At 36.9% G+C, this 261,444-nt stretch overlaps 5 protein-coding genes and 1 long non-coding RNA gene across 10 annotated transcripts; 2 read left to right on the plus strand and 4 right to left on the minus strand.

Moving 5' to 3' along the window:
• Nucleotides 1-30,106: 30,106 nt before the first annotated feature.
• On the plus strand, nt 30,107-59,549 carry LOC100379060 (peptidyl-prolyl cis-trans isomerase FKBP4-like). The gene is made up of 9 exons (XM_085502627.1): nt 30,107-30,220; nt 39,441-39,820; nt 42,302-42,400; nt 44,814-44,975; nt 45,153-45,221; nt 54,207-54,385; nt 55,074-55,349; nt 56,704-56,943; nt 57,031-59,549. The coding sequence occupies exons 2-9, from the start codon at nt 39,484-39,486 to the stop codon at nt 57,154-57,156; spliced, it is 1,488 nt and encodes a 495-aa protein (XP_085358753.1). The 5' UTR covers nt 30,107-30,220; nt 39,441-39,483; the 3' UTR covers nt 57,157-59,549.
• LOC102805386 (TBC1 domain family member 2B-like) lies at nt 58,180-161,976 on the minus strand. Of its 4 annotated transcripts, none has more exons than XM_085502605.1 (14): nt 161,771-161,976; nt 142,324-142,519; nt 112,008-112,191; nt 111,731-111,856; nt 100,817-100,940; nt 99,930-99,999; nt 98,105-98,219; nt 84,320-84,437; nt 84,018-84,127; nt 67,261-67,338; nt 65,111-65,378; nt 64,687-64,851; nt 59,677-59,740; nt 58,180-59,031 (listed from the first exon to the last, which is right to left on the minus strand). In XM_085502605.1, the coding sequence occupies exons 1-14, from the start codon at nt 161,902-161,904 to the stop codon at nt 58,936-58,938; spliced, it is 1,848 nt and encodes a 615-aa protein (XP_085358731.1). In that variant the 5' UTR covers nt 161,905-161,976; the 3' UTR covers nt 58,180-58,935. The 4 variants fall into 4 exon arrangements, with proteins under 4 accessions (XP_085358731.1, XP_085358739.1, XP_085358741.1 ...); XM_085502613.1 differs by having other exon boundaries at nt 161,695-161,976; XM_085502615.1 differs by lacking the exon at nt 64,687-64,851.
• Nucleotides 124,650-125,647, minus strand: LOC146750924 (uncharacterized). The gene is made up of 2 exons (XR_014928847.1): nt 125,318-125,647; nt 124,650-124,823 (listed from the first exon to the last, which is right to left on the minus strand). It is a non-coding gene; the product is annotated as an uncharacterized LOC146750924 (long non-coding RNA).
• Nucleotides 161,977-176,351: 14,375 nt separating the features above from the next.
• LOC100378185 (uncharacterized) lies at nt 176,352-234,735 on the minus strand. Its single transcript, XM_085496450.1, has 7 exons — nt 234,462-234,735; nt 197,179-197,302; nt 185,234-185,365; nt 181,524-181,638; nt 180,099-180,224; nt 178,926-179,048; nt 176,352-176,608 (listed from the first exon to the last, which is right to left on the minus strand). The coding sequence occupies exons 1-7, from the start codon at nt 234,471-234,473 to the stop codon at nt 176,494-176,496; spliced, it is 747 nt and encodes a 248-aa protein (XP_085352576.1). The 5' UTR covers nt 234,474-234,735; the 3' UTR covers nt 176,352-176,493.
• A 5,391-nt stretch (nt 234,736-240,126) lies between these two features.
• Nucleotides 240,127-246,226, plus strand: LOC146750925 (uncharacterized). Of its 2 annotated transcripts, none has more exons than XM_085502642.1 (11): nt 240,127-240,931; nt 241,580-241,673; nt 241,821-241,908; nt 242,060-242,145; nt 242,300-242,402; nt 242,586-242,778; nt 242,947-243,074; nt 243,722-243,787; nt 244,437-244,483; nt 244,787-244,938; nt 245,419-246,226. In XM_085502642.1, the coding sequence occupies exons 1-11, from the start codon at nt 240,907-240,909 to the stop codon at nt 245,619-245,621; spliced, it is 1,185 nt and encodes a 394-aa protein (XP_085358768.1). In that variant the 5' UTR covers nt 240,127-240,906; the 3' UTR covers nt 245,622-246,226. The 2 variants fall into 2 exon arrangements, with proteins under 2 accessions (XP_085358768.1, XP_085358772.1); XM_085502646.1 differs by lacking the exon at nt 245,419-246,226 and adding an exon at nt 244,616-244,657 and having other exon boundaries at nt 240,222-240,931; nt 244,787-244,826.
• A 365-nt stretch (nt 246,227-246,591) lies between these two features.
• On the minus strand, nt 246,592-259,669 carry LOC146750926 (transient receptor potential cation channel subfamily M member 7-like). Its single transcript, XM_085498140.1, has 16 exons — nt 259,508-259,669; nt 258,622-258,690; nt 257,547-257,717; nt 257,280-257,332; nt 257,067-257,107; nt 256,903-256,947; nt 256,627-256,677; nt 256,128-256,172; nt 254,507-254,569; nt 253,559-253,839; nt 253,263-253,345; nt 252,742-252,953; nt 252,510-252,579; nt 251,616-251,710; nt 249,418-249,491; nt 246,592-248,560 (listed from the first exon to the last, which is right to left on the minus strand). The coding sequence occupies exons 1-16, from the start codon at nt 259,667-259,669 to the stop codon at nt 248,528-248,530; spliced, it is 1,548 nt and encodes a 515-aa protein (XP_085354266.1). The 3' UTR covers nt 246,592-248,527.
• Between the last annotated feature and the right edge of the window lie 1,775 nt (nt 259,670-261,444).

Raw genomic sequence — 261,444 nt, forward strand, 5'->3', positions numbered from 1 at the left:
CATGGACATATTTCATTCAAACTTGATACATGCATTCAATATTATACAATATTGATGCACTTTATTTTGTTATTCAGTTTGAATTCAGAGTTGTCAATGGGAATGCTGTTCTGTAGCTCTGACATGCCCTGACACATAGTGCTAGTGGCCATTAGGAGCCATATCGCTGACATGCCCTGACATAGTGCTAGTGGCCATTAGGAGCCATATCGCTGACATGCCCTGACATAGTGCTAGTGGCCATTAGGAGCCATATCGCTGACATGCCCTGACTTAGTGCTAGTGGCCATTAGGAGCCATATCGCTGACATGCCCTGACATATAGTGCTAGTGGCCATTAGGAGCCATATCGCTGACATGCCCTGACATAGTGCTAGTGGCCATTAGGAGCCATATCGCTGACATGCCCTGACATATAGTGCTAGTGGCCATTAGGAGCCATATTGCTGACATGCCCTGACACACAGTGCTAGTGGCCATTAGGAGCCATATCGCTGACATGCCCTGACACATAGTGCTAGTGGCCATGAGGAGCCATATCGCTGACATGCCCTGACATAGTGTTAGTGGCCATTAGGAGCCATATCGCTGACATGCCCTGACATAGTGTTAGTGGCCATTAGGAGCCATATCGCTGACATGCCCTGACACATAGTGCTAGTGGCCATTAGGAGCCATATCGCTGACATGCCCTGACATAGTGTTAGTGGCCAATAGGAGCCATATCGCTGACATGCCCTGACACATAGTGCTAGTGGCCATTAGGAGCCATATCGCTGACATGCCCTGACATAGTGTTAGTGGCCAATAGAAGCCATATCGCTGACATGCCCTGACATAGTGTTAGTGGCCATTAGGAGCCATATCGCTGACATGCCCTGACATAGTGCTAGTGGCCATTAGGAGCCATATCGCTGACATGCCCTGACACATAGTGCTAGTGGCCATTAGGAGCCATATCGCTGACATGCCCTGACACATAGTGTTAGTGGCCATGAGGAGCCATATTGCTGACATGCCCTGACATAGTGCTAGTGGCCATTAGGAGCCATATTGCTGACATGCCCTGACACATAGTGCTAGTGGCCATTAGGAGCCATATTGCTGACATGCCCTGACATAGTGCTAGTGGCCATTAGGAGCCATATTGCTGACATGCCCTGACATAGTGTTAGTGGCCATTAGGAGCCATATTGCTGACATGCCCTGACATAGTGCTAGTGGCCATTAGGAGCCATATCGCTGACATGCCCTGACACATAGTGCTAGTGGCCATTAGGAGCCATATCGCTGACATGCCCTGACACATAGTGCTAGTGGCCATTAGGAGCCATATCGCTGACATGCCCTGACACATAGTGTTAGTGGCCATGAGGAGCCATATTGCTGACATGCCCTGACATAGTGCTAGTGGCCATTAGGAGCCATATTGCTGACATGCCCTGACACATAGTGCTAGTGGCCATTAGGAGCCATATTGCTGACATGCCCTGACATAGTGCTAGTGGCCATTAGGAGCCATATTGCTGACATGCCCTGACACATAGTGCTAGTGGCCATTAGGAGTCATATCACTGACATGCCCTGACACATAGTGCTAGTGGCCATTAGGAGCCATATCGCTGACATGCCCTGACTTAGTGCTAGTGGCCATGAGGAGCCATATCGCTGACATGCCCTGACTTAGTGCTAGTGGCCATTAGGAGCCATATCGCTGACATGCCCTGACTTAGTGCTAGTGGCCATGAGGAGCCATATCGCTGACATGCCCTGACTTAGTGCTAGTGGCCATTAGGAGCCATATCGCTGACATGCCCTGACACATAGTGCTAGTGGCCATTAGGAGCCATATCGCTGACATGCCCTGACACATAGTGTTAGTGGCCATTAGGAGCCATATCGCTGACATGCCCTGACACATAGTGCTAGTGGCCATTAGGAGCCATATCGCTGACATGCCCTGACACATAGTGCTAGTGGCCATTAGGAGCCATATCGCTGAAATGCCCTGACATAGTGCTAGTGGCCATTGGGAGCCATATCACTGACATGCCCTGACATAGTGCTAGTGGCCATTAGGAGCCATATCACTGACATGCCCTGACATAGTGCTAGTGGCCATTAGGAGCCATATCGCTGACATGCCCTGACGTAGTGCTAGTGGCCATTAGGAGCCATATCGCTGACATGCCCTGACACATAGTGCTAGTGGCCATTAGGAGCCATATCTCTGACATGCCCTGACATAGTGCTAGCGGCCAATAGGAGCCATATCGCTGACATGCCCTGACATAGTGCTAGTTGCCATTAGGAGCCATATTGCTAACATGCCCTGACATATAGTGCTAGTGGCCATTAGGAGCCATATCGATGACATGCCCTGACATAGTGTTAGTGGCCATTAGGAGCCATATCGCTGACATGCCCTGACATAGTGCTAGTGGCCATTAGGAGCCATATCGCTGACATGCCCTGACATAGTGCTAGTGGCCATTAGGAGCCATATCGCTGACATGCCCTGACTTAGTGCTTGTGGCCATTAGGAGCCATATCGCTGACATGCCCTGACATATAGTGCTAGTGGCCATTAGGAGCCATATCGCTGACATGCCCTGACATAGTGCTAGTGGCCATTAGGAGCCATATCGCTGACATGCCCTGACATATAGTGCTAGTGGCCATTAGGAGCCATATTGCTGACATGCCCTGACACATAGTGCTAGTGGCCATTAGGAGCCATATCGCTGACATGCCCTGACACATAGTGCTAGTGGCCATTAGGAGCCATATCGCTGACATGCCCTGACATAGTGTTAGTGGCCAATAGGAGCCATATCGCTGACATGCCCTGACATAGTGTTAGTGGCCATTAGGAGCCATATCGCTGACATGCCCTGACACATAGTGCTAGTGGCCATTAGGAGCCATATCGCTGACATGCCCTGACATAGTGTTAGTGGCCAATAGGAGCCATATCGCTGACATGCCCTGACATAGTGTTAGTGGCCAATAGGAGCCATATCGCTGACATGCCCTGACATAGTGTTAGTGGCCATTAGGAGCCATATCGCTGACATGCCCTGACATAGTGCTAGTGGCCATTAGGAGCCATATCGCTGACATGCCCTGACACATAGTGCTAGTGGCCATTAGGAGCCATATCGCTGACATGCCCTGACACATAGTGTTAGTGGCCATGAGGAGCCATATTGCTGACATGCCCTGACATAGTGCTAGTGGCCATTAGGAGCCATATTGCTGACATGCCCTGACACATAGTGCTAGTGGCCATTAGGAGCCATATTGCTGACATGCCCTGACATAGTGCTAGTGGCCATTAGGAGCCATATTGCTGACATGCCCTGACATAGTGTTAGTGGCCATTAGGAGCCATATTGCTGACATGCCCTGACATAGTGCTAGTGGCCATTAGGAGCCATATCGCTGACATGCCCTGACACATAGTGCTAGTGGCCATTAGGAGCCATATCGCTGACATGCCCTGACACATAGTGCTAGTGGCCATTAGGAGCCATATCGCTGACATGCCCTGACACATAGTGTTAGTGGCCATGAGGAGCCATATTGCTGACATGCCCTGACATAGTGCTAGTGGCCATTAGGAGCCATATTGCTGACATGCCCTGACACATTGTGCTAGTGGCCATTAGGAGCCATATTGCTGACATGCCCTGACATAGTGCTAGTGGCCATTAGGAGCCATATTGCTGACATGCCCTGACACATAGTGCTAGTGGCCATTAGGAGTCATATCACTGACATGCCCTAACACATAATGCTAGTGGCCATTAGGAGCCATATCGCTGACATGCCCTGACTTAGTGCTAGTGGCCATGAGGAGCCATATCGCTGACATGCCCTGACTTAGTGCTAGTGGCCATTAGGAGCCATATCGCTGACATGCCCTGACTTAGTGCTAGTGGCCATGAGGAGCCATATCGCTGACATGCCCTGACTTAGTGCTAGTGGCCATTAGGAGCCATATCGCTGACATGCCCTGACACATAGTGCTAGTAGCCATTAGGAGCCATATCGCTGACATGCCCTGACACATAGTGTTAGTGGCCATTAGGAGCCATATCGCTGACATGCCCCGACACATAGTGCTAGTGGCCATTAGGAGCCATATCGCTGACATGCCCTGACACATAGTGTTAGTGGCCATGAGGAGCCATATCGCTGACATGCCCTGACATAGTGTTAGTGGCCATTAGGAGCCATATCGCTGACATGCCCTGACACATAGTGCTAGTGGCCATGAGGAGCCATATCGCTGACATGCCCTGACACATAGTGCTAGTGGCCATTAGGAGCCATATCGCTGAAATGCCCTGACATAGTGCTAGTGGCCATTAGGAGCCATATCACTGACATGCCCTGACATAGTGCTAGTGGCCATTAGGAGCCATATCACTGACATGCCCTGACATAGTGCTAGTGGCCATTAGGAGCCATATCGCTGACATGCCCTGACGTAGTGCTAGTGGCCATTAGGAGCCATATCGCTGACATGCCCTGACATAGTGCTAGTGGCCATTAGGAGCCATATCGATGACATGCCCTGACATAGTGCTAGTGGCCATGAGGAGCCATATCGCTGACATGCCCTGACACATAGTGCTAGTGGTCATGAGGAGCCATATCGCTGACATGCCCTGACACATATTGCTAGTGGCCATTAGGAGCCATATCGCTGACATGCCCTGACATAGTGCTAGTGGCCATTAGGAGCCATATCGATGACATGCCCTGACATAGTGCTAGTGGCCATTAGGAGCCATATCACTGACATGCCCTGACACATAGTGCTAGTTGCCATTAGGAGCCATATCGCTGACATGCCCTGACACATAATGCTAGTGGCCATTAGAAGCCATATCGCTGACATGCCCTGACACATAGTGCTAGTGGCCAATAGGAGCCATATCGCTGACATGCCCTGACATAGTGCTAGTGGCCATTAGGAGCCATATTGCTGACATGCCCTGACACATAGTGCTAGTGGCCAATAGGAGCCATATCGCTGACATGCCCTGACATAGTGCTAGTGGCCATTAGGAGCCATATTGCTGACATGCCCTGACATAGTGCTAGTGGCCATTAGGAGCCATATCGCTGACATGCCCTGACGTAGTGCTAGTGGCCATTAGGAGCCATATCGATGACATGCCCTGACATAGTGCTAGTTGCCATTAGGAGCCATATCACTGACATGCCCTGACACAGAGTGCTAGTGGCCATTAGGAGCCATATCTCTGACATGCCCTGACATAGTGCTAGTGGCCAATAGGAGCCATATCGCTGACATGCCCTGACATAGTGCTAGTGGCCATTAGGAGCCATATTGCTAACATGCCCTGACATATAGTGCTAGTGGCCATTAGGAGCCATATCGCTGACATGCCCTGACACATAGTGCTAGTGACCATTAGGAGCCATATCGCTGACATGCCCTGACATAGTGCTAGTGGCCATTAGGAGCCATATCGATGACATGCCCTGACATAGTGCTAGTGGCCATGAGGAGCCATATCGCTGACATGCCCTGACATAGTGTTAGTGGCCATTAGGAGCCATATCGCTGACATGCCCTGACACATAGTGCTAGTGGCCATGAGGAGCCATATCGCTGACATGCCCTGACACATAATGCTAGTGGCCATTAGAAGCCATATTGCTGACATGCCCTGACACATAGTGCTAGTGGCCAATAGGAGCCATATCGCTGACATGCCCTGACATAGTGCTAGTGGCCATTAGGAGCCATATTGCTGACATGCCCTGACACATAGTGCTAGTGGCCAATAGGAGCCATATCGCTGACATGCCCTGACATAGTGCTAGTGGCCATTAGGAGCCATATTGCTGACATGCCCTGACATAGTGCTAGTGGCCATTAGGAGCCATATTGCTGACATGCCCTGACACATAGTGCTAGTGGCCATTAGGAGCCATATCGCTGACATGCCCTGACATAGTGCTAGTGGCCATTAGGAGCCATATCGCTGACATGCCCTGACACATAGTGCTCGTGGTCATTAGGAGCCATATCGCTGACATGCCCTGACATAGTGTTAGTGGCCATTAGGAGCCATATCGCTGACATGCCCTGACACATAGTGCTAGTGGCCATGAGGAGCCATATCGCTGACATGCCCTGACACATAGTGCTAGTGGCCATTAGGAGCCATATCGCTGACATGTCCTGACACATAGTGTTAGTGGCCATGAGGAGCCATATCGCTGACATGCCCTGACATAGTGTTAGTGGCCATTAGGAGCCATATCGCTGACATGCCCTGACACATAGTGCTAGTGGCCATGAGGAGCCATATCGCTGACATGCCCTGACACATAGTGCTAGTGGCCATTAGGAGCCATATCGATGACATGCCCTGACATAGTGTTAGTGGCCATTAGGAGCCATATCGCTGACATGCCCTGACATAGTGTTAGTGGCCATTAGGAGCCATATCGCTGACATGCCCTGACATAGTGCTAGTGGCCATTAGGAGCCATATCGATGACATGCCCTGACATAGTGCTAGTGGCCATTAGGAGCCATATCGATGACATGCCCCGACATAGTGCTAGTGGCCATTAGGAGCCATATCGATGACATGTCCTGACATAGTGCTAGTGGCCATTAGGAGCCATATCGCTGACATGTCCTGACATAGTGCTAGTGGCCATTAGGAGCCATATCGCTGACATGCCCTGACATAGTGCTAGTGGCCATTAGGAGCCATATCGATGACATGCCCTGACATAGTGCTAGTGGCCATTAGGAGCCATATCGATGACATGCCCTGACATAGTGCTAGTGGCCATTAGGAGCCATATCGATGACATGCCCTGACATAGTGCTAGTGGCCATTAGGAGCCATATCGCTGACATGTCCTGACATAGTGCTAGTGGCCATTAGGAGCCATATCGCTGACATGCCCTGACATAGTGCTAGTGGCCATTAGGAGTCATATCGCTGACATGCCCTGACATAGTGCTAGTGGCCATTAAGAGCCATATCGCTGACATGCCCTGACACATTGTGCTAGTGGCCATTAGGAGCCATATCGCTGACTTGTCCTGACATAGTGCTAGTGGCCATTAGGAGCCATATCGCTGACATGCCCTGACATAGTGCTAGTGGCCATTAAGAGCCATATTGCTGACATGCCCTGACACATTGTGCTAGTGGCCATTAGGAGCCATATCGCTGACATGCCCTGACATAGTGCTAGTGGCCATTAGGAGCCATATCGCTGACATGGCCTGACATAGTGCTAGTGGCCATTAGGAGCCATATCGCTGACATGCCCTGACATAGTGCTAGTGGCCATTAAGAGCCATATCGCTGACATGCCCTGACACATTGTGCTAGTGGCCATTAGGAGCCATATCGCTGACATGCCCTGACATAGTGCTAGTGGCCATTAGAAGCCATATCGCTGACATGGCCTGACACATTGTGCTAGTGGCCATTAGGAGCCATATCGCTGACATGCCCTGACATAGTGTTAGTGGCCATTAGGAGCCATATTGCTGACATGCCCTGACACATAGTGCTAGTGGCCATGAGGAGCCATATCGCTGACATGCCCTGACACATAGTGCTAGTGGCCATTAGGAGCCATATCGCTGACATGCCCTGACATAGTGCTAGTGGCCATTAGGAGCCATATCGATGACATGCCCTGACATAGTGCTAGTGGCCATTAGGAGCCATATCGCTGACATGCCCTGACATAGTGTTAGTGGCCATTAGGAGCCATATCACTGACATGCCCTGACACATAGTGCTAGTTGCCATTAGGAGCCATATCGCTGACATGCCCTGACACATAATGCTAGTGGCCATTAGAAGCCATATCGCTGACATGCCCTGACACATAGTGCTAGTGGCCAATAGGAGCCATATCGCCTACATGCCCTGACATAGTGCTAGTGGCCATTAGGAGCCATATTGCTGACATGCCCTGACACATAGTGCTAGTGGCCAATAGGAGCCATATCGCTGACATGCCCTGACATAGTGCTAGTGGCCATTAGGAGCCATATTGCTGACATGCCCTGACATAGTGCTAGTGGCCATTAGGAGCCATATCGCTGACATGCCCTGACGTAGTGCTAGTGGCCATTAGGAGCCATATCGATGACATGCCCTGACATAGTGCTAGTTGCCATTAGGAGCCATATCACTGACATGCCCTGACACAGAGTGCTAGTGGCCATTAGGAGCCATATCTCTGACATGCCCTGACATAGTGCTAGTGGCCAATAGGAGCCATATCGCTGACATGCCCTGACATAGTGCTAGTGGCCATTAGGAGCCATATTGCTAACATGCCCTGACATATAGTGCTAGTGGCCATTAGGAGCCATATCGCTGACATGCCCTGACACATAGTGCTAGTGGCCATTAGGAGCCATATCGCTGACATGCCCTGACATAGTGCTAGTGGCCATTAGGAGCCATATCGATGACATGCCCTGACATAGTGCTAGTGGCCATGAGGAGCCATATCGCTGACATGCCCTGACATAGTGTTAGTGGCCATTAGGAGCCATATCGCTGACATGCCCTGACACATAGTGCTAGTGGCCATGAGGAGCCATATCGCTGACATGCCCTGACACATAGTGCTAGTGGCCATTAGGAGCCATATCGCTGACATGCCCTGACATAGTGCTAGTGGCCATTAGGAGCCATATCGATGACATGCCCTGACATAGTGCTAGTGGCCATTAGGAGCCATATCGCTGACATGCCCTGACATAGTGTTAGTGGCCATTAGGAGCCATATCACTGACATGCCCTGACACATAGTGCTAGTTGCCATTAGGAGCCATATCGCTGACATGCCCTGACACATAATGCTAGTGGCCATTAGAAGCCATATTGCTGACATGCCCTGACACATAGTGCTAGTGGCCAATAGGAGCCATATCGCTGACATGCCCTGACATAGTGCTAGTGGCCATTAGGAGCCATATTGCTGACATGCCCTGACACATAGTGCTAGTGGCCAATAGCAGCCATATCGCTGACATGCCCTGACATAGTGCTAGTGGCCATTAGGAGCCATATTGCTGACATGCCCTGACATAGTGCTAGTGGCCATTAGGAGCCATATTGCTGACATGCCCTGACACATAGTGCTAGTGGCCATTAGGAGCCATATCGCTGACATGCCCTGACATAGTGCTAGTGGCCATTAGGAGCCATATCGCTGACATGCCCTAACACATAGTGCTCGTGGTCATTAGGAGCCATATCGCTGACATGCCCTGACATAGTGTTAGTGGCCATTAGGAGCCATATCGCTGACATGCCCTGACACATAGTGCTAGTGGCCATGAGGAGCCATATCGCTGACATGCCCTGACACATAGTGCTAGTGGCCATTAGGAGCCATATCGCTGACATGCCCTGACACATAGTGTTAGTGGCCATGAGGAGCCATATCGCTGACATGCCCTGACATAGTGTTAGTGGCCATTAGGAGCCATATCGCTGACATGCCCTGACACATAGTGCTAGTGGCCATGAGGAGCCATATCGCTGACATGCCCTGACACATAGTGCTAGTGGCCATTAGGAGCCATATCGATGACATGCCCTGACATAGTGTTAGTGGCCATTAGGAGCCATATCGCTGACATGCCCTGACATAGTGTTAGTGGCCATTAGGAGCCATATCGCTGACATGCCCTGACATAGTGCTAGTGGCCATTAGGAGCCATATCGATGACATGCCCTGACATAGTGCTAGTGGCCATTAGGAGCCATATCGATGACATGTCCTGACATAGTGCTAGTGGCCATTAGGAGCCATATCGCTGACATGCCCTGACATAGTGCTAGTGGCCATTAGGAGTCATATCGCTGACATGCCCTGACATAGTGCTAGTGGCCATTAAGAGCCATATCGCTGACATGCCCTGACACATTGTGCTAGTGGCCATTAGGAGCCATATCGCTGACTTGTCCTGACATAGTGCTAGTGGCCATTAGGAGCCATATCACTGACATGCCCTGACATAGTGCTAGTGGCCATTAAGAGCCATATTGCTGACATGCCCTGACACATTGTGCTAGTGGCCATTAGGAGCCATATCGCTGACATGCCCTGACATAGTGCTAGTGGCCATTAAGAGCCATATCGCTGACATGCCCTGACATAGTGCTAGTGGCCATTAAGAGCCATATCGCTGACATGCCCTGACACATTGTGCTAGTGGCCATTAGGAGCCATATCGCTGACATGCCCTGACATAGTGCTAGTGGCCATTAGAAGCCATATCGCTGACATGGCCTGACACATTGTGCTAGTGGCCATTAGGAGCCATATCGCTGACATGCCCTGACATAGTGCTAGTGGCCATTAGGAGCCATATCGCTGACATGGCCTGACACATTGTGCTAGTGGCCATTAGGAGCCATATCGCTGACATGCCCTGACATAGTGCTAGTGGCCATTAGGAGCCATATCGCTGACATGCCCTGACATAGTGCTAGTGGCCATTAGGAGCCATATCGATGACATGCCCTGACATAGTGCTAGTGGCCATTAGGAGCCATATCGCTGACATGCCCTGACATAGTGCTAGTGGCCATTAAGAGCCATATCGCTGACATGCCCTGACACATTGTGCTAGTGGCCATTAGGAGCCATATCGCTGACATGCCCTGACATAGTGCTAGTGGCCATTAGAAGCCATATCGCTGACATGGCCTGACACATTGTGCTAGTGGCCATTAGGAGCCATATCGCTGACATGCCCTGACATAGTGCTAGTGGCCATTATGAGCCATATCGCTGACATGGCCTGACACATTGTGCTAGTGGCCATTAGGAGCCATATCGATGACATGCCCTGACATAGTGCTAGTGGCCATTAGGAGCCATATCACTGACATGCCCTGACACATAGTGCTAGTTGCCATTAGGAGCCATATCGCTGACATGCCCTGACACATAATGCTAGTGGCCATTAGAAGCCATATCGCTGACATGCCCTGACACATAGTGCTAGTGGCCAATAGGAGCCATATCGCTGACATGCCCTGACATAGTGCTAGTGGCCATTAGGAGCCATATTGCTGACATGCCCTGACACATAGTGCTAGTGGCCAATAGGAGCCATATCGCTGACATGCCCTGACATAGTGCTAGTGGCCATTAGGAGCCATATTGCTGACATGCCCTGACATAGTGCTAGTGGCCATTAGGAGCCATATCGCTGACATGCCCTGACGTAGTGCTAGTGGCCATTAGGAGCCATATCGATGACATGCCCTGACATAGTGCTAGTTGCCATTAGGAGCCATATCACTGACATGCCCTGACACAGAGTGCTAGTGGCCATTAGGAGCCATATCTCTGACATGCCCTGACATAGTGCTAGTGGCCAATAGGAGCCATATCGCTGACATGCCCTGACATAGTGCTAGTGGCCATTAGGAGCCATATTGCTAACATGCCCTGACATATAGTGCTAGTGGCCATTAGGAGCCATATCGCTGACATGCCCTGACACATAGTGCTAGTGACCATTAGGAGCCATATCGCTGACATGCCCTGACATAGTGCTAGTGGCCATTAGGAGCCATATCGATGACATGCCCTGACATAGTGCTAGTGGCCATGAGGAGCCATATCGCTGACATGCCCTGACATAGTGTTAGTGGCCATTAGGAGCCATATCGCTGACATGCCCTGACACATAGTGCTAGTGGCCATGAGGAGCCATATCGCTGACATGCCCTGACACATAATGCTAGTGGCCATTAGAAGCCATATTGCTGACATGCCCTGACACATAGTGCTAGTGGCCAATAGGAGCCATATCGCTGACATGCCCTGACATAGTGCTAGTGGCCATTAGGAGCCATATTGCTGACATGCCCTGACACATAGTGCTAGTGGCCAATAGGAGCCATATCGCTGACATGCCCTGACATAGTGCTAGTGGCCATTAGGAGCCATATTGCTGACATGCCCTGACATAGTGCTAGTGGCCATTAGGAGCCATATTGCTGACATGCCCTGACACATAGTGCTAGTGGCCATTAGGAGCCATATCGCTGACATGCCCTGACATAGTGCTAGTGGCCATTAGGAGCCATATCGCTGACATGCCCTGACACATAGTGCTCGTGGTCATTAGGAGCCATATCGCTGACATGCCCTGACATAGTGTTAGTGGCCATTAGGAGCCATATCGCTGACATGCCCTGACACATAGTGCTAGTGGCCATGAGGAGCCATATCGCTGACATGCCCTGACACATAGTGCTAGTGGCCATTAGGAGCCATATCGCTGACATGCCCTGACACATAGTGTTAGTGGCCATGAGGAGCCATATCGCTGACATGCCCTGACATAGTGTTAGTGGCCATTAGGAGCCATATCGCTGACATGCCCTGACACATAGTGCTAGTGGCCATGAGGAGCCATATCGCTGACATGCCCTGACACATAGTGCTAGTGGCCATTAGGAGCCATATCGATGACATGCCCTGACATAGTGTTAGTGGCCATTAGGAGCCATATCGCTGACATGCCCTGACATAGTGTTAGTGGCCATTAGGAGCCATATCGCTGACATGCCCTGACATAGTGCTAGTGGCCATTAGGAGCCATATCGATGACATGCCCTGACATAGTGCTAGTGGCCATTAGGAGCCATATCGATGACATGCCCCGACATAGTGCTAGTGGCCATTAGGAGCCATATCGATGACATGTCCCGACATAGTGCTAGTGGCCATTAGGAGCCATATCGCTGACATGTCCTGACATAGTGCTAGTGGCCATTAGGAGCCATATCGCTGACATGCCCTGACATAGTGCTAGTGGCCATTAGGAGCCATATCGATGACATGCCCTGACATAGTGCTAGTGGCCATTAGGAGCCATATCGATGACATGCCCTGACATAGTGCTAGTGGCCATTAGGAGCCATATCGATGACATGCCCTGACATAGTGCTAGTGGCCATTAGGAGCCATATCGCTGACATGTCCTGACATAGTGCTAGTGGCCATTAGGAGCCATATCGCTGACATGCCCTGACATAGTGCTAGTGGCCATTAGGAGTCATATCGCTGACATGCCCTGACATAGTGCTAGTGGCCATTAAGAGCCATATCGCTGACATGCCCTGACACATTGTGCTAGTGGCCATTAGGAGCCATATCGCTGACTTGTCCTGACATAGTGCTAGTGGCCATTAGGAGCCATATCGCTGACATGCCCTGACATAGTGCTAGTGGCCATTAAGAGCCATATTGCTGACATGCCCTGACACATTGTGCTAGTGGCCATTAGGAGCCATATCGCTGACATGCCCTGACATAGTGCTAGTGGCCATTAGGAGCCATATCGCTGACATGGCCTGACATAGTGCTAGTGGCCATTAGGAGCCATATCGCTGACATGCCCTGACATAGTGCTAGTGGCCATTAAGAGCCATATCGCTGACATGCCCTGACACATTGTGCTAGTGGCCATTAGGAGCCATATCGCTGACATGCCCTGACATAGTGCTAGTGGCCATTAGAAGCCATATCGCTGACATGGCCTGACACATTGTGCTAGTGGCCATTAGGAGCCATATCGCTGACATGCCCTGACATAGTGTTAGTGGCCATTAGGAGCCATATCGCTGACATGCCCTGACACATAGTGCTAGTGGCCATGAGGAGCCATATCGCTGACATGCCCTGACACATAGTGCTAGTGGCCATTAGGAGCCATATCGCTGACATGCCCTGACATAGTGCTAGTGGCCATTAGGAGCCATATCGATGACATGCCCTGACATAGTGCTAGTGGCCATTAGGAGCCATATCGCTGACATGCCCTGACATAGTGTTAGTGGCCATTAGGAGCCATATCACTGACATGCCCTGACACATAGTGCTAGTTGCCATTAGGAGCCATATCGCTGACATGCCCTGACACATAATGCTAGTGGCCATTAGAAGCCATATCGCTGACATGCCCTGACACATAGTGCTAGTGGCCAATAGGAGCCATATCGCTGACATGCCCTGACATAGTGCTAGTGGCCATTAGGAGCCATATTGCTGACATGCCCTGACACATAGTGCTAGTGGCCAATAGGAGCCATATCGCTGACATGCCCTGACATAGTGCTAGTGGCCATTAGGAGCCATATTGCTGACATGCCCTGACATAGTGCTAGTGGCCATTAGGAGCCATATCGCTGACATGCCCTGACGTAGTGCTAGTGGCCATTAGGAGCCATATCGATGACATGCCCTGACATAGTGCTAGTTGCCATTAGGAGCCATATCACTGACATGCCCTGACACAGAGTGCTAGTGGCCATTAGGAGCCATATCTCTGACATGCCCTGACATAGTGCTAGTGGCCAATAGGAGCCATATCGCTGACATGCCCTGACATAGTGCTAGTGGCCATTAGGAGCCATATTGCTAACATGCCCTGACATATAGTGCTAGTGGCCATTAGGAGCCATATCGCTGACATGCCCTGACACATAGTGCTAGTGGCCATTAGGAGCCATATCGCTGACATGCCCTGACATAGTGCTAGTGGCCATTAGGAGCCATATCGATGACATGCCCTGACATAGTGCTAGTGGCCATGAGGAGCCATATCGCTGACATGCCCTGACATAGTGTTAGTGGCCATTAGGAGCCATATCGCTGACATGCCCTGACACATAGTGCTAGTGGCCATGAGGAGCCATATCGCTGACATGCCCTGACACATAGTGCTAGTGGCCATTAGGAGCCATATCGCTGACATGCCCTGACATAGTGCTAGTGGCCATTAGGAGCCATATCGATGACATGCCCTGACATAGTGCTAGTGGCCATTAGGAGCCATATCGCTGACATGCCCTGACATAGTGTTAGTGGCCATTAGGAGCCATATCACTGACATGCCCTGACACATAGTGCTAGTTGCCATTAGGAGCCATATCGCTGACATGCCCTGACACATAATGCTAGTGGCCATTAGAAGCCATATTGCTGACATGCCCTGACACATAGTGCTAGTGGCCAATAGGAGCCATATCGCTGACATGCCCTGACATAGTGCTAGTGGCCATTAGGAGCCATATTGCTGACATGCCCTGACACATAGTGCTAGTGGCCAATAGGAGCCATATCGCTGACATGCCCTGACATAGTGCTAGTGGCCATTAGGAGCCATATTGCTGACATGCCCTGACATAGTGCTAGTGGCCATTAGGAGCCATATTGCTGACATGCCCTGACACATAGTGCTAGTGGCCATTAGGAGCCATATCGCTGACATGCCCTGACATAGTGCTAGTGGCCATTAGGAGCCATATCGCTGACATGCCCTAACACATAGTGCTCGTGGTCATTAGGAGCCATATCGCTGACATGCCCTGACATAGTGTTAGTGGCCATTAGGAGCCATATCGCTGACATGCCCTGACACATAGTGCTAGTGGCCATGAGGAGCCATATCGCTGACATGCCCTGACACATAGTGCTAGTGGCCATTAGGAGCCATATCGCTGACATGCCCTGACACATAGTGTTAGTGGCCATGAGGAGCCATATCGCTGACATGCCCTGACATAGTGTTAGTGGCCATTAGGAGCCATATCGCTGACATGCCCTGACACATAGTGCTAGTGGCCATGAGGAGCCATATCGCTGACATGCCCTGACACATAGTGCTAGTGGCCATTAGGAGCCATATCGATGACATGCCCTGACATAGTGTTAGTGGCCATTAGGAGCCATATCGCTGACATGCCCTGACATAGTGTTAGTGGCCATTAGGAGCCATATCGCTGACATGCCCTGACATAGTGCTAGTGGCCATTAGGAGCCATATCGATGACATGCCCTGACATAGTGCTAGTGGCCATTAGGAGCCATATCGATGACATGTCCTGACATAGTGCTAGTGGCCATTAGGAGCCATATCGCTGACATGCCCTGACATAGTGCTAGTGGCCATTAGGAGTCATATCGCTGACATGCCCTGACATAGTGCTAGTGGCCATTAAGAGCCATATCGCTGACATGCCCTGACACATTGTGCTAGTGGCCATTAGGAGCCATATCGCTGACTTGTCCTGACATAGTGCTAGTGGCCATTAGGAGCCATATCACTGACATGCCCTGACATAGTGCTAGTGGCCATTAAGAGCCATATTGCTGACATGCCCTGACACATTGTGCTAGTGGCCATTAGAAGCCATATCGCTGACATGCCCTGACATAGTGCTAGTGGCCATTAGGAGCCATATCGCTGACATGGCCTGACATAGTGCTAGTGGCCATTAGGAGCCATATCGCTGACATGCCCTGACATAGTGCTAGTGGCCATTAAGAGCCATATCGCTGACATGCCCTGACACATTGTGCTAGTGGCCATTAGGAGCCATATCGCTGACATGCCCTGACATAGTGCTAGTGGCCATTAGAAGCCATATCGCTGACATGGCCTGACACATTGTGCTAGTGGCCATTAGGAGCCATATCGCTGACATGCCCTGACATAGTGCTAGTGGCCATTAGGAGCCATATCGCTGACATGGCCTGACACATTGTGCTAGTGGCCATTAGGAGCCATATCGCTGACATGCCCTGACATAGTGCTAGTGGCCATTAGGAGCCATATCGCTGACATGCCCTGACATAGTGCTAGTGGCCATTAGGAGCCATATCGATGACATGCCCTGACATAGTGCTAGTGGCCATTAGGAGCCATATCGCTGACATGCCCTGACATAGTGCTAGTGGCCATTAAGAGCCATATCGCTGACATGCCCTGACACATTGTGCTAGTGGCCATTAGGAGCCATATCGCTGACATGCCCTGACATAGTGCTAGTGGCCATTAGAAGCCATATCGCTGACATGGCCTGACACATTGTGCTAGTGGCCATTAGGAGCCATATCGCTGACATGCCCTGACATAGTGCTAGTGGCCATTAGGAGCCATATCGCTGACATGGCCTGACACATTGTGCTAGTGGCCATTAGGAGCCATATCGCTGACATGCCCTGACATAGTGCTAGTGGCCATTAGGAGCCATATCGCTGACATGCCCTGACATAGTGCTAGTGGCCATTAGAAGCCATATCGCTGACATGGCCTGACACATTGTGCTAGTGGCCATTAGGAGCCATATCGCTGACATGCCCTGACATAGTGCTAGTGGCCATTAGGAGCCATATCGCTGACATGCCCTGACATAGTGTTAGTGGCCATTAGGAGCCATATCGCTGACATGCCCTGACTGTGTTCAAACTTCACACAAGCATTGTACACCCTGTCACACATATTGATTTTCATTGCTGAGTGTGAATAAAACTACTATAATTATTAATTAGTGCTTTTCTTTTCTACAATCTTAGTCAATGAATGTTGTTTCAAGAAGTAGAAAGTTGACAATTCTTGATCTCATCTTTTCAATTTAAGGTCCATTATTCAGCCATCTCGCCACTGCTGTGTTCAAATATAATTATCTGCCTGACATAACACTCGCATGTGAACCCAGTCGACTCCAGAGAAAGTATGAAATTCAATATAATTCAGATTTCATACTGAATTAATTAATTTGGGACTAGCTGAAGTTAAAGAGCTTCTGTAAATAAGATATTATGTGAGTGTATAAATGCCTTTAATTAATTTACAAATTTGCGTAATACAAGTTCAAGCATCACAGCTGTTGTATCGCCAAAGACTCCGGAATGCATTTACATTGTATGTGTGTCAAATATAGAAACATTAGATTACCATAGAAAGTGCTCAAAGCTGGCCAGATTTGTCAGACTGGTAATGCAAGTGTGCAAATTTCAATTTCAGCATGGTTTCTAATAAACGAATATGAAATTTAATTTTTGACCTTCCTGCTGATTGAAATATTATGGAGTCAGTCAATAACTGCATAATGCACTAGACCTTTGACTCGACAATCATCACTGGTGTTGGAAGGAACACAAACAAGTCTCTTGTTTGCTTTTGCGAAAATCCAACATTTATTTCATATTAATGATATCTCGCCCATCACTATTGAGGGATACAGGCTTATCCTAGAGCTGGTACAGATAATGTTTTTGTTCGTAGCAATAATATACCAAGTCAGGCAGTTTTCTTAATCGTTTTAGACTTGGCCATTATAGTCCATTAGAAATTGACGAGAACCCATACATTTTGTATAACAAATAATAATTTGTTGTTTAATCGCTATATATTGATGGTTTATAAGGCCAGACTTTTTTAGTCCCCGCTCGGACTTATAATTCGGTCTCTCGGTGCGTCCATTCGGAGTCGTATCTCAGAATTCTTTGGACCGATGCCGTTCATTCTTTGCTTGCCTAGTACTTTATGTGGGACATATGCACATGTAGTGGTTTAGCGATTCGATTCAAAATGGCCGACTGGCAGCCATCTTGTTTTTTGAAAATGTCGTATTTTTTACATGTTTTGTCAGTTTTCATTGAAATTTGGTACATAGATTATACATGTTAGAATACATGTCCAGGACGATTTGTTTCAAAATCGGATCAAGAATCGTCGATCTGACTTTTTGGCCTTACTACTATATTTCCAAGATTTATGTACCTATTTCACTCGTATTTGGCACATACATCATGCATGTCAGTTTGTTTCATAATCATCAAAGATGGCTGAATAACGGCTGTTTTTATTTTTGGCCATATTACTATATCTCTGTCACCCATGTATCATTTTCATTGATATTTAGCATGTCATAAATGGATACATGTACATGTCAGTTCAATTTGCAGATTGATCAAATATGGCCAATTGGCGGCCATCTTGTTTGTATAAAATGTGATAACTTGAACATGCTTTCACTTTTGATCTATGTTTTTCTTTGCTGTCTTAAACCGGAGGGGTCGTTCAAATCTGATGTGAATAAATAATCTGTTGCATACACCACTTTGTACTCAAGTTTCAAGGACACGCTCGCGACAACCCCTCAACTTTAATATGACAAGCACAAAGAGACCTTTCAAAAATTTAATGGGGACTGTGTTATTTTCAATGACTTGTTTATTCCTTGTTTCTTGAGTTTTTATAAGGCAATTTTTTTTGAGGAGGGCGAAAAAAAAAATTTATTCTTTTTTTCCATTAGATTTGTGTGATTCTCAAAGAATTGTAAGTGAGATCATTGATCAGAGAGAAGAAATGAAATAAAATGTTATTCCATGTATAACCTTGTTTCTCATCTGTGCGAGACTTCGGTACTTTGAGCATGATATTCACGAAAATGCAACTTGGATTTGTTATGCGGCAGGCGGTAAAAAAATGAAAATAAAAATAATATTGTTTTTTAGCAATTTTTTGCGTTTACAAGTCAGTGGGCGTGAGAAATTACGCTGAAATAAATTTAATTTTTATTTCATTTTCGACTCCTGTTCATTCGGCGGGTTTGCCATAAAAAAAATTCAACCTGAATCAACCTTGGGAAAAGTTGTTTTTTAAGCATGTAAAAATCCAATTTTTGGTCACAAGTGTAAAAAATGCAATTTTGAGTCTCAAAACAACAAATCTCATTGGTATCCATTATTGCGATATATCAAATTAAAGGTAATGAACTCATGAACATAGTTACATACATACATACTAAATGTTATCACATTGTTACCATGGAAACAGTGATTTTACTAATTATGTATATATTTATTAAAAAAAACACAATTTTCACATTGTTTCAAGCTCGACAACATTTGTTTTGTTTATTATTGATAATCTAAGAGTAACAACAGTTAGTTTGGTATATATATTGGTGTCACAGAAGTGTACACAACAATAAAGCAAGATAACCCTAGGAAACTGATGTGTTCTCGTGTATAAACAATGCTATAAAATGTAGTATAGTACACGTTTAGGGTTTTATTCATTTAAAAATGTGCATGTGACATGTCATTTGAAAGCTAATGAACACAGCAACATATGTGTTCACTGCAGTACTTTAGTCACATATTTTGTAAAAGTAAATAACCTTATTTAATGACTACATAATTCCGAACATTTTCTGTAATGCAAAACAATGGAAAAATACAAACGTGATAAAGGCTGTGCTACATTCCAGAAATCCGATCTGGTATGTCTACGTTCAAATAATACATGCACTCAGAATAGAAATGTATTACTCATAAATATGAGTTTGATGATTATCTGTTCCTGTTACTGATTGCCAGAGAATCTTCTTACGCTGGATCTTCAATGTCCTCAATGTTTTTAGGATCGTCATTGTCATCATCGCCTGTCAAGTAGCTTGTTGGTGGGCTATTCTCGCATTGTGCCTGACACATGCAGTGAATACTACAAAGGAGACCCTTTTTTGAACATAAGTGCACACTAGTCTTGCATGAACATCTAATAGTTTAAAGATTTTCTGGTTGTGCAGCTGCAATATCTGTAATAATAGGTGAAACAGAGACATCCTGTAACTTAAACCCATAATCTTCTTTATTTAACACAGTTTCAAGATGCTTCCATGTAGTAACCTGGTGGTGCACACGCAGGCTGTGAAAGTAGCAGGCTCTACTTGTAGGAGGCATATGCTCAACAGGAGTATACTTTGAAGATATAACATGAAGATATCGGAGCTCATCTATACCCATTTATTGCTTTCATATTTCCACTGTATAACATTTTGACAACTGTCTCTCCAACATTACACAGCTCTTGGATTGGTGTTGTGTCCCTAAATACCAGTACATCAGATGCGTAGTTGTTGTGATGACTGGATAAGTTTTATTATTTTTACCTTACCATGACCATAGATAGATGATGTTGTGTCACAACCAGACATGGCGTGAGCAAACAAAAACACATACAAAGTTCTAGTCCTTCTTTTGCAATCTTGATAGATATAGTATGTTGTTTCGTCTGCATAAAGATGTCAGCTGGCATACTTGAATGATAAAGCAGCAGGATCAACACATCTGTCATCAGCAATCACAACAACGTGATTGTTTGTTCTCGCAAGTTCAACAGCATTGCGAACAATAACACATCAGCATCCCCTTCATCACCTACATGCTTTACAACAACTCCAGCATCTGTCAGATATGTAGAAAGTAGCTTTATAAGTTTTTGCTTGTTGGATTTATTTAGAGAAAAGCTGTCTTATTCTGTGGAACAGGTGTCTTAACATTGACTGCAACATCTGAATATGATATGTGCTAAAGACGACGACGCTTCTGCTCAGGATCCTTTGTTGTAGTGACTTCGTAACTATCACAAATTATGTAGAGTGGAACCCCAACTGATCTTCTGTGAGTTGCTGCAGCAACAAAAGATTCACATACTGAATTCAGTGCACCAACATTTGGCCAGGGTATACTGTGTAGAAGAGCACATCCAACAAACACCTTCACAGTTGGTTCATCATTTCTTTGAACATGCTACCATCATCTTGGAAAAAAGCTGGAGAAACAGTGGCATGCTCATGTTCAAATACAATTGGCTGTGGAAGTCCATCCAGATATGCAACTGACAACAGACATTGGTAGAGTTCCACTGATGACATGGCAATATCTTCATTTTCAACCTTAATCAGCTTTCTCATTACCGCAAAAGTTTTAGCTTTGTCAACCTTCTTCATGGTGACTTCTGCAACTGTTTTACCTGTTAGCTTGGCATGGATATTCTGCCCTATTTGTAGTGAATCGTCAACATTAACTCGGTAATCAGCAATCAAGACTGTTGCAACATTTCTTAGTTCATCATCATCTTCAACAGTAAAAGGATTGTGCTCAAGAAGGAAGGTCTTGAATTTTGCGAGATCTGCAGCATCACGTTGGATGTTTCCTGGATGAACTTCACGATGCTGCTCCGACCAAGTTCCAGTAAAAGTACCAGTCAGTGATTGAAGTGCTTCATTGTACTGCGCCATTATATGTGCAGAAAGAAGCCATTTTGTTCTGGCTGATTCTTGGTGCGTAATGTTTATGAGTCCTCCTTGTTTCTTCCCATACCTCATTAGGCTTTGTTCAATGGTATTGTCTGACCATGTGCCACTCCAGAAAAGCAACAACTGATACAATATTCAAACATAACCCATAACTTTCCTGTTCAAGACTTTCCCTTGTCCTTCTTCATATCACACACGTATCAGAAGAAGCTATTTCACCAACTGGCAAGCCGTGTGTCACATACATAGCTTTGTATATATCTTGCAGTGTTTACCATATGCTGTTATCAGTTACCATGCCTACATCATTATTTATTGGTGCATTAATTTCGGTAAAAGCATTACCAGTATCATCATTCACCACTTGCTCTTCAGTAAGTGAGACATTTGTTGTGTTGACGCCAATATCATTTTGTTCAATAATATCAAGTGTAGAGCAGCATCTGTTAATAGATCAGCCCGTAACGTCTTAGCATAGGCCTTTCCATCCATCATCTTTGGCAATGAATTTCTTGCATACACAGTTGTCCATAAATCATATAAACCACTACCTTCCATTAATTTGCATCCAGCTCCTAGAAAAGACATCAGTTGGTGAAAGTAACCAAGACGCAAATTGATATGACTGAACTCGGGTTTATTGTCCTGTTTGATCTTGTAAGCCTTCAGGTATAGTGGCTGGTCAAATGTCAATGTTGCACAACACGTGCCTGCTTCCGTAGCTTGGGACTGTACAAATACCATTGTGCTATAAACAGCTTCATTTGATTGTGGATTTAGAGGGATCATTGGGTTGTATAACACAGCTGAGCACTGGCAGTTACCATCTATCACTGTTGACATAAAGCCCTCCCAATTTAGTGGTTGTTGGTGTAGACGTCTAGAAAACAGCCATAATTTGTCCACAAGTTCATATTCGAAGACATTTACCTCTTATAGGCTGGATAGGCCTGAACTTTACATCTGACATGTTAGATTTTGGTGGTGTTTTATATGGTGTATTATTTCGCCAAAATTACCAGCCTTAACAATTTCATCTGCTGAAACATGTCTTCATTGAATTACATCTAAGTGCTTGTCACTACTGCATGGTGTTTGGCATGTAATGATACCCATCACGTGTGTGGAGTCATGGCCAGTAACTGTGTCTTCATCATAATCGAAGTTATCTGCCACCCACTGGCAAAAGCCTCACCTCTTTCTTGTTCAACAAGACCTACAGGAAGCTTGTCAATGGATGGACTGCGACTGCAGATTTTTCAAATGCCATTACTTGATCATATGATGCACTTAATCCAAGAGAAGAAAGCACATCCAGAAGAACTCGAGACCTTGTTGACTGGCGTAGAAAGACTGGTGTATAAAGACCAACTGATAGAAGCAAGGGTGATACATATGACTGTTTTCCAGCTCCTTGCATTATTATGTGACATAGTGATACTTGTGTCAGGGAAGGATTGAGACTGTAAACGGGAGTCTATATCTGTGTCTCTCTAAGTCTCAAGTAACATGTCTTTTTATAAGCTAAATCACGTGATCCAAATTGAACACCTTTTATGATAGGAAAGTGATTCAAAGCACCTGCATAAGTTTCCCGAAATACATTGAATAAAAATTACAAAACTGATTTTAGCACATCCACATCGTGGGTAAATTTGTCGGAGGTGATACTGTTTTACGAATTATATTGTTACAAGTGGTGTCATACACTGTCAGCTGCCCATATAACACATACTTGCTAAAAGCGACACGGATATTGTTTTAGAAACCACGCTTGTAGATAGCAATGTGAAGATATGCTTGATATTGTTTCAATACAAGCGCTACCCGTGGGAATCCTGACCAAGTCCATGACGGGTGTCCGTACGAGCGATATGACACTTGTAAGAGCTTCTTTTTACGTTTAGCTTGTTCTGCACGTGAATCAGTAAACATGCCTGTTATTAGGTGCTGGAGGGAATCGGGGATATGGCCTTCAAGCTTCTCAAGATCTATCTCAGTGGGCATGAGATACACATCTGTTGGCTGATCAATGCTTTGTAAATCTTGCTTCATGTTGGATGCAACCAATTTTGCAAGTCAATGTTTTCTTGCTCTACACATTCAGGGATTTCTGAATCAGTATATGACTCGTTTAGAATTGATACAGCTCGTTCCTTGAGTGTAACATTTATTTTGCCTTCAATTTCAACTATCGTTATATTCTATCCAAACTGTTCATTAAGACGTTGTTTGATGTGAGTAGTGCTTTATGCAGAAACATCTGGTGGCAGATACATTGCCTGTTGTTCCCGAAGATCACCTACTAGTAGTGTAAACTGGTGTACTTGTTGTTTAGAAGAAGGGAGCCAGTCACACAAATCACTAAACGCTTTATGATTCAATGCATTGAGATTGCGAACATTTGATTCCACCACTGTGTGACTGCTGGCAATGTTTTCTTCTGACATGAAAGATTGCCTACATGTCCGATGATACTTGGCATCCACTGCTCGAATATCTCCTGTAAATTGTATTCGTGCTTTTACATTCACAGCTATCATGTCATTTCTTATTATACAGGAGTGACGTGTGGGATGGCGTGAAAGAGCCTGGAAGTCAAGTTCATCAGCACATATGAGGCAGTGTGTTGAATAGTCATAAGGTTTATTTACAGATCGCAAAGTCGGAATCGGGGATTCTCTCCCCCTACACCCAAAGTTTGCTTCCATGCTTGCTTTGATAATATTCTTAGGTGCAGTATACGATTTGTAGCACTTAGAATGTACGAAATATTCACTCAAAGATGATAAATGTTCATGTAAGTTATCATGTCGTCTTTTAGATACTTCAGTCAGTTTGGATAGACCTTTTTCACGCATGATTCTACCATCGATGACATCCTCACACTCTCTACAAACAACACAACTATTATTTGAGGAGGTTGCCATGTTTTGTTATTCAATGTACTGTTTTATCTGCAATAGGAAGGAAAACATTGAGGATATAACATCCTTGGTATATTTCAATGCATTTAATAAAACACTAAATAGTACAAATCGTAAACATCAGCGGATTTAAATTATGTGATAAAAGTATACTATTATACGAACCTGTATTCACACGTATCAGTTATAAATAAGAGTTTCAACATTAGTTGTAACTGTCATGAATTTGTTTTTGCGTATCTGTTGACCGACTTAATTAGTTGATTATTAGCGAATTGATGTGTTATGTCTGTCATCGTTTAGGCCTATTTGAAGTTTTGGACGGAACTTGGCTCAGTGATTTGGAACTAATTACCAGATAACCGCCGCTATTCTGACAGTTGGTTTCCATAGTTATTAATGTAGTGAACGATTAATCAAAAGATATGACGTATTCAGTGCTTAGTGTGATTGGCTTTATGATTGAAGGTTATGCCCTAGAGTCTTTTTACTGCTTTGTAATTGGTTAGAGTTTTGAAAATGAATAAAGAGAGTTTGAGTTGGTCTTGGGGAGCACAGCACGAGAGTCGAGAGTCGAGAGTCCGGCCCTGGAGAGACTTGGGGCGACCCTTGACGCAGTCTTGGGCTAGTCTTGGTTCAGCCTTGAGATAGTCTTGGGGACTATTCCCCAGGGCGCTGTGTCTTATAGAGTGCTTGATTGACCGACTAAGACGAGAGCTGAAACGTATTTCGTTGTGCTTGTCTTATTTGACTGTAAAGCTTAAGTGACTTTCCCGATCCCGTACCTCAAGGGGACGAGATAGAGAGCCGAGATGAGATACCCCCTGGCAAGTGTGGAGAACCCCGAGGAGAAGAGAATTTTCCCCCTGATATAACTAACAATATTTCCCAACGGCACCATCACTTTTACGCTAGAAACAATAAAGAGACTTTCAATATGTAATTATTGGCCTCCATTAAATGATCGACAAATTGTGTATGAACAGACTGTTGGTTATGTGAAATACTGCTTGTCGCAACCAAACAAGACATGGATGGACATGCAACTGCGGGTATCACATGCAAACATAGTTTAATCCTCTACATAATTCACATTGTAAATACTATTATATCCTATCCTGTTACATCAACTAAACCACAAATAACTTACAAAAATGCGGATAATTAAGGAAAGTCTGCATTTGAAAATAAGAACACAAAACTGACAACAAAACAAATCAACTGACAAGTATCGCTGTCAGAGGGTAAACTAACCAGTTCTATGCGGTAATTTGGATTCACTGTACTGATACTGGCGATAATAACCCACCTCACACTCAGGATATTATTAGTTGTATTATAAAAATCAGAAATGACATACCCAGTCGCAGATCATTAAGTAAACATTGCATAAGAAAATTCACAAGTCTTAAGAACACAAAACAAACAACTGACAACAACAAAACAAACACAGGTAATATAAAGGTTTCAAAATAAAACATTTATTAATACTGAATTACTTTTACTTATAATACTTAATTACACAATTCTTAAAACCTGAGTTCAGTGAAATGCTTGAAGTTAACAAAATATGCTTCAAAACAAGTATTTTGAAACTTTTATGGCTAAAATTTTACCAGTTACCATGGTAACATAACTATTTTTATATATTTAAATGTTTGGTAAATCACGACCTATATTTTGAAGGCAAACATAAATATATACCAATGATTTTAACAAAAACATGGTTTTAATGAATTTTAACCGAAACCGTCAATTACGATTTTTTTACAGCTTTGAGAGACCTGTATAAAGAGTTTAAAACAAAAAAATGGTTGTTGTACAAAATGTCTGGGTTCGACTATTTCCATGTCAATTTCTACTGGACTATTAAGTGAAGCAAGATGACAGTCCTTTCATTTTCTAAAATTTATGAGTTATCTGGTCAGGTTTGTAGTACAGTTATGTAGTTATTCAGTAGTCTCCCTAATTGTAGTAACAAAGGGGATATTCGTAGAATATAATGTATAAAAGATGTCAAATGGGGTAGTTTGTATAGCGATATCTGTGCATGTATAACATGAGATGTTAATTTTTGTAGAGAGATATACATTGAATGTGATTGCCGTAGTAACGTGAAAATTAAATAGTATAGTTTGTACAGAGATATCTATTTAGTATAATGGCTATAACGTACAGATTAAATAGAATAGTTTGTACAGAGATATCTATTTAGTATAATGGCTATAACGTACAGATTAAATAGAATAGTTTGTAGAGAGATATCTATTTAGTATAATGGCTATAACGTACAGATTAAATAGGATAGTTTGTAGAGAGATATCTATTTAGTATAATGGCTATAACGTACAGATTAAATAGAATAGTTTGTACAGAGATATCTATTTAGTATAATGGCTATAACGTACAGATTAAATAGGATAGTTTGTAGAGAGATATCTATTTAGTATAATGGCTATAACGTACAGATTAAATAGGATAGTTTGTACAGAGATATCTATTTAGTATAATGGCTATAACGCACAGATTAAATAGAATAGTTTGTACAGATATATCTATTTAGTATAATGGCTATAACGTACAGATTAAATAGAATAGTTTGTACAGAGATATCTATTTAGTATAATGGCTATAACGTACAGATTAAATAGAATAGTTTGTAGAGAGATATCTATTTAGTATAATGGCTATAACGTACAGATTAAATATAATAGTTTATAGAGAGATATCTATTTAGTATAATGGCTATAACGTACAGATTAAATAGAATAGTTTGTACAGAGATATCTATTTAGTATAATGGCTATAACGTACAGATTAAATAGAATAGTTTGTAGAGAGATATCTATTTAGTATAATGGCTATAACGTACAGATTAAATAGAATAGTTTGTAGAGAGATATCTATTTAGTATAATGGCTATAACGTACAGATTAAATAGAATAGTTTGTACAGAGATATCCATTTAGTATAATGGCTATAACGTACAGATTAAATAGAATAGTTTGTACAGAGATATCTATTTAGTATAATGGCTATAACGTACAGATTAAATAGAATAGTTTGTACAGAGATATCTATTTAGTATAATGGCTATAACGTACAGATTAAATAGAATAGTTTGTACAGAGATATCTATTTAGTATAATGGCTATAACGTACAGATTAAATAGAATAGTTTGTACAGAGATATCTATTTAGTATAATGGCTATAACGTACAGATTAAATAGAATAGTTTGTACAGAGATATCTATTTAGTATAATGGCTATAACGTACAGATTAAATAGAATAGTTTGTACAGAGATATCTATTTAGTATAATGGCTATAACGTACAGATTAAATAGAATAGTTTGTACAGAGATATCTATTTAGTATAATGGCTATAACGTACAGATTAAATAGAATAGTTTGTAGAGAGATATCTATTTAGTATAATGGCTATAACGTACAGATTAAATAGAATAGTTTGTAGAGAGATATCTATTTAGTATAATGGCTATAACGTACAGATTAAATAGAATAGTTTGTAGAGAGATATCTATTTAGTATAATGGCTATAACGTACAGATTAAATAGAATAGTTTGTAGAGAGATATCTATTTAGTATAATGGCTATAACGTACAGATTAAATAGAATAGTTTGTAGAGAGATATCTATTTAGTATAATGGCTATAACGTACAGATTAAATAGAATAGTTTGTAGAGAGATATCTATTTAGTATAATGGCTATAACGTACAGATTAAATAGGATAGTTTGTAGAGAGATATCTATTTAGTATAATGGCTATAACGTACAGATTAAATAGAATAGTTTGTACAGAGATATCTATTTAGTATAATGGCTATAACGTACAGATTAAATAGAATAGTTTGTACAGAGATATCTATTTAGTATAATGGCTATAACGTACAGATTAAATAGAATAGTTTGAAGAGAGATATCTATTTAGTATAATGGCTATAACGTACAGATTAAATAGAATAGTTTGTACAGAGATATCTATTTAGTATAATGGCTATAACGTACAGATTAAATAGAATAGTTTGTCCAGAGATATCTATTTAGTATAATGGCTATAACGTACAGATTAAATAGAATAGTTTGTACAGAGATATCTATTTAGTATAATGGCTATAACGTACAGATTAAATAGAATAGTTTGTACAGAGATATCTATTTAGTATAATGGCTATAACGTACAGATTAAATAGAATAGTTTGTACAGAGATATCTATTTAGTATAATGGCTATAACGTACAGATTAAATAGAATAGTTTGTACAGAGATATCTATTTAGTATAATGGCTATAACGTACAGATTATATAGAATAGTTTGTACAGAGATATCTATTTAGTATAATGGCTATAACGTACAGATTAAATAGAATAGTTTGTACAGAGATATCTATTTAGTATAATGGCTATAACGTACAGATTAAATAGAATAGTTTGTACAGAGATATCTATTTAGTATAATGGCTATAACGTACAGATTAAATAGAATAGTTTGTACAGAGATATCTATTTAGTATAATGGCTATAACGTACAGATTAAATAGAATAGTTTGTACAGAGATATCTATTTAGTATAATCGTCTGACCACCAACAATTGCATTTGCATCTTCTTCTTGTAAACCAGTAGCCTGAGTGTTTGGTGTTTAGTATACAAGTATCTTTGGCGGATCTCTCAAATTTTGTGTCAATATTGTATTTTGGTCAAAACAGCTACTTTGGACGACGTCTTGAATACTACCAGCTTAATTGATTTAATACTTGGTAGGTATGTAGGTATCTTGGGTTATTCTTTGTTTTCATTTTGTGACGATATCAACTATCCCCTATTTTTAGAAAATATTTGTTCATGTTTGGTAAAAAAAAAACATTGTCGTTCTCGAGGTGTTCGTGGAAAAGAAGGGAACTAGAAGAGACAATGTTTCGATACTTTATTCCAGTAAAACAAGAATGTGACACGTACAACGTCAAGCAAACTGATGTCAATCCTTTAAAGAAAATGACACGTCCAGTGTTTGCATATTGAAATTATAAATATATAGAATTGCAAGGATTCAATCGTTGATATAAAACATATTACGTATTATTTAGACAAAAATATTGCATTGCGTTTGCCCACAGTCCCTCCATTCCGCAGCACGCGACGATCATACAGCGCCCTCTGGCGTCTATTTTGTGAATACCGGAAATAATTGTGATTCTAGAAAAATCACACGTGCATTGCATACAGTGCAGTGAAAGCGTGATTTTAGGCTGACATCCAACATAAAGCGACACTGCAGAGGACAGCAACCTTGGCGGAGTTCACCGTATGTAATTTCATTCTTGTATATATAGTTATTTTATATAGATAGTTGCATAGATAGATAGATATATAAATAGGTCAGAGCTTTGTGCCGTGGTGGATTTCCGTGATCAGGTGACTGTATCTTAAAGTTGTCACTCCAGCCAGCATCTAGTACTTATAATTCATCACCACCTTTTTAAAATTGTGACTTCTTCAAAATTACGTTCAATTAAATTCAACTTTAGTGCATAAACACACATTTGCAAGTCTACAGTATAGCGAAAAGACAAAAACAAAAATATCTGAAAGTTGCTTCTGCAAGGGTAGGGGTGAATATACGATTTGGAAAGACTTCCCAATGTACCCTACCTCTAATCCTAACACTAAGGGATTGGGTATTGTGGCAGTTCACTATTCCTGAATCAATTTTTCTTTGAGTTTTTAATAATTCTAAAATTAATTTAGAGGTCATTTGTTAATTTTAATAGTATAGTATTTATTTATTTACTTATTGACTCTTACACAATCCCCGGAGGGAAAAAAATGGTCACAAAGTACAAGGAGAAAAATATGTATAAAAATAAAACAAAAACACAATATACTAAATAACAAATACAATCACTAAATTACTAAATAATACAAAATCTCTAAAATACTAACTAATATGAAATTACTAAATTGACAGCAGGCATTAAGATGTCAAGTAAGACCCTGCTTCCTGACTTCGAAGCTTTTACTTATGAACTGTGCTACTGGTATAATAACATTTTCATTCTGTAACAATTCCATGAATTTATAGTATAGTATAGTGATTTTTGATTTACGGGTAAATAAAACGAAATTACATTAACGGATGTGACTGATAACTTTTACTATAAAAACCTTAGCATCCCGTTGGCAGGCCAGTCACACTGGTTCTTACTACAAGAGATTACAATCCCCCCTGCCAAATGCTAAGGAAAACTGAAATGTATATATACATGTACATATATATACATTAGAGCACACAGACTACAAATAGAGACTGGCAGATATAATAACACAGATATATCTGACAGAAAATTTCTATGTTGTGAAAATAACGCCATAGAGGACGAAGAACATTTTCTATTAACACGTGATCTCTACGCGGGAGAAAGAAAAAAACTTTATCAGCTGTTATCACTCCAACACTTAGCAAACAATAAAGAAAAATTAAAATATATTTTAAATAATAAAGATGAGAAAACAATAATACAAATAGCAAAATACATAGAGAACTGTTTCAAAACAACAGGAAAGATTGAAAACATTATAGTCAGCTATCTCAAGATAAGGTCATGTACATGCAATAGTTATCTAAACATTCACCAACACAAATGTGGAAAACAATCCAATTTACTTTACCATTATTTTTTTTTTCTACTTTTATTTGCTAGTTGTTTTTTATTTATTTTCCTGTGTGTATTTTATTCTCACTTTAATTGTTTGTTGTCTTTATTCACATCTGTATTGCATTTTGGTCAAAATCCTAATAGGGATACGAACGCAATAAAGATAATTATTATTATTACATACACCCTGTATTTACATAAAATATTATCCACCTATGCGGATCTGTTTGTGCAGGAATTTTACGACCGTATGCCCTTACTGACGTCAACCAAACATTTTATGTGGGAAGTTGGCACCCAAGGCTGACAGGTACTACACCTTGCCCAAGGGTGACCTGGAGGTAGTTGTGGCAAAGGGTAACCTCATTCTCCCAAGTACAAAAACTCCACAACCGGATGTAGTTTTAACGTCATGCCCATAGTAGTATAATACATCATCTATGGCCAATATACATTACTTTATAAACAAACAAATAAACAAACACTGTAAAAATATAAAATAAATGTTAAATATTAAGTTTAATTTTAGTTTTCTGTCAAAATATCATTGATGAATTTTCCCAGGCTGTTGGTAATGAAACCATCATTTGAACTTAAAATTTGTTTGAACATGTTTTGTTCTGATAATGTTAGTAGACTATCATTATACAATGACAAAGTATTAATAAATTGTGTACGACTAGTTATTAACCTTTGGTTCTTACAAACCAATAATGCATGTATTTCATCACCAATAGCCTTGTCTTCACACAAATTACAAATTCTTTCCTCTGAAGGCATGCCTTTGTATCTTAACCTTTCAATTGACAGTGTATGAGCAGAGATTCTAAATTTGGTTATACTTGTGATATGACTAATATTTTTTACAAGTTCTAGATATGGCTCAAATTCATATTTTGATTTAAATGTCTTGTAAATGCGTAATTTATTATTTTCTATTTTTTGGAGGGCTGGCAACCACTGGTTATCAATATAGGTTTTCTGTAATTTCATTTTTGCTTGTATTCAAAGTGAAGAAGAAGTTTCTATTGCTGATGTATTAACATTGGATTGTTTTCAACACATTTTTGCACACTGCATTCGTTAATTGGCTGGTTGCCCGGGGATTCAACTGCCATCAACATTTACAAATATTTATGAAGATTAAGGGGATGGCTTTGTTGCCCTTTTCCTGTAACTGTCTCATTAAAATAAAATATTACATTTAGAACAAGCACCGAAAACACGTAACAAGAGGTCCCAGTTAAGTTGCTTTGACGATTGTGTGTCATGCAACTATTAGATTTGAAAAACCACCATCTCGACTACTCATGTGTGATCAGTGTTTCGGCGAGCAGTCAATGTTTTCAATGAGCGAGCGAGCGAAAAAAAGAGCGATTAAAATGCTGCCGGTTTCCGGTCGGACAAGACCGCATGATCGGAAATCAAGCAATAAGCTGTGGGTGTAAAAGCGGAAGGCTGGGCGAAATGAGTACCGTAATTACTTTGTAGTATTGATATGCAAATCAATTAGGATTACTTTCATGCAAGTGTTGTGCTTGTGTTGGTGGTGTTTATAAACAATCACACGTGACAATGTTTTGAAATAAAAAAAACGTCGAAATATGCCTTATAAAATGGAGTTTTTGTTTAGAATAAAAGCACAGTCATAGATACTGTCATAACCATCAATAATTTAAAATAAAAAAAAAATATTGAAAAAAAAACACATTAAACTTGTGCTAACCCCTTAAGGTATGAATTTGTTTTAGAAATTTATAAAATATTTATAAAACATTTATCCTGGAAGGTTCCCTCATTTTATTTGATTCCAAAGAAGACACTCCTAGTAGCTATGGAGATCATAGCCGATGTCAAAATTAAAATTTTTGAAGAAAAGATTATTGTATTGTTAAAAATAAATCGGGGAAAGAAATGTTCAACATGCTTTTAACTGGTTTATAGAAATCGCAAAACATGACAAATTCAGTTTGTACGCAACCTTACCGATCTTACCACAACCGATGTACAATTTGAAAAGTCGCTGATTCCAATGTTGAAAATAAAACTTTTTATGAAAGTTCTAATGATTAAAACATCAATGAAATAAAAAACCTTTGCAGGCTTCACGTTCAACTTTCCATCATGACTGGTGGCCTTTTGGCTACTGACTGTATAAATGCCACCTGTGTGACCAGTGGGCGACTGACTGTATAAATGCCACCTGTGTGACCAGTGGCCGACTGACTGTATAAATGCCACCTGTGTGACCAGTGGCCGACTGACTGTATAAATGCCACCTGTGTGACCAGTTGCCGACTGACTGTTTGAATGCCAACTGAATGACGAAGTCCGAAAACGGGGACTTATAATTCGGTCTCCATCCGTGCGTCTGTGCGTCCGTCCAGTCATATCTCAGAATCCCTTGGACCGATTCCGTTCATTCTTTGCATGTGTCTAGTACTTTATGTGGGACATATGCACATGCAGTGGTTTAGCGATTCGATTCAAAATGGCCGACTGGCAGCCATCTTGTTTTTTAAAAATGTTGTTTTTTGGACATGCTTTGTCAGTTGTCATTCAAACTTGGTACATAGATTATACATGTTAGGATACATGTTCATGACGATTTATTTCGCAATTGGATCAAAGATGGTCGACTGGCAGGCATCTTGTTGTTTTTTTTATACGGTATCTTGGACGTGCTCTGTCAGTTTTCATTCAAATTTGGCACATACTTGTACTTTATACATGTTAGGATGCAAGTCCATGACAATTTGTTTCAAAATCTGGTCAAGGATGGCCGATTGACAGCCATCTGACTTTTTGGCCTCACTGCTATATTTCCACAATTTATGTACACATACATCATTACATATCAGTGTGTTGTATACGCCATTTGGAACTCAAGTTTCAAGGACACGCTCACGACAACCCCTCCGCTTTAATATGACGAGCACAAAGAGAACTTTCCAAAATTTAATGGGGACTGTTTCATTTTCAATGACTTGTTTTGTTTATTGTGCTCTTCAAATCTCTGTTGACAAATTACGCTTGTAATTTGATGGGGGAGGGGGGCACGGGGTTTGGAATGGAATAGTAGAATTGTATTGAAGCTTGTGGTAATATATAGTATTACAATGCATAATTAAGTATGTATTTTTTGAAGGGTTATAACTAGACCAGTTCCTGAGAACTATTATCACTATCCTTCACATAATCAACAGTCTGGAATGAATTTTATTCATTCGTTCATTAGTCCCGTCAGACGTAGTTTGAAACAGTGAGTTATGTTTTGGGTTGTGTTCGTCTGTACTTCTGTACATTTGCTTCAAAGCTGGTACAAAGCCAAGTCATAATGGGAGACATGTGCACATTGATTTCATTCAAACTTATCATTGACATCAGTCATAGTGGGTTACTGATGCACATTTTTTTCCGTGATTCAATTCAAAATAGTCGACTGGTGGCCATTTTATTTTCTTCTGTCCATTTTACAAAGATGATTTTACAGATTGAATTTTAATTTGGTACAAAGACAAGATATAATGGGTTAAATGGGTTTTTTTTCAAAGTTGGTACATCACCAGTCATGAATATCGCTTTGTTTTATTTGTTGACCTTCAACTGACACATGAAACAAATTCAGTTTACATCTGAACACATGGAACATGTTTAGTTTACATCTGAACTCATTCAGTTTACATCTGAACACCTCCAGTTCACATCTTAACATAAGGAACACATTCAGTTTACATCTGAACATATGGAACACATTTTGTTTACATCTGAACATATGGAACACATTTTGTTTACATCTGAATACATGGAACACATTCAGTTTACATCTGAACACATAGAACACATTTAGTTTACATATGAACACATGAAACACATTTAGTAGTTATCTGAACACATTCAGTTTACATATGAACACATAGAACACATTTAGTGGTTATCTGAACACATGAAACAAATTCAGTTTACATCTTAACACATGGAACATGTTTAGTTTACATCTGAACACCTCGAGTTTACATTTAATACAAGGAACTCATTCAGATTACATCTGAACATATGGAACACATTCAGTTTACATCCGAACACTTCTACTTTACATCTAAACACATGAAACACATTCAGTTTACATTTGAACACATGGAACACATTTAGTTTACATCTGAACACATGGAACACATTCAGTTTACATCTGAACACATGTAACACATTCAGTTTACATCTGAACACATGTAACACATTCAGTTTACATCTGAACACATTGAACACATTCAGTTTACGTCTAAACACCTCTAGTTCACATCTTAACACAAGGAACACATTCAGTTTACATCTGCACATATGGAACACATTTTTTTACATCTGAACACATGAAACACATTCAGTTTCTGAACACATGGAACAAATTCAGTTTACATTTGAACACATGGAACATGTTCAGTTTACATCTGAACACATGGAACACATTCAGTTTACATCTGAACACATGGAACACATTCAGTTTACATCTGAACAGTTCTACTTTACATCTGAACACCTCTAGTTTACATCTGAACACATGAAACAAATTCAGTTTACATTTGAACGCATGGACCACATCTACTTTACAGCTGAACACATGAAACATGTTTAGTCTACATCTAAATACATTCAGTTTACATCTGAACACATGGAACACCTCTAGTTTACATATTAACACAAGGAACACCTCTAGTTTACATATTAACACAAGGAACACATTCAGTTTACATCTGAACATATGAAACACATTCAGTTTACATTTGAACACTTCTCTTTACAATTGAACACATGGAACATGTTTAGTTTACACCTGTTTACATCTGAACACATTCAATTTACATGTGAACACATGCAACATGTTTAGTTTACATCTGAACACATGGAACACATTCAGTTACATCTAAACACATGAAACAAATTCAGATTACATTTGAACGCATAGACCACATCTACTTTACATTTGAACACAAGAAACATGTTTAGTCTACATTTAAATACATCTAGTTTACATCTTAACACAAGGAACGCATTCAGTTTACATATGAACACATGGAACGCATTCAGTTTACATATAAACACATGAAACAAATTCAGTTTACATTTGAACACATGGAACATGTTTAGTTTACATCTGTTTACATCCGAACACATTCAGTTTACATATCAACACATGAAACAAATTCAGTTTACATTTGAACACATGGACCACATCTACTTTACAGCTGAACACATAAAACATGTTTAGTCTACATCTGAACACATGGAACACATTCAGTTTTCATCGGAAAACATGGAACACATTCAGTTTACATCTGAAAACATGGAACACATTCAGTTTACATCTGAAAACATGGAACACATTCAGTTTACATCTGAACACACCTAGTTTACATCTGAACGCAATGACCACATCTACTTCACAGCTGAACACATGAAACATCTTTAGTCTACATCTAAATACATCTAGTTTACATCTTAACACAAGGAACGCAATCAGTTTACATCTGAAAACATGGAACGCATTCAGTTTACACCTGAACACATGGAACACATTCAGTTTACATCTGAACACTTCTACTTGACATCTGAACACATGTGAAACACATTCAGTTTACATTTGAACACATGGACCACATCTACTTTACAGCTGAACACATGAAACATTTTAGTCTACATCTGAACACATGAAACACATTCAGTTTACATCTGAAAACATGGAACAGATTCAGTTTACATCTGAACACCCCTAGTTTACATCTGAACACATGAAACAAATTCAGTTTACATTTGAACGCATTGGCCACATCCAGTTTACATCTGAAAACATGGAACACATTCAGTTTACGTCTGAACACTTCTGTTTACATCCGAACACATTCAGTTTACAGATGAATACATGGAACATGTTTAGTTTACATCTGTTTACATCCGAACACATTCAGTTTACAGATGAACACACAAAATAAATTCAGTTTACATTTGAACGCCATGGATCACATCTACTTTACAGCTGAAAACATGAAACATGTTTAGTCTACATATAAACACATGGAACATATTCAGTTTACATCTGAATTTATACTTTACATCTGAACACATGAAACACATTCAGTTTACATCTGAAAACATGGAACACATTCAGTCTACATCTGAACACATGAAACACATTCAGTTTACATTTGAACACATGGAACATGTTTAGTTTACATCTGTTTACATCCGAACACATTCAGTTTACATTTGAACACATGGACCACATCTACTTTACAGCTGAACATCTGAACACATGGAACACATTCAGTTTTCATCTGAAAACATGGAACACATTCAGTTTACATCTGAAAACATGGAACACATTCAGTTTACATCTGAACACCCCTAGTTTACATCTGAACGCATTGACCACATCTACTTTACAGCTGAACACAATAAACATTTTAGTCTACATCTAAATACATCTAGTTTACATCTTAACACAAGGAACGCAATCAGTTTACATCTGAAAACATGGAACGCATTCAGTTTACACCTGAACACATGGAACACATTCAGTTTACATCTGAACACTTCTACTTGACATCTGAACACATGAAACACATTCAGTTTACATTTGAACACATAGAACATGTTTAGTTTACATCTGTTTTCATCCGAACACATTCAGTTTACATATGAACACATGAAACAAATTCAGATTACATTTGAACACATGGACCACATCTACTTTACAGCTGAACACATGAAACATTTTAGTCTACATCCGAACACATGAAACAAATTCAGTTTACATTTGAACGCATTGGCCACATCCAGTTTACATCTGAAAACATGGAACACATTCAGTTTACATCTGAACACTTCTACTTGACATCTGAACACATGAAACATTCAGTTCACATTTGAACACATGGAACATGTTTAGTTTACATCTGTTTACATCCGAACACATTCAGTTTACAGATGAACACATGGAACATGTTTAGTTTACATCTGTTTACATTTGAACGCATGGACCACATCTACTTTACAGCTGAAAACATGAAACATGTTTAGTCTACATATAAACACATGGAACACATTCAGTTTACATCTGAACTTATACTTTACATCTGAACACATGAAACACATTCAGTTTACATCTGAAAACATGGAACACATTTAGTTTACATCTGAACACATGAAACAAATTCAGTTTACATTTGAACGCATTGACCACATCTACTTTACAGCTGAACACATGAAACATGTTTAGTCTACATCTAAATACATCTAGTTTACATCTTAACACAAGGAACGCATTCAGTTTACATCTGAACACATGAAACAAATTCAGTTTACATTTGAACACATGGACCACATCTACTTTACAGCTGAACACATGAAACATGTTTAGTCTACATCTAAATACATTCAGTTTACATCTGAACACATTGAACACCTCTAGTTTACATATTAACACAAGGAACACATTCAGTTCACATCTCAACACCTCTACTTCAACATTTGAACACATGGAACATGTTTAGTTTACATCTGTTTACATCTGAACACATTCAATTTACATGTGAACACATGGAACATGTTTAGTTTACATCTGAACACATGAAACAAATTCAGTTTACATTTGAAAGCATTGATCACATCTACTTTACAGCTGAACACATGAAACATGTTTAGTTTACATCTGATCACATAGAACACATTCTGTTTACATTTGAACACATGAAATGCATCTACTTTACAGCTGAACACATGAAACATGTTTAGTTTACATCTGATCACATGGAACATGTTTTCTAGCTGCTATATGTATAATTTGTGTTAATGTTGATTATTATTATTAATTCTCAGAAAAACTCATTAGAAAAACCTGGAGATATCAGTGAATGTCAGCATGTCTGAAGTGGAAGGGCTGCAGACAGATCAGGAGAACCAACATGTAGTAATGGAGCAGAGTGAACCTGCTACACATCCAGAAATACCACCAGTAGCACAAGCCGAGGCTGCCAAGGATGTCGCAATAACTCATCCTATGGCAGGACAAGGAGAAGATCTGACACCCAACAAAGATGGGGGTGTAATGAAGGCAATAATAAAAGCCAGTGAAAATACTGAGATGCCACGGAAAGGAGATCACGTTGAAGTCCATTATGTCGGAACATTATTAGATGGTACTATGTTTGATTCCAGCAGAGACCGAGGAGACAGATTCAGTTTCACATTAGGACAAGGTCAGTAAAATCTGATACTTGAGGTATGGCAGTGAGCAATTGCAGTGGATTACAGGGGATTACATCAAGGTATACATGCTGTACCACAACAAGGGCATTAAGGGATTGCAAGGGATTACATCAAGGTATACATGCTGTACCACAACAAGGGCAGTAAGGGATTGCAAGGGATAACATCAAGGTATACATGCTGTACCCCAATAAGGGCATTAAGGGATTGCAAGGGATTACACATCAAGGTATACATGCTGTACCCCAATAAGGGCATTAAGGGATTGCAAGGGATTACATCAAGGTATACATGATGTACCACAACAAGGGAATTAAGGGATTGGAAGGGATTACATCAAGGTATACATGATGTACCACAACAAGGGCATTAAGGGATTGCAAGGGATTACATCAAGGTATACATGATGTACCACAACAAGGGCATTAAGGGATTGCAAGGGATTACATCAAGGTATAAATGCTGTACCCCAACAAGGGCAGTAAGGGATTGCAAGGGATTACATCAAGGTATACATGCTGTACCCCAACAAGGGCAGTAAGGGATTGCAAGGGATTACATCAAGGTATACATGCTGTACCCCAACAAGGGAATTAAGGGATTGCAAGGGATTACATCAAGGTATACATGATGTACCACAACAAGGGAATTAAGGGATTGGAAGGGATTACATCAAGGTATACATGATGTACCACAACAAGGGCATTAAGGGATTGCAAGGGATTACATCAAGGTATAAATGCTGTACCCCAACAAGGGCATTAAGGGATTGCAGGGGATTACATCAAGGTATACATGCTGTACCCCAACAAGGGCATTAAGGGATTGCAAGGGATTACATCAAGGTATACATGCTGTACCTCAACAAGGGCATTAAGGGATTGCAAGGGATTACATCAAGGTATACATGCTGTACCACCACAAGGGCATTAAGGGATTGCAGGGGATTACATCAAGGTATACATGCTGTACCACAACAAGGGCATTAAGGGATTGCAGGGGATTACATCAAGGTATACATGATGTACCACAACAAGGGAATTAAGGGATTGGAAGGGATTACATCAAGGTATACATGCTGTACCCCAATAAGGGCATTAAGGGATTGCAAGGGATTACACATCAAGGTATACATGCTGTACCCCAATAAGGGCATTAAGGGATTGCAGGGGATTACATCAAGGTATACATGCTGTACCACAACAAGGGCATTAAGGGATTGCAAGGGATTACATCAAGGTATACATGATGTACCACAACAAGGGAATTAAGGGATTGGAAGGGATTACATCAAGGTATACATGCTGTACCCCAACAAGGGCATTAAGGGATTGCAAGGGATTACATCAAGGTATACATGCTGTACCACAATAAGGGCATTAAGGGATTGCAAGGGATTACATCAAGGTATACATGATGTACCACAACAAGGGCATTAAGGGATTGCAAGGGATTACATCAAGGTATACATGATGTACCACAACAAGGGCATTAAGGGATTGCAAGGGATAACATCAAGGTATACATGATGTACCACAACAAGGGAATTAAGGGATTGCAAGGGATTACATCAAGGTATACATGATGTACCCTAACAACGGCATTAAGGGATTGCAAGGGATTACATCAAGGTATACATGATGTACCACAACAAGGGAATTACGGGATTGGAAGGGATTACATCAAGGTATACATGCTGTACCCTAACAAGGGCATTAAGGGATTGCAAGGGATTACATCAAGGTATACATGATGTACCACAACAAGGGAATTAAGGGATTGGAAGGGATTACATCAAGGGCATTAAGGGATTGCAGGGGATTACATCAAGGTATACATGATGTACCACAACAAGGGAATTAAGGGATTGGAAGGGATTACATCAAGGTATACATGCTGTACCACAACAAGGGAATTAAGGGATTGCAAGGGATTACATCAAGGTATACATGCTGTACCACAACAAGGGAATTAAGGGATTGGAAGGGATTACATCAAGGTATACATGCTGTACCACAACAAGGGAATTAAGGGATTGCAAGGGATTACATCAAGGTATACATGCTGTACCACAACAAGGGCATTAAGGGATTGCAAGGGATTACATCAAGGTATACATGATGTACCACAATAAGGGCATTAAGGGATTGCAAGGGATTACATCAAGGTATACATGATGTACCCCAATAAGGGCATTAAGGGATTGCAAGGGATTACATCAAGGTATACATGATGTACCACAACAAGGGAATTAAGGGATTACATTGAGGTATACATGCTGTACCACAACAAGGGCATTAAGGGATTGCAAGGGATTACATCAAGGTATACATGATGTACCACAACAAGGGCATTAATGGATTGCAGGGGATTACATCAAGGTATACATGATGTACCACAACAAGGGAATTAAGGGATTGCAGGGGATTACATCATTGTATTTCATTGTAGATACATTGTATACATTTCAGGTCAAGTGATCAAAGCTTGGGATATTGGCATAGCTACTATGAAGATAGGGGAAGTATGTGTACTGACATGCAAACCAGAGTATGCATATGGCAAGACAGGTAATATAAATGAAATTAGTTTTTATTTGAAAATTATAATGTAACTATTTTCCTTATCTGGATATTAATTTGTTATGTTATTACTGTACCATATCAGACAATAGTACAATCATTTTCATTATTATACAATAAGTGTTATTTTTCATATAAACATTTGTACCAGACAATACAGTAATAAGCCGACTGTAAGCTATTACACTGTACTAGACAATAGAGTAATAAACCGACTGTAAGCTATTGTACTGTACTAGACAATAGTGCATTAAAATGACTGTAAGCTATTACTCTGTACTAGACAATAGAGTATTAAACCGACTGTAAGCTATTACACTGTACTAGACAATAGTATTAAAACTGTTGTAAGCTATTGTACTGTACTAGACAATAGAGTATTAAACCGACTGTAAGCTATTGTACTGTACTAGACAATAGAGTATTAAACCGACTGTAAGCTATTGCACTGTACTAGACAATAGTATTAAACCGACTGTGAGCTATTGTACTGTACTAGACAGTAGTATTAAAACTGTTGTAAGCTATAGCACTGTACTAGACAATAGTATTAAAACTGTTGTAAGCTATTGCACTGCACTAGACAATAGTATTAAAACTGTTGTAAGCTATTGTACTGTACTAGACAATAGTATTAAAACTGTTGTAAGCTATTGTACTGTACTAGACAATAGTATTAACTGTTGTAAGCTATTGTACTGTACCAGACAATAGAGCATTAAACCGAATGTAAGCTATTACTCTGTACTAGACAATAGTATTAAAATGACTGTAAGCTATTGCACTGTACCAGACAATAGTATTAAAACTGTTGTAAGCTATTGCACTGTACTAGACAATAGTATTAAAACTGTTGTAAGCTATTGCACTGTACTAGACAATAGTATTAAAACTGTTGTAAGCTATTGTACTGTACTAGACAATAGTATTAAAACTGTTGTAAGCTATTGTACTGTACTAGACAATAGTATTAAAACTGTTGTAAGCTATTGTACTGTACTAGACAATAGTATTAAAACTGTTGTAAGCTATTGTACTGTACTAGACAATAGTATTAAAACTGTTGTAAGCTATTGCACTGTACTAGACAATAGTATTAAAACTGTTGTAAGCTATTGTACTGTACTAGACAATAGTATTAAAACTGTTGTAAGCTATTGCACTGTACTAGACAATAGTATTAAAACTGTTGTAAGCTATTGTACTGTACTAGACAATAGTATTAAAACTGTTGTAAGCTATTGCACTGTACTAAACAATAGTATTAAAACTGTTGTAAGCTATTGCACTGTACTAGACAATAGTATTAAAATGACTGTAAGCTATTGTACTGTACCAGACAATAGTATTAAAATGACTGTAAGCTATTGCACTGTACTAGACAATAGTATTAAACCGACTGTAAGCTATTGTACTGTACTAGACAATAGAGTATTAAACCGACTGTAAGCTATTGTACTGTACTAGACAATAGAGTATTAAACCGACTGTAAGCTATTGCACTGTACTAGACAATAGTATTAAACCGACTGTGAGCTATTGTACTGTACTAGACAATAGTATTAAAACTGTTGTAAGCTATAGCACTGTACTAGACAATAGTATTAAAACTGTTGTAAGCTATTGCACTGCACTAGACAATAGTATTAAAACTGTTGTAAGCTATTGTACTGTACTAGACAATAGTATTAAAACTGTTGTAAGCTATTGTACTGTACTAGACAATAGTATTAACTGTTGTAAGCTATTGTACTGTACCAGACAATAGAGCATTAAACCGAATGTAAGCTATTACTCTGTACTAGACAATAGTATTAAAATGACTGTAAGCTATTGCACTGTACCAGACAATAGTATTAAAACTGTTGTAAGCTATTGCACTGTACTAGACAATAGTATTAAAACTGTTGTAAGCTATTGCACTGTACTAGACAATAGTATTAAAACTGTTGTAAGCTATTGTACTGTACTAGACAATAGTATTAAAACTGTTGTAAGCTATTGCACTGTACTAGACAATAGTATTAAAACTGTTGTAAGCTATTGTACTGTACTAGACAATAGTATTAAAACTGTTGTAAGCTATTGTACTGTACTAGACAATAGTATTAAAACTGTTGTAAGCTATTGTACTGTACTAGACAATAGTATTAAAACTGTTGTAAGCTATTGTACTGTACCAGACAATAGTATTAAAATGACTGTAAACTATTGCACTGTACTAGACAATAGTATTAAAACTGTTGTAAGCTATTGTACTGTACTAGACAATAGTATTAAAATGACTGTAAGCTATTGTACTGTACCAGTAGTCAGCTTTAGGACATAAGGTATAGCATAATAATAATAAATAACTCCCTACAGTACAATTTAGTAAATTGTTCAATGTTATTCTATTCAGCTCAAAGGAGGATACCAGCTAACTCTACACTGGTGTTTGAAGTGGAATTGTTCTCATTTCAAGGAGATGATTTGACAATTAATAAAGATAAAGGTATTCTGAGAAGAATTGTACAGGCTGGAGAAGGAGTGGATACTCCAAATGAAGATGCAAATGTTGACGGTAAGACTGGATAGGGAAGGTGTGTGTATCACCAGTGTACCAAGTGTAGTCTCAATGTTTGGACTACTTTCATTTAATTTAACACCTAACAAGTCAAGACCCTCACTAGAATTTAAAAATCCTGTTTGTCAATTCCTCAATGATATATGACAACAAATATTATTGTCAAATTTGCAGTGCATCTCACCGGTATTTATGAAGATAGGATATTTGAAGATAGAGATGTACAGTTTGTGATTGGTGAAGGTATGTATGTAGGCATGTATTCTATATGTACAGACCTGTCCTAACTGTCTTTACCCTCCATATGTACAGACCTGTCGTGACTGTCTTTACCCTCCATATGTACAGACCTGTCCTGACTGTCATTACCCTCCATATGTACAGACCTGTCCTGACTGTCATTATCCTCCATATGTACAGACCTGTCCTGACTGTCTTTACCCTCCATATGTACAGACCTGTCCTGACTGTCATTACCCTCCATATGTACAGACCTGTCCTGACTGTCATTACCCTCCATATGTACAGACCTGTCCTGACTGTCATTACCCTCCATATGTACAGACCTGTCCTGACTGTCATTACCCTCCATATGTACAGACCTGTCCTGAATGTCATTACCCTCCATATGTACAGACCTGTCCTGAATGTCATTACCCTCCATATGTACAGACCTGTCCTGACTGTCATTACCCCGCCATATGTACAGACCTGTCCTGACTGTCTTTACCCTCCATATGTACAGACCTGTCCTGACTGTCATTATCCTCCATATGTACAGACCTGTCCTGACTGTCTTTACCCTCCATATGTACAGACCTGTCCTGACTGTCTTTACCCTCCATGTGTACAGACCTGTCCTGACTGTCTTTACCCTCCATATGTATGAACCTGTCCTGTCATTACCCTCCATATGTACAAACCTGTCCTGTCATTACCCTCCATATGTACAAACCTGTCCTGTCATTACCCTCCATATGTACAGACCTGTCCTGACTGTCATTACCCTCCATATGTACAGACCTGTCCTGACTGTCTTTACCCTCCATATGTACAGACCTGTCCTGACTGTCATTACCCTCCATATGTAAGACCTGTCCTGACTGTCTTTACCTGTCCTGACTTCTTTACCCTCCATATGTACAGACCTGTCCTGACTGTCGTTACCCTCCATATGTACAGACCTGTCCTGACTGTCATTACCCTCCATATGTACAGACCTGTCCTGACCCTCCATATGTACAGACCTGTCCTGACTGTCATTACCCTCCATATGTACAGACCTGTCCTGACTGTCATTACCCTCCATATGTACAGACCTGTCCTGACTGTCCTGACCCTCCATATGTACAGACCTGTCCTGACTGTTGTTACCCTCTATATGTACAGACCTGTCCTGACTGTCATTACCCTCCATATGTACAGACCTGTCCTGACTGTCCTGACCCTCCATATGTACAGACCTGTCCTGACTGTCATTACCCTCCATGTGTACAGACCTGTCCTGACTGTCGTTAACCTCCATATGTACAGACGTGTCCTGACTGTCATTACCCTCCATATGTACAGACCTGTCCTGACTGTCCTGACCCTCCATATGTACAGACCTGTCCTGACTGTCGTTAACCTCCATATGTACAGATGTGTCCTAACTGTCATTACCCTCCATATGTACAGACCTGTCCTGACTGTCGTTAACCTCCATATGTACAGACCTGTCCTGTCCTGACCCTCCATATGTACAGACCTGTCCTGACCCTCCATATGTACAGACCTGTCCTGTCCTGTCGTTACCCTCCATATGTACAGACGTGTCCTAACCCTCCATGTGTACAGACCTGTCCTGACTGTCATTACCCTCCATGTGTACAGACCTGTCCTGTCATTACCCTCCATGTGTACAGACCTGTCTTGACTGTCTTTACCCTCCATATGTACAGACCTGTCCTGACTGTCTTTACCCTCCATATGTATGAACCTGTCCTGTCATTACCCTCCATATGTACAAACCTGTCCTGTCATTACCCTCCATATGTACAGACCTGTCCTGACTGTCATTACCCTCCATATGTACAGACCTGTCCTGACTGTCTTTACCCTCCATATGTACAGACCTGTCCTGACTGTCATTACCCTCCATATGTAAGACCTGTCCTGACTGTCTTTACCTGTCCTGACTTCTTTACCCTCCATATGTACAGACCTGTCCTGACTGTCGTTACCCTCCATATGTACAGACCTGTCCTGACTGTCATTACCCTCCATATGTACAGACCTGTCCTGACCCTCCATATGTACAGACCTGTCCTGACTGTCATTACCCTCCATATGTACAGACCTGTCCTGACTGTCATTACCCTCCATATGTACAGACCTGTCCTGACTGTCCTGACCCTCCATATGTACAGATCTGTCCTGACTGTCGTTAACCTCCATATGTACAGATGTGTCCTAACTGTCTTTACCCTCCATATGTACAGACCTGTCCTGACCCTCCATGTGTACAGACCTGTCCTGACTGTCGTTAACCTCCATATGTACAGACCTGTCCTGACTGTCTTTACCCTCCATATGTACAGACCTGTCCTGACTGTCGTTACCCTCCATATGTACAGACCTGTCCTGACTGTCGTTACCCTCCATATGTACAGACCTGTCCTGACTGTCATTACCCTCCATATGTACAGACCTGTCCTGACCCTCCATATGTACAGACCTGTCCTGACTGTCATTACCCTCCATATGTACAGACCTGTCCTGACTGTCATTACCCTCCATATGTACAGACCTGTCCTGACTGTCCTGACCCTCCATATGTACAGACCTGTCCTGACTGTTGTTACCCTCTATATGTACAGACCTGTCCTGACTGTCATTACCCTCCATATGTACAGACCTGTCCTGACTGTCCTGACCCTCCATATGTACAGACCTGTCCTGACTGTCGTTAACCTCCATATGTACAGATGTGTCCTAACTGTCTTTACCCTCCATGTGTACAGACCTGTCCTGACTGTCTTTACCCTCCATGTGTACAGACCTGTCCTGACTGTCGTTAACCTCCATATGTACAGACCTGTCCTGACTGTCCTGACCCTCCATATGTACAGACCTGTCCTGACTGTTGTTACCCTCTATATGTACAGACCTGTCCTGACTGTCGTTACCCTCCATGTGTACAGACCTGTCCTGACTGTCGTTAACCTCCATATGTACAGACGTGTCCTGACTGTCCTGACCCTCCATATGTACAGACCTGTCCTGACTGTCCTGACCCTCCATATGTACAGACCTGTCCTGACTGTCCTGACCCTCCATATGTACAGACCTGTCCTGACTGTCCTGACCCTCCATATGTACAGACCTGTCCTGACTGTCGTTAACCTCCATATGTACAGATGTGTCCTGACTGTCGTTACCCTCCATGTGTACAGACCTGTCCTGACTGTCATTACCCTCCATGTGTACAGACCTGTCCTGACCCTCCATGTGTACAGACCTGTCCTGACTGTCATTACCCTCCATATGTACAGACCTGTCCTGACTGTCGTTAACCTCCATATGTACAGACCTGTCCTGACTGTCGTTACCCTCCATGTGTACAGACCTGTCCTGACTGTCGTTAACCTCCATATGTACAGATCTGTCCTGACTGTCCTGACCCTCCATGTGTACAGACCTGTCCTGACTGTCCTTACCCTCCATATGTACAGACCTGTCCTGACTGTCGTTAACCTCCATATGTACAGACGTGTCCTGACTGTCCTGACCCTCCATATGTACAGACCTGTCCTGACTGTCCTGACCCTCCATATGTACAGACCTGTCCTGACTGTCCTGACCCTCCATATGTACAGACCTGTCCTGACTGTCGTTAACCTCCATATGTACAGATCTGTCCTGACTGTCATTACCCTCCATGTGTACTGACCTGTCCTGACTGTCATTACCCTCCATATGTACAGACCTGTCCTGACTGTCGTTAACCTCCATATGTACAGACCTGTCCTGACTGTCCTGACCCTCCATGTGTACAGATCTGTCCTGACTGTCATTACCCTCCATGTGTACAGACCTGTCCTGACTGTCCTGACCCTCCATATGTACAGATCTGTCCTGACTGTCCTGACCCTCCATATGTACAGACCTGTCCTGACTGTCCTGACCCTCCATATGTACAGACCTGTCCTGACTGTCCTGACCCTCCATGTGTACAGATCTGTCCTGACTGTCGTTAACCTCCATATGTACAGATCTGTCCTAACTGTCATTACCCTCCATGTGTACAGACCTGTCCTGACTGTCCTGACCCTCCATATGTACAGATCTGTCCTGACTGTCCTGACCCTCCATATGTACAGATCTGTCCTAACTGTCATTACCCTCCATGTGTACAGACCTGTCCTGACTGTCCTGACCCTCCATATGTACAGATCTGTCCTGACTGTCCTGACCCTCCATATGTACAGATCTGTCCTAACTGTCATTACCCTCCATGTGTACAGACCTGTCCTGACTGTTGTTACCCTCCATGTGTACAGATCTGTCCTGACTGTCGTTAACCTCCATATGTACAGACCTGTCCTGACTGTCTTTACCCTCCATGTGTACAGACCTGTCCTGACTGTCCTGACCCTCCATATGTACAGATCTGTCCTGACTGTCCTGACCCTCCATATGTACAGATCTGTCCTAACTGTCATTACCCTCCATGTGTACAGACCTGTCCTGACTGTTGTTACCCTCCATGTGTACAGATCTGTCCTGACTGTCGTTAACCTCCATATGTACAGACCTGTCCTGACTGTCCTGACCCTCCATGTGTACAGATCTGTCCTGACTGTCCTGACCCTCCATATGTACAGATCTGTCCTAACTGTCATTACCCTCCATGTGTACAGACCTGTCCTGACTGTCCTGACCCTCCATATGTACAGATCTGTCCTGACTGTCCTGACCCTCCATATGTACAGATCTGTCCTAACTGTCATTACCCTCCATGTGTACAGACCTGTCCTGACTGTTGTTACCCTCCATATGTACAGACCTGTCCTGACTGTCGTTAACCTCCATATGTACAGACGTGTCCTGACTGTCCTGACCCTCCATATGTACAGACCTGTCCTGACTGTCCTGACCCTCCATATGTACAGACCTGTCCTGACTGTCCTGACCCTCCATATGTACAGACCTGTCCTGACTGTCGTTAACCTCCATATGTACAGATCTGTCCTGACTGTCATTACCCTCCATGTGTACTGACCTGTCCTGACTGTCATTACCCTCCATATGTACAGACCTGTCCTGACTGTCGTTAACCTCCATATGTACAGACCTGTCCTGACTGTCCTGACCCTCCATGTGTACGGATCTGTCCTGACTGTCATTACCCTCCATGTGTACAGACCTGTCCTGACTGTCCTGACCCTCCATATGTACAGACCTGTCCTGACTGTCGTTAACCTCCATATGTACAGATCTGTCCTGACTGTCATTACCCTCCATGTGTACTGACCTGTCCTGACTGTCATTACCCTCCATATGTACAGACCTGTCCTGACTGTCGTTAACCTCCATATGTACAGACCTGTCCTGACTGTCCTGACCCTCCATGTGTACAGATCTGTCCTGACTGTCATTACCCTCCATGTGTACAGACCTGTCCTGACTGTCCTGACCCTCCATATGTACAGATCTGTCCTGACTGTCCTGACCCTCCATATGTACAGACCTGTCCTGACTGTCCTGACCCTCCATATGTACAGACCTGTCCTGACTGTCCTGACCCTCCATGTGTACAGATCTGTCCTGACTGTCGTTAACCTCCATATGTACAGATCTGTCCTAACTGTCATTACCCTCCATGTGTACAGACCTGTCCTGACTGTCCTGACCCTCCATATGTACAGATCTGTCCTGACTGTCCTGACCCTCCATATGTACAGATCTGTCCTAACTGTCATTACCCTCCATGTGTACAGACCTGTCCTGACTGTCCTGACCCTCCATATGTACAGATCTGTCCTGACCCTCCATATGTACAGATCTGTCCTAACTGTCATTACCCTCCATGTGTACAGACCTGTCCTGACTGTTGTTACCCTCCATGTGTACAGATCTGTCCTGACTGTCGTTAACCTCCATATGTACAGACCTGTCCTGACTGTCTTTACCCTCCATGTGTACAGACCTGTCCTGACTGTCCTGACCCTCCATATGTACAGATCTGTCCTGACTGTCCTGACCCTCCATATGTACAGATCTGTCCTAACTGTCATTACCCTCCATGTGTACAGACCTGTCCTGACTGTTGTTACCCTCCATGTGTACAGATCTGTCCTGACTGTCGTTAACCTCCATATGTACAGACCTGTCCTGACTGTCCTGACCCTCCATGTGTACAGATCTGTCCTGACTGTCCTGACCCTCCATATGTACAGATCTGTCCTAACTGTCATTACCCTCCATGTGTACAGACCTGTCCTGACTGTCCTGACCCTCCATATGTACAGATCTGTCCTGACTGTCCTGACCCTCCATATGTACAGATCTGTCCTAACTGTCATTACCCTCCATGTGTACAGACCTGTCCTGACTGTTGTTACCCTCCATGTGTACAGATCTGTCCTGACTGTCGTTAACCTCCATATGTACAGATCTGTCCTGACTGTCCTGACCCTCCATATGTACAGATCTGTCCTAACTGTCATTACCCTCCATGTGTACAGACCTGTCCTGACTGTTGTTACCCTCCATGTGTACAGATCTGTCCTGACTGTCATTACCCTCCATGTGTACAGACCTGTCCTGACTGTCCTGACCCTCCATATGTACAGATCTGTCCTGACTGTCCTGACCCTCCATATGTACAGATCTGTCCTAACTGTCATTACCCTCCATGTGTACAGACCTGTCCTGACTGTTGTTACCCTCCATGTGTACAGATCTGTCCTGACTGTCATTAACCTCCATATGTACAGACCTGTCCTGACTGTCGTTAACCTCCATATGTACAGACCTGTCCTGACTGTCATTACCCTCCATATGTACAGACCTGTCCTGACTGTCATTACCCTCCATATGTACAGACGTGTCCTTACCCTCCATATGTACAGATGTGTCCTGACTGTCGTTAACCTCCATATGTACAGATCTGTCCTGACTGTCGTTACCCTCCATATGTACAGACCTGTCCTGACCCTCCATATGTACAGACCTGTCCTGACCCTCCATATGTACAGACCTGTCCTGTCCTGTCGTTACCCTCCATATGTACAGACGTGTCCTTACCCTCCATATGTACAGACCTGTCCTGACTGTCGTTAACCTCCATATGTACAGACCTGTCCTGACTGTCATTACCCTCCATATGTACAGACGTGTCCTTACCCTCCATATGTACAGATGTGTCCTGACTGTCGTTAACCTCCATATGTACAGATCTGTCCTGACTGTCGTTACCCTCCATATGTACAGACCTGTCCTGACCCTCCATATGTACAGACCTGTCCTGACCCTCCATATGTACAGACCTGTCCTGTCCTGTCGTTACCCTCCATATGTACAGACGTGTCCTTACCCTCCATATGTACAGACCTGTCCTGACTGTCGTTAACCTCCATATGTACAGACCTGTCCTGACTGTCATTACCCTCCATATGTACAGACGTGTCCTTACCCTCCATATGTACAGATGTGTCCTGACTGTCGTTAACCTCCATATGTACAGACCTGTCCTGACTGTCATTACCCTCCATATGTACAGACGTGTCCTTACCCTCCATATGTACAGATGTGTCCTGACTGTCGTTACCCTCCATATGTACAGACGTGTCCTTACCCTCCATATGTACAGACCTGTCCTGACTGTCGTTAACCTCCATATGTACAGACCTGTCCTGACTGTCATTACCCTCCATATGTACAGACCTGTCCTGACTGTCATTACCCTCCATGTGTACAGACGTGTCCTTACCCTCCATATGTACAGATGTGTCCTGACTGTCGTTAACCTCCATATGTACAGATCTGTCCTGACTGTCGTTACCCTCCATATGTACAGACGTGTCCTTACCCTCCATATGTACAGACCTGTCCTGACTGTCGTTAACCTCCATATGTACAGACCTGTCCTGACTGTCCTGACCCTCCATATGTACAGACCTGTCCTGACTGTCATTACCCTCCATATGTACAGACCTGTCCTGTCCTGTCGTTACCCTCCATATGTACAGACGTGTCCTTACCCTCCATATGTACAGATGTGTCCTGACTGTCGTTAACCTCCATATGTACAGATCTGTCCTGACTGTCGTTACCCTCCATATGTACAGACGTGTCCTTACCCTCCATATGTACAGATGTGTCCTAACTGTCTTTACCCTCCATGTGTACAGACCTGTCCTGACTGTCGTTACCCTCCATATGTACAGACCTGTCCTGACTGTCGTTACCCTCCATATGCATGTATATAAAGGGTCTAAACTCTAATTCTGCAATGCGATAGTGTGACTCGCCGAATGTCGATTATTGCAATCTGCAAAAGGATCACAGTGTCACTCTGCGAAGAGTACGACTGCTTATTTATGGTGCAACGTTATCGCCATCTTGAAGCACAGGGAGCCCAGGAACTATTATCAACTGTACACACTCCCTATGAGCTGGGTGGGGGTGGGTGGTTGTTATCGGCTGGTATCCAGTGTAAGAAATAGACAAGGAATGAAGGCTCCAGCCAGCTCATATTTTTTAAACTGGAAAAAACAGACGAACAGAATGAAAAATAAAATTTATAAAAAATACTAGGTTGAAGAATATTAGTTGCTCTTTCAAATTTCGCCAAAGACTTAGCTATATTTTACCTATATCTGCAGAATAAATCAAGAAAACTACACAAATTAACTCCATTTACGAATAATTAGCGGTTTGCCCGGCACAGTTGGAGGCGAAAAACCAATCACAAGACTGGTTACGAACCAGTTGAGCAAGGCTAACCAATCGTGACCTCGATGTGGTTCGTAACCAGTCTTATGATTGGTTGTTGACAAATGCTGAACAGGCCACGCCTCAAACTGTGCCGTGGGATTCAAAGAATATGTTACTTCAGAAATGTGCTATGCAATTGCAATAACCTCTACTACATCTTTAACTGTTATCACTTTCCATTTGTACAGATCTGTTCTGACATGATTGTTACACATAATAATACAATATCACATAATCTTAATTCAGCAATTGACCAGGGCATTCCCTCTGGAGTTGAAGAAGCAATACAGAAAATGAAAAAAGGGGAAAAAATTGATCTTGATCTCTCATCAAAATATGCATTTGGGAGTGTTGGCAAAGCAGAGTTCAGTATACCTCCCAATGTGAATGTCAGATATCAAGTAGATCTTAAAGACTTTGAAAAGGTTGGTCTATAATCATATTTCGTCGTCATTCCCATGACTCACATGCAGATAATAGCAAAATGTGCTGAGAATTTGTAATAAGTGACTCTGATGTGATCTGAACCAGACAGAAAGTTGAATTATCACTACTCTGGTCTGATCTGAACCAGACAGAATGTTGAATTATCACTACTCTGGTCTGATCTGAACCAGACAGAAAGTTGAATTATCACCACTCTGGTCTGATCTGAACCAGACAGAAAGTTGAATTATCCCCACTCTCGTCTGAAATGAACCAGACAGAAAGTTGAATTATCACCACTCTGGTCTGATCTGAACCAGATAGAAAGTTGAATTATCCCCACTCTCTGAAATGAACCAGACAGAAAGTTGAATTATCCCCACTTTGGTGTGAATTAACAGAGTTGACTTTTTTTATTACATGGGAATTTGAAATACTATTAAATGTTCAATGACTGCATGTACTTATCCCCTATATGACAAAATTTGATCAAACCAATAAACAATGGGATAATTGCATTCTTATTACTGTATACCCTTGCTCTGTTTGCAGCATAGTTTACATTAAAATATGGTGCATTGTGACCAATGACACTGTCACTAATTGTGCTTGGGACTATACCATCAGTGACCATTGAGGGCACCCTAATACAAGTACATGTTTACATGCCTAAGGTTTTTTCTATAGGCTAAGGAATCTTGGGAAATGGACTTGGATGAAAAAATGAAGAGTTCTGAAGTTATTAAAGCAAAGGGCACTGAATATTTTAAGTCTGGAAATTACTTGAAAGCAATCAAACAATATAAAAAAATTGTAGACTATCTGTCTTCAGAGCGAGAAACAGAAATGCCGCCAGAGACCCAAAAAGAATGTGACAAACTTGTACTTGCTGCGAACCTGAATCTAGCAATGTGTTATTTAAAAATTGGGGAAGAAGTGCAAGCTGTTGATGTTTGTGATAAGGTAAGGCTGTCTTCTATGCTAGTTAGACATACATTTTGTATATACACCTACTGTAGTTGTCCGGGTAAGCGTCCATGTTTGGGTTTTTTCCTACATGTGTAATAAATAACAAATCTATTTTTAACTCCCCTGTGCGTAGCACACAATGGGAGTCTTTGCAGTTAGTGTGTGCGTGTCCATCTTTTCCACTGATATCTCAAGATGCATAGATCTGGTTTTGGTAAAAAGCCATGCATATCAATTAGCTGATTTTTAGATGTTCCATGACTGTTCCACTGATATCTAAAGAACCACTCATTAGATTTTGATGAAACTTTGCACACAGATGCTCTGAACTAATGTTTTGGGTAAAAATCTGTGCATATTAATTACCTAATTTGCATAATTAATTTTTAGCTTTTGATATTTCAAGTAGTAATCATCAAATTTCAATGAAACTTGGTACATAGATGTTCTGTTACATTGCGCAGACCTTATTAATTTTACACTGAAATCTGTTCTTATTAATTACCTGATTTGCTTATAATAATTAGTTTTCAGCTTATCTATCTATCGCAAGTACAAGTAATTTTGACATGACTTTTAATGTGTCTCCAATACTCTCAGCACACAAGAGTTCTTTCTAAGCTTTCTTGTTGTGTTAACGGTTGAGTTCCTTGTGATTCTTGAAAAATAAATGTCAACTGCATAAAGCAAAATAGGTAATTTCACATTCTGCCTTCAGGACACCGCTGTTTATGTAATTTACATTTATGTTTCAAGCTTTTTGATCAGAATCATAACAATTAGCAAGTCTACAAAATGTATTTTAAAGCAGAAACGATACCCAGTAGTTCAGCATCATTGGCAATGAAACCAATGTTGCAATATTGTAGCGACCCTTACCTGTGAGAGTCGTTGAAATCGCGTTATTTTGGCTCTATACAATATTTGGTAGCAGCTTGCGAATCCATAACATGTCATTCTTAGCCAATCAGAGTTGTTTGCATGCTGCCTCTTTATTGTGATTAGACGTGCTAAGTCCAAATTGTGTACGACAACATCGACGAAGCTGTAGGGATTTGACTTTGAGGAAAATGGCAATTAATGAACATACAAATAGAGATCTGAGAAATGTTTTCAAACTATGAACGTCATAAATCTATTCATATTAGTTACCTTATTTGCATAAGCTTTTCCATCAATATCTTAATTTTTAATGTGTCTCCAATACTCTCAGCACACAGGAGTTCTTTCTAAGCTTTCTTTGATTAGACTTCTAATGTTGCAACAGAAATAAATGAACAATATGCATGTTTTCATTTGCCATTCATATAACTGTGTTAGTCTTTGCTACATATATTCACTCTGTCAGGCACTGCAGATTGACAACAAAAATGAAAAAGGTTATTTCAGAAGAGGAAGTGCCAGACTAATACAAAATGAGTTGCAACTGGCAGCAGAAGATTTCCAAACTGTTTTAGAACTTGAACCTAATAACAAAGCTGCCAAGAATCAGCTGATATTGGTTTGTAAAAAAATGAAATTACAAAAAGAGCAAGAGAGAAAGACTTATGGTAATATGTTCACTAGATTTGCTGAGCAAGATGCAAAGGTAGGTTAGATGATATTACATTCAGTCTAAATGATCTACAACAGTACCAATATGTATATATTACCAGAAAAATTATCATTGTTACAGGCTGAAGCTAAGAAGAAAACAGAAATAATTAAGAAACCAGACACCAAACCTGATGAAACAGAAAATGTAAATGAAGACTTGGAAATGGAAGATGAAAGCCCTGAAACCAATGAGAATACTGTGTGATAATATTTGCAGCCTTACTGACTACACTTTTATCCCTCAAGCAGTGTAATTTTCCCAGAATGATTCAGCAACAAGTTGTTTCTGTACAAAAATTTACATAATTGATTATTGGAACTGGGGAGAGGGGGGGGGGGGGTATAAAAGTCAGATAACCACTGCCCCCTCATTTATTACACTGGGTGCCATGTAAACCAAAATTGCAAAACAGTGAGTGTGCTGGATCATACCATTATCTAAGGGGGTGCAAGTTGGAAAATACAAATCTAAATCATAAATGGTTTACACAACCCACAAAAATACCAGTTTCAAGTAATCTTGATTAGATAACATTTCTGAATTAGACATGAGTGACTTGTATCACAACCGCTATTGAGAAAATTCATACTGCATCCCATTTTTTTTCAAAATGTAAAAACATTGCAATGATTTTTCATGTGAAATTTTGTTATAACATTTGTTGATAAGGTAAGAAGCTATAGGAAACAAAGAAATGCTTGGTAAAATTGGCAGATGAAAATCCCTAAATCACATGAGTGTTGTCAGTGGAGCTAAAATTGCAGTATTTGGGTTTTTTTTGCCTAAAGGCTCTTGGCCAATCAATAATGGTGAGGCAATTGGTGTTGTATGTTAGTTTGACCCCGAAGATGCACTTCAATTATTGAATAGCTTTTGAAAATATGTCAACTAAAAAAACACAATAATTTGAAAGCCAATTTTTCATTCTTTCAAAATTGGCTGAAACATGATGTTCAAATACAAGTCTGATCTATAAACTGTCATGCTTTGTTTATTATTCAAACATCAACATTGTATTGTCATGAGTTAATCTTTGAAACTTGTACACACACTGATTAAACTTGTACACACACTGATTAAACTTGGGTTCTTCATTTTTGCTGATAATAGTGAGCTTGCACTGCATTTTAACACGCTTAGGAAACTCTCACTTCTTTTGTTAAGATGCATTTGAAACAAACAACTATCATTGTTTTCGAGAACAACAAAACCTTCGTACAGAAGTCGTTCGGCTTAATGAGCTTTATTTTTTTCAATTTTGTGGACACACATGGAAAACAAACGGCACTAGCAATATAAGCAATGATGTCATAGTGGTTGGACACGCATCAAACTGAAGTCTATGGATAATTAGCAATAGTTTCTTAAATGTTCTTCTAGTAACCGTGATTTTATCCAATTTACACAAAAACAACACAAATAATACTCTTGCTACATTAACTGCAGTGAACTAAAATGCGGTTAGTCAATTTGGTAGGAATGTTCCTAGCTAATCAGCATCAATTACATTTACTTGAAAACTGCACCCATCATGCTACATAAAATTAAACCTAGATTGCCTCCTATAAAACATTGCTTGTCGATAGCCCAGCTAGTGAGCAATTTCGATAAAGAAAAGACTGTAAAAATTGTTTAAACTTTGTCCCTTAAAACAAAAATAATTCGTTGCTGGGGTGGGAAATGCACTGGCGCATTCAGGTACAGATTTTGATGCCCACATATCTCGTTGTGTGCTTCCTTGGCAAAGTAAGTAGAATTTGAAAGCTGGCAAGCTACATACTTCACAGAGTATTAGTATGACCAGGTGCATTGAAATCTGACTACAAAACAGGAATTAAAAGTGATTTGTACACACGTTTGTAATACTGATTTAGAAAGGAACATTAATGCCTTATGTCATTAGTTTTACATTTTTCAAATATACTAGGGGTAGTAATAATCTTTGACATTCAGATGTAGACTACCAGTAATGTGGATGAACTTTCAGTCAGAATTTGTGATATAAACTGCACATAAATTAACAGGTTCCAGTTCCACTTCAGGACTTGATAAACATGAAGCAGATGTCTGTTTTTCCATCTATAATAGAACAAAAACACAACAAGCCATGATGTATATCTTAATGTTAAAATTCAAGACGTATACTAGTATATAAACTTTGAATATTATCAGAACAGCTGCTGCCATTTTAAATCCATCCCATAATGTATGTCAGAAATATAGCTCTGCAACAGCACTTGTTGAAAACAAAACAACAGATCTCATTATGTACAATGTTTGGCAGAAAGGCTGTCATTCAGCAGTCTTCAAAACGAAATGACTGCCACCAGTGAGTGTGAGATTGTTAAAAACAATGCAAATGCATGCATTTTCATACTGTCGCTATAAGTGGACCAGGCATGTTTGGTTTGGGCTTCTAACAGTATGTGCCCCTCTCCCCATAGTATATATTCTTTTTCACAGTGATCAAAATGCCATGGGCAAGTTCATGTTCAATAAACTTAAGGGCAAGGAGTCCAGTGACTATTTTGAACTAGTGTACTGTTAATCATGATTTAATATCAAATAAAATATAAGGAGTTGGGCTTTCTTGTAAATTTGTTTTTAAGGTGGGTTCTTCCCAATCTGATTCAAATGCATTTTGACAAATAGGTTGTACAAACAGTAACATTGCATGCACTGCTTGTAATCTTGCCCACTGTGAGGAAAACGTTCAATGCTTACCTGCGATTTCCTTAATGGTGTTGGAGTGTGGAAAGATTTAAATGAATACTGTGTTCTTGCATGACTGAAATGAAATAAGTTTTTTAACAGTAATACAGACACATCATAATAAAAACTGAAATGAGTTGGCCATCTGTTGTAAAGTTTGATTGCGATTAGTCTGTTTCAGAGGTAGCTCTAAAACAGCATCATGAAACAGAAAAACATTATTGTATCGTTGTATACCAAGATCAGGATCCATGTCAGAAAAATGGCCAATTTAAATCTGATTCTAAAAACAAATTGACATGAACATGTATGTATCAAACTAGACTAAGAACTGGTTCCGGAATAGAAGAAATTCAAGTAGATATATCAGGCCTGTTTTATCAGTGTATACATTCACTGCTTATTTCTGTGATAATTGGAAGATGTCATGATATCCAAACAGTATTTTTAATGTTTTGTTGTGTCGGCTGTCAACCGACAGTACTCATTCCGCCCAACCTCCCGCTTTTATCATTTTTTTTCCGACCGCTCGCTTTTGTTCGCACGCTCACTCCTGCTATGGCTGGCTTCAGAAACATCGACCGCTGGAGTAACAATGATCGTACATTGTATGTATAAACTTAAGTTTTTATTCGTAATAAATTTAGGTTTTAATGACGATTCAAAACACAACGCCTATTGCTTCTCTGTTTTGGAACAAAGACGCCTTCAAATCACTTGACACATTGTAATGTTTGCTACGCAAGTCGAACTGTGACCTGTATTTACATATTTACGTCCTTGTGTGTGTAGTTCAAGCAGCTATATAACTGGTCAATCGCGATATGTATTGAGTACTAGTATTTGTGTGTTGTGTGTGTGATTTTGACTAAATTTATTCCGAACGGTGCTCAAAATAATTTGACACTTTGTTATTTTCGAACGCAATTCACACTATGACCCTTACTCAATTTGCATAAGTAATACGAATGCTGTAGTTCAGAAAATCTATTGGTTAACTTTTGCTCGTGTCTGGGTGCGCAAAACAAAACTGCACATATAATTATCGCATAGCTGAATTTCTACAAATCAATTGGACTTAAACTACTAGTATAATGACTGTGACGAATTATTGGATTGGCAGCAGCCGGACGAAAAATGAAAGAGATCTCGGAACAGTTAATTTGTTGAGGAAAACAAAACAAACGCAGCCAGTGATACATTTTGAAAACAAAAATACAAAATAAACGCAATCAGAGGCGCCGACCACGCGCGTTGGAAATAAATAAAACGTGTTGTGACAGTCTCACCAAACTCTTTCACTCGCGCAATATACTTAATGTTATTTCCCAAAGCACTTATATTTAATACATTGACGAAAAACACCGCAAGAAAAATGTAAATCAGGCTTGTAATTACTAGTAACTACTCGAACACAATGTTGATCACTGTAAAAGTGGATAAATTCGAACCGTCATCAAATTCAAAATTCAAGCGATCTCGTTGAATGTCAAAAATAAACTCGATGTTTAGAAAGACAAAAACACCATATTAGAGTGCAAAAAAAGTTAGCAGCAAAGAACGAGAAGTGCATGTGGGAAAGCCATATCCCCGCGGAGTACTCGCTAAAACATGTGCCATTTCAAAGGGCACCCTTACAAATAATGTCTACGATTGTGTGAACATGATAACGTGCAAACAAGGAACAGAGCTTGTGGTCCACAAGGAAACTTAGCGATGACGCAGTTAGATGTATACGGCTGTTGAAAACAGAAACTCCTTCGATCTCATATAAGCAGGTTCACGTGGATGTATCATTTTCAACTATTACCAACAACGCTATGATAACAAAGACATTGTGAAATTCTTTTGTTTTTATGTAGAAAAATCATATTTATTAAAATTGTTGTTCATACATGAGTTGTTGAACACACTACATAGTTTGTAATTTCATCTAGCTCCTTTCAGTCACGATTCAAGACAAATAAAAGGCACAAATATAGATAATATAGCAAATTATTTTGTTCTGTAATATTCGTGTGTAATCAGTAATTATGAAAAAAAATTATGGGTACATATGAAATTCGTTATGAATTATTCTTAATATCAATTTCTAAATTATTTTGTCAAAATCAGTTTTTTTTCCAGGTTTTTCCCCCAAAACGAAAGAATTTCATAATGTCGGGAACGAGAAGTTTTTTTCTTATTATTATTTATTGGGAACGGAAAGTCTTTATCATAGTGCTTCGCCTCAGTTGACAATGAGCTCTTCGGGTCGCTAAAACTGTATGTCCACCTCTGTTAGGGTGAACATTTGTATTATTAGTCCCCGTTCGGACGCAGTCCGAAAACGGGGACTTATGTTTTGCCCTGTGTGCGTCCGTGATCACCTGTATCTCGAACATGCATGGACCGATTAAGTTCAAACTTCACTCATACATCACACATTATATGGGACATATGCACATGCATTTTTTTCATGATCCAATTAGCGATAGCCGAATATGCATCAAAATTGTACATTTTCACTATTCCGAACCCGGATCTCAGTTATGCATGGACGGATTTTGTTTAAATTTGGCCGACTGGTGGCCATTTTGTTTTAAAGAATTCAGTTCTGGATCCGTATCTGAGACATGCCTGGATTGATCGAGTTCAAACTTCACACACACAAGGTATGTGCATTTGTTTCATGATCTCATTAACGATAGCCAAATGGCGGCCGCTTTAAGGCCGAAAATGCATTGAAATCGCACATTTTCACCATTCCGGACCCGGATCTCAGTTATGCATGGATGGATTTTGTTCAAATTTGGTACATATATTAAACATAATAGCACCTTGATGCATGTAATTTTTTTTTCCGGACCAAGTTCGAAATATCCGACTGGCGGCCATTTTGTTTTAAAGAATTCAGTTCTGGATCCGTATCTGAGACATGCCTGGATTGATCGAGTTCAAACTTCACACACACAAGGTATGTGCATTTGTTTCATGATCTCATTAACGATAGCCAAATGGCGGCCGCTTTAAGGCCGAAAATGCATTGAAATCGCACATTTTCACCATTCCGAACCCGGATCTCAGTTATACATGGACGGATTTGGTACATACATTAAACATAATTGGACCTTGATGCACGTCATTTTTTTTTCGGATCTAGTTCTAAATGGCTGACTGGCGGCCATTTTGTTTTAAAGAATTCAGTTCTGGATCCGTATCCGAGACATGTCTGGATTGATCAAGTTCAAACTTCACACACACATGGTACATCATGTCACAAATAGATTTGTGCATTTGTTTCATGATCCACTTAACAATAGCTGAATGATGGCCATTTTAAGGCTGAAAATGCATCAAAATCACGTATTTTCACAATTCCGGAACCGGATCTCAGTTATGCATGGATGGATTTTGTTTGGTTTAGTTAGTACAATGTGTTGTACATATGCAGGTGCATTTCGGATCACTGAAAGTGGTCTGAGATTTCGGTCATGATCTGCTTTGATTGTATATGTCTCTCAAACGGAACGGGGACGTGTCATTGACAATGACTTGTTATACTGAATAAATCTTAGAACAGAAATGGTGGCACTCAATTATGGCAATCTTCCAGCTCATCGTTAGAAAGATTTTCGGTGGCAAATTTAATCTTGAAGGATTGCAGGAAATTGACCCTTACCGATTCATATTTATGAATTAATCGGGATTCAGGTATCATAGTGTTTGTAACAGGAAAAAAAAACGCTTTCGCATGGGATTTTTCATGCAAACATTGTGAATGGTTCCCCGACACTGATTCCTTTTTAACTTTCAATTTTTCTAAGACGCGGCAAACCCTGCTCATGACCAGAGACGTCGTCGAGATGCAGGTGCGATTCCTCTTAGCAACGCGTTCTATTTATTTCCAAAGCGTGTGGTCAGCGCCTTTCATTCACGTAATCTATCACTGGCAGCGTTTGTTTTGTCGCGTCTCACAACTTAATGTTCAAGCTGACTTTGTTTTGGCTGTAAGTGAACTACGTACAGCTCATGAAAGTATTTCGCCCAGAGTTCGCAAAAAACGGAATACCCTGCAAAATTTGAATCCTTTATTTTATAACGAGACATTGGGCGCAAAAATAAAAACCATAATTGTAATTCAACAGGTTTATGTAACGTGTTAGTCCGCTTGCCAGCCGCCCAGTTAAAAAACGCGATCTCCAGTGATGTCGGCTTCGACAACTTTGGACGCTGGCCGACATTACATTTGCAAGTATTGTATTTGTTTGACAAATTGTACACTACGGTCATTCTATAACAATCGATCAGTCGTTTTTTTCACAGTCTTACTATTCCTGCAGATATTCTTCAATTGTTATAGGTGCCACGGATTTTAACATAACTACAACTTGACCCGTGTTAAACCCAAACCATGCGTGCATGACAACCGTCACCCTACACATGGTTACTCAACGAATACCGTACTCTACAGTAGACATTTTTCGCTCTCCACCAAAAATAGAATGGTTTTATTTCATATTAGTTGTGTCTGTGTCAGTGTCGTATTTGATTTCACATGTTTGGTTCGATCTTGTTTATGGTGGACATTATTAATACGCGTATGTATTATTACCAATTTTATATGGCCGTGTGATCCACCGTATTTTTTTCAACGGTCGTTCTATAAATTTCTGATTGTATTTATTCTTATTTTAACATCATAAAAACAAAAATGATACACTTGTACATGAAACAGTAGGTAATGAACTGTAAATGCGGGCGGTTGCGTTGTCAGGCGAGCGATTGCGCGGTCGAATTGAACAAACCAAGCGAAAAAAAAGCGATCGAAATCCGGCGGGAGGTTGGGCGAAATGAGTACTGTACATATGTGATATAGCTCTGGAACCACAATCATCAAAATAAAATGTAACCATGTTTGCCCGAAATAGGAGAAATACATGAACTTGTCAGGTCATCAGAACCAAAATATGCCCAGGACTTATTCTAAAATTATATTAACTTGGGGGTTTGTAAATCTTCACTACAAAAAAACATACCTACCTGCTGACCAACTTTCGAGTTGATGGAATATTGAAAATGTTTTTTGTAGTACGTTTGTTAGAAGCATATGGTGACAGAGATGCAGCTTTGAATCTGGGACTGTGTCGATGAGGTACAGCAAGATGACGCAGATGAACAGGTGATGCTGGCAATACTGATTTGAAACTGTTAGGAATGCAGATAATAGCCATGTTAGCAATATGAATCAATGAATGCAGACAATAGCCATGACAGCCATGTTAGCAATATGAATCAATGAATGCAGATAATAGCCATGTTAGCAATATGAATCAATGAATGCAGATAATAGCCATGTTAGCAATATGAATCAATGAATGCAGATAATAGCCATGTTAGCAATATGAATCAATGAATGCAGATAATAACCATGACAGCCATGTTAGCAATATGAATCAATTAATACCTTGTTTCAATTGCCAGCTCACATAAAGAAAGCTGGGAACCGGTTACATTCTCTTTCAATGGTTTATGTTTACTTCTTTTGTCAGCTTGCATGTTACGTTCTGGTGTCTGTCTTAGATAATATGAATGCAGTTTCTCTTCTGTTTGAATGCTCCTCAATGTCACTTTGGGAGTTGTTTGTGCTTCAACTTCCTGATCTTCCTCATCAACAGTCTGTTGCATCACAGGTGTAAATATTTTGACAAACTTTGTAAATATAGATGTATTTTCTGTAAAATAAACAAATTTAGGAATGTATCTGCAAACATTTTATACTATTTGTTTTGCAAAACAAATATTATAAACTAAATAAAATACTTGCCAAATTTGAAAAAGCAGAAAAACTACACTTTTTTTATATTCATAATGAAAATATCACATCAGTTTGGTACACTTGTCAGATCTTGGAGAACATCTAGTATGCGATATCAACCAAATTTTAGCTAGTCACACACAATTAAACTTTTTTTTAATAGTTGACATTTTATACTGATTAATAAGATTTTAAAATATCAGATAAAAATGGATTGTAGAATGTTACTTGAAATGTATTTTTCCCTAATAACCTCAAAAAAATGATATTTATTTTGTCCCCATTCAGACATATGTACGTTCTAAGCTATATCTCGGACACCCATTGACGGATTTCATTCAAACTTTACATGTAGACAATACATTATGCGTGTCTAGTTACTTTGTGATCGGAGCAACGATGGCCGACTGGCAGCCATTTTGGATGTAAAATTTGCTATTTCTGATATCTAAACGTGTCCACAGCAGTTTCTTAGAGATGACTGGTTCGATTTGGATCAAAGTTGGTATGATGATCAAACATATTGGGTTGTAGGTGCACATCATTTTTTTTCGTGATTCAAATAAATATGGTCGACTGTCGGCCATCTTGTTTTTCATGGTACCCATGCTACTTTATCTTGAATGCAATGAATGTTTCTGTTTAAATTTTGTACAAACATAGTACACCAAGAGATACATCTGCACCAACATGATTTTTGTGATTCGATTCAATATGGCTGACTGACGCCCAAATTTCATGTTAAAGTGCTAAATCGTCATTTTTACATGTCTGGAGCTGTTTCTCGGAGATGACTAGGCCGATTTGAATCAAAGTTGGTATGGTGATCATACATATTGGGTTATAGGTGCACGTCATATTTTTTCAGTGATTTGGACATTTTGTTTTTCATGGTACCCATGCTACTTTCTCTTGAATGCAATGAATGTTTCTCTTTAAATTTTGTACAAAAATAGTATACCACCTAGGGATACATGCGCACCAACATTATTTTTGTGATTCGATTCAATATGGTCGGCCAATGCCCAAAATCATAATTTTTACATGTCTGAAACTGTTTCTCAGAGATGACTAGGTCGATTTTAATCAAAGTTGGTATGGTAATCATACATATTGGGTTATAGTTGCATGTCATATTTTTTCTGTGATTCAAACTAACGGTAATATGGCTGACTGGTGGCCATTTTGTTTTTCATGATACCCATGCCTACTTTCCCATGAATGCAATGAACATTTCTGTTTAAATTTTTGTAATTTGATATGACTGCCCAATGTTCAATTCTTGTGTAAAAGCACTAAATCATAATTTTTTACAAATCCATCTCCTATTAATGGTTTCAATCTAATCTCAATGACTTCATCAGCATCAAATTGATATGTCAGATCACAAAATTTTGGACGGGGACTGTGTCATTAACAATGAATAATTAATTGAATAATCACTTCTTTCAATACTATTTTTCCTGTCGGTTTCTATCCTGAGACAATGAGCCGAAAATGAAAATGCCATAACATACACCTGGGGGGGGGGGGGGGGGTATTATTTGGGTTCAAAACAAATTTTGATAGTTTATCCATTGTTAAAATATCACTACTCCAATCTATGTACTGTACATTCCAAACCTCTTACATATTGCATGATAATAATAGTTGTTTAGTGAGCTAGTTTGGTCTAGTTCTTGACTGAGACTGGTACAGCATAAAGTAAAATTTACTTTTTGTAACCACAAATAAGGACAAACAATATTTGGTTAAACATTTTAACTTTGATCATGACAACAACAAAGACAGAAATTTACCTTCCTTGTTATTTTCGTTTAGTTTTCTTCTTTTAGATGCTAATGGAGTAGCAGTACAGCGCAACTGTCGTTTAGATCCTGCAAAAATAATTTATGGTATAGTAAACAAAATAGTCCTAGGAATTAAACAATCATACCATGTATGGGATAGCTTTGGTGACATATAATACCATAAACCATGTATGGGATAGCTTTGGTGACATATAATACCATAAACCATGTATGGGATAGCTTTGGTGACATATAATACCATAAACCATGTATGGGATAGCTTTGGTGACATATAATACCATAAACCATGTATGGGATAGCTTTGGTGACATATAATACCATAAACCATGTATGGGATAGCTTTGGTGGCATATAATACCATAAACCATGTATGGAATAGCTTTGGTGACATATAATACCATAAACCATGTATGGGATAGCTTTGGTGACATATAATACCATAAACCATGTATGGGATAGCTTTGGTGACATATAATACCATAAACCATGTATGGGATAGCTTTGGTGATGTATAATACCATAAACCATGTATGGGATAGCTTTGGTGACATATAATACCATAAACCATGTATGGGATAGCTTTGGTGACATATAATACTATAAACCATGTATGGGATAGCTTTGGTGACATATAATACCATAAACCATGTATGGGATAGCTTTGGTGACATATAATACCATAAACCATGTATGGGATAGCTTTGGTGACATATAATACCATAAACCATGTATGGGATAGCTTTGGTGACATATAATGCCATAAACCATGTATGGGATAGCTTTGGTGACATATAATACCATAAACCATGTATGGGATAGCTTTGGTGGCATATAATACCATAAACCATGTATGGGATAGCTTTGGTGACGTATAATACCATAAACCATGTATGGGATAGCTTTGGTGATGTATAATACCATAAACCATGTATGGAATAGCTTTGGTGACATATAATACCATAAACCATGTATGGGATAGCTTTGGTGACGTATAATACCATAAACCATGTATGGGATAGCTTTGGTGACATATAATACCATAAACCATGTATGGGATAGCTTTGGTGACATATAATACCATAAACCATGTATGGGATAGCTTTGGTGACATATAATACCATAAACCATGTATGGGATAGCTTTGGTGATGTATAATACCATAAACCATGTATGGGATAGCTTTGGTGACATATAATACCATAAACCATGTATGGGATAGCTTTGGTGACATATAATACCATAAACCATGTATGGGATAGCTTTGGTGACGTATAATACCATAAACCATGTATGGGATAGCTTTGGTGACATATAATACCATAAACCATGTATGGGATAGCTTTGGTGACGTATAATACCATAAACCATGTATGGAATAGCTTTGGTGACATATAATACCATAAACCATGTATGGGATAGCTTTGGTGACGTATAATACCATAAACCATGTATGGAATAGCTTTGGTGACATATAATACCATAAACCATGTATGGGATAGCTTTGGTGACATATAATACCATAAACCATGTATGGGATAGCTTTGGTGACATATAATACCATAAACCATGTATGGGATAGCTTTGGTGACGTATAATACCATAAACCATGTATGGGATAGCTTTGGTGATGTATAATACCATAAACCATGTATGGGATAGCTTTGGTGACATATAATACCATAAACCATGTATGGGATAGCTTTGGTGACATATAATACCATAAACCATGTATGGGATAGCTTTGGTGACGTATAATACCATAAACCATGTATGGGATAGCTTTGGTGATGTATAATACCATAAACCATGTATGGGATAGCTTTGGTGACGTATAATACCATAAACCATGTATGGGATAGCTTTGGTGATGTATAATACCATAAACCATGTATGGGATAGCTTTGGTGACGTATAATACCATAAACCATGTATGGGATAGCTTTGGTGATGTATAATACCATAAACCATGTATGGGATAGCTTTGGTGACGTATAATACCATAAACCATGTATGGGATAGCTTTGGTGATGTATAATACCATAAACCATGTATGGGATAGCTTTGGTGACGTATAATACCATAAACCATGTATGGGATAGCTTTGGTGATGTATAATACCATAAACCATGTATGGGATAGCTTTGGTGACATATAATACCATAAACCATGTATGGGATAGCTTTGGTGATGTATAATACCATAAACCATGTATGGGATAGCTTTGGTGACATATAATACCATAAACCATGTATGGGATAGCTTTGGTGACATATAATACCATAAACCATGTATGGGATAGCTTTGGTGACATATAATACCATAAACCATGTATGGGATAGCTTTGGTGACATATAATACCATAAACCATGTATGGGATAGCTTTGGTGACATATAATACCATAAACCATGTATGGGATAGCTTTGGTGATGTATAATACCATAAACCATGTATGGGATAGCTTTGGTGACATATAATACCATAAACCATGTATGGGATAGCTTTGGTGATGTATAATACCATAAACCATGTATGGGATAGCTTTGGTGACATATAATACCATAAACCATGTATGGGATAGCTTTGGTGACATATAATACCATAAACCATGTATGGGATAGCTTTGGTGATGTATAATACCATAAACCATGTATGGGATAGCTTTGGTGACATATAATACCATAAACCATGTATGGGATAGCTTTGGTGATGTATAATACCATAAACCATGTATGGGATAGCTTTGGTGACATATAATACCATAAACCATGTATGGGATAGCTTTGGTGACGTATAATACCATAAACCATGTATGGGATAGCTTTGGTGACGTATAATACCATAAACCATGTATGGGATAGCTTTGGTGACATATAATACCATAAACCATGTATGGGATAGCTTTGGTGACGTATAATACCATAAACCATGTATAGGATAGCTTTGGTGACATATAATACCATAAACCATGTATGGGATAGCTTTGGTGACATATAATACCATAAACCATGTATGGGATAGCTTTGGTGACATATAATACCATAAACCATGTATGGGATAGCTTTGGTGACGTATAATACCATAAACCATGTATGGGATAGCTTTGGTGACATATAATACCATAAACCATGTATGGGATAGCTTTGGTGACGTATAATACCATAAACCATGTATGGGATAGCTTTGGTGACGTATAATACCATAAACCATGTATGGGATAGCTTTGGTGACGTATAATACCATAAACCATGTATAGGATAGCTTTGGTGACATATAATACCATAAACCATGTATGGGATAGCTTTGGTGACGTATAATACCATAAACCATGTATGGGATAGCTTTGGTGACATATAATACCATAAACCATGTATGGGATAGCTTTGGTGACGTATAATACCATAAACCATGTATAGGATAGCTTTGGTGACGTATAATACCATAAACCATGTATGGGATAGCTTTGGTGACATATAATACCATAAACCATGTATGGGATAGCTTTGGTGACATATAATACCATAAACCATGTATGGGATAGCTTTGGTGACATATAATACCATAAACCATGTATGGGATAGCTTTGGTGATGTATAATACCATAAACCATGTATGGAATAGCTTTGGTGACATATAATACCATAAACCATGTATGGGATAGCTTTGGTGACATATAATACCATAAACCATGTATGGGATAGCTTTGGTGACATATAATACCATAAACCATGTATGGAATAGCTTTGGTGACATATAATACCATAAACCATGTATGGGATAGCTTTGGTGACATATAATACCATAAACCATGTATGGGATAGCTTTGGTGACATATAATACCATAAACCATGTATGGGATAGCTTTGGTGACATATAATACCATAAACCATGTATGGGATAGCTTTGGTGATGTATAATACCATAAACCATGTATGGGATAGCTTTGGTGACGTATAATACCATAAACCATGTATAGGATAGCTTTGGTGACATATAATACCATAAACCATGTATGGGATAGCTTTGGTGACATATAATACCATAAACCATGTATGGGATAGCTTTGGTGACATATAATACCATAAACCATGTATGGGATAGCTTTGGTGATGTATAATACCATAAACCATGTATGGGATAGCTTTGGTGACGTATAATACCATAAACCATGTATGGGATAGCTTTGGTGACATATAATACCATAAACCATGTATGGGATAGCTTTGGTGACATATAATACCATAAACCATGTATGGGATAGCTTTGGTGACATATAATACCATAAACCATGTATAGGATAGCTTTGGTGACATATAATACCATAAACCATGTATGGGATAGCTTTGGTGACATATAATACCATAAACCATGTATGGGATAGCTTTGGTGACATATAATACCATAAACCATGTATAGGATAGCTTTGGTGACATATAATACCATAAACCATGTATGGGATAGCTTTGGTGACATATAATACCATAAACCATGTATGGGATAGCTTTGGTGACATATAATACCATAAACCATGTATGGGATAGCTTTGGTGACGTATAATACCATAAACCATGTATAGGATAGCTTTGGTGACGTATAATACCATAAACCATGTATGGGATAGCTTTGGTGACATATAATACCATAAACCATGTATGGGATAGCTTTGGTGACGTATAATACCATAAACCATGTATGGGATAGCTTTGGTGACATATAATACCATAAACCATGTATGGGATAGCTTTGGTGACGTATAATACCATAAACCATGTATAGGATAGCTTTGGTGACGTATAATACCATAAACCATGTATGGGATAGCTTTGGTGACATATAATACCATAAACCATGTATGGGATAGCTTTGGTGACATATAATACCATAAACCATGTATGGGATAGCTTTGGTGACATATAATACCATAAACCATGTATGGGATAGCTTTGGTGACGTATAATACCATAAACCATGTATGGGATAGCTTTGGTGACGTATAATACCATAAACCATGTATGGGATAGCTTTGGTGACATATAATACCATAAACCATGTATGGGATAGCTTTGGTGACATATAATACCATAAACCATGTATGGGATAGCTTTGGTGACGTATAATACCATAAACCATGTATGGGATAGCTTTGGTGATGTATAATACCATAAACCATGTATGGGATAGCTTTGGTGATGTATAATACCATAAACCATGTATGGGATAGCTTTGGTGACATATAATACCATAAACCATGTATGGGATAGCTTTGGTGACGTATAATACCATAAACCATGTATGGGATAGCTTTGGTGACGTATAATACCATAAACCATGTATGGGATAGCTTTGGTGACATATAATACTATAAACCATGTATGGGATAGCTTTGGTGACGTATAATACCATAAACCATGTATGGGATAGCTTTGGTGACATATAATACCATAAACCATGTATGGGATAGCTTTGGTGACATATAATACCATAAACCATGTATGGGATAGCTTTGGTGACGTATAATACCATAAACCATGTATGGGATAGCTTTGGTGACGTATAATACCATAAACCATGTATGGGATAGCTTTGGTGACGTAAAATACCATAAACCATGTATGGGATAGCTTTGGTGACATATACCATAAACCATGTATGGGATAGCTTTGGTGATGTATAATACCATAAACCATGTATGGGATAGCTTTGGTGACATATAATACCATAAACCATGTATGGGATAGCTTTGGTGATGTATAATACCATAAACCATGTATGGGATAGCTTTGGTGACATATAATACCATAAACCATGTATGGGATAGCTTTGGTGATGTATAATACCATAAACCATGTATGGGATAGCTTTGGTGACATATAATACCATAAACCATGTATGGGATAGCTTTGGTGACATATAATACCATAAACCATGTATGGGATAGCTTTGGTGACATATAATACCATAAACCATGTATGGGATAGCTTTGGTGACATATAATACCATAAACCATGTATGGGATAGCTTTGGTGACATATAATACCATAAACCATGTATAGGATAGCTTTGGTGACATATAATACCATAAACCATGTATGGGATAGCTTTGGTGACGTATAATACCATAAACCATGTATAGGATAGCTTTGGTGACATATAATACCATAAACCATGTATGGGATAGCTTTGGTGACGTATAATACCATAAACCATGTATGGGATAGCTTTGGTGACGTATAATACCATAAACCATGTATGGGATAGCTTTGGTGACATATAATACCATAAACCATGTATGGGATAGCTTTGGTGACGTATAATACCATAAACCATGTATAGGATAGCTTTGGTGACGTATAATACCATAAACCATGTATGGGATAGCTTTGGTGACATATAATACCATAAACCATGTATGGGATAGCTTTGGTGACGTATAATACCATAAACCATGTATAGGATAGCTTTGGTGACATATAATACCATAAACCATGTATGGGATAGCTTTGGTGACATATAATACCATAAACCATGTATGGGATAGCTTTGGTGACGTATAATACCATAAACCATGTATGGGATAGCTTTGGTGACGTATAATACCATAAACCATGTATGGGATAGCTTTGGTGACATATAATACCATAAACCATGTATGGGATAGCTTTGGTGACGTATAATACCATAAACCATGTATAGGATAGCTTTGGTGACATATAATACCATAAACCATGTATGGGATAGCTTTGGTGACATATAATACCATAAACCATGTATGGGATAGCTTTGGTGACGTATAATACCATAAACCATGTATGGGATAGCTTTGGTGACGTATAATACCATAAACCATGTATGGGATAGCTTTGGTGACGTATAATACCATAAACCATGTATAGGATAGCTTTGGTGACATATAATACCATAAACCATGTATGGGATAGCTTTGGTGACGTATAATACCATAAACCATGTATGGGATAGCTTTGGTGACATATAATACCATAAACCATGTATGGGATAGCTTTGGTGACGTATAATACCATAAACCATGTATAGGATAGCTTTGGTGACGTATAATACCATAAACCATGTATGGGATAGCTTTGGTGACATATAATACCATAAACCATGTATGGGATAGCTTTGGTGACATATAATACCATAAACCATGTATGGGATAGCTTTGGTGACATATAATACCATAAACCATGTATGGGATAGCTTTGGTGATGTATAATACCATAAACCATGTATGGAATAGCTTTGGTGACATATAATACCATAAACCATGTATGGGATAGCTTTGGTGACATATAATACCATAAACCATGTATGGGATAGCTTTGGTGACATATAATACCATAAACCATGTATGGAATAGCTTTGGTGACATATAATACCATAAACCATGTATGGGATAGCTTTGGTGACATATAATACCATAAACCATGTATGGGATAGCTTTGGTGACATATAATACCATAAACCATGTATGGGATAGCTTTGGTGACATATAATACCATAAACCATGTATGGGATAGCTTTGGTGACATATAATACCATAAACCATGTATGGGATAGCTTTGGTGACATATAATACCATAAACCATGTATGGGATAGCTTTGGTGACATATAATACCATAAACCATGTATGGGATAGCTTTGGTGACATATAATACCATAAACCATGTATGGGATAGCTTTGGTGACATATAATACCATAAACCATGTATGGGATAGCTTTGGTGACATATAATACCATAAACCATGTATGGGATAGCTTTGGTGACATATAATACCATAAACCATGTATGGGATAGCTTTGGTGACATATAATACCATAAACCATGTATAGGATAGCTTTGGTGACATATAATACCATAAACCATGTATGGGATAGCTTTGGTGACATATAATACCATAAACCATGTATGGGATAGCTTTGGTGACATATAATACCATAAACCATGTATGGGATAGCTTTGGTGACGTATAATACCATAAACCATGTATAGGATAGCTTTGGTGACGTATAATACCATAAACCATGTATGGGATAGCTTTGGTGACATATAATACCATAAACCATGTATGGGATAGCTTTGGTGACATATAATACCATAAACCATGTATGGGATAGCTTTGGTGACGTATAATACCATAAACCATGTATAGGATAGCTTTGGTGACGTATAATACCATAAACCATGTATGGGATAGCTTTGGTGACATATAATACCATAAACCATGTATGGGATAGCTTTGGTGACATATAATACCATAAACCATGTATGGGATAGCTTTGGTGACATATAATACCATAAACCATGTATGGGATAGCTTTGGTGACGTATAATACCATAAACCATGTATGGGATAGCTTTGGTGACGTATAATACCATAAACCATGTATGGGATAGCTTTGGTGACATATAATACCATAAACCATGTATGGGATAGCTTTGGTGACATATAATACCATAAACCATGTATGGGATAGCTTTGGTGACGTATAATACCATAAACCATGTATGGGATAGCTTTGGTGATGTATAATACCATAAACCATGTATGGGATAGCTTTGGTGATGTATAATACCATAAACCATGTATGGGATAGCTTTGGTGACATATAATACCATAAACCATGTATGGGATAGCTTTGGTGACGTATAATACCATAAACCATGTATGGGATAGCTTTGGTGACGTATAATACCATAAACCATGTATGGGATAGCTTTGGTGACATATAATACTATAAACCATGTATGGGATAGCTTTGGTGACGTATAATACCATAAACCATGTATGGGATAGCTTTGGTGACATATAATACCATAAACCATGTATGGGATAGCTTTGGTGACATATAATACCATAAACCATGTATGGAATAGCTTTGGTGATGTATAATACCATAAACCATGTATGGGATAGCTTTGGTGACATATAATACCATAAACCATGTATGGGATAGCTTTGGTGACATATAATACCATAAACCATGTATGGGATAGCTTTGGTGGCATATAATACCATAAACCATGTATGGGATAGCTTTGGTGACATATAATACCATAAACCATGTATGGGATAGCTTTGGTGATGTATAATACCATAAACCATGTATGGGATAGCTTTGGTGACATATAATACCATAAACCATGTATGGGATAGCTTTGGTGACATATAATACCATAAACCATGTATGGGATAGCTTTGGTGACATATAATACCATAAACCATGTATGGGATAGCTTTGGTGGCATATAATACCATAAACCATGTATGGGATAGCTTTGGTGACATATAATACCATAAACCATGTATGGGATAGCTTTGGTGATGTATAATACCATAAACCATGTATAGGATAGCTTTGGTGACATATAATACCATAAACCATGTATGGGATAGCTTTGGTGACATATAATACCATAAACCATGTATGGGATAGCTTTGGTGGCATATAATACCATAAACCATGTATGGGATAGCTTTGGTGACATATAATACCATAAACCATGTATGGGATAGCTTTGGTGACGTATAATACCATAAACCATGTATGGGATAGCTTTGGTGATGTATAATACCATAAACCATGTATGGGATAGCTTTGGTGACGTATAATACCATAAACCATGTATGGGATAGCTTTGGTGACGTATAATACCATAAACCATGTATGGGATAGCTTTGGTGACGTATAATACCATAAACCATGTATGGGATAGCTTTGGTGACATATAATACCATAAACCATGTATGGGATAGCTTTGGTGATGTATAATACCATAAACCATGTATGGGATAGCTTTGGTGACGTATAATACCATAAACCATGTATGGGATAGCTTTGGTGACATATAATACCATAAACCATGTATGGGATAGCTTTGGTGACATATAATACCATAAACCATGTATAGGATAGCTTTGGTGACATATAATACCATAAACCATGTATGGGATAGCTTTGGTGACATATAATACCATAAACCATGTATGGGATAGCTTTGGTGATGTAAAATACCATAAACCATGTATGGGATAGCTTTGGTGACGTATAATACCATAAACCATGTATGGGATAGCTTTGGTGATGTATAATACCATAAACCATGTATAGGATAGCTTTGGTGACATATAATACCATAAACCATGTATGGGATAGCTTTGGTGATGTATAATACCATAAACCATGTATGGGATAGCTTTGGTGACGTATAATACCATAAACCATGTATGGGATAGCTTTGGTGATGTATAATACCATAAACCATGTATAGGATAGCTTTGGTGACATATAATACCATAAACCATGTATGGGATAGCTTTGGTGACATATAATACTATAAACCATGTATGGGATAGCTTTGGTGACATATAATACCATAAACCATGTATGGGATAGCTTTGGTGATGTATAATACCATAAACCATGTATGGGATAGCTTTGGTGACATATAATACCATAAACCATGTATGGGATAGCTTTGGTGACATATAATACCATAAACCATGTATGGGATAGCTTTGGTGACATATAATACCATAAACCATGTATGGGATAGCTTTGGTGACGTATAATACCATAAACCATGTATGGGATAGCTTTGGTGACATATAATACCATAAACCATGTATGGGATAGCTTTGGTGACATATAATACCATAAACCATGTATAGGATAGCTTTGGTGACATATAATACCATAAACCATGTATGGGATAGCTTTGGTGACATATAATACCATAAACCATGTATGGGATAGCTTTGGTGACATATAATACCATAAACCATGTATGGGATAGCTTTGGTGACGTATAATACTATAAACCATGTATGGGATAGCTTTGGTGACGTATAATACCATAAACCATGTATGGGATAGCTTTGGTGACGTATAATACTATAAACCATGTATGGGATAGCTTTGGTGACATATAATACCATAAACCATGTATGGGATAGCTTTGGTGATGTATAATACCATAAACCATGTATGGGATAGCTTTGGTGACATATAATACCATAAACCATGTATGGGATAGCTTTGGTGATGTATAATACCATAAACCATGTATGGGATAGCTTTGGTGACGTATAATACCATAAACCATGTATGGGATAGCTTTGGTGATGTATAATACCATAAACCATGTATGGGATAGCTTTGGTGACGTATAATACCATAAACCATGTATGGGATAGCTTTGGTGACGTATAATACCATAAACCATGTATGGGATAGCTTTGGTGACGTATAATACCATAAACCATGTATGGGATAGCTTTGGTGACATATAATACCATAAACCATGTATGGGATAGCTTTGGTGACATATAATACCATAAACCATGTATGGGATAGCTTTGGTGATGTATAATACCATAAACCATGTATGGGATAGCTTTGGTGACGTATAATACCATAAACCATGTATGGGATAGTTGGTGACATATAATACCATAAACCATGTGTGGGATAGCTTTGGTGACATATAATACCATAAACCATGTATGGGATAGCTTTGGTGACATATAATACCATAAACCATGTATGGGATAGCTTTGGTGACATATAATACCATAAACCATGTATGGGATAGCTTTGGTGACGTATAATACCATAAACCATGTATGGGATAGCTTTGGTGACATATAATACCATAAACCATGTATGGGATAGCTTTGGTGACGTATAATACCATAAACCATGTATGGGATAGTTGGTGACATATAATACCATAAACCATGTATGGGATAGCTTTGGTGACATATAATGCCATAAACCATGTATGGGATAGCTTTGGTGACATATAATACCATAAACCATGTATGGGATAGCTTTGGTGATGTATAATACCATAAACCATGTATGGGATAGCTTTGGTGATGTATAATACCATAAACCATGTATGGGATAGTTGGTGACATATAATACCATAAACCATGTATGGGATAGCTTTGGTGACATATAATGCCATAAACCATGTATGGGATAGCTTTGGTGACATATAATACCATAAACCATGTATGGGATAGCTTTGGTGACGTATAATACCATAAACCATGTATGGGATAGCTTTGGTGATGTATAATACCATAAACCATGTATGGGATAGCTTTGGTGATGTATAATACCATAAACCATGTATGGGATAGCTTTGGTGATGTATAATACCATAAACCATGTATGGGATAGCTTTGGTGACATATAATACCATAAACCATGTATGGGATAGCTTTGGTGACATATAATACCATAAACCATGTATGGGATAGCTTTGGTGACATATAATACCATAAACCATGTATGGGATAGCTTTGGTGATGTATAATACCATAAACCATGTATGGGATAGCTTTGGTGACATATAATACCATAAACCATGTATGGGATAGCTTTGGTGATGTATAATACCATAAACCATGTATGGGATAGCTTTGGTGATGTATAATACCATAAACCATGTATGGGATAGCTTTGGTGACATATAATACCATAAACCATGTATGGGATAGCTTTGGTGACATATAATACCATAAACCATGTATGGGATAGCTTTGGTGACATATAATACCATAAACCATGTATGGGATAGCTTTGGTGATGTATAATACCATAAACCATGTATGGGATAGCTTTGGTGATGTATAATACCATAAACCATGTATGGGATAGCTTTGGTGACGTATAATACTATAAACCATGTATGGGATAGATTTGGTGACGTATAATACCATAAACCATGTATGGGATAGCTTTGGTGACATATAATACCATAAACCATGTATGGGATAGCTTTGGTGACGTATAATACCATAAACCATGTATAGGATAGCTTTGGTGACGTATAATACCATAAACCATGTATGGGATAGCTTTGGTGACATATAATACCATAAACCATGTATAGGATAGCTTTGGTGACATAATACCATAAACCATGTATGGGATAGCTTTGGTGACATATAATACCATAAACCATGTATGGGATAGCTTTGGTGACATATAATACCATAAACCATGTATGGGATAGCTTTGGTGACATATAATACCATAAACCATGTATGGGATAGCTTTGGTGACATATAATACCATAAACCATGTATAGGATAGCTTTGGTGATGTATAATACCATAAACCATGTATGGGATAGCTTTGGTGACGTATAATACCATAAACCATGTATAGGATAGCTTTGGTGACGTATAATACCATAAACCATGTATGGGATAGCTTTGGTGACATATAATACCATAAACCATGTATGGGATAGCTTTGGTGACATATAATACCATAAACCATGTATGGGATAGCTTTGGTGACGTATAATACCATAAACCATGTATAGGATAGCTTTGGTGACGTATAATACCATAAACCATGTATGGGATAGCTTTGGTGACATATAATACCATAAACCATGTATGGGATAGCTTTGGTGACATATAATACCATAAACCATGTATGGGATAGCTTTGGTGACGTATAATACCATAAACCATGTATGGGATAGCTTTGGTGACGTATAATACCATAAACCATGTATGGGATAGCTTTGGTGACGTATAATACCATAAACCATGTATGGGATAGCTTTGGTGACGTATAATACCATAAACCATGTATGGGATAGCTTTGGTGACATATAATACCATAAACCATGTATGGGATAGCTTTGGTGACGTATAATACCATAAACCATGTATAGGATAGCTTTGGTGACGTATAATACCATAAACCATGTATGGGATAGCTTTGGTGACGTATAATACCATAAACCATGTATGGGATAGCTTTGGTGACATATAATACTATAAACCATGTATGGGATAGCTTTGGTGACGTATAATACCATAAACCATGTATAGGATAGCTTTGGTGACGTATAATACCATAAACCATGTATGGGATAGCTTTGGTGACATATAATACCATAAACCATGTATGGGATAGCTTTGGTGACATATAATACCATAAACCATGTATGGGATAGCTTTGGTGACATATAATACCATAAACCATGTATAGGATAGCTTTGGTGACATATAATACCATAAACCATGTATGGGATAGCTTTGGTGACATATAATACCATAAACCATGTATAGGATAGCTTTGGTGACATATAATACCATAAACCATGTATGGGATAGCTTTGGTGACATATAATACCATAAACCATGTATGGGATAGCTTTGGTGACGTATAATACCATAAACCATGTATGGGATAGCTTTGGTGACATATAATACCATAAACCATGTATGGGATAGCTTTGGTGACATATAATACCATAAACCATGTATGGGATAGCTTTGGTGACATATAATACCATAAACCATGTATGGGATAGCTTTGGTGACGTATAATACCATAAACCATGTATGGGATAGCTTTGGTGACATATAATACCATAAACCATGTATGGGATAGCTTTGGTGACGTATAATACCATAAACCATGTATGGGATAGCTTTGGTGATGTATAATACCATAAACCATGTATGGGATAGCTTTGGTGACGTATAATACCATAAACCATGTATGGGATAGCTTTGGTGATGTATAATACCATAAACCATGTATGGGATAGCTTTGGTGATGTATAATACCATAAACCATGTATGGGATAGCTTTGGTGACATATAATACCATAAACCATGTATGGGATAGCTTTGGTGATGTATAATACCATAAACCATGTATGGGATAGCTTTGGTGATGTATAATACCATAAACCATGTATGGGATAGCTTTGGTGACATATAATACCATAAACCATGTATGGGATAGCTTTGGTGACATATAATACCATAAACCATGTATGGGATAGCTTTGGTGACATATAATACCATAAACCATGTATGGGATAGCTTTGGTGACATAATACCATAAACCATGTATGGGATAGCTTTGGTGACATATAATACTATAAACCATGTATGGGATAGCTTTGGTGACATATAATACCATAAACCATGTATGGGATAGCTTTGGTGACATATAATACTATAAACCATGTATAGGATAGCTTTGGTGACATATAATACCATAAACCATGTATGGGATAGCTTTGGTGACATATAATACCATAAACCATGTATGGGATAGCTTTGGTGACATATAATACCATAAACCATGTATGGGATAGCTTTGGTGACATATAATACCATAAACCATGTATGGGATAGCTTTGGTGACATATAATACCATAAACCATGTATGGGATAGCTTTGGTGACATATAATACCATAAACCATGTATGGGATAGCTTTGGTGACATATAATACTATAAACCATGTATAGGATAGCTTTGGTGACATATAATACCATAAACCATGTATGGGATAGCTTTGGTGACATATAATACCATAAACCATGTATGGGATAGCTTTGGTGACATATAATACCATAAACCATGTATGGGATAGCTTTGGTGACATATAATACTATAAACCATGTATAGGATAGCTTTGGTGACATATAATACTATAAACCATGTATAGGATAGCTTTGGTGACATATAATACCATAAACCATGTATGGGATAGCTTTGGTGACATATAATACCATAAACCATGTATGGGATAGCTTTGGTGACATATAATACCATAAACCATGTATGGGATAGCTTTGGTGACATATAATACCATAAACCATGTATGGGATAGCTTTGGTGACATATAATACCATAAACCATGTATGGGATAGCTTTGGTGACATATAATACCATAAACCATGTATGGGATAGCTTTGGTGACATATAATACCATAAACCATGTATGGGATAGTTGGTGACATATAATACCATAAACCATGTATGGGATAGCTTTGGTGGCATATAATACCATAAACCATGTATGGGATAGTTGGTGACATATAATACCATAAACCATGTATGGGATAGCTTTGGTGACATATAATACCATAAACCATGTATGGGATAGCTTTGGTGACATATAATACCATAAACCATGTATGGGATAGCTTTGGTGACATATAATACTATAAACCATGTATAGGATAGCTTTGGTGACATATAATACCATAAACCATGTATGGGATAGCTTTGGTGACATATAATACCATAAACCATGTATGGGATAGCTTTGGTGACATATAATACCATAAACCATGTATGGGATAGCTTTGGTGACATATAATACTATAAACCATGTATAGGATAGCTTTGGTGACATATAATACCATAAACCATGTATGGGATAGCTTTGGTGACATATAATACCATAAACCATGTATGGGATAGCTTTGGTGACATATAATACCATAAACCATGTATGGGATAGCTTTGGTGACATATAATACCATAAACCATGTATGGGATAGCTTTGGTGACATATAATACCATAAACCATGTATGGGATAGCTTTGGTGACATATAATACCATAAACCATGTATGGGATAGCTTTGGTGACATATAATACCATAAACCATGTATGGGATAGTTGGTGACATATAATACCATAAACCATGTATGGGATAGCTTTGGTGGCATATAATACCATAAACCATGTATGGGATAGTTGGTGACATATAATACCATAAACCATGTATGGGATAGCTTTGGTGGCATATAATATCATAAACCATGTATGGGATAGTTGGTGACATATAATACCATAAACCATGTATGGGATAGCTTTGGTGACATATAATACTATAAACCATGTATGGGATAGCTTTGGTGACGTATGTTATCAATACATACCTGTTTTATTTTTTTTGTCATCCTCATCAATAATCGCTTCCAAAGTATTAATCTGCCACTTATGGACTTGAGTTTTCCAAACAGCAGTGATGAGAGTATCATAGTTGACACTGGTAATATATATATATATATATATACATTTACTAGACATGTTTGTGATAACATAGATGTCTGGTTAAAAATAACGCTCCACATTTTAATGATAGAACATATACACTTTACCATTAAAATCATCAACATGAGGCAATATTTTCTTTGTCTAGTATATAGAGTAATATAAAAACAAGGTACAAGTATCTTACATTTGTGGTGGTGGTTTTAATAGCATGGGTAATGTGCTGTTCAAATCACTCGATTTTAAGAGCTCACTTTGGTAGATCTCTAAGATTGCAAGTCCAACCCTGAATACAACAGTAATCCCTGAAAATAAACACCATTAGTAAGTACTGACATGGCATGTAAACTATATTAAAGTTAGCAGTACGCGGGTACAGCATGGTGTCTTCTGGATCACAGAATATACAGTATCAGTTCAATATGACAATGATCTTTTTTGACAGTCTGAGGCGAGAACCAATGGTGTTTTCAGTATCGTCCTTATGTGTAATTAAAAAATGATCACGCAGTGTATTAAAAATCAACATGTAAAGTAATATATTTGTGGACTGCCACAATCTACCAATTTAGTGGAGTTAGAAACTGAAGTGTGGTGTTGTATAAATGGATGGTAATACAACTGAGGTTTGTTTCATACTGAAGTGTGGTGTTGTATAAATGGATGGTAATACAACTGAGGTTTGTTTCATACTGAAGTGTGGTGTTGTATAAATGGATGGTAATACAACTGAGCTTTGTTTCATACTGAAGTGTGGTGTTGTATAAATGGATGGTAATACAACTGAGCTTTGTTTCATACTGAAGTGTGGTGTTGTATAAATGGATGTTAACACAACTGAGGTTTGTTTCATACTGAAGTGTGATGTTGTATAAATGGATGGTAACACAACTGAGCTTTGTTTCATACTGAAGTGTGGTGTTGTATAAATGGATGGTAATACAACTGAGCTTTGTTTCATACTGAAGTGTGGTGTTGTATAAATGGATGTTAACACAACTGAGGTTTGTTTCATACTGAAGTGTGATGTTGTATAAATGGATGTTAACACAACTGAGCTTTGTTTCATACTGAAGTGTGGTGTTGTATAAATGGATGGTAATACAACTGAGCTTTGTTTCATACTGAAGTGTGGTGTTGTATAAATGGATGGTAACACAACTGAGCTTTGTTTCATACTGAAGTGTGGTGTTGTATAAATGGATGGTAACACAACTGAGGTTTGTTTCATACTGAAGTGTGGTGTTGTATAAATGGATGTTAACACAACTGAGCTTTGTTTCATACTGAAGTGTGATGTTGTATAAATGGATGGTAACACAACTGAGCTTTGTTTCATACTGAAGTGTGGTGTTGTATAAATGGATGGTAATACAACTGAGCTTTGTTTCATACTGAAGTGTGGTGTTGTATAAATGGATGGTAACACAACTGAGCTTTGTTTCATACTGAAGTGTGATGTTGTATAAATGGATGGTAACACAACTGAGCTTTGTTTCATACTGAAGTGTGGTGTTGTATAAATGGATGGTAATACAACTGAGCTTTGTTTCATACTGAAGTGTGATGTTGTATAAATGGATGTTAACACAACTGAGCTTTGTTTCATACTGAAGTGTGGTGTTGTATAAATGGATGGTAATACAACTGAGGTTTGTTTCATACTGAAGTGTGGTGTTGTATAAATGGATGGTAACACAACTGAGCTTTGTTTCATACTGAAGTGTGGTGTTGTATAAATGGATGGTAACACAACTGAGCTTTGTTTCATACTGAAGTGTGGTGTTGTATAAATGGATGGTAACACAACTGAGCTTTGTTTCATACTGAAGTGTGGTGTTGTATAAATGGATGGTAACACAACTGAGCTTTGTTTCATACTGAAGTGTGGTGTTGTATAAATGGATGGTAACACAACTGAGCTTTGTTTCATACTGAAGTGTGGTGTTGTATAAATGGATGTTAACACAACTGAGCTTTGTTTCATACTGAAGTGTGATGTTGTATAAATGGATGTTAACACAACTGAGCTTTGTTTCATACTGAAGTGTGATGTTGTATAAATGGATGGTAATACAACTGAGGTTTGTTTCATACTGAAGTGTGGTGTTGTATAAATGGATGGTAACACAACTGAGCTTTGTTTCATACTGAAGTGTGGTGTTGTATAAATGGATGGTAACACAACTGAGCTTTGTTTCATACTGAAGTGTGGTGTTGTATAAATGGATGGTAATACAACTGAGGTTTGTTTCATACTGAAGTGTGGTGTTGTATAAATGGATGGTAACACAACTGAGCTTTGTTTCATACTGAAGTGTGGTGTTGTATAAATGGATGGTAACACAACTGAGCTTTGTTTCATACTGAAGTGTGGTGTTGTATAAATGGATGGTAACACAACTGAGCTTTGTTTCATACTGAAGTGTGGTGTTGTATAAATGGATGGTAACACAACTGAGCTTTGTTTCATACTGAAGTGTGGTGTTGTATAAATGGATGGTAACACAACTGAGCTTTGTTTCATACTGAAGTGTGGTGTTGTATAAATGGATGGTAACACAACTGAGCTTTGTTTCATACTGAAGTGTGATGTTGTATAAATGGATGTTAACACAACTGAGCTTTGTTTCATACTGAAGTGTGGTGTTGTATAAATGGATGGTAATACAACTGAGCTTTGTTTCATACTGAAGTGTGGTGTTGTATAAATGGATGGTAACACAACTGAGCTTTGTTTCATACTGAAGTGTGGTGTTGTATAAATGGATGGTAATACAACTGAGCTTTGTTTCATACTGAAGTGTGGTGTTGTATAAATGGATGGTAACACAACTGAGGTTTGTTTCATACTGAAGTGTGGTGTTGTACAAATGGATGGTAACACAACTGAGCTTTGTTTCATACTGAAGTGTGGTGTTGTATAAATGGATGGTAATACAACTGAGCTTTGTTTCATACTGAAGTGTGGTGTTGTATAAATGGATGGTAATACAACTGAGCTTTGTTTCATACTGAAGTGTGGTGTTGTATAAATGGATGGTAACACAACTGAGCTTTGTTTCATACTGAAGTGTGATGTTGTATAAATGGATGGTAATACAACTGAGCTTTGTTTCATACTGAAGTGTGATGTTGTATAAATGGATGGTAACACAACTGAGGTTTGTTTCATACTGAAGTGTGGTGTTGTATAAATGGATGGTAATACAACTGAGCTTTGTTTCATACTGAAGTGTGGTGTTGTATAAATGGATGTTAACACAACTGAGCTTTGTTTCATACTGAAGTGTGGTGTTGTATAAATGGATGGTAACACAACTGAGCTTTGTTTCATACTGAAGTGTGATGTTGTATAAATGGATGTTAACACAACTGAGCTTTGTTTCATACTGAAGTGTGGTGTTGTATAAATGGATGGTAACACAACTGAGCTTTGTTTCATACTGAAGTGTGGTGTTGTATAAATGGATGGTAACACAACTGAGCTTTGTTTCATACTGAAGTGTGGTGTTGTATAAATGGATGTTAACACAACTGAGCTTTGTTTCATACTGAAGTGTGGTGTTGTATAAATGGATGTTAACACAACTGAGCTTTGTTTCATACTGAAGTGTGGTGTTGTATAAATGGATGGTAACACAACTGAGCTTTGTTTCATACTGAAGTGTGATGTTGTATAAATGGATGGTAACACAACTGAGGTTTGTTTCATACTGAAGTGTGGTGTTGTATAAATGGATGGTAATACAACTGAGCTTTGTTTCATACTGAAGTGTGGTGTTGTATAAATGGATGGTAACACAACTGAGCTTTGTTTCATACTGAAGTGTGGTGTATAAATGGATGGTAATACAACTGAGCTTTGTTTCATACTGAAGTGTGGTGTTGTATAAATGGATGGTAACACAACTGAGCTTTGTTTCATACTGAAGTGTGGTGTTGTATAAATGGATGGTAATACAACTGAGCTTTGTTTCATACTGAAGTGTGGTGTTGTATAAATGGATGGTAACACAACTGAGCTTTGTTTCATACTGAAGTGTGGTGTATAAATGGATGGTAATACAACTGAGCTTTGTTTCATACTGAAGTGTGGTGTTGTATAAATGGATGGTAACACAACTGAGCTTTGTTTCATACTGAAGTGTGGTGTTGTATAAATAGATGGTAATACAACTGAGCTTTGTTTCATACTGAAGTGTGGTGTTGTATAAATGGATGGTAATACAACTGAGCTTTGTTTCATACTGAAGTGTGGTGTATAAATGGATGGTAATACAACTGAGCTTTGTTTCATACTGAAGTGTGGTGTTGTATAAATGGATGGTAACACAACTGAGCTTTGTTTCATACTGAAGTGTGGTGTATAAATGGATGGTAATACAACTGAGCTTTGTTTCATACTGAAGTGTGGTGTTGTATAAATGGATGGTAACACAACTGAGCTTTGTTTCATACTGAAGTGTGGTGTTGTATAAATAGATGGTAATACAACTGAGCTTTGTTTCATACTGAAGTGTGGTGTATAAATGGATGGTAATACAACTGAGCTTTGTTTCATACTGAAGTGTGGTGTTGTATAAATGGATGGTAATACAACTGAGCTTTGTTTCATACTGAAGTGTGGTGTTGTATAAATGGATGGTAACACAACTGAGCTTTGTTTCATACTGAAGTGTGGTGTTGTATAAATGGATGGTAATACAACTGGGCTTTGTTTCATACTGAAGTGTGATGTTGTATAAATGGATGGTAACACAACTGAGGTTTGTTTCATACTGAAGTGTGGTGTTGTATAAATGGATGGTAATACAACTGAGCTTTGTTTCATACTGAAGTGCGGTGTTGTATAAATGGATGGTAATACAACTGAGCTTTGTTTCATACTGAAGTGTGGTGTTGTATAAATGGATGGTAACACAACTGAGCTTTGTTTCATACTGAAGTGTGGTGTTGTATAAATGGATGGTAACACAACTGAGCATTGTTTCATACTGAAGTGTGATGTTGTATAAATGGATGGTAACACAACTGAGCTTTGTTTCATACTGAAGTGTGGTGTTGTATAAATAGATGGTAACACAACTGGGCTTTGTTTCATACTGAAGTGTGATGTTGTATAAATGGATGGTAACACAACTGAGGTTTGTTTCATACTGAAGTGTGGTGTTGTATAAATGGATGGTAATACAACTGAGCTTTGTTTCATACTGAAGTGTGATGTTGTATAAATGGATGGTAACACAACTGAGCATTGTTTCATACTGAAGTGTGGTGTTGTATAAATGGATGGTAATACAACTGAGCTTTGTTTCATACTGAAGTGTGGTGTTGTATAAATGGATGGTAATACAACTGAGCTTTGTTTCATACTGAAGTGTGATGTTGTATAAATGGATGGTAACACAACTGAGGTTTGTTTCATACTGAAGTGTGGTGTTGTATAAATGGATGGTAACACAACTGAGCTTTGTTTCATACTGAAGTGTGGTGTTGTATAAATGGATGGTAACACAACTGAGCTTTGTTTCATACTGAAGTGTGGTGTTGTATAAATGGATGGTAATACAACTGAGCTTTGTTTCATACTGAAGTGTGGTGTTGTATAAATGGATGGTAATACAACTGAGCTTTGTTTCATACTGAAGTGTGGTGTTGTATAAATGGATGGTAATACAACTGAGCTTTGTTTCATACTGAAGTGTGGTGTTGTATAAATGGATGGTAATACAACTGAGCTTTGTTTCATACTGAAGTGTGGTGTTGTATAAATGGATGGTAATACAACTGAGCTTTGTTTCATACTGAAGTGTGATGTTGTATAAATGGATGGTAACACAACTGAGCTTTGTTTCATACTGAAGTGTGGTGTTGTATAAATGGATGGTAACACAACTGAGCTTTGTTTCATACTGAAGTGTGGTGTTGTATAAATGGATGGTAACACAACTGAGCTTTGTTTCATACTGAAGTGTGGTGTTGTATAAATGGATGGTAACACAACTGAGCTTTGTTTCATACTGAAGTGTGGTGTTGTATAAATGGATGTTAACACAACTGAGCTTTGTTTCATACTGAAGTGTGATGTTGTATAAATGGATGTTAACACAACTGAGCTTTGTTTCATACTGAAGTGTGGTGTTGTATAAATGGATGGTAATACAACTGAGGTTTGTTTCATACTGAAGTGTGGTGTTGTATAAATGGATGGTAACACAACTGAGCTTTGTTTCATACTGAAGTGTGGTGTTGTATAAATGGATGGTAACACAACTGAGCTTTGTTTCATACTGAAGTGTGGTGTTGTATAAATGGATGGTAACACAACTGAGCTTTGTTTCATACTGAAGTGTGGTGTTGTATAAATGGATGGTAACACAACTGAGCTTTGTTTCATACTGAAGTGTGGTGTTGTATAAATGGATGGTAACACAACTGAGCTTTGTTTCATACTGAAGTGTGGTGTTGTATAAATGGATGGTAACACAACTGAGCTTTGTTTCATACTGAAGTGTGATGTTGTATAAATGGATGTTAACACAACTGAGCTTTGTTTCATACTGAAGTGTGGTGTTGTATAAATGGATGGTAATACAACTGAGCTTTGTTTCATACTGAAGTGTGGTGTTGTATAAATGGATGGTAACACAACTGAGCTTTGTTTCATACTGAAGTGTGGTGTTGTATAAATGGATGGTAATACAACTGAGCTTTGTTTCATACTGAAGTGTGGTGTTGTATAAATGGATGGTAACACAACTGAGGTTTGTTTCATACTGAAGTGTGGTGTTGTACAAATGGATGGTAACACAACTGAGCTTTGTTTCATACTGAAGTGTGGTGTTGTATAAATGGATGGTAATACAACTGAGCTTTGTTTCATACTGAAGTGTGGTGTTGTATAAATGGATGGTAATACAACTGAGCTTTGTTTCATACTGAAGTGTGGTGTTGTATAAATGGATGGTAACACAACTGAGCTTTGTTTCATACTGAAGTGTGATGTTGTATAAATGGATGGTAATACAACTGAGCTTTGTTTCATACTGAAGTGTGATGTTGTATAAATGGATGGTAACACAACTGAGGTTTGTTTCATACTGAAGTGTGGTGTTGTATAAATGGATGGTAATACAACTGAGCTTTGTTTCATACTGAAGTGTGATGTTGTATAAATGGATGGTAACACAACTGAGGTTTGTTTCATACTGAAGTGTGGTGTTGTATAAATGGATGGTAATACAACTGAGCTTTGTTTCATACTGAAGTGTGGTGTTGTATAAATGGATGGTAACACAACTGAGCTTTGTTTCATACTGAAGTGTGGTGTATAAATGGATGGTAATACAACTGAGCTTTGTTTCATACTGAAGTGTGGTGTTGTATAAATGGATGGTAACACAACTGAGCTTTGTTTCATACTGAAGTGTGGTGTTGTATAAATGGATGGTAATACAACTGAGCTTTGTTTCATACTGAAGTGTGGTGTTGTATAAATGGATGGTAACACAACTGAGCTTTGTTTCATACTGAAGTGTGGTGTATAAATGGATGGTAATACAACTGAGCTTTGTTTCATACTGAAGTGTGGTGTTGTATAAATGGATGGTAACACAACTGAGCTTTGTTTCATACTGAAGTGTGGTGTTGTATAAATAGATGGTAATACAACTGAGCTTTGTTTCATACTGAAGTGTGGTGTTGTATAAATGGATGGTAATACAACTGAGCTTTGTTTCATACTGAAGTGTGGTGTATAAATGGATGGTAATACAACTGAGCTTTGTTTCATACTGAAGTGTGGTGTTGTATAAATGGATGGTAACACAACTGAGCTTTGTTTCATACTGAAGTGTGGTGTATAAATGGATGGTAATACAACTGAGCTTTGTTTCATACTGAAGTGTGGTGTTGTATAAATGGATGGTAACACAACTGAGCTTTGTTTCATACTGAAGTGTGGTGTTGTATAAATAGATGGTAATACAACTGAGCTTTGTTTCATACTGAAGTGTGGTGTATAAATGGATGGTAATACAACTGAGCTTTGTTTCATACTGAAGTGTGGTGTTGTATAAATGGATGGTAATACAACTGAGCTTTGTTTCATACTGAAGTGTGGTGTTGTATAAATGGATGGTAACACAACTGAGCTTTGTTTCATACTGAAGTGTGGTGTTGTATAAATGGATGGTAATACAACTGGGCTTTGTTTCATACTGAAGTGTGATGTTGTATAAATGGATGGTAACACAACTGAGGTTTGTTTCATACTGAAGTGTGGTGTTGTATAAATGGATGGTAATACAACTGAGCTTTGTTTCATACTGAAGTGTGGTGTTGTATAAATGGATGGTAATACAACTGAGCTTTGTTTCATACTGAAGTGTGGTGTTGTATAAATGGATGGTAACACAACTGAGCTTTGTTTCATACTGAAGTGTGGTGTTGTATAAATGGATGGTAACACAACTGAGCATTGTTTCATACTGAAGTGTGATGTTGTATAAATGGATGGTAACACAACTGAGCTTTGTTTCATACTGAAGTGTGGTGTTGTATAAATAGATGGTAACACAACTGGGCTTTGTTTCATACTGAAGTGTGATGTTGTATAAATGGATGGTAACACAACTGAGGTTTGTTTCATACTGAAGTGTGGTGTTGTATAAATGGATGGTAATACAACTGAGCTTTGTTTCATACTGAAGTGTGATGTTGTATAAATGGATGGTAACACAACTGAGCATTGTTTCATACTGAAGTGTGGTGTTGTATAAATGGATGGTAATACAACTGAGCTTTGTTTCATACTGAAGTGTGGTGTTGTATAAATGGATGGTAATACAACTGAGCTTTGTTTCATACTGAAGTGTGATGTTGTATAAATGGATGGTAACACAACTGAGGTTTGTTTCATACTGAAGTGTGGTGTTGTATAAATGGATGGTAACACAACTGAGCTTTGTTTCATACTGAAGTGTGGTGTTGTATAAATGGATGGTAACACAACTGAGCTTTGTTTCATACTGAAGTGTGGTGTTGTATAAATGGATGGTAATACAACTGAGCTTTGTTTCATACTGAAGTGTGGTGTTGTATAAATGGATGGTAATACAACTGAGCTTTGTTTCATACTGAAGTGTGGTGTTGTATAAATGGATGGTAATACAACTGAGCTTTGTTTCATACTGAAGTGTGATGTTGTATAAATGGATGGTAATACAACTGAGCTTTGTTTCATACTGAAGTGTGGTGTTGTATAAATGGATGTTAACACAACTGAGCTTTGTTTCATACTGAAGTGTGGTGTTGTATAAATGGATGGTAATACAACTGAGCTTTGTTTCATACTGAAGTGTGGTGTTGTATAAATGGATGGTAATACAACTGAGCTTTGTTTCATACTGAAGTGTGATGTTGTATAAATGGATGGTAATACAACTGAGCTTTGTTTCATACTGAAGTGTGGTGTTGTATAAATGGATGGTAATACAACTGAGCTTTGTTTCATACTGAAGTGTTGTGTTGTATAAATGGATGGTAATACAACTGAGCTTTGTTTCATACTGAAGTGTGGTGTTGTATAAATGGATGGTAATACAACTGAGCTTTGTTTCATACTGAAGTGTGGTGTTGTATAAATGGATGGTAATACAACTGAGCTTTGTTTCATACTGAAGTGTGATGTTGTATAAATGGATGGTAACACAACTGAGCTTTGTTTCATACTGAAGTGTGGTGTTGTATAAATGGATGGTAATACAACTGAGCTTTGTTTCATACTGAAGTGTGGTGTTGTATAAATGGATGGTAATACAACTGAGCTTTGTTTCATACTGAAGTGTGATGTTGTATAAATGGATGGTAATACAACTGAGGTTTGTTTCATACTGAAGTGTGGTGTTGTATAAATGGATGGTAACACAACTGAGCTTTGTTTCATACTGAAGTGTGATGTTGTATAAATGGATGGTAACACAACTGAGCTTTGTTTCATACTGAAGTGTGATGTTGTATAAATGGATGGTAACACAACTGAGCTTTGTTTCATACTGAAGTGTGGTGTTGTATAAATGGATGGTAATACAACTGAGCTTTGTTTCATACTGAAGTGTGGTGTTGTATAAATGGATGGTAATACAACTGAGCTTTGTTTCATACTGAAGTGTGGTGTTGTATAAATGGATGGTAATACAACTGAGCTTTGTTTCATACTGAAGTGTGGTGTTGTATAAATGGATGGTAATACAACTGAGCTTTGTTTCATACTGAAGTGTGGTGTTGTATAAATGGATGGTAATACAACTGAGCTTTGTTTCATACTGAAGTGTGGTGTTGTATAAATGGATGGTAACACAACTGAGCTTTGTTTCATACTGAAGTGTGGTGTTGTATAAATGGATGGTAACACAACTGAGCTTTGTTTCATACTGAAGTGTGGTGTTGTATAAATGGATGGTAATACAACTGAGCTTTGTTTCATACTGAAGTGTGGTGTTGTATAAATGGATGGTAATACAACTGAGCTTTGTTTCATACTGAAGTGTGGTGTTGTATAAATGGATTGTAACACAACTGAGCTTTGTTTCATACTGAAGTGTGGTGTTGTATAAATGGATGGTAACACAACTGAGGTTTGTTTCATACTGAAGTGTGGTGTTGTATAAATGGATGGTAATACAACTGAGCTTTGTTTCATACTGAAGTGTGGTGTTGTATAAATGGATTGTAACACAACTGAGCTTTGTTTCATACTGAAGTGTGGTGTTGTATAAATGGATGTTAACACAACTGAGGTTTGTTTCATACTGAAGTGTGATGTTGTATAAATGGATGGTAACACAACTGAGCTTTGTTTCATACTGAAGTGTGGTGTTGTATAAATGGATGGTAATACAACTGAGCTTTGTTTCATACTGAAGTGTGGTGTTGTATAAATGGATGGTAATACAACTGAGGTTTGTTTCATACTGAAGTGTGGTGTTGTATAAATGGATGGTAATACAACTGAGCTTTGTTTCATACTGAAGTGTGGTGTTGTATAAATGGATGGTAACACAACTGAGCTTTGTTTCATACTGAAGTGTGGTGTTGTATAAATGGATGGTAACACAACTGAGCTTTGTTTCATACTGAAGTGTGGTGTTGTATAAATGGATGGTAATACAACTGAGGTTTGTTTCATACTGAAGTGTGGTGTTGTATAAATGGATGGTAATACAACTGGGCTTTGTTTCATACTGAAGTGTGGTGTTGTATAAATGGATGGTAACACAACTCAGCTTTGTTTCATACTGAAGTGTGATGTTGTATAAATGGATGGTAATACAACTGAGCTTTGTTTCATACTGAAGTGTGGTGTTGTATAAATGGATGGTAATACAACTGAGCTTTGTTTCATACTGAAGTGTGGTGTTGTATAAATGGATGGTAATACAACTGAGCTTTGTTTCATACTGAAGTGTGGTGTTGTATAAATGGATGGTAATACAACTGAGCTTTGTTTCATACTGAAGTGTGGTGTTGTATAAATGGATGGTAACACAACTGAGCTTTGTTTCATACTGAAGTGTGGTGTTGTATAAATGGATGGTAACACAACTGAGCTTTGTTTCATACTGAAGTGTGATGTTGTATAAATGGATGGTAACACAACTGAGCTTTGTTTCATACTGAAGTGTGGTGTTGTATAAATGGATGGTAACACAACTGAGCTTTGTTTCATACTGAAGTGTGGTGTTGTATGAATGGATTGTAATACAACTGAGCTTTGTTTCATACTGAAGTGTGGTGTTGTATAAATGGATGGTAATACAACTGAGGTTTGTTTCATACTGAAGTGTGGTGTTGTATAAATGGATGGTAACACAACTGAGGTTTGTTTCATACTGAAGTGTGGTGTTGTATAAATGGATGGTAACACAACTGAGCTTTGTTTCATACTGAAGTGTGGTGTTGTATAAATGGATGGTAATACAACTGAGCTTTGTTTCATACTGAAGTGTGATGTTTGGTGTGAGTCATCACTTATTAGACATATGAATTCATTTGGTGTGAGTCATCACTTATTAGACATATGAATTCATTTGGTGTGAGTCATCACTTATTAGACATATGAATTCATTTGGTGTGAGTCATCACTTATTAGACATATGAATTCATTTGGTGTGAGTCATCACTTATTAGACATATGAATTCATTTGGTGTGAGTCATCACTTATTAGACATATGAATTCATTTGGTGTGAGTCATCACTTATTAGACATATGAATTCATTTGGTGTGAGTCATCACTTATTAGACATATGAATTCATTTGGTGTGAGTCATCACTTATTAGACATATGAATTCATTTGGTGTGAGTCATCACTTATTAGACATATGAATTCATTTGGTGTGAGTCATCACTTATTAGACATATGAATTCATTTGGTGTGAGTCATCACTTATTAGACATATGAATTCATTTGATGTGAGTCATCACTTATTAGACATGTGAGTCATCACTTATTAGACATGTGAGTCATCACTTATTAGACATATGAATTCATTTGGTGTGAGTCATCACTTATTAGACATGAATTCATTTGGTGTGAGTCATCACTTATTAGACATATGAATTCATTTGGTGTGAGTCATCACTTATTAGACATATGAATTCATTTGGTGTGAGTCATCACTTATTAGACATATGAATTCATTTGGTGTGAGTCATCACTTATTAGACATACGAATTCATTTGGTGTGAGTCATCACTTATTAGACATATGAATTCATTTGGTGTGAGTCATTACTTATTAGACATATGAATTCTTTTGGTGTGAGTCATCACTTATTAGACATATGAATTCATTTGATGTGAGTCATCACTTATTAGACGTGTGAGTCATCACTTATTAGACATATGAATTCATTTGGTGTGAGTCATCACTTATTAGACATATGAATTCTTTTGGTGTGAGTCATCACTTATTAGACATATGAATTCATTTGGTGTGAGTCATAACTTATTAGACATATGAATTCTTTTGGTGTGAGTCATCACTTATTAGACATATGAATTCATTTGGTGTGAGTCATCACTTATTAGACATATGAATTCATTTGGTGTGAGTCATCACTTATTAGACATATGAATTCATTTGGTGTGAGTCATCACTTATTAGACATATGAATTCATTTGGTGTGAGTCATCACTTATTAGACATACAAATTCTTTTGGTGTGAGTCATCACTTATTAGACATACAAATTCTTTTGGTGTGAGTCATCACTTATTAGACATATGAATTCTTTTGGTGTGAGTCATCACTTATTAGACATATGAATTCTTTTGGTGTGAGTCATCACTTATTAGACATATGAATTCATTCAGTGTTCATTAATATCTATATAACTTGCGTTTTAAATAGATCATAATGGCCAATTGATTGACGCAAAATACAAATGACGTCTACCCGGTAGTTAGGGAACTGGTGTGCACAACTGAGCTGAATTTTGGACATTATGTAACTATCTGATTGACGATATTATAAATCTGTACATCCATATAAGAGTGGTCGGCAATCATACACCAAATAAATACATTATTCATAGAATGCAACTAGTTAAATTTAGAAGATTGCCAAGGTTGGTAATCTCTGTTGATTGCAACTACTTATGACTTGACTTCATAAGTTCAGGATATATTCAAGGTATAGAGGGTAACAAACGCATGGTCTTATTCAGAATCCACCAACCAAGGGATGCTGTACAGTAAAAACAATAACATGCTCCCAATTAGTTCTAACATAGCAGTAATTTGACTTTACCTTTATCAAAAAAATATGACATATATAATATAATGTCACAGAAATTGTGAGCGTTCAACAAACATTTATATGACACTCACTTTCAGAATGGTTGTACTACAGCACAGGTTCATTAAACTATTATTAGAGGGGGTATCATTATGGGATAAATACTCACCTTCTAACAACATCAAGTCCCATATTGCTAACACTGAGTCCCAGCAAGGAAGAGAAACAAATGAACAGAGAAACCAAGGTGTAATAAACATCAATGGATCAATACCTTGATAGTCCTACAAAATGAGGTTAAAAACAATCAATTTGTGTAAAAAGCAAAAATGACCTGAACTCACCAGTCTATATGCTAACTTTGGCATTATATTTAAAACAAGCATTAATGACCTGAACTCACCAGTCTATATGCTAATTTTGGCATTATATTTAAAACAAGCATTAATGACCTGAACTCACCAGTCTATATGCTAACTTTGGCATTATATTTAAAACAAGCATTAATGACCTGAACTTACCAGTCTATATGCTAACTTTGGCATTATATTTAAAACAAGCATTAATGACCTGAACTCACCAGTCTATATGCTAATTTTGGCATTATATTTAAAACAAGCATTAATGACCTGAACTCACCAGTCTATATGCTAACTTTGGCATTATATTTAAAACAAGCATTAATGACCTGAACTCACCAGTCTATATGCTAATTTTGGCATTATATTTAAAACAAGCATTAATGACCTGAACTCACCAGTCTATATGCTAACTTTGGCATTATATTTAAAACAAGCATTAATGACCTGAACTCACCAGTCTATATGCTAATTTTGGCATTATATTTAAAACAAGCATTAATGACCTGAACTCACCAGTCTATATGCTAACTTTGGCATTATATTTAAAACAAGCATTAATGACCTGAACTCACCAGTCTATATGCTAACTTTGGCATTATATTTAAAACAAGCATTAATGACCTGAACTCACCAGTCTATATGCTAACTTTGGCATTATTTAAAACAAGCATTAATGACCTGAACTCACCAGTCTACATGCTAACTTTGGCATTATATTTAAAACAAGCATTAATGACCTGAACTCACCAGTCTATATGCTAACTTTGGCATTATATTTAAAACAAGCATTAATGACCTGAACTCACCAGTCTATATGCTAACTTTGGCATTATATTTAAAACAAGCAATAATAACCTGAACTCACCAGTCTATATGCTAACTTTGGCATTATATTTAAAACAAGCATTAATGACCTGAACTCACCAGTCTATATGCTAACTTTGGCATTATATTTAAAACAAGCATTAATGACCTGAACTTACCAGTCTATATGCTAACTTTGGCATTATATTTAAAACAAGCATTAATGACCTGAACTTACCAGTCTATATGCTAACTTTGGCATTATATTTAAAACAAGCATTAATGACCTGAACTCACCAGTCTATATGCTAACTTTGGCATTATATTTAAAACAAGCATTAATGACCTGAACTCACCAGTCTATATGCTAACTTTGGCATTATATTTAAAACAAGCATTAATGACCTGAACTCACCAGTCTATATGCTAACTTTGGCATTATATTTAAAACAAGCATTAATGACCTGAACTCACCAGTCTATATGCTAACTTTGGCATTATATTTAAAACAAGCATTAATGACCTGAACTCACCAGTCTATATGCTAACTTTGGCATTATATTTAAAACAAACATTAATGACCTGAACTTACCAATCTATATGCTAACTTTGGCATTATATTTAAAACAAGCATTAATGACCTGAACTCACCAGTCTATATGCTAACTTTGGCATTATATTTAAAACAAGCATTAATGACCTGAACTCACCAGTCTATATGCTAACTTTGGCATTATATTTAAAACAAGCATTAATGACCTGAACTTACCAGTCTATATGCTAACTTTGGCATTATATTTAAAACAAGCATTAATGACCTGAACTCACCAGTCTATATGCTAACTTTGGCAATTTCTGTTTCATCAATTTATGAAATATTTGTGCATGAGTTTGAATCCTGCAAGAAAAAAATGGTAATTAAGTTAGAATATATTTCAAGGACCCTGAAGGAGTTTACCTGTACCATTATTAACAAATTCAAATAAATATAATCTTCTATCACCATGTTAAAGCTTAGATCTGACATGGTTGGAATGAGTTACCTCACGAAAGCATCAATGACCATGTACATGACATAACAAGTCACCTAAATCAGTCACATCACACAAAATCTGGGGCATATGTATACCATCATGTATCAACCAAGTTTAGGGGAAACTGGTCCATGAACTGAATTACTGTGTTGGATGTACAAAATCCAATCCATAAGGTTCCCCCAACTGTATCTACGTTCTCACATGTATAAAAAATGCCACAATCTCCCTGAAGCGAGGTGATTTTAATGTTTTGGGACAAAACTGCTGGCAGTTAAATATCATTGCAATTGATAAATCAAAACAATGTGCATCAGTAACCCATCATGAGTGATGTCAATTTCAACAAAATCAGTTATAGTAGGTGGGAGAAACAAGCGAGGACATGAAATATGTATGAATAACCATCAAGGTGATGTCAATTTCAACAAAATCAGTTATAGTAGGTGGGAGAAACAAGCGAGGACATGAAATATGTATGAATAACCATCAAGGTGATGTCAATGTGAAGTTCTAATGAAATCATATACCAGAAATGTTGAAACATTTTTGAGAACAATAACGGGTATCAATCAATCAGTCAAATGTCAGAATCAAAAATACGATGATACATGTACAAGTTATATTTCAGACTTCAGGTAATGAGAAGACAGCAGTTACAGAGTTACAACTCTACTATACCTGTGCATTGAGTCCTCAAAATATCCACGTAAATATTTAGGTCTTTCAAATAAGGATACCATGGCCCAGAAAGCTTCTTCCTCTTCCATATGCATTAAAAACATACCAGCAATATATGACATACCTGAAAACAACCACATTGACAGCAATATACAAAGAGATACAGTTTGTTTGTACTCACCTTGACAGTAACCAACATTTAGATTATATCTTGTATATATTGACAATACTCACCTTGACAGTAACCAACATTTGGATTATATCTTGTATATATTGACAATACTCACTTTGACAGTAACCAACATTTGGATTATATCTTGTATATATTGACAATACTCACCTTGACAGTAACCAACATTTGGATTATATCTTGTATATATTGACAATACTCACCTTGACAGTAACCAACATTTGGATTATATCTTGTATATATTGACAATACTCACCTTGACAGTAACCAACATTTGGATTATATCTTGTATATATTGACAATACTCACCTTAACAGTAACCAACATTTGGATTATATCTTGTATATATTGACAATACTCACCTTGACAGTAACCAACATTTGGATTATATCTTGTATATATTGAAAATACTCACCTTGACAGTAACCAACATTTGGATTATATCTTGTATATATTGACAATACTCACCTTGACAGTAAGCAACATTTGGATTATATCTTGTATATATTGACAATACTCACTTTGACAGTAACCAACATTTGGATTATATCTTGTATATATTGACAATACTCACCTTGACAGTAACCAACATTTGGATTATATCTTGTATATATTGACAATACTCACCTTGACAGTAACCAACATTTATATTATATCTTGTATATATTGACAATACTCACCTTGACAGTAACCAACATTTGGATTATATCTTGTATATATTGACAATACTCACCTTGACAGTAACCAACATTTGGATTATATCTTGTATATATTGACAATACTCACCTTGACAGTAACCAACATTTGGATTATATCTTGTATATATTGACAATACTCACCTTGACAGTAACCAACATTTGATTATATCTTGTATATATTGACAATACTCACCTTGACAGTAACCAACATTTAGATTATATCTTGTATATATTGACAATACTCACCTTGACAGTAACCAACATTTGATTATATCTTGTATATATTGACAATACTCACCTTGACAGTAACCAACATTTGGATTATATCTTGTATATATTGACAATACTCACCTTGACAGTAACCAACATTTGGATTATATCTTGTATATATTGACAATACTCACCTTGACAGTAACCAACATTTGGATTATATCTTGTATATATTGACAATACTCACCTTGACAGTAACCAACATTTGGATTATATCTTGTATATATTGACAATACTCACCTTGGCAGTAATCAACATTTGGATTATATCTTGTATATATTGACAATACTCACCTTGACAGTAACCAACATTTGGATTATATCTTGTATATATTGACAATACTCACCTTGACAGTAACCAACATTTGGATTATATCTTGTATATATTGACAATACTCACCTTGACAGTAACCAACATTTAGATTATATCTTGTATATATTGACAATACTCACCTTGACAGTAACCAACATTTGGATTATATCTTGTATATATTGACAATACTCACCTTGACAGTAACCAACATTTAGATTATATCTTGTATATATTGACAATACTCACCTTGACAGTAACCAACATTTAGATTATATCTTGTATATATTGACAATACTCACCTTGACAGTAACCAACATTTGGATTATATCTTGTATATATTGACAATACTCACCTTGACAGTAACCAACATTTGGATTATATCTTGTATATATTGACAATACTCACCTTGGCAGTAATCAACATTTGGATTATATCTTGTATATATTGACAATACTCACTTTGACAGTAACCAACATTTGGATTATATCTTGTATATATTGACAATACTCACCTTGACAGTAACCAACATTTGGATTATATCTTGTATATATTGACAATACTCACCTTGGCAGTAATCAACATTTGGATTATATCTTGTATATATTGACAATACTCACCTTGACAGTAACCAACAATTGGATTATATCTTGTATATATTGACAATACTCACCCTGACAGTAACCAACATTTAGATTATATCTTGTATATATTGACAATACTCACTTTGACAGTAACCAACATTTGGATTATATCTTGTATATATTGACAATACTCACCTTGACAGTAACCAACATTTGGATTATATCTTGTATATATTGACAATACTCACCTTGACAGTAACCAACATTTGGATTATATCTTGTATATATTGACAATACTCACCTTGGCAGTAATCAACATTTGGATTATATCTTGTATATATTGACAATACTCACCTTGACAGTAACCAACATTTGGATTATATCTTGTATATATTGACAATACTCACCCTGACAGTAACCAACATTTAGATTATATCTTGTATATATTGACAATACTCACTTTGACAGTAACCAACATTTGGATTATATCTTGTATATATTGACAATACTCACCTTGACAGTAACCAACATTTGGATTATATCTTGTATATATTGACAATACTCACCTTGGCAGTAACCAACATTTGGATTATATCTTGTATATATTGACAATACTCACCTTGACAGTAACCAACATTTGATTATATCTTGTATATATTGACAATACTCACCTTGACAGTAACCAACATTTGATTATATCTTGTATATATTGACAATACTCACCTTGACAGTAACCAACATTTGGATTATATCTTGTATATATTGACAATACTCACCTTGACAGTAACCAACATTTGATTATATCTTGTATATATTGACAATACTCACCTTGACAGTAACCAACATTTGATTATATCTTGTATATATTGACAATACTCACCTTGACAGTAACCAACATTTGGATTATATCTTGTATATATTGACAATACTCACTTTGACAGTAACCAACATTTGGATTATATCTTGTATATATTGACAATACTCACCTTGACAGTAACCAACATTTGGATTATATCTTGTATATATTGACAATACTCACCTTGACAGTAACCAACATTTGGATTATATCTTGTATATATTGACAATACTCACCTTGACAGTAACCAACATTTGGATTATATCTTGTATATATTGACAATACTCACCTTAACAGTAACCAACATTTGGATTATATCTTGTATATATTGACAATACTCACCTTGACAGTAACCAACATTTGGATTATATCTTGTATATATTGAAAATACTCACCTTGACAGTAACCAACATTTGGATTATATCTTGTATATATTGACAATACTCACCTTAACAGTAAGCAACATTTGGATTATATCTTGTATATATTGACAATACTCACTTTGACAGTAACCAACATTTGGATTATATCTTGTATATATTGACAATACTCACCTTGACAGTAACCAACATTTGGATTATATCTTGTATATATTGACAATACTCACCTTGACAGTAACCAACATTTATATTATATCTTGTATATATTGACAATACTCACCTTGACAGTAACCAACATTTGGATTATATCTTGTATATATTGACAATACTCACCTTGACAGTAACCAACATTTGGATTATATCTTGTATATATTGACAATACTCACCTTGACAGTAACCAACATTTGGATTATATCTTGTATATATTGACAATACTCACCTTGACAGTAACCAACATTTGATTATATCTTGTATATATTGACAATACTCACCTTGACAGTAACCAACATTTAGATTATATCTTGTATATATTGACAATACTCACCTTGACAGTAACCAACATTTGATTATATCTTGTATATATTGACAATACTCACCTTGACAGTAACCAACATTTGGATTATATCTTGTATATATTGACAATACTCACCTTGACAGTAACCAACATTTGGATTATATCTTGTATATATTGACAATACTCACCTTGACAGTAACCAACATTTGGATTATATCTTGTATATATTGACAATACTCACCTTGACAGTAACCAACATTTGGATTATATCTTGTATATATTGACAATACTCACCTTGGCAGTAATCAACATTTGGATTATATCTTGTATATATTGACAATACTCACCTTGACAGTAACCAACATTTGGATTATATCTTGTATATATTGACAATACTCACCTTGACAGTAACCAACATTTGGATTATATCTTGTATATATTGACAATACTCACCTTGACAGTAACCAACATTTAGATTATATCTTGTATATATTGACAATACTCACCTTGACAGTAACCAACATTTGGATTATATCTTGTATATATTGACAATACTCACCTTGACAGTAACCAACATTTAGATTATATCTTGTATATATTGACAATACTCACCTTGACAGTAACCAACATTTAGATTATATCTTGTATATATTGACAATACTCACCTTGACAGTAACCAACATTTGGATTATATCTTGTATATATTGACAATACTCACCTTGACAGTAACCAACATTTGGATTATATCTTGTATATATTGACAATACTCACCTTGGCAGTAATCAACATTTGGATTATATCTTGTATATATTGACAATACTCACTTTGACAGTAACCAACATTTGGATTATATCTTGTATATATTGACAATACTCACCTTGACAGTAACCAACATTTGGATTATATCTTGTATATATTGACAATACTCACCTTGGCAGTAATCAACATTTGGATTATATCTTGTATATATTGACAATACTCACCTTGACAGTAACCAACAATTGGATTATATCTTGTATATATTGACAATACTCACCCTGACAGTAACCAACATTTAGATTATATCTTGTATATATTGACAATACTCACTTTGACAGTAACCAACATTTGGATTATATCTTGTATATATTGACAATACTCACCTTGACAGTAACCAACATTTGGATTATATCTTGTATATATTGACAATACTCACCTTGACAGTAACCAACATTTGGATTATATCTTGTATATATTGACAATACTCACCTTGGCAGTAATCAACATTTGGATTATATCTTGTATATATTGACAATACTCACCTTGACAGTAACCAACATTTGGATTATATCTTGTATATATTGACAATACTCACCCTGACAGTAACCAACATTTAGATTATATCTTGTATATATTGACAATACTCACTTTGACAGTAACCAACATTTGGATTATATCTTGTATATATTGACAATACTCACCTTGACAGTAACCAACATTTGGATTATATCTTGTATATATTGACAATACTCACCTTGGCAGTAACCAACATTTGGATTATATCTTGTATATATTGACAATACTCACCTTGACAGTAACCAACATTTGATTATATCTTGTATATATTGACAATACTCACCTTGACAGTAACCAACATTTGATTATATCTTGTATATATTGACAATACTCACCTTGACAGTAACCAACATTTGGATTATATCTTGTATATATTGACAATACTCACCTTGACAGTAACCAACATTTGATTATATCTTGTATATATTGACAATACTCACCTTGACAGTAACCAACATTTGATTATATCTTGTATATATTGACAATACTCACCTTGACAGTAACCAACATTTGGATTATATCTTGTATATATTGACAATACTCACCTTGACAGTAACCAACATTTGGATTATATCTTGTATATATTGACAATACTCACCTTGACAGTAACCAACATTTGATTATATCTTGTATATATTGACAATACTCACCTTGACAGTAACCAACATTTAGATTATATCTTGTATATATTGACAATACTCACCTTGACAGTAACCAACATTTGATTATATCTTGTATATATTGACAATACTCACCTTGACAGTAACCAACATTTGGATTATATCTTGTATATATTGACAATACTCACCTTGACAGTAACCAACATTTGGATTATATCTTGTATATATTGACAATACTCACCTTGACAGTAACCAACATTTGGATTATATCTTGTATATATTGACAATACTCACCTTGACAGTAACCAACATTTGGATTATATCTTGTATATATTGACAATACTCACCTTGGCAGTAATCAACATTTGGATTATATCTTGTATATATTGACAATACTCACCTTGACAGTAACCAACATTTGGATTATATCTTGTATATATTGACAATACTCACCTTGACAGTAACCAACATTTGGATTATATCTTGTATATATTGACAATACTCACCTTGACAGTAACCAACATTTAGATTATATCTTGTATATATTGACAATACTCACCTTGACAGTAACCAACATTTGGATTATATCTTGTATATATTGACAATACTCACCTTGACAGTAACCAACATTTAGATTATATCTTGTATATATTGACAATACTCACCTTGACAGTAACCAACATTTAGATTATATCTTGTATATATTGACAATACTCACCTTGACAGTAACCAACATTTGGATTATATCTTGTATATATTGACAATACTCACCTTGACAGTAACCAACATTTGGATTATATCTTGTATATATTGACAATACTCACCTTGGCAGTAATCAACATTTGGATTATATCTTGTATATATTGACAATACTCACTTTGACAGTAACCAACATTTGGATTATATCTTGTATATATTGACAATACTCACCTTGACAGTAACCAACATTTGGATTATATCTTGTATATATTGACAATACTCACCTTGGCAGTAATCAACATTTGGATTATATCTTGTATATATTGACAATACTCACCTTGACAGTAACCAACATTTGGATTATATCTTGTATATATTGACAATACTCACCTTGACAGTAACCAACATTTGGATTATATCTTGTATATATTGACAATACTCACCCTGACAGTAACCAACATTTAGATTATATCTTGTATATATTGACAATACTCACTTTGACAGTAACCAACATTTGGATTATATCTTGTATATATTGACAATACTCACCTTGACAGTAACCAACATTTGGATTATATCTTGTATATATTGACAATACTCACCTTGGCAGTAACCAACATTTGGATTATATCTTGTATATATTGACAATACTCACCTTGACAGTAACCAACATTTGATTATATCTTGTATATATTGACAATACTCACCTTGACAGTAACCAACATTTGATTATATCTTGTATATATTGACAATACTCACCTTGACAGTAACCAACATTTGGATTATATCTTGTATATATTGACAATACTCACCTTGACAGTAACCAACATTTGATTATATCTTGTATATATTGACAATACTCACCTTGACAGTAACCAACATTTGATTATATCTTGTATATATTGACAATACTCACCTTGACAGTAACCAACATTTGGATTATATCTTGTATATATTGACAATACTCACCTTGACAGTAACCAACATTTGATTATATCTTGTATATATTGACAATACTCACCTTGACAGTAACCAACATTTGGATTATATCTTGTATATATTGACAATACTCACCTTGGCAGTAATCAACATTTGGATTATATCTTGTATATATTGACAATACTCACCTTGACAGTAACCAACATTTGGATTATATCTTGTATATATTGACAATACTCACCTTGGCAGTAATCAACATTTGGATTATATCTTGTATATATTGACAATACTCACCTTGACAGTAACCAACATTTGGATTATATCTTGTATATATTGACAATACTCACCTTGACAGTAACCAACATTTAGATTATATCTTGTATATATTGACAATACTCACCTTGACAGTAACCAACATTTGGATTATATCTTGTATATATTGACAATACTCACCTTAACAGTAACCAACATTTAGATTATATCTTGTATATATTGACAATACTCACCTTGACAGTAACCAACATTTGGATTATATCTTGTATATATTGACAATACTCACCTTGACAGTAACCAACATTTAGATTATATCTTGTATATATTGACAATACTCACCTTGACAGTAACCAACATTTGATTATATCTTGTATATATTGACAATACTCACCTTGGCAGTAACCAACATTTGGATTATATCTTGTATATATTGACAATACTCACCTTGACAGTAACCAACATTTAGATTATATCTTGTATATATTGACAATACTCACCTTGACAGTAACCAACATTTGATTATATCTTGTATATATTGACAATACTCACCTTGGCAGTAACCAACATTTGGATTATATCTTGTATATATTGACAATACTCACCTTGACAGTAACCAACATTTGGATTATATCTTGTATATATTGACAATACTCACCTTGACAGTAACCAACATTTGGATTATATCTTGTATATATTGACAATACTCACCTTGACAATAACCAACATTTGGATTATATCTTGTATATATTGACAATACTCACCTTAACAGTAACCAACATTTGGATTATATCTTGTATATATTGACAATACTCACCTTGACAGTAACCAACATTTGATTATATCTTGTATATATTGACAATACTCACCTTGACAGTAACCAACATTTGGATTATATCTTGTATATATTGACAATACTCACCTTGACAGTAACCAACATTTGGATTATATCTTGTATATATTGACAATACTCACCTTAACAGTAACCAACATTTGGATTATATCTTGTATATATTGACAATACTCACCTTGACAGTAACCAACATTTGGATTATATCTTGTATATATTGACAATACTCACCTTGACAGTAACCAACATTTGGATTATATCTTGTATATATTGACAATACTCACCTTGACAGTAACCAACATTTGGATTATATCTTGTATATATTGACAATACTCACCTTGGCAGTAACCAACATTTGGATTATATCTTGTATATATTGACAATACTCACCTTGACAGTAACCAACATTTGGATTATATCTTGTATATATTGACAATACTCACTTTGACAGTAACCAACATTTGGATTATATCTTGTATATATTGACAATACTCACCTTGACAGTAACCAACATTTGGATTATATCTTGTAAATATTGACAATACTCACCTTGACAGTAACCAACATTTGATTATATCTTGTATATATTGACAATACTCACCTTGACAGTAACCAACATTTGGATTATATCTTGTATATATTGACAATACTCACCTTGACAGTAACCAACATTTGGATTATATCTTGTATATATTGACAATACTCACCTTGGCAGTAACCAACATTTGGATTATATCTTGTATATATTGACAATACTCACCTTGACAGTAACCAACATTTAGATTATATCTTGTATATATTGACAATACTCACCTTGACAGTAACCAACATTTGGATTATATCTTGTATATATTGACAATACTCACCTTGGCAGTAATCAACATTTGGATTATATCTTGTATATATTGACAATACTCACCTTGACAGTAACCAACATTTGGATTATATCTTGTATATATTGACAATACTCACCTTGGCAGCAATCAACATTTGGATTATATCTTGTATATATTGACAATACTCACCTTGACAGTAACCAACATTTGGATTATATCTTGTATATATTGACAATACTCACCTTGGCAGTAATCAACATTTGGATTATATCTTGTATATATTGACAATACTCACCTTGACAGTAACCAACATTTGGATTATATCTTGTATATATTGACAATACTCACCTTGACAGTAACCAACATTTGGATTATATCTTGTATATATTGACAATACTCACCTTGACAGTAACCAACATTTGGATTATATCTTGTATATATTGACAATACTCACCTTGACAGTAACCAACATTTGATTATATCTTGTATATATTGACAATACTCACCTTGACAGTAACCAACATTTGGATTATATCTTGTATATATTGACAATACTCACCTTGGCAGTAACCAACATTTGGATTATATCTTGTATATATTGACAATACTCACCTTGACAGTAACCAACATTTAGATTATATCTTGTATATATTGACAATACTCACCTTGGCAGTAATCAACATTTGATTATATCTTGTATATATTGACAATACTCACCTTGACAGTAACCAACATTTGATTATATCTTGTATATATTGACAATACTCACCTTGACAGTAACCAACATTTGGATTATATCTTGTATATATTGACAATACTCACCTTGACAGTAACCAACATTTGGATTATATCTTGTATATATTGACAATACTCACCTTGGCAGTAATCAACATTTGGATTATATCTTGTATATATTGACAATACTCACCTTGACAGTAACCAACATTTGGATTATATCTTGTATATATTGACAATACTCACCTTGACAGTAACCAACATTTGGATTATATCTTGTATATATTGACAATACTCACCTTGACAGTAAGCAACATTTGGATTATATCTTGTATATATTGACAATACTCACCTTGACAGTAACCAACATTTGGATTATATCTTGTATATATTGACAATACTCACCTTGGCAGTAATCAACATTTGGATTATATCTTGTATATATTGACAATACTCACCTTGACAGTAACCAACATTTGGATTATATCTTGTATATATTGACAATACTCACTTTGACAGTAACCAACATTTGGATTATATCTTGTATATATTGACAATACTCACCTTGACAGTAACCAACATTTGGATTATATCTTGTATATATTGACAATACTCACTTTGACAGTAATCAACATTTGGATTATATCTTGTATATATTGACAATACTCACCTTGACAGTAACCAACATTTGGATTATATCTTGTATATATTGACAATACTCACCTTGACAGTAACCAACATTTGGATTATATCTTGTATATATTGACAATACTCACCTTGACAGTAACCAACATTTGGATTATATCTTGTATATATTGACAATACTCACCTTGGCAGTAACCAACATTTGGATTATATCTTGCATATATTGACAGGACTCTAAATAAAGATGCTCTGCCTTCTTTGGCCTCTGGAACACTTCCCATAAACATATGATGCGTAGGAAATGTGCGTTCTATTCACAAAATAAACAAGGTATCAACAAAATTGTTTATGTTAACACTTGGTATAAACTCAGAAGGTCAATAAAGGTCAAACTGGAATGACAAGATATTCGATATATAACATGTAAGGCAGTTATGTATGAAGATAATTGTCAAACTTACCAACATCTAGAAATATTTGTCTTAATACTGTAATTGGTACCATGTTGTTGATTTTCATGTTAAAAACACTATTTCTATGTTCCTCTAAAAACTCATCAGTGTGTAACTCCATTGCACTTTTACTTTCTCCATACTCACTCACACCCAGATCCACTAACTGGAAACGGATCAGTGATAAATTCTCCTGAAAACAATAAAGACATCTCACTCACATCCAGATCTAATAACTGGGAAGAAAAAACAAGTCATTGGCTATGACACAGTCCCTGTCCAGTTTTTAGTTATTCCTGTAAAATACTTTATATTCACTTGGAAATGTATACCCTTTTTCCTAAATTTACCATTCAAAAAACAAAGTGAAAATAAATTCTACACAGAACACCCTAAAAGTGTTTTCAGTGAAAATTAATTCCAGCTAAAACAAGTCATTGTAAATGACACAGTCCCCGTTAATTTTTTGAAAGTTCTCTTTGTGCTCGTCATATTAAAGCGGAGGGGTTGTCGCAAGCATGTCCTTGAAACTTGAGTTCCAAGTGGTGTATACAACAGATTGTTTATTTACATCAAAACACTTGTTCGGTGTAGTAGTAATATGGCCAAAAATAAAAACAGCTGTTATTCGACCATCTTTGATCTGATTATGAAACACACTGATATGTATGATGTATACATATGTATGATGCCAAATACGAATGAAAATGGCACATAAATTGTGGAAATATAGTAGTAAAGCCAAAAAGTCAGATGGCTGTCAATCGGCTATCCTTGACCAGATTTTGAAACGAATTGTCATAGACATGCATTCTAACATGTATAAAGTACATGTAAGTGCCAAATTTGAATGAAAACTGACAGAGCATGTCCAAGCAGTGTTCTCCACAAGGGGTTTTAGGCGGGCGGCCCGCCCATCAAGTTTTACGGCCGCCCAGTAACTCTCAACACCCGCCCACCAACGTACATCCAGCTGAAATTATTTGTAAAAAGCTTGCATTGTTCTTCCCAAGCCTAAACAAAAGAGTAGTTGCCCAACCCTTTATTTTGCTATTGTTTCAACAGTCCAAACATAAACAATGTCCATTGGAAGTCTGCAAGCAGTTATCAAGTGTATTCATGGCAATTTGTCAATCGCTTGAATTCATTGTCGCCCGACATTGTTGCCACTTATTGCTCATAGATTAGCAGATTGCATGTAAACTCGAACAAAAATTTAAATTCTAGCCGTATTTACATCGTTCGCTCGATTTTCATTGAGAAAACAGCATGGAGAAGGCAAACTGATGACCTTTTGGCCTACCCCATTCAACGACCGTCTGCTACCCACCGCTGTTGGCGCTGTAACGATTTAGTATCTAAGTTGCATAGGGGAACAGCGCATTCTGGGTGTTCGTGTACTGAATTCGGAAAGCGGTAATAAACATCAAACATGACTGCTGGATTAGTTTACCGCGAGTATTTGTAATTGAATAATATTTTAGTTATCTTTTCCACGTACTTTTTTCAATTTATCTATTTTTTATGTCTAATCTTTCGAGAACATATCAGATTCTTTTATTTTGCCGATTGCTAGCATTTTTTTCTTGAATTCCAAAACAATGTGTGAAAACGCAACGTATCGTGGCCGTACATGCGTAAATGCATCTTACCGTCCGTCGGCACGGGTGAGTACTGATGCCACAAATAAAAATGTTATGGATTTTGTTTTGACAAATTGTCTGTTTTGACTTCGTGGGCAAATCATCTCGTATATTTTCTACATTATAACTCAATTATGTTTTGTACTTGCTCTTGGTTACTCGAATTGCATTTCATGAATGCAGAATAATTTGCGAACGCATAAATCACCGATTTCAAACTTTTTGCATTTCGTAAATATTGATAGTGACCAATCTGTTTGTATTTCAAAAAATTGTAACATGTTCCAATTAAATTAAATTAAAAAGAGAATAGTAAATAACTTAGTGTGTATTGCAGTTCATGTCATAAATGCGAAAATGCTGTATGTAAATGATATGCAAATTAATATGCAAATTTATGCTAATTAGGCCGCCCACCAGCTAATTTGGATTGTGGAGAACACTGCCAAGATACGGCATAAAAAAAACAAGATGCCTGCCAGTCGACCATCTTTGATCCAATTGCGAAATAAATCGTCATGGACATGTATCCTAACATGTATAATGTATGTACCAAATTTGAATGACAACTGACAAAGCATGTCCAAAATACAACATTTTCAAAAAACAAGATGGCTGCCAGTCGGCCATTTTGAATCGAATTGCTAAGCCACTGCATGTGCATATGTCCCACATAAGGTACTAGGCACATGCAAAGAATGAAAGGAATCGGTCCACAGGATTCTGAAATATGACTCTGGACAGACTGACGGACGGACGGACACACGGACAGACAGACTCAGGAACTCGCGGACGGTCGGGGACATGTATCCTAACATGTATGATCTATGTCCTAAAATTGAATGAAAACTGATAAAGCATGTTCAAAATACAACATTTTCAAAAAACAAGATGGCTGCCAGTCGGCCATCTTTGATTCAATTGTGAAATAAATTGTCACGGACATGTATCCTAACATGTATAATGTATGTACCAAGTTTGAATGACAACTGACAAAGCATGTCCAAAATACAACATTTTCAAAAAACAAGATGGCTGCCATTCGGCCATTTTGAATCAAATCGCTAAACCACTGCATTTGCATATGTCCCACATAAAGTACTAGGCACATGCAAAGAATGAACGCAATCGGTCCAAGGGATTTTGAGATATGACTACGGACGAACGCACGGACGTCCAAACAGGGACTAATTAAGTATGTCAATTATAAACAATGAAAGGTATAGATAACGTAGAATATAATTAGGTGTGCAGGTAGTAATTGGCATCTTAACAAATTGAGTTATTTCAGATGACATCAAGAGTTGAATATCACATAGGTATTAAGTTATAAATAATAAATGACTATAAGTGTCAATATAGCATTGGTTATTTTAGCTATATAATAACAAAAATGTTGAAATTAGGCAGAGGGTTTTCAACCTGTTTATTCGCCTAGTTCATACCCACCATAGACTCTGGTTAGTCAAAATTACTATTTTGAACTGTAGGCATTAATCTGTGATTCAGCCAATGACGGAGAGAGCAAGCCAGGTCAGGGGAAGTCCCATGACCCAAGGATTTTTTTCCATATTGCTGCCTTATATTCACTTTCCTTTTTTCTACATAAACATGTACAAGGACTTAAAGGCAATCGATCTGGAAAGTGGAGTCTATGGTGGGTATGAACTAGGTGAATAGGTGGGTTGAAAACCCTCTGCCTAAATTTACTACAATCTTTTACCCACCATAGACTCTGGTCAGAAAAATGACTATTTTGAACTGTAGGACACAAAAGCTAATAGTCTGGAAGCTACTTCTCAAAAGCCTTCTAAAATATGTTTTAGCTGCACCCCATGTCAAACATTGTGGAAACAGACTATTCTTATGCAAAATTATCTGATATTTTCAAAAATGCCTGTTTCCAGGACGGCAAATGCCCTAAAAGTGGTTAAAATTGACATGTTGCTATGGTAACCCGAAAATATTAAGAAATCATTAAAAGTTCTATATTTTTAATATATATGAAGATATAGAAGTAAAGTTGGTACCAAAATGTAGATCGTGGATTGGGCCAATTATTTATGATATCATATATGCTAATTAGCTAATTTGCATATTCATAAATTACCAGCAAAGCTGTTTTTTCAAAGGAAATTGTGTATATTGCGTGATTGTTTTTTTTCAGAAAGATATAGTCTTCACAACACTATTTGCCCAATTATTTATGACATCATATATGCTAATCAACTAATTTGCATATTAACTAATTTGCATATTACTTAAATAGCATTGCTATTTAAGGTAGAGATGCAGTTTATTTGGCTTGCTTTTTAATTGAGTAATTAGACAATGAAGATGGTATTATATATCCAACATGTTATATATTTTCTGAAAGCTTATTATACAAACTTTGTGAAACTTGTCTTTATTTTAAATATTCAGAATGCGTTTTTGATTTTGGGTCAAAAATATGCTTTTTTGGACAAAAGTGGTTTAAAAAAAATTAGCTTAAAAACTTCAAGTCCGTTTGTGGGTAAAATTACATCACTGGATACCTTGGTATACTACTAATTCAAATGCGTCCACTCATCTCTCTAACGGCTTTCAAAGTCGCACAGCATGACCTCAAAGTTCACTCTTTTCTATTTTTGCATAATTTATATATCCATGTTAATTGCGGACTTGTTATTTTTGTTCCACTCGCCGTAATAAACTGTCCGGACGCATTTTGAAGGGGGAACACCTTGTCAATAATGTGTGAAAATTTCGAGGCAAATGGTCAAAGCGTCTATCAGCTATTTTAATTTAAAACCCAAGAATTCACCAAAAATAGAAGACGAGAAAAAGGCTAATTTGCATATTTGCACGTTAAACCGGGAATTACTGCTTTGTCATACTTTCTAGACTATTGAAATTGAAAGTTAACGTATAGACATAGACATTTTACGTAAAATCGTTGGACAAGAACAACTGCTCTTGAATATATAAATCAGAAACACGTCATTCATACCAGTGTTTTGATGGGGTCGGTAAAAACACGTGGCAATGCCCAGTAAATATGACGTCATCTCATGAATTATTAAACAGGGGGCGGTCCTAGGAAGGTGACCTTTTATCACGATCAAAACATCATGGCTTCTCTTCCATGTATTTTCAATAAAAAATCTACGAGTATTTCAGAGCCTATGGTTTACCGTGAAGAGTACAAAGTGGGATATTAAATTATTTATCCTTGATGATTTTTATGTAGTATTGAGAACCAACTCCAGGAAGCGAACGCACAATAATGAATAATCGCGTAATCCTAGAATCGAAACGCGAGGCACAGAAGTTTTGTTCATCGTTTCCAATCCCATTTTCCCCACTGCAACATATTTGTTAAAAGAAATATTTGAATTCTGTTCGTTTTTTAAGGAGGCATTTTTATATTTTTTTCCGATTTTGGCAACGCCTTATTCAGGGATTTTCTAAGACAGCCGCAGACAATCAGCGCACGGATGTACGTACAAAACATGCTGTTGTACCACAGGGAGCCCAGGAACTATAATCAACTGTAATACGCAGTCCTCTATGAGTGGGGGGGGGTATCGGCTGGTATCTAGTGTAAGAAATAGACAAGGGATGAAGGCTCCAGTCAGCTCACATTTTTTAAACTCGAAAAAATAGACGAAAAAAATGAAAAATAAAATCTAAAAAAAATACCAGGTTGAAGAATATTAGTTGCTCCTTCGAATTTCGCCAAAGCCTTACCTACATTTTACCCATATCTGCAGAAAAAATCAAGAAAACTACACAAATTGGCTCCATTTAGGAATTCCTAACGGTTAGTCCGACCGCACGACACCGTTGGAGGCGTGGCCTGTTCAGCATTTGTCAACAACCAATCACAAGACTGGTTACGAACCAGTTGAGCAAGGCTAACCGAGTCGTGACCTCGATGTGGTTCGTAACCATCTTGTGATTGGTTGTTGACAAATGCTGAACAGGCCACGCCTCCAACTGTGCCGTGCGTTCGGGCAAACCGTTAGGAATTCCTAAATGGAGTAAATTTGTGTAGTTTTCTTGATTTATTCTGCAGATATCGGTAAAATGTAGGTAGGGCTTTGGCGAAATTTGAAGAAGCAACTAATATTCTTCAACCTGGTATTTTTTTTATATTTAATTTTTCATTCTTTTCGTCTGTTTTTTCGAGTTTAAAAAATGTGAGCTGGCTGGAGCCTTCATCCCTTGTCTATTTCTTACACTAGATACCAGCCGATACCCCCCCCCCCCCCGCTCATAGAGGACTGCGTATTACAGTTGATTATAGTTCCTGGGCTCCCTGTGGTTGTACTACCGGCGGCGGTCGCCTGCAAGAATAGAGCTCCAGCTCCTAACGTAAAAGTTTTAAAATTTCGACCGGTTTTAAATAATTAGTGTTGGAAATCTGACATGTTTTAAGAGTGCAAAATTAAGGTGCATTTTCGAGCGGTCGAATTTTTCTGAGTAGAAATCGGCAAATGAAAAAAATAGGAGTGCTAAACAGTGAGCTTCGTTAGTTTAAAAAAATGGAATGTCCGTCAGATTGACGTAAACTTCCCAATTTTCACGGAAAAAGCAAAGGTCGTGGCCGAGTTGCAGGCTAAAAAAATCAAAAATCAAAACAAAATCATCAATCAGTAAGTATTATGACAAGGAAAACAAAACATCAGACGCGGAGAAGCGGTCAGCGCGTCAAAAGAGTTGTTACCGTAATGTATCAAGTTACCTCTCTCTGTGATTTATTTTTCATTGAAATTATTTGCTTGTTTTCAATTAATTTTAGCGTACCTCTGCAATTTATTTTAGCATTGTCAGTTGTTTGCTTCGTTGAATTAAACGGAGTTCGTCCGGTTGCAAACAAAGCTGTCTCGCACCACCTAGCAAAACTTGCGAATAATCGAAGTACAGGTACCCATTGGACAAAAGATACACAAAAGTTTGTATCTCCCCGACCCAGTGCAATATATCCGGTTAGAATCAAAGCTCACGTGCCCCTTATTTGAGGGACCAGATTCTGCCGTAAATTCGGGATGGGATTTAGAAAAAAAATAAAATGGGACTTTTAAGGTGTATTTTGGCGTCATTTTCTAAGTTTTACCGTAGTCATTGACGCCTATTCAAGAGTATAATGTTTATTGTGACTAGCGTGAATGGGTAAGCTTCGTTTCGACAATGAGCAGTTATCACTGTAAACAATGTTAAATTATTCTTCACATGCTCAGTTTATTTTTTGAGAACAATTATTTAAAAATAAAATCTCTCTGTCAATCAGAAACTCGGATTCATGCCTTCAGGGAAAGTCATGTTTGGACGCTCACATCGATTTTGTTTTTCGTTCGGTGGGCTGATGCCTTCAGTGTAGCTTTTGCCTCTTCCGACATAGAAATCATCTGAATCTTCTTTCTACCTCTCTTTCTTTTCACACCACGCATAATGTAAAGATAAAAATTAGGAAAAAACGCTGAGGAAATATAATGTTTGGTTTGCTAGCGAGCGAGAACTGATTTGAGAATAATTGCACATACCGTGAATTGAATGAACTATGACCCGTACAATCTCGATTTGCATATTGTCAATCAAAGGTCCTGTTATTTGGTTACTCATGCAAATTAGGCAATTGGACATAAACATTGCCACGTGTGAGTGTTTTTTATTTTTAACCAGAAAATAAACAGCAATTTTAACGGTGTTCCAATAAGAATTCATTGGTCAAATTTTCACAGAATGTTCTTTAGATAAAAATCTATATAAAAAACGAAAAAAACTATTTTTGATTGAAATTCACAAATAAACTGCATCTCTACCTTAAGGTAGCGAGAAGGTTTTGTGACGTTTTTAAATAAAACATTCTCTGTCTGTTGTCTCGTTCAGAACAGTAATTTAGGTTATATATATCAAAAGACTAAGTATAGAGGTGCAAGTTCGCACAAACTGGACAGACATTGTTTACATAATTATCACGTGACATCAAAAATGGCGAACCTTGTAAAAATGTACGCGATTGCGAGAGCACACTGCGGAATTTCCTGGTAAAATTTAAGTTATGCATTGTCCGTAATCAAGTCCATTGAAACGCGTCTCCGATAATCAAATGACCTATTTTTCCGATTTCTATGCAGGTTTGTTTTTTGTCCCCAAATTATTTCATACTTGGCACCTTTAACAGACTATTATTCTGTGGCAAAGCATTTTCTTTAAAAACCCAGACATATTTCGCACCATCATTATCTTTTGAACGATAACTGCGAGTTTGAATGTCCTAGTCCGAACGCACTTGATTTGACGGCGGTCCCAATGAGTCGTTCTCGATCAAAACTTCAACTCGAGAAAAACGCGAAAAACAGTTTTGGTTAATAAAACACTGTAGATTTGCTGCATTATTATAAATATACACTAAAAATGGCCAAACATATTAACCACTGATATCATAGAACTCATAAAGAGTGTCAGATAATGAATAATTTCAAGCTCGAGCGTGAAAAATGAAGAAAACTGCTGGCATTTGAGTCCGTACTCCGGGAACGTTCGGGTTTTCCATTGTTATGCAAACGAACAACGAGGGATAATCCTCTGACAAACATTACTGTCCCACTGTACACGCTGACAGTTTACAAACAAGCTAATCCTTCAAGTGTCTCAGATAAGACATCTAATAAAACGGTTTTCATGGTGTAACAAAATGGCCGATGTTTGAAAAAAAATTGCTGTGTCAGAGTGCGACACTGAGTGGCAGATTTTTCTTTGCCTCGTCTGTCAACGCTTTCTTTCTTTTCTTCGCCATTGCGTTAGAAAAAAAATGTATTAGTAAAATAGAATATTGACTTGGAAAATAAAACGATTTAAAAGAAAGTTGTGCAAAGTTACAGTACTCCTTTCGCACAACCTCCCGCCCGCTTCCGCTTTCCAATCACCTTTTTCTCTCGCTTTTGCGACCGCTTGTTGAATTCAACCGGACAATTTCCGCTTTATTTTCGACCGCGCAAACCCCGAAATATCACCGCCCACCTGCTCGCTCGCGCGCATTTAAAAATCGGACTAACAGAATAATTTACGAGGTTCACATTGTCTTATAATTGTCTTTCTGTTTTTTATAGATGTTGAACAGCTGACAAAAGTTCAAATACTTTTTGTTTTAACTATATATAATTATATGCACGCAACCTGACCCTTTGACCTCGATTTGGCTTGGACTGAATATTTTATTTTAAACAATATTCTGACGTGAAATACAAAATGTATTTCAACACAAGTACGACATGGTTGTCTGGGGTTTCTTTCCTGATTGTTGAGTCTTCGCAATGTGTTTTGTATAATTATTGTTGTTTTCCCCCGATGCTGAAGGACCGTAAAGCTAAATGGCAGTTACATGCATGGGCCGAGTGAAAGAAAACATTTCTAAGCCTAAAATAAAACCTAATATTACACCTCTTTGTGTATTTGTTAATTTTACATATGTTTGTCATGACAGTATGTTTGTAAATATCTAGAAAAATCTCGTCTTTCGTTGATAATTTCGATTGTTTGTTTGGAATGTCGATCCCCATTGGTTTCTCCATACTGAGTTTAGGAAGGGCGTCGATCAACACCGTGACAATCAGCCGAAAGAAGACAAACATTGACACGTAACAAGAGGTCCCAGTTCAGTTGCTTTCACGATACAAGTGTAATACAGCTATTAGATTTGAAGTGTCGTTCAGAATGTAATAATAGTTAATACTAGTTGTATGTTCACACTTTACTACCAAAACCACCATTTCGACCACCCATGTGCCAGTTTTCAGTGTTTGGGCGAGCGGTCAATGTTTTCAATGAGCGAGCGAGCGAAAAAAACGCGATTAAAATGCGGTCGGTTTCCGGTCGGACAAGACCGCGTGGTCGGAAATTAAGCGATAAGCGGTCGATGTAAAAGCGGAAGGTTGGGCGAAATGAGTACTGTATGACCATGTTTCTCCGACGAAGTCTCGACTGACAATAATGCTGACAATGGACGTTAGATAAACACGCATTGTTTGCAACTGGAAGCTTATCACCCGTTATATCAGAATCGTCAACAACAGAGTATACAGATAAGATTTTATCATTTAATTCCTTCCAAAGATAAACACTATGCAAATATCCACGAAACGGCAGTTGTAGTCTTTTCTGCTAGTGTTTTAAAACACTAATTTGAACAACGTTATTTCGCAATTTCGATCTTTTGTAAACCTGGGGTGATGTATCAAGGTCTAAAGTAACCGTTTTATCAATTTTTGAAAAATCAAGAAAAAAGTGAAAATTTCCCTTCTCGCTACCTTAAGTTAACCATGTACAAGCATATATCTTATCAGAGATAGATAACTAGGGGTTGTCGAGATCCATATGCTTGTGTGTAGTCATGAAGCCAAGATCCTACGGAAATCTCATCTCGTACGCTGCGATATTTGGAACGTTTCAATGAGTACGAAAAAGAACGCAGGTATGTACGTTTTAACAACAATGCGATCGATAAATTTTTTCGCTTTGGGAGAATTTTTTTTTTTAACCAAACAAGGTAAATATTTTAGCGCAATATTTAAACCATTTATTGTCCAACAGGATTGATAACCGCCGAGATCATTTGGTTCTTTTACATGTCAAAATACGAGACGAAATTTTCACAGGCTTCATGACTTACCACATACTAACCTAACTAACATAGTTACCCACCCTTGGTCTCATTGATACTAAACATTTCATAAATAGTTGTTCCTTACGCAAAATGGTCCAGAAACATTCTATTGTTACTTTCAGCTTAGAGTGTGATCACGATTATGACATTTGCACCCCTGATAAATAAAACCTCTATTTTAAAATAAAAGCATGTTTGTTACCAGGGGTCCTAGTGCCATTCATATGATTACAGTCTAAGCTGAAAGTGATTGTAGACTATTTTTGAGAAATAAATAACTTTATGGTATAGTATTAGTAGTGTAGTACTAGCGCAGTGCCTTGACATCAGTTTATCTATTACAGATTTGCTTGAATTGTCCTGAAGATGGATAACTCCAAGAAAAAGACTGTATGCATTTGCCATAAAGTCCGCCCAGCAAAGGGAAATGTCACGCCGTTCACAGTCATATCATGGAAGAAGTTTCAAGAGGTAGCACCAATCTGGAATGACCACATTTATGTAAAACAGGCTGAACACTTAAAAAGTGATGTACCTTATGGTGGCTACCACAGACAGTGCTACCAGTATTATACTAACAAAGATCACGTTCAGAGATTGATGAACCGTAGAACGAGTCCACGTAAACGTTGCCAACTACAAATTACAAGTGATGAACCTAGCCCACCAAAACGTGTTAAGCGATCAGATGTTCTCCCACGAATTAAGGAAAAAGAACGTATATGCTTTTTCTGTCAAAAAAATATAAAATCAAACGTGATAAGAAGAACTATGAAATGCCCATTCCATGTGAACATGATGTTGTAGAGGAAAAGATCAAAAGTGCTGCTAGAATCAGAAAAGACAAGAGAGTACTCCTTGATATAGAAGGCAAAGATCTCAAAGCTATTGAGTACAGTTACCACCGAACATGTTATGGTAGTTACACCAACAAAAAATCTCTTGCTGCTATGGAAAGGAAAAGTGAGGAAAAGGAAAAGAAAGTTTCTCATTCTGCTTTTGAAAAAGTCTGTGCCACAATTGATGATACTGTTCTACTTAAAAAAAGAGCAGTAAGCATTCAATTTCTACGAGATGAGTACGTCAGATCCATACCTGATGAACCAAATACAGTGATGACATGTCGCACATACAAGCTTAAAAAAAGGATTATTTCAACATATGGGGAAAGGGTGAAATTCGTACGTCCAGATGTGAAACACTGTGAATACATTTACAGTGGTGAACTTCACATTGAGGATGTAATAAGATCACTATTAAAACAATGTCAGAATGCTGATGAGGAGAGTTCACAGTACGAGATCCAGGAATCGACAGATTATGATAATGATGATAACATGAAGAATGTGTATCACTGCGGTATAATGATTCACCAAATCATCATGCATATCAAGCACACTATGCCTTGGCCTCCATCCCCTGAAGACCTCACAAAAGAACAAATACAGGTACCAGATTTACTATACAACCTGCTTGCGTACATCATCTCAGGGACTTCATCACCTGATTCAGCTGATAAGGTTGAAGTGAGTGCTGATACAGATCGTTCTATCACTGCCCTGGCACAGGACATGATTACTATTGTTCGAAAGGGGCATGTCAAAACAGTAAAGAACCTTGGACTTGGTATTGCAGTTTGTAACCTGACTGGCAACAAAGAGGTCATAACCCTTCTAAACAAATTTGGTCATACCCTGTCATATGACACAATACTAGAGTATAAGAAAGTTCTTGTTAGGAAATTACACGTTGATCAAATGGACACTTTGATACTTCCATCACAGGCATGCAAACAGGTGTTCAGCACATGGATCTGGGACAATAATGACCTGTGCGAGGAAACATTAAGTGGCGCAGGTACAACTCATGTAACCAATGGGATCCTTGTCCAACAAGGGGTAGATTTTAAACAGCAAATACATGTTTATATATCGTCATGTGTATATTTATATGTGTATAACTTCATAATGTTGTAAAAATATAATATAATATAATGTAATATCATTTTATCTGTAGCCTTCTGCAGAACGCACAGTCCAACCCAATCTGATTAAAATCTGATGTAGTGTACAGGCTTTAATTATTTTGGCTATAAACTTGTTTTAATTTTATTTTGTATTACTTTTGTTATTAATGCCCTTTTATTTTATTATTTTACTTTGATTTTGATTTTTTTTAATTCCGCCCTACCTACATCTGATCCGACGCCTATGTAAGTCCCGTTCAAATCTCGCGTAAGTAACAGCCAATCACAGTCCCCCTTTTATACAGGCTGTCGGTTGCTTACTTTTCAGTGTATACGGGCAATTCTTCTGTACATTTATATTTTGCCCACTTGAATAAACCATTAATAGAAAATTGCTAGTATATTTTTATTTGCAAAAGAAATTCCACAGCATTTTACAATTTTTGTCATTTCATTGAATATTTTTTTCACTTCCAACAAATGTGTACACTTCCAGATACATCTTCGCCAGCCAAGGTTCGTTCATTCAGTCATCGCTTCAATTTTACATCACTGAGCATAATTATCTAGAATGGAAGCAAAAAAAAAGTAAATCGTAATGATTAGAACACTGTAAACAGCTATAGTAAACAATGCAAACTGATTTTAAATTGTATAGCGGTCACCGGCCCACGGCATCGACGCAGAAAATTGGAGCAAAACAATATTTCCTGATCAATTGCGATGTGTTCCAAATAAAAAATATTTTATTCCAGTCCAAATCAGCTCATTTACTTTAATAAAGTGTTATTGTATAATGTACAAAATGTTGATACAATTTGATGAATATTTACAGCTACGGCTTCAATACCGTAGACGATTTTGGCCCGATCTTCAACAAAACATCACCCGTCTCCAGGGCCGGCGACTGGAAAAAGACACTGGTGTTCGGTCGAACCGGTGGAAACAAAATCGTCACTCCCAGAATAACTATGCAAAATAACGATCTAAAGTCGAACCATTCGAGCCACAATATTAACATAAAAATGACTTTCGTTGCATTTGACAATGATAAACTTACCGAAAAGCCGTGTTTTTTTCGGTCGGTATAATCCGCCATTTTATTTGAGTGTGTTTGCCATCAGACTCTGCCCGGTGACGTCATCATGTGCGCTATAAAAGGAGGTCTGTGATTCGTTGACTAAAATCGTCGATAGTGGGTCTCGTTGAAATCTCGTTACATAGGCATCGGTTCAGATGTAGGTAGGGCGGAATTAAAAAAAATCACAAAATCAAAATCAAAGTAAAATAATAAAATAAAAGGGCATTAATAACAAAAGTAATAAAAAATAAAATTAAAATAAGTTTATAGCCAAAATAATTAAAGCCCGTACACTACATCAGATTTTAATCAGATTGAGTCCAACCTGGCAATCCCAACGATGAAATGCCTGCAGAACCTATGAAAAACACTATTCTACCATTTGTTTTGCAACCTAAGAAGCATGGTCCCAAGCCACTTGAAGTTGATGTTGTAACGATCCTTGCTAAATTTCCAGAGATTTTGCAGGAAGCAGCCAAAGAAGATTTCCTTTGGACAGTTGTCAGACAACAACCTGTTACCGGATTATTTACTGTTGATGATAGAGCTTTACAGGTCATACCAAGTAAGTAAATAATTACATAACATGATTGATGAATAATTATAAATATATCTATTGGTGTAAAAATCAAAAACTGTTATCAAATTTTGTTTTAAAATTTGTGAGTTGGGAATGTATATGCCTAATTCCATTATAATAATGAGTTAATCTAATTATTTTCAGGTTGGACTGGATACAATGCATCTGTCACAGACACTGTGCCAACTCCAAACATGATTGGATTCCTGCAACCAGTCAATGAAAGTCCAACAGAAATCACTGCCATGTATACAGTGATGAAGCGCTCGCAGTACTTCTCCCAACTCCTAGAGCTTCCAGAGGTGGACTGCGTGTATGATCAAGCCTGTTATGCTAAAGCATGTCAGATCCTTTGGGCATCTCCTGATGAATTCGGGAATGTTGTCAATCGCTTAGGTGCCTTTCATACAATACCAGTCTTCATTTCATGCATTTTCAAATTGTATGGGGATGCTGGCCTCACAGATGTCATCACAGAGTCTGGTATAGTAGCTTCTGGTTCATTGCAAGGTGTTGTGACTGGTCATCACTATAACAGGGCTGTAAGAACTCTTAAAATAGTGTATGAAGCACTATCAAGGATCCAGTTTCAGGCGTTTGGAGGCAATCTCAACCAAGATGACATTGATATCAATCTAATTGAAGATCAAGTTCTGGAAATTCGAGACTGCCTTGGGAAAGACACAGTCAATGTGGTTCTGCTGTCTGAAAACTTCCACAAGCTCTTTACACTGTTTGAAGAGTTTAGGCGGTCTAACGAGAAAGGACCCATGTTCATGTTCTGGAGCAACTTTCTAAGGATGGTAGAGATATTGTTAGCATTCATCAGGGCTGCTAGAGAAGGCAATTGGGAGCTGCATGTTGCAGCATTCAGAGAAATGCTGCCATTTTTCTTTGTGCTCAATCACTCAAATTATGCGAGGTATGGGGCATACTACCTTTGCACCATGAGGAATCTTGCTAATACCCACAGACAGCTAACACATGGTCACTTTGGTGTTCAACTATCAAAGAAAAATCCATTTGCAAAGATTCCAGAGGATCAATCTATTGAGGAAACAATAAACAAGAGGAGCAAAATACCAGGAGGAATTGTTGGAAAAAGCAGAAATCCAGATGCAGTTGGGAGATGGATTGAAACAACAGCTGACCGCTCACAGATAACTGAAAACATCAGAAGATATGCTGGCATATCAGATGAATGCAAATGGCTCCACAAAGAGGCAGGACCCTCCCGGATAAAAACAGATGAGAAAGATGTGAGACAGGTAGTCGAGGTCCTTGCCACCATGTTGAATCCTTTTTCTGAATCAGAGAAGTTAACTTCAATTTCAACAGGCGTAGCAGCAGAAGATAAAACAGTGAAGTTTTTATTGACTACTGAACAGATTGGTGATCAACTTTGTGAAGAGTTTGTGAAATGTCGACTGATCAAAGCTGAATCATCAGAGTCTGCTGAAGCATCAATTTTTGACAAGATATCGAAACAGAAGCTTCAAACATTCTCAACACAAACAGCTGAACGTAAACTTAAAGTTGCGGGACGAGATTTAATCATCAAGGCAGACCGTTCCTTTTTCTGCAAATTGGTGTTTCTTGCAAGGTCACGAGAATTTAACCTATTTGAAACTTTTTCACACGAGTTAGGTCCAATTCCATGGGCAATAGCGACACCTCATGGCACACTCTACAAATCACAAAAGTCTAAACTCCTGGAGGATCTCGAGAAAGGTATCCCAGCCATTAGATGCCCAGACAACGTGGCCCTGGTGATTGACACTTTTGCCACTATCCAGAAACTCAAACCAACAGCAAACAACAGGAAGCCATCAACTTTCACTGAAGTGGCCAAATCTGTGCTTTCTTCTGCATGTAAAGCCATAGCTCCACAACCTGCAAGAATTGATCTTGTGATTGATAACTACATTCCAGTCTCCACTAAGAATACAGAACGTGAGAGGAGGAGCAAAGTGACAGGGATAAGATATATAATCACCAGTGGATCTCAGAAGGCACCCAATGACTGGGGCAATTTTATGTCAAACAGTGAGAACAAACAGAATCTTCCTGAATTCCTGGTGGATGAATGGTCAACGAATGGTAATGCAGGTTATTCTGATATCATTAAAGAAACATCTTTGTTTATTTGCCATGGTAAAGAATGCCACAGATTGAAGGTACATGAAGACTCAATACTCAAAGATGCTGTTCCTTCTCTGACATGCTTTGCTGAAGAGGCTGACACAAGATTATTGTTGCATTGCAAGCAAATTGCAGAAACTGGAGATTTCAGAGCAGTTGTCCTGAAAACATCTGACACTGATGTGATTGTCCTTGCTGTGTATTTTCAAAAAGAAATTGACATTCCACTGATTATCAACAGACAGACTACTCAGAAACGATGGAAGTACATTGACATTCAAGCTATATGCAGGAAACATGGAGAAGACGTCTGCAAGGCACTTCCTGGTATGCACGCATTCTCAGGATGCGATACAACAAGCAGTTTCTGTGGCAAAGGGAAGAAGACATTCTTCAAGTTAATGAAGAAAGATGCAGATTTCATATCTGCCATGACAGATCTGGGTGAGAGGCCTGACATTACAGCAGACCTACTGACCACATGTGAAAAGAGCCTGTGTTGCATATATAATGAGCCAAATGCAACCAGTGTGAATGAGGTGAGGTACAGAAAGTTGTCAAAAGGGGCAGAAGCCCATGAAATACCACCAACCCAAGATGCCCTGACTCTACACACTCGCAGAGCAAACTATCAGTGCTACATATGAAAGAATTCACTGAATGCCTCATTTCAAGCTCCGAGCCCTAATGGACATGGCTGGGTGGTAGAAGGAAACACAATAAAGATCTTGTGGATGACTCAGGATCCAGCACCAAAAGCATTACTTCAGATGGTTAGCTGCAAAACCTGCAAGAATCGTGACACACGACGATGCTCATGCAAGAATACAGGATTTCCTTGCACAGATGCATGTGGATGTTCAGCGACAGACTGTATGAACTCTGAAGATACTGGCAGATACATTGAACCTGAGCCTGAATCAGATGCTGACAGTGAATATGACTAATGATGATTTAAAACACTTAAAGAACATCAATGAACCTTTAAAACATTGGACATGTATTAACCTAAGAAGGTTTTATAAGATTTCCCGAAACTAGTTTTGTAAAGTAACAGAACATAAAGCATTTGTACAATTTGCTGCAGTGCAGATGCACACTTTCTGTAGAGTTGTCATTACTGTTCTCGATATGTAAAACCAAGACGCATGGTAAATATGGTAAATAGTTTGCCTTGTTCATTTTGTGCTTAGTTCTGTGTGCAAATAATTTGTATAAATAAAGATGTTATTGTTTTCAAACCTGATTGCCATGTTCATAGTTGTCTTATTTGAAACACGTTACGATTATAGAAAATAAATTGATAACCTTCAGAATAATATTGGGCAAAAATAGTGTTGTGAAGTCAAGACCATATCTTCCTGGAATAATAACAATCACGCAATATATACAATTTTCATTGAAAAAACAGCTTTGTTGGTAATTTATGAATATGCAAATTAGCTAATTTACATATATTATATCATAAATAATTGGACAAATAATGTTGTGAAGACTATATCTTTCTGAAAAAATAACAATCACGCAATATATACAATTTTCTTTGAAAAAAACTGAATTGTTGGTAATTTGTGAATATGCAAATTAGCTAATTAGCTAATATGTCATGAATGATTGGGCCAATCCACGATCTACATTTTGGTACCAACATTACATCTGTATCTTCATTCATATTGAAAATATAGAACTTTTAATGATTTCGTAATATTTTCAGGTTACCATAGCAACATGTCAATTTTCACTACTTTTAGGGCATTTTCCGTTCTGGAAACAAGCATTTTTGAAAAAGTCAGAAAATTTTGCATAAGAAAAGTCTGTTTCCACAATGTTTGACGTGGGGTGCAGCTAAACTCAAAATTTTTGGCCTTAGCTTCCAGACTATAATGAGTTAGTGATCGCATAAACCTCATGCACTTGTACTTGGTGTCTCTGTAGTGCCAGTGCCGAGAACGACAGTCAGTTGTAAACTTCGAACACTGTTGAAGTGATCCACCTAGAAATAGAAGTTGGGGAGGCTGGTCTATCCTGCTTACCCTGGCCATAGCACATAAACATGTGCTTGCTGCCTTGCCTCACCTCCCTAGTACGTCTCTCATGGCAATTCAAAGATCGAACCGGGCATACATGTAGAAGCAACTTCTCCTGTTCCTCCGGGCAAACAATATTGGCCAAATGGGGATTTGGTTCTTGGTGAGTAACCCGATTTGTGTCTTTAGCACAACTTGATCGCCAATAAAGGCGACACAACCCTCAAACGTCTACCAGAGGCGAGAGCTACAAATGAAGAAGGAAGACAGTTTTCCACGCCAAATATTTCAGTGGTGCTGATTCCAGTGGTTCAAAGGGGTGTCCGTTTAGAGCTGACAAAACAACCGACAATCCCAATTGGTTGGATCTCTAGATTAGGGTCTAGGCCTCCGATTATGAAAAGCAGTAAACAGTCTCCTAATAATAGAACAATCAGCTAGCCTTGTCCCCAAAGAACTCAATGGCGAGTGACAAGGATGACTCAAACAAATGGACGAAAAAATCAGCTACCTGGCCAACAGTGGGGTGGCATGAATCAACCTTCCTTCCACTACACCAATCAACGTATGCTCACCAATGGAATCGTTGGTGGAACCCCTATTTGCCCTGGCCAGGACATTGACAGTCCACTCAGATAAACCTTCCATCTGTGCGAGCAGGGCAAGGCATGCCTCGCTTGGTCCAACAGAATTACTCGTCTCTCTAATTCTCGCAGGTGAGACTGGTGTTGCAACAAAGTGCGTTGCACCAGGCACAGTGCAGCTTGGGGAACTACTGTAAAATGACTAATATTCACTGGGTTTAAATTTCGCTGATTTACAATTTCAGGCATATTTTTAAATTCATGGTTTTTATCATTTAGATAATGTGTTCTATGTTAAATTTTACATATTCACTGGGTTTTAATTTAGTGCATTTTCCAGGTAGCGAAATAAGCCAAATTAAAACCCAGTGAATAAATAACCCTTTTACAGTACCCTCCGAACTGACGACATCATCCCAATGATGCGCATCAGCTCTTGGAGAGATATAGAGGGAGCGCTGACGTTCGGATAGACTACCTATCGTTAGACAACAAGCTTGCGATGGATGCACCAAGCCTATCTCTGTGTCAAACTCTATGTGTCAAGGCGAGATACAAATCATAGGTGTGTTTGTTAATTAAGTTGAATTGTCTAGTTAGACATCAAAATGTTTTCTATAATTATTATTCCATTTGCTATATTATTTCTGTGCAGCAATAGCTTTGATGTTTAGTTGAGATTATTATATTTGACTTTTATGACGTTATTACCACGTTCAGTGATTGGTTTACAGCCAGACTATTACAGCTCGAGTTTCAGGTCATGTGATACTTGAGAACATCATGGTTTCACCATTATTATTTTTTTTTTTCTCAATGGATGTATTTTCAAGCTGATGTTTCTATAGTTCAATAAATGTCAATCATGTTTTAAGTACTGAAACTTTCCGACTTTGTTAATTGTTCTGACTCATAGTATACAGTGGCTATACTCCGAGCCAAGCCAAATCACAGCCACACCATGCCCAACTGACGTGTCGGGTGTAAATGTAGATGGGACTTTTTTAGATTTACTAGAAAGCCCAATCGGTGTAGTAAATCCTATGTTAGCCTCACCTACTCAACCAATAACCCCTTTCTTTGGTTGTGTAGCAACCAGTTGTCTAGGTACGGGTTGATGTGTACCGACGACTGATGCAGCAGCAGCACTACCACCCTGGTGAACACATATGGAGCCAGAATACACTGGTGTATTCTGTGTCCAGCAAAAGTCAATGACTCACTGGGTGCATCGGTATGTGCACTTAAGCATCGCTTAAGTCCAGCGAGGCTAACCAATCGAGACGGTGCACAGAGAGTAAAACTGTGTAAGTTGTCTCCATGCGGAACAATTGAGTTGCACATAGGTGATTTAGTTTACTTAGATCCAGAACTGGACGCCAGATTTTGGAACTACAAACACATGTGAGTAGAAGCCTGTTCTACCCTGTGTATTGTGCACTTTGTACGGAATTTTGTAACCGTATATCACCACCTTGAGTGTCCAGGGGTCGGTTACTCACTGCATCCAAGCCAGAATACACCGGTGTAATCTGTGTGGAACAGGAATATGTGGGTGCAAGTTAGACGGTTCTACATTGGGGGCAATCTCTCCTCTACCAAGCCGAGTTGAAGAGTAAGAGTTGAAAAGCTCAGACTCTGCCCCCCGCCGAACGCTTGCTCATCCCCCTTGTCGCAGACTTAAGCGTCAAACTCGCTTCCCTCTTGACCTAGGGGGGGCCACCCAAAGATGATAAGGACCCACCACCTTGGCGTGTCACTACTCTTCCCTGAGTAGGGACGCTTGCCTCCTGGCTGGTTCTGGCCAGTGGATGTCTTTAGTCATTAGTTGCGTTCACGCACAGCTCCTTAGCACGGGCTAAGAGGTCAAATTCCTTAGCCCGTGCTAAGAAAACGTGAGTGAACGCTTAGCACGGGCTAAGGAATGCTAAGTACGGGTTAAATCTGATCCGAATTTAAGACGCGTTTTAGACCTTAGCACGGGCTAACGAAGTATGCGCGAATGCTTAGCCCAGGGCTAAGCGCCCTCTGCGGCAACCTTTGGGTGTGAAAATTGTCCCATGTTTGTATAACGACACTATTCCACCAGTCATTACTCCGCGCTCGCTTCCACACTAATCGGGTCACTGTAGTAGTAGAGCGTACAGCAGCTCCAATCGTAGACAAAATAAATTTGGTTCGCTGTCTATGACATGCATTAATAAAACTCTGTATTCTGTTACGCCCGTTGTATACTGTTTATGTGCATCCAAATAAGTGGTCCGTCTTCTCTCGCGTTCCTGTGCACGTCGCTTCAAATTTAGAACGAAACATGCCAGCAGCATGGGACCCCGTCCACTTGCGCTTGGCAGCAGCCAAATGGCTCACGGACTTCACCTGTACCATCTGGTCGGTTTTCGTAGCAACTCAGTGCTTGAACCGGGCAGAAAAGCAATTCTTCCTGATCCTCCGGGCCGACAATATTTGACAGCCATGGGATGATGATTGGCTGAGGATCATGTCCTGGGATTTGGTTTTTGACGAGAAACCTGATTCGTGTCTTTAGCACTACTTGATTGTCCATATGGACGACACACTCGTCCGAGAAGGACAATGCCCTCAGTTCTGACCGACGCCTACCTGAGGCGAGGGCCAGTAGGAAGACTGTTTTGCACGTCAAAAATGTGAGTGGTGCTGATCAGAGAGGCTCAAAGGGTGGTCTGCTTAGAGCAGACAATACAACCGACAAATCCCAGTTGGGCGGTTCCCTTGTTCGGAGTCTCGGCCTCTGATTATTGAAAGTGGTAAATAGTCTCCTAATAATAGGACAATCGGCTAGTCTTGTTCCAAAGTGTATTCAATGGAGGGGGACAAGGCCAACCTGTAGCCAACGATCACTGCGTAGGACAAACGCACTTCGTCAAACAGGTGGACGAAGGAGTCTGCTACCTGACCAATAGAGGGATGGCATGGATCAATCTTCCTTCTGCTACACAAATCAGTGTATGCTCGTAGCCTAGAAATGTAGGTTGCATTGGTGGAATCCCTGTTCGCCCTGGCCAGGACGTTGGCAGCCCGGTCAGACAAGACTTTCATCTGTGCGAGTCTACTGAGAGCCTCTATGCGTGAAAAAGATACACCGCTGAGCTCATTGGTAGTCCGCCGTCCAGTTGGGACAGCAGGTCCAGTAAGGTGTTTCGACTAGCATTTCTAACAGAAGTGGAAACTAGCTCGTGGAGTGTTATGTACGTCTGGAGCTTGGCTTTCCGGGGTGCGGCAAACAGGTCTATCTTTGGACCATCCCACAGCTGAAACAGCCTGGAGGCTACCCACTCCGTGTTCTGGAGATGGAGTCGTCTCGAAAGGGCATCTGCCAGACTGTTCCTCACCCCTGGAAGGTGGTATGCGGTTAGCTCCACATTGTATTCTAGGCACCAAAGGAGAATTTGCTTTGCTAGGACTGCCACCGATGGGGAATGCGTCCCCCCCTTCCTTGTAGAAGGAGACCACCGCTGTGTTTTGTGTGCGGAGCAGTACTCGAACTACGGGTAGAAAGTGTGGTAGAGCTAAGTGCACTGCTTTCAGTTCAAGCCGGTTGATATGGCGGTCCCGAAACTAATGTGAGGGCCATATACCTTGGGCTTGTTCGTCCAATAGATGTGCTCCCCAACCTTGGAGGAAGGCATCTGTTACCAGAGTCATAGCTGCGGCGAGTGGGTCCAAGGGGACCCCCTGTCCGAGGTTGGCCAGTGACAACCACCAGGGCAGGGCTTCCTTCGCTTGGTCCGAGATCAATACCCACCTGTCTAGTTCCTGTAGGAGAACTTGGTGTTGTAGCAACAAGCGTTGTACTGGGCGGCTGCGCAATGCGGCCTGGGGAACTACCCTTCGAACTGAGGTCATCATTCCAATGATTCGCATTAGTTCTCTGAGGGACACTGAGAAAACGCTGACGAGGCATTTGGCTAGGCTGCTTAGCGCCAGGCAACACGCTCGAAATAGATATACAAAGCCTACCTCTGTGTCGAACTCCATATCCAGGAACACCAACTGTTGCATTGGGTAGGGATGGGACTGATTTACTAAAGAGCCCAACTGGTGAAATAAATCCTGTGTCAGCCTTACTTGCTCGGCTAATAACCCCTTGTTTGGGTAATGTGATAACCAGTCGTCTAGGTACGGATTGATGTGTACCAATGGTGAAGCAGCAGCACCACCTGTTCCATCCATTCTGGTGGAACGTAGGGGCTGTGCATAACCCGAAGGGGGGGGGGCACCCGTGATTCAAATACTTGGCAAAGCTAGGCGACTCAAAGGAGATGGCAACTCTCCGGGTGCATCAGTATGTGCAGGTAGGCCCCGCTTAAGTCTAGTGAGGCTAGCCAGTCAAAACAGTGGATGAAGAGAAGAACGCTGTATGGCGTCTGCATACGGAACCGATCGAGGAGCACGTACTGATTCAGTCTGACTAGGTCCATAACTGGACGCACGCCACCTGTAGAATTCGGACTACAAACACATTTGAGTGGAAGCCTGGACTTAATGCCAGCTGATCTATTTTGTGTATGGCGCTCTTTTCCAGCAAACTGTCTACTTCCTGCTTCCACCTTGCAGTACCCTGGCAGTGCCCCCAATGAGGGAGACACTGACGGAGGAGATGAAGATTTCAGCGGTATCCTGTAACCCAGTGTTCTCCCCAGGATATAAATAGTGTGGCGGTCCCACCACAGTGCTTCAATTTGTGGCCACACCGGTCTGACACCGCCACAGTGATTAGCAAGGCCGCCACAGTGCTTTTTTCATTGGGGATCTCGCCACGCTGGTCGACCCGACTGACACTCAAAATTAGCGCCCACCGCGAAAACGCTTCCGACCAGGACTATTGTCATATTGTTATTATACTTACGTACCAACCGACACGCATCCCGCCAGTCATGGACAATTTGTAAACAATAGACATAGTTGCATGATGTGGTAGCGGCTTTAAACAATACAAATCAATTTTGTAAAATTAGCACCTCTTTGTTTGTAAGTAAATACTTTCTGGCGATAGACGCAGTCTTTAGATTGAAAGTTAAAATTATTTCAAAATCAATTCCACCCCGATGTAACATGGGCAAAGCCAAGTTCACGATCAGTTTACGCTACTCAAGAAACAAGCAGCCTCTCGGCTGAGATAGCTCCGCTGTTAGCAATGCACATTTCAATTAAAGAACAGAAGATATCATTAGAAAATGAACAATATGCATAGTATCAATGCAATGGGACTTGCTGTTTTCAACAAGAATTCAAAAATATCATTTTTCACCATAAATGATTGTGGTTTTTAACAAGAGTCGAAAATATCACTTTTTACCAAAAATGACAAAAATATTCACCAAAATTAGATAATTAAAGATACATGTATCATTACAAAAAGAACAAATCTGAGAGAGGTCCACATGTAGTACCTATATATGTAATATCAAAGCAATTGGACTTGCGGTTTTTAACAAGAAGTCGAAAATATCACTTTTTACCAAAAATGACAAAAATATTCACCAAAATTAGATAATTAAAGATACATGTATCATTACAAAAAGAACAATTCTGAGAGAGATCCACATGTAGTACCTATATATGTAATATCAAAGCAATTGGACTTGCGGTTTTTAACAAGAAGTTGAAAATATCACTTTTTACCAAAAATGACAAAAATATTCACCAAAATTATAGAATTGAAGATATGATCATGAAATGAACAAATCTGAGAGAGGTCTACCCAAGGTACATATACACAAAGTATCAAAGCATTCAGGCTTGTAATTTTCAAGAAGAAGTCGAAAAAGTAAAACATTGACACGGACGACGGACAATCACTCATATAAGCTCCGCTCGACAAAGTCGACAGCGGAGCTAAAAACAACATGTTTATTGCGTGATTGGGTAAAATACATTTGAACTGTTATCATCGTGAATCGTGTAAAAACTCTTCTTTCAAGACTTCTTTTACCTTTTAAATATTGCTAATCACCTATTTCGAAAACCATCATGCAGTTTTCATCTGAAATCCATACCAACACATCGTGCTACGACATCGCTTTACTTCCGCAATGTAATTTTTATGATCACTACCATTCGGAAAACTTTGGATTCGACTGGCATTACCATATGGCATTTTAATTGGTTAATGGCGTTCTTGACCCATCGGGTCAAAATACACATGCTAATGTTTCACAAACATCATGGCGGGTCTGTATTTTAACCAAAGCGATCGAGTGATCAAAAATAATCTCTTCCGATAAAAATAAGTCGGATTTTACTTATATTTCATATAAAAAAAAAGAAGCAAAATTTTTTGCATGGCATCATGATTGAGCAAGATGAATTATTGGTATAACCGGTGTATAACATCGCCAAGTGAGTTATGTCACGTCGTAACTTTGATGATCGTTTTAAAGTTTTATTTGTTCGTTCATTACTGTAAATGTAAACGTTTTAGAAGTTGATGGTACGAATAATAACAACAATACGCCAATTAATTACCTGGTCGATTTTTTGAAGGAGAATGTTTTTGGAGTAAATAAAATCATGAAATTCGTGAACATATTTGCTTAACGTTTGGAATGCGTTTCATTTAACATTTTACAATAGACAATTAAATTGCAACAATAATTTATTTGTGTTTGTTTTTAGTCTGCAGCATTTGTATTTCGAGAATGTTTTAAACTCTTCTAAATTGTGAAACATAATGTGTTGATTCCATTAAAAATATATTTGCACTGTGACCGAGCTCAGTAATATTCATAATTGTAAATGAGTTCTGTTAATTAATAAAGGAAAGGTATGTAAATGATATGCAAATTAGTTGCAGCGCTATACATTTTTTCTGAGGAGAACCCTGGATTCCATAAGCGATGTGGCTCACCAAGTCATTACAGATGGAAGACTCTGAGGGACCACCCAAGGTACCAGCTGTATCCAACGCGAGCAAACTGTCTCTTTTCAACTTAAATATGTGAGCGAGAGCGTGTTCAACTGTGCGTCTCATGACAGGGTAAGTTCCCTCTGGGGATGCCCGTGGGTCGGTAAGCAGGAAGTCAAAACCCACAGCGGAGACCAGACTCATGGGTAAAATCCTTGCACCGGTACCGCGTGCCGAACCCTGGCTGGCTGAAAGTAGGGGTAGGCACAACGTGTGCCCTGACCCGAAAGCCCGACCCCGAAATCGGAGGCTTGGCTGTCAGCATCCCTGTTGGTATGCAGTGCCCGAGGTCCCAGAGGAGACCCGGTGCAACTAGCCTGAGCCTCAGCCTCACCCAAATCAAAAAATATCAATACTTCCACCATCTGGCAACCTACTCAACGTCTCAGTACACGAAATACCGGTAGCCGAGCGTGACTCATGCCAACACGCAACTCACTCTAACCGATTTTTACTGGACGCGCGAACTTGCTGTGAAAATACGAGCGACACGGTCAGTCTCAGCGATTTTGTATGGTTCTGAAAAACATCCCAGACACACCTTCAAGGCAAAAACACCTCACGCAGCCACGGCAAAAATAGTATTTCGGATGGGGGTTCTATGTTGGTAAATTCTGATTATAAATACATGCACAGTTGCCTCGAAAAACGAGGAGATAAAACCGGCGACGAACCTCTGGTGCTGTCATTACCATCTATCCATTTCTAAATACATTGATAAAGCATAAAATGAACACGACATGCATGAGGGAAGCGAAATACAGTTGGAAAAGGTGACGCAACAAAATCAACAGGTTATTAAGTTACGTCGCCAGGTTTAGTTACTTTGTTGTGAAAAATGCTACACACAAAGGGGAAACGACATGAGGGTAAAATGACAAAGAAAACTTATCCTACCAGCTACAATGTCGGTTACCACGGCGGCGGAAACAACACAAGCCAGAAACCCGGACAGGAAAAGCAGGCCTTCCAGGCAGAACCGCTAAATTTTCATCCCCGAGGTGCAGAGAGGAAGTAGAAGTGATTATCCAGCCGTGATTGCGCCGCCTTATGGCCTCAGTCACGTGGTTCGTGACGTACATGTAAGGGAAAAGAATCCTGGGGTCATGGGGCTTCCCCTGACCTAGATTCTATCTCTCATTGGCAGAATCGCAGTTCAAAATAGTCATTTTGACTGACCGGAGTCTATGGTGGGTAATTGAACATAGTGAATAGGTTTCATGTGCCTGGCTATGATGTGTAGTTTAAATTGACATGAACAGGTTTCATGTGCCTGGCTATGATGTGTAGTTTGAATTGACATGGACAGATCTCATGTGCCTGGCTATGATGTATACTGTAGTTTGAATTAACATGGAAAGGTTTTATGTGCCTGGCTATGATGTGTACTGTACAAACTGTAGTTTGAATTGACATAGACAGATTTCATGTGCCTGGCTAAGTGTACTGTAGTTTGAATTGACATGGACAGATTTCATGTGCCTGGCTATGTGTACTGTAGTTTGAATTGACATGGACAGATTTCATGTGCCTGGCTATGTGTACTGTAGTTTGAATTGACATGGACAGATTTCATGTGCCTGGCTATGTGTACTGTAGTTTGAATTGACATGGGCAGATTTCATGTGCCTGGCTAAGTGTACTGTAGTTTGAATTGACATGGACAGATTTCATGTGCCTGGCTATGTGTACTGTAGTTTGAATTGACATGGACAGATTTCATGTGCCTGGCTATGTGTACTGTAGTTTGAATTGACATGGACAGATTTCATGTGCCTGGCTATGTGTACTGTAGTTTGAATTGACATGGGCAGATTTCATGTGCCTGCCTATGTGTACTGTAGTTTGAATTGACATGGACAGATTTCATGTGCCTGGCTATGTGCACTGTAGTCTGAATTGACGTGGACAGATTTCATGTGCCTGGCTATATGTATGTGTACTGTAGTTTGAATTGACATGGACAGATTTCATGCACCTGACTATATGTATGTGTACTATAGTTTGAAATGACATGGACAGATTTCATGCGCCTGACTATATGTATGTGTACTATAGTTTGAATTGACATGGGCAGATTTCATGTGCCTGCCTATGTGTACTGTAGTTTGAATTGACATGGACAGATTTCATGTGCCTGGCTATGTGTACTGTAGTTTGAATTGACATGGACAGATTTCATGTGCCTGGCTATGTGTACTGTAGTTTGAATTGACATGGACAGATTTCATGTGCCTGGCTATGTGTACTGTAGTTTGAATTGACATGGACAGATTTCATGTGCCTGGCTATGTGTACTGTAGTTTGAATTGACATGGACAGATTTCATGTGCCTGGCTATGTGTACTGTAGTTTGCCTGGCTATGTGTAATGTAGTTTGAATTGACATGGACAGATTTCATGTGCCTGGCTATGTGTACTGTAGTTTGAATTGACATGGACAGATTTCATGTGCCTGCCTATGTGTACTGTAGTTTGAATTGACATGGACAGATTTCATATGCCTGGCTACGTGTACTGTAGTTTGAATTGACATGGACAGATTTCATGTGCCTGGCTATGTGTACTGTAGTTTGAATTGACATGGACAGATTTCATGTGCCTGGCTATGTGTACTGTAGTTTGAATTGACATGGACAGATTTCATGTGCCTGCCTATGTGTACTGTAGTTTGAATTGACATGGACAGATTTCATGTGCCTGGCTATGTGTACTGTAGTTTGAATTGACATGGACAGATTTCATGTGCCTGGCTATGTGTACTGTAGTTTGAATTGACATGGACAGATTTCATGTGCCTGGCTATGTGTACTGTAGTTTGAATTGACATGGACAGATTTCATGTGCCTGGCTATGTGTACTGTAGTTTGAATTGACATGGGCAGATTTCATGTGCCTGGCTAAGTGTACTGTAGTTTGAATTGACATGGACAGATTTCATGTGCCTGGCTATGTGTACTGTAGTTTGAATTGACATGGACAGATTTCATGTGCCTGGCTATGTGTACTGTAGTTTGAATTGACATGGACAGATTTCATGTGCCTGGCTATGTGTACTGTAGTTTGAATTGACATGGACAGATTTCATGTGCCTGGCTATGTGTACTGTAGTTTGAATTGACATGGGCAGATTTCATGTGCCTGCCTATGTGTACTGTAGTTTGAATTGACATGGACAGATTTCATGTGCCTGGCTATGTGCACTGTAGTCTGAATTGACGTGGACAGATTTCATGTGCCTGGCTATATGTATGTGTACTGTAGTTTGAATTGACATGGACAGATTTCATGCGCCTGACTATATGTATGTGTACTATAGTTTGAAATGACATGGACAGATTTCATGCGCCTGACTATATGTATGTGTACTATAGTTTGAATTGACATGGGCAGATTTCATGTGCCTGCCTATGTGTACTGTAGTTTGAATTGACATGGACAGATTTCATGTGCCTGGCTATGTGCACTGTAGTTTGAATTGACATGGACAGATTTCATGTGCCTGGCTATATGTATGTGTACTGTAGTTTGAATTGACATGGACAGATTTCATGCGCCTGACGATATGTATGTGTACTATAGTTTGAAATGACATGTACAGATTTCATGTGCCTGACTATATGTATGTGTACTGTAGTTTGAATTGACATGGACAGATTTCATGTGCCTGACTATATGTATGTGTACTATAGTTTGAAATGACATGTACAGATTTCATGTGCCTGACTATATGTATGTGTACTATAGTTTGAATTGACATGTACAGATTTCATGTGCCTGGCTATGCGTACTGTAGTTTGAAATGACATGTACAGATTTCATGTGCCTGACTATATGTATGTGTACTGTAGTTTGAAATGACATGTACAGATTTCATGTGTCTGACTATATGTATGTGTACTGTAGTTTGAAATGACATGTACAGATTTCATGTGCCTGACTATATGTATGTGTACTATATGTAGTTTGAAATGGCATGTACAGATTTCATGTGCCTGACTATATGTATGTGTACTGTAGTTTGAAATGACATGTACAGATTTCATGTGCCTGGCTATGATGTGTAGTTTGAAATGACATGTACAGATTTCATGTGCCTGACTATATGTATGTGTACTATAGTTTGAATTGATATGATAGATTTCACCTTGTGTGTCGATAAGGCTGATACAGTACCTGTTGATTAATGATCAACTTGCAGTAACATCATGAAGCTAGGCGATTGGTATTACATATATGTGTTGATTCAAATCATGTACACATAACTTATTTACTTGCTATATTTGAGCAGAACTTTGAGCTTGAGTTAATGATTGTTTGATTCTTTATATTATATACGATGATTGAATGAAACCTGTCCTGTCCTGTCCAAGCATGCCTGAGATAAAATTCCAGAATTGTAGTTTTATTTACAACTTAAATGATTACCATTCAGTATTGATTGCACAATACATCAATAATCATTGTGTAAAGTAAGAATGTAATAGGAACAGGCATATCTGAGATAATACACATGTAAATGGATAGAAGTTCCGTAGAACAAAGTTTGACATTTTCCAACCTTTTCTGGATGCAAGGCACAATAATTATTGTGTTACTTTACCTGCTATAAATGACAGTGGGGCTATGGAAATTCTCAAAGCCGAGCAGACTGGAGCAGAAAAAGTAATGTAATCATATATACATGTAGATAATTAAATAAGTCATACTTTGTACTTAAATCCACAAGTTGCTTTAATCTTCTGACATTCTAATAATTTCTGCCACAGAGTACTTCGGAACTGATTTGGCACACCATGCTTTATGTAATTACGTAATTTATTTGCTGAGTTACTGCACGTTTTCTCCCAGCAATCTAGCATGCTTTCCCACATTCTCAGTTGCGCTCCAGAAAGTTTAGGTATTCTGTAAATATTCAATTATATACAGTTGGTAAGAAATGTAAACAATGAATTAAGGATAATAACCCAGTATACACCAAAGATAAAATCAAGGGTAATACTGACAGTGTTCTAGTATAAACCACATATAAAATCAAGGGTAATACTGACAGTGTTCTAGTACACACCACATATAAAATCAAGCGTAATACTGACAGTGTTCTAGTATACACCACATATAAAATCAAGGGTAATACTGACAGTGTTCTAGTATACACCACAGATAAAATCAAGCGTAATACTGACAGTGTGCTAGTACACACTACATATAAAATCAAGGGTAATACTGACAGTGTTCTAGTACACACCACAGATAAAATCAAGCGTAATACTGACAGTGTTCTAGTACACACTACATATAAAATCAAGCGTAATACTGACAGTGTTCTAGTACACACTACATATAAAATCAAGGGTAATACTGACAGTGTTCTAGTACACACCACAGATAAAATCAAGCGTAATACTGACAGTGTTCTAGTACACACTACATATAAAATCAAGGGTAATACTGACAGTGTTCTAGTACACACTACATATAAATTCAAGCGTAATACTGACAGTGTTCTAGTATACACTATAGATAACATCAAGGCAAATACTGAAAGTGTTCTAGTATACACCATAGATAACATCAAGGGTAATACTGACAGTGTTCTAGTATACACCATAGATAACATCAAGGGTAATACTGACAGTGTTCTAGTATACACCATAAATAAAATCAAGGGTAATACTGACAGTGTTCTAGTACACACCATAGATAACATCAAGGGTAATACTGACAGTGTTCTAGTATACACCATAAATAAAATCAAGGGTAATACTGACAGTGTTCTAGTATACACTATAGATAACATCAAGGGTAATACTGACAGTGTTCTAGTATACACTATAGATAACATCAAGGGTAATACTGACAGTGTTCTAGTATACACCATAAATAAAATCAAGGGTAATACTGACAGTGTTCTAGTACACACCATAGATAACATCAAGGGTAATACAGACAGTGTTCTAGTATACACCATAAATAAAATCAAGGGTAATACTGACAGTGTTCTAGTATACACTATAGATAACATCAAGGGTAATACTGACAGTGTTCTAGTATACACCACAGATAAAATCAAGGGTAATACTGACAGTGTTCTAGTATACACTATAGATAACATCAAGGGTAATACTGACACTGTTCTAGTACACACCATAGATAACATCAAGGGTAATACTGACAGTGTTCTAGTATACACTATAGATAACATCAAGGGTAATACTGACAGTGTTCTAGTATACACTATAGATAACATCAAGGGTAATACTGACAGTGTTCTAGTATACACCATAAATAAAATCAAGGGTAATACTGACAGTGTTCTAGTACACACCATAGATAACATCAAGGGTAATACAGACAGTGTTCTAGTATACACCATAAATAAAATCAAGGGTAATACTGACAGTGTTCTAGTATACACTATAGATAACATCAAGGGTAATACTGACAGTGTTCTAGTATACACTATAGATAACATCAAGGGTAATACTGACAGTGTTCTAGTATACACCATAGATAACATCAAAGGTAATACTGACAGTGTTCTAGTACACACCATAGATAACATCAAGGGTAATACTGACAATGTTCTAGTATACACTATAGATAACATCAAGGGTAATACTGACAGTGTTCTAGTATACACCATAGATAACATCAATGGTAATACTGACAGTGTTCTAGTATACACCTGACCATAGATAACATCAACGGTAATACTGACAGTGTTCTAGTACATGTATACACTATAGATAACATCAAGGGTAATACTGACAGTGTTCTAGTACACACCACATATAAAATCAAGGGTAATACTGACAGTGTTCTAGTATACACCACAGATAAAATCAGGCGTAATACTGACAGTGTTCTAGTACACGCCACAGATAAAATCAAGCGTAATACTGACAGTGTTCTAGTACACACTACATATAAAATCAAGCGTAATACTGACAGTGTTCTAGTACACACTACATATAAAATCAAGCGTAATACTGACAGTGTTCTAGTACACACTACATATAAAATCAAGGGTAATACTGACAGTGTTCTAGTACACACCACAGATAAAATCAAGCGTAATACTGACAGTGTTCTAGTACACACTACATATAAAATCAAGGGTAATACTGACAGTGTTCTAGTACACACTACATATAAATTCAAGCGTAATACTGACAGTGTTCTAGTATACACTATAGATAACATCAAGGCAAATACTGAAAGTGTTCTAGTATACACCATAGATAACATCAAGGGTAATACTGACAGTGTTCTAGTATACACCATAGATAACATCAAGGGTAATACTGACAGTGTTCTAGTATACACCATAAATAAAATCAAGGGTAATACTGACAGTGTTCTAGTACACACCATAGATAACATCAAGGGTAATACTGACAGTGTTCTAGTATACACCATAAATAAAATCAAGGGTAATACTGACAGTGTTCTAGTATACACTATAGATAACATCAAGGGTAATACTGACAGTGTTCTAGTATACACTATAGATAACATCAAGGGTAATACTGACAGTGTTCTAGTATACACCATAAATAAAATCAAGGGTAATACTGACAGTGTTCTAGTACACACCATAGATAACATCAAGGGTAATACAGACAGTGTTCTAGTATACACCATAAATAAAATCAAGGGTAATACTGACAGTGTTCTAGTATACACTATAGATAACATCAAGGGTAATACTGACAGTGTTCTAGTATACACCACAGATAAAATCAAGGGTAATACTGACAGTGTTCTAGTATACACTATAGATAACATCAAGGGTAATACTGACACTGTTCTAGTACACACCATAGATAACATCAAGGGTAATACTGATAGTGTTCTAGTATACACTATAGATAACATCAAGGGTAATACTGACAGTGTTCTAGTATACACTATAGATAACATCAAGGGTAATACTGACAGTGTTCTAGTATACACCATAAATAAAATCAAGGGTAATACTGACAGTGTTCTAGTACACACCATAGATAACATCAAGGGTAATACAGACAGTGTTCTAGTATACACCATAAATAACATCAAGGGTAATACTGACAGTGTTCTAGTATACACTATAGATAACATCAAGGGTAATACTGACAGTGTTCTAGTATACACCATAAATAAAATCAAGGGTAATACTGACAGTGTTCTAGTATACACCTGACCATAGATAACATCAACGGTAATACTGACAGTGTTCTAGTACATGTATACACTATAGATAACATCAAGGGTAATACTGACAGTGTTCTAGTACACACCACATATAAAATCAAGGGTAATACTGACTGTGTTCTAGTATACACCACAGATAAAATCAGGCGTAATACTGACAGTGTTCTAGTACACGCCACAGATAAAATCAAGCGTAATACTGACAGTGTTCTAGTACACACTACATATAAAATCAAGCGTAATACTGACAGTGTTCTAGTATACACTATAGATAACATCAAGGGTAATACTGACAGTGTTCTAGTATACACCACATATAAAATCAAGGGTAATACTGACAGTGTTCTAGTACACACCACATATAAAATCAAGCGTAATACTGACAGTGTTCTAGTACACACCACAGATAAAATCAAGCGTAATACTGACAGTGGTCTAGTATACACCACAGATAAAATCAAGGGTAATACTGACAGTGTTCTAGTATACACCACATATAAAATCAAGGGTAATACTGACAGTGTTCTAGTATACACCACAGATAAAATCAAGCGTAATACTGACAGTGTTCTAGTACACACTACATATAAAATCAAGGGTAATACTGACAGTGTTCTAGTACACACCACAGATAAAATCAAGCGTAATACTGACAGTGTTCTAGTATACACTACATATAAAATCAAGCGTAATACTGACAGTGTTCTAGTATACACTATAGATAACATCAAGGCAAATACTGACAGTGTTCTAGTATACACCACAGATAACATCAAGGGTAATACTGACAGTGTTCTAGTATACACTATAGATAACATCAAGGGTAATACTGACACTGTTCTAGTATACACCATAGATAACATCAAGGGTAATACTGAGTGTTCTAGTATACACTATAGATAACATAAAGGGTAATACTGACAGTGTTCTAGTATACACTATAGATAACATCAAGGGTACATGTAATACTGACAGTGTTCTAGTATACAGACACCATAAATAAAATCAAGGGTAATACTGACAGTGTTCTAGTATACACTATAGATAACATCAAGGGTAATACTGACAGTGTTCTAGTACACACCATAGATAACATCAAGGGTAATACTGACAGTGTTCTAGTATACACCATAAATAAAATCAAGGGTAATACTGACAGTGTTCTAGTATACACTATAGATAACATCAAGGGTAATACTGACAGTGTTCTAGTATACACTATAGATAACATCAAGGGTAATACTGACAGTGTTCTAGTATACACCATAGATAACATCAAGGGTAATACTGACAGTGTTCTAGTACACACCATAGATACATGTAACATCAAGGGTAATACTGACAGTGTTCTAATATACACTATAGATAACATCAAGGGTAATACTGACAGTGTTCTAGTATACACCATAGATAACATCAAGGGTAATACTGACAGTGTTCTAGTATACACCACATATAAAATCAAGGGTAATACTGACAGTGTTCTAGTATACACCACATATAAAATCAAGGGTAATACTGACAGTGTTCTAGTATACACCACAGATAAAATCAAGCGTAATACTGACAGTGTTCTAGTACACACTACATATAAAATCAAGGGTAATACTGACAGTGTTCTAGTACACACCACAGATAAAATCAAGCGTAATACTGACAGTGTTCTAGTATACACTACATATAAAATCAAGCGTAATACTGACAGTGATCTAGTATACACTATAGATAACATCAAGGCAAATACTGACAGTGTTCTAGTATACACCACAGATAACATCAAGGGTAATACTGACAGTGTTCTAGTATACACTATAGATAACATCAAGGGTAATACTGACACTGTTCTAGTATACACCATAGATAACATCAAGGGTAATACTGAGTGTTCTAGTATACACTATAGATAACATAAAGGGTAATACTGACAGTGTTCTAGTATACACTATAGATAACATCAAGGGTACATGTAATACTGACAGTGTTCTAGTATACACCTTAAATAAAATCAAGGGTAATACTGACAGTGTTCTAGTATACACTATAGATAACATCAAGGGTAATACTGACAGTGTTCTAGTACACACCATAGATAACATCAAGGGTAATACTGACAGTGTTCTAGTATACACCATAAATAAAATCAAGGGTAATACTGACAGTGTTCTAGTATACACTATAGATAACATCAAGGGTAATACTGACAGTGTTCTAGTATACACTATAGATAACATCAAGGGTAATACTGACAGTGTTCTAGTATACACCATAGATAACATCAAGGGTAATACTGACAGTGTTCTAGTACACACCATAGATACATGTAACATCAAGGGTAATACTGACAGTGTTCTAATATACACTATAGATAACATCAAGGGTAATACTGACAGTGTTCTAGTATACACCATAGATAAAATCAAGGGTAATACTGACAGTGTTCTAGTACACACCACATATAAAATCAAGCGTAATACTGACAGTGTTCTAGTACACACCACAGATAAAATCAAGCGTAATACTGACAGTGTTCTAGTATACACCACAGATAAAATCAAGGGTAATACTGACAGTGTTCTAGTATACACCACATATAAAATCAAGGGTAATACTGACAGTGTTCTAGTATACACCACAGATAAAATCAAGCGTAATACTGACAGTGTTCTAGTACACACTACATATAAAATCAAGGGTAATACTGACAGTGTTCTAGTACACACCACAGATAAAATCAAGCGTAATACTGACAGTGTTCTAGTATACACTACATATAAAATCAAGCGTAATACTGACAGTGTTCTAGTATACACTATAGATAACATCAAGGCAAATACTGACAGTGTTCTAGTATACACCACAGATAACATCAAGGGTAATACTGACAGTGTTCTAGTATACACTATAGATAACATCAAGGGTAATACTGACACTGTTCTAGTATACACCATAGATAACATCAAGGGTAATACTGAGTGTTCTAGTATACACTATAGATAACATAAAGGGTAATACTGACAGTGTTCTAGTATACACTATAGATAACATCAAGGGTACATGTAATACTGACAGTGTTCTAGTATACAGACACCATAAATAAAATCAAGGGTAATACTGACAGTGTTCTAGTATACACTATAGATAACATCAAGGGTAATACTGACAGTGTTCTAGTACACACCATAGATAACATCAAGGGTAATACTGACAGTGTTCTAGTATACACCATAAATAAAATCAAGGGTAATACTGACAGTGTTCTAGTATACACTATAGATAACATCAAGGGTAATACTGACAGTGTTCTAGTATACACTATAGATAACATCAAGGGTAATACTGACAGTGTTCTAGTATACACCATAGATAACATCAAGGGTAATACTGACAGTGTTCTAGTACACACCATAGATACATGTAACATCAAGGGTAATACTGACAGTGTTCTAATATACACTATAGATAACATCAAGGGTAATACTGACAGTGTTCTAGTATACACCATAGATAACATCAAGGGTAATACTGACAGTGTTCTAGTATACACCACATATAAAATCAAGGGTAATACTGACAGTGTTCTAGTATACACCACATATAAAATCAAGGGTAATACTGACAGTGTTCTAGTATACACCACAGATAAAATCAAGCGTAATACTGACAGTGTTCTAGTACACACTACATATAAAATCAAGGGTAATACTGACAGTGTTCTAGTACACACCACAGATAAAATCAAGCGTAATACTGACAGTGTTCTAGTATACACTACATATAAAATCAAGCGTAATACTGACAGTGATCTAGTATACACTATAGATAACATCAAGGCAAATACTGACAGTGTTCTAGTATACACCACAGATAACATCAAGGGTAATACTGACAGTGTTCTAGTATACACTATAGATAACATCAAGGGTAATACTGACACTGTTCTAGTATACACCATAGATAACATCAAGGGTAATACTGAGTGTTCTAGTATACACTATAGATAACATAAAGGGTAATACTGACAGTGTTCTAGTATACACTATAGATAACATCAAGGGTACATGTAATACTGACAGTGTTCTAGTATACACCTTAAATAAAATCAAGGGTAATACTGACAGTGTTCTAGTATACACTATAGATAACATCAAGGGTAATACTGACAGTGTTCTAGTACACACCATAGATAACATCAAGGGTAATACTGACAGTGTTCTAGTATACACCATAAATAAAATCAAGGGTAATACTGACAGTGTTCTAGTATACACTATAGATAACATCAAGGGTAATACTGACAGTGTTCTAGTATACACTATAGATAACATCAAGGGTAATACTGACAGTGTTCTAGTATACACCATAGATAACATCAAGGGTAATACTGACAGTGTTCTAGTACACACCATAGATACATGTAACATCAAGGGTAATACTGACAGTGTTCTAATATACACTATAGATAACATCAAGGGTAATACTGACAGTGTTCTAGTATACACCATAGATAACATCAAGGGTAATACTGACAGTGTTCTAGTATACACCACATATAAAATCAAGGGTAATACTGACAGTGTTCTAGTATACACCACATATAAAATCAAGGGTAATACTGACAGTGTTCTAGTATACACCACATATAAAATCAAGGGAAATACTGACAGTGTTCTAGTATACACCATAAATAAAATCAAGGGTAATACTGACAGTGTTCTAGTATACACCACATATAAAATCAAGGGTACATGTAATACTGACAGTGTTCTAGTATACACTATAGATAACATCAAGGGTAATACTGACACTGTTCTAGTACACACCATAGATAACATCAAGGGTAATACTGACAGTGTTCTAGTATACACTATAGATAACATCAAGGGTAATACTGACAGTGTTCTAGTATACACTATAGATAACATCAAGGGTAATACTGACAGTGTTCTAGTATACACCATAAATAAAATCAAGGGTAATACTGACAGTGTTCTAGTACACACCATAGATAACATCAAGGGTAATACAGACAGTGTTCTAGTATACACCATAAATAAAATCAAGGGTAATACTGACAGTGTTCTAGTATACACTATAGATAACATCAAGGGTAATACTGACAGTGTTCTAGTATACACTATAGATAACATCAAGGGTAATACTGACAGTGTTCTAGTATACACCATAGATAACATCAAAGGTAATACTGACAGTGTTCTAGTACACACCATAGATAACATCAAGGGTAATACTGACAGTGTTCTAGTATACACTATAGATAACATCAAGGGTAATACTGACAGTGTTCTAGTATACACCATAGATAACATCAATGGTAATACTGACAGTGTTCTAGTATACACCTGACCATAGATAACATCAACGGTAATACTGACAGTGTTCTAGTACATGTATACACTATAGATAACATCAAGGGTAATACTGACAGTGTTCTAGTACACACCACATATAAAATCAAGGGTAATACTGACAGTGTTCTAGTATACACCACAGATAAAATCAGGCGTAATACTGACAGTGTTCTAGTACACGCCACAGATAAAATCAAGCGTAATACTGACAGTGTTCTAGTACACACTACATATAAAATCAAGCGTAATACTGACAGTGTTCTAGTATACACTATAGATAACATCAAGGGTAATACTGACAGTGTTCTAGTATACACCACATATAAAATCAAGGGTAATACTGACAGTGTTCTAGTACACACCACATATAAAATCAAGCGTAATACTGACAGTGTTCTAGTACACACCACAGATAAAATCAAGCGTAATACTGACAGTGTTCTAGTATACACCACAGATAAAATCAAGCGTAATACTGACAGTGGTCTAGTATACACCACATATAAAATCAAGGGTAATACTGACATTGTTCTAGTATACACCACAGATAAAATCAAGCGTAATACTGACAGTGTTCTAGTACACACTACATATAAAATCAAGCGTAATACTGACAGTGTTCTAGTACACACCACAGATAAAATCAAGCGTAATACTGACAGTGTTCTAGTATACACTACATATAAAATCAAGCGTAATACTGACAGTGTTCTAGTATACACTATAGATAACATCAAGGCAAATACTGACAGTGTTCTAGTATACACCACAGATAACATCAAGGGTAATACTGACAGTGTTCTAGTATACACTATAGATAACATCAAGGGTAATACTGACACTGTTCTAGTATACACCATAGATAACATCAAGGGTAATACTGAGTGTTCTAGTATACACTATAGATAACATAAAGGGTAATACTGACAGTGTTCTAGTATACACTATAGATAACATCAAGGGTACATGTAATACTGACAGTGTTCTAGTATACACCATAAATAAAATCAAGGGTAATACTGACAGTGTTCTAGTATACACTATAGATAACATCAAGGGTAATACTGACAGTGTTCTAGTACACACCATAGATAACATCAAGGGTAATACTGACAGTGTTCTAGTATACACCATAAATAAAATCAAGGGTAATACTGACAGTGTTCTAGTATACACTATAGATAACATCAAGGGTAATACTGACAGTGTTCTAGTATACACTATAGATAACATCAAGGGTAATACTGACAGTGTTCTAGTATACACCATAGATAACATCAAGGGTAATACTGACAGTGTTCTAGTACACACCATAGATACATGTAACATCAAGGGTAATACTGACAGTGTTCTAATATACACTATAGATAACATCAAGCGTAATACTGACAGTGTTCTAGTATACACTATAGATAACATCAAGGGTAATACTGACAGTGTTCTAGTATACACCACATATAAAATCAAGGGTAATACTGACAGTGTTCTAGTACACACCACATATAAAATCAAGCGTAATACTGACAGTGTTCTAGTACACACCACAGATAAAATCAAGCGTAATACTGACAGTGTTCTAGTATACACCACAGATAAAATCAAGCGTAATACTGACAGTGGTCTAGTATACACCACATATAAAATCAAGGGTAATACTGACAGTGTTCTAGTATACACCACATATAAAATCAAGGGTAATACTGACAGTGTTCTAGTATACACCACAGATAAAATCAAGCGTAATACTGACAGTGTTCTAGTACACACTACATATAAAATCAAGGGTAATACTGACAGTGTTCTAGTACACACCACAGATAAAATCAAGCGTAATACTGACAGTGTTCTAGTATACACTACATATAAAATCAAGCGTAATACTGACAGTGTTCTAGTATACACTATAGATAACATCAAGGCAAATACTGACAGTGTTCTAGTATACACCACAGATAACATCAAGGGTAATACTGACAGTGTTCTAGTATACACTATAGATAACATCAAGGGTAATACTGACACTGTTCTAGTATACACCATAGATAACATCAAGGGTAATACTGAGTGTTCTAGTATACACTATAGATAACATAAAGGGTAATACTGACAGTGTTCTAGTATACACTATAGATAACATCAAGGGTACATGTAATACTGACAGTGTTCTAGTATACAGACACCATAAATAAAATCAAGGGTAATACTGACAGTGTTCTAGTATACACTATAGATAACATCAAGGGTAATACTGACAGTGTTCTAGTACACACCATAGATAACATCAAGGGTAATACTGACAGTGTTCTAGTATACACCATAAATAAAATCAAGGGTAATACTGACAGTGTTCTAGTATACACTATAGATAACATCAAGGGTAATACTGACAGTGTTCTAGTATACACTATAGATAACATCAAGGGTAATACTGACAGTGTTCTAGTATACACCATAGATAACATCAAGGGTAATACTGACAGTGTTCTAGTACACACCATAGATACATGTAACATCAAGGGTAATACTGACAGTGTTCTAATATACACTATAGATAACATCAAGGGTAATACTGACAGTGTTCTAGTATACACCATAGATAACATCAAGGGTAATACTGACAGTGTTCTAGTATACACCACATATAAAATCAAGGGTAATACTGACAGTGTTCTAGTATACACCACATATAAAATCAAGGGTAATACTGACAGTGTTCTAGTATACACCACAGATAAAATCAAGCGTAATACTGACAGTGTTCTAGTACACACTACATATAAAATCAAGGGTAATACTGACAGTGTTCTAGTACACACCACAGATAAAATCAAGCGTAATACTGACAGTGTTCTAGTATACACTACATATAAAATCAAGCGTAATACTGACAGTGATCTAGTATACACTATAGATAACATCAAGGCAAATACTGACAGTGTTCTAGTATACACCACAGATAACATCAAGGGTAATACTGACAGTGTTCTAGTATACACTATAGATAACATCAAGGGTAATACTGACACTGTTCTAGTATACACCATAGATAACATCAAGGGTAATACTGAGTGTTCTAGTATACACTATAGATAACATAAAGGGTAATACTGACAGTGTTCTAGTATACACTATAGATAACATCAAGGGTACATGTAATACTGACAGTGTTCTAGTATACACCTTAAATAAAATCAAGGGTAATACTGACAGTGTTCTAGTATACACTATAGATAACATCAAGGGTAATACTGACAGTGTTCTAGTACACACCATAGATAACATCAAGGGTAATACTGACAGTGTTCTAGTATACACCATAAATAAAATCAAGGGTAATACTGACAGTGTTCTAGTATACACTATAGATAACATCAAGGGTAATACTGACAGTGTTCTAGTATACACTATAGATAACATCAAGGGTAATACTGACAGTGTTCTAGTATACACCATAGATAACATCAAGGGTAATACTGACAGTGTTCTAGTACACACCATAGATACATGTAACATCAAGGGTAATACTGACAGTGTTCTAATATACACTATAGATAACATCAAGGGTAATACTGACAGTGTTCTAGTATACACCATAGATAACATCAAGGGTAATACTGACAGTGTTCTAGTATACACCACATATAAAATCAAGGGTAATACTGACAGTGTTCTAGTATACACCACATATAAAATCAAGGGTAATACTGACAGTGTTCTAGTATACACCACATATAAAATCAAGGGAAATACTGACAGTGTTCTAGTATACACCATAAATAAAATCAAGGGTAATACTGACAGTGTTCTAGTATACACCACATATAAAATCAAGGGTACATGTAATACTGACAGTGTTCTAGTATACACTATAGATAACATCAAGGGTAATACTGACACTGTTCTAGTACACACCATAGATAACATCAAGGGTAATACTGACAGTGTTCTAGTATACACTATAGATAACATCAAGGGTAATACTGACAGTGTTCTAGTATACACTATAGATAACATCAAGGGTAATACTGACAGTGTTCTAGTATACACCATAAATAAAATCAAGGGTAATACTGACAGTGTTCTAGTACACACCATAGATAACATCAAGGGTAATACAGACAGTGTTCTAGTATACACCATAAATAAAATCAAGGGTAATACTGACAGTGTTCTAGTATACACTATAGATAACATCAAGGGTAATACTGACAGTGTTCTAGTATACACTATAGATAACATCAAGGGTAATACTGACAGTGTTCTAGTATACACCATAGATAACATCAAAGGTAATACTGACAGTGTTCTAGTACACACCATAGATAACATCAAGGGTAATACTGACAGTGTTCTAGTATACACTATAGATAACATCAAGGGTAATACTGACAGTGTTCTAGTATACACCATAGATAACATCAATGGTAATACTGACAGTGTTCTAGTATACACCTGACCATAGATAACATCAACGGTAATACTGACAGTGTTCTAGTACATGTATACACTATAGATAACATCAAGGGTAATACTGACAGTGTTCTAGTACACACCACATATAAAATCAAGGGTAATACTGACAGTGTTCTAGTATACACCACAGATAAAATCAGGCGTAATACTGACAGTGTTCTAGTACACGCCACAGATAAAATCAAGCGTAATACTGACAGTGTTCTAGTACACACTACATATAAAATCAAGCGTAATACTGACAGTGTTCTAGTATACACTATAGATAACATCAAGGGTAATACTGACAGTGTTCTAGTATACACCACATATAAAATCAAGGGTAATACTGACAGTGTTCTAGTACACACCACATATAAAATCAAGCGTAATACTGACAGTGTTCTAGTACACACCACAGATAAAATCAAGCGTAATACTGACAGTGTTCTAGTATACACCACAGATAAAATCAAGCGTAATACTGACAGTGGTCTAGTATACACCACATATAAAATCAAGGGTAATACTGACATTGTTCTAGTATACACCACAGATAAAATCAAGCGTAATACTGACAGTGTTCTAGTACACACTACATATAAAATCAAGCGTAATACTGACAGTGTTCTAGTACACACCACAGATAAAATCAAGCGTAATACTGACAGTGTTCTAGTATACACTACATATAAAATCAAGCGTAATACTGACAGTGTTCTAGTATACACTATAGATAACATCAAGGCAAATACTGACAGTGTTCTAGTATACACCACAGATAACATCAAGGGTAATACTGACAGTGTTCTAGTATACACTATAGATAACATCAAGCGTAATACTGACACTGTTCTAGTATACACCATAGATAACATCAAGGGTAATACTGAGTGTTCTAGTATACACTATAGATAACATAAAGGGTAATACTGACAGTGTTCTAGTATACACTATAGATAACATCAAGGGTACATGTAATACTGACAGTGTTCTAGTATACACCATAAATAAAATCAAGGGTAATACTGACAGTGTTCTAGTATACACTATAGATAACATCAAGGGTAATACTGACAGTGTTCTAGTACACACCATAGATAACATCAAGGGTAATACTGACAGTGTTCTAGTATACACCATAAATAAAATCAAGGGTAATACTGACAGTGTTCTAGTATACACTATAGATAACATCAAGGGTAATACTGACAGTGTTCTAGTATACACTATAGATAACATCAAGGGTAATACTGACAGTGTTCTAGTATACACCATAGATAACATCAAGGGTAATACTGACAGTGTTCTAGTACACACCATAGATACATGTAACATCAAGGGTAATACTGACAGTGTTCTAATATACACTATAGATAACATCAAGCGTAATACTGACAGTGTTCTAGTATACACTATAGATAACATCAAGGGTAATACTGACAGTGTTCTAGTATACACCACATATAAAATCAAGGGTAATACTGACAGTGTTCTAGTACACACCACATATAAAATCAAGCGTAATACTGACAGTGTTCTAGTACACACCACAGATAAAATCAAGCGTAATACTGACAGTGTTCTAGTATACACCACAGATAAAATCAAGCGTAATACTGACAGTGGTCTAGTATACACCACATATAAAATCAAGCGTAATACTGACAGTGTTCTAGTATACACCACATATAAAATCAAGCGTAATACTGACAGTGGTCTAGTATACACCACATATAAAATCAAGCGTAATACTGACAGTGTTCTAGTATACACCACATATAAAATCAAGCGTAATACTGACAGTGGTCTAGTATACACCACATATAAAATCAAGCGTAATACTGACAGTGTTCTAGTATACACCACATATAAAATCAAGGGTAATACTGACAGTGTTCTAGTATACACCACAGATAAAATCAAGCGTAATACTGACAGTGTTCTAGTACACACTACATATAAAATCAAGGGTAATACTGACATTGTTCTAGTATACACCACAGATAAAATCAAGCGTAATACTGACAGTGTTCTAGTACACACTACATATAAAATCAAGCGTAATACTGACAGTGTTCTAGTACACACCACAGATAAAATCAAGCGTAATACTGACAGTGTTCTAGTATACACTACATATAAAATCAAGCGTAATACTGACAGTGTTCTAGTATACACTATAGATAACATCAAGGCAAATACTGACAGTGTTCTAGTATACACCACAGATAACATCAAGGGTAATACTGACAGTGTTCTAGTATACACTATAGATAACATCAAGGGTAATACTGACACTGTTCTAGTATACACCATAGATAACATCAAGGGTAATACTGAGTGTTCTAGTATACACTATAGATAACATAAAGGGTAATACTGACAGTGTTCTAGTATACACTATAGATAACATCAAGGGTACATGTAATACTGACAGTGTTCTAGTATACACCATAAATAAAATCAAGGGTAATACTGACAGTGTTCTAGTATACACTATAGATAACATCAAGGGTAATACTGACAGTGTTCTAGTACACACCATAGATAACATCAAGGGTAATACTGACAGTGTTCTAGTATACACCATAAATAAAATCAAGGGTAATACTGACAGTGTTCTAGTATACACTATAGATAACATCAAGGGTAATACTGACAGTGTTCTAGTATACACTATAGATAACATCAAGGGTAATACTGACAGTGTTCTAGTATACACCATAGATAACATCAAGGGTAATACTGACAGTGTTCTAGTACACACCATAGATACATGTAACATCAAGGGTAATACTGACAGTGTTCTAATATACACTATAGATAACATCAAGCGTAATACTGACAGTGTTCTAGTATACACTATAGATAACATCAAGGGTAATACTGACAGTGTTCTAGTATACACCACATATAAAATCAAGGGTAATACTGACAGTGTTCTAGTACACACCACATATAAAATCAAGCGTAATACTGACAGTGTTCTAGTACACACCACAGATAAAATCAAGCGTAATACTGACAGTGTTCTAGTATACACCACAGATAAAATCAAGCGTAATACTGACAGTGGTCTAGTATACACCACATATAAAATCAAGGGTAATACTGACAGTGTTCTAGTATACACCACATATAAAATCAAGGGTAATACTGACAGTGTTCTAGTATACACCACAGATAAAATCAAGCGTAATACTGACAGTGTTCTAGTACACACTACATATAAAATCAAGGGTAATACTGACAGTGTTCTAGTACACACCACAGATAAAATCAAGCGTAATACTGACAGTGTTCTAGTATACACTACATATAAAATCAAGCGTAATACTGACAGTGTTCTAGTATACACTATAGATAACATCAAGGCAAATACTGACAGTGTTCTAGTATACACCACAGATAACATCAAGGGTAATACTGACAGTGTTCTAGTATACACTATAGATAACATCAAGGGTAATACTGACACTGTTCTAGTATACACCATAGATAACATCAAGGGTAATACTGAGTGTTCTAGTATACACTATAGATAACATAAAGGGTAATACTGACAGTGTTCTAGTATACACTATAGATAACATCAAGGGTACATGTAATACTGACAGTGTTCTAGTATACAGACACCATAAATAAAATCAAGGGTAATACTGACAGTGTTCTAGTATACACTATAGATAACATCAAGGGTAATACTGACAGTGTTCTAGTACACACCATAGATAACATCAAGGGTAATACTGACAGTGTTCTAGTATACACCATAAATAAAATCAAGGGTAATACTGACAGTGTTCTAGTATACACTATAGATAACATCAAGGGTAATACTGACAGTGTTCTAGTATACACTATAGATAACATCAAGGGTAATACTGACAGTGTTCTAGTATACACCATAGATAACATCAAGGGTAATACTGACAGTGTTCTAGTACACACCATAGATACATGTAACATCAAAGGTAATACTGACAGTGTTCTAATATACACTATAGATAACATCAAGGGTAATACTGACAGTGTTCTAGTATACACCATAGATAACATCAAGGGTAATACTGACAGTGTTCTAGTATACACCACATATAAAATCAAGGGTAATACTGACAGTGTTCTAGTATACACCACATATAAAATCAAGGGTAATACTGACAGTGTTCTAGTATACACCACAGATAAAATCAAGCGTAATACTGACAGTGTTCTAGTACACACTACATATAAAATCAAGGGTAATACTGACAGTGTTCTAGTACACACCACAGATAAAATCAAGCGTAATACTGACAGTGTTCTAGTATACACTACATATAAAATCAAGCGTAATACTGACAGTGATCTAGTATACACTATAGATAACATCAAGGCAAATACTGACAGTGTTCTAGTATACACCACAGATAACATCAAGGGTAATACTGACAGTGTTCTAGTATACACTATAGATAACATCAAGGGTAATACTGACACTGTTCTAGTATACACCATAGATAACATCAAGGGTAATACTGAGTGTTCTAGTATACACTATAGATAACATAAAGGGTAATACTGACAGTGTTCTAGTATACACTATAGATAACATCAAGGGTACATGTAATACTGACAGTGTTCTAGTATACACCTTAAATAAAATCAAGGGTAATACTGACAGTGTTCTAGTATACACTATAGATAACATCAAGGGTAATACTGACAGTGTTCTAGTACACACCATAGATAACATCAAGGGTAATACTGACAGTGTTCTAGTATACACCATAAATAAAATCAAGGGTAATACTGACAGTGTTCTAGTATACACTATAGATAACATCAAGGGTAATACTGACAGTGTTCTAGTATACACTATAGATAACATCAAGGGTAATACTGACAGTGTTCTAGTATACACCATAGATAACATCAAGGGTAATACTGACAGTGTTCTAGTACACACCATAGATACATGTAACATCAAGGGTAATACTGACAGTGTTCTAATATACACTATAGATAACATCAAGGGTAATACTGACAGTGTTCTAGTATACACCATAGATAACATCAAGGGTAATACTGACAGTGTTCTAGTATACACCACATATAAAATCAAGGGTAATACTGACAGTGTTCTAGTATACACCACATATAAAATCAAGGGTAATACTGACAGTGTTCTAGTATACACCACATATAAAATCAAGGGAAATACTGACAGTGTTCTAGTATACACCATAAATAAAATCAAGGGTAATACTGACAGTGTTCTAGTATACACCACATATAAAATCAAGGGTACATGTAATACTGACAGTGTTCTAGTATACACTATAGATAACATCAAGGGTAATACTGACACTGTTCTAGTACACACCATAGATAACATCAAGGGTAATACTGACAGTGTTCTAGTATACACCATAGATAACATCAAGGGTAATACTGACAGTGTTCTAGTATACACCATAGATAACATCAAGGGTAATACTGACAGTGTTCTAGTATACACCATAGATAACATCAAGGGTAATACTGACAGTGTTCTAGTATACACCATAGATAACATCAAGGGTAATACTGACAGTGTTCTAGTATACACCATAAATAACATCAAGGGTAATACTGACAGTGTTCTAGTATACACCATAGATAACATCAAGGGTAATACTGACAGTGTTCTAGTATACACCATAGATAACATCAAGGGTAATACTGACAGTGTTCTAGTATACACCATAAATAACATCAAGGGTAATACTGACAGTGTTCTAGTATACACCATAGATAACATCAAGGGTAATACTGACAGTGTTCTAGTATACACCATAAATAACATCAAGGGTAATACTGACAGTGTTCTAGTATACACTATAGATAATATCAAGGGTAATACTGACAGTGTTCTAGTATACACTGTAGATAACATAAGAGTAAACAGTCATGGACTTGCAAGTTATCAAAATCAACAACACAACAGTGAAGCGGTATCTGAAAATGAAATAACACTATATAAAAAAAAACACGAAACAAACATGTAAAAGGTGGTAATCATTGACCCATTACCCATCAGCCGCTTCACACCACGGTGATCTCATCTGGCCGAGTTCGACGTATGAAATGAATGATGAACAAAACAGACCTATAATCGTGACATCGTTGTTGTTCGACCTCATCACATGTACTGCCATCTTTTAATGCCGCAAATCCGTAATCATCAAAATACAGAACATCGTCAGGCAGATTACACGAGCTGGACATAGCGTAGCGGTTCATAACAGTTCAAAACGTCACAGGTTTAGAAAACAACAACGAACTCCAAACATATACAATTTCAAAAATGGCCGCCTTTCGATTGCATTTGCCTCGTTTTCAAAAAGACCCCTTAGGTATTTGAGGAATAAAAACTTCCTATCATGGTAAGAGGTCTTCATACGAAAGTCGGGCAATATATTTTCCTTTTACATCTGCATATCAGTTTTGGTGTGGAAAGATAGATTCGGGCTCGTGCGCACCCATAGCCCACAAATTATGTCTTTTGGGGGAATGAATAATGAATAGATGAATGAATGAATAAATTAATTAATTAATGTAGAATACTTTATTTTCGCTTGGAAATAATTTTCGCTATTTTCGCTGAAGGAATGATTCAGGGAAAATAAAATCCAGGCAATATACCTTTTTCCTATAATTTACATTCAACTCGGCAAAAATCAGTGAAAATAAAATCCACACAAAACACCCAAAAAGTCTTTTCAGCGAAAATTGATTCAAGCTAAAATAAAGTATTTCACAGTAATGTTTATTAAATTGGTTCAACTATCAAGATTGTCCAGAATTGCATTACCGACATCAAAAATCGGATGACACAGAACAAATTACAACTTAATGACTCAAAACCCGAGGCTACGCTTGTATGCTCATTAAAAGTAGCATCTAGATCGTCAATACCCTCAACGATGTCCATTGGCGAGTCTTGTATCTCTTTCTTGTCATCAGTCTGTAATCTTGCTGTCACACTTGACTGCAATATCAATATGTCGCAGCAAGTACATATATATGCAAATCATGCTATATTCAACTAAGACGTATTTCTTCTATTTGCCACTATCTTACACCAAAAGCAACACAAACTCTCGCCTGTGCTCTTATACTATCTCGTCTTGACTATTGCAATAGCTTATTATTCGGGTGCCCTGATTCAAGGTCCTAGGAACCGTACCGGCCATACCGGCTATGGCCGCACCACTTCTGCACGACCCCCCTGTGTTTCGAAATCTCTATATCTATATTCCGAAAGCCCTATGTTCCGAAGGCCTTATGTTCCGAAAGCCCTATGTTCCGAAATTTCTATGTTTGGGAAATGAGTAAATATATGCCCTAACGGCCTTCGAGGGTGGTAAACAGGGCTTGAATTGCTACTTTCTAAGCTGAGGTTCGACTCCGGCTTATTTTTGACGTGTTTTAGGCGATTTTATTGGGCTTTCTTTTTGGGCTCTGTATTTTGTACATTTTCTAAGTCCAAAGGCCAGGAAGAAAACAATACAAAATAGTGAGCCCGAATAAATCAAGAAAACAGCCACAGCCGAATCTTCGCTTTGATAGTACCTGCGTTGAACTTGCTTGCACCATCAAGTCTTCTACAGTCAAAGAAATTGTAACAAATGCAAAATTATTGCTATTAACCATGCTTTGTATGTTAAAGGACGGTGGTCTTCGTGCCACGGCGTGTTCGATATGGAACTCATTTTTTTATAAACCAGGATGTACTGGAAATAGTGACATCATACACTTACCTTGGCATAAATTTAAATACAACAGGAAAATTAGAAAAAGCCCAGGCAGACCTAAAAAACAAAGCTCTTGTACACCACTCAGAATTCATTTGAAGATGTTTGATGCAGTAGTTAGACCGATTCTCTTATACTGCACTGAAATATGGTCTAGTGATATTATTGCCCACACAAAACAGCTTTGGAATTTGACAACACTCATGGAAAAACTCCATACCAAATTCTGCAAGTTTTTATTAAAGGTGAACAGCAGAGCCTCAAACTTGCCATGTTTAATTGAATTAGGGAGGTACCCTCTTACAATACAGGGTACAAAACAAATGTTAAAATATTGGATGAGGGTTCAGGAAATGCCTGAAAATACATTAGTATGTGAAGCATACAAGCTTGGTATTAAGATGCATGATTCTGGTACTAAAAACTGGGTATCTGGTGTGAAAAAGATTCTGGAAAACCTAAATTTAAGTAATATCTGGAAAGATGGGCAAATTAAATACAGCAATGCTACTATTGAAGACATTACAGAAAAACTTAAAATGCAATTCCAGAAAAAAAGTAAAGAATGCATGTTTGATGATGATAAGGGCGTGCATCACAAAAACAAATTGAGAACATACAGAGAAATAAAAACTGATTATTCTTTTGAGAAATACCTCCAAATAATTAAAAATCCACTATATCGTGCTGCAATGACCAAATTTAGAATAAGTGCCCACCGTTTACAGATTGAATCAGGCAGATACAAAAACATCTCCCTCTCTGATAGAATATGCCCTGTCTGTGATCTTGGAGAAATTGAAGATGAGAAACATTTCCTTTTCACGTGCCAGCTATATGATAAAGAAAGAACCAGCCTTTTTACTAAACATAAAATGTATGGAGAGACATTAATAAACATATTAAATAATAAAAACGATCACATAATTAAAGACGTTTCAAAACACATTTATACTTGCTTTATGCTTAGGGAGCAAAAAATCAAACAATAACTTCAGTACCAGCTGCCTCAAAAAAAAACTCACAAAACACAGATTTACATTTATTTACATTATATTACAATTATTCATTTATCTCATATTGTGAGATATGTATTTATTTCATTCATTTACAGTACTTTTAGTATTTCCTTTTATTTTCATTTTTTTTTATTATTACATGTTTTTGACTTTATTGTATTTTATGTCAAGATCTCAAATGGGATACGATAGCAATAAAGAATTACTTACTTACTTACTTACTTACTTACTCATAGCGACGTACACAACGCGTGTAAAATATATCGTTTGTTCAGTTTATATGAAATTCGAACACGCGCTGCGCGACGACCATCGTCCTTTAAATTAATGTTAAGTTAGATTTCATAATAAATGTAAGTTTTCTGTCTTGTTTATCTTTTTGGCTCGCTCGTGACAGTTTTGGACACCCCGGATGATGTCACCAGTGTATCAAATCAGTACGGCCTCTAATGTCAAAACGCTTACTACGTATTATGTTTCATATGTTTGTTTGTTTTTACTATTAAAGTGCCTGTAAAATGGCTGTTATTTTCTCGCTTGAAACCATTCATTGGTACATCAATATTATTATTTTTTTATGTTCACTACCTTATACTAAAATGTCTTTGGATATTTAAAGTACTAACACATTTTCACTTCCGGTCAGGTTAGACCTAAAATACACCACGAATATTCACTTTTGAGATATATTTTTTGGTATTTGTTGGTTCTTGGATATTTTATCTTCGTCGTCTTGTACTTCATTTAAATTCGAACTTCCCAGTTTGCGTAAAAAGGGTGAGTTTCGCGATTTCGACATCGAATATTCCTTTGCTTCATTATTTGCTGATGGACGGTCGCTTTGGTATGTGCTCTGTAACTTGCAGCACATGAACCTAAAAACCTTTGGTAATCAAACAAAAATTACGTAGTACCGTACTAAAGTCAAAAAAGTACGTTCAAAGTTTGCATTTGTTCGTAGCATAAAAACGATTTACTCCCTCGTTTATTGTGAAACCCTCAAATCAACTGACTTCCATTCCCCTCAAGCGTCAAAATGGTATGTGCTTCCATTTTATGCTAGGACTCGAAACAGTCTTTTTTTGCCTGACGTGTTCATTTGCTTTCAATAACGTTTCAGTGGATGTCGCTGTCGTACTCTGAGTCTTGCGGATAACATTTTGGTTCAAATTCACCAAGAAAATGTCTTTGTCAACTAACATGACGGAAATCAAATTAGCATAACAATGCATTTGAAGGTTGTTGCCATTTTATTCGACAACTTTCCACACCAGTGCCACACCACAGACAAATATAAAACATTTACAGCCAGAACAAAGTAAGCTTGGACATTCAGTTGTGAGACATAACAAAATAAACGGTGCCAGCGATAGATTTTGCGAATGAAAGAACAAAATAAACGCAATCAAAGGCGCCGACCACGCGCGTTGGAAATAAATAGAACGCGTTGCGACGAGAATCTCATCGGGTGTATGGAAAACGAAGACCCTGGAAAACGAAGACTCTGGAAAACGAAGACCATGGAAAACGAAGACCATAGAAAACGAAGACCCTGGAATGTTCCTATGACGCCAATGATACACGAATTCGCCCAATATCGGGCATTTACTTTCATTGTGAACTAACTTCCCGTACGAAATTCTTCATAATAGATTAAACTACTTTTAATTGTGAATTTGCAACGTATGGAAAACGAAGACCCTGGAAAACGAAGACTCTGGAAAACGAAGACCATGGAAAACGAAGACCATGTGTCACACGCAACGTAATATTACCGTAATTGGTATAGTACAGGTGTGATGGTTCAAATACCAAAATTGCAACAGTAACAAAAAGACTTCCCTGGCGGCGATGATAACATACGTACACGGAGCCAACAGAAGAGGTTTCAACTGGTACTGGTATTATTATACTCTGCAAACATCAAGTACAATAACGCGGTAAAACTCCACTAGATACTTAAACTCCAATGCAATTCAACAAGATCTCCGATCTGAACTCAGTGCTGAACAACTCCCCTATATATACCCCCACTGTCTATAAATAGACCATTTCATCAGCATACATAATGAGTCTGGAACTTACTACAAATTTCTAGAATGTTCCATTACCTTCTATTGCCTCCCACAGTGTTCTATTACCTATTCAACCATTTTCTAAAAAATATAGAATATTCCACCCAGACACAGTACAGTTCTAGAACATTCTCAGTGACACGGAAGTGGTAAATAAGTCGTATGCGACACCCTGGAAAACGAAGACCCTGGAAAACGAAGACCATGGAAAACGAAGACCCTGGAAAACGAAGACCATGGAAAACGAAGACCATGGAATGTTCCTATGACGCCAATGATACACGAATTCGCCCAATATCGGGCATTTACTTTCATTGTGAACTAACTTCCCGGACGAAATTCTTCATAATAAATTAAACTAACTACTTTTAATTGTGAAATTACAACGTGAAGTACTTATTTTCGCTGTGAACTCACAACATGCGTATATTGAATGCGAAATAATACGTATATGTATAATTGCATTTTACTAAACATATGTAACATATGTAAAAATCAATCACGTCATATTATTAAATGAGTTCTTAAATAAATTGCGTGACGTTATTAAATAGTTACCAAATGAAATTACGTACGCTCCGATCGCATGGAATTACGTCGCTATTGGTCATCGTCATTAAATGGCATGATTAAATTATGTCAGAATAAAAATGTATATTGTCAGGTTACTGATTAAAACGTGTCCAATGGAACTACGAAGTTAACTTTACTGACACATGATTGAATTTGCAATTCCACCCCGACCTTATTTAATTATGGTGAATACGTAATGATTTATTTACGTACTCGTATAATAACGACATGCATAACTCATATAATAGCGTGATGTACTTAATTTAATTGCGATCTCGTTCAATAACGTGATATACTTAATTTCACTTCAAACATATTTAATCCAACACGAGGATGTAATTCAATTGTAGCCCCTCGAAGACAATAGTTCCCGGTTCCAATACGTATACTGGTATTTGGTGCTTATTCGAAGTACTTGCACTTTGAATATATTCGCATGTATAGTTACAAAGTTTAATCACGCACTTTATTTATAGATTACAATTTCATACAGACAACCAAAGACAGATGCAGTTTTTTTCTCATTTTTGACCGTTTTTGCTTTTTTTGGCTTTCCTGTACGATGGGTTTCATATCTATATTTTGTTAAAAATAATTTAAAAATAATCATTAAAACCAACTTTAAAACACAGTTAAACTATTATTATGAAGCGCTGTTTACATTTTGTTTATGTTTGAGGGATGATTTGCATATTCACGCCACTTAGCGGTTCCTGATTGACAGATGATATGTAAATTAAATAAGAGTCAAAAGTTTCATAACAGTACTATTTCCGGTGGTAGGGATCGCGTGTTGTGATTTTGTGCACAGTTTACCGCGGTTTTGTAACACTAGTTGTAATATAAATAACCTAATAAATTTTCCGATTTGGAGCAGTGTCTTCGATATTATGGATGAGAATGTAAATGCGTTGTACCCTGGCTTCGAGGTCACTTTCGCACAACATATAATTTATGCAAGTACCGCCCCTGTTTGTTCATGCATTGATTTCGTCAATATAACGGGAACATTCAGAGTGCCGCTGAATGATAGTTCTCGGAACGCACTTTCAAGTGCGACTATTCTCATATTATCCGTACATTTATCTAATTTGTCAGTTATCCTTCATAATGTCTTAGTTATCATGTGAGCTGGTAAATATTGTAACAGCGACTGTGAAAGTGACCGCAATTTGGCATGTTCCCACAACGACGTGCCGATTATGCAAACCGGCCATTATCTTCGTTTCTTTCGAAGCACTTTTTTGAAACTTCAATTTGAAATAGCTTCTGAACCACATGTGGGATAGTTCTAAAATTTCACACAGTGTTGTTAGTACTTTGAACATCAAAACGGGGTCGGTTCGTTCAGACACCACTATATATTAAACCAAGATGAAATTAGGCATACTACTGGGTTTTACATTGATTATATCCGCAAATGTGTATGAAAATAATTTATTATGAAGAATTCGCAATGAAATTCGCACGGGAAGTTAGTTAACGAGTTCACAATGAAAGTAAATGCCCGATATTGGGCGAATTCGTGTGTCATTGGCGTCATAGGAACATTCCGGGGTCTTCGTTTTCCGGGGTCTTCGTTTTCCAGGGTCTTAGGTCTTCGGTCTTCGTTTTCCAGGGTCTTCGTTTTTGATACACCCGAATCTCATCCGCATCTTTCACTCACGCAAACGCACACACATGCTATTTCCGTGTATTGAATACGTTGGCAACGGAAGAGACAAGTTTAAATCATCTTTAAAGCAACAGTCTCACACTGAATATATGTTTATCAATTATTAAACTAAACATTCAATGAAGCAGACTGCGACGGTTAAGACAAAGCTAAGACGAAAAACATGCGACAGTACGATTATGCTCGTCGACTACACGCCCGGGAACTAACGTTCAAGTATCCAACTTCCCAATACAAAAATCAGCTAAACAGTTTGCCACCACGATTGTGGTGAATTGGCGAGTTATCAACGAAGACGACCGGACGTCTCCGGTCATGAGCTGGCTGGTTCGAATTTATCCACTTTTACAGTGATGAATATTGCGTTCGAGTTGGGTTACTAGTAATTACAAGCCTGACTTACATTTTTCTTGCGGTGTTTTTCGTCAATGTATTAAATATAAGCGCGTTGGGAAATAGCATAATTATATTGCGTGAAAGACGCTGGTAAGACTGTGTCACAACGTGTTCTATTTACTTCCAACGCGCGTGGTCGGCGCCTCTGATTGAGTTTTTTTGTTATGTCTCGCAACTGAACGTCCAGGCTGACCTTTTTTTGGCTGTAAACCTTTGTTAGGAAATTCACGTGTATTAAATTTCGTTTTTAAGTCGCGTACCATAAATTGCGTTTTAGAGTCCTCCAGGTTTGTTCCAAAGACTGCAGTCGCACCAGAGATAACCAGGACATTGATTTATCGTTTTGTTTTAGGAGTCAGGAAGAACACATCAATCTTGGGCATTTATTGTGAACTGGGAAAATACACACTCGACGTATTCATCAAAAAACAATTAATTAAATACTTCAACAGTCTTGAGAGTAATGAATAGATCAAATGAATAAACCAACCACAAATTATCGAAACAACAACTATACTGAACGACAGAGAAACCAAGAAATTAGGTTTGGAAGGTGAAAAAATATATAAATTTTACTGGAAAAGGGAAATTAACATAGGGACTAATGATAACCAAAATAACAATAACAGAAGGAATAAACTCAGAACGTACACAAATTTCAAAAATGAATTTACTTTAGAAAATTATGTGATCAAAATAAAGAATGCCGAACTACGTGAATGTCTAAGTCGGTTCCGTCTGAGCAATCATAAACTAAAAATTGAAACAGGGAGGTACACCAAACCAAAAACTGAAATAGGAAAAAGAATCTGCGAACTGTGTTCAAATAACAAGATGAGTACCATTTCATGATTGAGTGCTCCTTTTCTGAAAAATCACGGAAAGCACTATTTGAAGAGACTACTAAGCACATTATAAACTTCACGAATATGATTGACTACAACATTTTTTTAAAATTAATGGGTGATACAAACCTGAAAAAATATTTATCAGAAATAACACGAACCTTAGACAGCAACATCTTCTGGCAAATTAACATAAATACTTTTCTCCTTTAATACGTTTTTTTTCCCCATTTCAATCTTTCATTGATTTACTGTTTATTGCTTTTTTATTATTATTTCATCTATTTTTTTCAATATTATTACTAACATTTATTAATAGTTTTTTGGTAATTGTAGTCTGCTGATTTTTTTAAACCATTGTCATACTTTAGACAGTAATTCTTGTAAAATTTGTATGTTTTATATATGTGTTTTAGCAGTTAGTGTAACCATTTTAATTCCTTCTGAGGAATTTTAAGTGTTTCAATAAAACTATTGATTCGTTTCAAAAACGTTCGTCGTGAAATTCACGTTTAAAAACGTTTTTGACCTTTGTCACCTATTCCCCACCAGCGTGAAGTACAGCACGAATACCGGATTCTGCCAAATTAGCCAAGGGCCGTTGAACGGCAGTTGGGGTTTAAAAAAAAAATGGGACCAAGAAATCGCCGATTTTTCGGCAGTTTTTTAAGGTGTCATTTTAATCTTTTCTGATGCCTAAAAGTTTAGCCATAGTCAATGACGCATGTTCAAGAGTATTGATGTTTATTGCGACTAGCGTGAATTGGTAGCTTCGTTTCGACAATGAGTTGTTATCGCTGTAAAAAATGTTAAATTATTCTTCAAATGCTCAGTTTCTCCACAGGGAGTTGGACAAACTTATGTATTTTAACAAATTTACCAGGTCAAAACATGGCGGATATTCATTTCTCCATCATCGAGTGTTGAAAATGCGATCGGAATCATTCGCTTACGATGAAATAAGTTGAAATTTATTTGCATTTTATAACAACTCAACGAATTTATTGTTTCACGTTATTTTAATCATTAATTGTATTTGGCGCACGAGGTTCGTTAATGTGATTTTTTGGGAGAAAGATGCGCGTTCTACTTTGTAATCCAGCAAGAACAAAATGTATAAAATGTAATAAATTGAATAGTGTCTTTCGTTTTGGGTGGTCCAACTGCCAGCGTTGAAAATCGGCGTAGGTAGACTTTTCAATGAAAATATAAGCCCCCTAAAAATATTTTATGATCATTTTTTTGAAAATTTGAACCCCAAATAACAATCGTGAAACGCAGCATGACCGGATTGCGCTACCGCGATCATTTGCTACTAAGTAATGCAGTCAGGCCCGTAGTTTGGGGGGGGGGGGTTCGGTCGAACCCCCTAAATTTTGGAAGTGAATAGATTTATGATCGTAGATTAGAGCATAATAAAACAAACAGTATTAATTAAAATAATTATCATCGTTTAAATCACTTGACTCAGTGAGGTAACTATAAGACTCGGTCGAAATAGCATAGTAATGAGCATTTAGGTGGCAACGAGCTTTAAATGTCAATCGTGAAGTTACGCCGTCTCAGTTCAACAGCAGCCAATCAAACAGGTTGTTATAAATGGGCAAGCTTTTATTCGGTGATTCCGCGATGGTGTAATGAAGATCGCGTTCAAGCAGCTGATGTTAAATATTAAAACAACAGTGAAACAATAATGTAATGGTAGTCACTCTCTGAAGGATGTGGTGGTCCTGAATAGGGCCGTTTGTCTTGTGCTAGTGTTCGCTCAGTTAGTAAAGTGTGGTATTCGAACGGGATTGAGACGACAACACGACACTGTACTTTCATATTGGTTCATTAGTTTTGTATTCTTCAATTTAATGATGGCATATATACTGCTTTGTTCCAAGTGTATCAGCCAAATGTAGTCAACTTATTGTATTAGTACGTGTAGCCTGTGTTATTAGATATAATGTACAGCTAAGGGTTGAAAACATCATTAAAAAAAATGACGAGGATTTATCATCACAAGTTGTATAGGTCGAAGAGCTTCTTGCAGCCAGAAAAATATCCCACAGTGTTGCTTCAGCACTGAAACTATGATGCGATAAATCATATTTTTCAAACATATTTTTTACACGTTTTTTTGATGTCTTAGAAAATTTTCTATGTTTTTAGTGGGTTCATAAAAAGGAGATGTAATCATTGAAGTTTATTTATTTGTTTACTGCTAAACTGCTACTATATGCATATTATTTTACTTGGCATTAATAGTTGTACAAACAATGTAGCGATGTTGGACGAATGTGGAAGGCTGCCATTATGCTGTGGTTATTTCAAGCGTTGTCTTATATATTGGTTAAAATTAAATAATAAATAGCTGGAACCCCAAAACATGTTATATCATGCTTAAACGATTGTACAAGACCGGCAGACTTACTTGGGAAACCCACATCAAAATCTCCTGTTCAAATATGGTTTCGACATTGCCTGCTTTGAAAAACAAGTTGTAGATACTGCAAATTTCTTAGAGATATTTACTCAAAAAATAAAAAAATGTTGTCAGCAAGAATGGCATGCCTCAATTTCACAATCATCCAGGCTGTGTACTTTCGGAAAAATCAATGTAGTATTATAACCTGGGATATTTATTGGCAAGCAGTTATAGACTAAAATATATACTGACAAGTTTTCGCTGTTTTGGCCATAAACATAATGTTGAATTAGGCAGACACACACAAATACAGTTAGATCAATATTTTTTTAGTTTTTGCAGTGATACGTTTGAATTTAGCATGGTAGACAATTGAAATTCACTTTGTTTTTATATATGTTCATTTTATAATGATCTAAGGGCTGATCTTTTGTCAATAATTTTATGCAATTATGCAAATACTGACAGTCTGGGCTTACTTCGTCGCTACACAAACTGCCACACCATATATCAACTAGCTCTGTATCTTTTAAAAGTTTTCAAGCGACGAGATAAATATGAATCCAGCTTAACTTAGTACCATATGTTTACATGGATGTTGTATTGTTTTTAAAACGTGATATGCACTTTTCTACCCATTACATTTTGTACGATGTGGTGAGGCTCTGTACAGAAATAAAATTACATAATTGACTAATACTAAAATGAATAATTGTAGACAGATTTCGACATGAAATTGTGTCACTTTTATGTGCGCTAACATCTGTGAAGAGCGAAAAAGCTCGTGAGTAGCATTCTACCTTAAAATGCTTGGACAATAATGCTAAGATACGTATAGTCATGTCTTTTTTGTGTACAACATTTTGCCGTAATGGATCAAGGGTGTGGGTGTGTTTGTGGGTGGGGAATGGCTTAGGACCCCTTCTCTAAAATGGTAAAATAGTTCAAAAATGTTATGTGGAATAATTTACCAACGTAACACAAAGTAAACCGAGAATATAAAAATGTATGTAACAGAGCTCAAAAACACTTTTTGAATATTATAAATAAATGTATCATTTATTGTTGTTTTCGAACCCCCTATTCAAAAGTGCTGGCTACAGGCCTGGCTGTTGGGTTCGTTTTTATTTGAAACTTCTTTTAGAATATTATTTCGTTATAAAATGAAACAAAATAATTGTATTTGGCACAGGAGGTTCGTTAATGTGATTTTTTGGGAAAAAGATGCGCGGTCTACTTTTCAATCCAGTAGGACAAAATGTATACAATTTAATAAATTGCATTAGCGTCTTTCGTTTTGGGTGGTCAAATTGCCGGCGTTGAAAATCGACGTAGGTGGATTTTTCAATGAAAATATAAGCCCTCTAAAAATATTTGATGATAATTTTTTGAAATTTTGAACCCCAAATAAGGGCCCACCAGCCGTGAAACCGCCCAAGGCGATTTTTCGGATGGGCCAATTTACGGCAGAATCCGGTATTTGTTCCCCGGGAAACTATAATCAAGTAATACAAATGGTGTCACTATGCAATATTTTTGGTGTAACTTTACATTTACAAAACATTTAAGTATGTCTCATAAGAAAGTTTTCCAATTTTCTGCTTAAACATGTTTTCAACGAAAGAATTCAATAGGTAGGTAAAAAATACAACATATTTGAGGAAGGCGCGACATTGCACTTTTTAACGTTATTCGATATTATCGTCTAAGTTAGACAAGTCTTTTTTTGGGCAACTATTGGGGCAGTTTTTTTTCTCCGATATTATTGATAATATCGTATAATAATGTCTAAGTTAGACAGGTCTGTCTGGGTAACTATTGGGACAGTTCGTTTTTCTCAAATATTCGACATTATCGATAATATCGGATAAAAACTGTCTTCCCCAATAGTTGTCTAACTTTATTAGACGATAATATCGGGAAAAAACGATCTTCCAAATAGTTGCATATACATGGGTGCCTAACTTAAACTTTATTAGACATTATTAGACGATAATATCTGTCTCTTTAGGTAACTATTGGGACAGTTTGAGGCCTCACTGATCACTGCGTGTCCCGAAATATATTGGGTCGCTATCGCCGATGTAAAATGTCTCACCCCTTGGTTAGTATCACCGTTTTCGTCACCGGAGGGATTCACGTCCCAAATGTTGGTTCCCGGTCACCTGCACCTCTAATAAACGACCTATCTAACAGCTTGGTTGAATTGATGATAAGCAAACAATCATGGTAGATTGACCCCGATCTTCTCTCGATCGGAAACGCAAGGGGGATAAGACTTTCATAGACGTAGGTCGTTTAGATCGGACGGTTACTTTTGTTTCAGGTTCGTTGTTGTTTTGGGTGAATATAGAACATGTTCAAGCCCAAAATTGTAGCAATAATGTTCACGTCGCTGTACGTCAAACCACACTCTCGAACTTGACAACATTCACTTACGGACCACTAAGCAAATAGGTGGAAATACCAGTTATATCACTCGTGAAGATTGATGATTCGATTGCTGACCGGCCGGGGATAACTGCATTTAGTGTTCATTTCTATGCAATGTAAAATCATATCGATGCTGTGGGCGGCAAAGGCTGACAGATTGTTTTGGGTCTGTGGCCGGCTCTCATGACACGGGCAACTGACATTTGCTGACTTTTGTTTTACTATTCTGACGTGTTCTGGGCTGTATATAACAATCAGACACTGTCAAGTAAGTAGGTTGGTACTAGTAAACAACCCTGGACATAGTCATTATAGGAGTCTGAATCAGTTAGGCCGTGAAAATAGCGTCATCGCACAGTATTCCATTAATAAACGGAGTTCACATAACAATCTTATGCTTACAAATAATCCCATAATTATTGACAAGTTGTTACTACCTTATACTAAAATATGTTTGGATGTTTGGAGTACTAAGAAATTCCCACTTCCGGTCTGATTAGACATAAAATACACCACGAATATTCACTTTTGAGATTTTTGGTATGTGTTGGTTCTTGGATATTTCAGCTTCGTCGTCCTGTACTTCATTTAGTAATTCAAACTTCCCAGATTGTGTAAAAACAGAGAGTTTCCTGATTTCAATATCAAAAACGTCTTGGCTTAATTATTTGTTAGGGATGGCCGCTTTGGTACGTGTCCTGTAACTTGCAGCACATGGACCTAAAATCGTTAGGTAATCAAATTTACAGGAAGTTGACAATCCTTAATATTACTAAATCGCCAGTTGTAAACTTTATCAGGATTCCCGTATGAAGTAACACATTATTCTAGCATGGAAAAATATTGATTACTTTTGTGTACTTCCGGTCTGGTTAGACTTAAAATACACCACGAATATTTACTTCCCAGATTGTGTAAAAAACGGAAAGTTTCTTAATATCGATATTGAAACCGCCTTGATTTGCTGGAGACGGCCGCTTAGGTACATACTCTGTAGCTTGGAGCGCATAAACCTAAAAACGCTAAATTGCATAAAACTTTAATTCTCAATAAGGATGAAAGGACCAGTTACTGAGACAAAGCCCTACTCCCCCGAAACCCACCAGATACGAAACCCACTTACCCCAAAAGCCACTCACCGCGAAGCTACTAGTTAAAGACCATACAATATTAATTCTCAACTCTGATAAAAGGACCAGTTACTGCGAAAGACATGCACCGAGAAAGCAACTTATCACGAAGCTACTGGTACACTACAATAAATCTGTGTGTTATAATTCAGCATTACTCGTACATAAATATTATTTTTCCCCAGTGGTGTATTGGTTGTCGCTAGAGAACTTTCTGTTCCAGTAACTTGTTTTTTTTTCTCCCAGGTCTCGTGTATAGTACTATCTGGAAATTGATAAACCATCAGACAGTAGGTTCTCATCATAGCTCCTAATAAAGGTAAGTTTTAACATGTCATTCAATGTAAACAAAACTGCTGAATGAGTAATAAAAATAGGTGTTTGTTGAAGCAATTTATATCTTTTCTAATATGATATTACAACAAGGTTTTAATGTAACTCTTTAAGAACAGGTTAATTTACAGAATACCAAAGGTTTGCTTAATTTATTTCAGTAAATACTTTCTGTACCCAATTTTACTCAGGTAAAGTATGTCCGCCATCAATGACAATACACTGGCCAGTAATATAGCAGGATTCTGGTGATGCCAAAAAAGCAACAGCATTGCCCATGTCTTCAGGTGTACCAAATCTGCAATACAATAAACCCAGATAACACACAGTAATTGTCATATCCTGTTTTGCAAACACAAAACTCTGAAAAGGGAAGTTAAATGTTAACTACTGCCACGAATGTTGACCACATATCTTAAGTTCAATCCCATTATATAACATTTATATACAATACTGGTCGAGTGAGCATGTCGTTTTCAGTCCTTCATGTGTTATGCGTCCGGTGTTGGTGTCTTGCTTCCTTTTAATTGTTCTTTTCACCACGTGAGTAACTTTCTGTTGTACGGGATCCTATTTTAGTGCTTTCTGAAGTGTTTCTTGCCTCTGCCTTGGCAAGGTGATCGGTGACCAATTATAATTTTAATTGTACTTCATATCAAACCAACAAACTGATATTTTCCACGACTGAGTAATCACACCTAAGCTTACAACTCCACTTTTCTGATGAACTTATAAATTTATAAATTTGAAAAGGGTGCAATTTATAAATATCTGATTCTGGATCTCTGCATCAGCCATCATCCACAAACAATTGATTTGGCTGAATACGTTCAAGGCCAATTTCCATGATTGTTATATAGCACCAGTTATTGAAAAGGATGTGGACCACCAGTCGCTTATCTCACACGGTGCGTTTCCAACTGGGAGATTTCTGTTTAATACAACCCTTTACGATGTATAGACACTTGCTGGATTTTAATAAACTATTGGCTTACTTGTCTTGGCAAATATTGCAATTATTCACACTCACGTACATAAATGCACAACCAAAGTTAGAACACGCACAGGAGCCAAGAGTTTTGTCCTCTTGGTGGGTTATTTGCAAACATAAGTGCATTTTTGTTTCATGTTACCTGTTCAGTGCTTTAATTGTGTTAATTTTCCCTCGCAATTTGGCAGGAGGGTTGGTACCCCTGTAAGTGCGAACCGATGTAACCGGCCTGCCTACATGGTTTCAAGGTGGTTTGTACTGTTACGTGATTGTCTTGTATTTTATTTTACATGTAAACCAAATACAATACAATACAATACTAAGTCTGCCTGAAACAACTAAACCCAATTTTCAGGACTGTTATGCAACACCAATTACGACGTATGACGGAGATATGCAGTGGCGCATATCCCATGGTGCGTTTGCGTTTTCCTTTTCAAAGCTCGGTTATCAAGCTCGGATAAGTGTATTTTCTGTGACGAGGTGGACACACTTGAACACATCTTTATAGAATGCCCATCTAATAATGAACTATTACATACATTTAAAATAATCACGTCTGGTCTACTTCAAACAGGCTTTCGTATGCCAATCTGGTGGTTTTTAATTCTGCCACCGCGTCGTTCTAAGGGTTTTCTTTCCCGACAGGCACAACAAATGTTTTGCTTATTAACAAGCATTGTGAAAGCTGCAATTTACACCAGTCGTCGAAACAAGAGGCAACAAAAAGGTTCCAGCGATTCTTTAGACATTTTCAGAACGAGATTTATTTTGAGTATCAAACCGGAATATGAATACCACCGTTTTAAAAAAACAGCTACCTAAATTTGAAACAATTTGGGCAGTGGACGGTGTCTTATGTGACATTCAGAATGATGTACTTCAAATTCATCTGTAATCTGCCACCTTGGTTTTACTTGTTCACTTCGCTGTTCAGGGCTTTTGCCCTATTGAGTCATATTTGGTCTGTATTTATCCTTTTTGCTAATTGTTGTGTTAATCCCTGGTTTCGTGACATCTACACACACAAACACTGAATTGCCACCCTGTTGGATTTTCATTTTCCTCAACACACTGAACGCGCGTGTGAACGCGGTGCTTTTCAGGGCTCCCCGAATTATTACAGGTTTGGCCTCACGACTTAGTCGTGTCGGTTTTCAGCTTTGAAACATTTTTGTATGTCCTGGGCACGACGTTAAAACTACATCCGATTGTGGAGTCTATGGACTTGGAAGAATGAGGTTACCCTTTGCCACAACTACCTCCAGGTCACCCTTGGGCAAGGTGTAGTACCTGTCAGCCTTGGGTGCCGACTTCCCATGTAATATGTTGATGGTTGACGTCAGTAAGGGCATACGGTCATAAAATTCTTGCACAAACAGATTTGCATAGGTGGACAATATTTCATGTAAATATGTATATATATGTTTCAGTTTTCCTTAGCATTTGGCAGGGGAATCGTAACATCTTGTAGTGAGAAGCAGTGTGACTGGCCTGCCCACGGGATGCTAAGGTTTTCATAGTAAAAGTTATCAGTCACATCCGTTAATGTAATTTCGTTTTATTTACCCGTAAATCAAAAATCACAATACAATCATTTAACTCGACAACTACATGCACTTACCTGTTTAAAGGTGTGCTCTTGGCAAGAACAATTTGTTCTTGTCCCCAATTTTCTGTTATAACATTACCAGGAGCTATTGCATTGACTGTAATGTTATGCTGAGCTAGTTCTACTGCAGCAGATCTACAATAAGACATGTAATAATCTATATGTGTAATTGCTAGCATTTCGTAAACGTTTCAATAGTAAGTGACCTAGATATGCCTGAGGTTGGCAACATGTTGAATGGGGAAAAATATACGCAAGCCAGTCAAGGAGCAAAGAAATGAAACAAATTCAAGGTCTATGTTTACAGTTGTTTCTTATCGCTGTAAGTAACAGAGGCACGGGACCAGTAAACAACCCTGACAGTACCAAATCACATTGCATTTTAAGGTTGAACCCCTAAGAAGGGTAACCCTAGAAATCAAAGCAGCTGAAGCGACAGCTTGAATGTCAACATGGAGGCAAGTGACACCAGCTCGGTTCTGTACAGTTAGAGGACTGTAGTAGCATGACTGAAAGGTCAAAGGTCAGAGGTCAACAACTACAAGAACCAATGCTTCCAGTAACCATGTGTGTAAACAACAATGGGACAAGCTAATTATTCTTGATGTATGTAGGACATTCAAAGATTTATTTTGAGCTTAAAATTGTTATAACAAGTTATATAACTATGACAGCTGTCAGTCAATCAAGGAAGGCTTGGTCAAGATGGAAATACTCCAGGACACAAATCAAAGAAAAAGCAGTCAGAACTCAATGTTGTTAACTAAAATTGTGGGTATGTTTGACATGTAGCAGAACAGGGAACTGTGAGCCATATGATCAAGTTTGACAGTTTTAAAATCATCATAAGTCTTCAAGAAAATATATTGGTAAGCCGTGACCCAAAACCAAGTGGGAACATGAACACGTCGATAATAAGAATAAGTGTTTTATATTGTTACTTCTTTCCCTAAAGTTGTGGAATATATCTCGTCAGTAATATTTGTTAAATATACGTATTTTAAAGATTTCGCTATCTGAATGTAATAGCATTTTTTGGTGAAATAATTATGCGAAATCGCTGTGCTTGTTCTACTGGTCTTTTCTAGACATTTCTATTAGTGTGAATTATGAGCTTTCATGAAATATATAGTTTTATAATAATTATGCCACAACGCCATGACCTAGATGTAGAAAATATACTACCTCATGAAACCTAGTTGTCCAGCTTTAGTTGCACCATAAACAGATAAACCTGCATATCCAGTTAATGGTCCAGTAATTGATGAGGTAAAGATGACTCGTGACCCACCAGATTCAGATCCAGATTCCATATATTTAACACAAGAAAATAAATTAAAAAATATATAACGAATAATAGTAACATTTTATAAATATACATTTTTATAGATCAATTAAATGTCATTGATAAAAAACAATGGGCAAATAACAAAATTGGTCAATTGTGTCAAAGAAAAAAGGAGGAATAATTAAAAACTACAATAAAATTGCTCCCAGATTGGTAAATTTAATTGAAAACTCAAAACTATATTGCCCAAAAAAATGACATCGCTATAAGGACACTTAAAAATTAAATCAATATTGTTGCCTGTCAACCATTTTGAATCCAAACGTGGAACAAGATGGCAAGATGCAGAAGATAACCACAATGAAAAAAATCAATACCAAATATAATCGAATGAGAAACGCTTGATAACCTGTTCAAATAGTGGCATTGGGACATTAAAATATCTACAAAAAAAGAAGGAACAAGCAGCCTATCGGCTGAGATAGCTCCGCTGTTAGCAATGCACATTTCAATTAAAGAACTGAAGACATCATTAGAAAATGAACAATATGTATAGTATCAAAGCAATCGGACTTACAGTTTTTAACAAGAAGTCGAAAATATCACTTTTTACCAAAAATGACAAAAATATTCACCAAAATTAGAGAATTGAAGATATCAACATGAAATGAACAAACCTAAGAGAGGTCTACCCAAGGTACATATACACCAAGTATCAAAGCATTCAGGCTTGTAGTTTTCAAGAAGAAGTCGAAAAAGTAAAACATTGACACGGACGACGACGACGGACAATCACTCATATGATAAGCTCCGCTCGACAAAGTAGACAGCGGAGCTAAAAAAAGGGTGCTTATGTATACCATTATATGTTTCTATACTAACTTTGAACATCATCAGTCCAGAAACGTTTAAGGATGCATGGAAATGAAACCAACATAGCTGCCGGCCAGCCATATTTTGTCAAATCACATAACCAACTTACGTGCATAAGTGGTCCTTTTATGTTTGATGTTCTTATCAAGTTATCAAGTTTCAATAACATTGGATTCAGTAGGCCGTCAATTTAACCAATCAGAGTAAATTTTGATCAATCAAAATCGAATTTAACAATTAATATTAACATCATTCATTCATAGTTGCTTAATTTATATGTCACTTGAAGCTTGTGAGCGCATTATGGTGTAGACAATACTAAGCACTTATGCAATCACTACCAGTAATAAATATATAAACTATTAAGGTACAGGTTTCTGTCCTTTACTGTTTACTGTAATTCAACCATATCATTTTCTCACAATATATATCAAAAATATTTCTCACCTTTAAGATATGGTAAGAATGCCTTAGTTGCAAGAATGGAGCCCTTAAGGTTTGTATCAACCACTTCAGAAAGTTCTTCCTCTTTCAGTTCCTCAATGCGAAAGAGTGGAAAAATTCCTAAATAATGAGTGACATAAAACATAACTGTAGCCTCTGGGGTGCAGAACATATATCTATAGGGTAAGTATGACTGCACATAGTAAAATAAAAATCACTCCAGCATTTGTATGGTTGTACAAAAACTAAATCTTTCCTGTGCCTTTCATTGTTTGTACAATGTGAAAACTAAGCAAATAATAGATATATCTCCACATATATAAAATACATATTATACTAAAAACATTGTATGTGTCCTCAGAGTGATTAGACGCTGAGTATGTTATTAGGCACTGAGTGGTTTGCCCCAGGTTATATTACATATAGTCAGTATAGGTGTTTAAAAATGCAGTTATTGTGCTTAGTACCGGGTATTAGAGTATTATTAGAAACATAACATAAATATTTTATTTTCATCAAAAATCTAAGAAGGGTTTGCGACGAATATAATTTCAGTAACTCATTTGGTATAAAACTGTTATTCGAAATGTATGTTATATGTTTTTAGGTACTTACAGTCAGACTTGTTTTCAAATAAATAATTGTACATGAATGAATTAGCATGTTATATGCTATTTCAAATTTCGTGGTAGTTTTTTTTCTGGTAAATTTTCAATCCTCATCCAAAGACAAACGTGTAGTTGAAACACATTTGCAGTGATTCAATAATTTATACATTTTTTACAAGTTTGCATAAATCTTATTGACAATTTCCAGTAGTTATGTTTCATTAATAGGGTTATATTCAACATCTAATACACTTTTCATACCGTACAAATGCAAACATATCTCCTAGTCTGTATGAGGGAAGGGGTGATAACACTCATCTATTTTAGGACAAAAGCTGTTTATATTCATCTCATAGAACTGGGTGCAATCAAATAATTTAGTGAAGAAATAACCTATACAATTATACAGTTACTTATGTCATAAATATCTGTACTACTACTAAAAAAATTATTATCAAAGTTGTAATCATTTGTCTTCTATTAGGCCTTTCATGTCTGTGTAACTTAAATTTTGATAAATGACACACAGGAAAAATGCCATACAAATATCTTAGATGTACTAAAAATGTCAGCTATTTCGTCTAATGGTATTTTAATATTGTTGGCTATACAATTACATAACAATACATTTTAAGCTTATATACAAATTATTACAGCAATTCGAAGAAACATTAAATGGTCATATATTTTTAGTTTTATTATACACACTTATTATTCTTAGCATGTGAAATTCATACTGCTGTCATGAATTTGTTTTCGCGTATCTGTTGGTCGACTTAATTAACTGATTATTAGCGAATTGCTGTGTTATGTCTGTCATCGTTTAGGTCTATTTGAAGTTTTGGACGGAACTTGGCTCAGTGATTTGGAACTAATTACAAGATACCGTCGCTATTCTGACATCCATAGTTATTAATGTAGTGAACGATTAATCAAAAGATATGACGTATTCAGTACTTAGTGTGATTGGCTTTATGATTGAAGGTTACGCCCTAGAGTCTTTTTACTGCTTTGTAATTGGTTAGAGTTTTGAAAATGAATAAAGAGAGTTTGAGTTGGTCTTGGCGAATACTCCACGACAGACGCAGCCTTGGGCAGTCGAGTCCAGTCTGAGAGTCCGAGAGAGTCCAGGGGCGAGCCTTGACGCAGTCCAGTCTTGGGCTAGTCTTGGGTCAGCCTTGCGAGAGTCTTGGGGACTTTTCCCCAGGGCGCTGTGTCTTATAGAGTGCTCGATTGACCGACTAAGACGAGAGCTGAAACGTATTTCGTTGTGTGTGTCTTATTTGACTGTAAAGTTAAAGTGACTTTCCCGATCCCGTACCTCAAGGGGACGAGATAGAGAGACGAGACGAGATTCCCCCCTGACAAGTGTGGAGAACCCGAGAGAAAGAGAATTTCCCCCCTGATACTGCACCCAAATAACACAGAGACTGTTTTTGCCTTGAGACGTGCCAGACTTTAGTTCATGCGAACAAGATAAATAAAAGTGTTTTGAAGATCAATGATCATACAAAATAATTTGTTGTTAATGGGGAATTCAGATTATTGTTTGCTTACCTGCGTTTTTTGTTATTTTCTTATGTCAACAAAATGTTGGATGTTATGGAAAAATCATGCAAATACATGCGATTTATGATGGTAACAGTTCAGCCTATTTAAAATGAGACAACTGTTTTTTTTTCTTCTTGTGGGAAAATCGCTGCTCAAATTGAACTCGGAAACAAAAAACATCCCAGCCAGCCTGACATTTGAGAAAACGGTACATTTTTCACACTTTTGCTGTTTGGAACAGATAAATAATTACCTATGATATTGTCATGGTATTTTGATGTACCTACACAGTTGTGTCACTTTTCAATCAAGTAGTGAAGCTATACTCTCCCATAATCAAGTTTGAAAACAATTATATTATTCGCTAAGAGCATTTGTATAAGCATCTGAACAAAATTGGGATTTGCCTTTTTCAACTGGACTGCAAGATGTGTAGTTTGAAGAATGCAATATACGGTATTTTGATTGTCAGAACAAATATATAAATACTTTGCATTTAATGACTCGAAGTTATATCAGAAAAGATATTAAAATATAATGAAAGGATAATTGGTGGATAATGATAAGTATTATCAGCTCAGTCTACAGAGAAGATAACCAGATGCAGGTTCGTGGGCACTTGGGAGTGAACTTTTTTTTTTTTGCTTTTTATTATCCAGACAGTCTTGGCTATAGACCGTACAAATTTTGTAGAATTGTGAATGGTGGAACATACTCAAAAAACGATTTTAAAATATAGATGCAAACAGGTGCAAACATTCTCTCTTTTGAATGCTTGGCAAGATTTAGCAAGGCTGTACATAAATAATGAAAAAGAAACATGATGAAAAAAAGAAATGACGGGATCTCCATATTATGCACTATATTTAACTTTTAACAAAACGATAATACATTTAAATTTGGAACTGCTACAGCCATTTTAATTATGAGCATTAGCAAACCTCTTAGTGAATTGTTATGCAAATTAGCAATTATCTCAGCTTCTTTTTAGTGCACATCCCAGCTTTAAAAAAAATAGCTCCTGGACGCCTTGACCTTTTGTTTTGAAATTTTCACAAACAATTGAAAATGTGTTTATCTTCAAAACGCCGTCGGGGCATTGTTTTTGGTTGAATCGTACAGACAACTAGCTTGGGTGTTAATTTATGCATAAACTTGAAGTAGTGAAAGTTTTGTGGACAAGAGAGGTCATCTTGGTTTCCTAATTAACTAATTAAAATACCTGTCAGGTAAACTGCATCTCTACCTTAAGTGTATATGCGAAAATTTGATGACAATGCAGTTTTATTCTTAATCTTTAATTTCAACTTCTTTTAATTTGACGCTTTGTTAGGATTTCGATTATTGCTTCACTTGACCTTCAGCTGGGTAACCCAAATCGGGATTGCCCAAGTAAAACCACTCAACCTATGACATAAATAATTTGACAAGTGGTGGTTTATGAGTAATTCCACTAGATAAAACTAAAACTGTTTTGTTATGGGAAGAAAGATTGTTTATGATTAGCTTGAGTTGTTACTTACTGGGATAAATAAGTCACAAACACATATACTCACCTGCATTGCACACCAATATATTAATCTTCCCATATAAGGAATTTGTTTCTTTAGCAGCTCGTTCACAATCTTTCAGATCGCTTATATTTCCCTGGATAAAATTAACTCCTAGTTTGTCTACTGCTGCTTTTCCTGTGCAATATAAGAACAAATCAATAGAGCTGACTTGATGTGCTTGGTTAAATTCACAGTCATATGTATTCCTGTGTAATATAAGAACAAATCAATAGAGCTGACTTGATGTGCTTGGTTAAATTCACAGTCATATGTATTCCTGTGTAATCTAAGAACAAATCAATAGAGCTGACTTGATGTGCTGGGTTAAATTCACAGTCATATGTATTCCTGTGTAATCTAAGAACAAATCAATAGAGCTGACTTGATGTGCTTGGTTAAATTCACAGTCACATGTATTCCTGTGTAATCTAAGAACAAATCAATAGAGCTGACTTGATGTGCTTGGTTAAATTCACAGTCATATGTATTCCTGTGTAATCTAAGAACAAATCAATAGAGCTGACTTGATGTGCTTGGTTAAATTCACAGTCATATGTATTCCTGTGTAATCTAAGAACAAATCAATAGAGCTGACTTGATGTGCTTGGTTAAATTCACAGTCATATGTATTCCTGTGTAATCTAAGAACAAATCAATAGAGCTGACTTGATGTGCTGGGTTAAATTCACAGTCATATGTATTCCTGTGTAATCTAAGAACAAATCAATAGAGCTGATTTGATGTGCTTGGTTAAATTCACAGTCACATGTATTCCTGTGTACTCTAAGAACAAATCAATAGAGCTGACTTGATGTGCTGGGTTGAATTCACAGTCACATGTATTCCTGTGTAATCTAAGAACAAATCAATAGAGCTGACTTGATGTGCTTGGTTAAATTCACAGTCACATGTATTCCTGTGTAATCTAAGAACAAATCAATAGAGCTGACTTGATGTGCTGGGTTAAATTCACAGTCACATGTATTCCTGTGTAATCTAAGAACAAATCAATAGAGCTGACTTGATGTGCTGGGTTAAATTCACAGTCACATGTATTCCTGTGTAATCTAAGAACAAATCAATAGAGCTGACTTGATGTGCTTGGTTAAATTCACAGTCACATGTATTCCTGTGTAATCTAAGAACAAATCAATAGAGCTGACTTGATGTGCTGGGTTAAATTCACAGTCATATGTATTCCTGTGTAATCTAAGAACAAATCAATAGAGCTGACTTGATGTGCTGGGTTAAATTCACAGTCACATGTATTCCTGTGTAATCTAAGAACAAATCAATAAAGCTGACTTGATGTGCTTGGTTAAATTCACAGTCATATGTATTCCTGTGTAATCTAAGAACAAATCAATAGAGCTGACTTGATGTGCTAGGTTAAATTCACAGTCACATGTATTCCTGTGTAATCTAAGAACAAATCAATAGAGCTGACTTGATGTGCTTGGTTAAATTCACAGTCACATGTATTCCTGTGTAATCTAAGAACAAATCAATAGAGCTGACTTGATGTGCTGGGTTAAATTCACAGTCACATGTATTCCTGTGTAATCTAAGAACAAATCAATAGAGCTGACTTGATGTGCTGGGTTAAATTCACAGTCACATGTATTCCTGTGTAATCTAAGAACAAATCAATAGAGCTGACTTGATGTGCTGGGTTAAATTCACAGTCACATGTATTCCTGTGTAATCTAAGAACAAATCAATAGAGCTGACTTGATGTGCTGGGTTAAATTCACAGTCACATGTATTCCTGTGTAATCTAAGAACAAATCAATAGAGCTGACTTGATGTGCTTGGTTAAATTCACAGTCACATGTATTCCTGTGTAATCTAAGAACAAATCAATAGAGCTGACTTGATGTGCTGGGTTAAATTCACAGTCATATGTATTCCTGTGTAATCTAAGAACAAATCAATAGAGCTGACTTGATGTGCTGGGTTAAATTCACAGTCACATGTATTCCTGTGTAATCTAAGAACAAATCAATAGAGCTGACTTGATGTGCTTGGTTAAATTCACAGTCACATGTATTCCTGTGTAATCTAAGAACAAATCAATAGAGCTGACTTGATGTGCTGAGTTAAATTCACAGTCACATGTATTCCTGTGTAATCTAAGAACAAATCAATAGAGCTGACTTGATGTGCTTGGTTAAATTCACAGTCACATGTATTCCTGTGTAATCTAAGAACAAATCAATAGAGCTGACTTGATGTGCTGAGTTAAATTCACAGTCACATGTATTCCTGTGTAATCTAAGAACAAATCAATAGAGCTGACTTGATGTGCTTGGTTAAATTCACAGTCACACGTATTCCTGTGTAATTTAAGAACAAATCAATAGAGCTGACTTGATGTGCTTGGTTAAATTCACAGTCACATGTATTCCTGTGTAATCTAAGAACAAATCAATAGAGCTGACTTGATGTGCTGGGTTAAATTCACAGTCATATGTATTCCTGTGTAATCTAAGAACAAATCAATAGAGCTGACTTGATGTGCTGGGTTAAATTCACAGTCATATGTATTCCTGTGTAATCTAAGGACAAATTTATGTATGACAGGGTGGTTTACACTGTAAAAACATGCAAAGGGTTGACAAGTAAATTTGGATCATTTACTGGGGTTAAACAGGGTTGCAATATTCGTCCAACATTATTTAGTCTGTACATGAATCAGGTCATGATTTAATTAGCAGTGTGTTGGTATTAGAGTGTTAATTGGGTGTTAGTGTTCTGCACTTACAGGTGGGTGAATGGAATTTTACTAGCATAGATTGGAGTGATGAATGGGACTGGTTTTGTGATGAAAGTTGGTTATTCTGCAGTGTAGAGTTGTCCAGGAGAGAGCATCCCCTGCAATTCTATTCCTGGTGACTCGTAATTTTGCTATCAACTGGCAAGGCGTTCATGATTCGAGTTGGAGGGAGTCTGTGGTAACGATGCTGTATTAGGTCAGCCAAGTATATAGAGTAGAGGTCTGCTAAATTGAGGGTTTCCATCCTTTGGTGAGGGAGATGGGCAAGGCGACAGCACATATAAACTGTTAAGTTGCGATTTCAGTATAATCGTTTCTTAGTAGTTAAATTAACTGTACTGTGAATGGTAGTTCATTTGAATGCATTCATATATTGTCACTGTAGTTGGGTTGAAAACGGCAAGTATTATGGAATGAAAACTTGTCCCTTTTCCAGATGTGGTGAGTCGTCGAATCACATGGTGTATGGAGGACAGTCTGACTTAATTACTGTAAAGTGGAATTTTGGTAATAAACTATTGGTAGTAAAGCCGAAAAGTACTGATTTAGTGAACAAATGTCCGGTAAGGACATTATGACAGTTTGAACTTTATTTTGAACGTTATTTTTTGACGTGTCCATGAGGTCTAAAGAGCAGTATTAGCAACTTGTAATGCCAGATCTTAGTTTACTGCTTATACTTATAACGTGTATGCTTCATGCATTATTGTTATTGATGAGTCTGGTTCATCATATAATTGTATGCCGTTTTGGGGAATTGTGACAAGTGTTGATCTGTGGAGAAACTCCAAAACGTTGTGTAAAAATCCCAATCATCTTAATACAGTGTATACATTCTGTACTACACCTTGTTTTGGTGTGTTTTCTGCTTGAAATATACCTTTACATGTGTGGCCTGCCAGATATTTCAGGCAGTATTATTTACTTTCAGTTGCATATTGGATACTTTTACTTGTTAACAATTTTGTCTTTGCATGTGACTCCTTCTACTGTGCCCATGAGCATTGTCACTATTTAATGGAACAGCACATGGAAGCATTTTTCTTCAAGTCTCTTTGCATTTCGAATATTTTCGATTATCCTAAGGTTACACTGGTCGCCAATGGGGTACATATATGCTCAGTATCTGAGATTTATACTATTTTTGCTTTTTCTTCAAGATTTATTTGTTCATGAAATTTAGATGTTTGAGCAAATAGCGAACATTTGTTAGTGTTATTGAGAAATATCGTTATTACATGAATTGTGGTGTTACTGGATGCTATTCCTGTTTGAATCTCATCTGTTTTACGGAGCTTAAGATTGTGAATACAATTGGTTTTAAACTGTTCACTGCATTGTCCTAACCTAAACTGTCGTTTTGAATAAATCAAATCTTCAGTTAATGCCCAAGAAATGACAGGTATTGGAAGAAAGTTGATTAGTATTTATTTATTTGCCATAGATTACAGGTAGTACAAAGAACTAAAAACATACGACAAGAAAAGAGTACATTGTGAAATAATAAATATTAAAAAATAAAATAAAATAAAATGAGCAACTGATCCATGGCTGGGGTAACAGAAGATAGTAATCGTAATGCCAGACAAGTCTGTTCCCCTGTATACAATTATTTCAATGGGAAAAATACAAGGGCATAGTATTCACCTAACACAATTGATTATTACAAAAAATGCTACAAAGACTAGCTACAACAGTAAATAAATAATACATAGAACTAAACATAGAAATACAGAATAAATAAATAAGGAAATAAATAAATAAATAAATTAATTAATCAATTAATCAAACTAATCAATTAACCAATCAAGCAATTAACCACCCAACCTACCCACCAACCAATTACCCAACCAACCAACCAACTAACCAACCAACTAACTAATTAACCAGTCAACCAATTTTCCAATCAATCAACCAATTAACCATCCAACCAATCAATCAATCAGCTAAGCTAATCAACCAACCATTTAATCAATCAACCAATCAATTACCAAATATGCCAATCAACCAACCAACTAAATTGATCAACCAATCACTTAACCAACCAAAAATTGCAAACTTATAGTGAAAACAAATACATTTTGAGTTCTTCTTTGAACCTTGCGCGACTGTTAATGGATTTCAAATGACTGGGTAGAGCATTCCATAGTTTTGAACCATTATAATCAATTGAATATTTACCTTTATTTGTTCTCTTTTTGGGAAGGGAAAAGTCAGAATTTGTTACAGATCGAGTGGTATAGTTGTGGGAATGAAATGAAAAATAGTCTAAAAGATTACGAGGGAATTGTTGATGCCGAAGGTTAAATATTAAGAATTCCTAAAGAATAGAACAGAGGTTTGCTGTGAGTATATTGGTCTTTGAGTAGAATAATGTGTGTTAATCTCTTCTGTTGTTTATAAATGTATTTCCCCAGACTTCAAGGCCATATGAGAGATGCGAAAGAATAAGGGCATTATACAACATAATGAGCACAAATTTTGGGAGATAGTGACGAAGCTTGCTGATTAATCCGATGATAGGGGATATTTTGTTTACAACATGCTTAACATGTGGTTCCCAAGTGAGGTATTTATCCAGAACGCCAAGATACGTTGTTTCGTCAACTTTGTTTAGAATGGTGTCATTCATATGGATAGGCTGATTGTCATGATTTACTCGTTTATGTGACGAGGAAAAGAACATGTAACTAGTTTTGTTTGAGTTGACAGTTGATTTGTTATCATTACACCATTCATTAACCAAAAACAGATTGTGATGTTAGTGTGTGAAACAAGTTAGAGTCGTTAGCAAATAATTTAAATTGGAAGGAAGGAGAGGATTTAGGAATATCATTCATATATAAGAGAAAAAGTATAGGACCTAAGACAGATTCTTGTGGAACTCCATAATTGATAGGAAGAGTCGAGGACTAATAACCATCTACATGAACATATTGTCTACAGTTAGATAGATAATCTTTAAACCAATTTAGAGGAGTGCCCCGGATGCCATAAATGAGTAACTTGGATAGTAAGATTTCATGATTGATTGTATCAAAGGCTTTAGTTAGATCGAGAAATATACCAAAAACTATGTTGCCGTCGTCAATTGTTCTAACAAGGTCAAAGATAAGGTCAATTAGAGCGAGCTTAGTACTATATTTTTTTCGGAAGCCATACTGATATTTGTTAATGATTATATGTTTGTCAAGAAAAAAAATTAAATGCTTGTTAATAGTTTTTTCGATAATTTTGCTAATGATTGGCATTATAGAAATTGGTCTATAGTTGCTCACTAAATAGGGAGAACCTTTCTTGTAAATTGGTGAAACAGTAGCGAGTTTAAGTTGGTCTGAAAAGATACCTGTGAGGGAGAGATTGATAATGTAACATAATGGTTGTTTGATGTAGGGAGCTGCATCTTTTAGGAGGCGGGGAGAGAAGAGAACATGGCCACTTGATTTATTTGGGTTAAAACTATTAAAATCTAACTCTATATCATTTTCACAAACTGGGTGGAGGAAGAATGAATTTGGCTTGAGTCAACTTGAATAACTCAAAGGACTATTGGTCTGATTAATCTTATTTCCAAGGTCTTTGCCAATATTAGCAAAAAAAGCATTAAGCTTGTCACTGATTTTCGTTGGGTCAGTAATTACCTCAGCTGTCTCAGATTTTAATAACATGAGCAGCTTCCCACCTTTGCCGGTACCTTTCCCAGTAACATCATGTAAAGTCTTCCAAAGTTTTGATAGATTATTTTTATTTTTGTTCACTTGCCCACCGAAATAAGTTAATAAGTTCAAAATAGGAAAGTCGGTTTGGGTCATAATGACTTTTAACAAGTTTGACAAATAGTTTGTGTTTTTTATTAATTGACTTAAGGATACCCCAGGTAATCCAAGGTTTAATTGGTCTTTTAGATTTCAACCACAGGAGCAATTACATCACATACAGTGTTAAAGGACGTGACAAAGTTGTCATAGGCTACATTTACATCAGAAGAAAATAATACTTTTGACCAGTCTGTATTACTAAGAATATGATGGAACTGGTCAACATTGTAACTGGAATCGGTTCTGGCAAGACTTACACCATGACTCATAAACATAGCATTTGAGTTTTCAATAAAGGCAAATGTTGGAAAATGATCGGTTATATCAAGTAGAATTGTACTACAATGAACAAAAAAATGATAGAAATTTGCATAAATATGATCAATGGTAGTGGAAGAATAACCTAGTTGGAACATTGATTAGTTGCCGAAAATTAAGAGTCGCCATGTTATTCATAAAACCTTGCACAACTGTAGAGTCATCGTTACTACTATCTATATTGAAGTCTCCAACAAGCATATAATTTGATTCAGTTGCTTTGACATTGGAAAGATAATCTTCTAGACCAAGGTTAAATTCATCAACAACAGTGCCAGGTTTCCGGTAAATGATACCCATATTGAAATTACCAGTTGTCAAATGTAAATGAATCCATGGCGATTCTGAGTGTGGTATATTGATTGGGTCTGCCAACATGTGGTTAATGAAATTGTGGATGTAAGCAGCGACGCCACCACCAGGTGCACCACCTGTACGACATTTCTTAACAAAGATATAATTTTTTATATTGAAGTGAGGAGAGTCACTGATATGCCAGGTTTCGGATAGAGCAATAATATGAAATTTGGGTGATAATGTATCTTCACAGAGTAACTTTAGCTGGTCAGGATTTTTATTCAAAGATAAGATGAAAGAAAGAGCATGGGGGAGGGGTGGCTGAGGAAACTCTAAATTGAAATTGTGTAGGGAATAGGACATACACTGAAATTTATGGAGGGTAGAGTCGTCTACCATGAAAAGAAAAATAATAATAAAAAGATAATTAATAGACATGTGTACTTAAGATTTTTTTTCTTTATCGTCTTCATGGTTGGTGGCAATCTTATTGTGTGATGGTGATTTCTTCACAAAGATCCGACCATTATAAGTCCAAAGATATTTGAAGCTTGCTCTTTTTCTTGCATAGTTTGCCTTTGACAGGAGAGCTCGGCCTGATGTAGTGAGGTTTTCATTAATAAATATTTTGGTATTATCCTTATATATTCAATATCTCTGATGGTAGTATCCTTTAATTTACAGCGATTCTCATATATGGCATCACAACGACGTCTTGTTGTAAAGTGAACTATGATTTAGTGTGGACGAGGTGTTCTGTTATCATTGTATTGAGTTATTGTAGTTTGTCTGATATATATACGGTGTGTTCTATCAATGTTATTGAAAGTAGTGTCCGGTTCTATTTATTGTAGAACATTGAGAGCTATTCTGTCCGTGTCTTCAGGTTCGTCTTCTGGTTCAGGGATTCCAAATATTTCAAGATTCACTCGCCGATGGTACTGGTTTAGGTCAACAGCTTCTCTTTCAAGCTGCAGCACACGATGTGTCAAATCATCATCATCTTTTTTAAGCTGCTTATTGGTTTCGATTAGCACTTTCTTTTCGCAGGTCTTCATATTGCTGGCTCATGAACTTCATTGAAGCCGTTTTAACATCAGCTATACCACAACTCGTAGTAGCAAGTTTTCCATTATACTATCGAGATCAGTGGCCTGTTTAGTGGGACTGGTATCTTGAGATTTCGGGACTGGTATCTTGAGATTTCGGGAATCGCTTGACTTTACTTCACATTGTGAGCACCTTGCGTGAGTTTAGCTCCTCTAAGTTGGAGAGTATGACCTCACGCGCCTATGACAATGACAGCGTGGTGCTTGAGTGAGGCAGCCGTCTGTGGGGCTCGTGTGTGTGTAGGCGTCATTAAGACATCTTCCTCAGCGCTCATATTCGAGTCATATTCGACTCGCCTCGGGACATGCAAGGGCAACATGTTGTCCGAACCGAGCTGTGAATCCCTGGTGACACCCCCCTGCAGACTATACTTATTGTAATGTAGAGGAATAATTAATACAACTGTATGGTGGGTGGGTGCAAAACTTGGTGCAAAAGACGATGCAGACTGCATGTTAACAGGCATCTAATTGGTAAATGAGGATGACATGAGGGATAAAGCCAAATCAAAGGTCATGACTGATGAATATATGCGTAATTAGGTAGACTTGAGAAAAAGGGTTGAGAAATATCCCAGATAAGGAACCAGGTCAGATTGGTAACAATGACAAAGGAAATGGCTAGTGAGTGAGGAATGCCCATTTCCAGGCATATACGTAACACTTGTGGACTTGTCACTTATAAAGTAAACCTCTTGGTGATATGTCATGGATTTATTTCCATGTGTCTATATACCAACTTGATAGCTGGTTTCTAGTGAATGGCTGGTTAATATCATTTGACATTCTCTCATAACCTGTCATCATTTAGGCTTATACGATGTGCTAGGCGGGAGTAGAGTCAGTGATTGGAAGTAATTACGATATAAACGTTGCCAACGAATTGTTATTCCCGACAGTTTGGTATGTGTAGTCTTTCAATATAGCGGACAATTAATGATACATGACGTGTTAAGTACTTTGTGTGATTGGCTACAGGAGTGGAATGTGTGGAGGCCACGCCTCAAGCTCTTAAACTTCCATGTGATAGGTTAAGGTTTCAATAAAGCTAGTCGTAGGAGAGTCTTGGAGAGCTCTCCGCGAGGCGAGCCCTCTACACATAGCGCAGAGACGACACGACACGACACAAATTCAATCTGTGCGTGTCTTTGCTTGGTTAGAAGGTTGGAGAACGTAACGATCCTTGGTTACCTGACGTAACGCTTAATAAGTCGATAATTAAGCCGTTATAGATACATCAGTTTGTTTAACTGTTATTACTTTAATCTATGAGGCCTTCAGACTAGGTAAAGATATGGACTCAAAGGGGATAAAAAATTGGGTGTCCCACGCAAAAAACATATTCAATATTACAAACATGGACCATATGTTTGATACTGTGACAATTATTACATCCCTTGAGAGCAATCTAAAATCAATGTTCAAAAATCATTTTAAAGAGACACTATATAATGATAACAAAGGTAAAAATCGCAAAAATAAATTAAGAACTTATAGAATGATAAAACATAATTTCGATTTTGAAAAATATCTGGAAGATGTTAAAAACCCATCGCACAGATCTGCTCCAACTAAGCTAAGGATCAGTGCGCACACATTGCAGATTGAGGCAGGAAGACACATCAACCAAACAGTAGAAGAGAGAAAATGCCACTACTGTCAGGAAAAACAAATAGAAGATGAAAGCCACTTTCTATTAAAATGTTCTCTATATGCTGATTTAAGAAACAAGTTCCTCCATACCACAAATGTCATTACAACGATTGACAAATCTGATATTGAAAAGACTGTAGACATTCTAAAAACAAAAGATAAACAATCCCTAATTCATTTGGCAAAATATATCTTTGAGTGCTTCAATTTAAGAAACGACACGATGTATAATCAGTTATGACCAGGGGATTTATAATCACAGTGATGACCAGGCGATTTATAATCACAGTGATGACCAGGCGATTTATAATCACAGTGATTACCAGGCGATTTAAAATCACAGTGATGACCAGGCGATTTATAGTCACAGTGATGACCAGGCGATTTATGATCACAGTGATGACCAGGCGATTTATAGTCACAGTGATGACCAGGCGATTTATAGTCACAGTGATGACCAGGCGATTTATAATCACAGTGATGACCAGGCGATTTATAGTCACAGTGATGACCAGGCGATTTATAATCACAGTGATGACCAGGCGATTTATAATCACAGTGATGACCAGGCGATTTATAGTCACAGTGATGACCAGGCGATTTATAGTCACAGTGATGACCAGGCGATTTATAATCACAGTGATGACCAGGCGATTTATAGTCACAGTGATGACCAGGCGATTTATAATCACAGTGATGACCAGGCGATTTATAATCACAGTGATGACCAGGCGATTTATAGTCACAGTGATGACCAGGCGATTTATAATCACAGTGATGACCAGGCGATTTATAATCACAGTGATTACCAGGCGATTTATAATCACAGTGATGACCAGGCGATTTATAATCACGGTGATGACCAGGCGATTTATAATCACAGTGATTACCAGGCGATTTATAATCACAGTAATTACCAGGCGATATATAATCACAGTGATTACCAGGCGATATATAATCACAGTGATGGGCAGGCGGTTTATAATCACAGTGATGACCAGGCGATTTATAATCACAGTGATGAGCAGGCGATTTATAATCACAGTGATGACCAGGCGATTTATAATCACAGTGATGACCAGGCGATTTATAATCACAGTGATTACCAGGTGATTTATAATCACAGTGATTATCAGGCGATTTATAATCACAGTGATGAGCAGGCGATTTATAATCACAGTGATTACCAGGCGATTTATAATCACAGTGATTACCAGGCGATATATAATCACAGTGATTACCAGGCGATATATAATCACAGTGATGACCAGGCGATTTATAATCACAGTGATTACCAGGCGATATATAATCACAGTGATTACCAGGCGATTTATAATCACAGTGATGACCAGGCGATTTATAATCACAGTGATGACCAGGCGATTTATAATCACAGTGATTACCAGGCGATTTATAATCACAGTGATGACCAGGCGATTTATAATCACAGTGATTACCAGGCGATATATAATCACAGTGATTACCAGGCGATATATAATCACAGTGATGACCAGGCAATTTATAATCACAGTGATTACCAGGAGATATATAATCACAGTGATTACCAGGCGATTTATAATCACAGTGATTACCAGGCGATTTATAATCACAGTGGTGACCAGGCGATTTATAATCACGGTGATTACCAGGCGATTTATAATCACGGTGATTACCAGGCGATTTATAATCACGGTGATGACCAGGCGATTTATAATCACAGTGATTACCAGGCGATTTATAATCACAGTGATTACCAGGCGATTTATAATCACAGTGGTGACCAGGCGATTTATAATCACGGTGATTACCAGGCGATTTATAATCACGGTAATTACCAGGCGATTTATAGTCACAGTGATGACCAGGCGATTTAGATATTGGCAGTGATTACGAGGTGGTTTATAATCAAACCAGAAAGGACGTGCATATTTCATTGAGAGGATATGTAACAACATTCTACTGTAAATATAACTATACCTCTTTGTTCATTCCTCCCGGTTATCACTACTTTAGCTCCTTCTTTTTTGAGAATTTTTGCTATTCCCATACCAATGCCAGCAGTCCCACCAAATACTACAGCAATTCTTCCACAAAGTTTACCCTATGAATGACAGTTGAAATAGGTATGTCATATATCTTCACCTGCATATGACGTGATGTTTGACCACAATTAAACAATCACCGAGTTTGAGTGAATTAAAATATGTCACGAATCGTTTTGTTTTTTCCAATTTATAATAATTATATAATTTACACTAATACCAAAGTGAGGGGAAAATCTATGGTATAGTGGTTTACGCAAACAGTCAAAACCAAAAAAGTCATCTAATGTGTTTGTATATTGATAACACGTACTATAACAAATTAAGACTATTTTACCATTTCGAATCAACTTGTAAAAAACATTGACAAGAAACAGTTCCAGTTTGGTGTTACCAAAGTCGATCTCAATGTATAGAACAAAAACAAGTATTGGGGATTTTTTGTTTTTTGTTTTTGTTTTGGAGGGTGAATGATTAGATTTAATGATACATGCTCGCATTCTATTACCAAACTGTTTAAATTTTATGACGCAATGACCTTGCTCCGACGTTAATTGAGTATGGAAGATATTTTAACGAGTGATATACTGTGTATTTTGCGGCCATATTTTCAGAGGTGATATATTATTACGTGTATGTAAGGGTGCGTCTAGAGAGTAGTTACGTGTGAAAAAGATGAGGCGCATTTTCGACTATATACCACTTACGCGCATGCGTAAAGTGCGTTCCTGCCTTCTTGCCCATATTTGCCTCAATAAATAAAATAAATACAACACTGGTATAAAATTGTATTTACGTATACTGAACAGCATGTGTGCGATTACTGAGATCTAGAAGCTTCCAAGTATTATTATAGCTGGTTTGTTTTCGCATGCTTGACAAAATATACTAGAAATTAAATTCATTTTCTACTTAATTATTGTGAAGAACTTAATCACAAATTAGGTTTTATATTGGATTTTAATTATGCAAATGTCTGCATGTTATGAAATGGACAAACATGATTTGATAAATACTTCTCGTTATATTACATTTTCAGTTATGCATGCATGTTTTTTTTGTTCAAAAACATCTTTCATTTCATGGTAAATCAATAAATTATTTTATTTTTGCTTTCCTTCTTTTCTATTACTGGTATTGTGCTTTGTGACAGTGTTGCATACTTAGATGAATACTCACTGATTGTAGCTATACTACTTCAATATGCCGTATATTCTGACAAGCTTTCACCGAAGACCCGGTTTTCAAGCCTTCCTGTTTTTTAATTTGTAAAGAAATTAAATAACTACGTAATTTTACAGGATATTTTGCGCATTATGAAAACCTGCCACTAAAAAGTGCAGAATTGTGATAACAAATAGTAGAAGCAGTGGATTCTCAAGATGTAAAGAGCACTAAATTAACAGTAATTATTTTCACCGTAAGCGAAAAAGTGTGGTTAAATTGTGTTCGTTAAAGTTGCATTGATAGAATATTGCATGAGTGGTGCTATAAAAGTATATAAACTGAAAATGCATTTATGTGGGCCGCACGAAGCATGTCGAATAGAATCCGACACACATTCTATTAGTTATTTATTCATATGCGCATTCGTGTCTTTGTAAAGAACTGAGAATGTTCAGGAACATTCGGCTTCCCAGAAAGACATACTCATTCCTCAGTAAAAGTTTTAATTTCTCATGATCCAGACAAATTTACATTATTTTATTTCCAAACGATAACTTTATAGCAAAGTCTAAATATAACAAACACTAATAATGTAACTTTAACATTCGTTCACTATTATTGCGTCACAAGGATTTAACTGTTCATTTTTGACGAAAGACTATATAAAACGTTACGATTATTGTTAGTTTTGATGTTCAACCATTATGCATTTAAATATAGCTATCGCATATGTATGCTGAATATTGTTCTCGAATTATTCATATTCATATATGCTTGTCAATTTGTTTTACAATCCGGTTCAAGATGGCCGACTGGTGGCCATTTTAGTGCTAAAAATATGTCAAAATCCACTATTTTGGCGATTCCGGAACCGGATCTCGTTCGTGCATGGACAGATTTTGTTTAAACTTAGTACATACATTAACCAGATTGGGACCTTTGTGCACGTCGTATTTTTTTACAGATCGGATTCAAAACGGCTATTTGATTTTTACTCATACTGTTACATATCTATATCTCTGGCATGCCTTGACTAATCTTGTTCAAACTTCATACACACATCATACAACATGGGATACATATGCACTCCTATTTGTTTTATGATTGGATTCAAGATGACCGAATGTCGACAATTTTAATGCTAGAAATACATCAAAATCCCATATTTTGGCCATTCTGTACATATGGATTTTTTCAATTTTGATTACGTTCTTCACAATAATTAAGTAGAAAATGAATTTAATTTCTAGTATATTTTGTCAGACATGCAAAAACAAGCCAGCTATAATAATACTTGGAAGCTTCTAGATCCCAATAATCGCACACATACTGTTCAGTATACGTAAATACAATTTTATACCGGTATTTAATTTTATTTCTTTATTGAGGCAAATGTGGGCAGGAACGCAAGAACGCACTTTAAGGTGTCCCCGCGAAAACCAGACTTACACGTGGCATTTAAATACAGTTAAGAACAACAATTACATGTACAAGCTAGACAGCATTTACATTTTACACGCCTCATTTATATATCAAATTTGCCAGATTTGCGTTGTATGGTGCGTAAATTTTAAGTGCCATGCGTAAGTCTGATTTTCGCATACATTTCATTTGTTCTTAAGTTCAAATGCCACGCGCAAGTCTGATTTTCGAATACATTTCATTTGTTCTCAAATTCAAATGCCACGCGCAAGTCTGATTTTCGAATACATTTCATTTGTTCTCAAATTCAAATGCCACGCGCAAGTCTGATTTTCGCATACATTTCATTTGTTCTTAAGTTCAAATGCCACGCGCAAGTCTGATTTTCGAATACATTTCATTTGTTCTCAAATTCAAATGCCACGCGCAAGTCTGATTTTCGAATACATTTCATTTGTTCTCAAATTCAAATGCCACGCGCAAGTCTGATTTTCGCATACATTTCATTTGTTCTTAAGTTCAAATGCCACGCGCAAGTCTGATTTTCGAATACATTTCATTTGTTCTCAAATTCAAATGCCACGCGCAAGTCTGATTTTCGAATACATTTCATTTGTTCTCAAATTCAAATGCCACGCGCAAGTCTGATTTTCGCATACATTTCATTTGTTCTTAAGTTCAAATGCCACGCGCAAGTCTGATTTTCGAATACATTTCATTTGTTCTCAAATTCAAATGCCACGCGTAAGTCTGATTTTCGCATACATTTCATTTGTTCTTAAATTCAAATGCCACGCGCAAGTCTGATTTTAGCGTGCCCAGGTACTTTTCACTGAGACGAAAACCAAAGGTATACCATACAAGTACACGCTTGGAAACCTTGTTCTGTCCCCACGTTTTTGGAAAGAGTGACATGCATTCTGTCTTAGTAGTGTGGAAAATAATGTCAAACTCCGTACAATAACACTCACAGATCTCAACTAGCTTTTTCAATGATTTGACAGAAGGTGAAATTAACAAAATATCATCAGCATAAAAAAGATTTATTATTTTACCAGCTAAATGACATGCAACACCCACTTGTTGCAGCCTAGTACTGAGATCATCAATATAAATTGAAAATAACGTCGGCGAAATAATGTTTCCTTGTCGAACTCCATTCCACTCTAAAGGATGCAGATATTTCTGAAACCTATCGAATACAAACAGTTTGACCTCGATACCAATGCAATAGACAATGCAATAATGATTACAGGCATTCCCCTGTCAAGTATTTTTTTGAATAACTTCCAATGGTTTACCCTATCAAACGCTTTTGTTGTGTCCATGACTTTTATAGAAGTCGACAATTTCCTTCTCTGCGAAGATACACATCTCTGTTGAATGATTGCGTTTGAACCACGGTTACTAACCGTGTTTGAATCCAAACTGGTCACGATAAACTTTTCAATTCGATTCAAAATGCACAATTCAAATAATTTCGATAAAACAGTTACAATAGCAACAGGTCTATAGTTATTCACTTTTGTGATATCTTTAGTCTTATCTTTAACAATTGGGACAATCATTGTATCCATAATAAAATAGACTGGCAGGTGTCCATGTACAAAGAATGCTTATAACACAAATTATCTTCAGCTAGAATGAGTCTACCGAGATACTGAAATGTAAGGATATCAATGTGCGCCACAATATGCAAACACCACGGCCCCCAATCTATGTGTTCTTGTTGGTAGGCCTTGGAGCAGTTTCGCTGCATAACGTTGGACTCTTTCTATAAGTAGTTCTCAATAAATTAAACCATTAATACCATAAATAAATTTTTAAAAAAAACGTAGACATGGGCAAGGTGTAACATGCAAACCGGCTATTTTATTCATCAGTAATTCGTACAAAGATCTTATTTTTTGTAAGTGTATAAAGCATTTTCCACATTAAATATCTTAATTCGTACGCAATTTCCAACTTGCAATTACTCTTTTGAGCCCAGTGTTACCGTGACGCGAAAAATCTTCAGTTAGCAAAACCTTCCGGGTGATGTCGTTGCACATGCGCAGTGAAGTTCTTTAATTTTAGGCGTGTTTTTGCAATATACTTTTCGTTAGGTATAGTTTAGTGAATTCTCGTATATAATGTGAATTGTTCAACGAAAATAGACGCATTGCTGGTAGTACACCGTGTATATGTCATCAGGAAATGATGGAAACTTCCACTATTATTGAATGTTGATGCATCAACACCGGAGGGCTAATATAAGTTTTTACGTATAGAATAGGATATTTTATTTGGAACATACACAAAAACAATGCTTGAGTGAAGTCAAAAATAAGTAACACAACTAATCTAAAATAATTTAGAATCTGAAATACAAAATTAGCTAAAATACTATAAACATATTTGTCTACAAATCTTGATAAACAATTCTTCAGTTGGCAAGTTTTAGTAATCAGGTGAGTATATAAATAGTGCATAGTGGAATTTTCACCTGTGTTCTGAAAAAGTGTTATGTTTACAATGAAAAATGTAATGTTTTTCATCACTCATGTCATTAGTCACACTTGTTACATACCGTGTCAATTTTATTTATTCCCCTGTGACGTCCTGTTTCAATTGGCAAGAAGTGGGCTGAAATACGAAATTTGGTTAATGCTACTTTTATATTTTGTATAAATCTCAACCTGCAAACACTGGACGTGTCATTTTCTTTAAATGATTGACATCAGTTTGCTTGACATTGTATGTGTCACATTTTTTGGTAATTCAACTATTCTCTTGTTTTACTGGAATAAAATATGGAAACATTGTCTCTTCTAGTTCCCTTCTATTCCACGAACACCTCAAGAATGTTTTTATCAAACAGGAAAAAAATATTTTCTAAAAATAGGACATAGTTGACATCGTCATAAAATGAAAACAAAGATTAACCTAAGATCCCTACATACCTACCTACCAATTAAGCTAGTAATATTTAAGACGTCGTCTAAAGTAGCTGTTTTGACCAAAATACAATATTGACACAAAATTTGAGAGATCCGCCAAAGATACTTGTATACTGAACACCAAACACTCAGGCTACTGGTTTACAAGAAGAAGATGCAAATGCAATTGTTGATGGTCAGACAAACGACAGTTAATCAGTATACAATAGTCACCTTCGATGACAGTGGAGCTAAAAGGTTAGTAATCAAATATTAGTATTCTAGTCGCAATAAAAGATCAAAGAAAGCTTAGAAAGAACTCCCGTGTGCTGAGAGTATTGGAGACACATTAAAAATTAGTTCAAAATGGAAACGCAGAAAACTAATTATGCAAATAAGGTAACTAATATTAACAGATTTAAGTGTAAAACTAATAAGGTCTGCACAATGTACCAAGTTTCATTGAAATGTGATTAGAATCAAAAAAATATTAATTATTATGCTAATTAGAGAATTAATATGAACAGATTTTAACCCAAAATTAATCAGGCTGTCTATTGTCCTAGAGCATTTATGTACCTAGTTTTATTCAAATGTTATGATCAATACTTGAGATATAGTATTAATTAATTATGTTAATTAAGTGATTATTATATAAACAAGTCATTGTCAATGACACGTCCCCGTTCCGTTCATATTTGAGTGACATATACATTCAAAGCAGATTATGACCGAAAAGCACCTGCATATGTACAACACATTGTTCTAAATTTGAACAAAATCCATCCATGCATGACTGAGATCAGGTTCCAGAATTGTGAAAATACGTGATTTTGATGCATTTTCGGCCTTAAAATGACCATCATTCAGCTATTGTTAAGCGGATCATGAAACAAATGCACATATCTATTTGTGACATGATGTACCATGCGTGTGTGAAGTTTGAACTTGATCAATCCAGACATGTCTTGGATACGGATCCAGAACTGAATTTATTAAAACAAAATGGCCGCCAGTCGGCTATTTCGAACTTGATCCGAAAAAAAAATGACGTGCATCAAGGTCCTATTATGTTTAATGTATGTACCAAATTTGAACGAAATCCGTCCATGCATAACTGAGATCCGGGTCCGGAATGGTGAAAATGTGTGATTTTGATGCATTTTCGGCCTTAAAATGGCCGCTATTCGGCTATCGTTAATTGGATCATGAAAAAAATGCATGTGCATATGTCCCATATAATGTGTGATGTATGAGTGAAGTTTGAACTTAATCGGTCCATGCATGTTCGAGATACAGGTGATCACAGACGGACGCACGCACACAGGGCAAAACATAAGTCCCCGTTTTCGGACTACGTCCGAACGGGGACTAATAAGCATAAATATTTACCAAAAACTAATATGGTGTATAGTCCTAGGTTCATTGAAATGTGATGGGTAATCTTTAAAAGTTTCATTGAAATCCAATGAGTGGTTTTTAGACATCAGTGCAACAGCCATAGAACAGCAACAAATTAACTAATAATGCAAATTAGGTGATTAATATGCACAAATATTTACCCCAAAACTAATTAGCTCTCTGCACAGTCCTCAAGTAACTATGTACCAAGTTTCATTGAAACGTGATCATTACTACCGGTACTCGAAATATCAAAAGCTGAAAATTAATTAATTATGCAAATTAGGTAATTAATATGTACTGATATTACCCTTAAAACTATCAGGTCTGAGCAGTGTCATATGACATCTATGTACAAAGTTTTATTGAAATGTTATGATTAGTACTTGAGATATCAGTGGAAAAGCCGGAAATTGATTAATCATTATGTAAATTGGGTAATTAATAATATTAACATATTTTTACCCAAACTAATCAAATCTGCGCACTAGTTCAGAACATCCATGTGCCAAGTTTCATCAAAATCCAATGAGTGGTTCTTCAAATATCAGTGAAACAGTCATGGAACAGCTTTAAATCAGTTAATTATCATTCAAATTAGGTAATTAATATTCATAGATTTTTACCCAAAACTAATCAAATCTGCGCACTAGTTCAGAGCATCCATGTGCCAAGTTTCATAAAAATCCAATGAGTGGCTCTTCAGATATTAGTGGAACAGTCTTGGAACAGCTAAAAATCAGCTAATTATTCATGCAAATTAGGTAATTAATATTCATAGATTTTTACCCAAACCTAATCAACTCTGCGCATTATCCCAGAGCATCTATGTACCAAGTTTCACCAAAATTTGATGAGTGGTTCTTGAGATAACAGTGGAACAAAAAAGTGACACGCGCACGCGCACACACACACGCGCGCACGCGCACGCGCACGCACGCGCGCACACACGCACGCACACACGCACGCACACACACACGCACACACACACACACACACACACACACACACACACACACACACACACACACACACACACACACACACACACACACACACACACACACACACACACACACACACACACACACACACACACACAGACAGACAGACAGACAGACAGACAGACAGACAGACAGACAGGGTAACTGCAAAGACTCAAAAATCAATCTATCAATGGTTATTATATTCCCTATATATAAAATATGTTTTTGAAATGCAGTCCCTCACCCCCTTGGCTATTTTCGCAGATTTTTCATCGCCGGAGCGATTCACGTCCCAAATTTTGGTTCTCTTGGCGTCTCTAATAAATACCCTATCTAACCGCTGGACTGAATTAGCCATATTATTAACAAATCATAGAAGATTGGGCGAAAATCGGTCGGTTTTTGGCCTCAACGATTTTTTTGCTCGGAAACGCAAGGGCGATAAGACTAGATTTTTAAGAACGCAGGTCGCTCGGATCGGACGGTCTCTATTGTTTTGAGTCTGTTGTGTGTCTAGAAACATAACAACTTTGTTTTTTTGATGAATATAGAACATGCTCTGTTCCAATAAAGGATTTTGATATGCAAATCGAACAATTTCAATAGTTCCTTATTGTAACGTCTCTTATATAAATAGTCCTCTACTCCCCAGAATTTGACAATGGTACTAGCCCAGAATGAACTTTCTTTTCAGCGTGTCTTTGATTGTAGCAATGTTTACGCCACTGTACGAAAATACGCACACTCGCGAATTTGATAACATTCACTTGAGCGTTTTAGGATAGTGGGAATAGAAGCAAATAGATGGAAATGTCAGTTACGTCACTCATGAAGATTGATGATTCGATTGCTGGCCGGGATACAGTAGATGTATTTAGTGTTCATTTCTATGCATATTGTCTACACCTGCGATTCTCAATTTCGATGTGTAAAATCATATCGCTGCTGTGGATGGCGACAGCTGACAGATTGTTTTGGTTCTGTGGCTCTCTTGGCATGGGCAACTGATTTTTAGGTTTTTGTTTTATTAAATATTCTGACGTTTACTAGGTCGTATTTTGTGTATACCACTGACACTGACAACAAGTAAGTAAACTGGCAGGGACAAAGTCAATATTAAAATTTACATTACAATCTCATGCTTCCAAACAATCCGATATTTATGCTGGATAACAAAGTATACATACAAGTACTGTCTACGATATACTGCAAAATAGAAATAAAATACCTATTTAACCATTGCTGATTTTTGTACAAAATTCCAAGAACACAAAACAAACAACTTACAACAATCGACAAAACAGAAACACTACACAGTCACTGTAGCCACACCAGTAAGAAAAAGATACTGTGGAACTCATTGCAAATCAGTATTCTCCCCAGGCCAAAACAGCGTCGCGGGCCCCGACGCGATCGGATTTGCCCGCGACGCTATGTGTTTCCTCCGCGATGCTATTATTTATCTCGTGATCTGATTTCTTCAGTCTCTCGCAGACTGTAAGTTTCCTGGCTAACGATGGGGAATGCGTGCCCCCTCCTTATTGAGGAGACCACAGCGGTGTCGCCTGTGCGAAGCAGGACTCTGTGGTCTCGAACTACGGTTAGAAAGTGTGGTAGTGCTAAGTGCACAGCTTTTAGTTCGAGCTGGTTGATATGGCAGTCTCAAAACTAATGCAGGGGCCATATATCTTGGGCGTGTTCGTTCAATAGATGCGCTCCCCAAGCTTGGAGGAAGGCATCTGTTACCAGAGTCATAACTGCGGGCTGCGGCGAGTGGGTCCAAGGTTGGCCAGTGACGACCACCAGGGCAGGACTTCCTTTGCTTGGTCCGAGATCAATACCCGCCTATCTAGTTCCCGTATTAGAGCTCGATGTTGTAGCAACAAGCCTTGTACAGGGCGGCTGCGTAATGCGGCCTGGGAAACCACCCTTCAAACCGAGGTCATCATTCCGATGATACGCATTAGTTTTTGGAGGGACACTGAGGGAACGCTGACTAGGAGTTCGGCTAGGCTGCTTAGCGCCAAGCAGCACGCTTGAACTAGCTATACTAAGCTTACCTCTGTGGCAAACTCCATGCCCAGGAACACCAACTGTTGCGTTGGGTAGCGTTGGGACTTGTCTGATTTACTAAAGAGCCCAACTGGTGAAGTAAATCCTGTGTTAGCCTTACTTGCTCGGCTAATCCCTTGTTAGAGTTATGTAATAACCAGTCGTCTAGGTACAGATTGATGTGTACTGATGTTTGGTGAAGCAGCAGCACCACCACCTGTTCCATCCATTTTGGTGAAACGTAGGGGGCTGTGCATAACCAGAAGGGGGGCACCTGAGATTCAAATACTTGGCCCAGCTGGGTTATTCGAAGGAGATGGCAACTCGCCGGGTGCATCGGTATGTGCAGGCAGGCCTGGCTTATGTCTAGTGGGGCTAGCCACTCGAAATGGTGAATGGAGAGAAGAAAGCTGAAATACGGAACCGATCGAAGAGCACGTACTGATTCAGTCTGCCTTGGTTCAGAACTGGACGCCTGCCACCTGTAGATTTGGTACTACAAACACATTTGAGTAGAAGCCTGGACTTAATGCTGGCTGATCTACCTTGTGTATGACGTCCTTTTCCAGCAAATAGTCTACTTCCTGTCTGATTGCTTCCGCCTTGCGGGAGTCCCCTGTCAGTGCCCCCAATAGGGAAGACACTGACGGGGCAGATGGATATTTCAGCGGTGTCCTGTAACCAAATGTCACCACCTGGAAAGTCCAGGGATTGGTCACCTGGTGCCTCCAAACCAGACTACTCTGACGCAATCTGTGTACGACAGAACAAACCTCAGCTTTATCTAAACAAGTGAAAAATTGTAATATCCTATACAACATAATCTCTGTACTGGGGATTTGGTCTGACAGTACGACCGTAATGTGTAATTGCTCGGCCAGGTGATGTAGGTATATCATTTTGAACATGTTCATTGTCTTCTGTATGGATTGTGTTCTCAGCTGATGTAGTAATGGGTTTTTTATTTGGTATGCAGATTTCATCAGGTGATTCAATCTCATGAAATTCTTGTTTAGGTGAAGGTTCAGCGACTGGTAGTATGTGACGACGATTCTTCTCAGTTCTGCGTTTCCTACTTCAACAATGTAGGATCGTGGATTGTTGGAAATATGTTTGACTAATCCTAAGCGATTATAGCCATTTGGGGTTTGAAACCTTACTGTTTGGTTTGGCTTAAGTGGTGTTAGTGCTTCAGCTGATTTGTCAAAATGCTTCTTCTTTTGTCCACGCTTCTTGCTAAGTTCTGATGAAATCTTAATGTGTGGATTTAGTAGTGGTTTGCTGATCGGTACTGAAGTGCACGTTCTTCTTGACATTAATCGTTGAGCTGGAGATCCTAATGTATTATCACGAGGCACATTGCGAAGATTCAATAATTTGAGATACAAATCGGATCCTTCTCGCTCTGTTTTCTCTAGAAGTTTCTTAGCGCTCTGTACTGCTCTTTCTGCAAGACCATTTGACTGCAGATATTCAGGGCTACTTGTTATGTTTAAAATTCCATTCCTTTGAAAACTGTTTAAACTCTATACTTGCAAATTGTAATGCGTTATCTGAAATAATAGTGTGAGGGATACCATGTACTGTGAAATGACTCTTGATTATTCTTATCACAGTCCTGGATGTCATATTTCGCAGCGTGTCCATTTCAAACCATCCCGAGTACGAGTCCACAAGCACAAGATAATGTAGACCATTCCATTGAAATATATCTGTTGCTACAATTGACCATGGTAGATCTGGTACAGGATAGGATTTTAGTGGCTCTTTCTGTCGGTGTGCTCTCAAGCTATTACACACAACACAGGAAGACAATGCCTTATCAATGTCGTCAGACATGCATGGCCAAAAGACAATATCTCGGGCTCTGCGCTTAGTTGCTTCAACTCCCGGATGTCCTCCATGTAGAAGAGCTATGTATTTGGCTCGTAATGATGTCGGTATAACTAATCTAAGTCCTTTCATTACAAGACCATCATTAATTGTGAGTTCATTGTGGAACGCATGGTAAGATCGAATTTCAGGCGAAAGCTTCTTGTACATCGGCCATCCCTGCTGAATTACATTAGTTAGCTTTCTTAGAGTGCTATCAGTACTTGTCTCAATCTTTAATTCAGCTAATCTTTCATCTGATATAGGCATGATGGTCATTACATCAAATTTCATGTCTTCTGAATCACATTGCACAATGTTACTGCATGGAGCTATGGACAATGTATCGGCTAAGTATAATTCTTTACCTTGTTTATACACCAGTGTTATGTTGAACTTTTGTAGCAGTAACATCATTCGCTGTAGGCGAGCTGGTGCTGAATGAAGTGGTTTGCTCATTATGGAAATTAGTGGCTTATGATCAGTATCAACTGTTATCTCTTTCCCGTAGACATAATCATAGAACTGGCAACATGAAAATACAACAGACAACAATTCTTTTTCAATTTGAGCATAGTTTCGTTTCGTTGGAGTCATCATTCGGGAGGCAAAAGCTATTGGCTCTCCATTTTGTAAGCATGCTGCTCCCAATCCAAATTGTGAAGCGTCACATGTTAACGTCACTGGCTTACAAACATCATAGTACTTAAGAGTTGCTGAGCTAGTTATAGATTGTTTCAGTTGTTCATAGGCTTTCTGATGCTGATCAAGCCAACACCATGTTACATCATTGTGTATCAACTCGTACAATGGTGCTGCAATTTTACTAAGGTTATTGATGAACCTTGATAGATAATTGATCATACCCAAGAAACGATGCTGGGCAGCTGGACCATCTCGAACAGGCATTTCGTTGATCACCCTTACCTTCTCGGGATCTGGTTTCAAGCCTTGATCTGTGAAAAGATTTCCTACATAGCTGACTTGTTTCAATCGGAACTTGCATTTATCAGGATTCAGCTTGAAGGAGACTTGTCTAGCCCGATCCAATACTTGCTTGCTTTAAGTTATCATCATGCTCATCATTACCATTGCCTGCTACAAATATATCATCTACAATTATTTCGCATGGATATCCAGCAAATATCTGTTCCATTGAACATTGATAGACCTCAGATGCTGAATTTATACCATACAGCATTCGAAGAAATCTGTACCTTCCTTATGGTGTACTAAAAGTAGTACGCAATGAGGATTCTGTATCTAGTGGTATTTGCCAAAATGCACATTTTGCATCCAGTTTCGAAAACACAGTAGCATTTGCCATATTTGCTGCTACCTCTTCCACAGTGCGCATAGGATAGTGTGGACGCTGAATTGCCTTATTAAGATCTTGAGGGTCTAAGCATATTCTTATTTCATTGCTACTCTTTTTTTTGGCGGCAACCATTGACAACACCCATTCAGTAGGTTCTGTTACAATAGTGATTACACCTATGTTAGTCATTCTACTCAACTCTGCTTTGACCTGGTCATTCATTGCTTTAGGAATTCTTCGAGCAGGTTTAACCACTGGAGGTACATTAGGATCGACTTTCATTTTGTAAACACAAGGCAATTTACCAAGATCATCATTGAAAAGGTCAGAGTAATCTTTGAGAATAGATTCGGAGAATGATTGTACAGTTTCTATTTGATGAACTTCTTGGCCAAGTGAGATTAAATGCATTCGTAGGCAGTCCTGTAAGCCAAGTAGTGGTTTGACATTCTTGTCAACAATGTGGAATTCCAAATTGTAAGTATGGTTACCACTGCAACATGTCAAATTTGTGGTTCCAACAGTGTTCATACTATCACCTCCATATGCAATTAATTGTACTCTTTTACGTGTATCAATTTGTTCTTTATGTCCTGCACACAATTGCTGATATACTCTCATGGGCAAGACATTACATTTAGCACCTGTGTCAACTTTAAAGTCAACACGTCTGTCATTAATATATACACAACTATGGATTTCATCTTTGTTTGCAGCAGAATTCATACCAATAGTTTCTATGTCAAAATCTTCAATCACAAACTGATACATGTCATCATCATATTCTTCAACTTCATGAATTGCTCTGTTGAACCCACGATTGTTTCCACTAGATCGACAGCATTTCTGAAAATGGTTCATTTTATGGCAACCATGACATGATTTACCAAATGCTGGACATTTCCTAACAGGATGACAATTCTTAATTTGTTTACTAGTATATTTCTGGTTTTGATCTGATGAAGAGTTAGCCTTGTAATTTAGGATTGGTCGCTGCTTAGGGCGTGCACCCCTTTGTACTGCATCTATGTTTGATCTGCACTGCAATGTTTTTGAATGCTGTTCACTTATTTCATGTATTTGACAGATGCTGATGGCTTTAATTAATGTTAAATCACTTCCTTGAAGAAGGAGTCGTCTAACACTCTCATTGGCAATGCCACAAACTAGTCTATCACGAATTAGCTCGTCTTGCAATGCATCACACTTGCAGCTTTTCGCTTTATTTAGACGATCGCTAACGTATGCCTGGACAGTTTCACCCTGTTTCTGATTACGAGTATTGAATTTATGCCTTTCCATAGTGACATTAGACTGAGGGTTGCATACTTCCCTAAACTAGCGTTTCAGACACTCTGGGTCCTCCCTGGTTTCTGCAGCAGTTATGACAGAACCATCATCTGCACGTATAGCAGCAGCATACACAAATGACCTCTCCCTTTCTATAGCTTCACTACCCGCAAGATTCAACAAGATGAATGCTTTTGTCTTGGGAGTTTTATCACCATGAGCTGCACTAATGCAAATGTCATATTCCTGTACAAAAATCCTCCAATTTTCAGCTACATCTCCTTCAAATATTAAGATGTTTGGTTTTCGAAATGAATCAGCCATTATACTCACTGAAAGACTTCGTCTTGAAATTATACAAAGAAATTTAGCAGTGTCTTACCAGAATGTCTTTGTTTGTCAGTCAAAACAGATTTTCTTTACACCATACATAATAAATATACGTGTAGTAATGTTGTGGATAGCAGGATCCCACTTCTGACACCATGTAGAATCAAGGATGGTTAGACTAGACCAGGTAGAGGATTACATAGGATTGGTTTATTACACAAAACTATAGATGCAGCCATCACACCATGGCTCAGGTAGTGAATACAATACAACATAAAGGTCAAATACAGAGGTCAATGAGATGTGAACTCATTTGCATAATGCATACTCTACATGTTGACGCAATAATTCCGGTTGGCGATTGCACTACTGCATCTACATAGAGCCTGTATGTTATCTGACGAAGGGCGGGTGGAAGCTACGTTACAGCAAAAACCGTCAATATGTTCGATAATACTCACGCGATTCCAAACACAACAGAGTGTACGTAAATATGTAGCAACACAAGCAGTACCAAGGAACTCAGTCTTTAATACATACGATTAATTGCATACTTCAACTTGACAACTTCACAAACCCTGCCACTGTTCTTTAAGTTTCCGTAAATAATCATACAAGTCCGTGGCCTAAAGATTACCAAACGCCAACTTGCCGTCTATTTTCATCTGACCTTTCCTAAAACCTGACGTGTTTGTTCGCCCTGTGTTACCTCCACTTACAATTAAATGAACTGTGGTGGCGCCCTACCGACCTGCCAACTAATAGACAATTTTGGCGTCTACATACCAGCCCCCAAATGGACATATAAATCAATATGGACATTTCCTAAACTTAATATAACTGACGCCAACTAAATTACAAATACATTCAAATACAATACACAAACCTTCATATAAAAGCGAAGTAGTATGTAAAAGGTAATCGAGAATAACAACTATTCAAAAATGCAAAACATCTCATGAAAATACATAACAGTAAAGCGAAGAAATTTGAAATCTATAAACTAAACTTGCGCTTGATCTGATCATCTATATATTCTATATAATGTTAATAGAAGAATCAAGTCATCACTTTTGAGACCCTCTTCACCATACACGTCCATGGTATGGCCGCCCTATAGACATAGGGCTCACTAATGTTGGTCCACATAATACAGGACACCATTCACCAAACGTTGAACACAGCAGAGTAAACTCTACTGCGTGAGAATTTTGTTATTCTACATACTAAGAAGCCTTGGGTTTAATGAACCCAAAGGTAAGCTAGTAATAATAATAAAGCAAACCATGCAGGACATCACTGCTCACAAGGACTACAATGTTGTAATAAACCACCAATATCTACCATTAGTCTTCTGCTTCTAACAATGGGCAAAGCTTATCATGAGGACGCTCTAGTACATTGTTCCTAGTCTTCACTAGTACTCTACGCACTAGACCTTTTCTGTCAGGCATCACCTTGACTATCCTGCCCAGGGGCCATACACATCTAGGAGTGTTATCGTCCTTAATGATAACCACGTCACCAACCTTCAGATTTTGTTTTGGTCTCAGCCACTTCTGGCGTTCTTGGAGGGTGGGTAGATATTCCTTCTTCCAGCGTTTCCAGAAAAGCTCAGCTAGATACTGGACTTGCTTCCATCGGTTAACTGGATACAAATAATTTTTATCTGTTAGACAAGGTGGTGGGGATAAACCCTTCATGGTAAGTAGCATATTTGGAGACAATGCTAGCATATCTTTAGCATCATCCGATGACCTTGTTATGGGTCGACTGTTGATTGTATGTTCAACTTCGCAGAAAAACGTCTCCAAGCTCTCATCTGTCAGTAACTGCTGCTTTGTAATTACCAACAAGAGCTGTCGTATGGTCCGGATCTGGCGCTCCCAGACACCAACAAAATGAGAGCCTGACGGTGGGTTGAACTTCCACTGAATTCCCTTTCTCAACATGCTGTCACTTATTTTGGACTGGTTCCACTTGTCTATCTCTTCTTTAAGGACACGTTTGGCACCAACAAAGTTACTACCGTTGTCTGATCTCATCTCTTTCACAGCTCCTCTGCGAGATACAAACCTCCTTAAAGCATTAATAAAAGAATCTGTGGATAGGGAATCGGCTTTCTCGATGTGAACTGCTCGTATGGATAAGCACGTGAAAATTACACCATACCGTTTCACAGTGCTCCTTCTCTGTTTAACTTCAATGGGGCCAAAATAATCCACGCCTACACTAGTAAATGGTGGTTCACCTGACCTAACACGATCAGCAGGTAGATCCGCCATCTTCTGTTCTCCTACTTTGGCCTTTTGTCTGCGACATATAACACACTTGTTAATCAATTTCCGTGCAGCTGCATTGGCACTTACTATCCAATATCTTTCTCGTAACTTAGAAAGCATATACATCCTTCCAAAGTGTTGACCCTGTTCATGGATATCACGAAGAATCAGCATGGAAACATGGCCTTCCTTAGGTAGTATTGTAGGATGTTTTGACTCCTCAGGAATCAAAGCCAGATCAAGTCGTCCTCCCACGCGTAGTATGCCATCTTCTCCTACAATGGGATCCAACTTGCAGATTGTACTCTTAAGTTTGTGTGACCTCTTGCCACTACTGTCTGCAGACTTGTAGACATCCAGCTCCTTATCAAACACCTTCCTTTGAACAAAAATGATGATGGCATTTTCTGCTTCTCGTAGATCACTTAAACTCAACACTTGAACATGTGTCACATTCTCCTCATCCATACTTCTACTTCTGATCTTCTGTAAAAGGTGTTTCTTTACCTTTAGAATCCATGCAACAGCTTTTTTCAGACTGTACCAACTTGAGTAGTGCTCAATCAGGTCATTCACTGGACTCTGCAAATTATCTACATCTATCTTGTTTACACTGGCATTCTGTTTCACTTCTGGATCATCTGAGTCTAATGGTGCATCACAAAGGTTGTTTGGCCATTCCTCCTTTGGTTTCCATAAGAACTCTGGGCCTCTGAGCCATCGCTTGTTATTCAGAAATGTACCAATTGGCTGCCCTCTTGAGCACTCATCAGCAGGATTGTCGTTGGTACTCACATAAAACCACTGTCTTGGTTCAGAACCTTCATGAATAACAGATATTCGATTTGCCACAAATGTGTGAAATCTAGCAGTCTTATTGTTGATATATCTTAATACAGTTTGGCTGTCTGTCCAATAGTAAGATTCGGTAATTGGTAAATCCAATTCTCTCTTCAGAAGTCTGTTCATACGTATAGACACTGTGGCAGCAGTTAACTCCATACGCGGTATAGTAATTGTCTTCAGTGGTGATACTCTCGCCTTACCACTCAGCAGGGCACAATGGACTTCATTCTTCTGGTTGACCATTCTAATATAAGTCACTGTCCCATAACCAGACTCACTGGCATCTGAAAAGTGATGCAGCTGAGTGTTAGTTAGCTCACCAAATTCTTCTGGTTTAATACACCTACTGACTGCGAAGCTCTCTTCTAGTCTGGGTAGATCATGTAACCATCTGTTCCACTGCTTACGTTGCTTGTCGGGAATCTCTTCATCCCAATCCAATTTATCTCTGGACAAATTCTGCAGTATTATCTTTGCTGGCAATACTGCAGGAGCTGCTAGACCTAACGGATCGTAGACTGAACTCACCATTCCCAGCACACCTCTTCTAGTTGGAGGCCTTTCTTTAATGCCATTCCGGAATCCAAGCTCATCTGTTTCTACGTTCCACTGCATTCCTAATGCATGTTCTATAGGTAAGCTATCCTGCTCCAAATCCAGATTCTTAACCTCACTGACTCTTTCCTCTTTAGGGATAACTTCTAAAACGTGCCTTTCATTACTCATCCACTTTGTAAGACGGAACCCACGCTTCTTACAAGTATCTATTAAACCTTCAGCCAGAGCTCTTCCCTCTGTCACTGTTGGAACTGCTTTCAGCATGTCATCTACATAAAAGTTATGCTGAATAGTGCTTCTAACATTAGTATCTTCACTGGAATCAGCAGACTTTTTTAAGGCGTAATTAGCGCAACCAGGAGATGATGTTGCACCAAAGATGTGAACCGTCATACGATATTCTGCTACAGGTTGAGTTACATCACCATTTGGCCACCATAAGAATCTTTGGTAATCTTCAGGCCACGGACTTGTATGATTATTTACCATATGTTGACGCAATAATTCTGGTTGGCGATTGCACTACTGCATCTACATAGAGCCTGTATGTTATCTGACGAAGGGCGGGTGGAAGCTACGTTACAGCAAAAACCGTCAATATGTTCGATAATACTCACGCGATTCCAAACACAACAGAGTGTACGTAAATATATAGCAACACAAGCAGTACCAAGAAACTTCAGTCTTTAATACATACGATTAATTGCATAATTGTATAGTGGTAAGTATCTCCGCCTGTCACGCGGAAGACCGGGGTTCATTTCCCCGTCGGGGAGCCACATATGTTGACGCAATAATTCCGGTTGGCGATTGCACTACTGCATCTACATAGAGCCTGTATGTTATCTGACGAAGGGCGGGTGGAAGCTACGTTACAGCAAAAACCGTCAATATGTTCGATAATACTCGATAATTCCAAACACAACAGAGTGTACGTAAATATATAGCAACACAAGCAGTACCAAGGAACTTCAGTCTTTAATACATACGATTAATTGCATACTTCAACTTGACAACTTCACAAACCCTGCCACTGTTCTTTAAGTTTCCGTAAATAATCATACAAGTCCGTGGCCTAAAGATTACCAAACGCCAACTTGCCGTCTATTTTCATCTGACCTTTCCTAAAACCTGACGTGTTTGTTTGCCCTGTGTTACCTCCACTTACAATTAAATGAACTGTGGTGGCGCCCTACCGACCTGCCAACTAATAGGCAATTTTGGCGTCTACACTACACTATGCTGGTAAATTCTGAATATAACCACAGCACAGTTGACTCAAAAATGAGGAGACCAAAAAAACGGCAGTGAGTCATGGAGTTGTCATTACATCTATTTCTTTCTAAATGCGTAGATCAAGCATAAAATAAAGACGACATGCATGAGGGTAGCGAATTACAGTAGTAAAAGGTGATGTAACGCAATCAACAAGTGATTAAGCTAAGACGCCAAGGTTTTATTTCTTGGTTGTGAAAATTATACACACAAAGGGGAAAACGACACAAGGGTAAAAATAACAAGAAAAACTTATCCTACCAGTGGCAACAACCCAAGCTAGAAACCCAGACAGGAAAAAAGCAAGCATTCCAGGCAGAGCTCGCTAAATTTCATCTCCATTCAAGGCGGCGAGATAATCAGATTGATGAGCCAGCTATATGGCCTTATGGCCTCGGTCACGTGGTTCGTGATGTAAGGGAAAAGAATCTAGTGATCATGGGGCTACCCTGACCTAGATTCTATCTCTCCGTCATTGGCAGAATCGCTGATTAATGCCTACAGATCAAAATAGTCATTTTGACTGACCGGAGTCTATGTTGGGAAATTGAACGTAGTGAATTTAAGCTGTTCCACGACTGTTCCACTGATATTTGAAGAACCACTCATTGGATTTTGATGAAACTTGGCACATGGATGCGCTGAACTAATTAATAAATTGTTGGCTTTTCCACTGATATCTCAAGTTATATATTTGAAGTTATATATATGTATATTATATATGCATTTGATCTGAGTGCTTGTGAACAATCCAGAGGTAGCCTATGGCAGATTCTCGACAGTATCGGACGAGTGTGAAGTTGGTGAAGGATTCACAAGTGACATTGTTATCAGATTATTGTCAGATAATATATATTTTTTAACAAGTTTTCTACTATGACATTTTTTTATTTTTACGTTATGGCAGTTATAAATATAAATTAAATTGTGTGAAATAATATTGATAATCCAGAGTGGTTATATTTGAGTTTTGACTAAACAAAATATGCTTCAATACATAATGTAGTATTGTGTCATGGTCTTGAAAATAAATCGAAAATGACTCCATTTGGTAAAACTTCCTGATGACGTTTGTACAGCAGGCCAGCATTGACCAGCATGTTCGAGTCATTTCATACAAGATAATAACGACAATTCAAAATCAATTTAATATGTTAATGAGCTCATTAATTATTTAAATTAAAAAGCAAAACTATATCTCTCATAACTGAACACCTAGTACATCTCTATTAAATTTGGTAATATTTACAGTTCAGAAGAAATTAGCAACAATATACACATATTAGATGTAATAATTAAATATGCAATTGAATGTGTTAATTGAGTCGAAATTGAAGAGTGCATACCTCATCAGCACTAGCAAAAAATGGCTCTACAAGGTTTGGTCACATTTGGACTAATAGTTCACAAGATATTTAAAAAAAATGCTAAATCAATTAAATCTGACGATAATCTGACTTGAATGAGAATACTTTCCCAACTTCACGCTCATCACAATCAGTTTGTTTGAAAATAAAATATAACAGTGGCCCCAACAAACTAAAACTAATTATAATATTAATTGCCTCGGCTTATGCTTATTTTCCAAGCAAAACTCATTCCCTCAGGGGTCAATTTCCATATGAACATTTTAACAGAATTGGCTACAATTGTCTTAAATATTTAAATATGCATCTTTGGATTATATTTTCAAATGTGCAGTTCGCTATATTTCACAAACAATTTGTATAAAACAAAACATTGAAATGCATAGCCTTCATATAAAATAGTGACAATTCAATTAGGGGATATTGTCACAAAAATATCTTCATTCAGGAGATTGCAGCATTTTTCTGTATTGCGTTTTGTTTTTGTTTCTTGGTTCAATTTTTATTGGCCTCGTTTTTTTTTATTTTTCTCTCGATTTTTTTCTTCTTCAGTTTTTATTGGTCTTGTTTTTTTTTTCTCTCATTTTTTTTTTTTTTATTTGAATTTTTATTGGCTGTGTTTTTTTGTTTTTTTTATTTGAATTTTTATTGGCTGTGTTTATTTATTTATTTTATTTGTCTCTCGTTTTTTGGGGGGGTGCTGATTTTAATTTTGTGTTTTTGGTCGTGTTCTTATTTTCTTTTCTCAGCTGGACTAATATATGATTTCAGTACTTTGCATAAATTAGAATTTGTACCATGACGATGATAGATTTGAGTTCACGTTTTATTTTCCAGTAATTTAGTATATTTTAAGAACTTTTCTGTTTTCCCCATTATCTTTGTATTCGTTATTTTTTTTCTTTGTTACAGTTTTTTTTGGCTTCGCTGTCGACTTTGTTGAGCGAAGCTTATCATATGAGTGATTGTCAGGGTGCGTCCGGTGTCGTCAGTGTCAATGTTTTACTTTTTTGACCTCTTCTTGAAAACTACAAGCCTGAATGCTTTGATACTTGGTGTCTATGTACCTTGGGTGGGCCTCTCTTAAATTTGTCCATTTCATGATGATATATTCAATTCTCTAATTTTGGTGAAAATTTTTGTCATTTTTGGTAAAAAGTGATATTTTCGACTTCTTGTTGAAAGTCTGATTGCTTTGATACTATACAAACATGTACATATTGTTCATTTTCTAATGATATCTTCTGTTTTTTAATTGCAATGTGCATTGCTATGTGCATCTCAGCCGACAGGCCGCTTGTTTAAATAAGAAATTTTTTAGATCTGCTAGCTTTTTAGCCTAGTAATGTCCAGCAAATCGTAGTTTTATTGCATTTTCATTTTTTTATTTTATTAAATGCTATTCATGTATACAACATGATTGAGTTTTCACTTATGTTTACGTTTTATTACTGTTATTACTGTTATTACTGTTATTACTGTTAAATATTGAATAAAGTTATATTTAACTAATACTGTAGACTGGCACAGTCTGAGCGATTCATTTCTTTATGGAGGTGTTAACACAAAATCACCCAGACTAGACGTTTTTGCCGCGCCCTCTGTGGTGAAAGCAGGAACTAGTGTGTTTTCATACTAGTTTTTATGTTAATGAGCAGAATGACAGGCAAGAACATTATTCAATCAAAGTAAATTGATCTTTAAACTATATGTAGTTAAACTTTGTACCTGAAGACTTCCCTTTTCTTCAAGTTACTCGATCGTCAATCATAACAAACGAATTACTATTCATAACGTTCTGTAAAAATTATTCTAATGGAGAGAAGTAGCCTGCGTGTAGCTTTATCTCGCCTGGGTTACAGTGAAGCACGATCTGCACAGAAAACCCACAATGTTTACCTTCTTATGCAGTACGCACACCCTCACGCCTTTTCTGTAAACGTTCAGTGATGTCACTGCATTCATGAATAAATAATAGCAACAGATTCGCTGCAAATAAGACCAGTCTGTGGTGGTTTCGGGTTAACCCCACTTTTTCACTAAACTATGTTTCCTAATTTTTTTAACTGAAAAAAAATCACCACAGCTGGGCTAGACTACTAATACTGTTATGAATTTGTTATATTTATTGAATTATCAGTCCCAGGGTCTATGGTTCACTCCCTGACAGTGTTAATTCTTACGTAAAATGGTATTCCTATGTAGAGCAAACCACACTAGCTATTTAATTATTGTCTGGCAATATAATTGAATAGCCCCTATATAACCACCAAAGTATCGAAATGTTTAATTGACTGTAATATTGATAATATTTCTCAAAAAAAAATCGATGATAACTTACAACAGAGGTACATTACTTGGAGTTTGCAACTACGGTGACATGATACCAAGATCCTGTTTCAATCTCGCATAAGCGTTCCCTGCTCAGAACAATGCGAATGCACATGTGGATCAAAATAGCTGCTCACAATATGACGGATTACAATAACTATATTTTCTGTACATTTTCTATGTATTACATTTTTTCACTATAAATGTGGTAATACATATTTTATTGTTTTTATTACAAACCGTCTATGTCATGTCAAAAGGTTGTAGCCTCAGTCTCGCTATCTACGAGATGAGAATTGAATGGGATCTTGGAATGATGTCACCATGCAGTACTATGCACGTTGCAAACCCCAAGTAATGTACCTCTGCTTATAATTATAATAATTAATAATTGTATCTAAACTGAAAACAATTGAAAATAGCATCAAATAGCCTAATATAGATGTCTTCCAGTCACCCTGTTTTTTTTTATAATATATGGGGATAATCTATACCTACCGGGTAGGACCAGTGTCACGCGCAATGTAATATTACCGTAATTGGTATAGTACAGGTGTGATGGTTCAAATACCAAAATGGCAACAGTAACATAAAGACTTCCCTGACGGCGATGATAACATACGAACACGGAGCCAACAGATGTGGTTTCAACTGGTACTGGTATTATTATACTCTGCAAACATCAAGTACAATAACACGGTAAAACTCCAAACCTCCAATAACTAGATACTTAAACTCCAACACAATTCAACGAGATCTCCGATCTGAACTCAGTGCTGAACAACTCCCCTATATATACCTCCACTGTCTATAAATAGACCATTACATCAGCATACATAATGAGTCTGGCACTTGTTACAAATTTCTAGAATGTTCCATTACCTTCTATTGCCTCCTACAGTGTTCTATTACCTATTCAACTAGTTTCTAATCTAGAATATTCCACCCAGACACAGTACGGTTCTAGAACATTCTCAGTGACACGGAAGTGGTAAATAAGTCGTATGCGACAACCAGTAAATTGCATTAATTAAGCATTTAAAGGTCAAATCTAATTGTCACTGATGGCAGAACAATTTACCAACATCTGTTAAATATAATTTTTGTTGTTAAATAAAAAATTATTAATATTTTTACGGCTGATTTGCAGCGTGCCATTCAGTGTATTGTAGAGCGATATACTAGTATAGTGAAATGATTGAAAATAAATAAAATATTAAAAACAGAGCAGAGCAGAGCAGGGCAGCCAAGTTTTACCTTCCCTGTTGTCTTGCAAAACATTTTGACAAATTTCAAACACTGATAACAAACAAGTAACCTGTAAAATGCTGTGTGGGTAATATTTTTATATTGATTTTTGTTGCATTTGCAGCAAATAGTTACCAAACAATGAGAAATCTATAGGATTGGATATACCTCTCAGCTGGCTTCACATGCATAGTTCAAGACTGCCTAACCACTGCTTACACCAGGATTTAGTTACAGCACCTAGCACCTAGACAATCTGTGGTTACAGCTTCATGTTCCGAGTAAATGACATTACAATAGAAAATAGAAGACTGGCACTCCCATGCAATTAATAGCAAGTGAAATTCCTGGGATTGAAACATAGATTTTGAAGTCACTGATGTAGGCATTGAATAACTTCAAGTTGGCATAAAGACAAGGTAGTTTATTTAATCAGTGCTGAACTAGAGGCTGAAATTATAATTAAGTTCGTTGTCATATAATTTGTTTATTTCAATTTCTCCTGAAGTCAAATAGAATACACTGGTGAAAGGATGTTTTGGGGGTGTAGTTTATATGGAGTGGTAGGGTTGGGTGTCATATAATTTGTTCATTTCCAACTCTCATGAAGTCAAATAGAATTTCACTTAATTTATTTTTGATGAAAAGTTTTTAAGCATTACGTGTGAATCCAATTTTCGCTGTGCTGTATCAAGTCTCAATAGAGTATGAGGGAAATACCATTTTCACTGGGATTTATTTTAGCGGAAAAATGTTTACAGTGAAAGGAAGTATTCCACATTATTACATATATATTGCAGTTTATTTTGATTCGTACATGAAATCGAAATCGGTATTTCCACATCCCATATGCAAATGAGGTCTGAGAGCAAATAAATTTGTCCGTTCAGGAGTAGCATTTTTTGAATAATAGCAGAAATAAACAATATTTAGAAGTACGATATTTTACCCTTGGGTACATGAAAATACTTGCCGAGTGAAATGAAATTTGAACAACAGTAATGGTACTTCTAGGCAGTCACTTATTTTGACTAAAACTAATTTGCATATCACCCATGCCATAATGTTTTTGGTAATTTCATGGTCAATATGCAAATGAACATGGTATTGGCGATCCGCTCCACTAATTTTTTGTGTGTGTGTGATTTCCAGTGTTTTCACCGTTTCACGTTTAATTCTTCTGTGATTTTTTTGGCTTGGCTGATTTCGCTCAAACTTAGCAGGTAAGTCACATGTTCACCTGAGTTATTAAGAAAAATGTTGCCCACCGTTGCCATAGCAACAGCCAAAAATGTTTCTCCTAGCTCCTACAGATTTTGGATACACCTTAGACCTAGATTATTCTACTCAGCTTGAGTGGTGGCACAAAGTTACTACATGTATTTGTCAAATCTGAAAACAAATTCTGACCATCGTTTCCATGGCAACAGCTAAAAATTGATTTTTTTTTTACCTTCATGCCAAATGTATCACACCCTACATTTCTATGATTAAAAAGCACGGACGTAGCTCATTCTACTCAGCTTGAGTGTGGGCAACAATTCACTGTTTTTTTATGTCTATTTTTATTACCGATGAGATTGATCCCAACGTGGGGTAACTTTTCACCAGCAACGGCTTTTAAATCCTCTGAGATTTTTTTGGGCTTGTCTAATTTTGTTCATACTTCACAGGCATGTTGTAACGTCACTAATTGGAAAAACAATCCTGGCCCACAGCTACCATGGCAACAGCCAAAAACTGTTTTTTGAATACTTTCGCCCCAAATTTATTACCTCCTACCAGTCTTGTAATCATGCTTTTTATTTTGGCTACGTTGCACACCAATAAGAGATCACCGGCGCCAACATTGTTACACTGTATCAAAGTAATCTCAATGCAACTTTGAATGAAATGTAAATGCTGTCTCCAATCACAGTCCCTCAACAAGAGACTGTGCTCCAATCTAGAAAATACTATCGCAAAACGGTTGGAAATGATAAATTTAACGGCAGAATACGTCCTAGCAATAAAATAAAATGACTTCTAACCACTTAATGTTTTTTTGCGAACTTCATATACAATGCCCGGTTTTAGTTATACACCGACATTAGCTTCACGTTCATGTCCTACCATGGCAACAGTCGAAAACATATTGCTTGTTTTTTGAGCGGAGCGGATCGCCAACCAGCTTGTTTTCATTGGGAAAATCATTCAGCAACATTTTGGCATATTAGGTGTACATCACATGGAATACTATGATTGAGAGAGCTTGATGTATGTTGACTGAGTTTTATATACTATGAAGGGCTCTTGGAAGATCCACCCGCAGTAAAATTAGCGATTGTCATGGAGGCGCAACCATCAACATCAAAATACCAGGAGATTTCCACTGGCAACACTGCGGCATTACCCAGTCCCAAATAAAGATTACCAATGCCAAATGAGCAACATTTTAACTGGTAATCAAGATTCATTCAACCCACGGCTAATAAGCAACATCACTAGACGACCGCTAACGACGCAAGTCATCCCGTCAGTGGAGTACCACAGTAGCACGGCATGTTTGCCTTCACCATTGTATTGAAACAAATCACTATCTTCTTAACCGCCCTCAGCGTTGAAATTGGGGCAGGGGACCAGACTAACAAACCATGTGGTGTGCCGTTCTCCTTCAAACCAGGGATTCGATCAATAGGGGAGTTTCAGTAAAAAAACACATTGCAAATCATGCAAATTCAACATTTTCAAACCAGTATACTAAATCAAAAATGCTCAGCGATGCAAAAGAAGGATAGATATTACTTTGCAGTATACACATCTCTGTTGATACTATCCCTCACATATTCTAGTCCCCATTATTCCTGCGTCAAATGGAATAGCCTCTTTCCATGTTGACATTTTGAGCAAAGTCATGTGATAGGCTGTTAAAATTAGCTGTTACATACTCTTTCGCCGGTCTGGAAAATGTTTAATTAGCTCTCATTCAAGCAACAATGCAGATTTCCCAGTGGGAGTGAAACTAGAAACTCTGCCATTAAAATATAGGGGTGTTTTCAGCAAAAAACGAATAACCCTTGAGTGCACACAATACACTGAATTTCAGAACACATCTTGCATTAGTTACAGCAGCAGAATACCACAGAAATATATTTATATAAAAATAAACACTATATAATGTATTTCGGCCTGAACCCTCTCTATTGCAATTCCAGGAATTACCCCCATATCCATTTTCTACCTTAGTATCACCAACCCTTGAAAATATAACCATGTCAGGAATATGATTTTTTAACATTAAAATGATTGACATTTGTATCTGATCGTCAAACAAGTACTTGTCCATATTGAGAGATATTGCTCTGGAACAGCATTCAAAATCAGCCATTTTGAATACATGTATATGTAAAACATGATGAATAACGAATATATAAAATTTGAATATATAATCAATCAAAGCATTTAAGAGATATGGCTCTAGAAGTCCAATCTTTAAAACAAAATGGCCGCCAGTCAGCCATTTTGAATCCAATCTGAAAAATAATATGACGTGCATCAGGAACCCATAATGTCTAATGTATGTACCAAGTTTGAAAGAAATCCATCCATAAATGCCAGAAAAGCTTGATATTTGATGATTTTTTAGCATAAAAATGACCACCATTTGGCCATTTTGAATAGGATCGTCAAACCAATATATCTGTTTATCTATGACACGATGTATGACGAATATTTAAAATTTGAACATAATCAGTCAAAACAAGTTAGAGATATGAATCTAGAAGACCATTCATTAAAACAAAATGGCCGCCAGACAGCCATTTTGAATCAGATCTGAAAAATAAATGATGTGCATCAGGAACCTGTAATGTCTAATATATGTACCAAGTTTGAACAAAATCCATCCATAAATGCCAGAAATGCTTGATATTTGATGATTTTTTAGCACAAAAATGGCCACCATTTAGCCATTTTGAATAGGATCATCAAACTAATATATCTGTCTATCTATGACATGATGTATAATGAATATTTAAAATTTGAACATAATCAGTGAAAGCAAGTCAGAGATATGGCACGAGAACCACATTCATTAAAACAAAATGGCCGACAGTCGGCCATTTTGAATCCTATCTGAAAAACAAGGTCCCATAATGTCTAATGTATATACCAAGTTTGAACAAAATCTATCTGTAAACAGCCGAGAAATGCTTGATTTTGATGATTTTTAGCACAAAAATGGCTACCATTCGGCCATCTTGAATCAGATCGTGAAACAAATTGACGTGCATATGCATAATATCATGTATGATGTATGTGTGAAGTTTGATTGTGATTGGTCCAGGCATTTCTAAGATACAGGTCCGGGCGCACGCACAGACGCACAGAAGTCCCCGTTTTCGAACTGCGTATGAACTGGGACTAAAAAACAATCACAAAACTGGTTACGAGCCAGTTAAGCGAGGCTAACCGAGTCATAACCTCGGTGTGGTTCGTAACCAGTCTCGTGATTGGTTGTTGACAAATTTTGAACAGGCCACGCCTCCAACTGAGCCGTGCGTTTGGGCAAACCGTTAATTATTCATAAATGGATTCAATTTGTGTAGTTTTCTTGATTTATTCTGCTGATATAGGTAAAATATAGATAAGGCTTTGGCGAAATTTGAATGAGCAACTAATATTCTTCAACCTGGTGTTTTTTATAGATTTAATTTTTCATTCTTTTTGACTGTTTTTTCGAGTTTAAAAAATGTGAGCTGGCTGGAGCCTTCATCTCTTGTCTATTTCTTACACTAGATACCAGCCTCTAGTACTCTTACTCCTATGTTTAAATATGATGATCCTAATAACCCATCAAATTATCGTGGTATCTCTGTGGGGGAGTTGTTGTGGCAAACTTTTCTGTCAAATTATTGCAGACAGAATATCTAACTACAGTTATGGATCTCGAACAGCGGATCACATCTTAATTTGACTTCCCTCATTCACACATACACTAAGAGTAAAGGTGGTAAGTCAAAGCGCATATTTACTTGTTTTGTTGATTTCAAAAAACCTTTGATTCTGTTTCCTTTGAACTTGTATTTGAAAAATTGCATAAATATGGAATCACTGGTAACATTCTACACCTCATTACTAGTCCTTATAATAAGTGTACTGCATCTGTTAAACTTTCTTATGGTATTATTTTGAATGCAAGAAAGGGGTATGTCATTCTAGCATTGAATGAAAATTCTCTACACCAACAACTTAATGTACTGGCAGAAATCGCTTTTAAAAATAAATTGGAAATAAATATATCTACAATTGAGGAGGTTACCTCTTACACATACTTGGGTTTAATCTTTTCTAATAATGGATCCTTCAAGTTAGGTAAAAATAATCTTTTATGGAAATCAAGTAAAGCCTTTTTTTCACTTAAAAGTAATTTTGACTTCAATTATTTAATCAAAATTTTTTCAATAGTCTTTGATTCTTATATTCAACCTATTCTTTCATATTCATCTGAAATTTCGGGGGCTTTTGAGAATTATAACATGAACAATATTGACAAAACCAAGTATGAAATTTCGCACTTAAAATTCTGTAAAAATACTTTAGGAGTTAAAATTAGGTCATCTAATATTGCTGTGAGAATGGAACTCAGTCGTTTACCAATTCATAAAATTCACTTGAATGTCTTCAAATATTGGTTTCGTTTACTCTCCTCTGCTCATCTCTGAGCATCTTTCAACTTTTGGAATTAAAGCTGGGCACACAATATTAAACTTTTGTTGCATAAACTAGGACTCAGCAATTTCTGGTTGAAAATTCTGACTAATATTACTAATGGCAATTTCAATGGGAATAACTATCTGAACATAATTAAATATAGACTGAAAGACCAGTACGTTCAGCTCTGCAGTTCCCATTTGGGAAACAAGAGCAAACTGAAGATTTATAGAAATATTTGTAATTACAACTGTAAACCTAGTGAATATTTTAATGCTATTGAAAACCCATCCCACGTACAGGGCAATTCTTACTAAACTATGCATTAGTGCCCATAACCTGAACATTGAATCAAAGAAAGCTTAGAAAGAACTCCCATGTGCTGAGAGTATTGGAGACACATTAAATATAATTAAAAATTACTTGTCAGAGATAGTGATAGTGAAGGAAAAGCCGAAAACTAATAATGCACATCAGAAAATTAATATGAACAGATTTTAATGGAAAACTAATGAGGTCTGCGCAATGTAACAGACCATCTATGTACCAAGTTTTATTGAAATGTGATTGGAACCAAAAAAAATTATAAATTATTATGCTAATTAGGGAGTTAATATAAACAGATTTTAACCATAAACTAATCAGGTTTGTACATTGTCCTAGAGCATCTTTGCAATGAGTTTCATTGAAATGGAATAATTAGTACTTTAGATATCAGTGTCATAGCTTAAAAGTGGTTAATTATGTAAATTAGTAATTAATATGTACATATTTTGACCCACAATTGTCTATTGTCCTACAGCATCCATGTACAAAGTTTCATTGAAATGTGATGATTAGTACTTGAGAAATCAGTGTGAAAATTAATTAATTATGCAAATTAGGTAATTAATATACACAATGATTTACCCTAAAACTAATCAGGTCTCTTGATAGTCCTAAAGGATCTATGTACCAAGTTTCATTGCAATGTGATAATTAGTACTTGAGATATCTGTGGAAAAGCTGAAAATTAACTAATTATGCAAATTAGGTAATTAATATGCACAAATATTTATCCCAAAACAATCAATCTCTGCATAGTCCTTGAGTATCTATGTACCAAGTTTCATTGAAATGTAATGCTTACTACTTGAAACATCAAAAGCTGAAAATTTAATTATGCAAATTAGGTAATTAATATGCTCAAATATTTATCCCAAAACAATCAATCTCTGCATAGTCCTTGAGTATCTATGTACCAAGTTTCATTGAAATGTAATGCTTACTACTTGAAACATCAAAAGCTGAAAATTAATTAATTATGCAAATTAGGTAATTAATATGCACTAACATTACCTTAAAAACTATCAGGTCTGTGCAGTGTCATATGACATCTATGTAGTTTCATTGAAATGTGATAATTAGTACTTGAAGTATCAGTGGAAAAATCGAAAATTGACTAATCATTATGCTAATTAGGTAATTAGTAATTAGGTAATTTTTACCAAAAACTAATCAAAACCAAGCATTAGTTCAGAGCATCCATGTACCAAGTTTCATCAAAATCCAATAAGTGGTTCTTTAGATATCAATGGAACAGCTAAAAATTAGCTTATTATCATGCAAATTAGGTAATTAATATGCATGAAATTTTACCAAAACCTAATCAAATCTGCGCATTAGCCCAGAGCATCTATGCACCAAGTTTCATCAAAAACTGATGTATGGTTCTTGAGATATCAGTGGAACAGACGGACACACACACACACACACATACACATACACACATACATGTACACACATACAGACACACTAACCGCAAAGACTCCCATTTTGTGCTTCGCACATGGGAGTAAAAAATGAGGCATATATCCATCTATCCCCCCCTGTATGTTTTCATACATGTCAATTTTGTACAAACCATAGGTGGAATCTGAATACCATTTCGTCACTGAGTGTACCAAACTCAACCCGACAAGGGATAAATTCTTCAACACAATTGCATCCTTTTATCACACATTTAGTAGTGTAGCGTAGCGTAGCGTAGCGTAGCGTAGCGTAGCGTAGCGTAGCATAGCATAGCATAGCATAGCATAGCATAGTATATTTTATTTGACTCAAATTAATGAATTGGGAATACATTAACCATGGTCTATAATCAAGAACAACAACAACACAATAACAAGAAATACAGATATAAAAAATACAATAAAATGTTAAAACAGATAACACTAACAACTATTAGGTATTACATTGTAAAATTATGTTAATAAACTTTCCTAGACTATTGGCAATGAAACTGTCTTTTATTCCCATAATATGCACAAACTTATCTTCTTTTGGTAATTTTAAAATATTATCATTGTATAATGATAGAGTATTCCATAAGTAGCTACGTGCCTTTACAATTTCATCCAGTTTGCAGTCAAAAAGAGCATGCATTTCATCACCAACAGACTGATCAGAACACAGTGTGCAAAATCTTTGCTCTGAGGGTATTTTTTGGTATCTTAATTTTTCAATTGGTAATTTATGTGCTGAAATTCTAAATTTGGTTACACTTACTCTGTGATTTAAATTATTAATTTTATTCAGATATGGTTCAAATTCATAATCTGATTTGTATTTATTGTAAATACGTAGTTTATTATGTTCCTTTTTGGATAGAGTTGGCAACCAAATTTTTTCATAGTAAATTCTTTTAAGATTGTTTCTAAAAATGTTAGCATTATGATTTGTTTCATTTAATCGAGTTATTTCAAGTAGTTTGCTAACAAAGTTTGCCCATGAATTACTATTGATTGTACACTCTGACTGATAAGCACAGTGCACTATATTACTGCATTCGTTATTTTTTACTCTTAACCAAAACTTGTACATTTGGGTACAAATTTCAGTAATTAGGGGATAACTGCCAAGCTCTGCTCTAACAGCAATATTACTTGCTCTTTTGTGAACACCAAGTAGTTGTTTGCAGAATTTGATGTGGATTGATTCAATTTTTGAGCTATCACTAAATAATTACTGAATAAATAATTCAGGGGTGATATTAGGTTTAAAATTAAAAGCTGCCCAAATTTTCGAGACGTATAGTAGAATAGACATAACAGAACTACGAAATAGTTTAATTGCATTAATTGGTGAGGCAATAATGTTGTTTAATAGCAGAGTTTAGTATGTTGAACAACACCCACATTCTACTTTATCATGGATCCTCTATCTGATATTGCTCACTGGGTTGGGTCATACCTTTATCAAATGAACAATCTGAGAGAATACTTTGCTGCTGTGTAATTTTATGTATATTTTTTTGTTTTTGTTTTACCCAGATCTTTAGCTTATTCAACCTTTGTATCGGCAGCATGAAAACAGTAATACATATCTTTAAATTACATTTCTTTTCTATATTGCCATAAATCAGTTACATATTTCCTAATTAAAGCTGATGAGGTATTTCCCACATTTTCATTTATGTTCCATAGTGTATCACCAAAAAGGAAATTGAACCTATAATACAACCCCCCAGAAAAAAAACTATTCATTAGTGATGAAGATTCAACATAGTTTCTCAGTGAGGTTTCTAATGCTAAATAAAATTCCTTTCTAATATGATTAGATGACTTACAAATATAAAGAAAGTAGTAAATGTCTTCTTTGCCCTGATTGCAGACTCCACAAATTCCATTACCCCTGTAATTTTTCCATCCCATTTTGTTACCTTCAAGATCTAAAGAGTTTGACCTAGTTTTAAAGACAAGGGAGACATATACCATGATGATCATAAGAATCCATTATGTAATTTTCTTTTTTAATGTTTCTTTTAATCCAACAGTAGTGTTTTAATGATTTCATCTTCTCTAAATTTTGTGTAAACATGTTTATTTCGGCAAAGTTAATATGCGTTGTACTCAGGTATACCCACTGAGTTAATCAAACTCCTGGGGGACTGGCAGAGCAAGTCCTTCAGAAAATATCTGCATCCATCCCTTCCTCTGAGGCGCCAAACAATGAATCAATTCATAGCCAGACTACCTTCTACGTAACAACTACTCTCACTACGATGTCTTGGATCTTTGGGGACTTTAGTCCATTAGTTTAGTTTGTAGTTTTTAGATATGTACGTTACAAGTGTTTTCAAAGTCAGCATGTTCACATTTACATAGCATTTGCATAAATTTGCATATTCCTTGTGAAAACACTTGTTTTTTAGTTCATAGTGCTTTAGTAATAAACTACCCCCAATATGGATCCAAGACATCTATGTGTATGTGTGCGTTATTCTCTTTGACCTCCCAAACTGCCTGTCCCTATTGCTGTGGTGCAGTGCCCTCACCATCAAAATACCAGGAGATTTCCACTGGATTTAAATTTTTTTTACTGATTTTGATAAAACTTCTTATCCATTTTGGATTTTGGGGTATTTCATTTCCATACCCCCAGAAATGGAAGGTTGTGGTCAATAAAGACACAAAGACAAACAAAATGGCGCCAGATTCCTACAAATCAGGAAAAAAAATCACAGCCAAACGATCAGTTGGGGCACAGTTACTGTGATTGCATGTATGTATGGGGGTCTAAAAACTAACTCTGCGACGCGATTGTGCGACTCGCCGAATGTCGATTATTGCACTCTGCGACAGGATCGCAGTGTCACTCTGCGAAGAGTACGATTCCTATTGGTTGGTTGGTCGAACAGCGCGAATCCCAATGGTCGATGTTCACCGCAGGCCTTATAAAAAATTAAGTTTTAAATGGTAATCAAAGAAAGCTTAGAAAGAACTCCCGTGTGCTGAGAGTATTGGAGACACATTAAAAATTAATTAAAAATTACTTGAACTTGAAATATTGATGGAAAAGCTTATACAAATAAGGTAACTAATATGAACAGATTTAAGTTTAAAACTAATAAGGTCTGGACAATGTAACATCTATGTACCAAGTTCCATTGAAATGTGATTAGAACAAAAAAATTATTAATTATTGTACTAATTAGAGAATTAATATAACAGTTTTTAACCCAAAATTAATCAGGCTGTCTATCCTAGAGCATTTATGTACCAAATTTTACTCAAATGAGATGATCAGTATTTGAGATATTAATTAATTATGTTAACTAGGTGATTAAGAAGCATAAATATTTATCAAAAACTAATATAGTGTATAGTCCTAGGTTCATTGAAATGTGTTGATGCGTACTCTTTAAAATCCAATGAGTGGTTCTTTAGACATCAGTGCAACAGCAAAAAATTAATTAATTATGCAAATTAAGTAATTAATATGCACAATTATTTATCCCAAAATTAATCAGGTCTCTGCATAGTCCTAGAAGGTCTATGTCACAAGTCTCATTGAAATGTGATGAGATATGAGATATCAGGTGAAAAGCTGAAAATTAACTAATTATGCTAATAAGGTGATTAATATGCACAAATATTTACCCAAAATCTAATTAGGTCTCTGCACAGTCCTCAAGTAACTATGTACCAGGTTTCATTGAAATGTGATGATTCCTACTTGAAATATCAAAAGCTGAAAATTAATTAATTATGCAAATTAGGTAATTAATATGTACTGATATTACCCTAAAAACTATCAGGTCTGTGAAGTGTCATATGACATCTATGTACCAAGGTTTATTGAAATATTATGATTAGTACTTGAGATAACAGTGGAAAAGCCAAAAATTGATTAATCATTATGCCAATTAGGTAATTGATATTCATGGGTTTTTTACCCAAAACTAATCAAATCTGCGCATTAGTTCAGAGCATCCATGCGCCAAGTTTCATCAAAATCCAATGAGTGGTTCTTCAAATATCAGTGGAACAGTCTTAGAACAGCTTAAAATCAGTTAATTATCATGCAAATTAGGTAATTAATATTCAAGGGTTTTTACCCAAAACTAATCAAATCTGCGCATTAGTTCAGAGCATCCATGTGATAAGTTTCATCAAAATCCAACGAGTGGTTCTTCAGATATCAGTGGAACAGTCATGGAACAGCTAAAAATCAGCTAATTATTATGCAAATTAGGTAATTAATATTCATAATTTTTACCAAAACCTAATCATCTCTGCGCATTGTCCCAGAGCATCTATGTACCAAGTTTCACCAAAATTTGATTAGTGGCCGCACTGTTCGGTGATCGGCAAGCACATGGAAGACAAATTGTGGGACCAAACAAATGAACACTAGAACACTAAGCCGGGGTATTTGAAACCGAAATTGTCATCTAAGCGTTAGGCCGTCGCTGATTGGCTGCTGAGCTGGAATGCCTATTTTTAGTTTTAAATACCCCCAGGAAAGTGTTCCAGGTTCTTCGCGTAATTAGGTGTTCGTATGCAAAAACAACAACGACGAATTGGGCCGAATTTTGTTATCGGTTGGCTTAATATGACCCCAACGGACCGTATTTTTGTGAAAGATTGGTATTTTTTACAAGATTGCGTTAATGTTACCAGCTCCCTGATGTTACACCGTAATAAGGCACCCAACACCAACGTGCATGTGTTTTGTAACCCCTCTCATCCCCTCCGGGGGATGTTATACATGTTAATAAATCAATGTTAAATACTTGCTGATTACCAAACCGTGCGACATGTCGTCGGTAAATACTTGTTTACCGTAGTTCGCGAGCATTCAGGCGAAATAACCATTTAAAACTGAACATTTCTATAAGGCATGCTGTGTACCCTTACATCGATCGACCATTGAGATTCGTGTTTTCGACCAACCAACCAATGGAAATCGTGCTTTTCGCAGAGTGACCCCCCATACATACCTCGTGATTGGGGTAACCCAAAAGTGAATATATGTTATACTTGTACACCAGCTGATGTTACGTGACTGTGTTTTAACAAATTGTAGTACAATCGTACTTACTATTTCCGCCATGTTATAAACTGTTGAAAAGAAACGCTTGTTGTGGCAGGCACAGTCTCTTCCTCTGTATGGCAGGTCACAATAAGTTGCCGAGCACTAAACCGGAGAATGGCGGGACAAATCAAGGCCGCTCAACTGAAGTTCAACAATGCAAAATGGGGTTATCAGTTTGTTGCTAAGGGATTGGTCAGTTACTTCGGCCTAGGGGGGGTCGGCAGATTCCATTTTGCCAGCTGTAAATCTCAGTTGACCCACCCCCTATCAAATAAAAAAAAGTGGGTGACCCCCCCCCCCCACATTATATTTTAAAACTTAAAACATGTTGACCCCCCCCCCAAACAAAACAAAGAAACATTAACAGTTTTGGCTCTGACATGATTACAAAATGTATTATATGTGCATTGAAAATATCATGGTTTGCCATAATTTTTACATAATCTTTAGCGTTTGCATTTAATAGACCTTAGGAGGGGAAGGGGAAGCATAATACCAAAAAATGACTACAGGAAAGGCTGCAGGAAGGAGAGAAATCTATTCTGCTAAAGATAGTAAATAAAAGCAAAGCTGTGGAGTACTTACTCGATGAATGCCCTTATAAGATAGGAAAAGAGGATTTGAATCTAGGTGGTTTGAACTCTTTGAAAACTAAGTTGAATTTAAAATATCTTTCATATCTTATAGACCAGGAAAGCTTTACATCCGAAGCACAGTCTATGCTTATGAAAACAAAGGAAACTTCGATTTTTTTCGAGCAAAATATGCATTTTTAAAAGTTAAAAAAACAAAAAAACTATTTATTTATTTTTTCATCATGTATTTTAATTTATATATCAGCATTTTCACAAATTTAACTTTTTTGATTTGCTGAACAAAAACTGTCACTGCTCTTTGTACTAATTGCTGTGTTGTCTTTCCGTCTCCTGTTATAATTAGATAAATCCAGTAAATATCTTATACAATAGTGACTTCAGACTTTAAATAAAATAATCTGATATCAGCAGCACATTGACTTTGGGTGTGTTTAAAACTTAACTGTATAATTGGGGTTCTAGCCGCATTGCATAATCTGTTAGTTATTTGGCAACTTTAACCTCAAAATATTTAGCCTATAACACTTTTTGCATCAACAAATTTATAGGCAATATAGGTAATAGTTATTATTAAGAACACATTTGTACGATTAACTTCTTTATCGTTTGTTCTGAAATATTTTTTTTAAATATATGCATGAGCGCGCGTGTGAAATCTGGAAAACATGATATCAAAAACAGGGTGACCCCCCCCCTATTCGAAAAATCAAAAACAGGGTAACCCCCCTACTGATCCACCGACCCCCCCTCGGCCGAAGTAACTGACCAATCCCTAAGTTAGCGTGGTTTGCACGCTGTTGCACTATTGTTTAGAACTTGCATGTTTAGGGTAGAGATTATAAACGTGTATTACAGGAATTAGATAATTAGATTGTTTACTAATTATATTTAGCAGTAGCAACTTTGCAATGTGGCTTTAACGAGGGGAGGCAAGGGGGGTAGCTGGTACGGTTTTACGGGAAATAAAAAGGGCTTTTCACAATTTACGAAGAAAAAAAGGACGTTTTTACAGTTTACAGTGTTAACAAATGGAACATTGAATGGTCCGAAGAGCTCTCCAACTCAAATTCTCCACCGTTGCTGCGCCGTGTGAAGAGACGCATGCGCATATTACCCTCGTAATGCTCTTCATTCGGTTAGAGGGCCTTTTACGTCTTGACATTCAATTTGTACTGTCATCTAGTCGTTTTACAGTTTCTAAAATGTAATTTCCCTGGATTATTCTTTACGATTTTTTTTATTTGGATGTGAATTTTTGTACGTACGAGAAAAATGACACATTTTTACAGTGTACGAAAAAAATATTTGATTGATTACGTTGTACGTCTAGCCTGTGATTACAGAATTACGGAATTTATTTTTTCTATTTACGTTGTACGAACAAAAAAATATTGCAATTACGTTGAACGAAAATAACCCTTGCCCCCCCTGCCCCCCTCTATACAATAACTCTTTATTAAAGTAATTGAGCTGATTTGTATGGAAAGCCGTACGGGACCCTACTGCGTCAATATAAATTACATGGTAAAACATATAGCTTCAAAATTATGCTACTTCTTCAACAAAAGTGCGATTTCCGATGTCTACGTTTACCAATTGTAGTAGTAGCAATCAGCACAAAACTTATTCACAGTCGTCGCTAATTAATTAGTAGTTGTCGCAAAGCGAGTTGTAGTAGTCGCGATTTAACGGGTGATGATTTGTAGAAGTCACTAACCCACTACAGCGTATTTGTCGTTGATGCGGTTCCTTAATTTATAGATGACGACATTTCATTTTCCAAGTAGTCGAAGCAAACAAGTCCCCCTAGTAGACGACGCAACTTGCACTTTTCAAGTTGTCGACGCAAAACGAGCCCCCTAGGTGTCTTTCCTTTTTTTATTTCTAGTTGACGCAGACACATTTTTGCAAGTAGTCGACGACGCACATTAGCATTTTCAAGTTGACGCAGACGCACTACACATTTTATGGAAAGCCGTACGGGACCCTGCTGCGTCAATATAAATTGCATGGTATACATATAGCTTCAAAATTATGCTGCTTCTTCAACAAAAGTGCGATTTCCGATGTCTACGTTTACCAATTGTAGTAGTAGCAATAAACGCAAAACTTATTCACAGTCGTCGCTAATTAATTAGTAGTTGTCGCAAAGCGAGTTGTAGTAGTCGCGATTTAACGGGTGATGATTTGTAGAAGTCACACGTATTTGTCGCTGACGCAGTTCCTTAATTTATAGGCGACGACACTTCATTTTCCAAGTTGTCGAAGCAAACAAGTCCCCCTAGTAGACGACGCAACTTGCACTTTTCAAGTTGTCGACGCAAAACGAGTCCCCCTAGTAGACTTTGCATTTTTCATTCCAAGTTGACGCAGACACACTTTTTTTCTAGTAGACGACGACGCATATTATGGAAAGCCGTACGGGACCCTGCTGCGTCGATATAAATTGCATGGTAAAACATACAGCTTCAAAATTATGCTGCTTCTTCAACAAAAGTGCGATTTCCGATGTCTACGTTTACCAATTGTAGTAGTAGCAATCAGCACAAAACTTATTCACAGTCGTCGCTAATTAATTAGTAGTTGTCGCAAAGCGAGATGTAGTAGTCGCGATTTAACGGGTGATGATTTGTAGAAGTCACTAACACACTACAGCGTATTTGTCGTTGATGCGGTTCCTTAATTTCTAGATGACGACATTTCATTTTCCAAGTAGTCGAAGCAAACAAGTCCCCCTAGTAGACGACGCAACTTGCACTTTTCAAGTTGTCGACGCAAAACGAGCCCCCTAGGTGACTTTCCTTTTTTTATTTCAAGTTGACGCAGACACATTTTTGCAAGTAGTCGACGACGCACATTAGCATTTTCAAGTTGACGCAGTCGCATTTTTTGCTAGTAGTCGACGACGCACATTAGCATATCAAGTTGACGCAGACGCACTACACATTTTTATGGAAAGCCGTACGGGACCCTGCTGCGTCGATATAAATTGCATGGTAAAACATATAGCTTCAAAATTATGCTGCTTCTTCAACAAATATGCGATTTCCGATGTCTACGTTTACAAATTGGAGTAGTAGCAATCAGCACAAAACTTATTCACAGTCTTCGCTAATTAATTAGCAGTTGTCGCAAAGCGAGTTGTAGTAGTCGCGATTTAACCGGTGATGATTTGTAGAAGTCACTAACCCACTACAGCGTATTTGTCGTTGATGCGGTTGCGTCGTCTACTAGGGGGACTTGTTTGCTTCGACAACTTGGAAAATGAAGTGTCGTCGTCTATAAATTAAGGAACTGCGTCAGCGACAAATACGTGTGACTTCTACAAATCATCACCCGTTAAATCGCGACTACTACAACTCGCTTTGCGACAACTACTAATTAATTAGCGACGACTGTGAATAAGTTTGGCGCTGATTGCTACTACTCCGATTTGTAAACGTAGACATCGGAAATCGCACTTTTGTTGAAAAAGCAGCTAAATTTTGAAGCTATATGTTTTACCATGCAATTTATATCGACGCAGCAGGGTCCCGTACGGCTTTCCATAAAAATGTGTAGTGCGTCTGCGTCAACTTGATATGCTAATGTGCGTCGTCGACTACTAGCAAAAAATGCGACTGCGTCAACTTGAAAATGCTAATGTGCGTCGTCGACTACTTGCAAAAATGTGTCTGCGTCAACTTGAAATAAAAAAAGGAAAGTCACCTAGGGGGCTCGTTTTGCGTCGACAACTTGAAAAGTGCAAGTTGCGTCGTCTACTAGGGGGACTTGTTTGCTTCGACTACTTGGAAAATGAAATGTCGTCATCTAGAAATTAAGGAACCGCATCAACGACAAATACGCTGTAGTGTGTTAGTGACTTCCACAAATCATCACCCGTTAAATCGCGACTACTACAACTCGCTTTGCGACAACTACTAATTAATTAGCGACGACTGTGAATAAGTTTTGTGCTGATTGCTACTACTCCAATTTGTAAACGTAGACATCGGAAATCGCATATTTGTTGAAGAAGCAGCATAATTTTGAAGCTATATGTTTTACCATGCAATTTATATTGACGCAGCAGGGTCCCGTACGGCTTTCCATATAGGGGGTCTCGTTTTGCGTCGACAACTTGAAAAATGCAAGTTGAGTCGTCTACTGGGGGGACTCGTTTGCTTCGTCAACTTGGAAAATGAAATGTCGTCATCTATAAATTAAGGAACCGCGTCAGCGACATATGCGCTGTAGTGTGTTAGTGACTTCTACAAATTATCACCCGTTAAATCGCGACTACTACAACTCGCTTTGCGACAACTACTAATTAATTAGCAACGGTATAGCTTCTCTGTAGTAAGATACAAATTCTTAGTAATGTATAGCTTCTCTATAGTAAGATACAAATTCTTAGTAATGTATAGATTCTCTATAGTAAGATACAAGTTCTTAGTAATGTATAGCTTCTCTATAGTAAGATACAAATTCTTAGTAATGTATGGCTTCTTTATAGTATGATACAAATCTTTAGTAATGTATAGCTTCTCTATAGTAAGATACAAATCCTTAGTAATGTATAGCTTCTCTATAGCAAGATACAAATTCTTAGTAATGTATATCTTCTCTATAGTAAGATACAAATCCTTAGTAATGTATAGCTTCTCTATAGCAAGATACAAATTCTTAGTAATGTATATCTTCTCTATAGTAAGTTACAAATCTTTAGTAATGTATAGCTTCTCTATAGTAAGATACAAATTCTTAGTAATGTATAGCTTCTCTATAGTTAGATACAAATCCTTAGTAATGTATAGCATCTTTATAGCAAGATACAAATTCTTAGTAATGTATAGCTTCTCTATAGTAAGATACAAATCGTTAGTAATATACGGCTTCTCTATAGCAAGATACAAATCCTTAGTAATGTATAGCATCTTTATAGTAAGATACAAATTCCTAGTAATGTATAGCTTCTCTATAGTAAGATACAAATTCTTAGTAATGTATAGCTTCTCTATAGTAAGATACAAATTCTTAGTAATGTATAGCTTCACTACGGCAACCGAGGAGGGTCACGACTACCCCTTTTCGTTTGCCATTCTATTATTTGCTTTTACATTTAAAATTTAATTTCAATTGGCATTTTCACTGAGATTTTGACTTAAATTAAAATTGTGACTTACATTTCTATTCAAAAGTCTATTTGCACTGAAATTTTGACTTGAATTTTTTTGCATTGAGAAATGATTGAGACTTGCATTTAGAATTATACTTGTATTGGAATTTTGACTTGTATTTCAAAGTTCATTTGCATTGGGATTTGATTTGTGTTTGAATTTAAAAAAAGTCATTTGCATTGGGATTTGATTTGTGTTTGAATTTAAAAAAAGTCATTTGCATTGAGATTTTACCGTAACTAGCATTTGAATTTTCACTTTCATTGGGATTTTGACTTGCATTTGCATTTAAAACTTTATTTGCATTGAGATTTTGACTTGTATTTGCATTTAAAAGTTCATTTGCATTGAGATTTTGACTTGTATTTGCATTTAAAAGTTCATTTGCATTGGGATTTTGACTTGTATTTGCATTTAAAAGTTCGTTTGCATTGAGATTTTGACTTGTATTTGCATTTAAAAGTTCATTTGCATTGGGATTTTGACTTGTATTTCGACTCTCATTTGCATTTTCACTTTCACTTGCACTGGGATTTTGGCCTGCATTGTGATTTTGACTTGCATTTTCATTTGTTGCGCTTTGACCCTTGACCCCTGATCCATGACCTATACAGCTCGACCAATAGGGGAGTTCCATTTTCGCACCTCAGAGTAGCGAAGCGTATTCGTGTTATCTATATTATTACTGTGCTGGTTATGGATGCAAAACTATTAGGTACAGGTGAGTTAACATAATTTTTTATCGTGAGCGCATTTCAAGAATACACGCTTATATTGATGGCGAGTTTGATGCATTGTACTTATTTGAAATTCATAGACAAGGCTGCCAGCCGTATAGCCCTGCGTACAGTGCTGTGTGTAAGGGGACGCGTTCGGTTGATAGTGGGGACATCTATCAACCGAACGCGTCCCCGTACACACAGCACTGTACGCAGGGCTACCAGCCGTAATGTGAAGTACTTGGATGAATCCGCCAGTGTTGGAGAGTGTTATGTTACAATCGACAGGCAATACGTTAAATACGAACGGAGTATATCAACAATATTTCAGTGATATTTAGTCCATTCTTAAATTAATACTACTATAATATGTATAAAGATTTAGTGGTGACGGTGGCCAGTCGACTGTGCCCGGAGAATGGGTAGTAATGCAAAATTACCGGTAACATTTATTATTGATTTTACGCCCTCTGGTGTCAAGATTATCAAAATACTACATTTACGTGTATATTATGAAGTGTTATCACGTAATGAATATGTTGATGCTTTTGACCGTTGCCGTTAAATGTAACTAATAAGAACACTGGCATGTTCGGTATCAAGTCACTTGGAATAAATTTGAAATACAACATATTTTTTTTTTATTTCAGACATGGAAGATTATTTACGAACACTTGTGGAGCGCGGTAAAGACAACATGACACTGTTGTTGTATTTGCAAAAAGATTACTGTGTTTCCTGGAGGTAATAAATGTTTATGGGTTTTACTGCTAGACATTGGATTGTTTTATCTTTAAGTTAGTATGTCTAAATGTTAGAAATGTGTAATCATTTACTCTGCACATAAAGAATAATCTTTGTTTCTCTTCAATTCTTAATAATTGTTTTTAGTCTTAGTACATTAAAAAGACGCTTGAAAGATTGGAATATTAAAAGGCATGGAGAATATACACCTGATAATGTTCGAAGAGCAGTGCAAGTAAGCATAGTTTTTCATCATAATAATTTAAACAATCATATGATGTATGAGGTCGGATAAAATAATGTTATACTAAACAAACTACATTTTGTACTTTATTATAATTGAGTATAGTTTGACACAGCATATGAATGTTTTGTTTTTTTTTCAGAAAGAATTGCAAACAGCTAGAAAACTTGTTGGAATAAAAAGAATGTACCAGCGATTGAGACAACATCACCATATGCTAGTTAAAAGGTATCTTCATTCATGACATATGATGTTGACATCCATAATATTGTGTCTAGTATATAGATATGAAAATTGTTGTTCCATGTAACTGTTCATTGTTTTCCTAATGTTATATCGTATTTTCAAAATAATGATATTGCTGCATTTAATTGTTTCACAGAGATCAAGTTGAAGCTATCATGGTGGAGCAGAACTATAGTGCGATGCTTAAAAGACGCTGTGGCAGATTACAGATAGGGGAAAGGCGACGTTTTTTTTCAAAGGTAACTAAATACAAGTAATTTACTGGTTGCTACCAATGCATTTCATAAAAAATGCTTTCTTAAAAAAATCACATTTATTCCATATCAAACATTATAACTTAATTATGCTATTAAATTGCATGTTCTACTGTTTGAACACATAGTAATTTTAGGCATCTGGTATACCTTTTATATTCTTTGTAGGGACCAAACTGGTCTTGGCATTTAGACGGCTATGACAAATTGCTTGGATATAAACGGAATAAATTTCCCTTTGCAGTACATGGATGCATTGATTCCTTTTCAAGAAAAATCTTGTGGATGAGAGTACACCTTTCTAACAAAAGCCCAAATCGTATTGCACTCTATTTTTGGGAAACTGTAATTGCAGAAAATGGTAATTGATTTGTTTTATTGAAATTAACATAATGATAATATGGCATCTTGATAGAAAATAATCTCTTGTTCATCTACACTAATTGATGTGACATGGATAGTTATTAGACAGTTTTAACTTTTTAAAGCTACAAAGCTGATATCAGTGATATCATAAATGCATTCCTAGTTTATCCAAGAAGAACACGGTCTGATGCCGGAACAGAAGTTGGTCTACTTGCTCAATGTCAGATGTTTCTGCATCGAAATACGGATGTCAAGGATGTACATGTATACGGGTCTTCAATAACCAATCAAGTAAGCAACTTAGTTATTTCCTCACCAGTATATATCACATTTTTTTTGTATATGATTGTTCGTGTGTAAATCTTACTGTTATGAACCATGAGAAATTGAATGACTAATGCTTGTGTATATTATAAACATTAAGCATGGAATACACAATTTACAATTCTAGTAGATAGCTGTAAAGAACTGCTTATTAATCATGTGCAATAATTGCAGAGACATAACATTATATTCAGACAGACAGCTTGAATGAAAAATGTACCATCATGTGTCATCATACTACACCTACTATCATAATAATAGTACATCATTATGAGAAACTAAATAAGTGTTTATAATGGATGGTCACATGTGACATTTGTGTGATTACCGGTATATTGGTAAGCACAGAATCATTCTGAGACATTGTATGATAAATTTATAAAGCATGTGCTTTGAACAGTGTCTTTTCTATTTATCTTTCTTTATAATTAAATTATGGTTAAAGCTGTTTCATGATACTTATCAGGGTCTAGAAAGCAGATATCACCACCAACAATAATTGAAAAAAAAGGATTAATAATTTTCTGTTTTCTAATGCCTGGGAGCACACCTGTATGTGATTTATCCATAAACAGGGTTGTTTTAATTTATTTTACTTCACACTATTTTAACAGTGTATAGAAAGCTGGTGGGCACAGCTAAGAAAATACAATGCTCAATATTGGATAGATGAATTCAAGGTGAGATTATACTAAAAATTGTTGTATGTATGCAAGGGGTAGGTGACTAGTTTAATACCATTATAGTGATTGCTGTTTAAAATAGAATGCAACTTGCGCATTTTTTACATGTGTACATATTTTAACAAATATAACACTGGCACTATTTTGTGTTAAAATATGTATACAATTAATCATTGTTAGTTTTTAATTAATAGTTTATGGGTTTTTTTTGCCCCATTGTTAATCTGTTTTTGAGAAAGTGTTAAATAATATATGCATAAACGGGTGAGCAGAATTGTTCCACGAGTTCAGAAAGTATGAAACCATTACCAATCAATGTAGTACTTTAGACAAATCCACAAAGTATTTTATGAATTGTTTGTTGGAACACTTGTTTGATAAGAAAACAGGTTTTTCAATCATTGAAGTTTTATTTACATTTACAAATTCACAGTTTTTGTGAAATAGTTTGTCTCAACAGAAAAAAAAATCTACTTGGCATCAACAATTGGCTACTATGACAATATTTTTTACCCTAGGCCAACAATCCAAATTGTGATATATTATGATATATCTGTACCAAAGTGGTAAAATTCACAGTTATGCAGTTATCATTTATTTAATGACACCCTACCAAATAATTAAATATCACACTCATCACCTGTAGGACCTGGAATGCAGTGAACTTTATGACCCTGATATCAGCAACGACAGGTATGATGCATTATGTTGCTTTTTTCGGCTCCTAAGTGTCTCCAATTTCATTCAACAATGTGTAAATTGTAGAAGTGTCTGTATGAAATTTGTATTACTGTGTGTCCTAATCATGATGTAAACATTATGTAGGTAGAAGCTTTGGTTGCTGTGATAACTGGTTTATGGCTGCAGGTATACATGCCTTTATCTTACTACCTAAATTATTATAATTACCTATACAAATCATTCTGCAGCTTTCCTCTGTCAGTCAATTTGAACACATCTTGAAACAGTCTATGTATCTTGCTGTTTTCCTCTTAGAATGTGCCTCACAGCTGTATATATGCCTTTGATTAAGAAAGAGTTGGATGATTTTGTAGATGAATGGAACACACATCGTATACGTAAACAAAATAGAGTCCTAAGACCTTGTGGTATTCCTGAGGACATATATAATTTCCCTGAGAATCATGGTGAATATGAACTATTATAATAATACAATTGAGTACCGGTATATTTTTAAAAAGCAATACGACTTTATTCTGGGCATGGGAACTGTTATATATGCAATGTCAGTTGACATATTGTTCAATATATAGGAAGGAGATATATCTGATAAGTGGACCTGGAATATAAGATTTATTAAAAGACTGTAGTCATTTTCATTTAATTTGTTATGAGCACAGATTCAAAACATAGTAGAGCAGTGATTTGCATAAAAGAAATTGTCTATTTTGAAATTATGTTGCTCTCATTATCTGAAACTACAAGAGTTATTAAAATTAATATAGTTCAAGGCATATTGTGTAAAACCAGCAATAACTTTAGATATTGGCGTATTTTGTGATACTGCTTGCAAGGACCAATCAGATTACCACTACTTAATACTCTGAAATTCCAATAATTGATTCATACAGGCACCACATATTATCGATTACCTTTATTTATTTTAGGGGGAATTGAATGTGGTTTCAAACCTCGTCAGTCAGACATTGATGAAATTGAAAGAAGACACAATTTTTATGAACATACAGATGGTTATCTACCGGAAGATTTTAGAGAGAAAGTTAAACAATTAAATTTGGATGTTAACATTTCAAATGCAAGAGAATGTTATCTTGAACTTAGAGATCATTTTGCGTCAACATGTACATAGATAGTATAAACCATTAGCCATGGTTTTACCTTCAAATTCAACAGAATGCTGATTTAAGCACATATTGTGGTGAAAATACTTCAAAATCTGTCTAAAATTATTTGTTTTTAGTATTAGTGAACAGTATGTAAACTTTCTTAGTTCACTGTCAATCTATATTTTTTAAACCTGAAGATTTCTAAAATACCAATTTTGACTGGTTACAATAAAGTGGTATATATATATAGTCATCTGAAACTGAAGTGACTTTCGGCGAGTAGCAGTTTTTTGTAAAGTTTGATTCACCATCAGTCAAAATTAGTTTAAACTGATCACAGGATTTAATCAGGTATATTTTTATCAGTCTGCAGTAGTGGACACAGTTTAATATTTATTTGTTTACAGTTTTTAAAATTAGTTTACTTCAGATGGCAGTTACCTAGTTTAACTATTCAAAACTGAATTACAGTGTTCATGTATGGTCATCGAATCAGTCATTTCATTTTTGTGTCAATCTTATAAAGCCACTATACCCTAATCTGATCATTTCAAGTTGATTATATTTATTGACAGAAGTTTATTTCCCATGTATTAATTGCCAGTGATTAAAGTCGATATTACTGAAATCTCCAATATGATTAATTCATGTACAAATTCTGTCCTTCACTTGTGTTCCAGAATGTTAGCCTATTAATAAACAATATATCTTGTGACTATGCCACATTTCTTTATAGCTAATTTACCTACTATTGGTTGGTGTTATGTTTACACAATGACTAGTAAGGGTGCAGTTTAGTGTACGACAAGTCATTGTCAATGACATAGTCCCTGTCTAGTTTTTATACTCTTAATTGTAAACAATGAAAGATGTTGATAGAATATAATTAATGTTGCTGAAGGTCAAATGAAAACAAATCAATGTTTTGGACTCATTCAGCAGAGACTTAAAAACAGTGCAGGTTAACATACATGTATTCCACACAAGTCACAATAAGGTAGCAATAAAATAAGGGATTTATTCTAACCAAGTTTGACACGCTATTTAATAACAAATTACAACAGTTTGTAGGTGTACTTCTGAGATCAATAAACAAACACATTCACTTGCATGAACAATTTATTTCAATGAATATGTAACACATTAAAATGGAGTTTGTTTAAACAAATGTGTCATTTTATTCATGTAATACTATGAGTATGTATCTCGTATATAAAACAAATTCCATAACAATTTCAGCGATATTTCCAACATTTGATGTGGTAAAATGTTTTAGAATATATAACATATCAGGAACTGGACTTAAAATAAAATTACACAGTCCCCATTAAATTTTTGAAAGTTCTCTTTGTGCTTGTCATATAAAAGTGGAGGGGTTGTCGCGAGCATGTCCTTGAAACTAGAGTTTCTAGTGGCGTATACAACAGATTGTTTATTTACATCAAATTCGAACATGTGTTGTGTAACGACCCCTCCGGTTTAAGACATAGCAAAGAAAAAACATAGATCACAAGTAAAAGCATGTCCAAGTTGTCACATTTTAAACAAACAAGATGGCCGCCAGTCAGCCATATTTGATCAAATTGAATTGACATGTACATGTATACATTTATGACATGCTAAATATCAATGAAAATGATACATGGGTGACAGAGATATAGTAATAAGGCCAAAAATAAAAACAGTCGTTATTCTGCCATCTTTGATCTGATTATGAAACAATTTGACATGTATGATGTATGTGCCAAATACGAATGAAAATGGTACATAAATCTTGGAAATATAGTAGTAAGGCCAAAAAATCAGATGGCTGTCAATCGGCCATCCTTGATCCGATTTTGGAACAAATTGTCATGGACATGTATCCTAACATGTATAAAGTATGTGCCAAATTTGAATGAAAACTGACAAAGCATTCCAAGATACCACATTTAAAAAAAAAAACAAGATGCCTGCCAGTCATCCATCTTTGATATAATTGCGAAAGAAATTGTCATGGACATGTATTCTAACATCTACCAAGTTTGAATGAAAACTGACAAAGCATGTCCAAAATACATCATTTTCAAAAAACAAGATGGCTGCCAGTCGGCCATTTTGAATCAAATCGCTAAACCACTGCATGTGCATATTTCCCACATAAAGTACTAGGCACATGCAAAGAATGAACTGAATCGGTCCAAAGGATTCTGAAGTATGACTCCGGACAGACGGACACATGCATGGACGCACAGACGGAGACCGAATTATAAGTCCCCGTTTTCAGACTTCGTCCGAACGGGACTAATAATAGAAACATATGGGTATGTGTTTAGTAGTTATTTGGTTCTCAGTATTGTATTTGAAAGGTACAAAGGTTGGAAAATGCACATTTTGAACAGTTAAAGAGTTATTTAGAAAATGAAATCAAAGACTTTCTAATGCAGAGTGTACTAGAGGCAACAAAAACATGGTAAAGAAATAAACAATAAGTTTGTCAGCTGAGATTTGTTTACTTCTGTAAAACCATTTACAAAGGTCAGCCTTTGTCGGTCAGCCATTTTGGATTAGATATTGCAACAAAAATGCATGAACAATTTTCCAATATAATGTCTAATGTGTGAATTTGAACTTGATCGTTCCATTCTACAGTTTTGGACTGTATCCAAAAGCTGTAAATCGGGTAATTATTATGCAAATTGATAATAAACCTTCACAGACCTCAATCACAAACTTATGTCTGTAGGTTATACCCTAGCAACTATACACTGACTTTTATTGGCAGATGAGGCAATTAACATGCATAGTTTCAACACAAATTTAATCACATATGTGGAGTGGAGCACTATAGTTTTGTTGAAATTCAATGATTGTGAATGGTTCTTCAGATCCAGGCACCAGTGTAAATCAGGCGTCAAGTAATAAAGATTTGTTCCGTTGTACTGAGAACTCAATCAACGATCTTATCTGGACTTCGGAAACCCTGCTTTGAAAAATAATATGTGTATAAATAAGAATCTTTATCTTTATTTTGCTTGTAGCATGTTGAATGAATTAAAAATAACAGTCCCGTCATTCTATTTGATTCATCACAATTTAGCAGGTATATCATATACAAAAATTGAGGCCATTCCTATATAGCAATTTTTTTTTTAAATTTAAACCACAGTTCAAATGAAATAATATAAATGACCGAAAGCTTATATTATAGATTGTATCCTATGCTATGATTTTCTTTCTGGACATTGATGTTATTACACTTTCGACAAATGTTTATGTTACCATGTGTTTAGAAAGCAGGGCAAACTGTATACTGCTACAAACCCACAATCTCTCTGATATGAGACAAACATGCTAGCCTCTGTACCATTGTTAACATATGGTATTTATATGATGAGCATGAAATTGATCTAGGTATGGAAACTGCAAGAAACAGTTCTTGATCTTTATAAACAATTGTGACTCATGCTAGTCATTCAACTTTTACATTTGAAGGTGTAATAAGATTTAACCCTTACGGCAATAGTGCCATTAAGTTTTAAAGGTGTACATGGTACACAATAATTTGCAAGTATATTTGAGAAAAGTTCTGAACAATAAATCATTCCATTTTGCCCAAATTCAAAAAAGAAGACATGTACAACATACAATCATCACTGTCAATTTTACAAGTGTTTATTGATTACCAGGTACATTATGGGACTGAGCTGCATAGAAGAACCAATTAAATGCTCAATGCTGGTTGGGGGTGATCAGGAATGCAATAACTTAACACACAGCTCTATAACACATAATCAAAATATTATAATAAAACATAATACAATCATGAGAAGTACTTACAATAATGTTTGACTCACAGTCCAAACCTTCACCTTTTAATTGCTCATCAATAAGATCCACAAGTGGCTCCATGTCTGTAGAAATAGATAGGTAAAGTAGTAATAACCGACCTAACCGCAGACAATTTGTAAACATACAAATAGATAATCGTAACAAATAGTTTTAATCTAATCACAAATGAGAAACAAGAAATATAACATAATAAACAAGTCATTGAAAATGACATACTGGTAGTCCCTGTTAAATTTTTGAAAGTTCTCTTTGTGCTCGACATATTAAAGCGGAGGGGTTGTCGCAAGCGTGTCCTTGAAACTTGAGTCCTAAGTGGCATATACAACAGATTGTTTATTTACATCAAATTCAAACACGTGTTGCGTGACAACTCCTCAGGTTTAGGACATAGCAAAGAAAAACATAGATCACAAGTGAAAATAAAACAATTTGAGGTGCATGTCTATGTTATTTGTTCTAAAATTACTCAAATCTTTTTATGAAGTTTTAACAATTCAGTGAAAAACTAGAGACTATCTGTTTTTGTGTGATAAAAATAGACATTTGGAAAGTTGAAAGGAAATTAAACTAAAAATGGATATTTTTAATTTTTTACAAATGATTTTTCATCAGTATTTGTTTATATTTTTTTAAAAATGTGCTGACAACACTTTTAAAAGTCTATAGAAATAACGTATATCAATCTGATTAAGTAAAATTTTATCTTAATATACTGGGAGTTTTTGAAGATGCAAGATGGATAAAAACAAATATAAATGCAATAAAAAACATGCCGTACAATACAACTGATTGTAATGAGATTGACTAAAGTTCAATTTGAAAAAAATGTTGACATCTTATGATAGTATACAATATTTTTGTAGGGGAGTGATATGAATCTAGGTAACTTACTCTACATGTAGAAATATCCAGTCCTATAGGACTGGCAGTGTAAAGTCCTATAGGAATTGTATAGTCCTATAAGACTTATGATCTCACACACCAGTCCTATAGGACTGGCAGTGTAAAGTCCTATAGGAATTGTATAGTCCTATAAGACTTATGATCTCACACACCAGTCCTATAGGACTGGCAGTGTAAAGTCCTATAGGAATTGTATAGTCCTAAAAGACTTATGATCTCACACGCCTGTCCTATAGGACTGGCAGTGTAAAGTCCTATAGGAATTGTATAGTCCTATAAGACTTATGATCTCACACACCAGTCCTATAGGACTGGCAGTGTAAAGTCTTATAGGAATTGTATAGTCCTATAAGACTTATGATCTCACATGCCTGTCCTATAGGACTGGCAGTGTAAAGTCCTATAGGAATTGTATAGTCCTATAAGACTTATGATCTCACACGCCTGTCCTATAGGACTGGCAGTGTAAAGTCCTATAGGAATTGTATAGTCCTATAAGACTTATGATCTCACACACCAGTCCTATAGGACTGGCAGTGTAAAGTCTTATAGGAATTGTATAGTCCTATAAGACTTATGATCTCACATGCCTGTCCTATAGGACTGGCAGTGTAAAGTCCTATAGGAATTGTATAGTCCTATGAGACTTATGATCTCACACACCAGTCCTATAGGACTGGCAGTGTAAAGTCCTATAGGAATTGTATAGTCCTATAGGACTTATGATCTCACACGCCTGTCCTATAGGACTGGCAGTGTAAAGTCCTATAGGAATTGTATAGTCCTATAGGACTTATGATCTCACACACCAGTCCTATAGGACTGGCAGTGTAAAGTCCTATAGGAATTGTATAGTCCTATAGGACTTATGATCTCACACACCAGTCCTATAGGACTGGCAGTGTAAAGTCCTATAGGACTTGTTGATTCCTATAGGAATTTACATAAAGTCCTATAGGACTATACATGTCCTATAGGATTTCATGAAAAGTCCTATAGGATTTTTTAAAATCCTATAAGATTATAAAAATCCTATAGGAAACTTTTGTAAGGGATAGTCACTTATAAATAGTGAAAGTGTATCCAACCATGGAGGTATAAACTGTTTATACCTCCATGATGAACATAATCTCATCTTTATTTCCTGTACTACCAGAATAATGCATTTTCAGAGCTAGGGTGATTTACATATGTACAATGTCAACATTAGCAGATTACTAGTGTACATGTATGTATAGCTTCTGTTACTCACTTTTATAAAGACATAAATGAACTAAATATACCTTTCAGTTTCAAGAGTCTGCAATAGCTGTTGCAGGTATGCTCCTGGCAAAAATTGTTTAAAGCTTGTTGTGACATGTTGTCACATCCAAAGTACCTAGCATAAAAAAATTTAACAATTATTTTGATTGTAACTATTGTGGTTGCATATTCTAGAAATGAGTGAATGGAATGGCAAGGTATAATTCTGAGAGGCAAAATATGTTAATTTACAAGGTTATATATTGTAGTGCTAAACTATGAAATACAATATGAGGTTATTACGAGGATACCTCAAAGTATGCAAGAAGACAGTACAGTGCAACAGCATACTGTCTGAGTGCATACTTTGAGGTATCTTCAAAATAACCTTATTATTATACATCTTTTACTTCCTAAGATACATCATGGGAATGCAGAAATCCAAAAACAGAATCTGCTAACTTCTTTGTGTGGATCGAGTCCAGCCAAACCCCGGTGGCAGCCATGTTTGTTTTTATTATTAGAGGACGCTTACGCGCGCAATCATACCATATTTGGAATTCACATTTCCATATATATGGAAGGATGAAAATACCCTGTAAAATACCGCAAAATTACAACACGCTGTAAATTATGGCGTTACGGTGACAGATGTATAATAATATGTAATATAACTGATGAACAGTATAAGCAGAGTACTGTGACTTAATGCTTAGCACATATTATTTTGGTTATGTAATAATAATAAAATAATAATTTAGTGTAGATTTTGCGAGTGAAAATATATATAAAAAAAAAGTACTATAACTATATGTAAATAATCAAATATGTGTTTAACCTTAAAACTTTTGGGAACCCAACAAGAAGTAAACAAAAATATTTTAATAACTTCACTATACATAATGAGATAGTGACGGTACAAAACATAAGCTTACAGTTCTTGTGTTTCCAAATCACCAACTTCCCAAGTTGCCATTGAAATGTCAGTCAGTGAGAGACCAACGCCTGTAACAAAACATTAACATGTCAGTCTGTACTATTTGTTCTATTAAAGAAATATAGGACAATAAAATACTACCAAGATTTGAAAAGGCGTCAAGCAGTGTTCAGCAACATACAATCATCTACACATCATGATTCATTAATAAATTTAAAAATAAAACAAACCTTGCAGATCAGCCACCATCAATTTACGGTTGTACTTATGATATACAAAATGGCAAAAAGCTGATATTTTTTTGCCATGCTCTGTCTCAATTAAATCTTTGTATACTCTTCCGTCATTATTCATGTACTTAACAAATTTTCCTTTTAATTTTTCTTCTAACACGTACACATGATGACTATTGTTGTCTTGTATCATATAACATGGAATGATTCTGATAAGAAACATTAACAACAATGTGTTCAGTAAATAACATTAAAAAAATCTACATTATCATCACTTTTCATTCATGTTCACAACTTGTAATGACAACATTTCACATCTTTGAGTGGACGCCAGAATATGTTGCATGATGTGTTTATGAAAATTTTAAATAAATTGATCAGTAAAGGTAAGTCTGACACTAGAACCATTAAGATTTTCAGGAAATTAATCACAACAAAGTTTACAACATGAAGATAATACTGCATATGGTACTTGTAATACAATTACTGAATGTATATCACATCTCATTTGATAATACCTTGGCGCTTCTCCAAACTCTTTTGGGATGACGTCTTTGAAATTTAAAGACAACATTCTTGCTGACATTTGAGATTGCACTTCCTGTATGAAAAAGAATATGATCAAAATTAGATCCCATTCCACAGCCAATTAATTTTAAGAGCTGAAAAACTTTCCTAATAATAACAAAAAAAAGTTAATGACTAGATATATGATAATTTAATTGAGAAAATAATGGTTACAATTCACTATATTATTAAAAAGTTACACTTAGTAGTATAGCTAAAAACCAGCAATACAGGAAAAAGTCTTTACCTTTTTAGTCATAGAGATGATAGCTTCATTCTTCGATTTTGATAAATGCGGCTTATAGTGGATTTCATACATTGTTCTTATTGTTGAATCCTTGTAAGTCTTAACCACATAGGCCAGAGTTGTGTCCAACACATTTGATGACAACAAGTCACAGTTATAACAGTTTCTCATTCCCCCTTCTCCAATTAAGGAAGTTACTCTGTATTTGATGGGAAAGGAGGTTTCCTTCCATTTTATCCCATCAGATGTTATTTGCACTAAATACAGGGAACCAGTAGAATCTAGTGATAAAATATTCAAAAACAAACATACAAGTTAATTCACACTTCCATATACTGTAAAATGCTTTATGTTTGCTTTTAATTTTTTTTCATTATTTTCACTAAATTATTTTCATAAAATTCAGCGAATATACCTTTTTTCCTATATTTTACATTCAGCAAAATCAATGAAAATAAACTGTATACTAAAATAAAGTAGTTAAAATTTATTATATTATATCTACTATATGCTCTCCACCATCTATATTAATGCTAGGAACTGGCATGCAAATGATAATATAATAAATGTAGCAGATTTAACAATAATCACTATATAGGTCTCTCTTTATGTATCTATAGCCTTGTTCACACTTGCTGACAAATGGAGGGCACTTAAGACTACTTTGTACATATTTCTTATCAGTGGGCTGAATCTCTATTCTGTTCAGCATCATATGTGGTAATTTATGTTTTACATGGCTTTCACACCTTTTCACCTAAACATTGGGTTGCTATCAGGGATAATTCCCAGTGTTTAACACAGAACTCAGGGTTAAGACTAGCCTTCTCACTCTGAGCTATTGGGAAAATCTTAATAATTAAAAGTAAATGAAAAAGAAATTATATTTCATTACATGACCTGATAAAGAATGTAATAACTAGTATTCTAAATCAACATTTTACTTACAGTTTTTCTCAAGAGGAGTACATTGCAGGCTTTTGCCAAACTGCATGAAATGAGTTAACCCTACTGCATAACAAAACAGTAATTCAATTTTAAATTTAGAACAATTTTCTTCTGTTTAACAGCTGCATGCTCCAAATAATTATAATAATAAACAATAACAAAATTGATTACTAAAATATATTAACTGATAATCCAACTATATGAAATAAAATCTGCAATAATGTTTATAAAATGACATAAAGCCGATCTGGATGTGAGTGAAACATGCAGAAAAAAATGAAATTGGTTTGCAGGTACTCAGTAAAAACAACAATTTATGTGAAACTTATAAAATAGTAAATTACGTTACCAATTTGAGTTCGAGCCAAATTAAATTGTTAAACTACTGAACATGTTACTGCACATATGTGCAATGCATTATGGGAGAGGAATGTTTTCAGTATATAATGGAAAATGAAATATCATAATGAATAACTTAATTATTTTTTTTTTTTTGCATCTTGATGGTTTGAACCCATAATAATGAGCATAAAAATATAATGGGAGTAGTAAGTATGAAAAAGATGACATAACAACAGGGGAAAACATACTGTATTCACTTATACCCAAGCTTTCAGATGATGTATAGGTTATTATAAATGACAGATCAATTTTTAACTCAGGTTTTCCCCTGTTGCTACATTAATAGCTTTTCAGAGAATAGCAATTTGATTAGTCTTTCAATGTACTGGTACACTAAGTTGCATTCCAACTTTGTATTCAATGCAGAACACATCTTACTTAGATACTGAAGGGGAAGTTTAATTTTAGTAGGGATTACCGGTAATATTTGAGATACCATATATTCACAGGACTCTAAAATCACAGGTTTGTGATAGAAACAATACATTTTAATGTTCATTAAATTAAAATACGGTAGTCAGTGAAGCTAGCAAGCATTGAAAATAGTTGTGAATCACCAAATCAAACATACCAAGAATTTTCATTATTGTATGCACACAACAGTGTTTATAATACATCAGAAAAATCTTCTAAATTTGATTTCAGGATTCTGTTGGACAATATTTCTCATGGATTGTACAAAATTCAAAGTTATTATCAATGCTAACAGGCGTCAGTGAGAGGGTTTCTACAAATCATACAAAGTGATAATGCAATATATATAGATATCTCTTGGTGCACCTTGTTCTATTTATGCAAGCATCTGAGGTATCGTGTAATGGCAATGATTTGATTCTAGTTGCTCAGATTTTGCGCTCCAACTTCGTTTAATAATCCAAGCTCAAGTTAAAGCTCAGGATGGTGCTCAGGTTTACTCTGAGCAAGCTCAAGTGGAAGATCATTACATAACTGAACATCTGGGTGTCTACATCCATGATCATGATCGATCATGTTTTGACCATCAATGACTACAATTGTTGACTATAATCATAACCGAGAATGATCTGATTCCAGAAACACGCATGGTCATTGATGGTAAAACAAAATCTCCATATTGTTATGTGAGCAGCAAACATGATCCTTCATGGTCTGCTAACATTTATAGTTGTTTTGTTCCTGTCCCTGTATTGTCTAGCTAGTGTCTTTGGACTGGCTATAATCCAAATAAATTATGGCTTACTTGATGACTTTGGTACATCTTCACTAAGAACAGCTCTCTTGACATCTGCAATACAACAAGTTCATTAGTACTTTGGTGAGATAAACACCAGACATGCCAAAGAAAAGGATACATTATATGTGAAAGAAAACAATTCATGCAGTATTGCAAAGTTAGTGTGGTTATTATGACAGCCGATACAATACAAAACATTATGTCTTCATGACTATTATGGTAGACACTTATATGAAAGACATGCTATTCAAACTTGAGCCAATTTTCTGAATGAGATCAGTCAAGTCATGCCAAAAATACAGCCCTGAAACAGAATCCATAAAAACCAAATAGTGAATGCTGACTTTTCAGGACAAGAATAACCACATCTTAATATTATAAATAGTTTAGGCCATCCACAATGTGATTCCATGCTTTATTTAGATGAGGCATTGTGCATTGATTGTTGCCTCTTCACCAATTGTTCTGTTCTGCTTAATTTGTTTTATGGTTTAATTTAACTTACGTGATAATTGTTCTATTTCCAGTGATTTGGTGTTGGATCTTCTTTTCACACCTAAATAATTTACCACAACTTAGCTTATTCCTTTTACACATTCATCTAAACTTCATCATTATGTATTATGTATATGCAATGTTGGTTTAGAATAATGTAATAATAAAAGAGAATTGCCTGTTATTTTCTTCCCAAAGCATTTCAAATTGAATAGTATTTGTTCTGCTCACCTCAATGTACTTTATTCACAATAATAAGATCAGGACAAAATAAAAACATTCTTACCGTGAGTTTGACTTAAATGTAACAGCTGTGCTGAAGCTGAATGTTCTGTAAGCGGAAACAAAAATAATCAAAATGAAATTTTATCTTGAAAGCTATTACATACAAAATAAGGCAAGTTTCATGGAACATTTATGCTATACTCATTGAATTTATGCTATACTCACCGTTTTCAACCACATATGGATTATTGCTATTAACTTCAGAACTTGTGGGTTGAAAAAGAAAAATGTATTAGATTTAATATCCAATGAGACAATAAAGATTTTTATGATTGATCTTGAATAAAAGTCAAATTTTCAAACGTGCCCCAAATAATATCATTATTTAAATCAAATGAATATTGCTGCACACATTACTTATAACTATATAGTTAATACCTTAATAAATCATCATCATCGTCATCTTCATCTTCATCTACATCTTTTGATTCCTGAAATTGAATAACATGAATGTTACTCAAAAGTAAAAGGTTAGCTTCTCAATATGAAATTTTGTTATTTTAGGGTCATCAAAAAAAGGCAATGAACACCTTGCAATTGACAAATGTATGATGTAGGTTTAAATACATGAATGACCATCAAAATTATTTCCCTCAGAAAATACCTTCTTGGAGTGGTTTTTGTTCATGTAAAACATTATATTACCTTATAAAAATGAAAACAAGTTTTCCCCTGTATTTGATAATCTTCAGTGAATTCTGGTCCTAAGACCCCACCCATAATTTTACATGAGGTACCGGTAATTTGAGGAATATGAAAGTAATCACAGCAGCTTGATTTTACATTTTCTACTGTTAATGGCTGATTGAATGGGACCTATAAACAGAACATGAATATTAGTGCCTGTTATATATAGCATATATAGCATAAAAATAAAAACATTTTAAATAAACAATATGACAGACTGAATGAATGAAATAGTGAATGAGGTCTGACTGCTAGCATTAATAAAAGTTTAAAATCTATAGTTCCAAAAAAACCTTGAACCTGGTGCATTTTTACAAAACAGATACAAGCCAGACATTTTGAATCAGAACATGAATATGTGTAACACAATGTATGTATACACAACCACAATAAGTTAAAGCAAGCCTGCGAATAATATTCATTAACAAATTTGCAATGATTTAGTCATTTAAAATCAGATTTGTGAAACAAATTCACATGCATTATATACCAAATGTACCAAATTTGAATTAAATTTGTCCATACAGTTCCAGTATGATTGATCAATAAATTTTCAACATTATAAACTGCTAGTGTTCACCCATCATAGAACAAAAGTGCATACTGTGAGATGTATGAATGATGTTTAAATGTGATTGGCCCATATATACACTCAGAAATAGCATGTCTTAAAAACAACATTTTGAATCTGTTCTGAACAAACAGATGGACACCAAAACACACCTTCCTGATTTGCACCTGACAGGGACAAAAATATCACAAAATAAAAATCTTAAATGTATGGTGACACTGCCTGATAAAAAGTTTAAGTATATTTTCCAGTACAGGGCCTATTAAATTCCAGTGATTAAGTGAATAAAATTAGAGTTACACTGTATGTTGAAGTGACCAGTGACTAAACTGAAAATAAACATAGTAAAAAAAATTAATTGTTGATATGTGTGAACTACTTCTTTCTCACATGAAACTAATGGTAATAATATAGTGCACAAAAAATATAAATCGACCAAAAAAATAAAATAATTAAACTTACCAAGACCTTCAAACCTGGGCATTTGCGGTACTTTGACCCATCGAACATCAACTTTGTGATTGTCAGAGTCTAAAACAAAAGAAAATAAGGTACTAGTATATATTGTCATTGGTGGTTTAAACTGTCAACAGTCATGTACATCCAAGTATGACTTTGACTGTAGGCAAATCAAAACTAGCTTCCTATATATTGGATGACTGAAAAAATCTACAGTTTGTATTTAAATACTATTGCTTAACATTAACTGAAAGTTTTATCTATGCCAGATCATTAACATATAAACTAATTTGACCACTGAAGCATCTTACATATATGTCTTTTTTTTCTGCCAAAACTGTTGGTTTACCAAAAATCTAAAGGAAGACACACCAAATATGAAAGCATCTCAAATAGTTGTTTTAAATAGTCATTTAGGCCAGACTTTTTTTATTCCTTGTTTCTCAAGTTTTTATGAGGCAATTTTTTTGAGGAGGGCGAAAAAAAAAAAAAATTAATTCTTTTTTTTCATTAGATTTGTGTGATTCTCAAAGAATTGTAAATGAGATCATTGATCGGAGAGAAGAAATGAAATAAAATGTTATTCCATGTATAACCTTGTTTCTCATCTGCGCGAGACTTCGGTACTTTGATCATGATACTCCCACGCAAATGCAACTTGGATTTGTTAAGCGGCGAGCGGTAAAAATTACACTGAAATAAAATTTTATTTTTATTTCATTTTCGGCTCCTGTTCATTCGGCGGGTTCGCGAAATATGGGATAATAAAAGTCTGGCCTTATGAAGAATTTTGTTCCACAACAGCCAACATCTAGTTGAGCTAAAACAGTTACTAAATCTACTACATCAGATGTTTCTGGACACATTAGTGCTTATAATTACTAATTACCTTTGGACATTTCACAAGTTCTCGCTGACATGGTCTTCGTTTGGCTAAGTTTTTGGCCCGAATATTTTTTTGCTTATTTGCAATATCTCCCCATGTTTCTAGAATAATAATTAAAGAAAGCTTAGAAAGAACTCCGGTGTGCTGAGAGTATTGGAGATACATTAAAATTAATTCAAAATTTAAGATTTGCTTTTCAAACAAGAAGCTTGGCAACCAATTTGAAATTGCTATTTGAAATGCATAGCATGAAAAAAATGTGATTCACATTAATTATCAAAATTTATAATACATACAGAAAATACATTTGATTGTTCATCCATGGTTTTTAGTTTAATTAGTTCCAGAGCACCTCTGCAATGAATTCAATTTGGTAAATCTGTTTTTTTAGATATAAGAAATAGGCTAATAATAGATAATCAATATGCATGTTTATCAACATTAAACAAATCATGGATTACTTCAACGGACCAAATGAATTATTATACAAATTAAGCAATTATTATGCTTAGATTTAGGTCTGTATATTGTTTCAAGGTACACATGTACAAAGTTTCATTATAATGTGATGATTAATCCTAACTAAATTAGTGGAAAGCTGAAAAGTAAATTAGGTAAATATTATAGATTTATATAAACCTAAAACTAATTTGATCATCACATTGTGTTAGAGTAAATATGTACCAAGATTCATGAATTAAGACAAGTCATTGTCAATGACACGTCCCCGTTCCGTTCATATTTGAGTGACATATACATTCAAAGCAGATCATGACCGAAATGCACCTGCATATGTACAACACATTGTGCTAAATCTGAACAAAATCCATCCATGCATGACTGAGATCCGGTTCTGGAATTGTGAAAATACGTGATTTTGATGCATTTTCGGCCTTAAAATGGCCATCATTCCGCTATTGTTAAGCAGATCATGAAACAAATGCACATATCTATTTGTGACATGATGTACCATGTGTGTGTGAAGTTTGAACTTGATCAATCCAGACATGTCTTGGATACGGATCCAGAACTGAATTCTTTAACAAAATGGCCGCCAGTCGGCCATTTCGAACTTGATCCGAAAAAAAAAGACGTGCATCAAGGTCCTATTATGTTTAATGTATGTACCAAATTTGAACAAAATCCATCCATGCATAACTGAGATACGGGTCCGGAATGGTAAAAATGTGCGATTTCAATGCATTTTCGGCCTTAAAGCGGCCCCCATTTGGCTATCGTTAATGAGATCATGAAACAAATGCACATACATATTTGTGACATGATGTACCTTGTGTGTGTGAAGTTTGAACTTGATCAATCCAGACATGTCTCGGATACGGATCCAGAACTGAATTCTTTAAAACAAAATGGCCGCCAGTCGGCTATTTCGAACTTGATGCGAAAAAAAAATGACGTGCATCAAGGTCCTATTATGTTTAATGTATGTACCAAATTTGAATGAAATTTGTCCATGCATAACTGAGATCTGGGTCCGGAATGGTGAAAATGTGCGATTTCAATGCATTTTCGGCCTTAAAGCGGCCCCCATTTGGCTATCGTTAATGAGATCATGAAACAAATGCACATACATATTTGTGACATGATGTACCTTGTGTGTGTGAAGTTTGAACTTGATCAATCCAGACATGTCTCAGATACGGATCCAGAACTGAATTCTTTAAAACAAAATGGCCGCCAGTCGGCTATTTCGAACTTGATCCGAAAAAAAAAATGACGTGCATCAAGGTCCTATTATGTTTAATGTATGTACCAAATTTGAATGAAATCCGTCCATGCATAACTGAGATCCGGGTCCGGAATGGTGAAAATGTGCGATTTCAATGCATTTTCGGCCTTAAAGTGGCCGCCATTTGGCTATCGTTAATGAGATCATGAAACAAATGCACATACATATTTGTGACATGATGTACCTTGTGTGT

The sequence above is a fragment of the Saccoglossus kowalevskii genome, chromosome 1, assembly GCF_978046115.1.
Source record: "Saccoglossus kowalevskii chromosome 1, keSacKowa6.1, whole genome shotgun sequence".
NCBI lineage: Eukaryota > Metazoa > Hemichordata > Enteropneusta > Harrimaniidae > Saccoglossus > Saccoglossus kowalevskii.

What these genes read in the sequence shown, in the direction of transcription:
- LOC100379060 (XM_085502627.1), top strand. Translation starts at nt 39,484, where the DNA reads ATGTCTGAAGTGGAAGGGCTGCAGACAGATCAGGAGAACCAACATGTA. An exon ending in CAGTTTCACATTAGGACAAG is followed by an intron (nt 39,821 to 42,301) that starts GTCAGTAAAATC and finishes TATACATTTCAG; the next exon opens with GTCAAGTGATCAAAGCTTGG. An exon ending in TTGCTGAGCAAGATGCAAAG is followed by an intron (nt 56,944 to 57,030) that starts GTAGGTTAGATG and finishes TCATTGTTACAG; the next exon opens with GCTGAAGCTAAGAAGAAAAC.
- LOC102805386 (XM_085502605.1), bottom strand. Translation starts at nt 161,904, where the DNA reads ATGAACCGCTACGCTATGTCCAGCTCGTGTAATCTGCCTGACGATGTT. An exon ending in TTAAAACCACCACCACAAAT is followed by an intron (nt 84,128 to 84,319) that starts GTAAGATACTTG and finishes ATATATTACCAG; the next exon opens with TGTCAACTATGATACTCTCA. An exon ending in GAGCTGGCAATTGAAACAAG is followed by an intron (nt 64,852 to 65,110) that starts GTATTAATTGAT and finishes CATTCCTAACAG; the next exon opens with TTTCAAATCAGTATTGCCAG.
- LOC100378185 (XM_085496450.1), bottom strand. An exon ending in GGACAACTAGGTTTCATGAG is followed by an intron (nt 179,049 to 180,098) that starts GTAGTATATTTT and finishes GTCTTATTGTAG; the next exon opens with ATCTGCTGCAGTAGAACTAG. An exon ending in AAGAGCACACCTTTAAACAG is followed by an intron (nt 176,609 to 178,925) that starts GTAAGTGCATGT and finishes ATTGTATTGCAG; the next exon opens with ATTTGGTACACCTGAAGACA.
- LOC146750925 (XM_085502642.1), top strand. Translation starts at nt 240,907, where the DNA reads ATGGATGCAAAACTATTAGGTACAG. An exon ending in GGTCTTCAATAACCAATCAA is followed by an intron (nt 243,075 to 243,721) that starts GTAAGCAACTTA and finishes CTATTTTAACAG; the next exon opens with TGTATAGAAAGCTGGTGGGC. An exon ending in CCTGATATCAGCAACGACAG is followed by an intron (nt 244,484 to 244,786) that starts GTATGATGCATT and finishes TTTTCCTCTTAG; the next exon opens with AATGTGCCTCACAGCTGTAT.
- LOC146750926 (XM_085498140.1), bottom strand. Translation starts at nt 259,669, where the DNA reads ATGTATCTCCAATACTCTCAGCACACCGGAGTTCTTTCTAAGCTTTCT. An exon ending in GCCCAGGTTTGAAGGTCTTG is followed by an intron (nt 257,718 to 258,621) that starts GTAAGTTTAATT and finishes TTCTGTTTATAG; the next exon opens with GTCCCATTCAATCAGCCATT. An exon ending in GATGGTGGCTGATCTGCAAG is followed by an intron (nt 252,580 to 252,741) that starts GTTTGTTTTATT and finishes GTTTTGTTACAG; the next exon opens with GCGTTGGTCTCTCACTGACT.